This window comes from Solea solea, chromosome 5 (assembly GCF_958295425.1).
Source record: "Solea solea chromosome 5, fSolSol10.1, whole genome shotgun sequence".
Taxonomy (NCBI): Eukaryota; Metazoa; Chordata; class Actinopteri; order Pleuronectiformes; family Soleidae; genus Solea; species Solea solea.
The window spans coordinates 11,988,207-12,250,778 of NC_081138.1; the positions used below are offsets into that span (position 1 = coordinate 11,988,207).

The following is a 262,572-nucleotide window of genomic DNA, read 5'->3' on the forward strand; positions in this document are numbered from 1 at the left end:
GACAGCACAGTGCATCAAGGCGGTCTGTGCCTGTGTTCAGGGAAAAGGAGTTACCCGCCCCCAACACTGTGGACAGCAGTTGGTTGGTTGGACAGAGTCTGGGAATCTGGTGATACCAGGCACAGAGAAGGACAATAGAATCTTGGGAGGTAAAGTCAAGACGAATGTTGGTATCTTACAAGGCTGTAAGGAGGGTTAGTTCAACCTGCAGGAAACTCTGGATACGGCCTGCCACGTTCCCTTGCTAAAAGGAGAAAAACAGAGAAAAACTACATTAGGTAGATAGTGTCATTCGTATACATCCACTGAGTCTGACCTTTTCTTCTAGAGTAGTCAGTGTGTTCCTGACCCAGTGATTAAAGTTCTACATTACATTAAAGTTAATCCAAGCTATTAAGTTCAAGTTACACCTAGTCTAAATGTATATCCCATGAGTCTCAGTCATCAGGATAGTGCCACATATATCTGTTACCTGTTAATCTCTGCAGATTGAGGGCCCAACTGAGTGTTACAAAATCCAGTCTTGTCACTAAAGGAGATTCTTTAGCCTCTTTAAATCCTTTCTTGAATTGCTTTTGTATTATTATTATTTGTGTGTGTTTATTGTTCAATTTTTATTGTAAATATTTAATATTTCTATGGTTTGTTGTTCGCAATTATTAAAACGCTAACAAAAAGTTATAATCATGATAAAAGGTTTGCATTTGCTAAATTCAACTTTAGGTCAACATTTAAGGTTAGGCTAATTACTTTTTCAGACAATTGTACATAGGGGAGACTGGGGTAAGATGAGTCATTTTTCATAGTTAGGATCACTACATCAAGGCAATCATAGTTTTGTCACCAACTAATATTTCTGCATATATTTCAGGATGGTGTGCATCCCTTCAAACAAACAGAATGAGTGTAAACATAACTGTTTCGATAATATAGCATGTCCAAAAAAAGTGGTCTTGTGGCACAACTTACCCTGTGTATGGGGTAAGTTGAGCATAGGAGTGCCTCCCTAAATAACAGTCACTTCTTCACATTCATGTGTATTTTTGTTTATTATACATAATGTTTGGCAAGTTCAGACTCCATGCCATCTGAGAGAATCCTTTTAGCCTCTGCTACTCCATCATAGCCTGTCTTTTTCAATGGTACATTTTCTTTTTTGTTAATGTATCTCTTCAGTGTCATTCTGTCTATTTTGGCATCCTTTGCTGCTGCTCGAATAGACTTCCCTTCTCTCGCTTCACTGGTGGCTCTTTCAAGAACATCAGTGGTGACTCCCCTGCTTGTGTTGCGCTCACGAGGCATTGATCTCCACTCATACAAATGCAGAATCTTGATTTAATATTTAAGACATATAGGCTACCGCTAAAATACCAGTGGCTCAACTTACCCCCACTGGCTCAACTTACCCCTGGCCAAATGGCTCAACTTACCCCAGAGCTACCATTTTGACTTTATTAGTCCCCACAGCTAAAATGGTGCACTTTTATGCTAGGTGTTTGTCCTTGTGTTGTAGCACATAGATACCACAATTGATGTATAAAACACATTTTAAATGATCTTTTTTGGTCTAAACATAATTCTCATGAAATCTATGAAAGACTAAATTCACTTTCAAGAGTGAAAAATGTTTTTTTGGAAATAAATGTCTAACCACTTTACCCATGTGGTCCTTCACAGACTCCATTAAATGATGCTTTCCTCCTAAATATTTGGTCACATGATCAATGTTTTTACTGTTTCCTAGCAACAAGGGGTGGCTCAACTTACCCCAGTCTCCCCTACCTAAATAACTGAGTTCAGTACACGCTGACGGCACAAAAATGGGGTGGTGTAATACATCCTCCCTGTCACGTGAGGACGCTCCACGTCAGAGTCAGCGCTCTTCAGTAACTGCTAGCTTCTGATGCGCCATACCAAAACCAGCTAACTACTTCCGGGGGTTATATTATCAATGATTTTGTCACTTGTGTGAGATTAAAACACTTCTCTGGTGTTTGTCTTTTGTTGTTGTAAAAGATGTCGTACAACTACGTGGTAACAGCCCAGAAACCCACGGCGGTGAACGCCTGCATCACCGGTAAATAACCGCTGTTTGTTGTGTTGTGCAAAGACGACTCGTTTACCAGCAGCGTGCTAGCTGAGCTCCCGCGCTACAAGTAAACGGGCCTGCAGCAACCGTTAGCTTTTGTTTTTGCTAAGTAAAATGTTTTGTAGCAACACTAGCTAATGTCCGCTGCATGCAAATCAAGGCACATGTATATCTCCTGTCTCTTAAGGTTTTATTCACTGAACTTTTCTATTGAATGTAACGTTAAGCAAATGTTGTGTCTAATGTGGCGTCGCTAGACCAAAGTGCATTTCATCTGTATCTTAATCATTGGCATTATTCAAATAAACAATGTGCAGTGGAAACTAGATCTAATGCACACTTTCAAAAAGTTGTACAACATGTGATGGAAGCGCTTACTGAATTATATACTCGACAATTAGAATGCCCACGAATTCCTGCGCTTTCGATACGTATTTTATTATTTGGCATTTAAGTGCAAATGTAACTAGGTAAATGTATACTAATAATCCATTCAGTGTCAGATTTAAGATACATGTGTTTAAATTGATCACTTGCTTGTTATGACACAATCTAGCATATTACATTTTAGGGAAATATTATACATGTATTCTCACAGCACTGACACCCCCTGCCACTGCATTTGGTACAGGACACCCATTAAAGTAGCGGGAGTGTCCCTTTGCTGCTGTAGCCCATCTGCTTCAAGGTTTGATGTGTTGAGCATTCAGTGATGATCTTCTGCATAAGTGGTTGTTTGAATTACTGTTGCCTCTCAATCATCTTAAACCAGTTTGGCCATTCAACTCTGACCTCCAAGTAAATTGATGCTCACTTGGTCATTTCTCTTTTTCATACAGTTATGTCAACACTAGTGATGATTGTGTGTTAAATCCCTGTAGATCAGTCGTTTCTGAAATAGTAAGGCCAGCCTGTCTGGCACCTACAACTATGCCATGTTCAAAATCATTTTACTAACCTTTCTCCCCCATTCTGATGCTTGGTTGGAAATTCAGCAGACTGTCTTGACAGTGTCTACATGGCTTAATGCACTGCCATGCTGATTTGGTATTTGCTTTAACAAGCAGTTGAACCTCTGTAGCTTATAAAGTGACAAATAAGTGCAGTTGACATGTTGAGCTACTACGTGCTTCAAAAATAAAAGTTTTGTTTACAAAACAGTACAAGCATATACATGAAGATGCTTTTTATTAGTGGATTAATCTAATACATCCAGAAAGTGAAAGTGTATTGGGAACCATAGCAGCTGTTTATATAAATGTATTGGACAACTAATTCTATGAAAACGTTTAATTTTGTACTTGTATTGGACATTTCTTGCTGACTACCTCAAAGCAAACAATCAATTGAGACAGTAATTAGTAGAATAATAATTTGCTGTTGCCCTGCATGAGGAGAACTAACTCCTCATGTAAACTTATATCATACTAGCCACAGCCTATACTGATATGTAATTTAACTTGAAATTGAATGAATGCAATGCAATTTTACCATGTAGCATTACCTACACTTAAGTATCAAAGACGGTATATGACTACATTATTAAGAGATTATGTAGTCTTAACATCCACTCAAAGTGCTTTACACTATGAGTCACATATTTGCTGCCAATAACCAAGAGAAGGGTGCAGTTGGGGTCTAGTTGGGTCAATGATGAGTTTCATTATCTTTCCCATAGACACTTAGAAATGCAGACTGGTGATTAAACCACTGATCTTATTATCAGATCCAGATTTTTTGCCATCTCCTTAGTGGTCAACAACATTTTACATTTTGTCAATGATACATTTCTCCTCCTGCTCTCACCCTAAACAGCAGTTTGTTAGAATTATCTACATGTTTATTTGCCAACAGGTCACTTCACCTCTGCAGAAGACCTGAATCTGCTCATAGCCAAAAACACACGTTTGGAAATTTATGTCGTCACACCAGAGGGTCTCAGACCCGTCAAAGAAGTGGGCATGTATGGAAAGATTGCTGTCATGGAACTCTTCCGGCCTAAGGTAAGTGTTACACAAAGTTACATTGTGGGGAAAAAACAGAAATCCTCTAAAAATTAAAGATAATTTGGAATCTTGTCTTATCATGAATGGTTTTTGGCTGACTGTTGGATTCATAAACCTTTTAAGTCTTTCTTGACTAAATTGGCTGGTGGAAATAAAACAGATGACTGATACTCCTGCTTCAGCCTGTTGTACTGAATCATACTGATGAAAATAGAATCAGGTTTCTACATGTTTGGTATTTGATAATTTTGGTGTCTTTTTTTGTTTAGGGTGAGACCAAAGACCTGCTGTTCATTCTCACATCCAAGTACAACGCATGCATCCTTGAATACAAACAGAATGGGGACAGCATTGACATCATCACACGTGCCCACGGCAATGTCCAGGTGTTTTTTCTAACTCTATCAAGCGCTTTTTGAGAATGGTATGTTTTACTGTATGTATTTAACATTTCCATACCAAATGCTCTTTTTTCAGGATCGTATTGGTCGTCCATCGGAGACAGGCATTATTGGAATTGTAGACCCAGAGTGCCGCATGATTGGTCTCCGTCTTTATGACGGGTTGTTTAAGGTGATCCCATTGGACCGGGACAACCGTGAGCTAAAGGCCTTCAACATCCGCCTGGAGGAGCTTCAGGTCATCGACGTGCACTTTCTGTATGGCTGCCAGGCACCAACTGTCTGCTTCATCTACCAGGTACTGTAGCAGACATGGATCTAGTGTAGTGAGTTTGGGTTTACAGCATTCTTAGTCTTAGTTAATTGCGATATTGTGTGACAGCAGTTAAAAAGCAGACAGTGACGATGATGATTTAGTTTTTACTTCTGTCTTGGTGTCTTTTTTTCATTCAAGACGTTTATGTAAAAACTGTAATATACTGTAATATACTGTAATACTGTGTACTAAAGGACCCACAGGGACGCCATGTGAAGACCTATGAGGTTTCTCTGAGAGAGAAGGAGTTCAACAAGGGCCCCTGGAAACAGGAGAATGTGGAGGCTGAGGCATCAATGGTCATCCCAGGTAACAAGAGTTTATGCTCCACACAGTACTGAAATAATCAGTGAAGTAACCAGTAAGAAATCAACATAATATAAAACCATGTTTTTACCATCATGTTATTACAAAGAGTTTAGTCATATCTTTATCTGTTTTTTTTTTTTTACAAATGTATTACACATTTTGAATAATCTGTTCTGTTGCTGGAGGGTTAAGGTATTATAAACAAGACATTTCTGTAGTCTAGGTGAGAAGTTATAAGAGCATTAACATTTTTCTCTGCATTGCTGTAGAACAGATCTTATTCTGGAAATATTTCTCAGTTTCAAAAACATATACGTTTGTTAGACATGAATCTCAGCTCATTTTATTGAGTAATCTGTTGATCAATCAGAAATGACTGCACATGGGGTCAGTATTAAAAACTTAACAGTAAAGTACTGGGTAAAAAAAAAATCAAAATTTGCTATTTTTTCAATAAACAAACACGTCTAAAATAGAGAGATGCTTTCATATAGAAAATTATGATAAATTGAAAATATAGAGATAATAGAATATATATATATTTAAATATAGTCATATTTAAATATTTGTGGCTGCTCCACTTGAATGTATACCTTTCTATAAATAATTTCTCTTTTGCTCATGTGCTTGTATTTTAGTGCCAGAGCCATTTGGTGGCGCTATTATCATAGGACAAGAGTCCATCACCTACCACAATGGAGACAAATACTTGGCCATTGCACCACCTACTATCAAGGTAACTAGACATTAAATAATGCATATTGTCTGTTTCTGTCTTGTGTAAGTAAGGAGTAGACTATTTAGGTCTTCCTATAAATGTTTTCATCATTAAGGAGTCCAAATGAAGGATATTAAGCATTTATTTACAGTAGGGCTGCCACTTCTATATAATAATAATAATGATCATTAGCAGTAAGCAGGATTTCATTAGTCATTTTGTCACTGTTGAAAATGAAACCCCACTTGAAACTTTTTGAAGCTTTTTCTTGTCAAAATAAAATTGAAACCTTTATGGCTGAACCATGCATAGCTTTAATTTGAAATGGTGGATACAGGAATTGAGCTCAGTTTGTCAAATAGCATCTCGGGTGAGAATTCCATAGTATGGAAACATTTTTAGAGAGTGAAGGGTGAGCCAAAGAAGGTGACATGCAAGCTCTGCAGGCAGATTCAGAATAACTACTTTTAATTGATTTGTCGGTGTTAAAGAGCAGCAGGCTCTGCTTCCACACTGTTTTCATCTTTAAGAAAATCCTTAGTCAGGCTTAGCCCTAATTTACAGAATATTAAACTTTAGAATTTAGTATTGGGGGACAAATTCTTTTCTTAGCAGTAAAGCAAACAACAGATCACTAGTCCCATACCATGTAAAGCAGACAGCTACAATAATATGGGTGTGAATTAAAATGTATTATTACATTATTGTGTTGCTTATCATCATACCCACGTACAAAGAAAACTAAGTGAATAGTAAAGTAATGTAAATTCACTTGCAGGGCAGATGTAATTTACCGTACTACTATTTACTTTACTGTATGTATGTATCTATGTTTATTTATTTCGGTCATGTCAGTTAGATCACTCATCATCACCCATCATCTTAGTGTAGTCCACACAATACACATAACTGAAAGGGAAAGCAGGAGAAGCAAAAGGTTATCTAGTCCCGCCCCCAGTACCCACAGAATACATATATTCATCGTACAATACATAATTTCATAATACTAAATATTATTTTTTTCTTTTCTTTTTCGTATGACATTTTGACAAAAACATGTTTCAGCACCAGGTAGCACTACGTAATAATAGTGTAATACTACGATTGATCTGTTTTCAGTATTGAGTGGGTAAGAGAGGCTTCAGCATACGTGCGTGAAGTTAAAAAGGAGGTTGTACAACAAACCTGGAAACCATGAGTTTTATGTGTAAATTTGTTATGAATTTTGTGCTTTGCAAGATTATGTTGCAGGTAGCATTGTATTGCTTTGTACATTCAACAAATCTCAGAGGTGCTCTTCAGCAACTGCCTCCTTCTATAATTAGAAAATATGATCTCACTCTCCTACTGCTTTTTTTTTTTTTACCAAGGCAGTAAACATCTTGGAAATAACAAATCAATATATTCAGATGCAGTAGCTTAAGCTGATAAAACATAATTATTAAATGCCTGTGAGCATTATTGGATTTGTTGATGAATAACTTCATATCCTGACCTCATTGAGGGATGACCAACCAATTTTCATTTAACATTTTATTGAGTCATTTTTTTTCTTCCGGTATTCGTTTTCTCCAAGTGTGAAAGGGAGTGAGGGGAAGTGAGTTTGCTTTCTTGAAAATGTCGTCCAAACACTCTGAATAAATGGAAATGGCAGGTCAGTTCCACATTGGTGTAATTTTACAGAGTGGGAGGACAACACGAGGAAGTGGTCTCATAGAATTACAATGGGTTATTTTTGCACACACACCAATTTGTAATAGTGAATTTGACCTCTGCATTTAACCCATCCTTTTTACACTGTAATAGTGAACACGCACAAGCCGGGTGCAGGAGCAGTTGGCAACACTTATCTGGGCCTGGGGAGCGATGGGGATTGGGTGCCTCAGGGGCACCCCAGCCCTTGACCCCTTCTGTGATTGTAACCAGCGACCCTCCAATTACAGGCCCAATTCCAATTCCTCTTGGTCATTGGCTGCCTGATGTTACATATGAGAATATTTTTTAATTATATTGTGCTGTCGATCATGAGTTAATAAAAGTTGGCAATATAAACCGATTTAATTGCACAACTATACCAACTGTTAGTTGGGACACAACTAACAGTTGGCACTAACGCAGCACTAACAACACGCATCATAATTAGCAGTGGTCTGCTGTTGTTGCCTTTGCAGTTTTACCAGCATTTCTTAGTCCAGCCATTTCTGGTGCCTGATGATCTGTTGGTTAATTTTAAACAAAGGCTTTCAGACAGTGCGTTTGCTTAAAACGTTTTTTTTATGGTGCTTCGCATCCACATAGCCCTCTTATTGGCGGCTGATAATCAAACAAACCAGAGTCCTGGTTTCAAGACCCACCTGTGACAGACAACTGTATGCAATCATCTCATATTTTGTTATTTGACTCCAGATGTGGAGAGTGCCTTTCTTTCCACTGGCACTGCACATCTTAGATTTGTTTACATTTCCATTTAAAAATGATAATTGTGACAATGAAAATTACATTTTTTATAAAACAGTGCATTTGTATATCAATGAAACTGTTAAAAAAGGATCATTGGCCCCGGAAATCTTCACATTATCAAATATGGCCCTTGTTAAAAAAAAGTTTGGACACCCTTGGCGTAAACAAACTGCTGTTACAGTAACCCTTGACTGCACATGATACCTGTTCTGAAGCAATGTTATCTGTCAGAATTGTCCTGTCTGCTGTGTAAAGCTACACAACTGCTGACTGGAAATGCCAAACCAGAAGTCTTTCACACAAATACATTACAAACACTTAACCGTGTTGTGCTGATAACAGCCTGCATTCTGACGCCATTCACAATTATCGGGCAACCTGTCAGAATTTCAGTTACAGCTCTCTTTCCACATTAGCACTAGCCAACATGACTGATGAGATGTTTGAGATAAGAGGTAGTGGGGCATCTGCTCTGTGACTAATGGAACCATCCATTCTAAATGAAGCTGACGTTTTTATTTTGGACTCTCTTTCACACCTAATGCAGCATTAACATTCAGCTGAAGCACACACTCCTAACACACACAAGCTTATACTCTGATATACTGTATAACAACATTTTTGACAACCAATTAATACATTTTCACTCACAGCACAGAAGTGAAAAAAAGAACGAGACACCAGAAGTTCTGAGTGTATATAATCTCCCTTTTGTAAATTAGTCTATGGTGGGTCAGCAAACTGATTTCACTTGTAGAGTCAAACAGCCTAATTACCTTCCTTTCACTCAAGTGGATTGCTAAAGCTTTGTGAAGCTGTGAAAATAAAAGTGGATCCACAATTTTGGAAAAAAGTACTACATGACAGGTTGGAGGATTGTGAAAATTATTTTTTGTAAAGGTTTGATCAAGTGAGAAATTGACTCGGCTTGTACAGTAGACAATAATAATAACAATACCTCCCTTTTGAAGGAAAAGTAGAGCAGACTCGGTCACAGTATATGATTTTAATGCGCGTTCCAATCATGGTTACTATTCTAGCCAGATGGGTGGCTTATCTTGTAGTGATAATGGAGAGGGGAGACTTTGGCTCTGCAGCATGTTTAGTCAAAATCACCCAAGATGTTAAAAGTGTTGACACGAATGAACCAAAAGGTAGGAAAGATGAGTGGCAACAGTGTTGTTTAAGTGGAAAGTCTGATATCATAAGAAAGTCAGTGCTATATGCAAATAAAAACACATTATATATAAATATAGTAAAGTATCTTAGGTGAGCTAATAAAATACATATCCTATACAAAATCAATATGTAAAGGGCCAGTATTTAATTTTCTATCTATAATGTATATGTGTGTGTGTGTGTATATATAGGATTTTTTTTTATATATATTTTGCAAGTCACTTGCAGATCATGCAAAAACTCTCAATATTAATACCTTTAAGTGTAGCATTACATGTGTAATTGACTTTTATATTGTAATGAAACAAATGTTTCTGGGTGTGTGGGATTTTTATGTGTTAAGCTTTATTCTTCCTTCTGTAGTGTACCCCTATATCTGATGAGATGCCATGCTGCCTCATTTAATGCATGCTTCCCTTGACAGGGAAAATTTGAAGAGTCTGTAGTTTTAACTTTTGCCTGGGGGAAACTCCTCACGGTATATTTTCATAATGACAGATAATAAAGCAAGCGTACTGAAGACAGGTCCCTGTGGCTGTATTTTTACATTTTCATACAGCACTAAAATAGAGTATGAGGTGAGCATATTTTTGGTTCTGGTTTAATTTGAGGACCTTGTACAGGCTTTTTAACATTTTGTATTTGTTCCACAATTTCAGCAAAGTACCATTGTCTGTCACAACCGGGTGGATCCCAATGGCTCTCGCTACCTGCTGGGAGACATGGAGGGACGTCTGTTCATGCTGCTGTTGGAGAAGGAGGAGCTCATGGATGGCACAGTGGCTCTCAAAGACTTGCATGTAGAGCTGCTCGGAGAGGTTCATTATTTATATTTTCTCTATATCATTTCACCTGTGCCCGTCAGTACTGTATTTACCTACCTGGCATTTCTCCCATCCTTTTCTTCTACCTCTACCACTCTTGCTGTTGCTTGAAGATTTTCCATTTGCTGCCTTTTACTCTGAGTACCCACCTTGTTATGATGGACTTTTTAATAGTTTATGGCCCTGACAGAAGCTAATGGATCAGTCTGCATAAGAAAAAGAAAATTGTTGCTTACTTGCCAGGGTGTCACTTATCTCTTTAAAGGTGATGTAGATTTGCCAAGGAGCTTAAAAAGGTAAAATCCTGTTTTGATCATCTGCAGATTGATTCTGGAGTTAGAAACAATCAAACAAGTAGAGAAGTTTGAGTCTGTATATATGTATATATATATATATATATATATATATATATATATATATATATATATATATATATATATATATATATATATATATATATATATATATATATATATATATATATATATATATATATATATATATCAGAGGTCGCGCTAGACTTTTTCGTTGTCTGTCATTTTGTATATATATGTATATATGTATATATATGTGTGTATGTATATGTATACACATATGTGTGTATGTATATGTATATGTGTGTATATATATATATACACATATATATATATATATACAGATACACATATACATATATACATATACACACATATATACACATATATATATATATATAGATACACATATACATATATATACATATACACATATATATATATATATATATATATATATATGTATATGTATATATATATATATATATATATATATATCAGAGGTCGCGCTAGACTTTTTCGTGGTCTGTCATTTTGACTGACAGGGTCATAAAAATCCTGTCATAATCAATTTTTAGCCGTCACTTTAAATGATAATAATGACATATTCAATTGCATTGTTCATATTGCAGTGGAATATGAACAGTTCACCTGTGGCCTAAACGCACAGTCTCACACCTTCCTCCTGGTCCACATGGACTTAAATCGCGTGCCTGCTTGCGCGTAGTTGCGCGTGGTAGGAACCCCCGCAACATGCGCTCCTTCTGCACCAGTGGATCAGCTGCACCGGTCACAGACGCGCTCCAAAGCCTCCTGTCCATAGCTCTTTAACACGCTGTCAGCACTACAAGGATAGCGAGATGCATTGAGTACGGTGTCCAGGTCAGAAATTATGCTCAGATTCTCCGATAGGAATCTTTATTTTGTCGCACAACATTTTTCTATCCGCCCTCCTCAGCCAGGAGAACTCCCGCTCCCACTGAACTCGCCTAACCTCCTTACTGCCGTTTCCTCGCTCCGCTGAGGCCAAGGGCTGAGTTTGTCCTCTTTTCTTCACCTCTTTTATCAACATAGTTTTTAGGGGTGTGAATTGCAATCTGTCAAAATGACGGATGGCTCTCAGATTTTTACGTCACCGTTTTAAAAAAAACGGTCAATGACGGAAAATATTCGGTTAACGCGACCCCTGATATATATATATATATATATATATATATATATATATATATGTATATGTATGTTTATATGCAAAATCTCCTTTTCCCACGTTCGTGAACGCAGCACTAGCTGTTCATTCAACTGTTGCGATACAAATGGCGCGTCACGCAATGTTAGGGGCGATGGAAACCAAACGGAAGCCAAACAATACATCGTTGATGCCAGCTGAGAACGGCGAGTCGAGGAGAAAATAAAACGTTTGTGGGACCGTCATCTATTAAACCCGCTGTGTGGCTCCATTAGGGCCAACTGTGGCAGCGACAGAGCAAAGCTCGTCAATAAAACAGACCGTCTGTAGGCATTGTTTAACGTGAGTCAAGTTTGCTCACAGTAACACATCTAACATGAATGTCCATTACACTGGCATCACCCAGACATTTCTGTGGTAGGAAGGAGTTGGACTGTTCAATGGTCTGTTCACTTTCCCACAAATTCAGACAAACAAAGAAATAACAATCTGTTGGGCTTGTCATAGCCAAAGATTTAAGTAGATTAGCAGAGTTGCAATTTCATATACTGTTCATATCAACAGGATGCAGTAACTAATTATACAAATGTTGGACAGAAATACTTTGTTGTGTGTAAATGGCATCCCAGAAAACCTCATTGTCAACATTTTAAAGATGTCTATGCATGTTTGAAAATTCAAAATATATTTTCACCCCTTCTCTTCCATTCCCAACAAATAAGCGCTAATATCATTTTCCTATTTAATCCTTTAACTTTGTTTTTTGTATAGCTTTGAATTGTTCCCTGTGAGATTTGTCTTTCGCTGCATATAAGCATTATTGTCATCAAGTATTCTGCCAGTATTTTTCTTTGTTGATTAACACTGTTGAGCTCCATCTAGAACTTTAAAGTCTCATAATTGTTAATTTTGTTTGGCCATGAATTAAATGTCATGTTGGGAAAACTGCTTTAAAATGTATTTATTTTTTCTTTACAAATGTTGGGGCTGTCTTCTCCACTCTGAGCATTTGTCGCTTTTCTTTGTCTTGCATACCAGTGAAGTGAATATTGTTGTTTTCTTGGCTTCTAATTGGACAAAATGAGCCATTTGACATTTTACAGGCAGGGGGCTTTAACGGGAAAATAATATTTGTTGCAGATTTAATAGGGACATGGCCTGAGAGACTAAGCTGTATTTGTGTCTTTCTCTCTTGACAGACATCTATTGCTGAGTGTTTGACCTACTTGGATAATGGTGTGGTCTTTGTAGGTTCCAGATTGGGTGATTCCCAGTTAGTGAAGGTAAGCTACAAGTCAAAAAATATTCATGTTTTTACAGTCATAAAGTCCAATAAGGCTTTCAACAGCTTTAAAATGTTCTCAACTTACTGTTCTGTTCACCCTGTACCCGCTTACACAAAACAAGATCTGTGTGTAAACTGTGGAGACAGTGCTGTTCTTCCATCATTGTGTTGTTACAGGAAGCAGCCCCAACTGGCAAGCCTGTTTTCTTTTGTTACTTGTACTTGTTTCCCACCATCCTGATAGAAATGAACATTACAACTCCCTGCAGCACAGTATTGTCCTAATAATGCATCAAAGAGTGTAGTAACTCAGTGTGTTCCAGCACCACCTCCGTGCAGGCGGATTGTTGGTAATTAATCAAAAGTTGGGGCATCTACAGGAATTGTTTGCATCAATTTTTGAGTCTTAATTCACTTCTGCAGGGAAGCCATAAATTAACCAATTTCTTAACCCATGGGGGGGGGGACTCACAGAGGAACTGGAGCCAATCCCAGTTCACATCACATCAGACAAAAAGCAGGGTTCACCCTAAGTGGGTCACCAGTCTATTGTGGGTGTGTCCTGTCATGCTTTCTTCTTCTTCTAAGCAGGCTTGTCTTTGTTTATCTTCAGCTCAATGTGGACAGCAATGACCAGGGCTCATATGTGGCGGTAATGGAGACGTTCACTAATCTGGGGCCCATTGTGGACATGTGTGTTGTAGACCTGGAGAGGCAAGGCCAGGGCCAGGTAAAGACCCAAAACTAAACTGACACACATGCACACGCACATGCAGGTTTGTGTAGCTTTCTTCTTATTACACTGCATTGAATTCCATTCATTTAGACATCCTAATTAACATTAAAAATAACCAGTTGATATCTAATCCTTTACCTAACCACAATTCAAATTTTAGCCCTTACCTTAACCAGCTCCTCAGATATGAGGTTCTGCCTCATTAGGACCAGGTTTTAGTCTCCATGAAGACTACTGGTCCTGGCAAGGACAGTGTGCCAGAAAAGGTCCTACAGAGATAACCAACATAAGTACACACACACACACACACAGAGAAACACCACACTTGGCTACTAAAGCAAATAATTTAGATAGAAATAAAATATATTTTTTAAAGAATTAGATATGGCACTGTGATTTGCAAAGACCTTTACTGAAACATTGAGCGGGTACTCTATACCTTGCTGAGCATCTCCTCCTGTGTTTTTTTGTTTGTTAATCATGTGCTTTGTTACAGCTTGAGAGAATTTGGGCAATTGAGCCAACTTGCTGACTTGTTTTTGTCACTACAATTAAACCATAGTTCAAATCTGGTACTGACCACAGTTGCAGGATATAAAAATGTGCCTTTCTAAAGGTAGTCTGTAATACTTTTTGTATATGTTCTTGTTGCTGGTTGCCTGTATTCATCTGACATTTAGATGCACCTGGTATCCCAGTTGTGTCGATATGATTTAGCTCGACTGCAGTTATACTTTGTTAAAATGCATCTCAGGCACACAAACTTAAATTGGCTTCCTTGTTCCATTACCAAAAGGCAGATTGCTGTGCACAGCACATCATTTCTTCTAATAATATTTACAACCTTTACAATGGAGAGTGAAGACCTACTCTCAGTCATACCCATCTGTATGCATCCTAACAACTCATCATCTTTAGTATTTGTGTGCACTTAAGTTTGGTTACCTTCAGTAGTTGCCAACAGTTGATATTCTGAATAATGTAAAATGATCGCCTTTTTACTTTAAGTCCAACCATCTGCTGAGACCTGTTCGTTTAAACATGTTCTTTGACACATTGCTGCAGAAATTATGAACTTTTTTGATTTTGACTTAGCAGAGGAAACACTGAGGAACACAACCTTAGTGTTTCTTCACCTACCGCTTTAGTGTTTCAACACAAAGTACTGGGAGATTGTGTTCAGAGTTTTTTTTGGCAGGGTTTGAGACCAGGCCTCTGGGCACTTGATATGGTTCCAAAGGCAGCAGTCCATTGGAGCACTGAGCCACACTCTTGTGTGCAGACCAGCACACACTGTCCCTGACTTTATTCTTCTGGATTCTCTTAATCCAATCACAATGCTTTAAATTACTATTTGCTGAGAATCCCACAGAGCATTTCACCTGTTTAATTGGTTTAGATTCATTCCAAGACAGCCGAGGATTCATGCTTAAGCTGCAGGGCAATGTAATTTAACCTTACAGGAAGCATGGCAGCAGTGTGTGTGGTCAAAAAAGTATTTTCATGCCAACGCATACAGGGGTTAATGAGTCATGAAACCTGCTCGAATAACACATACATGAATTTAATTTTTTGCCGATTTTCATGATTCTGTCATTGTCATAATGAGAGTGTGTGAGGGCATTTAGGTACAAGTTGAGGTAAGTTAAGCAGGTTGTCAGATTTGAGATGGTTATTTCCATTAGGATGAAGGTGGTGGATGGCAGGTGGTAGGGGCAGAGACTATTATGGGTGCTAGTAATAATCCTGTTAGTGTACTGTGGCTGAAAGAATAAATGCACATTTTCCCAATCAGATGCATCAGACATCATACTTATTTGCCCTCAAGGTAGTGTAATTCAACACTGCTGCCATGCTTGTACTGGATATATCAGAGAAGTTGTATCATAAACTGGCCCTGTTAGGATATAACAGCAGTTAGTGCTACTGCAATGACATTGACTTGGACAACTACTTCGAGCATTACCTGTAGTTTTAAAGAAATCAACTAAAACTAGGATCACTAATGACTAGCAAATGTGACATAATGTATATTTACTCCCATTATTACATTTTCTTAAACTATTTTGATAGTCCTTCCAGTATGTTTGAGGAAAAATTACACATGACTAAGTTATCACTTCAGTTTTGTTTTCTTGAGTCATCTTATGTATTTTGTGTTTTTTGTTGGTATTCCCCACGTCAGTTATTTTTTATGCACTACTATTGTATATATTGTATACATTCACACATATCACTGTTTATTCCACTCATATGCAAATAAATAAAATAAGAAAATAAAATGTAAAAGTAAATGTGTAGTTTGAAAACTCATTGAGATCAAGTAACATAAACCATTTAGTTAAAATGATATCACAACAATTAATGGTCAGAAATTTGTAATGAAGAAACAGAATTTGTTTTAAATTTATATTTACATTAGAAGTAAATTTAAAATACTGAAGAAAAATAACAGAATCAACCACAATATCGTATATACTTAACATAAATAACATTCATGTTTTTATGTCTTTGCCTTTAGCTGGTGACATGCTCAGGCGCATTTAAGGAAGGCTCTCTTCGAATAATCCGTAATGGCATTGGCATTCATGAGCATGCCAGCATTGACCTGCCGGGAATCAAAGGTTTGTAATCTGTATGTTGGCTTCTGTTTTTCTTTACCACACTCCAAAGTCCTGACTTTATCTGGACCTGAGTCCATCTCTGATTTGACAGCAGAGCAGTACTTCAACTTGCACATCTGTTTCTATCACCTGACCATGCCTTGAGCGCTCACTCATCTGAGCTCAGCATTTGAAAACATTTTCATTTGGTAAAACAAAGAGCACCGCAATGTCTGCAATAGTAAACTATCTAGTTTACGAATTTATGATGCAGACAGCTCTTAATCCAAGGAAACTGGGTTTCTTCTCTCAAGACAGGTAGCTGGAACTTAAATGAGACACGGGCCACTTAAGGTCTCGCTGCACTTGTTAGGCTCCAGCATTTCATCGACTAGTTTTGCCCTTAAAGTCTCAGATTCTGCCTTCTCACTTGGCCCCTTGATAAGAGGCAATTATTCACTTAGCCAATCAATGGCTCCTAAAAAGGAATCTGCAACCTGCACATCTTCCAACATGGTAACATTTGACATGAAATAGTTTAAAATCGACTTGGGTAGTGGCTAGATATTGTATTTCTTTACCTTCCAGAGTGATAGAGAAAATAGGTTTTCTTTATAACCCTATGTTTTATTTTTTTTTTGCTTCAAGGTTTGTGGCCACTTCGCTCTGAGGCAGGCAGAGACACCGATGACATGCTGGTACTGTCTTTTGTGGGTCAAACACGGTGAGTGTTTGCTGTACTGCATGCCTGATAAGTTTAGAGTCAGTTTTGAATGCTGTTAACTAAAGAGTGTTTCCTCTAGAGTGCTGATGCTGAGTGGTGAGGAAGTGGAGGAGACTGAACTTCCCGGCTTTGTGGACAACCAGCAGACATTTTACTGCGGCAATGTGGCACACCAGCAGCTTATTCAAGTTTGTATACACAAGCATGCACGCCTACACTTCTGTCATGTGTGTAATATGTGCTTCATCAGAACATGAGTTTAGTTTAACGTCATTTTGGAGGTCTCTGTTTTTATAAGACACACTTTGCTGGAGCTGAATCATACATGATTGAAAAGCGTAGTCGTGGATTTAAGAGTTCAAAAATAAGTGTTTTTTTGCACTTACCTGAAATAAATATTGCATTTCATTCAAATTCAAGTTTTGAACAAGGATGATGTGCAGATCTGTAGTGTGTTGAAGCTTGGTTCAGGAAAGAAGTGAAGATTAGCAAGCAGCAGTATGGATTCATGCCAAGAAAGAGTGCCAGAGATGCCTGCCTGCCATTTTGAAATAAAGAAGAAATCTGCTAGGTATTCTGCTTAACGGTAGACCTTCATCCACAAATCTTAAGGTTGTTGTCATGACAGCCATCTTATAAACACAAACCTGCCCATGTTAAAGATCATTAAAAGGAAAGTAATTTCTCTTCTTTCCAACATCACAAACACATTCCAACAAGTGGGTTAAAATTATCGTTAGGTTCTTTTCAGTCTTTTTTGTTTTTTTTAACGCACAGCCACGATCCTCTCCCACATACAAGTAGCAGGATGTGCTTTGAAAAGGCTTTATATTGTAACTCCATCGTCCCCACGCAACCCTTAGTGTCACTCTGTCACCTAGAAATTCAATACTAAAATGATCTTTAAAGAGAAAAACTGTTTGTACCTTCAGATAACATCAGGCTCTGTGCGCTTGGTGCTCCAAGACAGCAAGGCATTAGTGAGTGAATGGAAGGAACCACAGGGCAGGAACATCAGTGTGGCTGCTTGCAACCACACTCAAGTGGTGCTTGCCGTTGGCCGTGCCCTCTACTACCTGCAGATCCTGGCAGGGGAGCTCAAACAGATCAGGTTTGACATATACAATACTCTCTCTCTCTCACACACAGAGACAGACACACATGATTGATTATCTTTTTGGTCTCACATTTTTTGGTACTTCAGACACCTACATTTTCATGTCAGGAAAGAAAATGTCTAAAACACAGTAATGATCCTAGAAAAGGTAACATGATAGAGCATGCATAATGCCACTGTTGACTCACAGATGCTTGTTATAACCCTGGATTATAAATTTCATGTTTATTCTGTGGTGTATATACAGTATATATATATATATATATATTCAGAATAGTATTGTTTTGATCAGGAGTTCACAGAATCCCTCCCTCAAATTGTCAAATTTAGTTGTACACATTTCACAGTCACACAGTGTGCGCTATCGGTTTTCTCACGTCCTCTTAACCCCCCTCAGTACCACAGAGATGGAGCACGAGGTGGCCTGTTTGGACATCACGCCCCTGGGGGAGGCTGGAACTGAGTCACCGCTCTGTGCCGTGGGACTGTGGACTGACATATCAGCCCGTGTTCTCAAACTGCCCTGCTTCACAGCTCTGCACAAGGAAATGCTGGGGGGAGGTGAGAAAAGAGCAAAGATAATGTCAACCCAAAGGAACAGTCTGTATTTGGCCCAACAGCAAATGCAATATAGTGAAAAATCTAGAAAGGTGAATTATTATTTTCCCAGCAAACCTCAGCCTGATCATAGACAGAGAGAAGGATTAGTTCAAAATGTGCTTTAATGACATTAATTCATTGTTTTTTTTTAAATTGAAATTTTGCATTTGTGAACAAAAATTGCTACTTATTATTTATGTTGCATGATCAGGGAACACTAGCCTGAGAATAAAATTACATATTGTTGAGCTATTTCATGCTTACAGGAGAAATAAAATATACAGATTTCAATAAATGGATGTAACATTAGAAATACAAAAAGGAAAAAGAAAAAATACTTATTGAGTTTAAGAGTTTGTGGTAGTTGGATTTGGGAACCTTTTAAACTGGACTGTGCAACTATTCTCTTCAGTTTGAGGTTACCAAAATTTTTTTTTGCATGTCCCCTGTTTTGCACTTTGTGGAGGGGAGACTCATGAATGAATCAATTAATATATAATAAATATGACATAATATTTAATAAGAGCCTCTGGCCTCCATTCCCTTAAAATGGGCACACACCCTGTTGCCTTCAGGTGTCAAATATAGAAATTGAAGAAATATGTCGAGTGTAACAGCAGTAAAATGTATGTTATTACCATGTACTTAGATTTAGATTTATTAGTAGATGTCAATGACATCTCTTGTTAAGTACCTAGTTTTGTGGAAGTACTTGAGTGTTGGAGCATCAACTGTGCTCTTAACACAAACATATTTAGTGCACCATTTACACACTTGAACAATATTTCAATGATGTGTTAAATGTGCAAGATGGGTCTCTCTTTCTGGGTAAATTTATGAAAAAGTCAGCTGTCACCTGAGACACGGTGAACTGGCAGAGACAGGAGTCTTACCTTCCAATTAGGATGCTTCATCCTTTAAGAATATCTCCACACTCTTTTCCACAGAGTCACACTTTATTTTTCAAGTGTGCTTGATTGACAGCTGCTTGTTGCTCAAACTCTGCAAAACCCTAATAAGACAATTCTGACTGCAGTCTTAAGTTTTTATGGGTTATGAACAGGAAACTTCCGAATTAAAAGCTGCCACCATGCTATTCTATTTTTCTTTTTCATTTGCATGAAAACATTTCCACTGACCTGCTGTGAAACAACAGCGCTTAACAACAAACACTAAATCAGAGCCCATTGTTATGATGTAATTGACCTCAGAGGACTTCATATTTACCCTGCAGCATTCAGATTTTTTCTTTCAGAAAGTTACCAGTCAGGCCAATGAAACCGATATACTTCTCTAATGGAAACATTGCTGTGAATGTGTATCAGTTTGGTGTTCATCAATTAATTTTTGTCTCCGGAATACAGAACAATTAATTAACTGTGTTATCGTGTGTGTGTGTGACCACAGAGATCATACCCCGGTCAATCCTAATGACCACCTTTGAAGGCAGCTACTACCTGCTCTGTGCCCTGGGTGATGGAGCGCTCTTCTACTTTGGTCTGGATCTGCAGACTGGTAGGTTCTTCACACCACCATCACTACACTGCTTAGAGATGAGCGTCATAAAAGACTGATAAGGGCCTCCAGACAGGGCAACAGACGGCTGTCTGAGGACATTTCTCAATACTGAAAACAACAGCTGCCAACATATTGTATGGATGTAATTGTGGGAGTAACTTTCCAGCCTGAAGTTTGACTTTAAAAATCTTTCTTTCAAACTGTAAATGTATCTCTGAATGTTTAAAGCCAAAATGTAGCCAAAAGTCTGACTTTAAGTTGTATTTTCTGGCTTTTGCTTAAATATTCGCCATCTCATTTATCTTACAGATTTAGGCTATTTTATTATATCACCATTTTTGGACATTGGTTACATTGTTTGCTCTTTTTGCTCAACAGGACTAACTCCATCAGTAAAGCTCAAAACCTAAAGATGCACTGTACATATACCCAGTGTTGTAATGTAATGAAGTTACTGTACTTAAGTAGGATTTACACATACCTGTACTTTACTTACTATTTATATTTCTGACAACTTTTAATTTTATTCCACTATATTTCTTAAATAAAATGTGTACTTTTACTCCAATACATTTCCCATAACCATCTTTGCTAATCGTTACTACAAAATTAAAGCTGAGTTGGTGATATAATACCTGTATGTTGTCGCTAGTTGTTAGCGGCATCAGATGTTAGCTGCAGATTTCAGCTCCAAGTGGACTTAAAACACACCAGCGGCTTATTGTTTACTGTGACCAACACCAAAAGGTGACTTCAACTTTTACCAAAGTCTTTTACTCAAGTATCGCTTTCAAGTACTTTATACAAGACTGCATATACCTATTTATCCTCATGGTACAATGTCCTCTTGCACAACAAGTGGCAAATTGTTGCACCCGAAAACCATGAACTTGTTTATTTGGCATTTGTACCTGAATTAATGTCGTTAGGAGTTCTCTGAGTGTTGTTATAGTTGTAGATTAATTTTCTTTATATTCTGTTAATTCAGCTGTAATGGCCAGGCAGCAGCTACAATAAATCTTTGCAAACCAGGGTAATGCTATACTCAAACACTTCACTATGAAGAACAACATAATAATGATGTTTCTTGCAAACATCTCTTCTTCTTATTCTAATCGGTTCCAATTATGTGTACTTGGAAAGAAAAAAGGATAAAAAATATCTCAGCACTGATTGACTTTCACAACATTGTGTGAGTCAAAATTCAGCCTGAGCAAATTAAGCGATTGATGTGTATTTCTTGTGATTGCTGTGCTTTGTCACCCAATGTGAGTGGCATAAAATTTGCAAGTACTTTTCATCGATTTTCTTTTCATTGAAGTGCGGTGTGAACACATTAAAACTACAGAGACGGAAGCTTCCGTTCAGGGTTCAAAGGGTTCACTGAATGGTTTGATTAGCATTAAACAGAAAGTGCATGTTCTGTTTCACTTCTAGACCCTCATTTTAAACTGACATTACACTCCTTCCATCCAGGTGCCCTAAGTGAGCCCAAGAAGGTCACCCTCGGCACCCAGCCCACTGTGCTGAGGACCTTCAGATCACTTTCCACTTCAAACGTCTTCGCTTGCTCTGACCGACCAACTGTCATCTATTCCTCCAACCACAAGCTGGTCTTCTCCAATGTCAACCTTAAGGAGGTCAACTACATGTGCCCACTCAACTCTGAGGGCTATCCTGACAGGTCAGCTGCTAGTGGATTTCTCCAGTTTGCACCTTCCTGGGAACCTATAAAGAACTTATCTATGAGTTGACATCTATACAACCTATCCTTTCTTTTATTTGGATTCGCAAGCAGACTTGATTAAAAATGCAGACAACCACACTTTTGGATTTTTATGTTGTCATTTTTGTTTCAACAGTCTGGCTCTGGCCAACAACAGCACTCTGACCATTGGTACCATTGATGAGATTCAGAAACTCCACATTCGCACAGTTCCTCTCTATGAGTCACCCAGGTCAGTTTTCTTATTCCATGTTTGAATGTTTGTGTGTAAATGTTCTAGAGAAAAACCTGACTCAGCATTGTAAAATTAGATATCAAAAGTTTTGCTACAATGTGGTGGATTCTTATTGATCAGGTAGCTGAGTGGTGATATTGGATTCTTACTAAAGTACTAAAATGACGAGCGGAATTACCTGAATTCTCCAAAAAAATGAATCAAAATGTTATAGGAAAAGTTTTTATCCAGTCAAGGAAACACTCTCTGCTTACTCTGTCTTCTATAACTTACTTTGCCCCCTTCATGTCCTCTGCTGGGTTTTTTTTCACTCCTTGTTTCTCTCTCCACCTGTGAACACCCACTAGGCGAATCTGTTACCAGGAGGTTTCCCAGTGTTTTGGAGTTCTATCCAGCAGGGGGGAGATTCAGGATGTAAGCGGCACCACATCTGCTGTTCGCCCCAGTGCGAGCACTCAGGTACCGTTCCTCCATGTTGTGTTCTAATAATAAAACTGAGCTTGTCAGTAAAACGAATGTCTTGTCCTGTTGGTCAACAAGCAGATTTAGCGAGTTTAAATCTGTTTCATTTTTATTTTAACCAGCAATTTTTGTGCACCTCCAAAAGAATAACATATGTTGTCTGTTTTTTATTTATTGATTTATTTTTATTTCGGTCTTGCTCCAGAGGCATGTAGGTTATTGGAGAGTGCAATTCATGAAGACAGAGATGGGCAATCAATTTTAAATACTTTACCTAGAGGAGCTAATAGCTGTTCAAATAATGTTTCGCATTAAACAAAATCATTATTGTTATTTTGTTGCGAACATGATTAATGAGGTTTCAGCTGAGACAGGTCAGAGCAGTAGGACCAACACTCATTCTCTTTCGAACCAACCAAATTTGCGGTGACAACATGTGGTTTGCCCACTTAGCTTGGCTCTATAGCTTCTCCAAAGCGGCTAGTGTTTTGCTATATAATTTATTTGTGTTGAGATTTACTGCTTTGGCAGCTCTGCTTTGTTAAAAGCAAAAGCGACATGTGATGACCAGAGAAATGTTTACCCGATTTTAAGGTTTAAACAGCTACTTTAACAGATGGGTCTGCGAGTGTACGCAGTAGAAATAGACTCTTTGTCTTCGGCTTCTGTCTCGTCTCATAAATCCACGTCCTTTCAGGCTCTCTCCAGCAGTGTTAGCTCCAGCAAGCTCTTCCCCAGCAGCACCTCTCCCCATGAGACCTCCTTCGGTGAAGAAGTAGAGGTCCACAGTCTGCTCGTCGTGGATCAGCACACCTTTGAAGGTGAGACATTCCCATCTAGGGTTGCAGAATTCCTGGAATTTGTGGAAACTTTCCATGTTAAATTATGGGAATTAACCAGAATACATTGGAATTTGGCACACTACTTACTGCAGGGCTATTGAGGCCACGCCCCCTACATGCACTGTGTATTCCTCCATCACATGCCATGGATGTATTAAAAGAACGGGATAGAGTACCCCCTTATTTCTTTAAGAAAGAATTGGTGAACACATTTAAGTATTTTCATTTCAATATTCATTTCAATATTTTTTTCTTTTATCATAATTAGTCAGTTCCTGAGGCATGAATGACCATTTTAAATCTGAGCTTCTGTTTTGAAATGCATATTTTGCTGCACCATGTCTTTATTTAAATTTTTTTTAGGTTTTGCCATGCATGCATAAATTAGGGTATGTAAATAAGGGATTGGTTATGCACATTGTGTCCACGGATGGCTGCAGTTTATCAGTGTTGACTGCATGTCCTGGTTATTAAGCCACAATCAATATTTTTCAGTCAAAATTGAACCCTAGCACAGTGGTTCATTAAAGGGAAATGCAGTCTTCACACTGTATAATCAGTGTAATCTGTTCTTCAGTTACTGCTACACTTGTGTCTGCAGTTTCTGTCGAGGATGGTCAGAAACTACCTGACATCTCAGTCACACACTATTTAAATGCGGCTGCTGTGTGATCACTATTGGCTATATCAAGTATATTCGAATGGATTCACATTTGACATATTGTCTTGAGTTGTGTGTATGCAAGCAGCCTTCTTGTGCTATGAGTTTTTTTATAGATATAATCAGATCTGTTCATGTGTCTGTAATCATTTAATTTCCAGAGAAGAACTTTTTCATGAAACTTTACAATTATTGTAATAGGGTTCATACCTGATTGGTAGTGCCTTTGGTGTTTTAGTTATATATTAAGACTTCAAGTAACTGTGTAGCCTTCTCTTGATGACACTTAATATGACTAAGCTGTTGACGTCTGTTTTCCTTGTTTAATGTTTAATGTCTGCCTTCATGGATTTTTGACTTGACATGAGACTCCATAATACAGTAGAATAGTCCTGTAAAGCTTAATGCCCAAGGGCATTTTTTAAAAAATGTGTGTTTTGTATCTTTTCTATCAGTTCTCCATGCCCATCAGTTCCTCCCTAGCGAGTATGCCCTCAGCATGGTGTCATGTCGTCTGGGAAAAGACCCATCAGTGTATTTCATTGTTGGCACCGCCATGGTGTACCCAGAGGAGGCTGAGCCCAAGCAGGGACGCATTGTAGTCTTCCACTACACTGACGGTCAGTTGCCAGGCTTTACTTAATCTCCCACTCTCTGAGTTCATTAAACATAAAACACAAAATGTTCTTTTCTTATGTTGTTCCTTATACAACTTGCTTTGCTTTGCTCTTAATCCTTCATCTGGTTTCATTGTCTCCCTCCGTCCTCTGTCCTGTTTTTCACACAGGGACACTTTGTCCTACGTTGCTCTTGTCTCCCTCCTCACTTAATCATTTTCTTATCTCTTCTCATCAGACTCTTCTCCCCTTCACCCTCACTGATTCCCCTCATTTCTTTTCCTATATCTCACTCAAGTTGCATTGCTTCTCTTCCTGTAGCTTTTGTATGAATGAAGTGTTGTCTTTATATTTATCTTTCAAACAATTGTTTAATGGTATGTTATGCTCCTTTACACTTAAGATTATTTTTTTCCACCAACAATAGTATCAAAAAAATGTATTACCTTTTTCATGTATTTAATATATATAGTTAATACATTATTCTGTTATACATAATACTGGCTGTAATTGAACTGCAGTGCAGACATCAAATGTAGATTGGAGTGGCATTGGCTTTGGTCATAGAAAAACCCATATTGGTCGACCTCTATAACCAATGAAACACTGGATGTTAACTGTTTGTTGACTGACCTTGTGCTCATTTTTGCAGGTAAACTGCAAACTGTGGCAGAGAAGGAGGTGAAAGGTGCCGTTTATTCTATGGTGGAGTTCAATGGCAAACTGCTGGCCAGCATCAATAGTACAGTAAGTGGTGCTTGAAGGTGTTTTCAGCGAGACATAAAAAAAACTTGGCATTTTCTTGTCTTAAGTATAGTTATTGTGCAGAGTGTTTTAAGACCCAAACAATACATTTAGTTTGAATATTATATTTGCTTCAAGGTGTATTTCAAATTAATCTATCTAGATAATTTTTTTTACTGCAGACCTTACTATCAAAAACTAATTTGGACTTGTTATTAATGCAATTATAATCCTTCATCTCAGGTAGCCCTTGGTAAATTGCTGACCATGTGCCTCTTTATAATGTCTATTGTAGTTTCTTATACACTTTGCACTAGACCAGAAAAAAGTCCACTGATGTGATTATTCGTGTTTTCTGTTTTGTGTTATATGAAAATTTACAAGACATTTGAAGATGTCACCTTGGGTTTTAAAGAGACTGTGACCAGGCCAGATGAGCAGAAACCCATTTAGTTACGACTGAATGCTTTTCATGTTTAGAAATATCTAATGTTAGTTTGTTTGTTTTTACCAGAATCAAGACAGTGATTCTGGTAAAATCTTCAATTATCTGCTTAGTAGCATTTTCTAGATTATTTGAATTTGATTTCCGTTCATATTCAGTTCACACTCAGGCAACCTCTGAGTGACTTTTGTGTTTTAACTTTCTTTTCTTTGATTGGTTAAGAAGTATGTGATATAATTTTGGATAAAAGCCCCTGCTTTGTTATTTTCAATTTCAATATTTAAATCGATTTACTTTACATAAATTGGTGTTTTGAATCGCTTCACATACAGTTTGACATAAACAGCTTCCCTTTCACTGTCCTGAACTTCACTCTTTCACACTGAGCTATAGATGGATTAAAAAGGTTAACGCTTTAAATGGCAGCTTTACCTTAATATATTAAAATCAAATAGTTATGGATTACGGATTTGTGGAAGTCGTCACACGGTGTGTCAAATTTTCTACTGCCTCCTTTATTTAACATTTACCTCAGTGAACCATTTAATTTTCATTTCATCACATAAAATCTTTCGGTTGAAAACCTCCTTTTTAATTTTATGTCAGTGTTGTTGAATCTCAGAGCAAAGTTTTCCACCTAAACCCACTCTTGCACTCAGGAGTTTAACAGCCATTAAGAACTAATCCATCACTGAAATTATATAAATGTTCTCCTATATTCCTTTATATAAATGTTCTCAGTGGCCTCGGTACAAACCATAATCAACTTTATGACATTAGTTGGTTGTAAAACTTCTTCATTATTCACTTTTTCATTTCATTAACTGGACACTCTGACATGTTCTTAGCTGTAAAGGGTTAACTTCATAATTTTCACTGGTTTAAACTTCATATAATATCAGGGGCTCTTTATTAAACGGGTGTGAAGCGTGTTCATAGGAAATTAGGATGTAGAGATTATAAAGATACCATTTTTGAGCAGAAGCATGTGTGCATAAGGGGACTAAATTGTGATTTTTCAAAGGTTTACTTCTACTTATGTGTACTTTAAAGGAACATTTATCCTTATATCCTTATTATATAACATTATCGAGTTGAGTGAATATCATACATACACCCCACTCACTCAAACACACAAGTTTTTTTTCTCATTGTCAGTGTAATTAGCCAAAAGCTAACTGCTAGCTGACAACTCAGATTTTTAATCAGCACGTCAGGCTCACACTTACTGAGGCCCATTACTTCCACAGTGATAGCAGGATGAGTCTGAACTGTTGGATAATTCATTAGATTCTGCTGGCACAAATTGTTAAGCCTTATGCCCTTTTGCCTGTTATGTGACAGTTGCTCACCTTAATTGTTTTAAGGTTCGTTTGTACGAATGGACGGCTGAGAAGGAACTGAGAACTGAGTGTAACCACTACAACAACATCATGGCCCTTTACTTGAAGACCAAAGGAGATTTCATTCTGGTGGGAGACCTGATGAGGTCGGTCCTGCTGCTGGCATACAAACCTATGGAGGGTAATTTTGAAGAGGTGAGATCTGAAGGAGGTAAAACAAAAACGACTCGAGGTTTTTACATAGTGGCTTTAAAACTAGAAGGTAGACATTAAACTTAGTGTGTGTTTGTCCATGGCTACATTTTTTAACTTTTCTCTTTGGTGTGTATAAATGACTTTATTTCTTGCCTCTCCTATCTGACACATACTTCACCTCCCACTCTTTTGATGAGTGAAGTGTAAAATGGATTTGTGAAGATGAAGCAATATGAGGAGTCCCACGTTTTGCTGTATGCATGCTGTTGTGCCCTGTGTAATAAGTGTGGACAGAGTGAAATGGAGCAGAATTCATACAGAGTTAAGAGATACTTTAAAGGGTCTTTAAATTTTAACCATTACCATCTTCATATATTTCAAATAATCTTTTCTTGGTAGCTCTATCATTATTGTTTTTTTTATTCAAAAATGAATCAGGCTCATTCTGACAATCTCAGCTCCGTGGGACGTCAGAGAATGTCTCCCCTCAGTGTTTTGGATTTTGAGCCTGCAGCTTAACTATTTTTGTTCACACTCACTTCTCTCATTAGCACTTTTTCTAGACGCAGCATGCAGCTGTTTTCAGCAACAGAGATCTGAAAATCTATTTCATGCCACCTGACTGGCACTAAATTGCAGAAACATTTAAGATGTAGCTGGTGAACATAGTCTAGTGTTTACCAGCTAATGAACAAGATATGTCCCACAGGATACTGAAAACATGCCAAAATGCTAATGTTGGTATATAAACAACTGCTTATGAACAAGTTCTCTTTTAGAGGTTTATAAAGTAATGATCTAGCTTTATGTTTTACAGGTTGTTTCCACCTCTCCCAGGTAATCGCAAACACAGTCATAGGACTAGTTGGGCATGTAGAAACCATTATTTAATAATTTCTTACTGATCAGTTTAATGAGGAGATTGATTCCACTCAGTGGAGTAAATTTCACTTGTATCTGGGGCAGCAGGCCAGTTAGCCTATTTTAATATAAATCCACCTTCCAGCATCATTAAATGCTCAGAATTTGTTTTGTGTTAATATCTTGTTTGTAAGTGTGTACATAAACCAGATATGGACTTTTAGGTAGGGATTTTACAGTGTGCAAAGTCTCAATAACCATACGGATATTTGCTGTTTTTGGTCAGATTGCTCGCGACTTTAATCCTAACTGGATGAGCGCAGTTGAAATCCTGGATGATGACAATTTCCTGGGGGCAGAGAACGCCTTCAATCTGTTTGTCTGCCAGAAGGACAGGTGAGGAAAACGATGAATGTCACTACAAAATTGCTGAAACTTTTTTTGCTCATCAATTTTAACCTTTCCCCTAATCAGTGGAGTTCCCTGAAATCATCATCAATATCCTCTCTCAACATTGGGTCATCATAGGGCTACACCTAGTCCCATGATACCTATTAGAGCAGCAACCTTGGGACACGTGGTGCAACACAATTGTCCTTGCATTTACTCTGGAAATTATGAGTCATCTGGCTGCTGAGCTTTAGCTGCACGGCTGCCTTTCTCATTTTACTCACTTAACTATCACACACTTTTTTTTTTTTAAGAAAGGGGTGTGGCCTAAAAGTCAGTGTATTACACTCATGCCACCACCTATTAACCAACTAATACCTCAGGTTGGATCACTTAATGGTTTTGACCTTTAGTTTTTGTATTACGTCTCTCTTTTACGCTCTCGAACTGTTTCTTCACCCCTTTATCCATTACCTCTCCATCATTGGCTGACCTTTTACAATGTCTCTAATATGTCTTCTCCCACCTGTTTTTGTTTCCTTAATCGATGACTCTTCAACAACGCCCCCCCCCCCAAACATTTTCTTTTACCTTGTCTTTGACATCTTTTTTTCTTTGTTTTTACACCTCGGCCCCCCACATTTTTATAATCCCTCCCATTTTCTCTCTCTGCCACGCTCAGTGCGGCCACCACAGATGAAGAGCGGCAGCACCTGCAGGAAGTGGGGGTCTTCCACCTCGGGGAGTTTGTCAATGTCTTCTGCCACGGCTCGCTGGTGCTGCAGAACCTGGGCGAGAGCTCCACACCCACCCAAGGCTCTGTGCTCTTCGGCACAGTTAACGGCATGATTGGTAGGCTCACGCACAATTTAACACTCACACAAGCACACACACACACACACACACAGACACAGGTTGGAACTGCCCAAATGCCTTTCTCACTGCCAGCGTTTCTAACAAAAGTTGTAGTGCACTGAGCTGAACTGTCATCAAATTTGTGTATTCTTAACTGAAGTTTCTATTTCAGAAATGAAAATACATTTCAAATACAGTATTACAGCTCATTACTCACATTTGAACCAGTAACTTTAGGCCTGGCAGGAATGACAGCAGCGATATTAAAAAAAAAAAAGATAGAGGGCATCATTTAGACAGAGCAGTAAATTAGCTTATGTTGTCCCACACCACCAACATGCTGTGCATTATATCACCTCAGCACCTTTTGCAATTCTTTAAAAAGTCTCTGAGGAAAGTTTAACAGGAAATGAGAACCACCTTTGTGCAGTCCACTAAAGTCTTCCACTGTAGCCCGTAAACCAAAATGGGCAGCAGTGTATAATGAAGAAAAATACCCCTGCCAGTCTTATCATTCCACAAGACGGTGTGATATATGAGATTTATTTTGGGAGAAGCTGCAGAGACGCATGTTTATTCTACCCAAAAAGAACGGGTAATAAAGCTGTTTCTCACTGTTCTTGAAGCCGAAACACTGGCCTCACAAAAGTTAAGTAGATCATTAGATCATATTATTTTAATGTGTCTTAAATTTTAAAGGTGGCAAGTGAGGTAATTGCTTTACCTGATTCAACATAAAGTCGATACTTTCAATTTTTATGACTGATAACAGTTAAATAAAGAGCAAGGAACTTAGTAAGTATCTTTTTTTTTATGTATTTTAACTCATTTTTATGTAATATGATGTAATTTATTAAAGCAAGTACTAATTGTTAGAGGATGATCAATATGTTTTTTTCATATGAGACATAGAAAAAAAAACATATTGATCAACCAATGGCTGATATATGACGTCTCTTTCTTGTCCAGTTTTCCCAAATCAAACAAAAGAAACAAAATGAAAGTAACAATCAAGAGAAAGACTATCATATAATTAAAATAATTTTTAGTTGGAGAAATGTCCTTCAAACTCTTCTTGGCAGTTTGTCCCAAAACTCCTTTTGCTCCTTTATACTTCACAGTGTAAGTCTCTGTGCTGTCAATTTCACTTGAAATAATTTCCTCAGAGCTTGAGAGTAATGTACTCGCTGTCACAGAAGTTGAATTTTTAGCACAGGGGGAAGCGTACTTCTCCCTCAAAGCACAGGGACTCCAGGATTTCTAAAATAAAACTTCATAAATGATTGAAATTGTGCTTCTTTTCTCCCAACATAGCCTTGCCATACAAGCATGAGATGTACATTCGGGTGATTCTAGTCACACTAATGATGGTTTTTTGCTACTGTGTGTCAGGTCTGGTGACGTCTCTGTCCGAGGGCTGGTACAGCCTCCTCCTGGACCTGCAGAACCGTCTCAACAAGGTCATCAAGAGCGTGGGCAAGATCGAGCACAGCTTATATCCTTTTTATATACACATGGGCACTCGCCATCTGTCACGGAGACAGAAACAAACTGCACTTACCAGAGTGGTGATCATGTGGGTAAAAACGCACACACACACACAGTAAAGTGACAGATGATAAGACTCACTTTACTTGGTTACAAAGGTGTGTAATAGTTTCTCTGGGTTACAACTAAGCCAGTGATTTGATAATGAGTTGTATCTAGAGCTGAAATGTCTACATTTGGCAGTAAATTGATTGATAGTTGATGAAAATTAATCAACAGTTATGATAATCCATGTTTGTTTGTTTTTGTCAAATATCAGGTTTTTCAGCTTCTCTTAAGTGAGTATTTGTGAGGTTTTTGGTCTTGTGGGTTTCAGACACCTGCTCAGACTGAACAGTACATTCAACATTATTGTAAAATATTTTAGAGAGCACATAAGCTGCTATTTAAAGACCACACCAGTCTGGTCCTCTGAAAAGTGTTTTCATAAGACCACATTTATGTCACACTGAATATTAGTTTTGCTGTTCCTGAGGTGAAATATGTCATATTGTTCCTAAGGCGATATGGCAGCCATGTATTGATTTTCTTTGACTCGCTTGCACCTGGAGGTCCTTCCACACCGAGCGTAAGACAGAGCAGGCCACAGGATTCATCGATGGGGATCTGATTGAAAGTTTCCTGGATCTCGGCCGAGCTAAGATGCAGGAGGTCGTTAGTACTCTACAGGTAGGAGCTAATTTTCATCCACTCTATGCTGAATGATGTGAAATGTGAATGAATCCTTTTTTGTGCGTTTTGTTCCATTGTATTCTGCATTTCAGTGTGTTCAAACACAAAATCTGTTTGGACCCTTGTTAAAAGGGCATTAAAGCCAGTTTAATCATGAGTTCTCATTGCCAGCTTATTGGTACAGCCTGCAGTGAAGTGTAATGGGCACGGTTATGATAGTTGGTTTAATAACAACAAGGCAAACGAACACCGGTCCCAGAGAAGCATCTGCTGCAGAATCAGTGTAACACTCATCAGTGAGTTGTCATTTGTGTTTTGACAGTTTTTATTAGCTGCCTGCTCTTGTGTGAGTAAGAACGGGCAATAACTTTCATAGTAGAACAGGTGGTGCTATATTCTGCTTGAGTCTTTTCTCGCGTTGTTCAAATTGCAATTAGGAATCACGTTTAACTTATGAAGGCAATTCTTTGTGTTCCTTTTAGACCAGATAATAAAAAAAACCTGTTATAAATATTTAAATAAATCATTTTAAAACCCAATATACTACAAAAATGTCAAATATCTTGCAAGTATTAGTTGCAGTTAAAGTAAATCTTTGGTTGTTTACTTTATTTATATATATATAAAAAAAATAACTGTGGTAGTTAAGCATTTAGGTTATTTGCAGATAAATAAAAGGGAAAAAAGTACCTACTTATTTGTCCATCTAATGTGGTGTAAGTGAACACCAGTGGGGTTTGTCACAGTAGCGAAAGCTCATCGGCGTTGTTCAATTTCAGATCGATGACGGCAGCGGCATGAAACGTGAAGCCACGGTGGATGAGGTGATTAAGATTGTGGAAGAGCTGACGAGGATTCACTAACCTCACTGCCACCTGGACTCCTGCTGATTGAGAGGAGCGTCCAGAGGAGGAATTCCACACAAAAACAACATGGCAGGGGGATGGGACTGGGTTTTGCAGATTTGTAAATAAAAATAAAGAGTCTGTGCATGTTCGTCCTTCAGACTTCAATGATATGTGAACTGTTGACTGTGCTGGACGAAGTGTAGCACTGCTTATTTAGTCAGCTGTCTTTAGGCAAAGTGCATTGTCATGTTTGGACAACAACAACAAAAAGACCAAAGTAAAGACATTGGTCCGAGTGATGAGTTTGTGTGCGACTGTGTGGAATAATGTCTGACTATAACTAGATAAACCTACAACATGTGACTGTGACGGGCAGGTTAAAGGTCATAGCAGATCATCTACACCCTTCTAAATCTGAAATTGACACTTTTCAAGGTTATTGTTGAAGTCTGGAGTAAAACACGCTGTATGAGAACAAAATTGAGGTAAATGATAGATTTATAGCTATTTTGTCTGTGTGATGTTTTCTTTGTTTATTTTAATAAATTTTGCTTTAGTACTGGTAACACCTGTGTTTCAGTTTGTCTCTTTTCTGACTTTTACTATCCTCAACATCTGTCTTTTCTGGTGTATGTTGATAATTGCTTTATTTTTTCAAACCCAGGCTGAAACCTTTTTCAGATAGTAATGAAATTCTTCAGGTAATCCATGATCCCATGAGAATAGATTCTTATGAATTCTATGATGTAGTGGTGCCAACAGGTAAAATGTAAGTGCAGTGGACTTATTTTGGTAAATGGCATAAAATGATTTGATTAATTGCAATTAAATTTTGTTAAAGACATTCAAGGTCTCCAGAGGATCCATTTTTTTATAACTTCAGACTTGTTTGGCTCAGGTGTGATGGAGCAGGGAAACATCTAAAACATGCAGAACAGTGGGTCCCGGACCAGGATTGCGAAACCCTAATCTAGTGAATTTTGAACAATGAATGAGAAAATAATTGACGGGTTATTTGATCGTAGAAACTGTTATTTGTTTGTTTGATACATTAAAATGATTAACCAAATATGTTGGAAGTTTTCTCTATTGAAGCCAACTGTTTTGATTTTTGAAAGAATTAGTCGTTTTCTATTCAATATGAGCATGACTGTTTTAATGCAGTGTTCCTCAACCCACAGCCCTGCAAAACCCTAGTTTCTTTGCTCCAACACACCTGATTCAAATAAATGGGTCGTTATCAGGCTTCTGCAGCACTGAATGAAGAAGAGCATCAGGTGTGTCGGAGCAGGGCCACATCTAAAACATGCACACAGGGAAATGGGTCCCTGAGGACCAGGATTGAGGGACTCTGGTTTTAATGCACCTAAACCATGTGCACTCAACGGTCTTGACCTTGTTTAATGTATGAAAACAGCATTCTGGTTCAGCACTCGATAAAACTTGCTGCCTGGCTGCAAGAATAATGCATCCTGGGCATCCAAACAAGAAACATTGAATGGACAAAAATGTTTAAAGGTCTTTGCATCAGTACTGTGTTTACTAAATGTGGGAGTATCCTTTTTGTTTCATTGTCAGACCTGGAAACCGAAGAAACTGTGTTGTTTCTTCAAGCTGACCTTTAATTTTTGTTGTTCGTCTGCAGCAAACTAACAGCGTGGAACATATACCAGCTCTTAGAGCCGAGGATACTAAAATACAGTGTAGATTAGCTCCAGTAAAATTTCTCTGAGGGTTTGAGTCAAACTGGTCAATACCTAGGAAGGGAAATCCTCCACCAGTTTTCCTGAGCTATTCTTGTCCTCCTGTCACAATCCTGAGGCATACACGCCTTTGTTTCTCTCTGGGGTTCCAACACTCATTGAGTGTGTGAGTCCTCACACTTCTTCATATTTAAATCTTTTTCATGAATGTATAAAGCAGCAGCATCTCCAAGCTAAACTAGCAAATATCATTTCACAACCAATAAGAGATTCGATGAATAAATAAACAATAAATGCGATCTGACTGACATGAAATGAAATGAATTTGTTTTCCTTAAATATTCTAAAGTCTTTCTGTTGATGTAAAATTCGATTTCTGAGCTTCTATGTTTAAACTTAAATGGAAATTCTTATCATTGAGAGGTTTTCTTTTCATTAAGGATTCATGTGGACTAAATGTGGCAAACGTGTCTGCACACTGCAGAGATGCTTTATGAAGGGAATGTGGGAGAAAACAGGACACAGAGAGGACGGTTAAACATTTACTGCAGCATTTATTTTTAATGTTGACACAGCAGGAAAAAAAAAACATCAATAGCTCTAATGTTAAATCTTTCTCTTTTTGAAGGTAATACTGGGTTGGGTTTACAAGTTAATTTGTCTAATTTTATTGGATTATTCACAAAAATAATAATTCAAAAAATACATTCACCAAAGAAATATATTTAAAAATACAGTCATTAAGATAGATATAATTATTGAGCGCTACTGTTTCTAAAATATTTTTTTGTGTGTGTCTGATAACATGTAACTCCTGCCTTTGATGAAATACCTCATCTGATGTCAGATATTGCAAAAGTGTATTAATGTACAGTATATAAAATCATAATTGATAAATTAATTGAAAAAGTTCTACAGTTTCCTCAAATAAGTCTCTGTGTGTATCTAAAATGTCCTAAACCTAAAGCCATGTCCAGCATTTGCGTCATGACAGAGTTAATACAGAGTCTCCATGCAGAAAATAGCTGTGTGTGATTCTGATTCATATTATAATTAGTGAAATTATACACCTGAGAGGCTTATTAGCAATTTCCACCCACAGTATACACACATGCTGTGTAAAAGCTACAGCTTGATAAAAAAACAAGTTCAGGTCTTGTCTCTTGCTGCTGCTGCTGCTGCTGCTGCTGCTGCTGTTATAGTGTAAGAAGTAAAAATAAAGTGAAGTAGAACTTGATAAAAAAAACAATACAAGCTGTAGTTGTTTCAAACTGGATCCTCCTTCCCCAACACTACCACCACATAAACCCCAAACAATACAAGAGCATAGAAAAAAGCACTTTCCAGTAAAACTGGTGCAAAGTACAGACATTCATTGTATGTGGTAACGTCAGTGTGTGCATCACATTCTTTGCGTTTATTTTACTTTAGAGGGGGAAAATGTCTAGTACATGTCTGATTATGTCCACACTGTATATGTCATAATACATATATGATCATATAATGTGATTATTTCTTTGTCTTATGTCCTTTATTTAGGTTAACAGGAAGAAATCACTCTTATGCAGACTTTTGTCTTTATCAGGTTAATATTATAATATTCTTCAGTATAAAAAGACTTTAAAATGAATCCTTGATGGGACATTTTCTTTTCTTTTCTTTTCTTTTCTTTTCTTTTCTTTTCTTTTCTTTTCTTTTCTTTTCTTTTCTTTTCTTTTCTTTTCTTTTCTTTTCTAAAGTTTTTCAAGCAAAATGAACACAGACTGCACCATGCAATGGTTGACACACTTCCAGGCCGCCCATGAGATTTAAGGATAAGACCAACAGCATGCAATTCTGTATTTTACTCACTGTCAGCACATCTCGACAACTTCATGTCTTTCCCACAGTGCGTGTGGCATTCAGCCCCATTTTTGCAGCACACACTGAAGATGCATATCACTAAAAATGTCACATTTGCTCATAAATAATTCCCCTTACAATGCAACGATGTTTCGAGTTTAACATTAATACACAGTGGGAACACAGTTGAGGCTGACTCAAAATAGACCAGAGTGATTGTGTCACTGTCACTGATAATGTAAAAGTACAGTCTGACACTCAGCACAACAGCATGGCTCAGGGAAGTAATTATAATAGTATCTTGCACAATAGTGGAGCTCCCCGGGACAGTGCAATAATATAGACTGAAATCTGTTGAAAATGAGACAATATACATGATTTATGGTATAAACTATTGTTGCAGCTTAGAGTTTAAACTCTTGACCAAAGGTTTAAGCTTATGAACCTTAAAGATGAATCAACATGTCTACTTGCAACCCATCCTTTAGTTTATGTTGTCTTTATTATTTGTTAGCAGTTCATCCCCCTTCCTTCTCACACAATTTGATTTGACTTATTTTGTTTTGCACAATAAAATACACAAAAATGGCAAAGATAAAAAATAATAATGGATACAGCGCAGGGAGCGGTAGATTGCCTTATTTGAATACAGAATCTCACTGGAGACACTATGCTGAAACTACACTTATTATTATTATAAAATAGTTACAAAAGAAATGAACTAATATATAATACAACAAATAATATAGTGCAACAATAACTGATAAAGTAAAATAAAAACTAAATAGTGTCTAAAAAGCATTATGCATTAATTTTGAAGGCATATTTTATTGGAAGATGAGACAAAATAATCCATCATTTGAAAAACATTAATGGATAAATAAGAGCAGATGATACATTAGACTCTGGTCTGGAGAACCAACATTTTGTTTAAAGTAGTAGGAAATGTACTTCCCCAAACTATATTTCAGAAAGATAAGAATAAATTAAACTAAAGATTCAGGAGATGGTTTAAAGTAATATGATGAAAAACCCTCATTTATTTATTTACTTTTTTTTTTACATAGTCTATTCATTCTTTCCAATTTAAACTTCCATCAACAACAATTCCCAAGAATCTTGTTGCAGATACTAGAGGCATCTCTACAGAATTGAATACCATTTTAGATAAATCATTTTAATATGGTTTGCTGCCACCAACGATAAAAAATTTGATTTTCTTTTTGATATTCAAATTTCAAACATATAGATAGGCAGTTGAACCATGGTTAGCTTTGTTATTGTAGTTTGATTCAGAGAGATATTCTTGGAGGTCTAAAGAAGTAAAGAAACCTTTACTGTTCATTTTCACTTCATTTGGATTACACAGAAGTCAAAAGTCATGTCGGTCCGTGTGCCCCCTGCAGTGATCCTGACCTGCCTATCACAGGAATCACTGGACTCACTGGACTCGACCAAATCCAGTTTACTTTTGAAAACTTTCTATGTTTTTCTTCTGTCTGCTCCTTCACCCCTGTTCACTTACTGAAAGTTAGCCTCCCAAAAGATTGAGAAATAAAGAGGAAAAGTCCACATCGTCCCTGGATGAACCCAGTATTTTCTGAAGTGGACTATTTCATGGAGTCTTAAACAGCATGGTTAATGCATCAGGCTCTGGCCGGGAGCCCCCCACTTTCTGGCACATCTTGTAAGTGCCATTCCCTGTCCCACAGCAGCTGAGGGGGAGTCTGCCTCAGTGGTGGGATCCTTCTGCAAGTCTCTGATGCAGCTTCAGTAAATCTGGTCCTGGGTGTTTGTTTTGTTTGTCTTCTTTTTAGTTTAGTTTAGTTTATTTGGCCTTTAAGTGTAAAATTTAATATTTCCACTTATGACTGAGATATTCTAAAATTGGATTGGGAAAATATACATTTTGCACTTTGCAGAACTTTGCTCTTGTTTCTGCTACTTTCTCATTCATTCATCACCTTAACAGAAAACAGGCTATGTATTGGCACTTTTCCACTACACGGTTCCAGCACGGTTTGGTATGGTTGTCTATTGCTATAGCATGGGTGGAATTATCATAGCATGGCTGCATGAAACTGCCGGGATGTCATTTTATACACGACACACACAGACTATAGTGACTATAAAAGACTATAAAGCAGTTGTTTTCTGTGTACTGAATCATTAGACTCAGTTAGTTAAAAAGATTTGTCCACAGAATTGTTCAGTACTTCCTGCATGACCGGAGCACAGACTCCATCTGACACAGTAACTGAACTGGAAGACAGCAGATGGGGTTGTGATGCGGCTCATCGCTCGCGATCGTGGTGTCGCGCTGTCGCTAAATTCATCAGTCCCCTCTGTTGAAAGTTGAGATTTTAGACTTTTCCTTGCTAAATGTTGCAGATTAACGCATTTCTTCAGCATTGTTCTCTTCCATTGACGACGCTCTCTGCCAATCAGGGGCCAGCAGTCTGACGACGTCACATATAGTATTGGCCAAGCTCGCTTGGAACCTCATCAGAGCAGGTACTAAAAGAAAGTACCAGGTGCTATCGCTAATGGAAAGGGAAAAAAAATCCTTGAATCTCAATCAAAAAAACACCTCTCTTTAATATTAGAGTCAAAAAGCACCATGTTTACTCTGTAAAATCCCACTCCATTGCTAAGATACCATTTGATTAAAAATTGCTGTAGAGAGCACTAATGCACATGCTTTCAGATCATTTGCAGCAGATTAAGTTATTAATCTAGTGCCTCTACATTATTCTACTGGCACCACTGACATATCATACGTTATGAAATATTAAAATCAAGGTGTCCTTTGTTGGTGGTGGATATCAATTTGTTTAAGTTGTCGAGACAACACACCCGTTCTCTGATAGCTAAATTGAGACGCTTATCTGGTAGTCCATATATTTACGTTGCAGAGGGAGAGCCATAGACAGTTCCTGATAATGCTTTTCTGCAGTATATGTATCCCAGACAAAGTGGTAAGCCGCCTGTGCTGTAGGGTTTGTAATTATGATTATGGACAGATTGTCATTTTGGTACTGAATTTATCAAAATAAAACTGAGAGCCTGCAGCCAGAGCCGCTCTGTGAGGCAGTGCCTTCGGCCACAGAGTAACATCAGCAAACTAGACTTTCCTAACATGCAGATTTATTAGGATTCTGGCCTGGTGACAGCAGCCAGTGGCCGAAGGCACTGCATGAGTCTTCTGAACATGATATCGCAAGAATGGCTTGAGGTAATTCTTGCAAATTTACGAAAGGACGAACAGTATTTTGGTGGTAAAATTTGAAGACCACAGTGGGCTCACAAAACATGTTTTTGGCCTGTTGAACATTATATTGAAATCCGAGGCCAAATCTGTCTCCTCAGCACTAAATAGTGGACAGACTGCACCCATTATCATTGTGCTACTGAGAAAGAAAAGACTCTGACTCATTTTATTTCTTTAAATCATTTACAGCCTTCTTGGGGAATGCTGCTTATTGGTGCCATGGGCGATACTTTATGCGTATCATAACATGCTGTCCGACACTACAGCTGCAATGTTTTTTCAGCTAAAGGGTTCTGCTACTCTTGCAAACACATACAAAGACAGTTGAGGAAATAATGAACAGCTCTAGTTGTTTTTATTATACTCTGCTATAGGAGGACTTGCACAGTAGATTGGCAGGTTCCTCTTCTGTGCATGCACCGTCTGAGTTATATCAAAATTATTGAATTGAATCAAATTTATTTGTCAAGTCAAGTGAAACATAAGCCACCTGAACCAAAAATAAAAATATCTGGTTATCTTAGGGGCCACATGTTTGGTGTAGTGGTTGCTCTTGCCTTTGCAACAAGAGATGTTCGTGCTGGGGTTTTCTCTGGGCTGTCTGGTTTCCTCCCACAGACCAAAGACATGCAGATTCGAGGATTAGGTCTCTAGGTCTAGGTCTCAGTAGGTGTGAGAGTGAATGGTTGTTTGTCTCTATATGTGGCCCTGTGATGGACTGGCGATCTGTCCAGGGTGTACCCCGCCTTTCGCCCTATGTCAGCTGAGATTGGCACAGCGTCCCCTACAACCCTCATGTGTGGGATAAAGCAGTAGAAAATGGATGGATGGTTGGTTAGTTATCTTAGAGGCTATATTTTCTTTAGGTTTTAGCAACGCTAACTCTTTTTTTGGCCTACGTACACAATTTAAATTCATTGTGTTGATGGAACAAAGTTGGTGAATGGAGAGCCTTTTTTCTTTGAAGCAAGGCATACTAAAGGCACCCACAAAGAACAATGCTCTTTTACCTCAAATGTACCTTTCTCAAAGGCAGTGATTCTTAATCCTGGTCCTTAAGACCTACTGTCCTGTCGATGTTTCCCTGCTCCAACACATCTGATTGAAATGGACAACTCTGGTAATGACCCATTTAAATCAGGTGTGTTGGAGAAGGAAACATCTTTAAACATACATGACAAGGACCAGGATTGAGTCACACTGCTTTAAGACACAAATTGATTTACCCATGGAGTAGCCTCAGAAGGGCTAAATATTAACATTGGACCACAGTTATATAAGTTATACAAACTATATAGTATACACACCACTTGGAGTACCCACAACAGAACATCAATGTAAAAGTAAATATTGTTGAAATTCATGTATGAATTTCCATTGAACTCCATCTCAATTCCATCTCTCTTACCCTGATTTCCTCTGCTGTGTTCCAGTAGAACAGAACATGGGCCTGTATGTAACTGGCTGAACTCATTATTTCTTATACAGCAAGGTAACCTGATGTGTGGTCCTACTGTATGTCAGTGGAGGACCAGGAAAGACAGAACATACTATCTCACTGGTCAAATATGATTATATGACAGGCCAGATTGAGTTTGACACAGGCTTCCCTTGTGCTTTCATTTGAATGTTTTAAAGGTACAGTGTGTAGGATTGTATCAGGGCCTCTGCTCATGCCCAGCTGGCAGTCTCTCTCTCTCTCTCTCTCCTCCCCCTTCCCTCTGCCATGCATCCTCATCAATCTCTGCCTACAAATACCTGGTTCCTCCTCTGCCAGACCATAGACTCTGTTTGCAAAGTCAGTTGTGTATCCAGGCACCTTTGAATCTTTCTGAACACTTACTCTGTGTATTTTGGATGTGTTTCTTATAACTGTTCTCCTGTGCCTGTAATTAGCAAACCTGGCTCCTGTCATCAATCCCACCTGCCTCACTCTGCACCCACCCGGCTCAGTTTTGGAACTCAACTCTCAGACTTATCCCTCAGCTCCCTTCTCTGTGCTCAAATCAGCTTTGGCCCATTTCCCAGAGCAACACATCCTACCTGCTAAAGCATCTCCAGTAGCCTTTCATTATCATTAAATCTCAAATGGTCTTTAGTTTGTCCATTAAAAACAGAATGTTCTAAAACAATAACACATACGTTTTGGTGAGTGCACTCAAAAAAAATATAATAAACACCATAGCAAATGTACTGTGGTCTGTGTGGCAGTTTTTAAAGGTGCAATGAGTTGACTTCATGGAACATTAATTTAAGCGAAGCTTCACTCACACTTCAAGGTTTTACCAAAGGTAAATCTCTATTTACTTCTTACCAGAGTGCAGGCACTGAGTTTGGGATCATGACAGTAGTTTTAACATTGGCATCATACTTCAGTGTCAAAAGAAACTTAATGGATTGTAAACCAAGGTCAAACAAAGCTGACATTGAGGGAAAACAATTTAAGGACAATTAAAATGATCAGTCAGCTCCCCTCCTGAAAAAAGTAAAAACTCATTTCAGTGGAAGGGTTTTTCTGCTGCTTATAAATTGCATTGTAATGTGTTGTGTCAGTTGACTGGTGGATGTTTAAACAAATGCAGTCAGAGGTTGATGGATGGTCAAAAGCAGAAGCGGCAGCCAAGTCTGACATTTCATGTTTAAATGACTGGAACAAAGTCAGATCAAGCCAGTAAACAGTCTATATTCTGCTTACAACTCTGCTGAAACACACTGCACAGTTTTACCACATACAATACAGACAGTGCCTTTGACACGGAGTGCTCCACATTTTAAATTTGGGAAATGACTTTGATGAGCATCTGTGTTAAAGCCTAAACTCTAAACACAAAAACAATATCCATTCCAATGAAATTAGTGCAATCATGGAGGATCCACTCAAAGAGGTCAGTCAGAGGTTGGCTCAGCAGCTGCAGCAGTTCAACAGCTAGCCCTGTGAGAGGTTACCATGTCAACAAGCTTTTTGGCACTGTGTGCAAGACATGCAAATGCCGCCTTTTTCCCTCATCTTTCTGACACTTTCAGACAAAGAGCAATGGAATTAGGAGTTTTAGATGTAGTTTTAGTTTATTGTTCTGTGGTGTGGCAAATGTTTGCTTGTTGATGTAAATTATTATATTCTTATCTTTTATTTATATTTTCAGATGTTTTTTAGTTTGTCTCACAACATTTTTTTTCAGTTTAGTATTCAGTTATTAATTAATGAATTTAATAATTCATTTATTCAAATTTCATTGTCACTTGTAAATGATGTGGTTGTGAAGGGGAAATACAAGAGCAATGCAACCAGCAACTATGAAGGTGAGCTGCAAAACAGTTTATGTGCGTGGCACGGGTCAAAGACTTCGATTGAAGTGACTGTTATTAAGTCTGTCAACTGACCACACTGAAAATGACAACAGAGATACATAAAGAGACCACACAACATCACTAATGGCAACAAAGAGACATAAAACAGAAGCATGGAATTTGTAAGAAGCAAAACAACCACAAAAAGACATGATCTGATTATAAATATACCCAAAATGAGATACAGTGATCACATTGTGTTGCAAACAGATAACAATTGAACACACAAAAAAGCCATAAAAAAAGGTTACTGCAATGGAAAGTCACACATCAGTCTGTGGAAAAAACATTTCTGCACACTATATTTCTGCAGTTGGGCACAGAAAGAAATGACAGGATAGGATGATTGATGAACTTTGGAGAGTTCCGGATTTTGACAGATGTAGTGTTCTTTCATGAGCTGTGACACAAATTAGACACAACTCACGCAGGAAGGAGACGGACAGAATTACAGTCATTTTCCCACAGTGTGAAAAAACCCTTCATCTTTGTTGCGTTACCAAGTCAGCCTGAGCTCACACTCGAACTGCAGGAGGCGAGGTGAGAGGCGAGGGAATGAGCACATAGATATGTTTTGCTGTTCAAGCACATGATGTGAGAAAGCCTGTGAACATGATAATGAATGATGCATTGGGGGGTGAGGGGGCCGTCAGGAATCTGCTGAAGCGACGATGTGAAGTCGAGCCGGGAGACGCTGGGATTTGGTTTGCTGTGCTGCCGTAAGCATGTGTATCCACATTCCCCAACTAATGGAATTGCTGAAGGTCCCTGTGTCTGTGCTTGAATACAGTAGGTAACACACACCTTAGATTAATAGATGTTCCCACAGGATTATAAAACAATGGGCCACTTGGCACATACAGGTGTCATAAAAAACATCCACACTGTAGAGACTCAAAAAACGACACCTGGCAGACCTTCGTGTGGGGGGCACAGGTGCACTATTTATGTGTAATACACCTGTGTTAACATCTGTAAAGTTAAGTACGATATAGATTTCCTGGAGGTCAGTGAATGCATCTTGATGGTCAGAGATGCTAAAGGCCTGTTAATAATTTGAGGGCTCTATGATTGGCCCCTGCCAAGCCATAGAGCCATTTTCATTAAGAGGGAACACCTGCATGTTTCTTGAAAGTCCTGCAGAGACATTTGTGATGTAAGCCACCAGTTTAAGACTATAGGCTTCTTGCAGTGGCTTTCATCTAAATTACTTAATTAAGCTTTTGGCGAGTCTGAAATGTGAACATATGATGGTTTTTCGTATCATTAACAACTTCTGGAAGGAGGACGATTGTGCCAACAGAAACATCTGCTACTGGCGACGGAGCCGTTGCTAGTAGCAGCACCAGCCACAATCCTGCACTAAATGATGCTCCTTCTGCCTGCATTTGCAGACCCTGGCGAATGCTCCTTCTGCCTTGTTTTCTGTTTGATTCCCAACATTTTGATCATTTTTATGGTTAAAATCCCTGAACGTTGTGTATTTCCTGAATCTGAGCCTTGATGCATGCGTGCCTGTTTCTGTGTATGTCGCCAATATAATCTTTGTTTTCTTTAATCTAATCTTTATTAGACACCCAGACTTTCCACAGTCTGGTTATTATCTTTCATGAATGTGTGGGACATATTTTGTTTTGCGGATCGGACATAAAACTACAATGAAAAGGCATGTGACGGTGAGACAGACAGTACCTTGCCACACTGGAAGGGGGCGCATGTGAGCCCAACAGGTGCTTGGAGGGTGCAGAGCAAATGTGTTCTCTCCACTCTTGCCATTATACTGTAAATGCACCTTACCTATAGATATGAAACATGTGCATACTGCCAATAAATAGTGAATAAACTACTGGTTTGGGTTCATATATTTGTAAATCTGACTGTGATTGAGTCAGTGCCTCTCCATGTCACATGTCACTGGTGACTGTGGCATCACCCAAGCAGGTGATATCAGTTCAATAACTGCTGAAACTGTATGAATTCCAAAGTCATTATTTTAGTTGCAGTTGGTGCAAAGATAGAGCTGTTGTGGATGTTATGCATGGAGAGCTGAGGGTGCATTAATTTTGGTGAGTGCAACAAGCTCAGTGAAAATGAACTTCCTCTGGATGATGGAAAATTGATATTGTGCAACATTTTGACATTCAGTGCTGTCGGAACGCAATGCCACAGTGTGTTCGCTGCAGTGAAGAATGTCATGACACGAGGCACACAACAGCTGTGTGAGGAAATATTTTTCTCAGCTTTATTAATGCGAGTACACGTTTCATTTCTCTACTCATGTTACACCCACTGTGGCATAAACGACGCACACTGATGTCCACCATGTGGATGTGGACTGTGTGGCTGATTTCATAATCAACTCTACTTTGTGAGTGCTGTTTAATTAAAGGAAGTTGATTAAAAGCAGTAAAAAAATCGAATGTGTCAATTAGGCCCCTGATCTGACTGAGTAATCCATCCACAACAAAGTTTATAACAAGTAAACATGGCTTCAAAATGGGTGACGTCACAACCAATTGCCACTTGATCTACAACTACATAACAACAACAAAATCACCCATTTTATTTCCAAAGCACGTGTGTTTTCAGAACTCTGATCTAGGCCAACGTGTACCTTTATTTTCCAACTTCACATAAATCACATAAGTCAGTGGTATTCAAGGCTCATTTTACCACCAAAACAGCTTATTTTTCTATTTCATACCTGGGATCACATTCACCAGCCAATTCCAAGCAAACGCATGTACACAAATACTGTGAAGCACAGGCCTCTGTTCTGGGAGAAGCTAAGGTACACATGTTTTTCACTGAGGTCTGGTTTCAGGAGAGAGAATGTTGTTTGGTGAGGTTTTAGTGGGAATTTGTTGTTGAGTTCACTAATGGCCCGAGGCTGAAGATTGTCATTTTCATTTATTGTTTTCATTTGTTGTTTCATATTGCTGCTGCTGTGAAGCCATTCGAGACTCCATATGTGTTCAAGAGCTGCACAACTAATCTTGACTTATTTTCTAATAAGATTATCTGAAGCACTGCATGAAAACACAGGTGTAGAGGTCGATAGTGTTTATCTGACCAAACAGTGTGTGTGAAACATACTGTATGTGTCACATGTGTGTTCAATGTCAGTGAAATGAGGAAACAACCTATCTTTATCTTTGTCTTTGCTTTTTTAAAATTGCATTGCTGCATAACAACAGAAGCTTGCTCGATATAAGACCAGTTTCTAAAATCTGAAATGCACCCACAATTGATGTTCGTTCTTTGTCTACGGACGTTTTGGCCAGATGGACTGGTCTCCCAGACCCGGTTTCATGACCCGGTCGGAACAAACACACATGTTCTCCCCATGTGTGCGTGGGTTTTCTCCGGGTTCTTCGGTTTACTCCCACAGTCCAAAGACATGCAGATTTGGGGATTAGGCAAATTGAACACAAATTGACTATAGGTGTGAGTGTGAGGATGAATGGTTTGTCTCTGTGATAGACTGGCCAACTGTCCAGGGTGTACCCTGCCTTTCGCCCTGTTGGGATTAGGGGCGTGATTGGTTATGAATTTAGAATATTAATAATTGATTAATTATGGAATAATTAATTTCTTATAAAAAGTTGAGTCAAACTCAAATCGGGGCACCACTCCTCTCAAACAGAGGAGAACTATCGGTTCTGAATGAACCATTAATTCATAACCTCCAAAAACAGTCTCATAAATTAAGCGGACTACCAATTTGGATTATGATTAATAATTAACTTAATAATTGATAAATCACAATACTACATCAATAGTTAGGTGAATTGAAGGATTGGAATTCTACAGGGAAGAGGTTGGCAATATACACACTTGTGCAATATTAATCAGACCAGACTGTATATTTTATAAAACATTTATTAAAAAGACATCAAAGATATAAACAAGAATATTTACTAAATGTAACTATATACAGTGTATGTGTGTGAAAAAGAGAGAGTCTGTGTGTATGCAGGTCAAATGGTCAAGTCAGATAGAGGTAGACTACAAATCAAGATGGCGGTTGACGAAGAAACTACAACAAGATGGCGGAATCAAAGATGGCTTCTTGACCGCATGGCTGCTGTGTTTCTTGGTTAACTACTTTTGTAAAGTGAGATGTCAGGTTAGATGAGTGGTTAGAAGCATGCACATCTAGAGCTGAGAGCTAAGAAGCATGGACATCACTAACATCATATTAACCTAAATCTAGACATTACAACAACACTTTATGTGAGCAAGTAAGCTCAGTACAACATTTCATCTATGCTTAGCCAAGCAGTGTAATGCTATGCTAGGCCCAGTTACGTTACCAAGTCCTTAAAAGATGCCAAAGTGTCCTTTTGAGGTGCTGTCTGTTGGTCCAGGAACAGTAGATGGTTGACTGTGTTTCTGGTGTCTGTGGCTCGGGTTCCTCCTCACAAAGTTAGCTAGTTGGAGCTAACTTGGCTCTGGATCCTTGGTTGATCCTTAGGCAGGCTCTGGTGTCGCTGCCTCTGATGGGAGGATAGCAGGCTGCTGTGAGCGGGCCTGCTTGAAGATCAGCAGAGAGGGTCTCTTGCTGCTGGAAGCTTGTTAAGCTCTGTGCTGAAGGGTCTTCAGTCGAAGAGCTGACGTCTGTGTCCTTCCTGCACCCAGAAGGGCAGGGGAGAGCAGAGGAGCCTGTGTCCTCCGGTGAGATGGAGACGAGAAGCGAAGAAGAGAGGCGAAAAGAGGGGAAACCTGGCTTTTGTATGGCCTGTTTCATGGGGGTCACATGTCCAAAAGTGACCACTGAGGTGGGTTTCCCACTGATGTGTGGAAGATAAGGGATCTTTATTGACTGAGTTTTATGACACTCTTTGTCTCTGAGCAAGGGGCCATGTGTTCTCCATCCAAGATGCATGTGACTCCATCTTGAATGAGCTGATCCCCAACAATCCCCCCTTGGACTCAGGATCTCACTCCATGTGTGATCCTGAGTGCACAGTGTACAGTCCAGAGGAAAATCAGTTCATTCACTTTGTAACATCTGGGCATTGATTAACTCTAATTTGGCTAAGCAGTAATATTACAAATGAAGAACATACAAAAATGGCATTGTACAAAAAACCTAACTTTATCAGGTTAGTAAAAAGAGGAAGGTTAGATGTGTTAACATGGTAAATACCAAGAGTGGCAACTGTAAATGGATATCAGTGTGATCATAACTAGCCCTGTATGGTCATAACAAGATGTCCTTGACTAGTGTACAACTTATCCTACAGCTGGAAGGGTACAAACAAAAAGTAAAAAAACAAAGTTTGCCCAAGAATACAAAGTTGAGCAGTGGTTTTCTTAAGTGACGTAATAAGTCTGGTTATTACAGTGTTAAGAATCACTGAAATTGTCATATGTGCGTACCCAAAATCCGGATACCTACTCATCTAATAAAACTAAGAAAAAATTAAAATAAACAAGGAATGGACATTCTTCAGGACAGATTGGATTGTGTCCTAAGGGTTTGTTCCAGTGTGGAGCTCTAGTATCTAAAGCTTTCTGGAACTTGTGGCTTAGGGCTATAACACCTGTAGCTGGAGAAGCGGTGAGATTCACTGTTACTGTCAAATCGGTCATGATCATGTTCTGAACTGTACTCTGAGATACTGCGGTCATCATCAGAGTAATTTAGTGGCTGATCATGTCTTTGGGCCAGAATCTCTGAGTATGGTCTCCAACAACTTCTGTTGTGGGAGTGCCTGTCTCGGGGCAGCCAGTGGACATGGCGGTTATGCTTTCTGTCCCTAGGCTTCTTTTTGTCACCCCCCTTTGTTCTGTTGTGAGGATGAGATTTTGAAATTGTTTGTCTGGGTGACACTTTTGGAGTTGACCTGTCAGGTTTAAAGATTTTATCTCTCGCCTGTGGTGGGACAACCGATTCCCAAGCCATCTGAGATATTTTCTTTATCTCAAGCATGGAAAGTTTACCTTGGCTTGTCTGAAACACAACGTGAGTGCGTATGCATGGGTGAAGGTTGCGCACGAACAGGGACTTAAAATTTGGATTTTCTTCCAAGCTAGGGGCATTTCTTCCCTGAAAATACACCTTTCTCAAACGTTGGAAATAATCACGCGGGTGTTCGCGACGAGTATGTTTAACTTGAAGGGCTGCAGCCATGGAAGTAATCTCGTCCACACTTGAGGAGAATTCTTCTATGAGAGCTTGACGAAGCTCTGTGTAGTTATTTCTAACTCTGAGGGGAAGTTCCTGTATAAACTTGCGGACTGCTTTAGAGCTGCTTTTCTCTACAAGTTTAATCTTCTCCCTCCCGGTTGCATAGGGAAGGTCCATAAGGGCTTGGTCTATCTCAGTAAAATAGTTGTCAATGTTGTGATCACAGTTGTCTGGATCAAAATGATCAATGTCTTTTGCAAGAGATTCCAGTACCTTAAAACGAAAACATTCTGAGGTCTGAGCATGTCTTTCATGTGCTCCTGCTGTTCTCTCTGGGGGGTAGGTGAAGCCTGCATGGCTGTTATCACCATGATGCTGCAGAGAGGAGCCTGAAAAGGGGGAGGGATAGTCCTGAACTGACCTAACCCCCTCTCCATCGAGGTGAGCATGGAAAGCAGTGTCATGCATGTGTGAATAAAAGGGGTTCTGGGTAGAAATTCTACCAGAGACTGAACTGCCTTTATCAGAAATGTCAGATCTATATGACTTTGTTCCCAAAGAGTTAAGCTCATTGAGAAACTTTTCACCACTCTTGTGTGGTGGAGTTAAACGCTCACTACAGGGAGGCTGTGAGTCCGAATAACCAGAGTCACATCTGCTGGACAACTCTGGTGTCGAGAGATGTTCTGATCTAAGCTTTAACAATTCTTCCTTGTGGAAGCAAAGATCTGATTCTGCAGAGTGTAGGTCTAATAAATAGCGCACAGCTTTCTTATTGGCCTTGTTTACCTCTTGGAGGAGGCAAGCATTCTGCACTCTTAGCGACTCAACGTCTTTCTCTAGAGCTGCTTTGCTCTGAAGTGAAAGGCTGGCCTGTCTGTGGAAATTCAGCAGCAAGCATTCCAACAATGATGCTTTGGATGCATTCTTAGCATCAACACTGTTATAGATGAGAGAGTTTATTTCCTCCTTGCACTCATTTAAACTTAACCTGTTGATGAACTCAACATAACCAGTCTTTAGGTTCTGTGCAAGAGATGAAACAAACAGTTCTACACAGGGATTCTCCATTTTTAGGTCTAGAGAAGAAGGAGTTTAAGCAAGTTGTAAAATACAACAAACAAATCAATTTGTTATTATTTTAACCTGAGGAACACTGTGTAGTGTTGCTACCCTTGGCTAACAACAATATAGATGTCTACCACATGGAAAGGAGCTTTCTTTGAAGCAGCTAAAGCACTGACTAGTAGCTATATTAGGCTTCAGAAATGTGGGAGCAGGGTTTAAGAAAATATTTAGGGGAAAATATCTTAAACTTAACTCAAGCTGAAACACATGAATGTTACAGCAAGGTACACAATTTTCACAGGGCTGTATAGCACACTGTGGCTCTATTTCAATTCTCACTTTGGCTGAAATGCACGGCAGTAACAGCACAAAATACAAGCTTTATGACACAGGGTTGTGGCACGCTGTGTGTTATTTAAAGAAAGAGCACTTAATTTACCAACCAGATTTTCAGTGTCGAGTTTCTACAGATCAAGTTAACTGGACAGTTAGCAACATTAGCAAGCTGAAAGACAAGTTAAAATCATAGGACTCAATATGATAACAATAACCAAAATGTTTTTTTTGTTACATGTAGTAAACCTAATTTGTACTCAAGGTACATCCTGTATAACTGAAGTCTACTCCAGTCGAGGATTAGTGAAACGCCAAAGTCAAAGTCTGGGGAATCTACCTGGTGTATTGACCAAAATGATGGTCAATTAATATTACACAATTATGAATAAATTGCCAACAGTACCCTGCCTCACACGGGGCACCAATTATGTTGGGATTAGGGGCGTGATTGGTTATGAATTTAGAATATTAATAATTGATTAATTATGGAATAATTAATTTCTTATAAAAAGTTGAGTCAAACTCAAATCGGGGCACCACTCCTCTCAAACAGAGGAGAACTATCGGTTCTGAATGAACCATTAATTCATAACCTCCAAAAACAGTCTCATAAATTAAGCGGACTACCAATTTGGATTATGATTAATAATTAACTTAATAATTGATAAATCACAATACTACATCAATAGTTAGGTGAATTGAAGGATTGGAATTCTACAGGGAAGAGGTTGGCAATATACACACTTGTGCAATATTAATCAGACCAGACTGTATATTTTATAAAACATTTATTAAAAAGACATCAAAGATATAAACAAGAATATTTACTAAATGTAACTATATACAGTGTATGTGTGTGAAAAAGAGAGAGTCTGTGTGTATGCAGGTCAAATGGTCAAGTCAGATAGAGGTAGACTACAAATCAAGATGGCGGTTGACGAAGAAACTACAACAAGATGGCGGAATCAAAGATGGCTTCTTGACCGCATGGCTGCTGTGTTTCTTGGTTAACTACTTTTGTAAAGTGAGATGTCAGGTTAGATGAGTGGTTAGAAGCATGCACATCTAGAGCTGAGAGCTAAGAAGCATGGACATCACTAACATCATATTAACCTAAATCTAGACATTACAACAACACTTTATGTGAGCAAGTAAGCTCAGTACAACATTTCATCTATGCTTAGCCAAGCAGTGTAATGCTATGCTAGGCCCAGTTACGTTACCAAGTCCTTAAAAGATGCCAAAGTGTCCTTTTGAGGTGCTGTCTGTTGGTCCAGGAACAGTAGATGGTTGACTGTGTTTCTGGTGTCTGTGGCTCGGGTTCCTCCTCACAAAGTTAGCTAGTTGGAGCTAACTTGGCTCTGGATCCTTGGTTGATCCTTAGGCAGGCTCTGGTGTCGCTGCCTCTGATGGGAGGATAGCAGGCTGCTGTGAGCGGGCCTGCTTGAAGATCAGCAGAGAGGGTCTCTTGCTGCTGGAAGCTTGTTAAGCTCTGTGCTGAAGGGTCTTCAGTCGAAGAGCTGACGTCTGTGTCCTTCCTGCACCCAGAAGGGCAGGGGAGAGCAGAGGAGCCTGTGTCCTCCGGTGAGATGGAGACGAGAAGCGAAGAAGAGAGGCGAAAAGAGGGGAAACCTGGCTTTTGTATGGCCTGTTTCATGGGGGTCACATGTCCAAAAGTGACCACTGAGGTGGGTTTCCCACTGATGTGTGGAAGATAAGGGATCTTTATTGACTGAGTTTTATGACACTCTTTGTCTCTGAGCAAGGGGCCATGTGTTCTCCATCCAAGATGCATGTGACTCCATCTTGAATGAGCTGATCCCCAACAGCCCTATGTCAGCTGAGATTGAGCCTCATGTGGAGGATAAAGCTGTAGTAGATGGATGGATGGACTGCTCTCCCAGAAAAATGTTGCTAGTTTGCTTTTCTGCAAACCATGCAGACATTGCACTTGTTTATTTTGTGCGGGGAAAAAATGATTGCATTACACTTTGGCAAAATGAGATTCATGTCACATTAACATTTGTAGACTGACAACACATTGCTGTGAAGAGGTTGGTGGTGGCGTGTAACCACGCAACACATTTGCAAGAAAGCAGAAGGCAACGATTAGGGATGAAATGTTAGAACATTTGCTGTGAATTTTTGGAGTGTGATGAGGACAATGTGGAAATTATTCATTTATAACCAGAAAATGGTTTATCATCACCCTCATTTCAGTCAAAAGACCCAAACACTATCATGCTAATATGCACATTTGTCAACATGCAAATATCTCTTTTTTTCTCTCCGTCTTTTATGCAGTCATAAAAAAAGCAACACACAATACAGATCTGCAATAATCATATCCCAAATATTAACTTCGCTGAGTTCAACCATTTTGATGATTGACATGTTTGACTGATCTTTACAGATTATGGTTTCATCTGTACAAACACTGTTTGCAAGGTGAGAGTTCTTTGTTTTTACGATCATTTATCCTATGAATTCCTCCAGTGTGGCTTTACGTCAGGGGTGTCAAAAATACGGCCCGTGGACCAGAACCAGTTCACCTAAGGGTCTGATCCAGCCCGCAGAATGAATTTGTGATTGTATATACTATATTTTCCAGTTCCAGATCCCTGTGACTAAATGTTTTGTGCCTTTGTTGATCCACTGTGATCTGTACGTTGTTATGCACATGTGTAAATGGTAAACTTGGGCATAATATTGTTGAAATTGCTCAATTGAATAAGCAATTAAATTGCTTGAGTGCTTTTCTCAAGGAGTGTGTGGTTGTTGATCATTTGTTTTGTAAAAAGATGCTTTAATAAACATAAAACAAAGGGAACTAAAATGAATTTGACTGTTTCTTTTGCTTCTCTCAGTCAGCCCAGCTGCATATGATGCTTCATGTCGGCAGCATTTACACATTACACATCATCACATTGTTTCTTTAATGTGATGCTGTCTCATAATTTCATCATTTTAAAAGCATTTTTCTCCTGTGACACAAATGTTGCCTTCTCTGCCGTCTCTTTTAGAGTCCAGTGTGTAATCACATTCAATGTTCTGAATCAGGGATCTGACACTGGAGTTAATACCTGAGCTCTTTTCACCACGCTGTCTTAACAGTCTGGGTCTTCTAACTATATTATTTTTTTATTATATATTATATTATTACCAAACTAAGGTTAAAACCAGAGGCTGATCGATTGTCTCACTGAGCGGCAAGGTCAGTTCACTCAGTTACGGCCTTTAAATCTTAAATGTACTTTTAGAGAATGGCTTTTTCTGACAGCCATAAGACTTTACTATCACGGCCTTGAGCAATTTTCTTTCTCTAAGCCATTTTTGTTTATTTTATTCTATTGAATGTTTCCCATTTCCGTGTTTTGAAAGTGCACACCTTTGTGTGTTTTTATTGTGAAATGTGCTATAATTCTGGACATCATATTTTAAACCTTTCTGTAGATGAATTCACTTCTGGCTCTTTTGTACTTTAAAGTTCCTACTATTTGAAAGCAGAAAAAAGGAACCAAGAAAGAAAAATCCTAACAAATGGATAGAGGAGTCACATACACCTGCTGTGACTGCTGTTCCAGCATTTCTCTTATCTTTCATAACATTTTTCCAAGGGGGGCATTTAATCAAAGTGTGTCACAGAGTACTTATACCCTGGATTAAATCTGATGATCTAAGAAAGAAGGGAAAAAAACTAACTTATGGAGACAAAAGGGTCAGAAGGGGCTTCAAAGCCTGCCGGTGAATTTTTGTTATTGGTGGAAAAATGTCTCTGAGCAGTCTGGAGGTTACTGTTCATTTACATTCCTCCAGCAGAATGTTCTTATTGTAGGTGGTGCAATCCTCGTGTCCCATGTAAAACTACCCAGTAAAAAAGCCACATGTTCCATGGAGCGTGAAGTCGTAAAGCGGTTGGTTTCATTAGATATATCTAATTAATACCTGATTAGTTAGGTGCTAGAAAATATTTTATTGACTCAGTCTGTCTCAGTAGAGGGACAATATTTACAGCTTTACATTCCCGGTACTGGCAAATTTTCCCCATCCGTCCAGTTTGTCATTCAGGGTGTTATGCATAATTACAGCAGGATTGCACATAAACCCCTTCAGTGTTTCCTGTTAAGAAATGACAAGATGACGTGTGAGCTGTTTAGTGGAGCCAGAACATTTAATAGACACCATGGCAGGAGACATGCACTTGCAGCACTTCACACAGTGCACCTTCCCATTTGCAGCTCTCATTTTGAAGACACATACAAACCATACAATAATTTAAAACAAAACACATTAAAAAAGGGGTTACAGTTTTTTTTATATATATTTATATATATATATATATATATACTGTATATATAATGCATGTTCATAATTCAGCTTCACGGAAATTAGCTTTCGACACAAAGCAAACCATAGCAACCAACTCAGGAATTACACTGACACTGTGCTTGTTGATAGAGGGAAAACTGTGAACCGGTGACACCCAAGAGCAAATGTCACAGAGAGGACAAGCAGTGGAAACAAGAGTCTGTTGAGGAAGATGGGGGAGGAAGAGGAGGACGAGGAGGAGGAGGAGGAGGGTGGGTCAGACCATCGATGAGCAGAAACAATCCAAGTGTGCTGAAGGGCAGAGAGGTCAATCGCTAGGCGTAGAATGTTTCTACTTTCACTGCCTGACAGAACATTGTCATGGAGAAGACGAGACCCAGGATCTGCACAAGAAAACAAATCAGGCATGAAAGCATCAGATGTCCAAGTCACAGTGGCATGAAAGTAAACTCTTCTGTCTGTTTGGCTCATTCCCTATATCATGTTATATTCAAATCTCATTACGTTTACTACTTAGAGAACAATAAAAAGAGCATCTGGATGCTCTGCTATGAGATGCACAGATTGCAGGAAGTGGATGCTCTGTTATTGCTTTTTTTTAAGTATATGTAAGCATTATATCCTATAGTTTTATTCGGTAATGCATTGTCTGGTGAACAGTCATCTTTATATTTCTATGATAAGATCAAGGAGTATCTTTCTGCATTTTATTCTGTCTCGTTTCCCTCATAAAATGCAAAAGACATCCATTGTATTTAAAGGCTTTGAAAACCCATTATCTCAATTAGCTTTTCACTAAATGCATGAATAGAATTCTTTCTTTCAAAGTTAAAATGCATCTTAGTTATTTCACAGTTTCAGTATTTGGGTTTCGGTCTCTGATTTTGAGAGCACAGGTGAATAAAAGGAGATGAGACTTTATATGCATATAGAGTGGCATAAAGATATTCATTATTCAAGCTAACAGTTGTAATAATATGGTTTCAGTGTATTTTTCTTCATTTCAGTGTGTGTTTGAACCCCGATAGCACACCAATTGGCCTTTTTTTTTCAAATCAGTTTGCTCAGTTGGTCTCTGACAACTCTTACTTATATAAATATAAACTCACTTAATAAAGCTTCAAAGGTCCAAACACATAAAACTACTTGTAAATGGTAAATGATTAAATGAGAATAAAGAAATGCTTTAATAAGAGCACTACAAGGTTCACACTCTCTACAACCATATTGTTCTGTTTTAAATAGTCTATTACACATATGATATGCACATATTATTATATATCATATTCTAATCGCGTAAACTATAGATGCTCGAACAGTTTTTGGCCCTTTCCTGTCAACCCTCCACTGATTGTAATCAAGGCTTCAACACCTTCCCCAAAATGTCCCCCTGTGACTATGATACATGAGAACATAACATGTTCAGTTGTATGTTTAGGTTTTATTAAAATGTTTTATGTTTTCTTTAGATTGTCTAAATGAATTTTTTCTTTCTTATTTTTTCTTAATTTTTTCGTGCTTGAAGGTTGCGTTCCTGTTGCATCCATCGTTACTAAGCAACCAGAACTGGGGAGCTGCTGAGATGACCAGACTCACCACAGAATAAAATCAACACATTCAACAGAGAAAAATAACCAAAACTGCATTTCAGTTTTGCTGCTTGATGTGTGAATGGACGAAAATTATTTCTTCACCAATTGATTCAGACGCTTTTCCTGGAAGATGGAGGTTCAAGTTCAAGTTTATTTCAGAGCAAACAAAGACCAGTAGATATTTTCATGACGTGCAGCTCCATAGAAAATAAAGTAATTGTGAGCACAAAAGCCTGTAAACTGTCCCTTTGAGAGCATGTGCTCAACCTTAAGAGTCAAGTACTTTATCATCTTTGTCTGAACACAAAGTGTAATTGTGTGACACTCATCTGTGTCGTAAAATAGTGTGAATCAGCTGCAAACATCACAGAAATGTGAGATGACTGGCTTCCTTATGCTGCATGAAGAATTTTCAAAGGAGAAAGAGAATCTTAACCAGTGACAAAAAAAAAGAGCCTGCAGCATCCACAGGAGCCTCGTGTGATCAATGTTTTCAAGAAGGGTATTTTTCTCCTCTCACATTTTGGAAGCCCATCACGTTCAACTTGGCTGGAGAGGAAATAAAAGACTTTTACGGACAGTTAAACCACACTATGCGGTCCTCGGCGGTGACACATGACCCCTGCTGTCCACAGTACTGCACTCACCGCAAAGGACGCTGAAAGTATTGTAACAAAGTAAGAGCCTTGGTTTTCAAATGTACTCTAGATATCAAGAAAAAAAAAAAAAATCAAAAAATAAAACTTAAAAGCTGCAATTACCTGAGTAAGTGCTGTGCATAGAGCAAAGATCCAAAGAGCCACCAGGTTCTCATTAAGCCAGTCCTTGACTCGCTCGTAGCATGGCTGTGGAGACACACACACACACACACGCATACAGTAAGTGAGAAAGCTGTGAACACACCACTTTGATGCAATGCTATATATATATATATATATATATACACAATATAATGTATAAATTACACATGGCTGTCTGCTTTTGTTTTATTTAATAATCACTACCTACTTTTATATTCTACATTTATTTGGATTTGAATTTGAATTTGAATTTATTTATTCAGGATAGCACCTGAGATGAATCATCTCATTTTCGAGGGGGTCCTTCAACAAAATGATACACATAATACAAAATACAGTGAAAGAAATGACAGGATTTATACATGCACACACACACACACACAGACAAGGCTCTCCTAACTCCAGCTAATCCGGAATAAATAAAAGAAAAATCAGAAACAAGAACAAGGAGTTTGCAAGTGGATTAAAAGTGATGCTTTGAAACTATGAAGAGAAGTAGTGGACCTAAGCTGGCATGGGAGATTGTTCCAATCAGACGGAGCTTTGAATTGAAATGACCGACGACCAGATTCTTTAAATATTATAGGAATGCAGAAAAAGAGGTGATCACTTTGTAACTATGGGGTAACTATGTTTGTCTGTTATTAGCTTTTCATTATCTATTTATCTCCTGTTTTATTACTATTTATTTTCCATACTGATGTCGGTTCAATGACTAGAACTATTGGTCTCCAGTGTTTTGTCGTCACTGATTATTGAGACATTTGATGTTGATTTTTGTCAGTTCTGTGCTCAGTTTCTTTTGGTTTACTTGCTTCACATGCAGTAGTGGTGGGCGATGAGTGACTGGCACCTGGGGGTTGGGGGCTTTTTGTTTTTAAGCACTTTGAATAAAAATATATATACAAATAAAAAAAATACAATAAAATATAAAAAAATAAAAAATACTGTATAAATAAAGTCTGGGATTTGTTGATTAAAAATAGTTTGGCGACATCCTTGTTTCCCGCTCCCCCCTCCTCTTCTGTCCTTGATATTCTTTAGGAAAACTCTCTTTCTTACTTACGTCTTTGTCAACTGTGTGAATACAGGAACAGTACATGCATGTGGTTTTTATTTAGACACGAGACAACACTGCATTCTTCACGTCTGACATTGTCTGAATACATTCAGACAGAAAACTGAGGTCATGATTATGAAGGGATGGAAAAGAAGCAATAGGTTCGAGTAAAGTTAACAAGTCAAATTGAAAGCCATTGACACCTGTTCCCTCCCCCTATATATTAAAAAAAACACAGCTGCACATAGACTGTGCAGGAAAGGGAACGTTGCTGTCATAGCAGACTACACTGCTGGTTTGATTAAATTATTCATTTCTACAGACATTCCTTCCTTCCAGATTGTAATATGTATATATTTTAAAATATCTTGTCAGTGAAACATACTCTTCACACTCTGCATTTCACTGCTGCCTAAGCAGTGAAAAAAATAAAAATATATATAAAAAATATATACAGTATATTCCTAGGCCAAGGTGAAATAATTCCAGACTGGATCAATATGGAGAGTCCTGCCAAATTTACACACTGCTTACAAGTTATTTATCAAACTGGTGCCCACATGCACCACAGACCTGCATCTGAGATATATTAATTCAGACTTTTCTTATTTGACATCCAGTGCAGACTTCCTGGTCAGTTCATGCACGGCCACAGCACTATATTAAAAACACAATAATCAAACCTGCAAGCGTCTCACTGTGTGCTGTCTATAAGATGTAAGATGTTTGTCCAAGGATGCCACTTTTCAAACTTGCATGAATTTCAGCTGACTGTTCAACTGTCTGGCAGCTACTCTACTTTTCTCATTCACTCACAATCGAGGTCAACTCACTTTATCTAGAAAACAGTATGTAGTTTAGGCATTCGAAATGCAGTGCTATGACATTTACTGTAGTGATGATTCTGCTGTTCCCAACCACAGCCCACACAGTTGTTATGGAAATAAAACAGAAGCTATTTTAAAAGACATTTTCCAGACGTAACTGCCTATACACGCTGGAGTGTACACACGCCATTTTTCTGGGCTTTCAAACTGTGAGAGCAGTTTTTGTGTGTATGTATACGCATCATCAAGCCCATCTGACTGACTCATTCTGTTTATTTCTGTTTTCTATCAATGGAAATATGAAGAGCTTTTTAATCCTAGTTTCTCAGTTCATGAACATTCAGCTGTCAACAACAAAGGTCTATAGCAGAGACAAAGAAGTCGTCTTTATTCATTATAAAACTATATGATGAAAGGTAATATGTGTGCGTGAATAGACAAAAACACTTACATCTGCCTTGAAGCACTCAATGTAAACCTGTCAGTGGCTTCAGTTACTTTTTTATCACCTTGGACTCAACAGAGAAATTCATTAATGGCACACTATACTATATGTACCAAGGGAATATGTCCAAATATATGTGGGCTAAAATATAGAATACATATTTTAAAATCCAGGCATCATTAGAAAAAAAAAATTATGCTTGACTGTGAAACACTGTATTAGAGTCCTTGATTATTAAAAATTCACATTAACGAGAACTTCTGAGGACTAAGTGTCATCTGAAGGAGGAAAATATGCATAAATCTACAAAATCTTTAATATGTTTTTGTGGAGGCTGGTGAAAAGAAAAAAAAACTGGTGGAAAAATGATTATAAAAGCCACCTTTCATTTCTTAAAAGTGAAAATATATATAGATATAGAAGCAGCTGCAAGCCACAGTTTGGCTACAATGTGGCCTTTTTCACTGAGTGGAAAATGACACTGCACTGCAAAACTGTATGGCATTACAGTAAGAGGACTGTGATGTATTTTAGGATGAATGGCTACTATCTGTTCTGCAGCTGTGAACCTGATCTGTCCTTTTCAAATATAAATCTCTAAAGACTTATTTTATTTACAAACTGAAGAATAAGGTACAGATGTCAAAAAGTCTCACTCATGATACTTCATAATCTTTAAAATAATTATAATTATATCAAATCGATGTCCCTATCAGCTTTTTTGGCCCCCAAGCAGGATGAGGATTTATTGAGTATTTTGTCCAGATACCAGATTTTTTTTCTTTTTTTTTAAAAAAAGGTCACTGCCAGTAAAATAAATAATATTCCTGACTGAAGCTCAGGGAGAAAGAATAACAGACTTGTCTTTTATCTGTCTGCACTGCTGCTGTCGTGAGGCTGCAGGCATCACTGTAGAGAACCAGGGAGAGTGAGAGGAGGAACTGGAGCTAAAACATGTCATTCAACTTTAACGAAACATGTGAAAACGTCACTTCTCTACACGTTTGTTAAAAAGGTGATTTGATAACGCAGCGGTCACATTTATGTTCTGCGCAAACAACAAGAGCCTGGTCACTGTTAAAAAAGTAGCCGACAGCAGACACAGTATAAATCCCTGCAGCTGGCGGAGTAAAATAAAACATACTCTGATCAGCTCTGATCTGATACTTGAGATTGAGATCAGAACTTCACTGTATCTACTGTAGAGCTTTTGATCACATCACATGATTTTAGTCAACAAATGCATGTTGTCCAGGTGTAAATGCATTTTTATTCTTCTATTTTGCATATATTTAAGCAGCATCTGCCAATGAAGCTCATGTGAAGCTATAAAACAGCCACTAAATGGACAGTGTGTTTTTCCCCAGCTGTTGCTTCCAGATTGTAGAAATAACTCTGATGTTACACGCATTCCAAATACTGTTTTGAACACAAAATGACAATCTTTGATTGACTTCCTGTCTGCAGATTAATAAACCATTTACCTTCTCTACAAGTGACATCTGGAAAATTTGATATGATTTCTGAAAATTACCCTTTTGTTGCAACAACTGAATAACAGCAGGGGCTCCACAAATCTGGTTGTCATTATGGTTCATCATCTTCACTCATTATGTGCAGCTAATGCTTTAGCACGGCTGGAGAACAGATGTAGACTCATTGTGTTAAGTGGCCAAAAAGTGGCCTCTTTGTCTTTAATGACGTGTCAACACCAAAACTTTTTTAATTGTATCACTCCAGCCATTTTAATTTTTATCATGCCTGCAAATCACATCACATCAATAGGCTTTTGCTTGGAGAGAAATTTAATAGTTTTACAAGCAAAAAAGTTGTTAGTATTTGCAGATTCATCATAACAGACGAGGCTAACTAGTGTGTATACTGACGGACAAAAATACACCCAACATTGAAGTTAATACAAACCAACATTTGGATGGAATATTAATGTTTAATGTGCCGTATAAGAATAATCAGTGGTGTAAGAGGGCAGTTTTCAATCCAGCATACAAAATGTGCCCACACTGTACACTGCAATTTCAATCATTGAACAAAATCATGATGGCGCTGCCTTGTACCTCAAAAAAAGGGCTGAACTGAATTAGATTTTTTTTTTCCATTTACTTTTTCTTTGTTATTTGGTTCTTTGTGATTTTCTGATTTTCTTTTGTGATTTTCTCAGCTGTTACGACCTAAAGCTCAAAAACAAGCTGCTGGACAGACATGAAATGAGCTTCAGCAGTGAGTGACAGAGACACCGCTGTGATGTCTTCTCCTGATGTAGCTTTGTGACACACACAGAGAGAGCCTCTCTGCATGAGCCACGACTATGAGGATTAGGAGGAAACTTTTAATGGTTGCTTCTTGACATTTTCAGCCAAGGAGGCGGGCAGTGACATCAGACCTTCCCACTCCTCAGGTGAGTCTGCAGAACTTTCTAAAAGGGCAATTCTAGGTCCATATTCCAACTGCTCACTGCCGTCTTGCTTTTCTAGCATAGCTGTTATGTCCCTGCCTTCCCTCTGTCAGTCGTGGTCCAACACAGACACAAAACCAAAACGCTGCTATGTTGGGAAATACAGAGATATTCGTATGGAGCTGATAATCAGCATTGTATGAGTTGATTTGACAATGGTTTGAATGCAACAGATATTAATTTATAGTTACGCATTACAGCTTTTACATCATCTATTGTTTCACTATGGGCATCACCTTGGCATAACCGAAGCTCCAATGACACTTTGTCTCTCAGTGACAGTTGTTCTAAGGTCTTTTTGGGAGTGAATAAAAGAAGAGCTTAGGGCCCAAAACCAAACCCAGAGGGGTCCCACAGGAAACTGTGCAACGAGGATGAGAATGACTTTCCACCACAGGCAGAGGACCTTTGAATAAATCTGAAGATAAATCTGTTGACACAGTGACTCACAGTGTATAGGTGTCTCTGTCAGAAAAACCGAGACAGGAACACCTATCACACATTTAAGCATCTGAAAGGTGTGGTCCCCTGTGTCCAAAGCTGATTGAAAATCTACACTATTTAATGCATCAACTGCCGAGAGGATATCATTTGTCAAGACGGCCGATTCTGTCAGATGGAGCCTCTGAAACTGCAGTGGAATGTTCAAAGACGATGCTCTGAAGTCAGAAAGACAACAGTTTTCTCTGGGACAATAGACAAAAAGGGAATTTTAAAGATGAATCTGTGGTTGGTCAAAAATGAGCTGGTTTATTCTTACTGAAAGAGAGAATCTGTAGAATTGACTGAAATAATTCTGGGATTATTTGTGTTCTGAATGTATAATCTCATCACACTCAATAAAATGAAAATAAAATAAGTAAAAACAAATGTATCAGTTTGTCATTTGGCATTGAGCAATGCTACCAGAGACACCCAGTGTTACATCATTTCCAGCTGTTTTACCAGCACCAACAGTCATGTTTACCCTCAAAGACATGACACAGATGACGTTAAACCCTTTGAACATGTTTCAAATGCGTTTGTCAGGAGGCTTATTGCTTTTTAGCTGTTCAGGACACAAAGACTATAGTGTAGGTCGCCCACTGAAATGTGAAGAACAACACCACAGATGTAGTAACATAGTGAACCTCAGCTCTTTGGTCCATTGCCTCTGCTAAGGAGGTTATGATTTTTTTTGCCTTTTGTTTGTTGTTGTTGGACTGTTCCACTGTGAGATAAAAAAAAAACCTTTACACCAGAATGTTCTTCTCGACCGAAATGTTTAATCTCTTACTGTTGTATACTGTTGTTGTTGTTGAGGTCACAGCTAAGATAATGTCAATAAATTAATGATGAATAAATAAATTAGCCAAGGCTTTTTGACTGACAGAGAAATATTTGTTAATATTAGCTATAGGTAATAACTATTCTATATCACATTTTTAAACATCCTTTAGTGACTAGAATAATGTAACAGTATGATTTGGTATCACAAGAAAAATACATTATTGACAGTGCATTCAAATAAAACATGTCCAAACTGTATTTCAATTTTTGAATCCTTTCTGCTTGTGGTACTAAATGTGTATTAAATGACATGTGAGATTGTGTTGTGTTGGGAAACCCGTCTGTGGAATTAGGTTGTGTGTGTGCAGTGTCAATATTTTCAACAACAACACTTTTCATGAAGCAAGCACAACTTTTTAAGAAGCAATCACTTCATGAATCGAGCAAACAAAAAAGATACACAAAATAATGCAAATAAAATACTGATTTAATCATTCAAAAATATTGTCGTTTATTTTCTTGAAAACAAATAAAATATATATTTTTTTAATGATTAAATCGAAGTTTTATTGAATTGAACAAACAAAAATCAACCACAAAATTAAAATACACAAAATAATGCAAATAAAATATCGATTTAATCATTCAAAAATATTATAGTTTATTTGCTTGAAATCAAATAAAAGATTTTTTTTTTTGAATGATTAAATTGATGTTTTATTGAACTGAGCAAACAGAAATTAACCACAAAATTAAAATACACGAAATAATGCAAATAAATATCGATTTAATCATTCAAACGTCAGTCAGTCAGTCATCATCTACCGCTTTATCCTCAACCAGAGGGTCGCGGGGGGTGCTGTGCCAATCTCAGCTACATCGGGCAATAGGCGGGGTACACCCTGGACAGTTCGCCAGTCCATCGCAGGGCCACACACAGATAGAGACAAACAACCATTCACACTCACACTCACTCCTATGGTCAATTTGGAGTGTCCAATTTACCTATCCCCACATTGCATGTTTTTGGACTGTGGGAGGAAGCCGGAATAACCGGAGAGAACCCACGCACACACGGGGAGAACATGCAAACTCCATGCAGAAAGGCCCTTGTTCAAACCGGGGCTCGAACCCGGGTCTTCTCGCTGCAAGGCGAGAGTGCTAACCACTACACCACCGTGTGGCCCTCATTCAAAAGTCAGTCAGTCAGTCAGTCATCATCTACCGCTTTATCCTCTGCCAGAGGGTCGCGGGGGGTGCTGTGCCAATCTCAGCTACATCGGGCGATAGGCGGGGTACACCCTGGACAGTTCGCCAGTCCATCGCAGGGCCACACACAGATAGAGACAAACAACCATCCACTCTCACACTCACTCCTATGGTCAATTTGGAGTGTCCAATTTACCTATCCCCACATTGCATGTTTTTGGACTGTGGGAGGAAGCCGGAGAACCCGGAGAGAACCCACGCACACACGGGGAGAACATGCAAACTCCATGCAGAAAGGCCCTTGTTCCAACCGGGGCTCGAACCCGGGTCTTCTCGCTGCAAGGCGAGAGTGCTAACCACTACACCACCGTGTGGTGTACTGGTTACTTTTACTCATTCAAAAGTATTGTATTTTATTTGTTTGAAAACAAACAACTCTATTTTATTTGTTTGAAAACAAATAAAATAGAGTTGACAACAACTCTAGGCCTGTGACTACTTCTAGCTATTGAGCTGTCGGTCTACAACTCAGTAGCCAATCAGCAGGCAGCTTCCTAAGGCCCGCCCATGGTCAGAAATGCAAAGAAAAAGCCACGGTGCAAAGAACAAATCAGAGAGTGCAAAGAACAAGTGAGGGAGCTCAAACAAAATTCTAGTCATTGCAAACAAAAAGTGCATTCTCAAACAAATAAAATACAATATTTTTGAATAATTAAATCTATATTTTATTTACAATTTGTTTATTTTGATTGTGTGGTTGACTTTTGCTTGCCCAAGTCATAAAGGGTTGTTTGCTTCTTAAAAATTCTTGATTGAAAATATTGACACAAATCTAATTCTATAGCCCCTCCTACTCACATTTATGTAGTGGAAGTGGAAAATGTAAAACTTGACAAACTTGATTGTCTTACCGCTGTCCACCATGTTCCAGGGTTGTCCAGGCCGCAGTTGTCGCTGTACTCGAGGCAGCAGGAGTCAGGTACTCGCGTGGTGTTGTAAACGTCAAACCAGTCTGTGAGGTTGGTCACACCACAGCAACGGAACTGCAAGAAAAGAAGAAGTGCGTGGCCTCGTTTTATCATCGCATTGGAAATGATTTTTCTGACCAAAATAATTCATATGTTCTGAACATAGAAAACACTTAATCTTGCTCATATTGAACTTTTGTACGATTCTCATACCATCTGTCTCACAGCCTGAATATCATTTTCAAACCCACCCTCTTCTTTTTATCTACATCTCCCCCCCAGTGATTGGAATAGATTTTTTTTCATGGCTCTCCCCACAGTTCAATTCATCAGCGCACTTCAGGGAAAGATAAAGTGCCTTTTATTTTTGTTCATTCAGTGGACTTTAATTCCATGCAGGGACAATGCTGCCTCTGCTGCTCACAACAAAGCTCCGTGCTTTGAATTAGGAATTGGTTAATTCAAATCTCCACTTAAACAATGGATCATAATTGTAACTTATCATAAACTACAGCAGAATTCAAATGACCAGAAAGCATTTATGGTAGATGGTCGTTTTAAATTTCAAGAACAAATCACAAGTACAAGTCCATAGAGTCATAAATATTCATATTCTATCTCCTAAAAGCTTAACAACCAGTGTGGCGTGTGACCCATACTGATTTATCGAGCAAGCATTTGGTGTCTTTTGGATGTTTTACTACTGCTTCCCATGTATATAGACCCTCTTCTCTTCCAAAAGTGGCCATTTACATTATTCAGGATGAACTTTGCTCCAGGGACATCTGCCATTTATATTATCTATTCAATGACTCAGCATGTATGAAGGAGGTTTTGCAGGGAGAACAGTGTCAGAATGGGAGCTGCTGTTTAATGGTCTTCATTTCAGCCAGACTCAGACTAGATGGAGCCCCGTACAATCATACAGCAGTGCTGATCCGACAGTGAGGACAGTGCACATACACACTGGTGCACACAGATTTTAAATGGTTGGCTCGTTCAGCCAAATTCTCCTCATGCTATCATTCAGTATGCAAAAAAGGGAACATTTCAGTACAGTAACACACACGCGCACACACACACACACACACACAATGTGCATTCATTTGCATGGCAGTACAAGTGCCTTTTGACTCATGGGCACAAGGAAATCTGCCTTTCATGAATTGTAATGTCACATGAAGTGAAACCCAGGGAGTAGCAGTTAAGCATCAACATTCTGTTTGAATGGAAGTCTGTGGGAAGATGAGTCTACTTCTCACTTGATTTAAAACATCAGTGAACATTTTCTTGAGGAGTTAATGGTCACAATCACTAGTGACTTAAGAAACTGTCATGTCTACCAGATTGGAGATCTTGAGGCTTCACAACAGATCCATTTTACATCCATCTATGTATATATATATATATATATATATATATATATATATATATATATATATATATATATATATATATATATATATATATATATACATAGATGGATATATATATATATATATATATATATATACAGGCCAAAACCAGGAATTCAGCATATGTCACGTCATGTGTCATATGTCATGTGAATTGTTGGTTTTCTCTGCACTCTATAATATTGTCAAGGTGATTTACCTTACTATATACAGTGCCTTGAAATAAAATATGTTGTGATTTGGTGCTATACAAATCAATTGAATTGAAATTGAATTGCATTGAATTGAAAATAAAGTCTAAAGACTGCTTCAATAGTGTGCCCCTGATGGGAATTAAATAAATTGTTTAATTTCTCGGCTGGTTTGGGTCACGTTCACAAAGACAAACCTCAAACACACTATGTGTGTAATTGTAAAAAATCATCATATGCACTGAAATGACATTCAGTTTTTGGTCAATAGGTGAATAAAAGCAAACATCTGACAAGAGCAGCGTGGGTCAGTGGAGGAGCAGAGCGGAGTGGCTACAGGCTCATCCCTCCTCTGCAGATAAGCACTCATATGTATATGTATATACATATGTATATACGCATATGTAGCTCAGTTAACATTGTGGAAAGCAAACTACAAAGCAGTTGACTCGCTGCTGTTTCTGTGGGCAGGAGGGTTCTGAGCATGTAGGTGCTGCCCTCACCTCCTGGGCCATGTGCCCCCATTACACACCCCTGCCAAGAAACATTGGTGAGTCAGTGCCTTCATGACGCTCCAGGAAGAAGACGCCAGCTGAGCTAAATATGCTTCTTCACCTACAGAGGAGGCTCCAGAGAACTGAAACTTCCCAGACCTGGAGGATGGACATGCTGTTGTCAGTTCCTTGTTCTCATCTCCTCGCTGGGAATATGGATGAAAACACACAGATTGTAGCTTTAAATGCTGTGCTTCAGCTGTGTGGTGTGGATGGAATTCACCTCAAAGATGAACCACTCCAGAGTTCACTTGCGAGCAGCCTGAGACCACCTCTTTCGAGTCTGGTTCCTTGGTTTGAATGAAATCAAATTAAATGCTATTTGTATAGCGCCAAATAACAACATACTTTATCTCAAACTGCATCAGTGCTGGTGTGAAGGCACCCTTGAAGGCATTCACCACCAGCAGCAGTATATGCCCGAAACTCCCCTATTCCAAAGTGCAGTTTTTCACATCATTCATTCTTTGCACTGGAATTAAAACACTGAAATGATACTAAAGGGAAACAAACACACATCATAGAAAGAGCTGCATGGAAACAAAGGTTACCTCAGAGAGTCTGTGATGCTTCCATTTATCTCTTTGACGGCATTTTACCAGAGCTTTGAGTGCTTGTTACTGTTGATGGAGGCATTTTCTTTATTAAGAATGCTGTGTTGTTTTTATCAGCATGTCTATATATGTCTAGATCCCATTAACTACAAAGAGGATTACACTGTTTTACTCAAATCTTACACCAACTGGAGAAATGTAAAATTAAAAGGCCCTTCAATAGTCGGCTTCTCTTTTTTAATTTGATGTGATTGCAGTGGTACAAGTGGTATAATTGTGCCAATAGCAGAAGTAAGTACTGTCAAGATAAATAATGCAGGCAGCACATCACGTACCTAAGCTTCTAACAAGGTATTTGGGAGGACTTGACTTGCTAAATGGCATCAGTTCAATAATGGATGCACTGTGGTGTCTTTTAAACCATCACAGCAAAGTGTGCATGAGAGAAATAAGTCCATTTAAATATTTTTAATTGTTTTAGACATTAAAAGAGATCCACATCTTACATCAGTTTGCACTATCATCCAGGCGTTGGTTAAACCCACGTTGCCTTCCGTGCCAAACAGATGGAGGCCCTTCTTCAAATCCCTCTGGGCATATTGATCAATCTGAGAAAACAGGACAAGAACAGGATAATGAATTCAATTTATGATTATGCAAGTTTAAATGAGGTGTGAGTGAGCAGAGCTATTTGTTCAGATTGAACTGAATGATACAACTTTTTTAATATTAAATTCATTTTTTTTTTCCTACGTTTTGACAGCAAGGCTGAATAAGCATGGCTGAATAAGAGACCCAGTCTTTTGTATGGTCTTGTGTACATGGGTTGTTTTAATGCACATTCATTTACAGACCTTCAAAATACAGAAAGTGATTTCAGCAGTAGATGAAACATGACACACAAGGGTTAGTACATTCTATACCTGACTCCACACAGTCAGTGACTCAAGACAGAGGGACTGTTTATGCTCAGCTCATATTTCCTCAAGTGTCCTTACAAGACAATAAAACTAATATATTGAGGTCAACAATGGGGACAATGCACTTTGCTCAACTTGAATGGGCTGAATTTGCGTTTGCCTGAACCAACACAAAGCATAATTGCAGGGTCATAATCTGCAGTTCAGTAAACAGGCTACTATGTGGGTTTAGTTTGGGAGCTCTGCTTCAGCAGTGTGAAGCTAAACAAACGAGATAAAAGCATTTAACAGAATCAGCTTTTGCAGAAAGCAGCTAATGACGGGCGTGACAACAGCCACAAAGATAAACACGCTCAAATAAACTGAACGCTTTGCAGTTAAAGAACCTCAACACTATCATTTAAAATGGCAACACGATCATGTTACTTCAAACACAGACACATGCACACAGGGCCAGCCATCCTTGTTTACACATTTAGATGGTCACTTTCATCAGACATCAATCGCATTGATCTCCATTGACCTTGCTCTCTTTTACACTATGAGTTGTTTCAGTCGCCAGGCAGTTGTTAAAGATTTGTGCTGATACACTCCAACACTGAACGCAGCCTTCTTTTACACAAACTTAAATCAAATGTTTCAGATAGGTTGCTGCAAATACTCTGGTGGTATTGTTTGTGTCTTGTATGTATTTGCAGGGCGCCATAATGAGTGAAAGCCGTGCTCTCAGTTAGTGAAGTAAAGGCTTATCTTTTTGACATATCATGGAGTATATTGGAGGAACAGGGTAGGCTGTTACGTGGCAAAGCCTTTCTGCTCAGTGTAATCTGACATTGAGACAAATGTCATCACACCCAGGCAGTAAAACGGATGATAAATCAAGTTCTCTACTTCACTCTGATCTTACCACATGCCCTTCACACACCTGAGTGGATTTACACACCACTTGCTGGGCTGTTAGGTCTTTGTTTCCCATATTTAATCTCATAACACTGTGGATATTCTGCAAACACTACATGCACTGGCAAATGTGAGGATTTGGAGGAGAATTTAAAAGACTTACATGGTTTATGAGGACAGAAATGCAATTGGTAAGAGAATATATATCTTTACCTTATTTGTATCCTTCCACTACAGCTCACAGGACGCAGAGTTGTCATTATTTTACAACCACGTGTCATTTACACATTTACACAAACCATAATGAAGACCAGATTTATTCTCTATTCACACAACAAGGACATTATTAGCATATTTTGCAACACCATCAGTAAATGGTTCACTGATTAAACGTTTTGTTTTTCTGCCAGAATCTTTGATCCTGCAGACCCAGATCTCCTCCCTGCGCCTGCAGCTTCATTACACTGTTTATGGTCACACTGATTTCAGTCACAGAATTCCTGTTTACCAAAAGTACAATCTATTTTTTTTCCTTTAAAGAGGCAGCAGACAACTTTCCGGTCCATAGCAGTTCCAGGCTTTTATTGTTGGTTACTGTATTAGCAAGACACCAGAGTGAGAATGCATTCAGGTACTTTCCCTGCAGAGCCGGAGATGTCTTCCAAAATCAAAAGCAACCCTGCATGTAAAACACATCTGCTACGATCCACACATGCCAGGTGAACTGTTCTCTTCTCTGCAGTGTTTTGTATAGAACTGCAGTTCCTTTGTGCTGTGAATCGAGAAAGTTGACATTTTCCCGCAAAATCAACATAATGAAACACAATAACAGCATAACAACTTGACTATTTCAGCTTTAACCCTATATGTGACTCTGGATGTCAGCTCGTACAATAGAAAATAATGACAGTCAGTGATTATGACAGTTTCATTACGGTGTCTTTAAGATGCTGTATATGTAGTTGAAGATTCAGTTTACATTTATCAAATGTCATAACATGCCTACAGGCTTAGATAGTTTAGTGAAGGAGTTCTGCCATCACGTTATCTGGAGGAAAAAGCCTTGGGGCAGAGCAAAATATACACTCATCTTATATTCTGTCTATAAACACTTTTGTCAAGGCCTATTTTCTTTGAGATGATACAGCACGTGTGTGCAGCGAAACATATGGATTACTTTTCATCACTAGGGTAAAACTAACCTGTCTCACGACAGTCTAAACCCAGCTCACGTTCCCAATTATAATAATCCAACGCTTATTGAATTCTGCTTCACAATGATAGGAAGACATCGAAGGATCCAATATGTTCTAATAATGTAGACAACAAAGCTAAATATGAATTGACGATCGACAACATGACACTGAAATTACACGGAAGAAAGGAAGAAAAATGCTGTAATGACATGGTGATTGTGAAGCACATACATGCAGACATGATGTCAATGTAGCCATACCTTGTTCCATCTGACACAATCAGTTTGTTTTTCTTATAAATATTTTGCAGAAAACAAAACACAGTTGATGCAGTAAACCACTGTGGCACACACTGTTTCCATTCACAGTCACAACATGCAAAAACAAAAGTGCCAGGTACAATTTTGTCTTGGGTGTGATGACTGTTTGTCAATGTGGAACATGTATCCTTGTATCCCCCCAATTTAGTTTCAGCCTGTTTACAACTGTATATGGTATCTAACACACTATTATGAACACAGTGAGGTTCTGACTTCATATCTTTGTTTGTTCATTTTCCTTTGAGCTTGTATTGATGAACTTCTGTTGGGTTTTTCTTATGACCATCACCTGGCTACTTTGGTGGCATTTAAGAATGTAGCCTGCCTCTGAACATAATCCAGTTTGTGATTATGTTGTCACCACAGCATAAACAGTTACTATACTGTAATTTCACATTTCCTGTTCAGTCCTGTTTATACTGTAAACATCAAGCCCATATAACTTAATGTCTATAATATAAATTCTATCCTTACCTTATCTACTTTTCTTATGTTATATATCTTTAAGATGTGTTTTAAACAAATTGCCACCATGAGGAAATATTTCCTCATAACTTTGTAAGCAACTGTAATATTTACAGTCAAAAAATCACAATAACATTTCTTGCAATACAGAACTGCTGCTGACTAGCGCTATAAGATGCTGAATGATATCACAACTCTTTCCAAACTGCAATTTCCAGACTGATGTAAGAATTCAGCAAAGAGAGGCCTGATGTCCCATTCGGGTGGACGGGATAAAGCTTTGAGTCTTTAAAATCTGTGCAGATAAAAAGGGAGAAAAGAAAAAAAGCAATACTTTTATTTCAAATCTAAGTAGGTCATTAGCTGACTCCTGTAACAGTGCGGCAAGCTGACTGCACATATACAACACAGCTGCACTTTTAGCTCAGTACTGATGTTGTCCTCAGGAATTCAGTCGCCCTTTAACTACAACAGGCGAGTCGAAGATGAGCCATTAATTATTTATATGGCAGGGATACATGGAGGAGAAGAGAGGAGACACAGAGAGACGGGGATGTGAGAAGGTAAAGAGAGGAAGAGAGGGTGGAGGAAAAGAAAGTAAGGTGGGGTAAAGAGGGAGAGGAAGAGCCAGAGGGTGATGAATGACAGAATATATAAAAGCAAAATCAGTGAGGGACAGATTAAGTGATATGGTTATTGTACCCCTGATAACATCAGTGCAGCACACAAAGAAAGGGAAGCAGCAGAGGAGAAAGGACATTATGCCCAAAAGACACACAAAAGTGGATTTCAGAGGAGACGAAATTATGAGAGGGATAACACCTCAATTAACGCACTTCCTCTGAAGAGTTCATATCCATTACCTGTGTCAGAAATATAGGAATATGCCAGAATCAGAGATGCAGTAATGTGGACGAAAGCACTAAAGAAGAGGGAAGATGTGTGATCATATTCCCTCTGGATTTCCAGAGAACACGTTATTTCACTGCAGGATGACACTACATCTAGATCTCCTACAATGACGTCAACAGATTCTATAAAATCATCTGAACATTACTGATTCACACAGGACGTTGAATTACTACTCTGAATTGTGGACAATAATCCAAACTCTAGGTTGAATTAAATTGCCGCAGTCATTTCAGATGTGTCATCTCTGTGATGTCTGAACGCACCTAAACGTCCCACTGCAGCCTCCAACTATATGTGGCGATCACATATTGACAAGGGCCGTTTGATGATAATACTTTCATTTCATCGTTCTTCTCAGGGAACTCAGATTATATTTCCTTCGCTGCCACCTGGTTTGGATTTAAGTGAAAGGTTGACGAGAATTTGTTTTGGTTGTCGATATATTATTCACATGTCTGACTCGCACTTTATTTCCCCTGGCTTGGCATATGAACTTAAATCTTTGGAGGTGTTCCAAAAAAAGCCAACTCCAGGCAGAATGCCATGCTGCTGAGGGATGTTTGTCTTGTGCCTCAGGACAAATTGATCAATACATTTTGAACTTGAGCAAATCTTCTCTTATATCAGAAGCTCAAGAACTAACTGTTACATTTTTGAGGAGGGGAAGGAAATCTGATCGTGCTCCTTGAATAATGAATTGACAAATTCAAGGCAAAATCTGTCTTTGACTTGTAACTTCATCCAATGGCTTAGCATTGACATACATAGTAAATTATTACCGATACGAAGTTTATGTTTTCTCTCATGTTTGTCCGTCTATCTGTTTGTAAGTGGCAGAATTTGATGGGGATGTAGGTTATGATCCAAGAAGGAAAACATCTTCTCTGAGTGGTTTTATTTAAAATATAAGTTTCGACTCTCAGTCTTTCAGTCAAATCAATTACAATCCCAGCTCTTCTCCAGTCTCTGCTTCTAATCAGCTCCTGATTTACACTTGGCAAACTATGTGAGCAGGCAATCAATGCCACTAAAGTGGGAAGGCAGAGAACTAGCAGAATTGAGGTGATAAGAGTGATACTTGAACAACCTTAATCAAGGTCAAAGTAAGTGCAAGGATTTTAGTTGAAATGTTGAACAAAAGCACACATGGCGGGGTAGTGGCTAGCAATGTTGCCTTACAGCAAGAAGGTCATCGACTCAAATCCCGGTTTGCAAGTGAGTCCCCGTGTGTGCGTGGGTTTTTGTCCCTGGGGATTCTGACATCCTCCCACAGACTAAACACATGCAGAGGTTAATCAAAATGACAACTGCAATATCCAAATCAAAAGAAACAGCACAATTCTAAAAGACGAAATGTGTCTGAACTGCATTACGATTAAATGCTGCAGTACGGCAGGAACTTTATGGCCCAAAAATCTTGCTTTTTAGACGTTTGTTGACAGTTTCCAAAAAATGTCAAATCTTTTTTATTTTTAGATATTTTGTCCTGACAAAACAACACTTAAGATGAATATTTGATGAAATGTTCCAATTGTTAATCATATAACAATTACAATATCTGTCGAAACAAGGTCTTTGGGTGTGGAGGTAGGAAGCATTTAAAATGTAACAGCAGCATCAGTGGAAGAAGCAGCAGCAGCAGAGGACAGCATAGCTTTCAGGGACAGAGTGAACCGTCCTGAGTTCTGTGTAATTTTAAGCTCGTTAGTTGTTTATATTCTGATCCATCACCCAGTGCCATGAGGGAGGCATACCACTGGTCCCCACATTTATTCTGGAGTGTGAAAATGACCCCAAAATTCAAACCAATGTCATCATCCCCTAATTCTACAGATTTGCAACTAATGATATGGTCCAAGGAGTTCTGATCTTTAACCTGCGTGGAATTATGCACGGTGACTCAAAAAACTAAAAACACCAAGAAACCAATTTTTTTCAGAAATGCTGGAGCAATCTGCAAAGCACCATGAGCACAGCTGTGCACAACTAGTGTTGTTTAAAATGTTGTTCATGCTAAATGTTGATTTGATATATGGCTTTTTCCAGTTTGCTGTGTGAAGTTAAATAATACATTCCTTTGTTACGTTTGAAAGCATCCTCACTAAAGACATACAATGTAATTGTTTGAATTTAAACTTTTTTTTTAAAACATTTCAAAAACTGAAGCAGTTGGTCTCAGTTTGATTCTTTGGTTTGACTGGGTTGTGAGTGACAGATGGGAAATCCCACCATAATGACAAAAAATGCTTTCTGAGCTGAATTATTTATGGTGAAGAGAAATAAAGAAAAAGAGGAAGCTTTAAACGCTATGGCTGCAGACATTCCATATTTTCTATGTGTCATGTGTCAAAACCATAAAAACACACTGGTAAGATACATGGCTTAACTGTTCCTTCATCATTATAAACATGGGCAAATCTGATGTGCATTAATCATTTTATATATATATATACGTATGTATATATACGTATGTATATATACAGTATATACATATACATATACATATGCATGCTACTCCCTTGTAAACAAACCCACATAGCAACTACTGCAACCTAACTACAAAGCTGCTAAATGATTGGCTGTATACTCAAGAATATTCTTATTTTCTTATTGTATTCTTATTTATTAAAATTAACTGTATATATGTTTTTAGAGGGTCTGTTTATTCACTTATTTGTATTTCTGGTAATGATCAGAAGTAGATTATAGACAGAAGTTGGATGTATCCTGACATCCACAACCTTATATCTTACCTTATTTGTAAACTGCAAAAATCTACCAATGGGAAACAGTGAATCCTTTACATAACTGTCATTTACTCATTCACAGTTTCTCATTCAATAATTAAAAGTCTTCAAAGATTCTTCTATCGTGTGTCCTTTGCACTTGAACAAGAAGGAATAAGCTGCTCAAATGTGCCCAAAGTAATTTACATAATGGTTAAATGGATTTAGAAATACTACTGCATTACAGGCATATGCCAAGACAGATTTAAAATGGTATCTTTATTGTTTTTAATGCAAACCAAATTATGATTCCAGCCTTTGTTTCAGCTGAAGTCAAACTTCCATCGTACTATAGCACGTTCAGTCAAGAGATAGATTAATGTATGTAGAAAAGCACAGTGATTTTTCTATAGTGGAGTCATTTTATACTTACATTTCTCTGTCCAAACATTCACCCTTGAACAAACATTCACTTTCCAAACACCCACTACCATCAGTGATTGGGTTCAGTTTCTCTTTGTGTGATGTGTGAATGTTTCAGTCTTTATTCAAATGTATTTGAAAGGAGTGTTGACATTTCCCAGTTTGTTTACAGCTCACCTCCTGTATTCCTTCATGATATCGGGCTCTTGCCTGATTACAATTCAAATCACTAGATAATTACCATACTTACCGTTCTCTATAATCTGCAGCTGCCCAACTGCACATTCCATTGTCATATACATACATTTCAGGATTGCACAACAAATGTCTCGTCTGTTTACTCATCATCTCAATTTGCCATTGCCCTGATGTGGATGTGTTTGAGTGATGCAATTAGCCAGGGTGTTTATCCAATTCACCAAGTTTCTCCAGTCTACACAAAATTACAGTTTTCCAAGGCTTTAAAATCATTCAGACAGTGGGCCGGACCGCATTTTTTAATATTGTGATGACTTAAAATGTTTTGGCAGCGGATGCTAGAACAGTATTGATGTGTAAAACTTATCACCCTCGATGTCAGGGGATGTCAGAGTGTCGTATGTCTGCAGTCCTAGATACGCATGAAAGGCTTGAACTCTGTTGTACAAAATGAGTCATTGCACTTTACCTGCATTTGAAGAAGCCAGTTAGTACTTTTCAGTCCTAAATTGTTAACATTGTTTCATCCATTTGGTAGGAGGAAGACGAGAGGACAGTGATTGTGAGAGACAGAATTTTAGTTTTGTGCTATTTTCTTCCTTTTGTCTGTTTCAGCAATTCATTACTGCATTCATTTGATTGTTGTATATAGTTAGATCAAGGTTGTAGCGTCACTGAAGATTTTATGTAGTTGTACATAAAGAAGCCAGTGTTTTTGACAGTGGAAACAGAATAATGGAGTGTTCATTAAATTAAATTATTATGGGATTTTTAGCCAGGTGACCTTCATCAATGGATAAAGTGAAAAATAACAAAAAATAATAATTTTTGACAATTTACACAAGTCCAGGTGCCTCTCTGACCATAAATACATTATAAAACCGAAGCTGCAGGCCATACAAAATCTCACCGTAGGCTGTGATTGGCCCGCGGGTCGGACTTTGGACATGCCTGATCTACACAAACAGATTGCTTATAAATACTAAGTAAAGACATTAAAGGTGATTCTGATTTTTCATAGCAGGCATTGTTAATGTTGTAATGGTAGCTTGAAGGAGATTCATGGCGACCACATGTGGTGTAGATGTTGTAATTGTCGTGATTCATTTTTAAGTGCTCTGTACCCTTGGGGTTAGTGGATGAGGTGTTCTGGGGATCTAAACCGGCCGTAGCTCTTCACAATTCCGTTTTTACGGCAGCATTACCTCACCTTGACACGTCACGCAAGCAGATAGGAAATCACCTCCACAGCTGCCCCATGACAGGCACCTTGTTCACCGGTCGACTGCTGAGCTGCAGAGCAAATACCTCATGCTTTGACCTCTTGTCTAACATCCTGTAGAGGCTCAAATGATCCTGGCAGGATATACTACACACTTAAACTAATGTTGGTGAGTGCGGTGTTACATGCAAGAATAATGTGGACTCCAACTTTGCATTTGAGAATGACAGAAAAGAGTCAAACTGTGATAAAGTCACAAGGCTTGAACACCAACACGCTGCTAAGAAGAATTTGTTCATGTATACGCGCACATTACCTGAATATTTCCCTAATCATTTCAAAGATTTTAGCTTGTACTTGGCTAGAGTTTACAAGGACATATACAAGAGAAGTTGTAGTATGCAATGTCTTTTATTTATTCATTTATATTTATTTCACATTTCCGGGGCTAAAACCAAGATATATTTGAATTTTTAACTCAAATGTGTAGCTGAATAAACTGTTCCTTTTTTCCAGTTTAGCAGCTTTTTAATAGCCGTTCTGGAGCTTTTCATTTAATGATAACGTTCAAGGGAGTTTTCCCATTTCTCGTGTTAAAATTTTAATTCTGCGTCTTAGCACTTTAAAGACGATATCAAAACATTTAAATGTGACTCAAAAGTGAAAGTATTTTTTCTTTCTTTCTTTCAGATTCAAATGTATCGAGGAGACACCAGTTTCACACGCTCAAAGTACCCTGAATCCTTGTATGTAAAAGTCACATCTCTACAAACTAACACTAACTCTTGGCCATTCATATAAATGTGCATCCTTTGTTTGTATATTTTCTCTGGTGGTAAGTTTTGTTTTTGAAATCACTACAGAATGTGATCGAGGACACAGAGCTGTTAAAGTAATCTCAAAGCAGAAGTTTTTTTCCTTTAATTTCAATCCATCTGTGTCAAAATGAAACTTTTTGCCAGGACCTTTATGGCAATCTGTATTTGAAGCCAGAGATTCCAGCAGATGTGAAAGTCTGCAGTGTATCACTGCTGGTGTCAAAGAGTGTTTGCCGTTCATAGATACTGTATATCTGTCTGACTGATGTCCCTTCAGCTGCTCACACTGCTCAGGATGAACTGAATCTGTGTCTGAGCTTCTACAGAGGTTATGAATAAAATAATACAAAGAGGATGAGATTTATTTTATCTGATGTAATTTAATGATCCGAATGTAAAAAAATTCTCTACATGAGTGTACACAAATACACCGCTTTTCTGCAAGTGATCTGGTTTTGGATCGTTAATATAATTTGCAGGTTGGCTGACAGCTTTATATGCACCTCAGGGGAAATTTATCAAGATGCTTTACGGCAGGTATCTCCAGTCATTTCTATCACGTGTATTGACCTTTTCTGTGTCAGCATTTTCTATTGGCTGGTTTCACTTCATTTTTACCAAGTAAATGAATCATTCCACTGGCTCCAGTATACCACAACCCCCAGACGCTTCTACTATAACCAACAGTAGCAATACTTACAACAGTAATCTTATTTCTGACCTTATTTGAAATACGTAAAATATTCTGATTAATATGATCACATGATTTGCTTATAACAATCCATTTATAGTCCTATTTACTGTTGCAGAGCGTAGCCCGATGACTTATGTCTACATCACATGACCCTAATCCTAACCTTGTAAAAACTCCAGGGGCACTATAATCCATTTCAAATGTATACATCCATCTTCTACCACTTAATTCTCCACTCACAGGGCGAGCTAGAGCCAATCCCAGCTGACATAGGGTGAAAGACAGGGTATGTTGGCTAGTCCATCACAGGGCCAATATATAGAGCCAAACAACCATTCACTTTCTCATTCATGCTAATGGTCAAGTTACCATATCCACACTTAACCTAATTAACCGGTTCATTTGGATAAGTGTGAATGCGCAACCGGATGCTGATCCGCACCAAAAAAGCGAACTCTGGTCCGCCTAAAACGTCAGTAAACACAACCAGAACATACGCACATGTAGAACGATAGATGATACATTTCTGGGCCCATTGTTGCAGTGTATATGTGTTAACATAAAGCGATGCAGCTCCATGTTTTGCTCTTATGTGGCAGAATGTTTTTTTGCATTAATCAACAGATGAGTTTTCTTCTCCTTCAGAAATTCTTGATGCAGTGCCACCTCAGGCGAGGAGTGGAATATGTTATTGAAAAGGTTCAGTTTGAACCGAGTCCCCAATCGTACTGAGTCTAGTGGACTATTAGGTGTGAATACAACCTCAGACAGACTGTTGACTTAAAATTGTGGTGTGCAACATTTTAATATAAATATATGATGCTGATTAAGTTTAATTTCTCTGTATCTCTTACTGTAGAAGAGCTTAGTTTAGATCTTGTGTCACGCAGCAACATTCCTGCGCTGCACTCAGGAAGTCATTAATTCTATGTCAACACGAAATGACTCAACAGCAACAATGTGCAAGTAAAGTTGAGACGGCTGCAAACAGGTTGGATTATGAAAACACAACGAAGCACCCTCAGAAACTTTCAGATGTGAATTGTACTTCACTTTAAAATCTCCTGGTTGACAACACAAATGCTCCCACGTCAGGTCTAATAGTATAGACAGAGCCTGTGTTCAGATGAAGAACACTCCATACAAATGTTACAATTGTTGTGGTCATGAATAATAACATCATCAACAAAAAAGTTACACAGTGCAGCTTTACTCTTTATCCTGGAATATTGCTCCTGAGCTAAATATAGTCACTGGCATTATATTACACTATTATTATGGCTAGGCTCACCTTTCTTGTGTTAAGAGCCTTCCTTCTCAGCTTGCTCTGCTGGGGTCAGCTGACCTTTTCTGCAGCAACTTGCACTTGAGGACGGTCATTAAAGGAATATATAAGTCTCACCAAGACTCTCTCTCTCACTCGCAAATTTTTGCTGCATACAACATGGCCACACACAACCTTTTTTATATTGCATTCTTTTATCGCGGGCCTTGAGTCAGCTTGTGACACTTATCAGAAATAATTGATATTATTTATTCAATAAAAGTAACAAAATCAGTGCATAAATGTTGGATAAAATATCACAATGCAAAATTGTTTAGAAGAACTGTAGGATTACACACAAAAAAGTTACACCTCACATAATTATTTTTCATTATGAATTGATTGATTAGTTTATTTCCTTGACTACAGAAAGATAGAATAACATTACATGTCATTTAGCAGACGCTTTTATCCAAAGCGACAATGGAATTGAGTACAATCAGCCAGGGGTGGAGTCGAACTTGCGACCATGATGTCTTTCGCACACTGGGTACCAGTCTTAACCACTGAGCCACTCCACCCCCAACATGGAAACTAGGAAGCTGGTTTGCCTTCAAAAATTAATCAATTATCCAAATAGGTGTATATTGATCTTCCCTGAAACATTCTTATTTGATCAACTAATAGTGTTAGAGCCACGATTGGTTGCCAAAGGAGATGAAACAATGACACTGATACTGCTACGACTATATAATCACAAACACAGTACACATCTAACCATAAAGTAGGACAATGAACAGAGTTTGACTGATATTTTAAGAAGGAGGGTTGGGTGTGGGGTTAGCACCTCCACAAAGGAAAAAGCTCGCGCCACAGAAATAGAAACTGATCCATGGAGAGTGCAGTCACACTTTTAAACATAGAATTAAATGAAAAGTTAAAGCATTAGAACACAGGGTTGGTAACAACTCCCCTGCAGTCCCCTGCATTGTTCTGCCTAAACATCCTCAGTCGACGCCTGATTAGACTAAGTGAAAACACCTGTGCCGTTCAGATGTGATGGTTAAAGTTAGGGCAGTGTTTCCCAATCCGTGGGATCCCTGCTCCAACACACCTGATTCAAATGAATGGGCCGTTATCGGGTTTTTGCAGAAATTGATGATGGGCGGACCATTTGAATCTAAAACATCTAAAACATCTAAAACATGCAGGGCCCTGAGGACCAGGATTGAGAAACACTGAGTTAGGGTAAGGAGCGAGTGAATACAACATGTCTATGAGTAGCCTCATTACAATGCTGTTCTAGAATGTGTTTGGGTGTACTTGTACTTGTTACTTCTTTGGGACCTTTTCTGGCATAAACACTGACCTTGTCAAGACCAGTAGTCCTCATGGAGACCAAACCCTGGTCCTGTGTGTGTGTGTGTGCATGTGCGTATGCCTGATAAATTTGATAAAAAAGCTATCTTGTTCACAGTTCACACTGATTGTGTCGACTAAGGATGGCTTCAGGCTGCCACATTAATAACTTCTTTAACTATTAAACTATGTATACTCAGTGTCATGCTGCTAGTCAACTTGAATTACAATCGTTGCTTCATCTTTAAGAAAAGGGGAGTTGGGAAAATGACGGAAGAATAAAACAGAGCAACTGTAGATCCAGATGAGTAGTCTTGACTGTAGCCAATTTGATTTGTGTGAGTTGAGTTGAGTTTTTCTCCTGAAATGTGACTTTAAATCATCATCGGTTGAAGTCTACTGTGTTCTGTAAGGTTTGGCTGTTTGTATTTACCTGCATACTGTGAATTGAGATCCTGGATTTGTTCAGTTGATTTTTGTGACCTTGTAGTGTTGGTTTATGCGGGTGTAAGGCTCACAGTTTTATGGATGTTGTCCCAGTCTGCTTTTAAAAGCATGCCAGGACTCCTGCAGGCTGTTTCTTTCCTGTTCTGCTATCAAACTAGCATGTGCTGTTAATGCTAATTAGACATTCTTGTGCAGTTGTCCTTGTTATTTAACGAGTTTCTTTTTTACACTGTTTTATTTATGTTGTAGGAAGATATGAACTGAATTGGCTTTTCAGAAAATCTGCCCCTAATTTAGATGCAGGTATTTTTAAAAGTTTATTTTAATGATCTCTGGTCTCCCTGGTTTTAATATATTGCCTTTTTGAATTGCAGTTAGCAAACTGAATCTCACGCTTGAAAAATAGCAGTCAAACCTAACGGTAAAATGTGTGAATACAAAGGCAAACACATATATTTTTCTAGTGAGCATATAATTTGCTACTTAACCACATGTCAGAGGTCTGTGCGTCTCATTAGACTTTATAAATAGGAACAGAAGAGCAGGAAGCCAATGCAGACACCTCTGAAATAATTATGAGATTAGATTTTCTCTGCAACTTGCTTGTGCTATACTCCCTACCAGTCGTGAAAATAGTGGTAGGTGGTAGTCTCCTAATCTCTAGAAAGATGGTATCTTTTGTCCTCCCAGTGACAATGAAATACCCATACAGCAGATTTCAATATTATTCCACTCTTCTTTGACACTATTCACTTTGACTCATGTTCAGTGGAATTAACCTTAAAAGATCTTTTCATCATCCTAAGTAACTGACAAAATGAAACAAATGGTGACTGTTTCAGGTGTGTAGAAGATCTGTAAACTGTTTGTCGCTTCCAGTGGTGGCATGGAGCTTTTATCATGTCTAAAGCAGGTGTAATAAACTGCACCACAGAGTGTGACCATGCCTAAAGCTTACGACGGAATGCTTCAGCATGCATCAATTTGATCTGTCTCAGTCATGGTGTCTGGGAGCTTTTGCATATAAGGGGAGATGCCATCAGTTTGTGCTGCAAATGCAGGCCTGCTTCTAGGATGTTACCATGGTGATGGAGGAGGCAAAAAGCAGCCAGCTCTGGTTATCAGGGATAAACTGGTGCACTGAAAACCATGGGATGCTCGAGAAGATAAATGATCATATGTAGATAATATGAGTATATTTTTGCATCTAGTATCTGAGGTAATTATAATGTATTCTGTATTTAAAGTCATTTCTTTTCTGAAGAGAAACTAGATTGTAAGCTAAGAGCTTTGAACTTTTAAACACTCAAATGCAGGTCAAGACAAAGCTGTAATCCTCTTTATCTCATATAAAAGATTTAAAAATAACTTCTGTTTAATGGTGCACTAAGCAGTACAGGCATAATCTTGGCACACTGCCACTTCAGTTGTTCCTGAAATGAGTCATAGTCCTCAGCAGCAGAATAAACAGAATAGATTTTAATAATTCTCAAAGATGTACGAAGTTAAGCATTTCTTATCTTTTTCTAAATAATTTCTTCATCACATGCATAAGAAACAACTCTGCATGATGCGTGTCTTATGTTCATCCATCATTCAAGGTTTGTTTGTGCTACACGCAGCAGTGGCAAAGAATCAATGTGCATTCATTATGAGGCATTTTCAAGTCTGGAACACCAGCAAACTGTTTACAGCAGAGACAATCATTGCATTCAGTGATGAAATTACACACAACTAGGTGATTAGGAGTTGAGGTTTTTGAATTGATCCTATTGTTGCAATGGCAACAAAAAAAAGACGTGGTATTAGTGGCTCAGCATCAAGTTGCTTGCATGAGATTCCAAGCATTTCAAGTGCTATTTTATTCAATATCACATAAAAGATCACAGGAAAACAGTTAAATCTAACCCTGAAGTTGAAGCTTATGTAACATAAGCACAGTTTAACCCTACAAAAATAAGTTTGACATATTGTGGTGCAGTTACATTTCCCTTCTAATAATAATCTATATCCTCGTGAACATTTTTTTTAACTTTTTATCTTATTTTTAGTTTTCGTTACATTTCCGTCTACTGTTTGATATTATACTGTAAAAATGGCACATTACACAGCAGAATAAAATGGAGAATTGCTGAGTCTTCTGCACTTCACACAATATCAGTGGCATTTTAGTAATGGCCACCTATTCTTAAGTGAGAGCGATTTACCTTGATGCACTGGCTCTGCAGAATATTTAGTCCTTATAACTTTTCACTCTCTCCTGTCACTAATCGCCTCCTGGGTATAGATAAAACTGAATTATTCAGAGGCTGAATAATGGTGAGCACAAAAAAACCAACACTCACACGTACAAAAAAAGGTGTGTTGTGACAAAAAGACAACACTCATTAAAGGCAGAGCAGATCCAAGAAGGAGCTAAAGTTTAGAAAAGGACTCTGCAATGGGAATACAACACATTAGGTAATCATATAATTAAGCCAGAACAAAGGAGCAAAAAGCAGAGCAAAGTAGACGCAGGTCCATGTGTTATTCACAAACAGACTTTAAGAGGAAATATCAAAGTACAATGTTGTCTTCCAAAACGTACGAAGGCATTAGTCTACAGTCAGCATTGGCCTTGGCCTAAGTCTTTGGGGATAATGTTTCCTTCCCAACACATGAATAATGTAATACAAGAGGTTGAGAAATTGCCAATGATTCATGGTGGAGCTTCACACTTTGAGTCCACTTCACCTGATGGTGTTTATATGTTGTGTCTCTGGGGTTTTCACAGTATACTGCACTCTAAATTAAATTACAGCATCTGCAGATTATTTGAACAATTTGATTATTCAATATTATCTCTGTCTCATTATAGGACACTCAATTTCTGTTAACCGGTGTTAAAAAAAAGGGCCTGACATCTATTTGAAAAAAACCCACAGTTGAAATACTTTGATCATTTAAGTCAACCAATTATTATTGCAACAACATCAAATATTAAATAAAGACTAAATATGAAAATGTCACCTTCTGAAAATTGTTATAAGCATTGTGTGGCAATAAATGGTAAAATCTAGAAATTCTAAATTGATCTGCAGTTAAGATGATTGTTTTAACGTCATCAGGAATTTTATTGCCAGTAATTTGTTTAGTGGTGTTGTTTGTTCGTTTGTCATGATACTGTAATTTAATTTAAATGATAATATGCGTTCATTCTAATATTGTTAACTATAATAATTAATTAGAATAAATTGTTAATGCTTTTTCATATGGTAAGAAGAGAAATGTAACTCTGTACTCACTCAGTCGATCCAATAGCTCTGCATTACACATAATCTTCAAGAACTTTGTGATATATTTTTAGATCATCATCTGTAGCATAAATGCTTATTTAGGGAATTTAATCCCCCCCGGTCAACTAGTTTCCCTAAATTCAGCCAATATCCATTGCCAGGATTATGTTTGTTATTCTGTAGTGATGGATGTTTAAAGACAGAAAGAAGGCACAATTCCAACGCATTCATGTGAGTCTTTCGACTTTGCTGTTTGTGATGTCATTGTAATCTGTTTTTTTTTTTTTTTCATCTTCAACAAATCCAATCTGACCTCCATTTTTTTATTTATTTATATATTATGGATAGATGATGGCCCTTACAATTCATTATTAAACCTTACCTGGGAATGTGAGGGGATTATAGCTCATAATAAAATAATGATAGCTCAACAACAGCCTCTCTCTTGGCTGACTTCCTCAGAAAATAGACAAGATGATATACGTTTAACAAGGAAAGAACGTGTGACTCTAGTGCGTTTATGTATTTCCTAGGCTGTAGCTCAGTCACATCTCTCCAAAGAGTATGTCAACATTATAAAAAATTCTTGCATCAAACCATCTTTTATGCAGAATGTCAGCTGACATGCTCCTTTCTTAACCAGTGAATTAAAGCGCTTGAAAGAACTTCAAAACAATCCCCTGCTGAGGCTTTACAAGTGCCAGCCTCAATCTTTAACGTCAGCAATCTGTATGAATAAATTGGACAGTGTTCTCCACCGTTGCATATCATGCTGCTCAGGTTGAGAAAATCACAGGATACAATACAATGGGACCAATCAATGTCTCTTACCTCGTCTTGGTAGATGAAGAAAAGCATGATGGACAGAATCTCCAGGAAGAAGATGAGCAGCAGGAGGATGAAGAACTGTAGGAGCATAAAGGAAAGAGAGAGGGTAATTTCACAAATGTAAAGTCAACATCAATCGCTATAATCGGCCTGCATCTGTCGAGACTGAATGAGGTGTAGCGAAATATGTGAGTGAACAAGACCAAAAAATTTAAATGAAAAAGAGCCGGTGAGGTAAGAGCGATCAAAGAGCTGCAGATTGTTCAACCTCGATATTTCAAGTCAACAGGTCAAGACAAGGACAAACAGGAAAAGATGATATATGCAACAGTGTTCCTCTATAACTTCAGTGTCTTAGAGACACATTTAATTCCACCCCATTTAGCCGACTCCTCTCTGGTGGCCAGGGTAAGCTGCCTATTGGATGCATCCATCTTGAATTAATTCAACTAACCTAAGTTTTCATATTAACTTAATCTAAATACTGTAAGCAGTGTGTTGCAATTCCTTCCACTTAGAATTGTTCTAAATTTTAGATTGCTTAGTTGTTACTTGGAATGATAAGACAAAAATATCTTAAAAAATTCACTCAACACAATAAATTATGCATTTTTAATGTCCAGTGAGTAAGAATTCATGCCATTGAATGGTGAGACTGCAGAGACTCTTTCACTCCCTCTCCCATTTTCAGAAGCACTTCAGGGAACTATGGTGTCCTTCGCACACCGGAAAGTATGTAAATTCTTTCTAAACTCTCTCCTACTACTACTTCCAAATCCCGCTGCCATTTCCTCCTTCTTCTACATCAATTTATGCATAGATGTTATGTGAGCAGAAAACTTTTTCTTCTTTTGTGTAAGCTCACACTTCAAAACTCAAACACAGAAACATAACTGGGCAAGTTAACAGCCTCCACAATACAAGACCCATGCCTGAACTACATATAAAGCGGTAAAAACTTTTTATTTTAAAGTGATGACAATGCTCTGTCATTAAAACGCAGCACATCGTGTAACAATCTGCCATCATCTTTTGGGGAATGCTCCAGCTTAGAAAGAATAAAAATACATTTTGAAGGAGGACTAACCAGGTCTGTGAACGCATTTATACAACATATCCAAATAAATGAATAATGCGCAAAATAAACAAACTATACAATCTATTTGTCTGTTTATGGCTGAGGTGTCGTTCTGTATGTTTGTATGTTAAACATTTTACATCAACCTGTCCAGGGACTACAAATGGAAACAATAAAGGCTCTTGTGTCACGTATGAAGTTTCGAGCGATTGGTCAATGTACGGCAAAGTTACAGGCCATGTGCTGTTACCTTTTGATAACGTTTCATGTTTGATGTGTATAGTACAGATTGACACATTTTGTATGTTACTATGATTAACGTGCTCAGACAGGTTCGGTAATTTATGAAATGTGCACATTGCCAAGATGGACGCCAAATTTGGTTGTAACATGTTTCCATCAAGTTTTGTGACATTTGGTGCAACTTGCTTTATTCTACTGGGTTTTACCTTTGGGTGTGCTTCTGATTACATTGCACCACTTTTACATATTTCACTTATTTCATACGATTTTTCACCTGTTCTGATCCATGTGCCAATTTTTGCCGATTTTCAGCAATGTCAAAAATGTGAGGTTTTTTCCCCCCAGGAATGGCAATTTTACATGTTCATTAATGTGTACTGTCACTATTTTCTAGAAAAAATAAATTCAACCATAGGCTGTTTATTCAATCTCTACCAATAGACCCTGCTAAATTTTGCTTAGTGGACCTTTAACAGACCTCCCAGCATGAATTTCTTATGACGATTAAAACAACATGATGTGTCTTTAATGCAAAGTTATGTTGTTTCATTTCATTGCTGAGTCAGATACTAAGTGTCCTCAACTGTATGTTCTTCTCAGTGACTCAAGGACAGACTCTTTATAGCATATGCATTCCAGCCTCACTATACAGGACAGCAGTCCTACAGTGAATCTGTAGCATTTTAACATTTAAAGAGGGCAAATATGGTAAATGTAATCAGTCATTGTGACTACTGTCTGTGCATGCTGACATATGGATTTGGCTCAAAGTGACTAAGTACAGAGACGCTATAGCTGCCGTCTCAGAAGGTCAACACAGATTTTCTTCTTTTTTTTGAACTAACATCAAGGCTACAGGTCTGTGTGTTGCAGGCATTTTCCTGACAGTAGATGTGAGTGCTGCGAGTTCACAAGACTGACATCGAGCAGTCAATGAGCTGTCACTTGCCTCTGGGGTCTTTTGGCAGCACCTGCATTCATGAATCACTGAGCTCAGAGAGAATGAAAAGTACGGTGGTCTGACTGAAAGGTGAGAGACTGTCTGCATTACACTCTTTATCTCTCCAGGAGGTGTTCTCAAATATGTCTGAAATCAATTTATATTGTTTTGTCAGATTCTATTGTATGAATGTCATGCTCTGCCTTGTGTTGAAATTCAGGTAAGCCCGATTTGGCAGTATTTTTAGGATACATTACAGTGAAGAAATATGCTTTACTGTGGAATGAGAAAATTCTGCCTTTTTAGCTGCTGAATATTTAAAAAGTCTGATGTCAAATGAAATGCAGCCAAGAGAAGAAATGTTGTTATTCACCACAAGTCCACGATATTGACCAACACACTGAAGCAGATTTACAAAAAAATGTCAATAAGTCAAGGTTGAATCCCTGCTATTTTTTTGTCTTTGGTTTCTTGACCTACTATTGATCCAGAGAGGAAAATCTTCCTCCCACAGTGTTAAGAGAGTATAAAAGGTTGACTGTGCAACTGCACTATTTGAAATTTACATAAAGTCTGTGGTAAAGAATAACAGAACAGAATCACATTACCACAGGCACTTAAGCCTTTCCTATTGGATTTTTTTTACTACTTAAAGTTTCGATTCTTCTTTTGTTTCTAGCCACGAGAAACAGATGGGTCATGAATCCATGTGACGGGAAAGCTACACTCACTAATTGTCACTTGCTGAGTTCTAATGGAAATGTGCTAGCAAACAAACACTGCAGACAACAACAACCCTTTTAGTTGTCAAATACACACACTTACAAATCTCTGTAACCAATTAGTTACTAAATTATTGGTTCAGCCAATTTCCTTAAATAGCACTGTGCATTTTTCCATCTGCAAGAAAAGACCACGAGTGAACGCAATTAATTTAAATCTCTGAAAAAAATAAACTGCTGTGAACAGGAAAATCAGACATCAGGATTTCAACAGACAGCTTTATTTGGAGCCAGTTGGCAAATCATTTATGCCAATATTCACTTTCCCTTTTTGCTCTGATTAGCCATTGGTCCATAGCTACAACATGTTCACAATAAATCTCATGAGCACATCATTGGGTAATCCAAACCTTCAAACTCGACAGTGAAAAGGGACATTGTTTCATCTTTTATGAATGAGAAACTGATATTTGCAAGCATTTAGGAGGCAATCTGACTAACTATCTGCATATGTCTGAATATTTCCTCTATTAATCTGCTCCTACTAAGTAATGTAATCCCTCCTTTTTGACTTACAAGCAACAGCCAGACTCAGTAGGATGACAGAGGACAACAATTCACTTGTGTAAAACACAAGAGAGCAATTGAATTAGCTTTCAGAATTTCACACTGCTACAATGAATGGATTACTATTTGTACACTACATGCAGTAGTCAATGAACTATGAAGAAAGGGTAATCATAGAAAAATGCATTTTGTTGTGAGTGAAACAGTTTAAATTCCAACAAAAGATAAGTTACTTTGAAAGACTGTTGCACAGCAAAGCAAAATGTTTTAAGTGACAGACTCAGCAGACAGTGGAAATAAATGTGTGTCTGCTCCTTTCCTATAATCATGAAATAAGTTTTGTGTAAATGGATCCTGACACTGTATATACAGCACCTCAGCTAAAACCTAAAAGTGAAGTATGCATTGTTCTTGTAGAGTGCTTGTAGTGTCACTGTGATAAATTAGTGTAAACAAAGTATCAGGTCTCATTACAAAAGGGCCAAAGAAGCCTCAATATGTTTCTCCTGAATTGTCATTATTCAAACTGAAATACCGTACATTATTGTCTGCACAGCAGTGGCTTCCAGCAGCTAACTACAGGAAAGATTTATGGAAGATTGGAATAAGAGGAAACACAACATGACTATAAACAATGTTTTACTTAGCACAAGGCAGTACAGCTTACTAAATTGTTGTCATATATCATTTCCATGTTTTTAAACATATACCTTCAGTGGTGGAAATCACGTGTTTTAAGTAAAAGTGCTGATATCATAATATATGAATACTGCTCCTCCTAAATAGGATGGGCAATATTTCTGATACATGTATTTGTATTTTATTGAGAAGATGAAAATGCCTTCATATTTTAGATTGGTGGTTGCTTTGATCTTCTGAATTCCCTCCTTATTTATCACTATAGTGGAGCAAAAGCAAGAAGCGATCATTTTTGACCCAAACAATTCTTATTATCAGTTATGGGACTGAACAATTTTGGTAATATAATTGCAATGTTGCTTAATAACAATATTTACTGTAAAGAACTTAAAACATGATGGAGCATTACAAGATGGTGATACAGTCAACATATTTAATTCTATACTTTATATGCAAAGAGTTTCAAATAAGTATTGTGTTTTAAATTGGAATAGAAAAAATGGAAAAAGAACAATTAAATTTGCTAATTTGTTGTTTTGAATTGTGAGTTTGAAAATGATTCATTGTTCACCCTGATCAAGTAAGACTATAAGCCTTCCACATTACTGCTCTCCAGTGCAACCTAATGAGATAAAGATACTACTGACATGTGTAATGGTGCATATAAGCATGTTAACCTACTGCAACAAATACTAAACTCAGTAAAATCCTCCTCAAGAACAACTCTCTTCCACTCAGAGAGGGCCATCCTCCCACAGGTTTCTGTTCCATTTGAGTTTTTGTTTCATGAGAGTTAATGAACCACAGCCAACTCGTATCTCACTGATGCCTTCAGGGACTCACAATAATCTGCAGGACAATGACTCTTGAAGACCAGAAAAGAACTTCCCAGGATAAGGCTTTCCTTGAATGATGTGGAAGTCTGCTGCTTGTTTTATTGCAGTGCAGCAGCAGAGAAACTGTGCTGCAATTAGTCACTGGAGAGTTGGAATTTATGTAGCAACATTTACTCTTACATTTAAGTAGCTTTAACGGATCTAAAGAACATAAAAGGCACATTGCAGCTTGCATGCATGATGAAAATACCTATAGTGCACTATAACACACTCAACAGGCGACCCTGTTTTTACTGTTATGACTGCTTTACCAGCAGCGTTGATATTCCTTTTTATCAGAGAATGATGCTTTAGCAGGACCACAGGATAAGAACTGTAATCAAAGTCCAGGCCCTTGATTGATTCTTTATGTTCAGCCATTCTGTGATTTCTGCGCAGTGTGAAAGCTGCAGTGGCCCTTTGTGTGTTGACAGAGCTGCAAGACTGGTAAACCATTCATGTCAGGCACACAGTCCATCAGCATCTTCAAAATCAATAACTTTAAGGATCTTGAAGCCTTGAGCGCATGTGAAGCCTTTGAGGTGATAACCTTTTCATGTGCTAGATCTACTGTGTCTGTGTCTCAGGTAAACATTTCCACCACAGAGATCTCACCATTCTGACTAATCCATGGGCAGATTAGATCACAGATTGGCCACATCTCCTCAGTGACCTTTGACTTACTACTGTAGTATTAGTACTAGTATTGATTAACCAAAATTATTGGTGTGAAACTTGACTTAAATTACCCATTATCCTGATTAATTGTCCCCAAGTGGCTTGACGGGGAATTTGAGTTAGTTCCAAATGTGGTTATATGTCAGAGTGGTGCTTCATCAAATAAATTGTCTACACTGCAAAACATGACTGTACTTCCACAGCAAATTACGTATTGTGTATATACAGGAGACTACTGTGTCCTGTAATTTCACAGTTTCATTTTATAATAAATGAATGCGGCTGGTAACTGTAACTTCACAATTGTGAAGCCATACTACATGTTACTGTGACTCTTAAAGTAATGCGCAAGTAATTGATCCTATACATAATTTACAGTGAACATGCATTAGCCCGAGCACATCAGTCACTGCTTCATGTAGTAAGCAGTAGTAAGTTTGTATGAGGTAACCACACTCTCAAATTCAATAAAAACTGATGCTACATTAAAAATGTATATGAGGAGAGAGTTGAGAACAACTCCATCCATCAACATTGTGTTTGATGTAGAGATTCAGGAAAAATTGACCACCAGTGAGTGTAGCATGGATGCAGTCAACCGCCACGAAAAGCTTCTGCTGGACTGCAGTGTTTTTTCCATGGTTCTGTAAAGGAGTTGCTGACTGGATAGGGGCTCTTTACTACACAAGTGTTTGTTTTTGGCAGAGGTGTATAAAAATAACTAAGTAAAAGTACAAATAGCATATCTGAAAATGACTTTGGTAAAAGTTAAAGTCAACTATAAGAAAATCACTTGAGTAAAAGTCTTAAAGTTGCTCACATTAAATGTACTTAAGTATCAAAAGTATCTTGTGAAAATATAAACTCAAGTTTCAACAGACCAAGTACAAGTAAAGTACAAAGTACTTTTATAGTACGTGAAAAAGAAGCAACACAAACAAAAATGGTTAAAAAAATGGTTGGATGGAGAGTTCTTAAACACCTTTATTTTGTGGCACTTTGAGGAGGCACTTCTTTCTGTATGTTTTAGGATTTTCCCCCATCCCAAGGAAGCCAAACATTGTTGTTCATGGTATGATCACGGGTGACTGTCGTCTTCTACTAAAGGAGATGCTGTCAGTGTGGTAAGATTTTCTGAATATGTTTTCTGTTGTTTCCATAACCAAATTGTATGCTTTGTAATCGGATGTTACTAATGGTACCTCATGACTGTTCTTCTCAAGTTTTCAAATCCTGTGTTTGTCTTTGATTCCATCTGTTGTACAAAGCTGCCACTTCCTGTTTTATTTTGTATCATCATCATCTCATATGCTTCCTGCCTCTGTGATTGCATGCTCCCCCTGCAATTAGATACACCGGAGTCTAGATTCAGTGCCTTTGTTCTCCTCTCACCAGCTAATCTCATCAGATTCAGCTGAGCGTACCAGCATTCTCTCTAGTGTTTACTCACTGACTTTACTACATTTTTGGGTCCCAAGTTTTGCTGTGTTTTTGGATACCTTTGCCTAATCTGAACGACTGTGTCTGTGCATCAATCCTGTTTGTGTTTTTCAGTAAAGATTGACTTTAAATCCCTGAGCCATGCATGTTATGTTCTGCATTACCCAGTCAGTCATTCCAACATTGAATGAACAGATCTGATATTTTGCAGCCCAGCAACTGGACTGACATTTTGAGCTGAAGACTCAAAATGTAACTGCCCAAGGTTCCAAGATCCAACAATCACCTGTTATTGGAATCATCCACTATATTTCAAATAGTCAAATGCGGCCCCTCGTTTCACAAATGTGATTGAAAAAAGTTATTTTCTGGTGAACTATACTGCCAAACAGAGCTTGTGCAGAAACTGGCTCTGCATTGAAACATAAATTAAGAGATGTCTTTGCAGAAAACCAGCAACTCGGATGTGTGATGCTAAAAATTAAAAGGCCCAAAGCTATAATAGTCTTATGAGCAGTAATTACAGTGATTCTTCAAATATCTCAGTGATGTCGCTATTCTCTGTATCCCTCATCACCGATCAACCTCCTCATTAGCTCTAAAATTTGAAGGGAGAAGAGTCTTTCCTCATCTGCATGAAAAATGGGCTGCTCTGTCACTCATTTAAGCAGACCTGTAATTCACCCACCGTCATTATATTGACACAGCAGTGGAAATGGTGTGGTCACCGTGGGGAAAATGTCACGGATCACACTAATGATCGACACTAAGTCTTTTTCCCACAGAGCTCATAATTGCTTACTCCTGCTGTGCCACTTTTCATATGATTAATTCCTATTTGCCCCCCCACCCCCCAAGAGATCTTCCCCAAAATAGTTATGAAGTGTCCCTATACTCGCTAAAAACAAAGCATCTGCCAAATTAGCAGATGTAAAAGTAAATTAAAAACTTCATGCACCTCAGTTTAAAACGGATGCTCATGCAGTGCATAGTCTGCATAAATGACAACATAAAATGTTTGATTTTTGATGTCAAGTTCACATCAGTGTTGGATAGTCCTGCTGCCAAGAAATCCACATGGTAAACAACTTCTAAAAATACATATAGGCTGTCTTTTGAGACATTTTTCTTCCAAATACTTTCTTTACTCCAACAGCTCCTTTGACGTCCATTTGACATTTAGTCTTGTGCTGTACCCTCATCTTATTGTTGTTGTTTTTTTTATCTGTGTTTTGAAGTTGTTGTAAGTTGTTTATATTGTACTTGAATATTCTGAAATATATTTCATATTTTTAACTACAGGCAAGTAAACGTTTCCTTTTTATCTGACATGGAAATAACTTGAAATTCATTCAAAATTAGAATGCCATCTGCGCTTGTTTTGGCAAGTATCATGTAAGTGATACATACCTTTTTTTTATTCCGTTTGTTGGTCATTGTCATTAAATGTGTCATTGAGTTCTGGGGAAGGTCCATGTGATTCAGATAACAAATGCAGATGTAAAGTAATTTTCCTTTTTCCTTTTCCCTTTTCTTTCCTTTTCCTGTTTTGTTTCTTCAAGTGTCTTCCTGAAATGGACTGCATAGAAAAAGTAAGGCCTTTGTGAGCTTGAAATGGCTTGAATATTCTATACCTTTGCTGATTTAGTATTCATGGCCTCATGAATCAATGACGTGGGGCTAATTTGCATATTCATAGACATGCTAATTAAACCAACCTCTATCCACACTCATTCCATGGTATCAGTATAGTATTGAGTTCACCACAATTTAACAACAAATTGGAACACAACAGTAATAGATAACATTAACCGTTGTCTTGATTGCCAGCTTTTGACACCACATCTATCTTTACTTGCAAAAAACTTTGAAGTGAGAACTTGCTTCTTCTCTGATGCCCATAGTTTAGAAAGAAGGGACAGTGAAAACAATATGAAAAGCCCCAAATTGAAAGATTATAAATACACAGGTATGGTGTTGGCTTATTTCACTTATACATAAAAAAGAAAAAAAAGAACATGAATATGTTAACATTGGAAAGTTGGCTTTCATTTGTGTGGCAGCCTGTAGCATTAATGTAAATGAATTAATGTAATAAAGTGGGTTTTCTGCGAATAAACAATTCCACAAAAGTACCATTGCGGCAACAACCACAGCTGTAAAAAACATGTTTTTAAATGTCCCTTAATGTAATGTAATGTAATGGAGGTTATTTAGCTGTTTGTGTTTATGGTAATCAAGAGTTGTGGTGGGCTATCTGCATTGGTTCTAATTTAAATAAACAAAACATTAACTAAATGATGATCAACCTGTTAGGGTTACGGAAAGAGTTTTCTTTAAAAGTGTAAAAGAAAATAAGCTCATTATACCTTTTAAGCTTAAAGGAGCCATGGTATGTCATCAGAGTTTAAGGAAATATGTTAAGTTGAAATACTGGCTTCACTGATACAATTTCAAACTCTGTTAATTTTACGGTGTGGTGTTCTGGTCTAATGAGCCACCCATCACTAACCACCCAATAACCCAGCTTGCACTTCAACACATGGGTTGCCAGCAGAGTGGAGAGAGTTAAACACAAATAAGCTACACTGGATCATTTTCTCCAGGACAGGGAAGCAAAATTGAAAGCTTCAGCCAAGGCAGCACTCTCTCTCTCCCTGCCTGTCCTACAGAAAGATATTTAATGTTTTTTACAGTCTGATAGTGTTGCCATGTTGTCTCCTCTCATTATGTGATAAGTGTCCGCTGCTGCTCGGAGCAGACACACTTTTACTCCCAACCTCTGTCTTTTGTTCACACATAAAATTAACCAAATAAAACGGGCGGGACAGTGAAAATAAAATAATACTGCATGTGTATGTGCATGAACACAGTGTACTGGACATAGGTGCAGGTCCATGAGTTCCAGAAACTTGTTCTACAATGTTTTGATAGTGACTGCAGTAACCGTAGTAAAATGCTAAAGGTCACTGATTAAATATTCTGAGTAGTGCCCTTCATGAATTGCCGTCTGTGGGCCAAACATGTTTCACCATTACTGTTACCAGCCTTCAGTCTCACACAAGATGTCACTTTTTTATGTATCTGACAACCTGAAATACATTGTTGAACGTGCACCATATCACTCAAACTGATTCAGCGGTAACTTTTAAATCTCCATCAGTGCTGATCTACTGCTTGCTTTTAAAGCTATAATATTCAAGACTTGTGCCTACATATCTCAAATGTTTGTTTGTGTTCTCCCTGAGGTGGCAGCTGTACGCAAGACTGAATGTAAATGCTTGTCATAAAAAGGACAGATTGAATTCCCTGCGTCTTACATCACCTGATGATTCCCAGAGCCTATTGTCTCATGTAAAGTTACAGATGCTACCTGTTATATCAACAAAAACGTAACATGGCCTTGTGTTTAAAGTCAACAAGAGCATCAAAAACCATCTTGATGAAGGACTTACCGTCAGCAGCAGAGGACGGCTCTCTTTGACAGCACCCACACAGCCCAGACAGCCGATCACCATGATGATGGTCCCGACTGCAATGAGCAGGTTGGCTGCTGACAGGGACGGAAGGGATGATGATAGGGTAGCAAAGCTTCCCTGGGTCACTGAGAGCCAGACCCCCACCCCGAGTATACCACATCCTCCCAGCTGCAGAGGAAACACAAGGAGGCGTAAAGCTGTCAGTTAAATAACACACTTAAACCACACACAGACGGACATGCTGGTGCATAAAAATATTTGCGTTATTGATATATCTTTTTTACAATCCGCTGTGGCATGCAAAGAATCAGTCTATAATTTAGCAAAACAAATAAAATCAGGTAAATGATAAAATGAACATGATGTGTCATCAAGAACACCTATTAAACTGATATCAGTTTATTTATTATTTATATATTTATTTTTAATCCAAAATGCTAAACTCTTTCTTTAAAGTCACTTTTTATTTTGGTTCACTAATAATAAAAAAAAAAAGAGGAATCAACAGTGACAACATACTCTCTGGTGTCATAAATAGGCCCAGACATTCTCACAGTGTATCACAGTACTATTATTATTTGTGTTATATATTACTAATATATAATAGAATTATTATAATAACATTGTTATTTCTGAAGCTGGTCGGTAGTTACAGAAAGGGGCCGTTGCACATTTATGATGCAGGATTGTTTTGCTTCATCTGTAGAAAATGTTCATTATCAGACTGTACAGTTACTTTCTCAAATTCTCAAAAAGACTTACAGGGCTAAATGCATGATCATAATACACATGCATTTTTCTTTCTATTTTCAGTTTTTAACAGAAAATCTTATTTAATGAGCTCTTGAGCTAAAAGTAGGGTAAGGCAAAAATGAAAAAAGCACTCATGTGGGGCACTGTTCGCTCAGGCAGAGAAGAGATTTCAGCAGAATGGGTCACTGTTCCTCACAACCGCTCCTCATTATGCCCCAGAGTAGTGCTGGGTGGTGACCGGTTTAAACCCAAAACCGATATTAACTTTTTTATGATGTGAATATTTCATATACAAGATTAGTATATGAAAAACAGACCGGAGGAAAAGGGTAATGCTGAGAATAAGAGGCAATAAATCTCAGAGCTGATCATATGACAACGTGGACACAGTTTACATCTCCAGCCAAGCAGGACATGTTTGTCCTTAAAGCTGCAGTGTGTAACTTCTCAACATAAATAAATGTCCCTTACATTCAAACCGTTGTCAATTGATTTCAAACAATGCTGATTAAGCCTTGTCAGCTGCACATGACTCACTGTGTTCCTCAATACGACACAGAGTGATGCATTTTACATCACGGCTGATGGAAGCAAGGTGGAAGCATAACAGCTACACTAGAAAACCGAGACATGAGCAAACTCAAGGTTAGGGATTAAAGCCTGGTTCTAGTGAGATACTGTTGGAATATGGATTTGGAAAACTCTGCACACTCACCTGAGGCGTGGGGTAAATCTGATATCGATAGCGACAATAACAGTGTTTTGGTGGCAGAAGTTACAGACATCAACATATCACAAATAAATTATATTTTCCTTAATAGTACAGATATACCTCCCAGTAATTGATAAAACTTTTCTGTTATTAATTTCTGGCTGCATGTCTACTTTTAAGTCATCTCTCCTACAGGGCTATGCATATGTTATTCAAGGCTTTACTCAAAAAACAATTATGTATGGATTCACATTTGGCTCTATTTCTAATGAAATTCATTGTACTGTGTACGGCATATATGCATTAAGATGTAAATATGCACATAACTTTGTTTTTTCCAGCACACTCATGAAACCACACATACATCTGTTCTGTATTGTGTAAATCTCAATCATCTTGGAACTAGGCAGACTGTGCCTCCTGAGCCATGTGTGCAGTAGCCTATAATTTTCACTTAGAGTGACTGCCACATTATTTACCAGTTTTATGGTTGTGTTCAGGCTCACACAGCTCTTCGTTGAGGCTACAGAGAAAGATCATGACCTGCTACAACACAGAAAATGTTCTTGCAGTGACTTGCAGACACATCATGTTTATTTACATTTACCATAAACTGTAGTCTTCCCTACTTAACCAAAGCTCTTTCGTCGGACAACCACTGATTACATCTCCTACACCACATATCTGCTGTTTCTGTTAAGTTGTAAATGTCATTTCTAAGAGACTTTGGTGCTATAGAGTTGAAGAGTGTTTCTGTTCTCTCAGAGGCTGCATCAGTTAAGGCGTATTTAAATGTATAAAATGTGTATAGTGAGTGCAAGTTTGTCTCCATGTGGCTGATTTTTAACCTTATAAAATCTGCATAAAACCTTATAACATCATAGCTGTTTCCTCTCCATATTAAACCATGCCTTCTGGCAAGAATTGGAAAAATCCACTTGCAGATCGACACAATTCCTTGTTGAGATGGAGTGTGCAACCTGTGGTTACCCATAACCCACTTCTCTGTGTTGTATTTGGATAAGAAAAATGGTTTTATTCCAGTAGTCATAATAATAAATAATGTATTTATTAATAATTAATAGTAAGTTAAGACAGGTTAAAAAGCTTGGTGCTTTTTCAGACATCATGTTACATACAAGTTGTGGAGTGTGTATTATAATATTGATCAATAATTTTTAAACTAATTAATCATTATTTCACTCTCTTAAGTGCAAAACCCTAAAAAAGTGAAAATACACATATTTATTCCTCAATGTGTCATCCTCAGTTTTAGATATCAGATAATACACAGTATTGTATTCATGATACAGAATAAAGCAACAATTCAGTGCGTTTCAAATGCAATGACAAATGCAAATTTCTGTCAACTAATCTTTTGATCAACTTATTGTAAGTCGCTTTGGATAAAAGCGTCTGCTAAATGACATGTAATGTAATGTAATCAACAAATTGTTAAACTGTGTTCTGTAGAATTCACACTTTCCCAAATGTGTTCTTGTACTTGTTTTTCATCTCAGTTGGAATTTGTAATCAAAACTCACTGCCAAAATTTTAACAGTCAAACAGATTTACAGTATCTGGAATGATACAGCCATCTGAAGTGTCTCCTCTCACAGTAGTAGAGTATTTGAAGCAGAGCCTGTGATGGAAGGTGCAAATTACGGTTTCTATTTTATTTGCCTCCTTTTTTAAACTTTACCCACTTTATCACACACATCACAAAATGTGTTCGCAACGGAAGAGATGTTTCTGCTCCACTCCAACAATCTCCCTGTGAATAATTTCCCCTACTACAGTATGTTCTTGACTCCTGGGCATGCGATGTATAATACAGGTGAATATTTTAATATCAATATTCACGGTATGTGAATATTGGTGCTCTGATCTCAAGCGCCCTGTGTAGACCATGGGCCAGAAATATATCATATCATTTTATTAGTGCGATTAAGGTCATAATTAGACTACTCATACATATATGAATAAAATGTGAAACTCTTGTGGACAGTAATTAGTAAAAAAATATGAAGTTTTCATGATACTACACGAAAGAAAGTGAGTTTGATTCCACATGTCTCATGAATTATTTTCTCTCGTGACACTTTGATGTTCAAGTCATGTATTCTGTTTGTCTCAGGAGAATGAATCTTGCTCCTTAAATCTGCTCTCATGGTAGCAGCCTGCTGACGAGGGCTGCTGGTTTTTAATATACCCTATACTAAATATCCCGATGACTTTTGTAATATATTTGATTAAAGGAAGCAGTGGGGAAACAACCCTGAAGATATATTCAAACAGGTTTTTTTTTTCTTTACATATCCATTTCTCTTCAAAATGTAGTTTTCTCAACAGTCGACATGATGCTTGTGAGGAATGACACATAACTGCTGCCTAGATGTTGCTTTCACCCTAACCATAAAGGCCACGCTTCTGCAAGAGAATTTTCTTTGTATTCCTGAGCTGCTGTTGGTGGACAAGTTTTGATGCAAACCTATCTTTGAGAGGACATGTTGACCATGCTGGCCCTCACAACATTTATGCTGCATTTACACACTGCATGGTGCAAGTGACCCAATTCTGATCTTTTCCATGTCAGATATGACCCATGACAGTGTGACACATGGATTCAGATATTGGAACAGATTCAGGCCTCATTCATATGTGGAAATAAGTCAGACATGTGCATTTGGGGCTGAAAAGTCAGGGATCAGATATTCCCTTGTAAATGCTTCCGGTAGAACGATGTAAATACACGTGTACAGTATCTATGATCACAAGACTCTCTTTCAACTTGTGCAATGAAGGGTGAGGACTCAAACCAGTGGACTCACTGTTTTTTTTAACCAGCGAGTAAGAAGGATTTCTAAATGTGATAGTAACACCACTTTCACTTCCCTTTCAGTCTAATAAACACTTTCTGGTCAGTTACCACAACCACCCTGCGATTTATTTCCCCAAGTGTTCACCAATGTCAATGTGGATATCAGCCATCGGTCACTTTTGGACAATGTAAGCAGGTCCCCCAAAAAATCAGATAGAGGTGACATATCAGCATTGGGCAGTGTAAATACAGCCCTAAGGCCTTGTCAGGGGTTGTGGGGTTGGTTAAGGGTTAGGGTTAGGGACTATAGTCCTCATGGAGACCAAACCTGGTGCTAATGAGACAGAACCTCATTTTATAGAATTGGTTAAGTTTTGAACATTTGTATTGTTGGTATATTAAGGTCAGAGTTAGGTATTAAGTAGTTAAGGGTTAGGGACGCAATGCATGTCCGTAAAGGGATAGATGCACAGACCTGTGTGTGTGTGTGTGGAGAAGAAAGGGAAAAGAAAGAAGGAGCAACAATATGGATGCAAACTGCGTAGAACACAGAGAACTACATTAACAGGAGCAATGTGGATGGTCTGAAGAGCATTGTTCATTTGCTTCTCTGAGCTAAAAAGAGTTTTAAACTCTGGATCTAACTGACTGCATAGCAAATGTTCTCACTGTTGTGGTGTTTAAGAGTAAACTTAAACAACAACCCCTTGGCGATATGCACTTGGCAATATCGTCAGTTACATTTTATACAGCATCTGTCATTAAGTTTGCTGCTCATTTGTTAGTTTGTATGGGAGATAGAAAATGGACACTTCATTTGTGAGCGATTGAGCTCTGGTCTGATCTTTTTGTCTTTACATTAAATGAAGATGACTATCAGTTATAAAGCTGCTTCAATACAGCAATAAAATGAATTACCTGTCTATATATTATATCTGGTCTTGAATAGTATCACCCGTGCAACAGATTTAGTACTTTTGAAGCATATTTTTACTACAATATTAAGATTGCATAAAAATCCACTGGGTCTTAATATGTAATGTAGTTGCTTATGATCCCTTATTTTAGCATCGTATTACTTCACATCCGTTTTATGCTGCTGTGTTTTTTTTTAAACAGTTATGTGTCCCTATAGTCCATTAAAAGTGACTTTGAGCACCACCTGGGCCCAAACTCTGAACCTTATGCTCAAAACTTCTATATTATTATGATTATTATTAACATTATTGCTATTATTCAAAAAAGAAAAAATACAATACAATTTAATGGATCCAAATCATAGTTTTTTTTTGCTTATGTTTGCTGTTGTTGCTGTTGTTTTGCTAAGCCATTGTGTACAACTGAAACTGTGCCACACACACCTTGGGCTGTTTGCAGCCTCCAGATTGGGAATTTAAAGATGCACAACATCCTGCCCCTTGTTGCTCAGGCGAGCACAAACATCAAACTTCCCTCCAGCACTTTCCTCTCTGGTTTTCTTGTAGAGTTACAGCGCAGAAAGCTTCTTTAAAAGAAATATGCAACCCCGTATAGCTGGAGCAGAACATTAAACCATTACACACGACCAACACCAGAACAATATGGAAATAATTAGGACATTGAATACATTTTTGACAAAGTAATCTTTAAGCCAGTGTAGCTGAACATGTGTTGGTCAAATAAAATTAGTGATTTGAAAAGCTCACAAATTTGTTTGAGAGAATAACTTGCTTCCTTAAAATTGCTTTTTTTAAACACCAATCAAATTAATTGATTGGAACTAATTCTACATCCCCATCCATTCTTTAATTTTGCATTCATTTACAGTTACACCCATTTTCCTCTTCATCTAGACAAAGGGACAAACAGAAAAGACACTTTTCATGTCTGAAAACTGTAACTGACTTTATGACTTGGAGGAACACGGTCTCAACTGACAGAGCCCTAAATCAAAGAGTCAATAAAGGAGCACTGAAATACATTTATGTCACAATGATCTGGATTTTAGCAAGACCGGTATACTCCTGTCATAGATGTGAAAGGCACAATATACTGTATATATCCTGTAATTCAGGACATAATATATTATTTAATTCTTTCTGAGCAAACCAAGGAAATGGCTGGCAAATCTTGTAAACCAAGGACTTTCAAACTAAAATCAGCATTTTAATAATGTTACAATTTGTCCATAATCTTGTCAATCTACAAATATTTTGAAATGCGAGGGCCTTGAAGCACAACTAACCGTAGATTGTTAGTGAGTGGTTTTTTTTTTTGGCACTCAGTAAGGCACATACCACCTCCGAGGCCAAATACTCAGAGGACAAATGTCAGAATTTTCACATCAATACCCATTTTATTTCCGGAGAGCACCCAAATCTTGTTATGTTAAGGAATTAACTCTTTTAAGCAATATTTAATGGGTTCATTCCACCATGTCTGCTGCAAATCATAGCATTGTGTTTTGCATTGCAAGGCACAAAAGGACAATGTGATCAATGTGATTTTAACAAACTACAAATTTCTGTGTCTTTCTCACTCTGTCAATGCATCACATGTGCTTACATGTTAATGTTCTCAGACCCTATGAGAAAGCATCCATCCATCCATTGTCTCCTGCTTCATCCTCCACATGAGGGTCATGTGAGGCTGGAGCCAATCACAGCTGACATAGGGTGATTAGGGTGATAAGGCGGGGTTACACCCTGGACAGGTCACTAGTCCATCGCAGGGCCAACACAGAGACAAGCAATCATCCACTCTCACACTCACACCTATGGTCAACTTTATCATCTTACTTTATTTATTAATAATAATAATAATAATAATAATAATAATAATAATAACAACAATAAAAATAATAATAATAACAATAATAATAATAATAATGATAATAATTAGCCTAAGCCCCAATTTAGCATGTTTTTGGAGTGTGGGTGGAGAGAACATGCAGACTCCACACACTTAGTCGAACAAGGATCCAAACTGGTGCTCTTCTTGCTGTGAGGCCATAATGCTAGCCACCTCACCACCATGTGGCCCATAAATAAAGATTTATCAAGCAAATTCACAAAAATGTCCTTCCTAAAAAAATGTCCTGTTTGATGTTTTTCATTTGTAATTGCTTCTGCAAATCAGTTTAGAAAGATCAAAACATGAACATTGGCATTACAAAAAGGATGGAAACATAGATGAAGCAGCATAAACTCAGTCAGAAGCTACCTTTGTTCTCACACTCCTCTTATCAATGCACAGTTAGTGTTTGCTATCATTATCATCATTACCCAAAGCTGTATGATGTAAAAGAATCAGCTGTCCACCAGCTGGTCTCACCTAACCAATCACCATTATAATCCTATCATTGTGTTGCTTCTCTTATGACTTCTCTTTGTCTCTTCTTCATATTCATGCTGCATTTATGCCAATGCTCCACCTCCTCATCAGTGCACAGTCTTTGCAGATTCATCAAATTCATCATTCTACACCCTGCAACAGTCTCAGCAATTCACCAACCACCATCACTACCAGTATCAGGACTCCATAGGAATCTAGCTGCTAATCAAGGCAAATGCCCTTAGTTATATTTCCACTGTGACAGCCCCGGTGCCTCTCTATTGCTCTCCATATTTGGTGTGCTCTTTGTTTCAGGTGCTGAGAAGAGTAATTAGGAGCACCTGGCCAGCTCAGTGCAGTTTGTAGGACCTGCCATCAGCTGCCTCAGCACCATGTGTTTTCCTCTTAGCTTAATTTAATAAATATGAGTTAGTTATTATTATTTCTCTTGTCTAGCTTTGCCTTTGTTGCACTTTATGAGCCGGCTGTAACACCACGTTCAAAGTCCAGAGTCCAAACAACAAAGACACCACAGACTTTGTCATCACCTTAAATTTGTTATACAGTCTATATTAAACAACAGAAATAACTCAAGAGCCATTAAGTTTCAATACACTCTCCTTTCTGGGTTCTTTATTGGGCCATAACCTACATTCCAAAAAATCTGTCTGCTTGGACTTGGAAGGTCAGTTCAGGACTATCTCTGTTTCTCTCTCTCTAAAACCAGGATAACAAAACAATCAAAGGATCTCACATTATAATTTTCTGCTGATGGGGTCTGGTTTAACCTCTCATCTTGTTGCACTGATGAAAATCTCTTTTACTTGTTGTTCTTTCAGCTCCTCTCCTGTAAACATCTTTACTAAGTCTATCATTTTACACTGATACAGTTCTGACAGTTCTGACATTGCCACCTGCTGATTTGTTCCAGTTTATAATATTGCCTTTCCTTCTCAGTAAAGTGCTTCAATGCTTTCCCACTCTGCCTGCGTCTGCATTTGGTCCTTATTTCTGTTCCCACTAATGATGAACTGTGAGATTATGTGATGAGTTTGCTGGAACCTAACATCTATTACTTTAAGCTACACATTTCCAAACAGATGCTGACTGGAAGTTTTTCAATGGTTTAAACGAGAACCTGCAGGAACGAATAATGCCAGGTTTTGAGTTGATGTGTTTACCTTATGTAGGTGTGGTCTTAATATTCCTCTGACAGTATACAGGTTTGACTAATCCATTTCCGCCCCGACTGCTTCACACGACAAACAAATCCCTTCCGTTTTATTTACAGAGCCTCTGCACAGGACACAGAGAGATAAACCCATATGAAAGCCAGGAGAATACTGTGTTAGACCATAAAACATTCTCTACAGTAACTGATACAACAAACCCAACACGGTAAAGAATTCAGTGAAGTCAACGTTAATACATTTTTGAATAACAATAGAGAAATGGAAGCATAATTGGCACCAATATTGTTTCAGATTTGAAATTTGAAATGTATTTATTTGAAAAAGAGAATCAATTAAGCATCTTTAACTCTCCGGAAAGGCACTATAGAAATTTGATATTGATATTTATTTATTATTTATTAATTTGATATTATTACTATTATTATCATAGTGATTATTGTTATTGTTATTGTAATTATTACAATGCATATTGATGAACATATCAATGTAAATGAGCCAGAATTAGCCAAAAGGCTACTTTGCATGTGTTGTCCCTGGTAGGTCAGAAAAAATAAATAACACACCATCAAACAATGCACAACAAAAGACAATTCAAAACATGAATGAGAATTCACAGTACAAACACAGGACCACAAATACATACAGCAATAAATGTGACACATATTGACATAAAATTAATGGGTTTTAAATGGATTGAAGATAGTACATTTTTATTTGAACCTAATGAAACATTTATGCAGCTGAAAGAATTAGTGACATTTATGGTTACCCTTACATCTCTACATGGTTACTCTGCAAACTTTATAATTAAAATGCTCGGATAAAAGAGACTGAAGTCTGTAAAGATAAATTGTTTTTGTGATTTTTTTAAGACATAAATGGATATGAGGAAGGCCACGTCTATAAAGTACACAGCATGAACAAAAGCCACTTCATTTTATGTTAGGGAAATAGGCATTTCATCTGTGCGCTAATAATTTATTAAACAGGTATCTGGGGTGAATGTTTGCCCACAGCTCTTTCACAGCTGTCAAGAATACGTTTGATTTTATTTTCCTTTTTTGGAGTCTTGACTTTTCAAAGAGTAAACACACCTCACCAACCCACCTCGAGTAGGTCTTAGTTTGTTTTTGTCTTTTAATTCTCTTTTTACTTCCATCTAATTATTTATTGTGTCTGCAACTTTTCATAGACACATTTGAGAATACAACAGAACAAAGTTGGGAGGAGAGGAAAAGGTACAATAACAATGTTTACAACTTCAGCACCACGGACAGTGTCATAGAGGTATGGTTAAGGCCAAACAACCTAATGAACTGTCTCTCTCTTGCTCTCTCTGTCTGCCACTGTAGAAAAGTTATATACCTTTCTTTCTTTTTTTTTTTTTATAAAACGTAAATTAAAATAGTTAAAGTCAGTTGAATTTGCTCCCATTTACAGTGGTACAACAATGAGCAAACACTGTCATCACATACACACAAAAAGCAATGGTGCAAATCAATTTCATTTCAAATTAACAAGAAGTTGGATTCATTTCTCTTCACTATTATTACTGCATAGTGGGTGCGTGGTTATTATTTAAAGTCTGGTACTTCCATGTGAGTTTAAACTAAAATGTAACTGCAGAGGTTTGCTGATGCTGCACCACAATGAATCATATCTAATAAAAACACACCCATATAGATCCAACTCCAGCTTAGCTGCATTTTTGCCATCAAACATTATTGAATAAATAACTAAGGATTGATTGAATAAAAAAATAATCAGTTAAAATAAAGTCACATTATTAGATACTATAGCTTGTGTAGCATTCAACATTTGTAATTATTAGAAAAACATTTAACATTGTTAATGATGGGTATTTGTAAAAAAAAAAAAAAAAAACTCCCTTGTGCTTTTCGGGAAATCATATGAAATGTAGGATCAACAAGTACTGAGAGGAGGTCAAAGATAACCACACTAAATAGATTTATTTACACAGAAGACAGAGAGGAGAGATTATTCATATGCAAGTTCCTCTTACAAGGAGGCAACAAGGTTAAACCTGACAACCTACCAGTTATGAATACTGATTGTCATTCTGAATTAATATAGCTATAGAAGTCGTGGTAATCAATAAAAACTCATTAGGCTCATTTGATTGTTGAAAAAAAGGAATTCCTTAGAGTCTAAAGAGCATTCCCTGCATTAATTAAGGCTTTATTAACTTGTGATCCCACTATGAGTGAGTGTTTTTTTCCCCCCGTAACTAACTGTGGTGAAACACATAAAAAACTAAGAAAAAAAACCTGGAGCATTTCTGGGGAAGCACTCATTTAAAATACTCAGGACGGAAAAGGCATTCAGATGCTTTACCTAAATAAAAGTATCAACATTACCGATCACGATCAACATTATATACAGAATTTTGGCCAGTAGCCATCATTTCATTACATCATATACTTTACCAGTAAGAGACAAGGGGGTTGGAATTTGAAATTCAGATCCAGTAATCCGATTGCAATTGCTAATCCTATTTACACTGTTAGTTTGTTTTACTGGGAGTTTGATGAACACTTTGGTGTTCAGACTGACCCAGGGCATGGTAGATTCAGCTAACATTAATGAAATGGAGAATGTTTGTCTAAAAACGCAAGTGTCAGGTTTTTTTTATGATTGCGAGTCCAAGCAGGAAGTAGGAAGTTAGAATATAATGAATATTTACCAGGGGGTTACATTACATGTCATTTAGCAGATGCTTTTATCCAAAGCGACTTACAAGGGAATTAAGTACAACCTGCCAGGAGTGGAGTTGAAGTTGTGACCATGATGTCTCTGCACCTGGGGTACCGGCCTTAACCACTGAGCTACCCCACCACTGGGGTTACTTTGCGAAATGCAGAAATAAATCCATTTTAATGGAAGTCTATTGAAATTAGCTTATTTCTCACTTGATTTACAACGTCAGAAAATATTTTCCTGAGAATTCCATGGTGTCATTCGCTAGGTTCATCTCTTCTTCAATAGAACATAATTGCGTATTTAAGTAGTGTTTCCACTAGCATAGTACCTGGTACCAGGTACTATTTTTAGTACCTGCTCAGCAGAGGTTCCAAAAGCGTGCTGAGTAGGTACTATGCGATGATTGGTCAGACTGCCCGCCACTGATTGGTCAGAGTGCCGTCACATGAAGAGACGTCCGACACTGAAATCAAGCCGAACAGTGCCAAACTGTAGATCAGTTAAAACTAATTAACGATCCTAAAAACGTGGGTTAATCAAGTGAGTGGACACCAGTGTGATTGACAGCTTTGTGAAAGACGACCCTGGTTCCAGGTGATGTCTGGGAATTTCCAGTTGCAAAACCTCAACATGGTGTGGGTCAAATTGCAAGTCTCAAACTTCCAAGTGGGAGTTCCTATTCTAATGGCTGAGTAAGCAGATTCAGTCCCCACAACATGAGCAATGGCTTGGTGGTCGTGAAGTGGGAGGTTGGTGGTTCAAACACTAGCTGCATCATAGCAAAGATGTTTAACTCCAGCCTCTCTGCTTACCACTCAGCATATAGAGAAGTAGGGGAGAATTAGGACCCACAGTTGGGAGCACAAATACTCTACTCCTTATGCAGAACCCTCCATGGAGTGTAAGACAACTGACAACCTCCCCTCTACCTCTGTGCAACATGAGCAATACCTTGAATACACAGGCACGCAGGCACCTATGTTATATTCAGGTCTTTGTTTGCACTGAAGCGTGCTTGCTGACATCCCATCAGTGGCTTCAGCATTTCATGAACACTGGTAAGCCCACTGGCAGTCAACAATGCTTCACCTGAAGCAAGGGGCACACTTTTCCCTCACACAATGACCTACTTACCACCATGCCAAGCCTGACAGCTTCTGCTCAACCTGAAAATCAGTTGTTCTGCACACAGAGGAGGAATAAGTCTTAAAAGTCAGACAGTCTGGACTGGTCAGCAGAATAAGGGAGTTAAAGGATGATAAGGGGAGCTAGGAAGAGCAGAATGGTCCAGTGAGTAGAAGTGGTAACTTGTGCAGCAAATACTGTAGTGATTTTGATTCATAGCAATGAGATCACACTTTTATTTTAAGCCTTTTATTTACCAGCTCTCACCTTTTTTTCCCCGCTCATCACATTTTACATTTAAATTCCAGGCATTTGGAATATGTTCCATCTAAACTTGTGGCAATGGCAGATGCTACATTATCCAGTGTTATTTTTGTGATGCACACATAATCACAGATCAGACTGTGTTGCTAGTAGATTATTCCCAATATTGTGAATAGGTATACATAATATGTACAGTAGACCCATTCTACATATGTAGACCCATTCCTTCTGTGCATGCATCCTTTTTTTCATACACAGACTCAACACGTACAGTAACAATAAGATGTATGTATTGTGTTAGACTTTCCTTAGTTATAGTGCAAGTCCAGTTATTCCAGTTAGTACAGCTTACAGTTTTAAGTAAGGATGAATTGAATCGTTTTAAAAATTTCCTTGAGAAATGTGGTAAATTCATTTGACTATGCAACATCCAACAGAGACACTGACATGACATTATAGACAGTATTCTAAATAAACATTTTCTTCAACAAATAATTCTCAAATTGGCCCTTACAACCATAATTAAGGAGAGAGAGTGCTGCATAGTGCATATCTTTGATTAATGAATATGACTATGCCATCCACTATACAGTACCTGTTTTTGATGAGCAAACACTGCAGAACATCTTTTAATTATGAATTATTACATTATCGACTGAAGTTGTATTATAACATATGGTGTTTACACTGAGAGAACTGCTGCTCAATGAATGTATTCTCTTTTTTGACCATGCTCTCTAAACCATAGAGATGGTAAAGCATGGAAATCCCAGTAGATTTTCTTCCCCATTCTAAAGCTCTGTTTGAACTTCATGCTACTTGCTTAAATGCACTGAGTTGCAGCCATGTGATTGCTGCTTTAACAAGCACTTATACAGGTAAACCTTATAAAGTGACCAGCGAGTGACCAGCAAGTGTTTATCTACCATTAAAACAAGTATTCATCCCCTAAAGCCAAGGTCACACAGGATCTTGGCCCCTGACTTTCTTCTTAATCGCAGCGAAAAGCCCCAGATTATAAATTGCGATTAGTTCAAACACAAGATCTGACAGAATCGCTGATGCAATGCTAACTAGCAGCAGCACATCTCAGTATCTCTGGAAGGCTGAATATCTGCGACTGTTGCAGTCTAAATCCAGTTGAGTGAAGAGTGCTGTGACTCTGTCTTGCATGCCACGATCTGTGAAAGGTACTGCACTCTGATGACTTTCAAAGTTGTGCAGTGTGTGTGCAAGGCCTGGGGTGTTTTGATGTGCTGTGATAAAACCCCGCTGTAGATTCTCACACACAAGAGAAAGTTGAGAAATATGGCTACGTAGCCACCGCTGTGCAGTGTAGCCCCCTGCAGTCATCTTCCCACTCTCACTATGTGAGTCTGGGACACATTAAATACTCATTTGGGCTAGAAGCATTGCTTAAATCTGACTGTGTGTGTCTGTTGATGTGTGTGAGGTTCTCATGTTCGTGTGATCTTCCTTCACTGCCCTGGATTAGACACTGTTTTTTCTTCCTGTATCATTTTCTGTGCGCTGTTGATATAATGGTACTCTAATCGAAGAAATGACTGATCGTCATGAAACGTATATCCTCCTCTTGCTTTATGAAATATGGTGATATAAATGTTTCCTGTCATTTGAAAAGACACATCAAAACAACACATAGATCTTTTCTGATTTGACACCACTCTCAATATAACAATATAAAGTGTCTGTGCCTCACAAACCTGCTTCAAACCACTGTAGGGAAAATAAATGTCAGGCTATGTTGAGTCCAGGCACAACACAACTTGGTAAGGTTAAGAGAAAGATCAGTGTTTGGCTGGAAATAACTACTTACTTGTACATGTAAAAGGGGCAACAGTAAACCTTTTTTTGTGCCTTTTTGTGTACCTGTTTCCTCATTGTTGTAAAGATGCCGGTTGAGAAACGGGTACTTTTTCTCAGACTTGGTGTTTTATTGTGAGAAATACCACCATTGTGTGTAGATATGAAGGTGAATGATACTCTCTGCAGTGTTTGAATACAGAATAATGCAGTTCCTTTGTATTGTAGGTCGATGAATCATTTTTATGTGAAAGCTGTGTTCCAGTGGTCAAGAGAATAATATAACATAACAAAGCTTATAGGTGGCCAATATAAATGTGTGTAATTTTACAAACGCCACTACACTGTGTAATAAGTGTTTCAAATCTAAGCTAACCAAAAACTGAAATGTTTTCTATTCCATCTTCGAGATAATAATGATTACAATATTAATAATTTGGTTTAAGGTTAGGGAATAAATGTGGTCATGGTTAAACTGTCAACAGAAAACAGGAAATGAACAGTGGTTTGCTGTGTCCCTCAAGTTATTAAGCAATCCATTCACCCACTGCAGTCCCTGTATGGCTCTATAGTCAGGTTTCTAGCCTGAAATCCAGCTAAAGAAATACATGCTTATTTAAAATACTACGCAGCAGCTCATGCTAATCCATTGCAGAAGAGCAACAAAATGATGTAAAGACAAGGGCCCTATTAAAAACTCAAATTGTGAGGCGAAAAAGAGAAACAGATCCTATAATTTTTAAATTTCTTCAGTCGAATGGAAGCTTAAATCAAATGCTTCGTGTACTGTATGACATGATTTATTTACTGTCTGTTTTCATTCTACACTTCAGTCGAGTATCCAATATTTTGTTCAAAATGTGTTGAATTATATATTTCCGCTACATTTTTGTGTGTGCATAAAAATATGGTGGATGGAAACTAACCTTATAACAAAATTACTTCCTTCCATAATTATGACTCTTGCCATAAATACCTTACTGCTTCAGGGACTTGCCACTAGAATGTGAATATTTGTCATTATGAAGTTTTGCTGAACCTCCATTAAACTGCTGTTTTGTTGTTGTTTTTTTTCAAGAGAAATGTTTTATATTTCTGGTCAAATGAGGATAAAATACAGTTAATTATATAGTGTAGGTCTGCCTCGATGGGAGACCACTAGAGCAAATGCATTCTAATGTAAAAAGCCTGCGGTGTATCTTAACATAACCTCTCAAGTGATACCTGCCCCCGCACCCTTACCCACCTGTGCTGCCCGCTGTAATCCCAGTCATTCATAATTATAAACACAGTCATAATGAAACGATGCTACCACAAGCACAATTATGCTAAGGTCTACTGTCACTGCTCTTTAACGCCCAGCAGAGGTGATGTGTATCCTGTAGCAGTGACATGTTACATTCTTGAGCATTTTTAAGACAAAAAGAAAAGTGGGTCTCCTTTGACTTGTTGAGCCTGATGTTGGTCCACTCGAAAAGCCTCTAAAATTATGTTTTAAGAGACGACAGGTCACTAGTAACACTGCTGTGCCAAAACACAGCCTCTCCACAACCATCTATAAATAAAGTAGTGGAGAATAGAAGACCTATAGTGAAGATGGAGAAAGGAAGGGAGGGAGAGGAGGAGAGACACCGCAAAGGGTAATCAATAAATCTCTAATCTCTTGAGTTTTCTCTCCTCCCCCTTCTCCTCTCTGCAAGCAGGAACACACACATACTCTACACAAACACTCGTGTACTCGCATACACCTCCAGCTGCCTGCAGGTCTGCTCTCATTATGGTGACTGGGATTGGGAGGAGACTGATTTGTTCAGTGGCGCCTGGTTTGTCAGACATGGTGACAGCAGTCATCAAGTCCCACGGCAAAGTCATATTGGAGGGACCAGCTCTCACACAGCTAATATGCTTCATCTTATTTCCCTGATGCCAGGTGCTACAACTGCCCCATAAATCATGTGATGCCCAGGTGAACATCCTCAATGAAAAATGCACTGGCAACTATTCATTTAAAACCAGCAGCTCTACAGAAACACATTATTTTTTCACATTTAATGCATTTTATGTCATGATGTAATAACCTCATCCATTGAGCCAAGGAAGAGAAGTTGAGTCATTTGACCTTCTACTACTGGTGACTCAGTTCCAAAGCCCTATAGATCATCAGGGCTTCATACTGGAAACGATCTCACTTTCTGAGCAGCTATTTTCAAATTGATTTTGGAGGACGGTTGAGGTAAATTACCACCAGCCCCCAGTTCCCTAAAGTGTTGTCTAATCTTAATGTGGCCTAATTTGAGAACAGGTTCTGTCTGCTCAAATAATTTTGACATAAGTAAAGTATTTACTTATATAAGATTCCTCCAGGACTGGGATGGAATCATATCACGATAATAGGAATGGTAAGAGCCAAGTGAAGTACTCCCAGGAGCTGGTGAAATATGAATCCAGGTCCACCTGACAGTGAGTGCAGACGCATGGGCACACACACGGAGACACTCACAAAACAATTTTAGTCACCTAACCTAACCTGTATGGTTGCTTTTAACAGGGTTGAGCACAGAGCCTTGTTGCTGTGAGGCAAAAGTGCAACAAAATCAGTATGTTTTGAAGGAAATGTAATGTCGACCAATCTATGTTCTGCGCTGTTAAAATCATCATCAATGAGACAAGGCAGTTGCTGAAGAAACTGCAGTGGGATTGATGCTTTCTACCCAAACTGAATTCAATCTGGCATGCTGCATTAAGTTGGTATGAATGAATGAGAAGTTGAAATGATGAGTACAAGATTCTACATGAATGTCTGAATCCTTAGAAAGAAGTTTAATATTAGTGCAAAATGAGGGGTGAAATGTAGAAAACATATCTAAAATCTGAATACTTCCATTAGGGCTGTCACAGTATAAAAAAAACTCTATCACAGAGGAAGACAAGATACAGCACAACCACACATGACGTCACCTCGTAATAGCACTGGTTCCAGCAGAAACAATGGCCACTGACATGGAATGAAATTTTTGATGGTGAGGTCAGTTATGCTGGATGGTTCTCCTCTCACTCAGAGCTCCAGTTCAAATTCTTTAAGTCACTGGGCTTTGGTAGTCACACTGTATGAAACTAAACAAATTTAACTACATTCTGGTAAAAAAGAAAAAAATTGTGAAATGTGTGCTGGAACTGGAGAATAAATTGACTCTCTCCACTCTAGGGTGTGATGCAATCCGCGAACCTTCCACACAATTCACACTGTAAATGTAACTTTCTGGAATAGAGTGAAATTTCATGAATGTCACGAAGGAGCTGAATTGAGGAATGGAAGTTCTACATTGAAGTACATGAAACCAGCAAGTAACACAGCTTTGCCTGAAGTTCTTTTCAATTAATTTGAAAACTATTCCAAAATTCTGGGCTGAATAATGTCTAATTGAGCTGAAGTTTGAATTAAGTTTCTACATTTAAGTAGAACTCGTAAAGTATGTGGAACTTTAATGGGGACATTTTTTTCCAAAAAACATATTTTGAAAATTATGAAATATTTCAATTTGAAATTGAAAAGAAATAATGAGCTTATTAAGCAGAACATTTGTTTGTGAAACTAGTTAATAGACACAAGGTGAGACTGTTTGCTGCAATCACATTAATTAATCTGGCAAGTCCGAAAACACAACTACACCACATATTCTCTAAAAATCTAATTTCTTTTGGACCATTTAAAAATGTGGAATTGTTTGACTTATCTATGTAGGAGGAAATTTGCATTTAACCAATACCAAGATCTTTCCAAACCTATTCATATTTTTTTTAGCCTAACCGACAACTACCAATGTACAAACATGTGCAAACACACTGTTTCTTTTTTTTTAAGAAACAGCTTTTGTCATATGATATAAAACTGTTTTGTTTTTTAAAAAGCGCATTAATTATGAAAGTATGCAGAATAAGTAAGGAATAATGTCCAGTGAAGCATTCATTATTGTGCAAAAAAAAATATTACAGGGTGATGAATGATACACACACAATTTGGAATTTTACTTGCTATTTCTTCCTTTTTCTAAAAGTATTTAGAGAGGTTATTTAAGGAAGAGGGACTCAAGAAAACACATTCGTCCACCATATGCTTCTGGTTTATATCCAAATGTTACAGATGTCCCTGCATGAAGAATAGGAAGGTATTAAATGTCCACAAAACCAAGCTTAAATTTAATTGTCCACTGCTAAATTTGGAGTTGATGCCTTTAGAATCTAAAAACATGAGGCCAGAGCAGTGGTGTCACTTAAAGGTGCACCTGGTGCTACAAAATGCCCCTGTGCAGAACAATTATCAGACCTAATGACTCCCAGCAGATGGACACTCACACAAGTGGACATATGAATCAGACGACATGAGCTGTTTCCATGGTGCTGTGGTCCATCCTAATGTTAGCCTTAGATACATTGTGAGCCAATTGATTTCTGGGTGGCGGTTGTGTCCAGGTTTCCAGGATGAGACATTTATGAGAAAGTACCTGGCCATTGCAAAAAAAATCCCTTAGATAAAAGTGGTTGTGTTGGTGCAGTGTCTCTGGATTTTAAAAAGGCCTTTTGACACCAACAAAATTCTAACAAATTCTAACAAAATGAACCCACTTTATATCACAACGTACATTATCTGAAGGCACTTTACATGGGAAGGCAGACCTTACATTATGGAAAGAAGAAAAGAGTAACACAAAAGTTCACAGAATGAGCAAACACTAACAAAATCCCATTTAACAGGAAGAAATCTCTGACAGAACCAGACACAGAGTACATTTGGGTATTATAATCAATGACTACATAATAACCTGAGAGAGATCTGAGATAGATCTTATTTCTACACCTCCCCCAGTCCTCAAACATGGTATTTTAATAACTGGCAGTATTTTACACAACCTATATTTCTAGCCACACTGCAGCTTTAAATAGCTCTGCCAAGGCCAAAATGTACTATGTACCACTTTAATAGTTACTGACAATATGATCAGACAAGAACAACACGGTTTAAATGTTAGTCTATGAAAGGAAAAGATTGTTAAGGACTAGATTTTACCACGTTTTAGTTTAATTTAGTAAGTGCCTTACCTTGTCCAGTCGTGTCCACAGAGTCACTGTTCTCACAGAAATGGCTGATTGTGCTAATCTTCCTCAGTGTTGTACCTAAATAAAATCAATTTACACTACCAGAATGAATTAGGCTAATTTAAAAGGGAGGTTTACAGTGTGTTGGTATCAGTTTGCACTTGTTAAGGAACCAAACATGTAACACAGCAAATAAGGCTAATTCAGGACATTTGTCCGTGTTAGCAGTGGGCACTGGACAAAACCTTCATGCTCCTAAGGCCTTGTAATTGAATGCTTTCCTATTTTTCCATTGTACCACTGGCTCACTTGACCCCATAATAATTTTCACCACCTCTTTTCACCAGACACACAAATGAATTGTGTTTCCACTTTTTCTTTTGTGACAAGACTGAAAGAGTTTCATAGCAACATGACTTTGCCACTGAAGTCATTGCTCTCATGTCATTTCAAGTTCTTGGACAAACAACTGGCAGTGTTATTATTTTTCACAGTGGACAGCAGTCTCTTTTAAAACATATCAGGGAAATCTGTTTTTGCTTTTTTGAAGCAGTTCTGTCTTTTCTTTGAGCACATATGATAATAACAATAACTCATTCTACAATTTATATACAGTATGTGAAAGTGATTACTCTTTTATAAATGTCTTTTAATTCACACATTAAGATGACCACTCTAACACATCATATAAAGATGACACCTCTAGCTGCCTGTGGCACAGTGACAGATTTGGTGACAATTAGGTGAGTAAGTAAAATGACTTTGTCAATGTATTTCCATAAATGTGTCTTAGCAAGCAACCCTCTCTCTCTCTCTCTCTCTCTCTCTCTCTCTCTCTCTCTCTCTCCCTCTCTCTCTCTCTCTTTATCTTTCTCTCTCACACACACACACACACACACACAGATGTCTAATGGGAAATGGTAGTGCAGTATTTCACAACACACATGCCCTCTAAGATTTCCAGTAATGGCCCCATATTCTCATTCAGCCCTCTGAATGCCCTCTGGTGCTGGAGTATTCAGGTGATACTAATGACAGATTGAAATGGCAAGACCACAAGTGTTGTTGTGCAAAGGCAAAAAAAAAGAAAAAGGCATAGAAATATTAACAAAAGTGAAGCTGCTGACCACACAAACAATTTCTCGATTCTACTGGACACCCATTCTGTTCTTTGCGGATAAAACATGCTGCAGATGGAAAACACATGCTATAACAAGAAACAAATCTCTGACAGCAAAACTATGAGATCAAACATGAGGGAGGGTTAAGAGGGAGCGGGGGAGGAATGGGGGGAGGTACTAGAAAGCTCAGTAGACAGTGACCAATGAGACGTGTCCCAGAGAATGGCATAACAATTCAGAACTGCAGGACACTGAGTCCTGCCCTGCAGAGCAAGAATTGCATACCAAATTATTAATGGAGAAAGCAAACAGAGAGTGGAGTAAAAGGTGCAGCACATAACAAGGAGTGCCATGAGACCAGCACGATTAAATGCCATGGTAGATGCCATCACCAACGAGGCAAAAGACATAACAAGAGAGACTGAGAGGTGACAGGGAGGTAGGAGGGAGCACGGGATGATGAAAAGACTCACTGGGTCAACAAAGCAGACAGAGGTGACAAATAGACTGGTAGGTTCTTTCAATCAGAGCGCTGTAAAGCAGCAGGCAGCCCCCGTGAGGCTGTGTTTCTGTGCACACAGATGCTCCAGATCCCACAATTCTTCACAACCCAGTGTTTCCCCACAGATCATGGTTTGCTGGAATAAAGTTGTATTAATATGTCCAGAGTAGGAATGGTAATGATTAACTAATTGCCATAAATAATTTATAATTATACCAATTGGGAATTTATGAATTAATTAAGCATGTATGTTTCTTTTCTTTGGACTTCACACATGGTGTAGTTACAAACTTCCTCTGTGACAAACTCTCTTTTCTGCATTTACTGGCAAAAAGCTACAGAGCATAATTTAGTCCAGTGATCTGATCACCAATGACAGCTTTATGGGTAACTAGGTAATGCAGTTGAGATCCAATTATTGAGACCACATTCAGAGGTCATCTGGGACAAAACATTCACAGCATTAATGCAAATCCTGAGCCCCATGGAAGGACTGTTGGCTTAGCCGACATCCCCTTAACTGCATCAGTTTCATTGTGAATGCAGAATATTTCCGCACCTCGCAATGTTTCCTTCTCATTGATTTATTTGTGGCCACCACCACAACATTAGCGTGACAAATTGATTTTTCTACTTTTTCAAGTGAGTAAATTGTACAGAAATCTGTTCCACACATACACGTGACATTTACGGCAGAAAAGGTCCTAAAGAGGAGACAAATACTGGCATACACACACACTAAAACACAGAAATGTGCTCAACAGACCTGCCAGTCAGGCTGGCTTAAAACAACAGAACCTGGTCTATGCAAACAGAAATTATATATGTGTGTGTATTTGCATACAGAGCAGGGAAGCAAGATGCATAGAGGCACATTCTTATGACAGATGTGAAATGTTTTCCTCGAACTGTGCACTATATTTTTTTCATGATTAAATAATTATCAGACCAATCTACGAAGACACAAAGTAGTTTCAGTCTCGCTTTCCTCTCTCATTCATGTATGTGTGCACTTATGCTTGTGGGTTGGTTTTTTTTCTCTATTTGTTTTTTGTCACTCTGCCTCACTGCTCTACCCTCATGTGTGCTTGTGTGTGTTTATGGATGTTTGCAGTTTGAGTCATCTAAAAACCTTAAAACGTTCCTTCACTCATGTGTCTCTGCTTCTCCCGGATGACTTCTCTGACATTTTAATTCCTTGTTCCTTAATTGGGTTGCACTCTCCCTTCTTTTTACAGCCGTACTTCTCCTCTCTTCTCCTGCTCTCCAGCTACGATCATTAACACCTCATTCCCTCAAGCCTCCCTCCTTGTTCTGTTACACTCCCCTTTCCTCTCTTCCCATCATTAACTGTCTCTTCTCCCCAATGACTTACACATCCCTCCCACAGTCTCTGTCACTCCATGTCTATCCAATATTCTTTGCATCCTTACCTTATCATCCTCCACCTTATCTGCTCGACCTCTATCCAGCTCCCCTTTTATCTCACCCTCCTCTCACTTCTCACCCTCATTTTTCTACAGCAGTCAACGGTTCAAATCACCACCATGTCCTCCATCCTTCAGAATGAGGCAAATCCACCTGGGGTGAGAGGGGCTTAGAATTGAGCAGGCTGAACCAACACAGTGCAGTCGAAGAGTGGACGTAGAATGCCAAGTTAAGAGGAGGATTAATCAAATAAATCAAGGGCTCTGAGGTTTTATTGCTCACGTACCCACTCGGGCTGATACTGCATAGCAGGGAGCCTCCTGGCACTGTATACCCACTTGGATATGCAGGTAATAAGATCGAAGGGTTGCCACTGAATATTTCAGGAGGCCTGCACATCTGAACTGGACTTGGCAGGCGGGGTGGGGTCGTTGTGCATTGGGGGTATTTTGTTCCATTCAGAATCACTGGCAAAATGCTGGGAAGAGAGAGTAGTGATCAAACTCTTCCCAGTTTCCGATCAGGCATGAGGGAGCATTTTGTGCTGTGATATAAAACCAATCAATCCGTAAAGTGTGTGTTTTTTTTTGTTTTTTTTTTACTTGCAGGTTAGGGTTGGTTTTAGAGACATGGAATGTGTTTGAAATGCCTCTTGGCTGAACAGTCCACTACAGTAATCACATCTGCGCTCACAGATCATATCATTGTCTAAGTAACCAACAGATGTTTTCCTACAAAAACACAAGATGGATTGAGAGCTGCATGCTTGTTGAACGGGAGTGAGATCTTGAGAGCCAAACAAACCTAATCATACAAAAACTGAGAAAATACATATTATAATTTGACATTTTCAAGAGTCCAATCAGCCCATGGTCATAATTAAATAGCCCCCTCCTGACATGCTCGATCAATCAGGACAACTACTTAACAAGAAAAGGAAGTCTCTTTAGTCTCAAGTTAGTCCCTGCTAATGCACCCTCACATTCTGCTGCTTCTGATATCTTTAGGACTTTTCCTGCTTCATAGCACAAATCTGAGAATTCATCACAGACTTGTGTGGTATTACAAAGTCATTTTCTTGTTTGCAACACCTCACTTTGGAACATCCTATAATTTCATTTCATTTTTGTAAACATGTGACAGCAGAGATACAGGGGAATAAAGGGTAAAGGACGAGCTTAGTGACAATAAAGATGTCAGAGAATAAGATCAATAAATATGATTGTAACGAGGATTTCAGATTGCAGGGGAAAATATTGTGCACCTCAGCCTCGGGCTAACAGCTGCCACAGATGTCAGGTCTTTATTCATTAAGTGTCCACAGTGTAATTCACAATCTAAGGAAGAGTGTGGACTGTACGTGGTCCTTCTCCTAAGATTATAGAATATATGTGGCCTTAGCAGCCTCATCTACGTTGGCCGACAAGGGCAAATGCACTCCAGCGACCCAAAGTACATGCAGAAGGAGAAACGAGCTGCGTATTCACAAATGCTGCAGATTCTAAAGCACAAACATATCAAAAACAAATGCAAAGTGAGAAACGTGCCGCAAAAGAAAAGTTACCTGCAGAAAGCCAAAACACATGCACGGATAGAAACACGCTGCAAAAACAAAACGATGCAAAACCCAAAACACACACAAATCCCAAAACACCACAGGAGAAAAAACACCAGCAGGAGAGAAAACACCACAGGAGAGAAAACACCAGCAGGAGAGAAAACACCTGCATATTCAATAACGGAAGTGCTCTGGGCTTGTGGGGCAGCTGTCGTGCAGCTCTATGACCAGCCGTTACGATACTCCGGGACTACGTAATTCTTACTTTATTAAAAGACCTGGTCATGTTGAACAAGAGGATAAAAATTCTCCTCCTGGGTAGTGAGATTTTATCTACAAGTGGTGAAGCCATCACATGACCGCAGTAGACCAATAAGGTGGCTGCTGGAAAAAGTGGACTGGCAGTTTTATTTACTTTTACTTTATCCGAGCCAGAGAATCCGAGTATCGTTACGGCTGGTCGTAGAGCTGCACGACAGCGCCCCCACAAGCCAAGAGCACTTCCATTTTTATATGCTGGTGTTTTCCCTCCTGCAGTTCTTTTGGGATTTGTGTGTTCATTTTGTCTTGCAGCGTGTTTCTGTCTCTCACGTTGCATTTGTTTTAGCTTGTCATCAAGTGGCTGTAGTACATACAGTAAATAAAGATGCTATAGGAGATTGTCAACATGGCAGATGGTATATCAGCTTGGTCTTAATATAGCTGATGATTTAATATATAATATAATATAGCTGGTGAGGGGAGGTTGTTTGTTCACTGATTTGCTTGTCTATCTGTTTCAGGGCTGAACAATCACAATTTTTTGACATATTTCAACAGCAATTTGATTTGTGATATAATTTAATATAAGACACCAAATATTTAGATGAGCAAAAGTACAAGAACAGATAGGCTAGAATTACATTAAAATGAATAATACTTAGTGGCAAATCCTTTGCTTGCAATAGAGTTCTCGACAGGCCTGAAAATGACAACACGACCCGACCCAGCCTTTACTGAATTGAATGATTCACAACAAACAACATATAATTTACAACCTGCAAGAAATGTGTTTTATGAGCGGAAAAAAGGAATCAGTCAGTCAAGCCTGCAGTTAACTGACCAACTGACTGACCACCAAACATTAGTATTCTTCTTTTGTGAGGGCTTTCCAGGCTTACACCTCAGCCTATTTTAAGCTGTCGCTTGTTTTGGGCGGTTTCCCCTTCAGTCTCCCGTGGTAAGATGCATGCTCAACAGGGTCTAATTGGCAGATTAAAACCTTCCACATCTTTCCCCTGATGAACTCCTTGCTTGTTGTTTTGCTACATGATGAAGGATCTTCCAATCAGTTTGGTTGCGTCTCTCTTTAAATTGCATTGACAAAATGCTTCTGTAGATTTTTGACTTAATTTTGCTGTTTCTATTATTTGGTTACATCATGTGATGGACTGGCAACCTGTCCAGGATGTATCCCGTCTATCGCCCTTTCAGCTGAGATTGACACAGCTCCCTCCACGACCCCCATGTGAAGGATAAAATGGTAGAAGATGGATGGATGGATGGTTACATCATCAAGCCATGGCATTACCTCCACCATGTTTAACAAAAGAGCTTATCATGAGCAAGTCCTCTCTCCACATAGTTTCATCATTTGGGTAAAGGTTTGTTTCATCAGTCTATAAAACTTTGTCCCAGAGCGTTTGAGCCTTTTCTCTTTACTACCTGACAAATTCCAATCTGGCCTTCCTATTCTTATTGGTAATATGTATGTATGGATGTAGAAGTCCTCTGTAAACAGTGGATTGCATGACCTGCAGTCCTGCCCTCTGGAAGCTGTTGGTGATGTCACTTACAGTTGTTTCATATTTTTAAACAGTTATAAATTGCTGATGTTTTCATTGGTCAACCAGTTTGATGTCTGTTGCTTACTAAACCACAGATTTATTTCCTCTTCAGGAGATTCCAAAGTGTTGTAGTGGCCATGGTCATTGTTTGTGCAATGGCTCTGATTGATTTTCCATCTTCAGCTTTAAAATTGCTTGCTTTTCTCACATGTTGCTTTCACCTTTGTAACTATAAGCGCAGTCTGATAGTAGACATTCAGTGTTTTTTTATATAGTCTGAGTATATAATGGACACACCTAGACAAGTTAAAACACCTTTCAGTCACATGTTCCAGTTATTTTTGCTCACTTGGAAAAAGGGTGGGTTCAAACACGAAAGGGCTGAAGTAAACCTGTAGCACTGAACACGTACTGTCAAAAAAGCCTCTGCTTATTCACGTCGAGAAGATAAAGACATACGTGATATAAAATATATACTGTGTGTATCATGAGGACATTTGGGTTTGGGCTTCATGTTTATCTTGTCAACAATTGACAAAGAGCTGTCTAAAAGGCTGCTGTGCCCCTCGCAGTGTCAAATTACACCATCTGTCCACAAGACACTTGCCCCAGAAAATTGGCCTAGTCTCAATACAAAGCAACAGAGAGTTTAATTAGAATGAATGCCCTTCATTCTTCTTTAACAATTGAGGGAATGGCCTTTGATCAGTACAAGGCACAAGAGATACATTGGGGCAGTTATGAAGGGCAGAGGTATATTCAGACGGAACCCGGCTTTGAAGCGAGATCGATTGGACAAGCATTCACCTGCTATTTCTCTGTTTCACCTAAGCACAGGGCAGAGTCATTCTGAATCTTGCCTGCAGAATGCAAGGGAACCATGAAACTGACAATAACTTAGATACATTGGGAGGACACCTGACAACAAAGTCATAATTGTGTGCCAGGTGCAGCAAGGTCGAGCGGCATCGTTTGGCATGTTTTCATCATGGTATGCAGTGACAGATGGCACAACACTGACATTTGTTACAACAATACTGGGAAGCTTTATGTGCAATCAATCCAATTGCTGTACCAATATTATTATTGGGGGAAAGAAATGTGTTACAAAGTTCACTTTGTAAAGTGATCTGTCATATGGGCTTATAGGGGATAAAAATGATGCTGTTGTTTTAGGCTGTCAGTGTCAAGTAGCTAATAAGGTCTAATATATAATTTATGCTAACAAAGTATAAAAATGTGTGATTAAATTGTGTACACTGTCATTTCCAGTGTAATAAAGTTGTATTGACCAGACCCCAAATCAAATTCTTATAGTGAAATTAGACAGTGACTATGGCCTTTTAGAGTAAAGAGGAAATTAATTGAAGTTTTACTGGCAAATTATTCAGTATCTACAGGATACAGTATACGTACCAAAAAAGATGTTGCTAAAGTCACTATAAATCTGATTCATTCACAATAACCCTAGTCTTCATAATAAAGACAAACACATAAACTAGTAAAATGGGCACACTGCTGAAGCTCATCTCAGGGAGCCCTCATTAGAAAATAAAATAAATTCTATCCCTTAAAAAATTTAATGAAGGATCTTTATTCCATGTATTTTTAAGCTTTCATTTCCATGAAGAACAGTCATTCAGGTCATTAAAGGATCACCAAGGTGCTTTATGATGCAGCCTACCTCAACTCCTACCTCAACGTGTATTTTTCCTAATCCTCTCCTCACCACATGCTGTTTCCCCACCTGTTCCTGCAACCTCTACACCTCCCCTGCTCCCTCTCTCATCGCTCATCCACCAGCTCTTCTGGCTCTACACCACCACCACCACCCTCTCTGCATCCTGCACAGGTCCCAAGGTGCACAGGCATGCTCTAGTTTGTACATCTCCACTGTTCGCCACACTGCAGTTGTTTTTTTTCCCCATATTGTTACAGCTGAACCTCAATTATACAAAAAGGGCAGTACAGACTGAAACCACCTCCCCTGCCTTCTTCCATTCTCTCCAACTCTCTCTCTCTCTCTCTCTCTCTCCTTCTCTTACGCTCTGTTGTTAGCATTTCCCCCCAACCAGCTCTCAATGCCCAGTCCATCTTCACCCAACCATCTGGTCTGCAGACTAGCCTTTTGCGAGCTTCTCTTTAATTCTAATATTTTATGATTGTTCATACCTCCTCTTCCTCTCTCTCTCTCCCCCTGTATGCGTGTCTCATTGTCCCTCTTTCCAGCAGCATACTTATTCTAAACAACGCTGCAGCAAATCTTTCCCACCTTTGTCTGTTTCCAATGTCAATAGGAAGATGGAATTTTTATCAGTGTTGATAAAAAAGAAACAATCTGTATTGTCTACTGAAGGAGCAGAGTCTCATCTCTGCACAATATTATTGTTGTTAATGTAAGCTGACATAGGAGTACTGTACAAGTGAACTTGGTCAACTATGTGAACACTACACTCAGAGAAGAAGGTGAAAAGTCGCAAAGCTTAGAAGTGACTTCTGCTGCTGTGAGGGCAGCATGTTTCACTGAATATTCAGTTTTCATTTAGAATTATGACCAGAACAACATGTTTACACAAAAGGGTAAATATATAACCAAAATGTGTCTCAACTGCTTCTTATTTCTCTAAAATGAAAGACAACAGTCGTGTCAACTCAGTGCTACGTACAGCTGATTGTGATTCTCAAAAGACTTGAAGGGTGGGGAGCAGGTGTTAATGATAGTTAATGTTGACATACATCACATTGCACTGGACAGAGTTGAAGATTATTTAAAAATGGCAATGATTCAGATGCCTTTACCAAAACATTGTGATAAAGAATTGTAACGGAGGTCTTGATATTGCACAATTCAATTATGCATTTAATAATAAAATATACGATAATATCACAGTAAAAAAATAAAAGTTTTTGGAAAACCCCTCAAATTGGAAAACCTTAACCTTTCTAAACATCAAACAGCCAAAGTGTGTTCCTGTTTATTCTGGAAATATTTTCACATCAGAAAATATAAATGCAGACACCAATATCTCTGTGAAAGGCTGATATCTGCCCATTGTTATCAGACAACCATTAAAGCTGTCAGGCTCTAGTGTAGTTAGAAGTAGCATGTTTCTTATATTTCAGATGTGGAGGCGTGTGATAAGTCACTGCCACAGAGTTGCTTCACTCAGTTTACCAACATTTACTCACTGCTAGAAATCTCACTACTTACACATGAAACTTTGTTGTTTTGCTCTATTTTCTACTATAAAGGTGAATGAAAATAACATTTGCAGCATTTGGATTCAGAGGTTTGTGTAGAACTATTGATTATTCCTGTAGTGACTACATGTGTTTTTATGGGGGACTCTACATTTACAGATCAGTCTATTTGACACTGTGAGCGCAACTTAAAAAAAATAAAGTGATTTCTCTTTTTTTGGCTTGCAGCTTTGACAGGTCTGGAAAAAAAATAACCATGGCAATGTCATCAGTGGTTATTTTGGGCTGTGAGTCTGGAGGTGTGGAGGTGTGGAGATTGAAAGATGAAGACTTTGTCAGAAACAGTTTAAGGAGTCATTGGTTGTGTAATGAAAAAAATGGCTCTGCTGCTTTAATCCATTCTGGCAGCTGTTACAAATAACAGTAAAGACAGGGTTTGCTTCCTTTGTGCAGGGAATTCCAGGTGTGCTTTTATCACTGTATTAGGGTCAGTGACTGTTAGTGAAATGTGTCATGCTCTGTGCTGTAATCAATTGACACCTTGTCCCATTTGATTGAATAGTGAGGCTTGTTAAAATTAAAAATGTAATTTGTATGGGCAGATTACTGTATGCTGCACAGCCTAATAATCTTAAAAGGGGATTTACTATAAAACTAAAAAGGGAATATTTTTCTAAACCAGTCTGTCCTCCTATGTTCTTGCAACTTACTTAAACCTGAAAAGAAAATTCACATTGTAATGCCTTTAAATTGCATATGAGAGTTTGACTTATCCGGCGTAATCGCACATGCAATACACCCTACACTCTGAAATGTTTCCTGACAGGGAAGAAAGAAGCACAGCTTCACCAGGTTACCATGGAGAGGTAGAAAAATATCAATGAAAAGGCAAGTGCATGAGCACATAATAATTTGGTTTCTCCTCAAATTGGCATTACTTAAATAGCACTTCTCGTTATAAATGACTTGGATCCACCCCCTCCCATCTCCTGTGACACCTTTTCATATTTGTCCAGGAAGTGTCACCCTGAGAATACAGACCATGAAAATAATTACATCAGCTGAAAAATCTGACAATTTTCCTTTTTGACTTTTCTTGAATTAAGACAAAAACACAAGCTATTGTCTTTTTCCTGCACCAAAGCCTTCGATTCATAATTAACTTAACTGTTATTATATGTGTCATAGGACAAGAAACTAAAGTGATTCCTCAACAGCTGCAGCAGGAGCGGCTCAGCTTTGATCAGTGTCACGTTGGCTGTTTGTGCATTCCGCGTGGAACTCCACTGCAGCTTAAACTAACAAGTCTCCCAACTTATGTCACCACATCGCTCCTGTCCTCGGATAGCATGGCATGTGGGACCTTCACTGTCACAGTTACAATAATAAACTCACAGGAAATTAACATCATTCTCCCGTGTGAGAGAGTCCAGCATTTTGTGGACCCATCCATCACCATAATGCTGACTTTCTCTATATATAACTACATCACCCGCCTCCTTCCTTTGCTCCCAGCATAATTACCACAGCTGTTTGAGGTCATCTAACAAAAACTGTGGGTTGTAATAAACTGAAAAGAAAACCTACAGTCTCAGTTGATTTTTTTTTTATTCAGAGGATCAGTCCTTTAAACTTAAATTCCTTTCATGACACAACACTGTCAATTAGGTGTATCGAACTGTTTCTTTCCTCCCTACGTCAGCAGAGTTGTTAGGGTGTTAGAGCTCACATCCTCCATCTGGTCTCCATCTGTAATGAGACAGACCATCAGGAGTCTCGTGTGCAGGCGAGGTTAACGGCCCGCTGCTGTATGCTTACACAGAAAACCTCTCCATATGCATATCTTAGATACATCCTTGTCTTACATGACAGACTCACTTTCCAGGCCTGGTTTTCAGTGAAAGTCTGTCTACTTTCCATTACTGCCTCAAGCAGCTACACATGGTCAGCAGAGTAAAACAAAGTGGAAATGGAGGGATTATACTGATGGGAAACCACTTGACTCTGGGTAAATCTCACTCAAATTGATTATTTTTCACATCACTGTTTTCCCCACCACGACGTGTTTGCTGCACCCATATAACACATCATGAGAAATCTTAATCATAGTCATTTAAAAACGAGGACACAGACACAGTTACTGCTGAGAACTGCCTTTGCGCATTTACAGTACAAGACGGTCGCCCATACATATCGTTTTTACACTGTACTGCACACTCTTTGATATATCCAGTTCTCAAGTGTCCTTTATGAATATTTTAAAAAGTTCCTGACTCATATGTCAACTGTCATTACTCGATAGCTTTTAATCTCACCTCACTGAAGACACCCTTTGAAGGGGAGAAAGTACTTCCTAAATTATCAGCTCATGCATCAGCTTTTGCCAGACTGATGGAAATAACGCACCGTCACAATGCTGACAAAACAGTGAAAGAATCCCTCCATTAAATACTTCCACTCAGTCTGTTGGCTAATTCTTCAAAAGTAAGTAGCTAATGCATGGTTGAGTTACAATAAAAAATGGATAATATAAATATTGTTTTCACATTAGGTTTAGCTGTACAATGCGAGTAATTCAACATTAGGCTTAATTTGCTTTCTGGCAGAGTTATAGATTTAAACCACATCCATTTCTTTATGGTAAATAATGTTGACACCCAGCAGCTGCTATCTTAGCTTACAGCATATAGACTGTAAGAGCTGGTTGTCTGAAGGCAACAAAACAGTTCCTCCATAAATAAGGATTAACGTGCATGTCGTCTACTTGGTCCATCGTGTTAAATACTAGTTAGCCTGTCTGCAAAGCCCGACACTGTGTTTATGTTAGCCAGTTTATTTCCAGGTAACATGCAGTATATATATCATATCGCAATATAAAGATGCGATATGAGCTTGTTGTTACTATGTTCCTACACTTTTCTCGCTCCTTGAGGTTAGTTGCTAATTTTCTGACTTGACCCTGTGAAACATATGACCCTATGATCTTCTTGAAGATAAGATAACCATCACTGTGGATGAAGTAAGGTAGGTTTTCCTGCACATCAATCCCAGGAAAGGTTTGGGTCCTGAAGCCAGTAGTGTTAGGGTCTGTTATTTTTTGTGTTTTTGTGTTTCTGTGTTTTCTCTTTGCTTGTCTGTCCCTGTGGCCGGGTGGGTGTGATCTCCTGCTCCTCGATCGACTAGTTGCCAGACCTGTGGTACCACGGCGGCTCTCTTGTTTTATTCTCAAGTTGTTTGGTCATGTTTGCTGCTTTCGTTCCCAGGAAGAGAGAAGTTGATTCTTCACTGTGTTTTCGCCAACCCCTCTCGTTCTCAAGGAGAAAGAAAGTCGTCATCACTGGTTCACAACGCTTTCAATGACAAATAATTCATGTTGACTTTCGCGCCTCTCACGGTCAGTAAACGCTCCCACTCACAAGGAAATCATCATCAGGAATTATCTCTGCCAAGAACGACTTACCTCTCACTCTCAGAGCCGTTGATCCAATCCTCACCGACCAGCCACCGTTACTGTTCTTCTGAAGTATTTATTTTGTTACCTTTTGAAAATAAATTACTTTTCTTTAAACTGCTTCAACTCCTCAGTCTCCTCGTTGGATCCTGCCAACCCATTCATTACAGCAAGTAGTGGTTTGGTTTAAAGAGTTTTTACTAAAGAGTTGGCTCCAGTCTGGCAACCAATTTTCTGTCGACACTCACACTATACCACTCATCTGAAAAACCTCTCACATTCAACGTCTCACTAAAAAACAATGCCCTAAAGAACACAATGATTTAGCACTAACTAACACTAACATCTCTTATGAAATCACTTGATAAGATTATGGTCCAACACCTCACCTCAGAAATAGGTAATTCCCAGGATTCCTTTCAATTTGCATACAGGCAAGGACACAGCACAGAAGACGCAGTCTCCAAACACATTGATACGCCCAACACATATGCCACGGCTCTTTCCCTTGATTTTTCATCTGCATTCAATACCATACAACCAGAACTGCTCCTATCCAAAATGCTTCAGTTACAGGTTCATCTCATCCTTCACCAACAGAATACAGCTGTAAAAGTTAATGAATCACGTTCCTCCCCGGTCAGAAATAATGATGGTGCATCTCAAGGCTGTATCTCAGAACCTGTATTGTTCACTTTTTATACTGCGCCACCAGTGTACCCAACCAGTATCTATTGAAATATTCTGATCATTCAAGTCCTGTTAATTCCAGTAACCCCAGTCTGTACCAGCAGAATGTGGACCGGTTGAGTGGTGTGACATAAATGCTCTAACAATTAACACAAGACTGAAGAAATGGTTTTGGGCCATCCTCCTGATAAACAGATCAAACAAATACATAGTCATGATGGACGCATGGACACCTCACATGGACTTTATTTGTTAGAAAACCCAGCAGCGTGTCTATTTCCTGCATAGACTTCTTTTAGAGCCATAAACAGGATTATTGCTCTGTTTTGAGTGTGTGCAAAGATCATCCGTCAATCAGTTTTAAGCACATTTCATGAGGCACACAGAAAAAGCATGTTCAGCTTAGTCAACTCCATCTCCTCCAACTCCTCTCACGTTCTTAACAGTGAAAACCAACTTCTCCCCTGAAGTGGACGATTGAGAATCCCGACATTTAAACAAACTAGTGCAGTGCCAGTGCAAAATCAGTTTTTGTGTGTTTTTAGTAATTGTTGGTTTGGTGTGTTTTTATTGGTGTTTTTATTTGTGTGTGGTAGAAAGCAAATACTGATACTGACATACTGGCAGTTGGTTGGTTGTCACTGGGATGATGGGGCTAGGGTTCAGTAGGGTGACAGCTGCAGGAAAGAAGCTTCCTCTGAACCTGCTGGTTCGGGTGTGGAGAGACCTGGAATGCCTCTCAGAGGGGAGTGAGGTGAACAGTCTGTGGTTGGGGGCACTGCGTTTGTTGTCTGTCTCAGCTTCACTGCGCCTTGTCTCACTCTCAGTGCTGTGTGAGTGAGAGGAGGAGTGGCTGCAGTGGAGCAGCGAAAGCCAAAGTGTGCTTCTTTTACTGATATCTTTGGCATTACTTATCCAAACCATGTCAAACCTGTGCCTGTAGCAAGACACCTGTGAAGTTTGAAATCAGTCGGATCATCGTTTTGAGAGATACACACACAGACACACACACATAGACAGACGTTCCTGGAATGGATAGATAGATAGATAGATAGATAGATAGATAGATAGATAGATAGATAGATAGATAGATAGATAGATAGATAGATACATAGATAGATAGATCTTTCCTGCTGCTGAACCACAACCAGTGAATGGTTAACGGTTACCATGACTATTCACGTTATGACTGTCCCAATTGTTGTTTGTCATTCCTCCATTTCCATAATTACTTCCCTAATCTCTGATTTCCTCAGAAGATTGGTCTGTTTGTTTCTACATTTTCCTGGAACATAAACTGGCCACAAGTGTATATGCACGCCTGCAACCCATCATCCCATCACCTGCTGCTTCATATACTCCAGTTTACCATACACTCCTTGCCAGTGTGTCTTGTCACCACGCGCGTCTCCAGACTCAGAGCTCTGCCAGCAACCGGCCGGCCTCTGCTCTTTTTCTTAGACCCTTCATGGCTTGATTTTTTTTCTTTTATAAATAAATACTTTATTATCTTTTTCAATGAAGAAAATTGGACTTCTGTTTATTTTGGGTTCAGTTAGTCTTTTACTTTTTATGAATATCACAGAAAACCAACCTTGGATGAAAAGAGCAAACCTCCAAAACGTTTAAATGACTATAATAGTGCTCATCATGTACTGTTAACTGTTCATGGTCTTACCCGATTTCTTTCTTTAACGCTCTCGTAAACAATAGACACAAAAGATCAAAGGTGAAATTTCGGTTCATGAATTGAACAAAATGTTTTTACACATCACAATGACAATAACGGGCAGATGCTGCCTGATTCTGACTGCATTGAGTTCAAATACAAATCCACTGAAAGAATTCAACCTATGTTGTGCTAATAAAAAAATTACTAAGACAAAAAGAAACAGAAACATACTGAGAATTAATCAAGCCACAGCTGTATACTGACAAATTAAAGTTTTCATAACCATGAAAACATGGTTTCAAAAAGTCACAAAGCAGTTCAAGTAGGTCAGAGTAAACAATTTGGTGTCAATGAAAGCTGGAAACTGGAATCAAAGGGGTTTTGAGTATGAAACTGGCAGCGATGATAACAGCAGAGCAGCTTCACTGAGCCACCACCTAAGTCTCTTTCTGAGCCAATAAAAACCCTGGAGACATGTATCAAAGGCTATGTCCCACAAAATCAGTCAGAAAATAAACTTTGGGTTCCGCAATTTAATTGTGAATGTATTCAGCATAGACTGTCTCTAAGACAGCACTACCTTTTATGCACTGACATAACAAGTCTGTCAGAGCTTGTTTCGACTCATCATCATGTTCATGTTCAACTTCAATGTTGAACAAATGAAATAATCCTCTGTCCCTGCTTTTTTTTAATCATTTCAGGAAGGTTCCTTCCGACCAAGTCCAAGATGTGACATTGACGCCTGTGAGGTCTGTGCGCAAATATGCCAAACTCAGCAAATGTAAACGGCAGGCCTATTAACTGGACCGCTCATGCTGTGCACGTCCCCCCGGTCCTGCTGCAAATCAATGGGCTGTGTGGCAGCTGGGGCTGAGGGGCGTGGCTGACAGTTCTCAAATCTGTAGAAGGCAATTTCTATTGATCCGACAAAATCTGTGGAGATAGACGCAACCCATCCACAACTGTGACAATCTACGGATCCTCCACTGGGCTCTGACCTACATTATAATGACAAGTAAACACAACTTCAGAGTACACATCTTCACTCTCTTCCTTTTGCCTGTTCTCTTCCCATGTTTTCTCTGCCCCCATCTCACCCATTGCTGCATGTTATCAAAGACACACACACCCATGGTGTGGAAAAGCCATGTTTGTGCTTAGAAGATTAATTAAAAAGTGTCTGTGTATGACAGTGTTATTTTAGTCTTTTATAGCTGTGGGGGCCGTTTCCTGCTCTGTGGTGGTTTCCATTTCAAAAGATTAGTGTTGTATTGCATATTTTTGAGTTGCCCACTGTTGCAATTTTACGGTAAAGTAGTTACTGCTACATTTAGAGGATAATCAGCATTTGTCCCCGAGTGCATAAATCCATCTCTCCCTTTTTTATTTTGACACCTTGTCAGGGAGGAAGTAACACTACTTACCAACACGGCTCTTACACAAACATACGTTAATGTATGAGGTTAAAGCATTGAGCCTTTTACACCCATAGTAATGGGAATAAACATAAGAGTAACTGCTTAGGGCCTCATTTGAGCGAAGACTCACTGAAATCCAATCAGTGTGAGACGTTTGGACTTAATTTGTACCAAAGTGTGTTATATGAAGCGCGCGCACATGCAGAGGCAGAGAGAGGAGCAATTCACAAAGAAATACAGACCTTGTGCTTCTGTCATGCGGCACTTTGAAAACAGACTAGTTTCCATGACAATCTTTTAGTTGATCCACTTTTTAAAGACACGAACGAATGAAATCACAGTACAGACTCAGTAATGTCTTTGCTACACATTTGGGTTCACAAAGGAGGATGAATAAAAACGATGAACTATAAGATTTTATATCCATTAGCATCTAGTGTATAGTATATACTGCAGGGCTCTTTCTGTAAATTTCATAATTCAAGAAGTTTAAGTTTAAGAAGTAACTGAAGTTTTACTCGTACTTTTTAACCCACAGGGTCGCTGATGTAAAATCTACTTTTCATTTTTCTCTACCTTACCTGTCTCTTTCCAGAAGCACTGTCTGCATTATCAATTCTGCAAGCCAGCACTCACTATGGGATGGTGATATATGTCTGCAGCAGGGAGTATACACTTAGGGATATAAAATGAAATGTAAAAGTATTTGAAAGAAAGAAATGTCATGAGTAGAATATGTATCTAATAAAAATGTATCACAAAAATGTATTTGAGAAAGTTTTCATCTCCTCCACTTTTCCTGAGTCATTTTTAAGAGCTGGACATTCAACTTTCCATCTTGCCCTGTCCTCCTCTGTTATACCAACTGTCCTCATGTCTCTGTGGTCTTCCTCTTTTTCTCCTGTCAGGCAACATCTTTTGTCCAATATCATCACTATCCCTGCTCTGCATGTGACCAAACCATCTCAACCTTGCCTCTCTTACTTTATTTCCAAACAGTTCAACCTGAGCTGTCCCTCAAATAAGCTCCAGCAGACCAGCTGCTCCTCACCTCATACATAAACCTGTTTGACTCCATGAACTCTTGCAGTTTACTTGAGTGCAAATTAGCTGTTGACAACATAAGCAGACAGCTTGCCCCAGAAAATCCTGACACTTTTTGTTTCTGTGCTATGAATCTGCATGCTGATTGGAAACAAAAGTGCATATGCTTCTGAAATGCCTGAAACCTGTATTATAATATAAAAAAGTAATTCAGATATTCCTAAAAATGTTTTGTTGTCCAGTGAAGCAAATACCTCCAATCAGAAAGAGGATTTGAAATGAATCACTTATGTGATGCTTTGTACGTCAGCGAGCAAAAAGATTAATTGGTGAAACTAAACCGCAACAAACCATGTAACATGGTTACCTATAGTGTAGGTAGCAGATACAGTTACTCCATCGAGTGGCACGTGTTAAGTATCAAATCAAGACAAACTCCATAGACATAGAAGTATTCCATTAAAATACAATAGATAATATAATCCTGTATTAGACCCATTCTGGGGAAATTATGGCAGTTATGGCAGCAGAGAGAATTAAAAAAAATAACGTTTACAGTGTAACCTGAAAACTGCACAGAAAGTTTTGCATAATTAAATAAGGTTGCACTCACATGAATTTCAACTTGAGCTGTATATTTGCAGAAGTTATTTCATGCGTCAGACTGTCCCTGCATCAGTATTAATTTGATGCTGTCTAGTTTAATCTAAAGTGACATGGAAATTAACGCCTGCTTTTCTGTGTTTGTGCAATTTGTCACTTTCTAATCCAGCCACCGATGCTCATCTGCAACATGACTGTTTAACATTTACTGAGCTTGGCACACAGACATATTTTGCTTTTAATTTGTTTTTTAATAATTGATGCTGCTCTTTCAGTGGGTTAACGCTGCGACTTAAGTGGTTTTAGAAAACAATTTTGTTGTCATACCTTTCTAAGGTAAATGTTGATTTCCTAATGTAATGATTTTAATAGCAATGATAAAGTAATAACTCTATCAGAGTTTACATTTGCCCTGTATAACCTCTGATTTTACAATACAGTTATGTCTGCCATTAAATTCTGAGTACTTTTGATTTTGATATTGGTAACCTTGGTGAAATAACTGAAAGAACCACTGAAAATAAACCTGTTAGAAGAGAGTGAAGCAGGAGTGAACCTAAGCTGGGTATTTATCCGCCTATGGAGGTAACTCCAAGACATGAGAGTGTCCAAAAATGTACATTCAGTTGGCATTATTTCTATGAAAAAATAAAGGATAGATTAACTAACTTAAATAAACTATACTGCACTGCACAGTTTCTTTCATTTTGCAAAAGCAACACAGGCTGCATGGTTGTTCCTTATAACCCAAACTACCTCACAGTTCAAAGAATTGTAGATTGTAGTTTGGTTAAGTTAACCACTGGCGTGAATGATCGTGTGTCACTATGTAATAGGCTGCCGACCGGTCCAGAGCATAATACCCTCCTCTCGTCCAATGACAGCTAACCTGGTGACCCTAAAAGGATAAGCCGTTTATATTGGAAGGATGCATAATGCATCATGACAGCAACCCAGTTCACTCTTCTTAACACATAATAAAGAATTTATACCTGCTATCTGCTGTTATGTCTCCATTATAAACTGAATGAATTGAATAAAATAAAAGGAAATAATATACATACATACAGTAATTGTTTGTGAGAAAAAAATAGTGTACAATAGAATACAATAATAATATTAATTGTTCACTGTAAAATGATTAACTTGTCTTTTGTATGTGTCCTGTGTCAAACACTATAGGCACTAATAACAGTAGTACCACATAGTAACTTCACTTGTCTATTGCATTTTCAAGTGGTAGATTTTTATTTACAATTCTTTGTAACAAGCTTTTTTTTGAATGTTTTATTTTTTTATTTTTTTATGTGTTTCATTTTGGACGTCTTTCTGACCTTTATTAATGTTGGCAGTGATACTGTTGTGATGATGGTTTACAGGTACAGTGCATGTGGTGAATTAGTAGAATGGGGGTGACAAATATCCAAGGCCCTTAATGGTTGTGTGTAATGACAGCAATTCCTGTGCTGCTGGAGAAGAAGTAGTTACTGAAACCACACTTCTTCTGTTGCTCTTTGCACTGACAGGTCTAACGAGTGGTGAGGCAAGAATGAGTATTGACATGAAAAGGGCATTTCTACATCCATTAAAGGAATACTGTGTGAGTTGAAATGAGGCTCAGGTGCACCCACTTCTTTGATTGAGATTTATGAAGGCAGGGCAAAGCAAGGCAAATGTATTTGTCTAGTGGCAACCCAAAGTGCTTTACAGCACAAGCATAAGCAATACAGACAACCCATGTACACACAATAAAGAATATTACACAAACTTATTTAATTACAGAAATAAATAACTAAAGGTGGTTGTAAAAAAAGAAAAAAAGAGGTTGGCATAAAGGTGTTCATTCTCGGATCATTGCAATATTAATGAGGTAGTAAAGGGATTTTTTTTTTCTTGGTGTAGTAAAGGAATTTCTTGATGAGTGAATGCTGAAATTCTGCAGCACTGATTTTGAGCCTTTCTTAGCATAAAATGATGTATTGTCATTTTGTCCCCCCTAACTGGAGGAAAATTGTTTTAGATAATTTTAGCAAGAAATGTAGTGGCCAATAGTTGTTTTCTAACACAACTATATACTGTATGATTGAGTGTCATCTGCAAACATACAAAAGTTGCTATCATGGAATATGACTTTAACAATGCTACAGCTTTTTTCGCACTGGATGCATGTACACTGATCTGCTGCATCGTTCACATTGAGTGTGCATCTCCTGCTCACTTGCTGTGGAGCATCTGTTCTGCTATGTTCTATAAAGAGTTTGCCTATGAAAATCATAAAACAGACTTTTATACACTCAAAATACTCCTCTGTACTCAATGAAATAGCAGGGCTCTCCAGTAAGAAACTGTGCATCTGTTTGTGCTGCTTACATTTCATAATAACGCTTAAATAAATACACTGTTGCAAATGAATGGAATCAGGAAAGTGAAACCAGAGAGCGCTTTTACTTACAAACAGGAATAGGACATGTTGTGTTTGTGACATATGCGTCAGATAAAGATGCAGAAACTGTGAACAAATATTAATAAATGTTTTGTGGCGAGATGTGCGCAGCTCGCGTGCTGCAGATACCAGTAACATATGAATGAAGCGTGAAACCAGCCTATGAAACAACAACACATTGCTCTAGTTTATCTATTAATATGTTGTGATCGACAGAGACAAAGGCAGGAGTGAGCTTTAGTATGAGGACAGTGACTTATCCAGAGTTGATGCTGAATTTAATGTGATTCAAGACCTTGATAAGAGCAGTCTCATTACTTTGGTGGCATCTAAATAAGGACTTTACATCTTTCTGTCAGAAAGATGGTGAATTGTGATGTGAATATTTAATGGCAGGTTTCATATGAGCCATCATTAAGTGCAACTTAAGATTTGGTCTTTTAAATGGTGGTTTAATGGAGTTCCCATGGCTTAAGGGAACGCTTGTGAAAGTAATTGACTATTGACTATCAGCAAAGCATCTGTTGCCAGGTAACTAAAAATCTTCCTTAAGAAATCTGAGGGAACCAGAAAAGATGATTAAGTATTTGAGATGAGGAACAATTTCACTGAGGGTTGTTGGACTGATGCCATCAGAATGAGGTATTTTTAGTACTTTGACTTGTAAAAGAACTATGCCTCTTCATTTCACAATACACAAATTCAATTACGTGCAATTACCATTTTTATTATGGATTAATTAGACAGGTCTTTACTAAAAAATACATTTTGAGATATTGTAAAACAGCTTAAATCCAGCCTACTGTTTCATATAACTTTCTAAAGTTTGTTTTTATGACTGGTCTGCTGCATGAGCACTTGAATTGCCCTCTGGAGGCAAATAAAGATTTTTGAACTGACTCAAATTATTCTCCATATCTTGTAAAAGGGTTAGGTCTTCATTTCATGCTAGTTTAAGGGGGTGTAAATAACTCATGGAACCAATAAAGAAAATTCATATTTTCTCCTTATTGACCAGTATTTTGAAATCATAAGAACTGTTATAATTTCTTGATGTTGGATCAATGAAAAAAACATAACAATTGCTTGCAGTCTCATGCTGTGTTCTTAATGGAGCTGACTGAGTTAATAGAAAAATCTGCACCAACCACTCCACTTTCTTATTTTGGTAAATCAGCAATTCTCTGACCGACCAATATGTGCAGAAATCAGGAGTCTGGTGCTGCCTGGCTGTTTTAATGCATGTGCAATATATAATCACATCAACTCTGACTGCAAAATATTCCACTTCAAGATGTGTGTACAAAATGTTCTGTCAATTTCAAACAGGACTGACTGTTTAACATGGGATCCATTAAGCTCACAGTGCTCTTTTCCTGCATGATGTAGATGATGCTATTTGCATTACTTTATTCAAGGCACCGCTAAGTTTTTGGACTGACTTCCCTCCTCAGAAAGTATGTGTGATCTCAATATCGAGAAAGTGGAATTGGGATTAGGACAGCGACTCACTGCTGCAAGCCCAGAAACCTGTGGTTGATTTATTTGTTGTTGGTTTTTTTTTTTCTGCTTCAATATGGTGTCTTAACTGGTCTCACATCTTGTATGTAGTGACATAGGAAGTCAACTTCTTAAAGGTCCACTATTTAACATTTAAGAGGGTTTGTTGGACGACATTGAATTTACTGCCCTTAAGCATGTTTGTGTAGGTAGTTAATAGCTATAAAATAAAAACTGTTTGGTTTATGTGGCCTAGGAAGAAGACTTTTATATGTAAGGAAGAACTTTGCTTTATGGAGGCTGCCATTTCTTCAAACCATGCTTATACACCAAAGATAAGCTCTGCCCACATTAAACCCAATGCAAACACCAACAGGAAGAATAAGGAGAAATGTCAAAGACAGTGATAGAGTGAAGATGTCAGGGTTCTGTCTTAATCATGTGTGGGTTGTTGTTTTTTTAGTGTCTGTTTTATTTTGGTACTTGGCCCTGGTGCTGATTTCCACTTCCTGTACCTGGCCTTTGTTTTATTTTCCCACCATTTACCTGACCATGCCCACTTCCTGTCCCTGTTGTTTTCACCTGGTCAACCTGTGTATATATAGTCCAGCATTCAGCACATGTCTTCCCCATATTGTCTTTGTTTCCCTAATGTGCATAGCTCTCTCTCTCTCGTGTTCTTAATCTTCGACCTGATTTGTACTTTTTTGTTCTTGTCCTTGTCTGCCTTGTTTGCCTGGTTTTTGACCGTCTTACTGTTTATGACCTTGTCTACCCTCGGGATTTAAGCATTTGAATTTTGAACTGGACTAAAGCCTTTGTCTTGCCTGCTTCTGAGTCATCTGTCTCCTAATGTACATTACAGAGGAGAGTCGTGAAAGAGTTGTTCTGGTATGCAAAGCCCACCATAGTTTCCCGATGCACTTGGGAAAGTGATTGGAGTAGCCCTCCCTATGTTGCAGTCTGCTGCCTCGTCATTAAATGTCACTAATTTTCCACATGACACCTTTAAAATGAAATGGAAAAAAGCTGGACCAGAATGAAGTAATTGTCATGTAACAGTTTGTACATTGCTGGTGAAATGGTGTCAACATTGGTGTCTGCCAGCAGCTACCACTTAAACTCAAATGCATTATTTTCAATGACAAGCTTTATACTTGAAGAGCTCCTCTGTTCTTACCTGGAGGTTCATAACATGATTGGCTTCTCAGAAGAAGAGAGCTACATCCTGTTGTGGTCAAGTGGCCAATATGTATCCCAGGGGCGACACGCACACAAGCACGCACGCACGCACACACCAATGTAAGTCACTAATAAAAACTGCTTTGCCCCCTCCAGTCAGCAGTTTATAGCTGACAAAATGTGGAGGTGAAGAGGTCACTCATTCCTCGAGGGAGATTGCGTCTTGGTAACAAGATCGCATTTCAGCATAGAAGGACCTGTCTCAGGCGTGTAAGAACGGATGTATGAAAAATGAAACTAATACTGGAAAGGTAGCAGCAGAGGCCAGCATCACTTCAAAATTCTGCGAAATGTTGCAAGGGATTCACAAAGGGATTCTTTGGCACTAGATCGAGATCCTTGAATGAGGAGCACTGGGGAGCCCGATAGGCTTTGCAGTGCAAAGGAAAATCTGTTGTGGGGCTATTAGAGTGGGACTGACAGAAACAGGCCGACAGACAAAACCAGAGGTCTAGCACCCAACAGCAAACCTATATGATTAGCCAGATAGAGCAGATTGACAGCAAATGCCTTGGTGGCTGCTGCAAACCAGTGCTGTGCTGGTAACATTGTGATTAACTAGTAAACTCACAATGCCAGCTCTAAATATGCCAAAGCTTAACACAGCAAACAATGCGATGTACACCCACACTTGGAGTACTGTATAGGGAATAGAGAAAGCTTGAATCACCCACACAGTGAGCTTTGTACACATGATCTAAATGCATGATTGGTGTCTTTCTCACACACCCCCTCCTTACTCCTCTCACATCATCACTCTGGTTACATGCACAAACATCCGAGTTCCCTCCAAACAAGACAAGAAAATAACAGCGATAGAAAAAAATGTGAAAGTCAAGAGAGCAAAACATCTATTCACACACACTGAGAGATGAAACTAATGTTTGATGCACTCACCCAGAATAGAAGATTGAAGAAGACCATTCCATATCGCAGGGCCATCATGCAACCCTCAGCCATCCTGCAACGCCGCAGTTCTAGGAGGAATATGAAGGAGAGGTCCAGGTAAAACACCACATACTTCTTCCCCTGGGCATAGCGCCCCTTGGATGATTGCGGCCCCTTTGTTGTGTGGAAACCAAACGCAAACGGCGGCCGCTTATATTCAAACTCTCCACTGAAGCGATGAAACCCAGACGTGAATGGTGGCGAGTCGGGTTTACTGTCCAAGGACGGACTACGCCGGTACGGAGTCTCATCTGTGCTCGAGCGTCTCATTATGGAAGTTGGAAGAGCTTTAATAGTCACTCTGAGTATTTCAGGTCGGGGCAAAGTCCACAGTGAAGGACAGAAATTACTCCACCGAGGACTGAGAGATGAGTTCAGTGATGTTCCTGCGTTTTCCAAGTTTAGCTCAAAAATAATTATGACCCTTGTCAAATCCCAGAACTGCTGATTTAATACAATCTCAAGCGTGATCACATTTGCTCTGAGTTAATCAGTCAAAGATAATGTTACCATCCCCTTCACTTTAATCCTATAGTGTCACTATATTCAGCAGGAGACCTTGCATAATCATGCTGCAACACCTGTATAATGCTGTGTATTTAGGACATAATCCCAACACACACATACACATCTGCACATAAATGTTTCCCCCTCTGTAATCCCTCAAACACAGGTGCCATGCTCTTTAAAGATAAGCTGGTTGGCAGTTTCATCTTGTTAAAGTTCAACAAGGTAACCGACTGGAGGGCTTCAACTCGACCGCTCCAGCTGCTTTGGGTCAGCAAAATGATCCAGAAACATCCTACCTGGTCTTGTGATCAAATCCTGAGTAAGAACTCTGCACTGGGGGGTAACAGCACCCTGCTCTGGCCAATCAACTTGTTTTACTCAGTAACGGATCAAACAACACACACGCTGAACATGTGTATAGCTGTGGCTGTTGATGTGCTTTTGTTGACATGCAAAAAAAATAAAAAAAAAGCAGCTCAATAACAAAAAAGAATGTGATGGAAGGATGGTGTTATGAAGTGGACAGGAAGAGTGAAAAGAAACACGAAAAGATGAATAATGTGTGTGAGTGGACCTTCCTTTAGCTTCTTGAATTAATTTCCCTAATTGCAAAATATCCTGCCTCTGCTCTAACTTGTCCTGTTTGTGTCTAAAAAGTGACAAGAGATTACTCTCTCTACATCCCGCAAATCCCCCTCTTCAACCCGCTCTTATTTTCTTCCTGCACCTGACTCTGAGCCACTCTCTGCGCTTCCCCTCTGTGCTGTCGGCGGTTAATTCATTTCCAGACTCTCATCAGTGAGGCAAAGTGTGCAGGGTCCCCTCTTCTCGTCTCTCCCTCCTCCGCTACACCATTTATCTCCTCTTCTCTAGGTAGGCAAGGAAATCAATGTGTCCACCGGGGTCATGGCCAAGAAGCACAGGAAGAAGAAGAAGAAGTGAGAAAGAGAGACAAGCAGAGAGAGGAGAAGCTAAAGAGAGACTGCAGTGTTTGAGCGCTCGTCCAGCCTTGCTGCCTGAAGCTCCCTCCCTCTTTCTCTTCACATGATCCTGTTCTCTTTTCCCTCTCTGTTTCTCCCCTCCCCTTTTCTTTCCTCTCTTCTCTCATGAGCTCTGACGCTTTCCCCTTCACACACACATTCTCAAACACCCCATCCCTCCTCGGTAACTGTCCCCTAAACCTGGTAGTGCAAAAGGCAGGAGCAGTCATTCATATTCAAGCCACACCCTACAAGTGAGCACAACCAATCAGTATCTTTCAGTCCAATCCTCCCTCATGCACACGCCAATCATACCCTTACATCTACCAGATAACACATGCACAAACACACACACACATACACACAGTATACTGTATGTGCAAACACCGACACACAGAGAACGTGGTGTGTTAACATATCAGTGCTGAGAAGGCTGCTGTACTCGCGCTACAGTGTCCTCCTCCTCCACTATTCTCCGCCTCTTGCCTGGATCTCATTGCACATGCAGAGGTTGTTCTTGCACAAAACCCAGACTGCTCTCTGCACGCTTGCCTTCAGTTATGTTCTTCTCTTCCTCTATCCCTCTGTTACTGGACTACAGTGTATGTATAGCTGCATTTGGCACATATTTCCACATTTCAAACTACTCACCTAAAGTGTTTTTTCCATATAAACAGTAGGAAGTGTGCAGTGCTGCTGATATTAACACAAAATAACTGCATTCTCTCCACAACCTGCTCGCCATCTGGGTCAGTGGCTATATGAGTAAAGGAGGTTTCAAAGCTGCAGTACGGTACGGACTCGACTATATCAAGTACTTAATGGATTTCTGTTTCGTCTCCTGCATGTATGCAGCGGCCTTGGAGCAAAAATGTGACTCAGTACCACTATTGACTGGATCACCCTGTTACCTGAAACATCATCCAACACAAGGTTATACTGTAATGAATAAAATCAGTGTCCCAATTGCATTATCTGGGTGTGCTAGTCCAACACTGGGAAATGTAAGTACTCACATGTTTACATGCATTTTTTTTAGTGCTGCTTTAAGTCAGACTGACACAATAATGTTTTTTTTTTATATATCTCATGTTAATGTACTGAGTGATTTACAATTTTTGTCTGAATCGTGAATTGTGTTGGTGATGATGGAGGAGGTTGAATTTATGACTGATATTGCAGCCAGCCACTAGGGGGCGATTGAGATGTGCTGTCATGTCATCAAAGATACAGTTGAATCAAGTTTTCTGAAGACAATGCTCATTCACACATGCTCCATACACAGCAGGGACCGTAAACTACATGTCATGTATAAAACATCCACTGCAACACAAGCACAACTCTACCGCCAAATGCAAACATTTACTCTCAAGCACAAACACACAGGTTTGTGCAGGTATTCTTCTTAGGGCACTACATTGACTTCCATTCATTTGGACACTCACTAAACACTAAACAAAGCATTTGTTAATGCCTATCCCTAACCTCAACCTCACCACAATCAAACCTTAGCCCTTAACTTAACTTAACCAGTTCCTCAAACATGAGGTTCTGCATCATTAAGACCTTGTTTAAGTACTGAGCAGCAGCTTTGATGTCCTCAGCATGTATAAATACTGTGCACAGCTGGAAAAAAGAGTTTTGGTTTTTTTTGCAGCAAAGAAACATGATACACACCATGATGACATTAATCTGAGGGTTTAAAGTACTTTATGAATTGGTGTGACGTGAAATAAGGATGCACATGGACTGATGTGCACAGTCAGACACACTGCACTCTGTTCGCCATGCAGGCAAAAGGGGGTAGGAGACAAGCTTGGGTTCCATTGTTTAAAGCTGGAATATGAGTCTCTTATGAATATCTACACTGTGACAAAACTGACTACAAGGAAAACTGTAGTGCGCACAGAGCATCGATATTAGCATATGCAGTGAGAATGGCTAAACAGACAAATTATTTAGAGCTGTTAAGCTTATGCAACATCACAAAAAATGTTCCACTTCACACTTGTAATTTGATGCTATTTAGGGAAGTTTCAAATCTGTATATGTCTCTTTCAAGGCAACTTGTTTCCTTTAAAGAGTGTGTTCAGGGTTTATAAAGCAGGGTTACAGCAGCACTGTGAGTCTGGGCATCCATTGTCGGATACAAACCTGTAATACAGAGGGTAAGATCAGCTTTTGTTCTTCATATTACAATACTGTGCAACATCCTTTAGGCCACCAAACTGCATTTGTTGTTTTAGCAAAGCTATAATGACCATGCAGCATAATTATTTCTCTATCACCTTAGCATTACTGTCACCATAAGGAACACATCAAGAAAATATGGGAAGGTTTGTTTTTGAAGAAAAGTGTCAAGTATTTAGTGTGACCCAGCTTTCTACTTGAACAATAGCATGAAAAAAAACGGTGCTTGACCTATTTCATGTCAACAAATATCTGCTGTGAAAAAGGTCTATTGCACCAGGCTTAAGCCTGTTTTAGATAAAGACATGCTTAAGCTTAAACTCAGTGATAGTTTGCTAATATATAAGACCAACTTTAAATTGAATCATTATATATTATATAAATATTGTGAAATAATAAATATAACCATAACCTTCACAGAAAATGATGCAATTTTCCAAAAGTAACAAATCATATTTCTCATGGTAATTACATTCATTTAAAATGTTTTGGTTAAAACTTGATAATATGATATCAAGATATGACAATATTTTTTTCTATATTTTTTTTTTTAGTAGCCTCCAAAATCCAAGAGTAATTTATATAGTGCAGATATTCAGTATTCAGTAATCTAACATTGTTTCCTCATCATACTCTATGTAGAGACGTTATTAGAAAAAAATGCGTTCTCTCATCCAAGGTGGAATTAAAGCTTGTTCATCATTTGGCGTGTTATAAATGCACTTCAAGCAGGTTCTAATAGCCCTTGAAGAACTGCTTCACTGTTGGACTAAACAAAATCTCCTGTCAATTCCTGACCATGAATAATGTGCAGACTAAAATATCACATGGTGACCAGGATTTGCTATGCTCAGGTGCTGTCAGGACATCAACTTCCACAACTCCAGCAGCTGTGTGGGAGGTAGATGAGATGACTAAAAGTGCATTTTCACAACAGCATGACATCAAAAATCATTTCTGAAACTGAGCCATAATGATTAATAACAACAGCTCTAGAGGGAAATAAACATGTGATACCCAACCGAGTCGACTCAAGATTTGCTTTGCTGACAAAGAGGAGATTTAGGTACAATAAAACCCAAAGCGATGCATCAAGACACCGACTACCTTTTTGGTGAAAGGGGTATATACTGGATGAACAATGAATAATGCATAAGCAATGGTAGTACTTCAATAAAACATGCTGTAACAGCACATCATCTCAATTGTTAGTCTCTTTGTAAATTCAAAACACAATGGGATGATATATCTTTTTGTCTTTATAATTTTCAGTATGTATTAAATAACAGCATTTTTTTTGATGCACAGTGACAACAGAACACTAAAGGAAACTGTCTATGGATGCACTTAAAGTATGATCTCAGCTGTGTGTCAATCTACCAAAGGATAAATCTGGTTTCTCTTGGAGACGCTTGCGTGAGTATTGTTGGCATGGCTGCATTACAACCTCGACCATGTAACCTGTATTTAAATAAAATGTGAAGATGTTCATTTTGAATCCAACTGATTTCTTACCCGCACACTCTCACCCCTGTTTAGACCAGATTGTACTGTAAATCACAAGGTAACACAGTGAGGAGGACAGCCAAACAATGGCAAATTAAAAAAATGAATTTTTTTTTAATAAAAGCACACATTAGCCATCATGCATGAATAATCCACAAAGCCAGAGAATTAAATGCAAATGATTCATAACATGGTCATCACAGCTGGATGTGTCTTAACGCCTTCACATGGTGGGTAGGAATTAATTACTGCTATTAAGTTAAATATATAAGTCATATAAGAATTTAATAAGGGGATTTTACACTAGTCAAAAAACAAAACAATTAAATATGAAAAGCATGTGATCCACCTATTGTTATATGCGCATTTAAAATGCAATTAAGTCATACAACGCTCTTTCACGCTTTCACTGAATATAGTGCCAGGGACACAAGGTAAAACAGATTTTAGCCATTTAACAAAAGGATCGCATAATATATGCCTGTTTCAGGTTTTTTTTCCAGCTGAAAACTGCCCCTGGAGAAAATCTGCATTTTTAGCTAAACCAGCTGGTTTACTGCTTCTTTGTTAGTCACAAACTTTACAGATGATGAGAAAAGTGTAGAACATATACTTAAGATGTTACATAAGCAGGGGAATATTTGATTCAGTGGCTAAAACATTGAGTTACATATCCAGTAATACAATTTTTTACGAAACAAAAGGAAAAAAAACTGCATGTCAATTTTGAAGCCTCTCAAGTCTCACAGCTCAGAGGTTCCCCTTTGTTTTTATCTCTTTATCACTCTCCTATTTCACTTGCTTTTCACCTGCATTGATGAGATTCTATTTCTCTTACAAGATTGAAATATTTTTCTTACTTCAACTATTTCACCGTCTGCCAATTCCATCACTGGGGAGAGATACCAGGCAAAAGCTATCCTTCTAATTGTTTTGGTCATGGACTGGGTAATGCAGTTCCTTTGTGCCATAAATCGAGTCTACATTTTTCCGCAAAACTGAGGCCTGGGGGCCTAGAGAATAAAATAGTGAAACTAAAGCTCATATGGACCAATACGGGTGCAGATGGTGTCATTTTTCTGTCAACATTATACTGTGCAATTGGTTTTAACATCAAAGTGACAAGTTAAAGCCAAAAAAAATACTGTATATTTAGTAGCTTGCACCGTTGCCTTGCTGCAAAAAAAACCTTTCTGCATGGAGTTTGCATGTTCTCCCTGTGTGCATGAGGGTTTTCTCTGGGTTCTCCTGTTTCCTCCCACAGTCTGAAAACCTGCACAGGTTAATTGGACACTCTAAATTGACCGCAGGTGTGAATGTGTGAGTGAATGGTGGCTCCAGCGTGTACCCCACCTTTCGCCCTGTGTCAGCTGGGATTGGCTCCAGCAACCCTCATGTAGAGGATAGAGTGGATGAATTAATTATGCCTATATTATATCTATTATATATTATATCTTATTTAAGGTCTCTTAAGTTGTGAATGCTGTATAAACACTAGCTCAAGCCCAGTTTGTGGTGAACATGTGAAGAACAAAAACATGTGAAATATTCATAACTTTTAGTTGTCTCATGTAGAGCTGTTACATATAAGGTAACTGAGACTGTGGCTTTCAAAATAACCTAATCATCTAAATGTGTGTGATTAGTGCTAATTAGAAGCATTTTGAGTGTTAAAATATGACTTGACTATCAGCACGTTGATTTACGAATGAGGCCAAGTGAGTAACTGCAAGTTTATAATACTTCAAGGGGTGCAGTGTGGAAAGCAGTGACCTTTTTAATGTATGTTTGGGATTAACAGACATATTCAGAATTTGAATTTATCACAAATAAATAATGTTATGAGGCCGTTTCCTTTTATCTTTCATATTTCTACTAAAATACCCCAACAATCATGTGTAGGATTGTTTGGCAGAAATCAATTTTAGAATCTGTATGTATACAACATAGTTTCCTGATTTTCTCTATTTAAAAATAATAATGCAGCCAAAAAATGTATGTGATTCAACCTGCAAAATACAAGGTGACTCCGTCCTTGTAACAGATGTGCTGAGTCATTGTCGTGTGTGGGACAGTCGCAGTAATGCAGTAAATAAATACATTACCTTACAAGTTGTGAAAATTCAGTTCAACACATTTTATGGCAAACAACATCTAGGTTAATGGTTAATGGTTAATAGACTCATATGTCACAGAGTGCATATAAATAATGGTAGCAGGCTAGTGATTAGCATAACGAAGCTGTGAACAAGATAGAGCTGTGGAAGAGTGGAATCCATTATTCACACCTTGTGGCTTTCTCATTAGTCCAGTTCAAGGGATATAATTACTCATGGCCAATGATCAATTATGACAAAGGCAAACAATCAGTATCTCTGACATAATGATGGTTTCATTTTTTTCCACTTCACATATTGACAAGGAAATGACATCCGGATGCAGCATTAGTCAGTCTGTGAAAAACACTTCCAACCTGTGTGAGGAAATCCTTCAAACCTGCCACAAATTTTTCAGCTATAAATACCTTCATCTATTCATCTTCATCAATATCTCCCATCCATTCATCAAACATTTCTGCCATATGGGGTGTCAGCTGCTTCATGACCAATTCTGATCTCTGTCCTAGCACAAAACCCCTGGCACCTGCAAACATGATGTATGCAGGTGTGACATAGCTATGATTTGCATTCTGCTGCTAATCCGTCCTAGCGAGAAGGTTATTACCCTGCTTGCCAGTCAAATGTGGCCCAAGAACAGACAAATAGGCTGTCTGTGTGGACATGTATTTATGGACATGAAGGGAAGAAAAATCCCTCAGGGAGGAAAGAACCAGTGGGGGGGTGGGAGTCGAGACTCGGCTGTAAATGTATCCATCCATTTTACTGACACAAGCACACATCTCACACATGCAGAACAACACTGTGGGGCATGTGCACGTCACCCCCACTGTGATAACATCAAGGCAGGTACTTGATAGGCTTATAAAATACATTACTCCCACTCAACGAGTCTCCCCCCCCCCCCCCCCATGCCAAAAAAAAAATGATTTGGATTACCGGTTTAACACAAAAACTAGAGGGAAAAGCCTAGTGATACTTGTTCACAGCTAAGTCATTGCTTAAATAGTGAAAATCATATTTTGTTACTACATGCAGCCCCCCCCCATCCCCAAACAGAAACATTTTTTTTACATCTAACTTAAATACCAGATAAATCATTAACTCTGATTGGTGAATATCAATTCCACTGTATTGTTTTGCTGTTAGGACTGAAATGCATGAAGTGTCTGAAATACAACTTTGGCTCCCAAATGGCCCCATTGTTCCGTTTACCTTATTCATTACACAGATTATATTCACCACGTGAAATTGAATCCTGCTGTCTTCTGAAATGAGTCCATAATGGATTCCCCAGTGCCACGATGCATATGGGTGAATATCCAAATATATGGTAATCACATGATATTTAACGAATCATTATCTTTGAAATAGCAATTGCTACGCATTTACTTTGTCAACTGTTTTGACAAATGAGATGCAGTGACTTCATTTGTACAAAGATTGAACATGATCTAATCTAGATGAATCTGTACATAGTGCACTAAGTGTAATAATATGTGTTTACTTCACTCAGTGCTACCTTCCTTAAATTAACTTCACAATCTATTAATAGACAAGAATTCAGATTAATCACATCAAAACATATGCACACACAAAAACACTGCTGTAATCCCACTGTGAGTAATCTAATCAGAGGAGTGTTCCGACAGGTGGCCATGTGTAGGCAGACCTGTTTGATCCAGGAGAGCAAGAGCACCAGGGAGATAACAGCACTAATGTCCCCGGAGATGTGCCACATCAGCTGAGTGTGTTACTGTGTATGAGGCAGTAGTTGCGTCTGGTGAGCTCCATCTTTCCTATGGTACCTTGTTCAATCCCAAAGCTCATGAAAACTTTAAACAACAGTATGCAATACAAGGCCTGACATGGCCTTTTTAAACTAACTGGACAGCAGATGTTTGATCTAATGTTAAAATAGTTAAAAACGTTTTTTGGACTGTGTGCAAGCTTTGTGCAATGTCTAGTATAAAACTTAAGAGGCAGAACTAGTACTTCATTGTGATATAAATGTCCAGAAATGCCTAAAAAGATAAACTGCACACTGTATTTTTTTTTAATTGCTGTCCAAAACTGGGTAACTGGGATTTGTTGGGGTTGACAATATACAACTGGGCTATTTGTGTCATATTTATTTAATGATTAGCATTACAATCATTTGCTTTTAATACTTGCACTTGATTTTATGTATCATTGTTTTTAATTTGTGGTAATATCTTAATGTAGAACTCTTTGTGATTTTATATGAGAAAATGTGTTTATAAATAAATGTTACTGCTTACTAACACATACTTAGAAAGAGTAGCAGAGTAATAAATTACATGGGTGGTTGAATTGGTCAAATACAGGATTTTCTCCAAGGACTGTGAGGTTTTGTCCTATATTGTCATTATTTGGAGTTTTAGTTTAGTCTCTCTCTGTGTCACCAAACCATCCATCTGGCAGAAAAGCTGCCAGAAAGCTGTGTATCTGCAGCCTCAGCCGAAATCCAGTTGTCAAGGTTGTAAGGCACTAAATAAATACAGGCCATTTACCAAAATCCACATAAAATCAAAATTGTGCACTGGGGTAGAGGTTGACCTGATCTGCCCTGATCCAGCAGCTAACAGTCAATGGTGCATGGTAAATAAAAATCTGCAGTCAATGAAAAAAGGAGGATCATTTTTCTTTCTAGATGTTTGATACCAGGTACCAAGCAGTTTATTAATCGCTGTGCTTTCCTGTGGAGATGTTTCCTGATGAACAATAATAAAAAGCATCACATCATCTACTTTCTACATATGTTTAAACATTTACTCATGCTGGTTTGCTTTTATTATTATTGCTAAGACACTGTTGTATGAGCAGTTGCAATTACACTTAATTTGATTTAATCTATTCTCCCCTGACCGGCAAAAGTCAACAATCAACAATCAACGAGGCATCTTCTCTGATAATTGTGCGTGATCCATTCTGATGTTCCGTTTGAACTTCAGCAGGTTGTCTATTGTCTACATGCCTAAATACATTGAGTCACTGCCATATGATTGGCTGATTAAATATTTGCATTAACAAGCAGTTGAACAGGTGTACCGTATCTGGATCACCAACAAAATCAAAGCCAGCAAAAAGACAAACAGGAAAACAAGAAATAAACATAATCTGCTTGTGGAGGGAATCAAAGGCAGATACAGGTTTGAAGACTTGTGGTTGCCCAACATTTATTTTAGATATTTTTGTTGTTTATGTCTGAAGACATGACATTTCTCTGTTGTTCAATTCTCCGTCAATGTGGATAATGTGATCATGATTCTTATCGTGACTAAAGTAAACTATAATTAAAAAAAAAAAAATCCCATTAAAAATAAACAAAACCCACATAGTGTTTTTCTCAATAAAAAGGAAAAAGGAATGAAACGCATAGTTGCTCTGTGACAGTTTTCAGCCACAGTAATTGGTGAACTGAGCTCAAAAAGCAGGACAATGTATAGTCCCATCAAAAACATTTAAGAAAGACAAGGCCAGTTTCTTTGTACATTGTACGTTGTTCAAACCTTAATTAAGTAATTAGACTTTTGGTTTTAACCCTGGATTTTTCCCATGAAGATTGCATTTGTTGTTAACGGATAAATGAATAAGACCAGAAAAATGTCTATAGGAGGAAAGCAAGCCATTCTGGAGATGAGAACGGGAGTGGGATCGACCAGAGTCATTGCGCAAACATTGCCGAAGCCGCTAAAGCAAATTGAAGTGTCCTTAACAAGACTGGGAAAACAGACAGAAGCAAATTGACTACTACTGTTGTACTGAACCGACAGTTCAACCAAGGATAACAACAGCTCTGTGAGCTGTGATGAATCAGCTCAGCAGACTGAGGACACTGAAGAAAGATGAGCAACAAACGTTTTAGAACAACTTCTTTGAACTGATGGAGCTAAGATGCATCTCTAAGAGGTATGCATAATGCAAAAGACAATGCACAAGCAAAGTTCGCACATGCACAGAGGTTCATATTCATATCTATCCATCCATCCATCCATCCATCCATCCATCCATCCATCTATCTATCTAAGTTGAAGATTAACATCTGCAGAAGACATGAAAAGCCCAGAGAGTTAAGAAGAGCCCAAACACAAACACACGGTGTCATGGCTGCTCCATGGATGCAGCAAAAGTTATACAACCAAATGCTAATCACTGTTAATTTACTGTTGCTCATGTAAAAATTGGGCAGTCTTATACAAAAGGTGCAATGGCCTTAGTTGTTTAACACCTCGAGAAGTAAGTAATGTGCCGCAAGATTTCATTTGAAACACTTCCCTCCATATTCATCTTTTGACCAACTATTTTCAGTGCACAACCTACTAAAACATGCCAGTGCACTTTCAGCTCCAATCATGTTTGAGTGGGACTCACATGAGACAGATTCAAAATAAGCTGCAATTTATCAGAGAGTGTTTGTGAGCCTGAAGGACACAATGAAGGTTTGAGGTTTTAGTTTGGGCTTTTTGGCTTTGGACATTTTACATTTACATTTACATTTAAGCATTTAGCAGATTTTGAACAGACATGTGTTCTTGTAATCCAATGTCATCTTTACCACTACTAGTAAAATAGATAAGTTAAATTATTAAAGAGTTTCATAGCCCAGATGCACAGTGGGATACATGTTTTGCTTTAAATTGCAATGGATGTTCTAAAACCTAACAAATTTCCCCCCACAAGATGATACCAAGAAAGCAATGCTTTAAAAACTGAATATAACTTAATAATTGACATTGTTTAATATATATTTCCTACTTAGATTGTCATTCTGCTCTTGTCTACACCACACATGAAAATCACGCAGCTCTGTCATTTCTCCACAGACTCACTAGACAGCTCATTTAGCCCCCTGTGGCAGAATTCAAAACTGCAACCTTGCACTCCAGTGACATTAGCATCACCATTATCATCAGGGGGCAAAAAGGCTCTGCTGTGTCAACTCTACCCACAGGAATTTAAGCAATTCATAACATTACAAAACACCAAACTGTCCTTTGTTAAAAAAGACTCCCTGCTATGACAAAAAAAGGCCCTTGGTGAACAGGGCATTAACACATTGATGCATTTTCATTTACAGCTCACAAAAAGATGTGTTACACTGTGGAATATCAGACATAATGTGCTTTTCTTCTGAAGCACTAATGAATAAAAAATGAAAAGTACCAACATAACAACCTGGTAAGACAATAATGTGCCAACAATTCAAGGTTAGGTCAGGAATAATGTGGCCTAGACTGCTATAAAGCAAACATAGTGTAGCTGCTTTTGTGAATAATTCATGAAGGAATTACCAAGTTATTAATGCAAGGACTGTGATTTTCTACTGCAGTTTGCAAAACGCACAGTTTGTTTTAAGATCTCCATTTCTTGGTCGCATTTAGGTTTAAAAAGTTTTAGAATTTATAACAAAACCATCAGAAATCACAGAGTCCCTGAGAGCTACCAGGCTTCTGTCAACAACACTCTTCAACTTGTTTTGTAACATTATCCTCCACTGAAGGAACCAAACATAAGTGTCAGGCGGCGTATGCCTTGTGACTTCCAGCAGCTTTTGTTTCCCTGGAAACTAATCCACAAACTGTGGCAGTAAATAAGTACTTTGTGAACTCCCCAGTGACAAACTGTGACTGTTAATTATATTATAGAGCTAGATGGGAAGACAAGGACAAAAGGAGAACTTTTGACCTCCATCCCTTTATTTATCTATGTCTTAAAGTACTTCAAAAATGCATTTGACTACCACTGTCTCACACCAGCATCAAACATGGGCTTATGTTTTAGTTACAGCCCTTTGGCGTTGTTTTGCCTCTCTTTGTGGTCATTTTGCTTTCCTTTCAGGTAAAAACCGTCACTGCAGTGGCCACCAAATAGCCGGAACACTGAAGTAGTAACTCATCCATGTTTATGATGAACAGTGCATGTGTATATGTGCATGCAAGTCATTTGTAATTTGTGTCATTTGTTGACTCCCAATCTCAAAAGATGTTTTCTACACATACTGCATTTGATATCTTATCTGACATAAACCTCACAAATGAAATAAACTGCAACCACACATACTGACCATAATATGGTAAAACTAAATGTGTTAGGTTTTAAATACAGTGTGAGTGAAGGCTTCAGGCTGTAAAAGGCAAATGGTTGGTATTGATATTGCACTTTTCTAGTCTTCATGACTTAACACTACATTTCTTGCCATTGACCCTTTGACAAACATCCATACAGCACATCTGTTTACAGCAAATTATCTAACACATTCCATTCACACCTGTCTGCATGCTGCCAGGAGCAGTGTGGGGTTAAAGGTTATATAACAGCAATAGAGTGGGCCACGAACTGTGTTTATGTTAGGTCTGGTGTTTTGGTCTGTTGCATCACTCACAATAACGCAGCTTGTGCACTTAAACACATGGGGTCTCAGCAGAGTGAGCAGAGAGCTGCAAAGTGTTGGAAATGCTGAACAATCCAAACCTAAAAAGCCTCAGTAACACAGTCTAAAACATCTCAATCAGAGGAGGAGGGAAACGAGGGTCTGCACTGGAGATGCGTTAAAATACAGACATGGTCATAAGTGAAGAGGAAGCTGAAAACAGACCAACAGAGACATGCTGGTGTGGATTATTTTATCCCAAATAGGAAATCAGCAACTTCAGCCAAGGTTTGCATATACTGTACGTAGATATACATGTTTATCAATATACACATATATTTAAAAGTTGTCTACTTGGCTCAGAGTATAGACTCTGTGGGTGTAAGTGTTACACTTGGAAACTGTTTTTTCATCAATAACAGCAGAATGTCTGCAGTGTGACCTGTTTCTCATGGACACAACAACTTAAATGCTGACTAATTACAAGGCTTGAACACTTCAATTACATCAAATTTAAATAATGAATCAGTAACCTCTTCCTTGATCTCCCTTCACAGAACAAGGTAGGGAGTGTGTGTGAGTGGAGTGGGAGTTATGGAGCAGAAGCTTGTAAAGGGCACAGCAATCACTGCAACAAAAGCCTTTTCATGAGTGTTAGTTACTGCCATGTGGAAATGAGTGTTACCAGGAGCTAATGGCTTGTGACATCAGCCACTGTGAGGTGTTTGGGGATATATTTAGATCAATCATCATCTAAATATACCATAGCAAGAAAACCTTAGTGTTTATTGTAAATGTAGCACAGGTTTGAAAAAAACCTGAGAATGAAAGTAAATCCAGTACTGAGTAGTGCTGGAATGAAAAAAATTGATAAAATCAAATTAAAGGCAAAAAAGATTCCAAATCCACTTTTATAAGGATTTTTTTTAAATTTATCTGTGATAACATAACAGTTCTATAATTCACTTATGGATCTTTTCATGAAGACACAAACATTAAAACATCGGCTTAGTTTCATCACGATGCCCTGATCTAAATACATTTCCTTTTGTTTGTTTTTAAACAATAGTTTGATTAAAAATGGCATGGTGACATGTTTTAAGGGAGTTATCATTTAATTTGTTGCCTGGAGTAACACATTATATCAAGTTTGCATTCAGTTTGCATTAAATTTTGTCTACATATTATGTAACCTGAATTATTTTGTTAACTTGTGCTCATTTCAGTTGATATATAGTCCACAAAACCATAGGTTTTTGTCATATAAAGAAAGTCCAACCAAGATGATAAGATATACATCATTTAATAGCCTTTTCTGCTGCTCTTCCCAGAAACAACATCACTCAAAATGTAAAAAAGTAATAAAACAAAACTACCATATTCTGACTATAATGTGTGTGTACACCTATTATTAAACTGTTGAACAATTGCTCTGGTAACTATGATTAACTTTAGTGTATATGTTTAGCTGTTCCTGTGATATTCAGTTGAATTCTACTGTAAATTCATGATGAGCATCCAAAGCATGAATTGAATCTCATTGTTACTAACCAATGTATACTCTTTCACTTCAAGTCCACAATCCACTACTGAAGACATTCACATGGGAAGATGTGTTATGCTCTGAGAAGACCAAGATTGAACCTTTCAGAACAAAAAATAACAAATCACCAAAACTTCACCACAGTTGTCATGGTGAATATTTGTGCCTACATTAATGTTTGATGCTTTCAGACCTAAACCCAATTAGGATGTGATGGGTGAACTGAGTGGAATAGGAAGAGTCAGCAAATATTGCCAAGCCAATGTACCATAATGTCGTGTTACTCCTACCTAAAACACAGAGTCCCGTAATAAAGGTGCTTTTACACATGAAGGACACAAATGATTTATCTAGGTTTAATTGTTTTTATATCACAAAACCTAATAGTCTGCGGACTTGTTATATCATCAGTATTCTGCTCCATTAGGAAAAACTAGTCTACAGTTTCATTTTCTTCTTAGTGCCAGCCCTCTAAACAAACAGCAAAAACAAAACAGTGCCTGCAGCAGTCAGGGCAAGAGTCAGAGTCGTTTTGATAAAAAAAATCTTACCCAATAAGTGTTAAAATTCTCTAGTTAATGCTATATAAAAGCCATGAAGTGACAACCAGAAGAAGTGAAACATGGCAGCAGCTTGGTGAGATGGCAGAATAACAGATGTAATGTATGTTATACAGAGACACTGCAATGAGTAGCATTATGTGTGTTTTTGTATGGGAGAAAATTCCCTTATTTTTCTTTTCTCGACCTGTGACTAGATGATGTGGAAATTCAGCAGCAAATACTGGCACTTCAAAACGTCACAATTCATTTCTATGGATCCATTATCAACACTGACTTTGCTGAACACACTGCTGAGCAAGCTGTCATTTTTGTGAATAAGTCTGGGCACTGGGAATTTGCTCTCACTGATAGCATGGCTGCCATCAAGGACAGAGAGAAAAACAAAAAATGGAACCACTTAAGTCTCACCTGAGAAAATGTACACCTGCTTAGGACTATGATATCTTACTTATATGTCTGCTGTTTATGGCTGGAGACTGTAAACTACTCGTTCACCCATACCAGAGTCCACAGAGAAAATCTGTGATTCTTACATCACGGTACACAGGACTGGTTGCTCCACTACTGCTACTTAGAGACGGGACAATCGCACTTTTTTGTGAACGATATCACCATTTAACAACACACTGAATCATTTCAAAGACATAATTAACCAACTGTGTAGCAAATATTGTTCTCCCAGCTAAGATGCTTTTACTATTTTATATTTACATTTTTAGTCCGCGCATAGTGAAGCATGCAATATATATATTTTTGGATGGTATTGAATTTTACATTTTTATCTGGTCCAATGATTTTGACTGGTATCGGACCGATAAAATCTTCATTCTGTCTCTGCTGACAGCCATGTTATCAGTAAGAGCGCCCAGGTCCCAGGCGCTCGGCAAAGTCAGTGTTGATAATGTGCCAAATGACAACCTCACTTCAACAACATCTGAACAATCAGATCAAGAAAAATAGATATTTAAGCATCGCAGGTTTTGGGGTAAGAAGGTTTTGGGGTAAGAAGCTACAGCTGACAAGAAGAGAATTATAGTCACAGCACAAAAAAGAAGCGCCTCATTATGACAATGTGTGAATGAGGTTGAGTGTTTGAGACAAAACAGACTTGAATGAATCTCTTTCAAGGTCTCTGCAGTGAGTTGAAGATAACTGTTCAAAGAGGCTCCCCATTCAGCTGGAGACAAATGTAACAGCTTAAAAAATATCCAAATTCTACAAGCATGCAAAGACACATCTGAGAAACACCAGAGCAGTAATTCCAGCCACGAATTGCATGTGTTTGAATAGGAAAACGTTTTTGAAATAAAGTGGGAGGAAAATCGAAGCTGTGTAAGTTGTCAACTACAAAACCCATTTTACTTTGTATGCAGAGTGGCACTTTCCAGGACACTATAGGGTTTGGAAAGTTTCTGAAGGCATTGTACTTCAAATCTAGGAGACAGATTCTCTTCATTTTAAAGTCATGAACATTGATTTTCTCTCTGAGGCTATGGTGTGAGCTGTGTCGAGGGAGCCAGCTTCAATAAAGTTAGACTTAATCTATTAAGATTGCCAAAGAGTGGCTGCCAGAAATGCATGTAAATGAAAGTCAAGCTCTTACTTACAGATGTTTCATTCAGTATAGGCCAATCATACAGATCGTAAAGTCATCATATCAAGAAACAGAGCTTGGGAAAAGGGTTTGTGAGAAAAGAGAAGACAAAAATACCTTCAATCAAAACAGAGGATGTAATATTTTTGACTTTGTGGGATGCCTACATATTTAAAGAATGCAATATAGAACACACAATTACATGTTATGTAAAGATTAGTCTACAATTTCACCACCAAGACGGACTAAAAACGCAAGCTATACAGAATATAGTGTAAATGCTTCCTGCTATTTTTATCACCTAAATAAACACCCTAACTACAATATGCAGTATGTCAGTTAGGCAGATTAAATTATGGTGAACAACACTGAGATAAAGGAGGAAACATTAGGAACTATAGAGTATTGTGTTAAACTGGGCGTGAGACTGGGAGTATGCAGCAGTAAAAGAGTGTGGTTGTGGCATGTGGTTTTCACTCAGCACTAACGTCTCCGCAGAGGGAGGGAGAGAGGGAACAAACAACAGCCTTCACGTTCACCATGTAGGCAGCCATGTTGGTGCCTCACTTCCCGAGAGGACCAGCTACAAAATAAAACATCTTCCATGGGTGACATTCAGTAGCTTTGTGCAGTTAAATACAAATTGTTGTTGTGTAGCTATGGCTGTCAAACCCTCTGCACTTTGATTTACCTTCCTTGTTGTTGAGGGAAACAAATCTGTTCCCCACATGACCCATATAGAGCGACAAGGCACATTTGACAGAGATATAAGTATATAGGTCCCACATGTGTCCACCGAAAGACCATTTTCGTTTAAACTCTGATTGATGAACGGATTTAGCAAACATCCAGTGTCAGTTGGTTATTTTTAGAGGGGTTTGAGGGCAGATCTTGTTACCAGACTGTCGCCACTCTGTTTCCAGTCTTTATGGTGGTATGGCATTACTAAATTGATACCAAATTTCAGAAATGTAAAAACTGACTCTAATTTATTTATTTTTATTGATACAGCCCAATATTACAAATGTTGTGTCAAGGGCTTTAACATGCATGATGAATGAAACCTGTCATTTAAGGCATTTGACTGAACACTGAGCAGGAGAAGACTAAATGAAATCCCAAAGTCATTGTGGGAACTACAGGAGCTTGGCGGCCCATAACTTTCCATCATATGCACACTCATACAATCTAAAACAGCTGAAGTGACCTGTGTTTTTGTAAAAAAAAAAAAAATAAATAAAAAACATAGTACCACTCAAACTACAGATTGAACCCATAAAAGTCTGGAGTCTTGTGACTTGGTGACTCAGTAGGGTCATGCTTCTTTAATCTGTCATTCATAAGAGCCACATGAATCAATACTTCAATCAAACACTTCCAAATAACATTCTGTCAAATCCCTAGCCAGAATATACTTGCTGACGTACAGTTTATGACATTCTGGGGAAAAAAACAACTGATGTACATTTTGGGTCTCCTATGGTTTGATATCCTAAAGTCTAATACTGTTTTTGTTTTAATTGTTATATCTCCTTTACTCTGCTGTAACTACTGAGGTTAATCCACCAGAATACTTCAATCTTCCTGCACCTTCTAATCTAATACTGGCCCAATAATTAATACATATCAGACTTGGTGTGTAATGTTATATCTTATAATATAAGATGTAAGTTGTCCTGCATAACCATAACTAAATGCATTTTCACAATCTCTCTCACTGAGCACACAAATCAGGCACAAAATCCAACTGTAGTCATTCACGCCATGCCTTTAACCTAACTTTAAGAATTTCTTTTTCATTTCTTTTTTTCACGCATCTTATTCAAGCAAGAGTAGATATCAGAATATAAAGGAATGTGTTACATACACCACAATCCAACACTTCTCAGCTATTTCTTCTTCTCATGGTTGGGATGAAGAAAAGTGGGCTTTGAGAACAGGATGGTGCCGGCAAGAAATACAGTGAGGGAACAAAGGGAAAGGGGAAATCTGGCAAAAATGTGCTGAAGCAACTGTGGGGAAATTGGGTGAGTGTATTCAGAGCAAAACAGCGTACACACACACACACACACACCTGCAGGCAGCAGTATAATGTAGCCTTGTTATATGCAGCCTCAGTAGAGCGAGTGTTATCCACAGACTTTCCACACCCAGAGAAACCCGCATGTCAGCAACAGAGCAATAGCTGGACAAATAAGACCAGCTGTAACGATTAAAGAAAACACACCATATTTTTCTAAGCTTCCATCAAAAATTCTAGATGCCATATTCAATATAAAGCTGTGGGAAAAAGGAAAAACACAGACTCAGGTTGAGAAGTCAGTGTATTGGCTCTTGGGCAGCTAAATGTAAACAGTGGGCAGCTGCAAAGTGTCCAAAAGCCATCATCAGTTCAGCCCTGCTGGAGCTGAAGAAATGTGGGAGGACACGAGGAAAAGAAGTTGCCTCCTTGTCTTTGCTGCCTCTGTGCACATCCTGGAATGTGTCAAAGCAGTCGAAGACTGTCACTGTAAGCTGAAAGGACCATGAGATTTCCTGAGCAGCAATCTATACGTTACACATACAACAGGAGATAACTTTATTTCTAATTTGCAACCATGGCCCTTAAGAGCTTTTATACTGTTTAATTGACGTGAGATGTTCAGCATAATTCAGGAGCCGTTCAGAAATGGATTCTACAGCATCCATTACATGTTTGTTTGTGTGTTTGATTTATAGGTCCAGTGTGTAACTCTTAGAGGGTTTAGTGACAGAAATGTATTATACTAACCATATGTTAATATTAGTATGTCTTAAATAACAGTTTGGTTTTTCCTAGCCTTCTACAGCAGCACAAATGGACAAAACAGATCATTATTATTTCCATTTCTGATTGATCAATTGATTGAAATATATTATCACAAATAACAAAATGCATCTGCTAAAGAAAAGAATGCCTTGTTATCATCTGGTAGATCTGAATTAAATCGGATTATTTTAACTGGGTTTGTCTTATTTGCATAATATTAAAGTTATATCCAAAAAAAATATATAATATTAGCAGTCCTGTGATATCCTCATGATGCTCATTATCATAGATATATTGTTAATTGTGATACTGTTAATGTAGTGAGTGTTTATTTTGTCTCTCACATTTTTCAGAATGAGGATGACATAATGGGAACACCTCCTGAAGACCATACAGCTGAATCAGCAACAGATCTGACAAGCATCAGATGCTGTGCGCTCCATCAAGGCGTTGTGTATAATTACATACTGTAAACAAGGCAATCAGCGATGGCAGACTTCACCCCATTCATGCAACAAGCCTCTGTCGGCCTATATGTGTATAGGACTGTGTGACAGAACGGTAGAGCGTCTGACTCCAGATCAGAAGGTTGTGTTCGAATCCATGTCAGGTTTAAAATTCTTGGACAACATGTGTGTCCATCACAAAATCTAACAAGCCTCTGTCGGCCTCTGTTGCTCATATTGCAAGCAAGTGCGGAAGCACACACAGACACCAAAGAAAATACTTCACTCCCACTCCATGGGGTGAAGTAACTAGACCCTCACTGCTGAAAAGAGGAGATGGGGCAGTATTGAAAAGTTGCATTCTGGTCTACTTGTCAGTGCACATATAAATGGCCTTTCACACTCTATGACAACAACAACCACTCAAGACGAAAAAAGGAATTTATTCTATGCCATCTATTCTGAAGAGTTTTATCTTTGATTTTGTAGAACTGATGCCAAAAGCTGTCATTTAGCGTTTATATTTTTGTATGGCTGTGATTTTGTTTGATGCTTTCAAATCCCACTGATGCAACAGTGCATATACACCACAAGACAGCAAAGAACAGCTCCTGTGTTAGGATTTTCTCTTAATCCAGCCTTATTGCCCTCATTTAAAATGAGATACATTTTTAATGTGCCACATGTTATGGAGCAGCATCATCTGGGAGATGTTAGGACTAAGGGCACATTGTATGGCAGTGAATTCCTCTGCATGGCTTTGAGTGAGGCCTTAAGTTTCTCATACCCCTCAAGAAAAAAAAAGAAAAAGTGATGGGAGGGAATCACTAAAGGAATGATTGGTATTCTGAATGTTTTTCTCCAACACAGGTTTATTTCAGTCTTTCATCAAGAGCCATAGAAGCTCTCCGCAGCCAATTGACCAGCTTTCGCTCTCTCACAATACCACATTTCCACAACCACTACATACTGATAAACAGTGTGTGAAGACTGATTTTATGGACAAATCATAGTACAGGTGGGCATTGAGCTCAAATTGGCTATGATTAGCGTTAGAATAAACTTAGTATAACATTCATTGACCTATTCAGACAAGATAAAGGAAATGGCCCACCCCTTCCATTTAGACAAACTCAGCCCACAAAAGCTGCCTGATTAAATCTCACAAACAAGGTCACATCCAAGTTTGAAACAGAAAATAATCTTAAAATGAGAAGCAGAGAAGATAAATCAGCAAAAACAATCTGTGAGAGTTGAGTCAACTCAACTCATTTGGACAGTAAGAATATGTGAAATGAACTTACCACTTCTTTCACACTCAGCACTATATGTCCAGACTGTCCCTCTTTTTCCTCAGTGTTTGACAAAACTTCTCTAACAGCTCTCTCTTTCTTTCTTTCTCTCTCTCTCTTACTCTCACTCTCTCTCTCTCTCTCTTCCCCCCAACATGTTTGCACGTGTCCGCCACTGATCCACTACGTTGCAAAAGGGCGACACCTAGTGGCAAGTAAGCCTAACCCACATCTAGAAGGAAGCAATAATAGTTCCTTGTGGAGCGGGTTGCTGTTGGCCCCTTGACAATTTCCACTGGTAATTTATAGGCTAATTTGCTTTGACTCAGTGGACGATTTAAAAGCAGTGACTGATGAATACAAACAGCTTCTTAGGATAAACCACACAAACAGTGGATTACAAGAACACACTATATATTTCATCATATGCTATTTCTATCATATGATGAGCATTTGTTTGAACATACCATTATGTTAGAGATGGATGAAGTGCATTGTTCAATGATATTCAACTTAATGCAAATAGAAAATATATCTAAAAGGTTAGGGATCTGTCCTGAGTTCTGTGATACATTTACATTTACATGTTTTGTTTAGACTGGGAGACAGCCATCTCCATCTGGCATTGTTATACTGTACTTTTTGGCATTGTTTGCACTTTTTGAATGACTCTTACAGACAGTCACAATATTTTTTAAGAGTGCAGGAGTTAGGCGGTATATGGCTGGAGGTCAAATGTCTGAAGGGGTACGGGACTGTGAAAAGTTTGGGGGGAAAATGCTCTAAAATAGTATGTTGTCTGAATATAGACAAAAACTATTGCATTAAAACTATTGCATATACTATTTTTAGAACTGCAAGGTTAGGGGAATTTTATCATTATGCTGCCAATGCCTATGGATTAAGACACTGTTTTTGAGTATGGGCACATACAGTTACCATGACAACGATACAAAATGTAATGGTTTCTTAAATGATACTGTAATTGCAAGTTGGGTTAAGTGTTCATGTAGTTGTTACTGGAGGGCAAGAAGTTAATCAGAAACAGGTGCTTTATTGTAGCTATTAAATCAAAATCATAAAAATCTAATGGCACGTAATAGAAATTCTGTGCAAACTGAACAGTTTGTGGAATTCACATATTTCATGCGATCAAAATGCAGAACATGAATGAACCAAACCCACCAGATAAAGCATTAATGAAAGTGTCCCAATTTACATTTTCATGGTATTTAATTTGAAACTCTCATTAAACATGTCCCATTAGAAATGAATGCTTTTGTTTCAGGGAATTCAAAACTCAAAGTAAAACATTTGCAGCATTATTAAAAATCTTTCCTGCTGAGATATAATTCATAATGTTGAGCCCCTGGAAATATACAGTCTCACTGAACTCTTTCCATACACCTATAACAGAATAGCATATAATTTCAAACTATATTATATTATATTATATTTAAATATATTTAAAACTTGATTTCAGGTTCTTCAATGGTTTCTCCCTCCACTGTGTATGTGATTTATTTACCTAGGGTATTTAAACCTTAACAGTGTGTTGTGTTTTTGTTGATTTTATACAAAAACCATAGTTTTGGGTAAGACTCTGGGGAAGACTCTAGAAAATATGTCAAATGTGATTTTTCAGTGTTTTATTCACATTTTAATTTGGCTACTCACTTTAGGGGTCGCCACAGAAATCCTGGATCATCTGCCTCCATCTTGCCGTATCCCTTGTCCCCTCCTTCACAACATCCATGATCCTTCTCTTTGGTCTTCATCTTTTTCTCCTGCCTAAATATAAATAATCATAATTATTTATGATTCTTCTTCTTCTTTCAGCTTCTCCCTTTAGTGGTTGCCACAGCAAGTTCATCTGCCTCCATCTCATTCATTATTCAAAAAGCAAACAAAATTATTTTATATGTTATCCGTTCACTTCAAAGTTGTGCTATATTCTGGAAAATCTGGATGGGATTCAAAGAGTTACAGAATTATGAGGGGCCTTTGAAGCTTGGGTAGTTCTGTCCAACCTTTTATAACCACATCACCAGCAACTGCACCCCTGTTTGTTTTATTTTGTTGAATGTTTGGGATAAAATGATGGTGGTCATGTTATATTTGGATGTCTTCTTGCATATTAGAGTTAATTGTACATGTGCAACAAGTTCCTTGTTAAATAAAATGGGGATGAAAATCTCGGCAGCTGTAAAACCAGCTCTGTCAAAAAATGCACCGCTTGTTTATTTTATTTTGCACAGACTTTAGAATGAAATGGTGGTGCCTATGTTATATTTGGATGTCTTCTTGCATATGAGAGTTAATTGCACATGTTTAACAGGGTTCCTGGCTAAATAAAATGGAGATGCAAAAGTAAAGTAACTGAAAACATAAACTACTGACGTCGGATAAATAATCATCACTAATAAATCCCAAAAAGTATCGCCTTCGAGCCGTAGCTTGCCATAAAACTCCGATGCCCGATAGTTTCCGATTCAGTTGTGCGCGTTCCCGTCGGATGCATGCTTTTCTCGGCAGGTGCTAAACTCTGCACAACACCGGTGCCTATTTCCTCGTGTTGAGCGGCGCCGCGCTTCCGCCTCCCTGACATTCCGCCTGCCTCACGTGTTTGCTGTGTATAAAAGGGTCTCTCGCTCTTCTCATCATGTCCAGTGTGTCACCAGACAAGCGGCTGAAGATGGAATCAGCGTTGAACCAGTTGAAGAAATGCACCGTGGTTGTGGCCGACACGGGAGATTTTAACGGTAACCACTGCATTTATTCTTCCTTAGCTGCTTAGCATGCTAACTAACGTATGTCATTGGCCGTCGTGTCATTGAAGTGTTAGAGTCCGTAGTGTCAGTTCATATACCGTTAGCTAGCAAAGTAGCACTCTAACCAACTCCCAGCTAGTTTTGCACTATCTTTGTAACTACGCAGTTTGGTAATCCGATTACTTGTTAACGTTACCAAGTTTAGTAACACTAGCAGCTTTACGTTAGCTGCACCAGCTTAAATGAGCGAGCAGTAATTTCCATACATTTCACTTCCAAAAAACTATGACTACGCATATTGATCAGGCTCCAGTAAAACTTGACGTAGTGTGGTGAGGTAATTCAGTCAAGGTTTTGACTGAATTAGCGTGTTTATTGTCAAAACTGTCCTCTTGGCTCAGTGTTTAGAAAGTGGGAGTGTCCAAGCGTCAAACTTCAGGTCGAATACCTTACGATTTGTCCTGTTTTTCACATGAACGCAAACATACAGTGTGTAAATGTTGTTTGCATACTTTGTGCCCCTGGATAAATAAGGTCATAAGACTTCACTTAATAATGTGTTATTCTGCTACACACTTTTTACTGGTCTCAAATACAGAGTTTCAGGACTAGTAGTTGGTCCTAAGGAGGGATATCCGCAATTGAATTGGAGATATCTCTAATTCCAGTTTCAGACATCTGCAAAGTCATTATGACAATATCAGACAGTAATAGATATAGATATCTTCAATTGAGGATTTTTAAGGATATCTTGAACTTGAATTATGACTCGTAATGATGTTGTAGTTATCTGAAACTGGAATTGGAGATATTTTCAGTTTTCACAATTCAGACAAACCCCATATATATAAATGGGAGAAGAGATATATGAAAACTGTAGTTTTGACTTGTAAGAATGATGTCACAGATATCTAAAATTACAATTCATACTGTCAAAACTAGCATTTTTGTCTGAACTGATTTACTTCCTTGTTTGATCTGTCTTGTTTGCTTTAGAGGAAAGGTTTCTTAATGGATCAGAATGTGAAATAGAGTGTAGAAACACTGTTGCATTGTGATGCAAACCAGAAAGTTCCTCCACACTGCAGACTCAGGATGACATGACAGATCTGGTTTGTCACTGTGTAGCCAGGCGTGGCGCCTGGAAAGCAGATTCCTATTACATAGGGGAATTGACTGGGGTTGACTTTAAGCCACAATTATTTTACAGCTTTCTTAACTAATTATTAACTAATCAGTGAAAGAAAATGTAAGTTTTTTTCCTCAGTTGTGAGGGCTTAAAAAATGTGAGTCTATTTAATCTAGAATATCTTTTAGGTTTTACATTTGTATGTTAAAATCAATCAGTGATGCTTCCTTTAATGAGAATTAGGAACATGGTCAAATATGTCGTAATCCACCATCTTGCATCATTTGTGTAAGTGAGCCAAACGATTCTCAGGATTTTGAAAGTGACAAGGAACTGAAGGGTCACTTGTAGCAATGAAATGGTTACCTATTTTGTTAAATTGATTTTATTTTGTTTGTACTGTCTTAATTTACTAGATTGGGTTAAAATGTACATAAATAACAGTTGTTCACCAATGTAAAAGTATATTTTCTTGTGTTCTGATTAATTACACTTCTACAAACTTGCTCTCAGACAAACCTTTCAGTCATTATGTGACAGAAAAGTTTGTGGAGCTGCAGCCATACTTGTTTGATACATTTGGTTGTTTGCTGAGATGTAAATATATAACTGATGAACAGTCGGGGTTCGTTTATACATTGCTAAAATTTTGAAATTGGTACTCTAAACTAGATTTTAGCCACTTGCACTGGAATGACATAACTTCAAACAATAGTTAGTCCCAGTTGAGGGCATGTTTCATTAGTGGACCTGGAAACGCACCTCCTCAGTGGTCATTTGGGATGGCTATGAAAGTATGAAAAGATAACGCATCTATCTTCATGGCCATTTGCACAGACCAGAACCTGTGTACTGTTATCCAGTCCCAACCCACTGACCTATAAAATCTGTTTTGTGTGTAAGAACAGGGGCAGGCTTTGTTCCTGGTCCAGCAGCACCAATTGAATTTAGTTGCTACAATCAATGGCTTGCACAACTTGTTTTGCCCATGAAAGGGTCTTTCTCACGCATAGCAAATAGAATTAGAATAGATTTAAAGAAACTTCATTGGCTCCCCTCATCTTCACACTAGATGGCACAATTCCTTCATTTATCAGCAGCAGTATATTGTAGATTTTACTTCTCCACATGATTCTCTTAGAATTTCTTTTCATTAACACGTAAGAACTCCCCAAGAATAAATTAAATCAATGTAAATCTTGGGTTATATAGTATTACAGCAATAGTTGTGTTTGAGTTAAATGGTTCAGTCATGTGTAATTTGTTATAGTTGGCTTCTGCAGGGGACTGGGAAGGTTCAAAGTTGTATAAAAAAATAAAAATAACAGGCAAAATGTGTGTTTTTTTTATTTTGCCTGATATGATTCTATGAGACTCTACAGTGTAATATCAGATTGTGTGTATGTGACTTGTCTTTGCTGTGTCTTCCTATCCTGCAGCCATTGAGGAGTACAAGCCTCAAGATGCCACCACTAACCCATCTCTTATCCTGGCTGCTGCTAAGATGCCAGCCTACCAACAGCTCGTGGATCAAGCTATTAAGTATGGCATCGCCAAAGGCGGGTAAGAGGTTGCAACTTTGTGGTTTTGCTTATTTTGCACACTGCACAAAACCTTTTGTGCAACTTGTTCATAGTTCTGCAATTTAGAGAAGGCTGTTGACTTGTTGGTGTTTTACAGCATTTGGAATCTTTCATGTTGCGTTACTGTCTCCTTTTCTTTTCTCATGTGTGGCTCAGTTTTAAAAGTTGCATTTGCAGTGTTTAAAGATTATGATTTTGAAAAGGTTTGATCATCTACAAAGGAAAGCCTCTGGGTTTTCTTTAGGCAACTCGTAAAGAGCTAAGGATGCAGTCAATTTGCTTTTCTTTCTTTCTTTCTTTTTTTTGGGGTGGGGGGGGCTGAATTGATAAAGAAAAATGTAGAAGTAAACCTGACTAAATTTTTGTTTTCCATAGACAACAGCCATTAACTCCTCTCTGCTCATGTCTCGGTAGTTTTAAGGCAAAATTGTATTGTACACACTGGCTGTTTTTTATCTGGATCACATTGGCAATTTCGGTGACAAATTGGCTTGATGATGTATATCCAAAGAATATATTACGTCCTTCATACTTTTTAACCATGATCAAAATTGCAACCATGCCTTTGCAGATGTTAAGTTCTAACCAGCCATTACAGTAAAATAATAAGCGTTTAAAACTTTACTGTACTTCAGTGGTTCACCTCTCATCCATACGCTATTCTTTAGTAGGTCAAGTACAGTTTTCTGGTTTGTGTCTGACTTCTCACATCTCTCTTCCTCTTTATTTGTTACTCATTTGGCTTCAGGTATTAAGTAAACGCATAGAAATTCCCAAAATAATGAAATAAAAATGTGAATTATTACAAAGAATAGTAACAAATATCTTCAACATCGTCTTGTCCTTGTAATTCGAACATTGAGCAGAACTATTATTGTTTTTGTCTTTATTCAGAACTGAAGAGGAGCAAATAGCCAACACCATGGACAAGCTGTTTGTGACTTTCGGGCTAGAGATTCTCAAGAAGGTCCCAGGCAGAGTCTCAACTGAGGTAGATGCCAGGTAGGTGCAAACGATCTGTCACAGTGGGCTAAAACTTGTGTTTTATTGACAATGACCAGACATGCTGGGTAAAAATAACATAATTTGGTCTTTGCAAACTGAAATTCCTTAAGGTTTATTTGCATGTAGCGCAAGGTTTAAATTGGTCATTCAAGACGCACATGAATGACTAATGACTTTTACCAATCACGAAGAAGGTTAGAATTATGGTACTGTTTTGTGTGTAAGTAGGATTAGTCAAAATATAATAAAAAAAAAAAATTCCATGATATAAGCATAGCATAAGTAAGTATAAGTATTACCTTCTTCTATAGAAATATGATTTTAAATATTTCTTTACAAATGAAATTGAAATGTTCCAACATCAAAAACAAAAGTAATGCATCTGCAGTCAAACTGCAGCTTCTGCAAAACCCATAAACAATGTTACATGGTTATAATTTATTATGTGCTGTGCTACATCAACTTGGCCATATTCTGTTTGCGGTGCATTTTAGAAATGATTATTGTCAGCATCCTTAAATATTGGTGGTCCCGTTTCTCCCAACAGACTCTCTTTTGATAAAGACGAAATGGTTACCAGGGCCTTAAGGCTAATCGCTCTGTATAAAGAGGCAGGCATCAGCAAGGAGCGTGTACTCATTAAGCTGTCCTCGACATGGGAAGGAATCCAGGCTGGCAAGTGAGTACAATGCTAGAGTTGGGTACCTAACTCGGTACTTTTAATGGACCTGACAGAGTGGGAGAGAGAGTGGCACAGTTTCTCTGGCTTCATATGCCAAAGAGTCATTAACTGTCCTGGCTTCAACTGTGAGAAACAGAGTTTTGGACTGACTGCCAAAACCTATATCCACCCACATTGTAACCTGCACCACTGCTAAGATGTTTAATCAGTCTGAACTCTTTCTCAAGACTGCATATTAGTTGCTCATATTACCCATCTTATGGGCTGAATTTACAAGCAGAGTATTAATGCATGTTTACACATTATGTACAGATTTGCTGTTTCAATAGAATATTGTGTCTGTCTGCACATGCAGGGAGCTTGAGGAGAAGCACGGTGTTCACTGCAACATGACGCTGCTGTTCTCTTTTGCTCAGGCTGTGGCCTGCGCAGAAGCAAATGTCACACTAATATCACCCTTTGTCGGACGCATCTTTGACTGGTACAAGGAGAATACAGACCGCAAAAGCTATGAGCCACATGAAGACCCAGGTAACAAGTGTTTAGAAATAGAGAACTCTGCAATGGACACTATCTGATAAGGTTGAAAATAAAAACAAAAAACATAATTGTCAAGGTTTATTGCAGTGTAACTTTAATTTAATTACTACACGTTGGGGCTATCTTTGTATTGTTTCATAATTAATCTAAGTTAGTACTACAGGCACCCAAATAGCAGGTTACAATGGATTTAATTGTTGTCTCTTGTATTTTGTTACGACAAAAATTGACATTGGAGGAACCAGTGACCTGGAATGACACCAGTCAGTTGTCTTCATGCTGGTTTTAACTGTATCACAATGGCCGATGCGTAGTGCTTGTATGTACTGAAAGATTTGTGTTTCCTTGTAGCTCATTAAGTTTCTTCTTGCAAATGAGCACTTCCAGATATTTTGGTTACAGATATTTGGCTTCGAGACATAATCCTGGGTTTCTCTAAGGTCCATGCATAGAGCTTATTGCATGCATTTTTTTTTTTGCATGCATTTTTTTTTGTTAAGTTTGAAGCCATTTCACCTCTCACTTCTAACTGGTGGAAACATCCAGGTATTTGGCCTTGGAAGGCCAGATAACTGTCCAGAGAGTCGTGAGGTTTAACAATGCAGGTTGTTCACCTACCTGACTCGATCTCAAGTAGGCCTGCCGATTTGGGGAAAAATATGAATCACGATTGTTAAGCTTAGAATTGATATCACGATTCTCTGGCACGATTTTTTTCCCTCATGAAGTGTACATTTTATTGCACACATGAACCATGACACGGCACAAAACATTAAATGATATATTTTCTTTTTTTGCCGTTTTCAAAAAGTTCCCTGTAACGACGACATCGTTTCAGCAAATATCTCCATCCTCACGGAACCCTCTGATACAACTCAAAACGCTGTAGTTCATATACCAGAGCTGTAACGTTACAGCAAAAAAACAGAAGACATTGTAAACATTAATTTAATAACAGAGACAGAATGAACCGAGCCAAGGGAAACAAAGGGAAATAATGTAGGTTTTGTTTGTTTACGGTTCGTGCCGTTTCAGTGTGCATTATTGCGACTTTACACACCCAGTGACTTTGTTTAATTTTTTAAAAAAGCGACTAGAGACACATCTAGCAACTTTCTGTCATAAACCTAAATACCTGAAAATAAAATAAAACACAATTCTGCTGCACACGTGAGATACATCCAACTGTATTTACATATTCACCTAAAGCCGTTTACGTGTGGACGGCCCCTTAGTTTCTCCAGACTGACATAGATGGCTTCTTTCACACTGTCACCCAACAGAAGAGTTGGCCTAATACACCAAATGACTTCCCTGGCCAGAATGTGAACATTCTAATCATCAAAATAATGTTATTTGCCCTTCAGGTGTAGGTGGTGCAGCTAAGTCCTGTCCACATGAGCCACCTCTTCTGTGCTCAGCTATGCATTTATGCAGTGGTTGTTTGGTTTCTCCAATGTAGATTTCAGGACAGTCATTTGCATTGCACTGCACAAACCACATTGCTCTGTTTGACAGAAACTAGTTAATCAAAAAGACAAATCCCAAAGGCACAGTGTTGCTGGATTTGAATTGTACCGATATGTAGTCAGTCAGTCATCATCTACCGCTTTATCCTCCGCCAGAGGGTCGCGGGGGGTGCTGTGCCAATCTCAGCTACATCGGGCGATAGGCGGGGTACACCCTGGACAGTTCGCCAGTCCATCGCAGGGCCACACACAGATAGAGACAAACAACCATTCACACTCACACTCACTCCTATGGTCAATTTAGAGTGTCCAATTCACCTATCCCCACATTGCATGTTTTTGGACTGTGGGAGGAAGCCGGAGAACCCGGAGAGAACCCACGCACACACAGGGAGAACATGCAAACTCCATGCAGAAACGCCCTTGTCGAACCCGGGTCTTCTCGCTGCAAGGCGAGAGTGCTAACCACTACACCACAGTGTGGCCCCCAATATGAGGTGTTTATTGAAAATCCCCATTAGTTTGGGTAGCCACAGGGTAGGATCTCTGATTATATACTACCCTCACCACTATAGCCAAATTCTGTTTCTCCCAACAATCTTTTACTGGACCAGCTCAAAAAGTCCACAACAATTGCCCAGAAATCTCCACACATGCATAACTGAAATAGAAAATTGGTCAAATATCTAGAGAATCAAACAGAACCTTGCAAAGATCCATCCTATTCACCAAAAAGCAACAATAATAGCCCAATATTAACCTGTCGCTATACAACCAACAAATCCATCTCAGCAAAGAAGCAACTTTCCACCGCATACTTTTTCAAAACAACATTGCCTAGACGAAATACATCAATAATCAAAAAGCAAACGATAGTCTCAATCATCTCAAAGCCCTCTGTGGAAAACATGTGTTGCCCTTGTTGGGGATCAGCTCATTCAAGATTGAGTCAAGATGCCGGCCATAAAACTCGTCTCATCTCCAAAGGTCTTTTACCCTTTGGTGTGAAAACTATCTCTGTGGTCGCTTTGTGACTTGTGACCACACAGACATCAGGTCTTCAACTGAAGCTCCTCTTTGTGCCTTGGCCCACACGCCCCTTCCTTCTACCATGGTCCTCTGCTCCTCCCGTCTCCCATCTCTCCTTGTCACCCAGCAATGGATAGAAAAGGGCACAAGCCCTGAGCTAATCTCCCAGGTGCAAGATAACTACTGAAAATAACCTGGATGACTGAGCCAATGCTATTATTTATTTATTTATTTATTTATTTATTTATTTATTTATGTATTTGCAATGATATGGTTGTTTGTTTGTGATGGGTGTGACATAAATCAGTATTGCAATAACTGTGGCAGTCTCACTAGTCACTAGTGGTAGTAGTGATAGCTTTATGAACTAGAGACTTTGCCCTCTAATGATCTTCAGCTTTTAGTTCACAGCTAAAATTTAAATCATGTCTTCACCTTCCCAAGGTGTGGTGAGTGTGACCAAGATCTACAACTACTACAAGAAGTTTGGCTACAGCACAGTGGTGATGGGCGCTTCCTTCAGGAACACAGGACAAGTTAAAGCCCTGGCAGGCTGTGACCTGCTCACAATCTCCCCTGGACTGTTGGCAGAGCTCAGCAAGGATCACAGCACTGTCACAGAGACACTTAATGCGGATACAGGTACTGTTCCATCACTCATGCTTCAAGTACTGCTTTCAGCTTCTCTAGTTTATTTTTATTGTATCCAATTATTTTTAATCTTGCAATTATTACACTGTCAAGGTTTGACGGGTAGAACATCTCTGCACTGATGCCATTTATGTTGTGTTAACATTGCTTTGAATGTCACTTTACTTCATTTGCGCACACAACAATTAGTGATGTTGACTTTGACCTCTGCACATAAGCTTTTACACACCAGTAGTGAATACACACATCGGCCACAGGAGAAGTTGGCAGCACTTATCCATGAACGGGGAGCAATGATTGTTGGATACTTTGCTCATCCCTTGCTCCTTGCACATTTTAAATTCCTTTATTAAAAATTCTAATCATTGTTGCCAATGCTGCCAAGGTTGGAGTTTTCATAACACTCAAAGTAGGGTGGAATGTACACTTCCTGTATGGAAAATCACTGACATAAATGTTGCATCGGTTCTATGTTGAAACATGGAACTGTCTCCACTAAAGTAGGGGGGTTCAATCTCCATCATGTATTACAAGCTTTCTATGGTTGCTGCAGCTGACACTGTTATATGATATGGTAGGAAACCTTACATGTGCCCTCCACTGGACTGTAAGGGGTACTACTTAAATAGGTGCTTATGAAATGGCATTTGCATTAGGAGCAGGTCATTGCAGCTTAAACATGAACTGTATAAGGGTGTTTTAAGAATATAGTCATATTCACATTGATAGTTTTCTTCTTGTAGCCAAGGCATGTGATCTGGAGAAGATTCACCTGGATGAGGCAGCTTTCCGCTGGCAGCACAACGAGGACCGCATGGCTGTGGAGAAACTGTCCGATGGCATTCGAAAGTTTGCTGCTGATGCCGTCAAACTGGAGTCCATGATCAAAGTAATTGATTTGTTTTTGTTCAATTTGTCAAAAGACATAAATTGAATAAGTCTAATATTAATGTGACTGACGCATAAATTATTGGTCAAATAGAATTGTCTGTTTGACACACAGTGTCATTGCAATGAGTACGAAGATGTTTCTGTTCATGCAACGTTGGCCATGTTCTGTATGCTGACCCTTGTGTTGTTTTCCCCAATCACAGGAGAAAATGCTCAGCGTGAAGAACGGCCAGTAATGGACATTAATCTGCATCTGCGACTGATAAGAAGTTAGGAGTCTGTTGTTGTCTGTCTCCGCTCTGCTAGAAGGTCCAAAGCACCAGAAGGCCTTCATTCTCTTTATATGACCAAACTACAGGGACCTTTCCGCTCCTAGGATAGAACTGACCAAATATAGATTACTACCAGTACTGATGTGGGTTGTTGTAAAATAGTCTTGTTTACTAGAAACTTGAATTATGTAAAATTACAGAATAAATGTCCTTGTACAACTTGGTTTAGTCTCCTTAAGTCATCATGTGACCTCTAAACATGCCCTATGGGCCACAGATTTTCTACGGACTGGCTGATAAAAACAGATGTACCATCATTCCTCAAAATGTTCCATTGTGCTCTTTGAATTCAAATAAATGTCTTGGCCCATACTGTTTGTCTTTTGTTAATCGATCTTTGAGTTCGATTAAGTGTCAAACTGCACTGCACAAGAAGGGTTCAAAGCATATATTTTTGTAACATCATTCTCTTTGCGTGCAACTTGGTCATGCCTCTTCAAAACAGTTCCTGGTCAAACCAGTCCAACCTCATTCTGCCTCTGCACCAAATTAACTTTAACCCCTGCTTAACTTTCAAAATCCCACACTGGGTGCATTTACTGAGAACTCTGAATGCATGACAAGAACAGGACGTAAAAACTGTTTGTGGCACCTAGGTCAAGGTAATGGCAGTTCTGTTCTACTAATCATTGATTTCTCCTGCATGTGTGCTGTCTGAGTCATCTAGAGCATGATATTCAGGTCTCTTAAATCACGTAATTAAATTCATGACAAAATAATAATGAAATCTAATTGCATGGTACTTACAGTTTAAACACTGTTTCAATAAGTTGTTAAGGGCAACAAATGTCAAGGGCTGTCTGCTCAGGGTTGTAGCAAAAATAGTCAAAATTCTCACAACATATCGGGACTATTTACCCATTTTGTTCACATTTATTTAATTTTGGTATTCCTACATGTTATGGCAAGAATAAAGTCAAATTTAAATTGGTTTTAAAAACTTATTTCCAAATCTTTTGAAGACAGACATGACACTCAAGTTCTTATTACACAAGCTCAAGGTGTTTTTAACCTGCTAATGGGTCCTTTCTGCCTCACTGTCAGCCTTATGAGATGTAAACAGTAGACCCTCTTGTGTAAAAAATTTGTATTGTCATATGAAAGATGGGTGGGTTGTTTCTACCTCCCGAGTTTGACATTTGTTTTTTTTTTTACATTCTTATTTTAAGTAAAATTACTAAATGGAATGTTTAAATTAAGCTCCCTGGACATTGTACACATGAACATTCTATAAATGAACTTGTTTACTCTTAAATTCATGTTTGCAATTACATTAATGCATCTTTGTACTATGCCCTTTTGGCTTTCTGTACAATAAACTTAAATCAATCTTTGGAATCATATTTGCTCTCCTGTCTCGAGACGAACTAGTAAACTGTATGGAAGTGACTTGCTTTGAACATTATTTGCATTATTTTGTAATAAACAAAATAATCATAATTCAAGATGCTGGAATTGACAAATCATGGGCTTGTGTTGTCAAAATAACCACCATAATTATTGAATTAAGCATTATTTTAAATGTTGATCCACATAATTCCACACATTAGGATAAATATGGAAGTGTCAGTGTCAACATGACCACAAAACCTTTTCATAATGGAGTCTTTGGGCGTGATCCATAAACCCTAACTATGTGCATGTAGTAGTTGTAGCATGCATCATTATGTTCTATTGTTTCTTTTTTGCCTCACATTTACCTCTGGTTAATACTCAGTTTTGTATTCTGTGAATCAGCGTCTGGTATCATGTTGATATGACTGGTTTATTATTAAATCCTAATGTAACTGCCCTGAATTGTCATATGCCTTCAATTTGTAATCAAAATTTTTGACAAAATCTTATTATATTTTTATTCAATCTGCTATTATGGTAAGTGCCATTTTTCTTTTGAATCTTTTGTATACCACAGGCATCTCAGATTATATATAAAGCAGACTGTACCATGTCATTGATGTCAGGTATTCTGGCTCTGTCAACACATGCATTTTTGCTAAACAATGACAAAACATTTCCTTGTTACACCACAGTCTCTTTCACTGACGTCAAACGTGTCACTCCTCATTGTACTTGTGAAACAGGAGCTACACAATAACCAATTACATACAATATGGCTGCTTATTGTCGCTCAACCTGCTCTCATTGATTTAATCTCATGCCTTTGTATTTCCGAAAGGTTCTGACACCCATGAGGAACTGAGATGCTTCACAGATTAAAACTGCACATCCTTGTGCAGGGTCTGACTCTCTTCCTGTTGGGTCCTGCTTGTGACGCCTCTTCTCTGGGGCTGACGGTCCACGTTGTGCCCCTGGACAGTGATGGAGGGAAAACGGTGGGGAATTCTTCTCTTCCAGATATGTTTGTCAAGGTTTATTCAAATCCAAATGCTTTAGCACGAGTAGATAGTAAGTTTTATTTATACTTTTTTAGATTTCTTTCAGACATTTGTGTCAGTTTGTTCCATCTATGGTAAAGCTGAAAAGTTTCAAAGTAATTAGTCAAAGCCTCCTAATTTCTCAACATACAAACCAAATGTTCCTTAAAATAACCGTCCACTTATTATCTATACTGGTTATACTTTGATGGTTGTGGAGCAGCACTTTATGTAGCACTTATTTTTCCTTAAAAGGTCGGATTTATTCATGAAAAAAGACACACTCATGTCACTTTGCTTTGCGTATCCTTTATCTCTTGGCACAGCTGTCTTTAAGCATGAGGAAGCCACTCCTTTAATGATGTATTTGTGCCTGTCAGTTTGAAGCTTATTCTAAAACTATGAAAGGAAACTATATCTGTTTTAAAGTGTTTATACTTATGAGTAATGTATTCAATTTCTGCAGATAAACCCTGCCTAAATGTTACATACTCAACCTGTGACAGACTAGAATATACCTGTGTGCCTCTAGCAGGTCATTGCACGAGACACATTTTCTATTTTCATCGGTTTTGTACGATGTGGTTACAGGCAAAGTGAAATGTTGACATGGCTGAGTGAAAAATAATATTATACGGTATCCACTTTTTGTCTTGTGACTACATTTGACATAGTCAACAGCTACTGAAGTAACCAAATGAAGTTTGGAGTCATTACTGAGCCACCTGCCAAGTTTGAAGCCAGTCAAGCAACCCCGTTTGACAGATATGCGATAAACAGACAAACATCTTTTGCATTTCTTATCCAAACCAAGTTAAAGGCTGACAGTGTGTCCTTTAAACAAAGAGCACTTCCCTGGTTGCTGCAGTAACCCTCATACAGATCAAAGGAATGTTAGGGCACGGCCTGTCTCCATGAATGTCTCCACGTGAGACGCTTGAAAATGGCTCGTTTAGCAGTATATCTGTCACCTTTCTGCTGACACCTCTTGCATTTCTTGTCCAAACACCACCCATTCATTATTTTGTGACTTTATTGATTATTATGAATCATGGTAAATTGATTAACAGATAAGAGTGGCACAGCACCCCTCGCGACCCTCCTGTGTTTTTCTCACAGTTTTTTCCACACATTGTTAGGTTTTCACTTTGCCGTTCACTCTCACAGATGCTCCCACATAAATAATTCTAATACCCTGCAACATTTCTGCACATTAATCAGTTGTTTTAATCCTTTTATTGCTTCTTGCAGGTGCGGGCTCATTTCACTGCCATTGTTTCTACTCCTTGTCCGGATCTGTCTCACGTGTGTGCTGAAGGAGAAGACTGTCTGGTCTACAAAACCCCCTTACCTTTCATCGGCACCGAACCATCTGACTGGTGTGTCCGTCAGTGGCAGAAAACTCTCCCCAGTATCTACAGTGGCTCCATCAGTCTGGGGTATGACATTTACATTTTTTGGAACATTTGAAGTTGAACAGTTGAAAGTAAATATTGAATGTGTACAAGGAGAGCGTAACAATTAAATTATCTTTATAAATATGACAATAAGTTGTGAAAATTGCACAATTGATATTGCATCTGCTTATGGTTTTGACATTAAAATTTAAGCTTACTTGAAAATAAGAACATTGCACTAATTTTATAGATTATATTCATGTTATACAGGAGATGTTTTTAAGCAACACTTTTTCGTGTTTGATGAAAAGAAGTTAATGTTAATCCGTTCCTGTTTAATGATATCAGTCTGATCAGTACCATATGCATTTTTGCATGGATGTAGCAACCGATAACGTAATAACGGCCAATAATATAATAACGGCCAATAACGTAATAATTTAAATGTAATAAAACCAATAACGTAATAAATTGCCAATAATGTAATAAAGTTGTTGAGCCAATAACGTAATAACTTATTACGTCATTGGCTGGTTATTACGTTATTGGCCTTGCATTAAAAAAAATCTTTTGATAATGTAATAACTGAGCCAATAATGTAATGACTGAGGTATCACTTTATTTTATTTTCAATTTCTGGAGAGAAAGTGTCACACTTAGCCTTAATATTGCATCTTGCAACAGATGCTTAAATATCCGACCTTATAGATACCCCTCCACCCTCAACCCCCCCTCCACAGGCCTAAAGGAGCAATTAAGAGTCAATTTGGATTTATATGTCACTCTTAGGGTTCCGTTATAGTACTCTGTGTATCCAACTCCGTGACAATACAGACCTTTGACCTTTTGACCTTTCAGTATGGTATTGCAATTCACCACCAGAACACTAGTGGCTGCGGGAATTAGTCATTAACTGACCAATGACAGCACCGCGGTCTCCATTGGTCTCAGTTGCCTGACGGATGGTAACATGTTTTGGAGGCACATGTCGGGCTACAGAGAGGCTCTCTGACAGGGTTTTCAACGATGGAGAGGGCTCTCCGTGGCTACAGAGAGCACTTTGCCAGTATCATAAAAAAAGCTTTACTTTTACTCTGGGATTGTTGAATCGGCCAAAACAGTGTTAGGGCTAGTCTGATCTACAAAGCAACATAAAATTGCTTGCAGATTTGGCTGAAAATGTAATAACTAAGCCAATAATGTAATAATATACTGTATAAATATGACTGCAGCCCTTAATGTTTGTCTGATGCATATGCTCTAGATATGCTGTTCCTAAATTGATTTAATGCTCTCATTCACCCACATAAACACAACCATGCAGTTCTTGAATTAAAGAAATCTGTGAATTCCATAAAGATAGTTTCAACTTCCTGTAATTCCAGAGGTTTTTGCAGTGTCTTATGCGCTGATGTGTACGTTTTTGTGTAGTTTGCTCATAAAAAATTTGGTATAGTGGATGGCATAGTAACATAAACACATTTGCAAATTGACTCTTAATTGCTCCTTTACGCCTGTGGAGGGGGGTTTGAGGGTGGAGGGGTATTAGGGCTAAAAGTCATATCTCGATATTCTTTACCTGAATGGCAATACTCCATATATATCTCGATATTTTTTCTGTGAGGTAATTGAGGTTTCCCCCAAAGCATTATAGCATATTAGATAAAAGGTTTTCCAGAGGCAAACCCTTTAAAACTAAACAAACAGTCCGTTATAAGTTTAAACCCCATGCACTGAAAATGCCCCTTGAAAAAACTAAAACAAATCTATTTCCTGCATGACAATAATATACAGTAATTCATTCAAAAATACAATACTGTTACAATTTTAACAGAAATAACAGACTTAATAAAATTGGAACAAACATGACTAATAAAATAAAAATTGTATCTGTGAAAATGAAAGCTTCATTGGGTTTGAACAATTTTCTCAATTATTTCACATAGATATTTAACACAGCTTGTTGATATGATAATTAAATAATGTCTTGTATTTTATTATCAATATTTACTTCCTCCCGGCTTCCATATGTGACAGTAATGGAAAATAAGTCAAAACTCTACAGTGTATGAACTATGAACCAGCTAGTTCCCGCCTCCTCAGCACGAGCTGAACGTTAGATCTAACACACCAAGAGGGACTTAAGGCAGAACAGCCAATCATCTGCCGGCAGTCAGGCGTTTGTGCAAAACTTGTGTGTGTGTGTGTGCAGGGACGCAGGGAGAGGGAGAGGAGAAATAGGTGCGAACTTGCGACCCATGTATTCTCATTTTAACGCAAAATAAATGATATCGATACAAGCGATATTGTCCCGTGTTATATCTAGTTTAGAAATATATCGATATAGATTAAAATATCGAGATATCGCCCAGCCCTAAGGGGTATCTATAAGGTCGGAAATTTAAGCATCTGTTGCAAGATGCAATAGGGGACATATTATACCCTATTTCCCCCATTAAAATAGTTCCCTGGTGTCCTAATGAACATGTCAGTGACATGCCTTGGTCAAAATACCATAAGGATGAAGCATCATAGCAGTTCAATAACCCTGCTAAGCCCGCCCCTTTCAGAACGCTCGGTTTTCGTGCATGGTCCCTTTACATGCAAATGAGACACAGGCAAACACACACCCACTTCTTCCAGGCGGTTTCTGATTTGTCCTCTTTACAGCGCTTTACAGCTCTATTCGTCTCCCCCTCCCTCCACTAGTTCTCTGACAATATCAACATGGCAGCGTGCGCAGAAAACAGCGAGAGTGCCGTCACAGGAAGAGACGTTCTACATAAGGATCGAGCCGAATAGTGCCGAACTGTTAATCAGTTAAAAACACTTAGGAACGGCACCACTGATCGCCAGCGGCGCGCGGCGAGCTGCATAAGCTGGCGCTGTATGTTACTGTATCAGACCGGTGACTATGCTCCGGAGACCTCGTCACCGCAGCACCGCTGATCGCCAGCGGCGAGCGGCGAGCTGCCTAAACGGAGCTGGCGATCAGTCGCATACAGCGGCCGTTTAGGCAGCTCGCCGCTGGCGATCAGCGGTGGCGATCAGCTGATTTTCACAGAGAGTGCAGCACCGCTGCACAGAGAGTGCAGCACCGCTGATCGCCAGCGGCGAGCTGCATAAACTGTAGCTCGCCGCTGTATATGTGATTGTATCAGACTGAGTCTGTGCTCCGGTCATGGAGGACGTACTGAACAAATATTTTTAATTAGGACGTGTCAGAATGGTCAGTTATGAGCTCTATGTGACCTTTTCTTAACAACGTGTGTGTGTTTGTACGTCGGTGAAATACGTCCCCTGACTAAATACGGCGACCGCTGGCCGCAGTCTAGTGCGAACACACGAACACACGTTTGCTGACTTTATCCGGCACATTAGCTTCATATATCAAATCCTCTGTGGAAGTTTGTGTAAAACACTGTGCTCCACTGTGCAGCCACGAACAGCACACTTGTCCCTCCGCGTTGACATAATACCGCTCTTCCTCCCTCGCCTGCACTCTCGCAGGGACAAGGTGGAGCTAAGGTGGAGCTCTCGAAGTAAACTTACTGGTGGGGCGGTAACATTCGCGGTGAAATGCGCATGCTGACGTCATAAGCGCAGGGAATTCAACATCGAGTGTTTTATCGCCTATACTTACACTAAGGGGAACCACGAAAACATGACGGAGTATTCTTTTTCCACACTTTGGTGACTGGTAGGGCCTCCAGAGTCCCAAATATAAGTATTAAAATGGTTAAAAAGTTGATTTTGCGTAATATGTCCCCTTTAAGGCTAAGTGTGACACTTTCTCTCCAGAGATTGAAAATAAAATAAAGTGATACCTCAGTTATTACATTATTGGCTCAATTATTACATTATCAAAGGATTTTTTTAATGCAAGGCCAATAACGTAATAAGTTATTATGTTATTAGCAAAAAGTGAATACGTTATTGGCTCAACAACTTTATTACATTATTGGTTTTATTACATTTAAATTATTACGTTATTGGCTGTTATTACATTATTGGCCGTTATTACGTTATCGGTTGCTACAATGACGATTAGTACTGTTAATTTAACAGTCGTGTTACGATCCTCATTTTGAAGCTATCCTACATACATTTAATTATAAACTGATATCCATTACATTCAAACTAATAGTTCACACAATGCTGTTTAGTTAAACTAGTAGTGTTTTGGTGACAGACACTGTACACTTGAACTTTAAAGGTTGAGTCCATAATTTGTTTCTGAAAGGCTTTTCTATGTCATTGGTTCTAATCCTCTTCATGTATAGCAATCAATAATTTAAAAGGTAGAAATCTAATGCGTAAAAGGTTGCAACCAACACACCCCCTCCTCCTGTCTGCTCTGTCATCAAAGCTCTGTCCTCAAATCACAAAACTCACACTTCTTGAAACCAAGTTGAAGCAAGAGAGCATTGTGGGCATAGCTTTGTTGATACTCACTACATCACCAAAGCAAAACACTAAACATCATAATTAACAGCACAGGTAGACAAGTCCATGTGTAACAGGTTCGCCAGCAAATCATTACACTCAGTCTGAACAAAAGAACCATTCACTCTCATGTTTTTTCCTAAATGTGTAGGGAGGACACAAAGTTTTACGTGGCAATGAAAGCAGGACCAGAGGTTCGGAAAAACAGTGGCAGACTCAATCAGCCTGCATTTGTTGGCCTTCCTCCTCCATTAAGGTAATATACACTAACATATAAATACACAGGCCTGTTAGAAAAGAGGGTCACAAAGACTTAATTTAATGTTTTACAGAAGCTTGTGTACAAATATCTCAAAGTATTGAGAGACTAAAACAATGGAAATTGTGAGCCTAGCTTGGTCCAAAGTAGACATAATCTGTCTCTGTGCTGCTAAAGGTCACTTATTATCTTTTTGTTTAATCCATATTTTAAATGAATAAATTTTGGAGTTTATGTGTTGGATTATTTCTCAACTTTCACCAATTGCCAGGAAATCTAAAGAGACTCTGGGAAGTTAACATGTACAACAATGTACAACACTTGTTTTCACACAAATTGACCATATCTACTTTTGATTTTACCCATGGTGCTTTGTGTATTTGTGATCAGAGAAAAGAGATTATCTCTGAGATTATCCTATTATTGTGCGTTGGGATCAGGGCTCGCGTGAACTGCCCTCACCACTTCAGTTTGTCAGTGAAAGACCTGGATGGGGACAGGGTGCGATGCCGCTTTGCCCAGCCTGACAAGGGAGAGTGTGTCGGCTGCACTCGGCACTCCTTCATAGAGCTGGATGAGGTTAGTCTTTTTATAAGCAGAGCACATACTAATACAACACTGTTACCTTTTCTATAGAAATTGGGGAGAAAACGTGATTGATAATGTTAATTTATGAACATTTTATATTAATATAATTATATTTTATAATTAAATTATATTTAATACATTTTTAACAGGTTTTTTTTGGTGGAATAGGTACAGTACTTGTGTATTTCTGCAATGTGTAAGTATATACAGTAAATATGTACATACATTTTAGAATAATCAACAAAATATACAATTCACTATTATAATTGGTTTATTTTGCATATCCTTTCTCTCTTGGCACAGCTGTCTTTAAGCATGAGGAAGCCGCTCCTTTAATGATGTATTTGTCCCTGTCAGTTTGAAGCTTATTCTAAAACTATGAAAGGAAACAATTTCTGTTTTAAAGTGTTTATCCACCCCTTATGAGTAGTGTATTCAGTTTCTGCCAATTTCTGCCAATTTTTTTCTCGAAAAACAAAATCTAAAGATTTTAAAAATAAAAATGAAGAGGTCAAGGGCTGGGGTATCTCTGAGCAAAGTACCCTATCCCAATTGCTCATTGTTAAATGGACACTCTAAATTGACCCCTGCCACAGGGGGGTCGCTTTCAGTTTAACGTCTGTGCTGGTCCAAAGCCCAGATTAATGGGAGGGTTGCGTCAGGAAGGAAATCCGGCATAAAAATCTCTGCTAAATCACATAACACGGCTCATTTCCTGCGGTGCCCCCTAGAGAGGGAGCAGCCTTTGTTCTCAGCTGTTAAGACTGAAACTATTATTTGTCCTGCTGTTTTCACTCGACCATCTCAAAGTATTGTCATGTCTGAAATACTTATCATCTCATTCTGAATGACTATAGCCTCTCTGCGAGCTGAAACCAACCATTATCTTTGACTTCACGTCACAGAAATGTGGCCGATTGTAATTTTGCTTAACTGTGAGTAGGTTATGCATGGGAATCTCATATTTGAACACGCAATGGTCACAATTGACTTAAGCATCTGACCTGTGTACAGACACAGATCATCTCATTTAAACCTAAATGCTTGAGGGGTCCAGTATGTGGACTAAATGTATTTTAAGCTAAAATAATAAATAATCAGGTCAGTGTAATTTTGTTTGAAAAAAATGGAATCATTAAAAATACAGCTGCATGACTCACAAGAGTATGTCTTTTATGTAGTCAACTATATTTAGTTTCTGTTGATAGAGTCTGTAAAGTAGTTGAAATGAAATAGCAAAGTAAGTGTAAATGCCACAAATTGTATGAGTATAATATGCACCTTGTTATTTTCCACCACTGGATATAAATCCATGTACTGTATAATGCAGCAGTGAATCTTACTTTGGCTCGATGATTGTTTAGTTTGGGTTTCAGGAAAGAACTGAAATTGCCTTAACCTCAAGAGAACGTAATGTACTCTCTTGTTTCAGTGATGAAGGGGACAAGATTAACCTGAAACAAAAAACAAGGTTTTTTAATATACACAGACCCCTGCTCAGTGAATACCACACATAACAAGTTCTCTCGTTTACCAGGATACATGTATGCTGACATTCACTGGAGAAGCATCAGTGGGACAGTATTTCATCAACCTGATGGCAGAGGACCTGATTCCTGGGCCCAAAGGAAGCCGTGTCTTTGACACGCCCCTCAGCTCAATCCCAGTACACCTCTCTCTTACTGGTGAATCTTTCATTCAGATAATAGGCTCTATCGGTGTCTTCAATCTAAAACATAAAACAGCATGTTTATTTAGTTTCTTAAATGATGTTTCACAGTTTTACGCTTCTCCTCTGTTATAATTTGAAGTTTTTGAAAAGTCTTATTTTCCTCACATCCAGTGGAGGAGTCAGTTTCCAGCTGCACTGATGAACCTGTGGCATACAGTGAGACGCCTGATGAGGACACCACACTGTTTGTTTTGCCATACCACGAGATTCCAGTCAATGTCAGCTTTTATTCTGCACTGGAGAGGTGTGTGTCCTATAATCTGAAATAATGTTATGTACAGTATAATAAATACAGAATACAGTATTCTCTATCAGATGAGAACACACATGGAAGCATGTGAACCAATTCAGTATTGTTGTTGAACTCTAAAATAGAGTAAAAGGAGTAGGTTGCAACTAAAAATATTATTAATTCATGAATTAATTAATCTGTACATTATTTTCTTCTTCTTCTTTTGAACAAGCTTTTATGAATACAGTTAGGAAAGTTGAAAAGTAAAGGTTTCTCGCCATTTTCTACAGCGTTCTAGAGATTGCAGTGGTTGGTCCACCTGAACTCAAGAGAAAGAACTTCAAATCAATTGGCCCCTTGTCAGCATTAAACATGGCCTGGGTCCGGTCTGACAATGAACTGCCCCGTCTTCTACCCATCTGCTTTGCTGCAAACACCAAGAGGTAATTTATTGCCACACTGTCGTCTCATAACGGGGAAAGTCGGAAGGCAATAGTTGAAAAAGGTTATTGTATGATTGCAGCAAGTTGCCTCTAACAAACTAATCTGATTAACTTTAACCTAATTGGATTATGTGTATTGTTACCTTTAGTTTTAGTAACGTGTCTGAGGTAATAAAACAAAATAGAAAAATTGATTTTTATAAATGTTTGTATGAAAAATCATAAATTGAATTTCTCAAATGTGATCAGAATCCCTATTTTACTTAACATATTTTCCTTTCTTTATTTTATGATGCAGTTTCTTCAGAAAGTATTCAGACCCTGACAGATTTCTTCAACCAAAAATATCTGTTTATACTGTATATGGCACATATGAATGTATGGCAAATATGGCAACTCCATCCCTCCACCCACCCATCCATCCATCCATCCATCCCTCCCACCAGCCAGCTATACTATATTTATATACCACTTAGCGGGAGCCATTTGCAGCTGACACTGGGTGAGAGGCAAACAAGCATACACACACATATGCACATATTGGATCCACTTGCATTTGGATTTGGGTAAAAAACATAAAGAGGGTGTGAATACTTTCTGAAACCACTCTATATACTGCAACCAATTAACCAACCACACTGAGCTACCCAAGTAAATCATTTACTTGTGAGTGTGTGCAATAAAAAAAAACAGTATCACTAGAACTGTGCCTTATTTATCAGCTGTAAAATAAGGCACACGTCACCACCTAACATCAGGTGACAGTTCTGTGGAAGGCGGAATATACACGCCGAAACTGGTTAACAAGGTAAAGGAAAACTTACTGTGAACCAAAAACCAAAAACCTCAGTTCAATCAGTAGACATAATGAACTTTCACAACATAGTTTAGAAAGTGACTGCAGAGATCAAACACCAAGCATCTACACAGAGGCATTTATGCTCGCAGTATGAAAGTGGTATTTCAAAAAGCTACAACAATTTGTGCTTCTTGTCTTTTACAGTTTGCAATCAGAGCCCAGATGTGTGTGGCTGTACCAAAGTAAGACCTTTACCCCTGACAAAAAATCACGAGAATGCAGTTCTAATTTACTGTATTGTATTACAATGCACCACTTCTAAACTCACAATGACTATAAAAATATGCCCATCTTGTTTTTGTTTCCAGGGCAAATGAGGGCACTACCTGCAGGAACAGGTTCATTATTAAATATGTTCATAAATAAGCGACGCATGACTGTGTGTAGCATATTAGTCATCTAGGAACGTGCTGTTTGCTTGCAGAGCTCACATGTGAGAAGACAGAGATGATTCTGGTGCTTCCTGTGGCCCCGCTGAGCAACATTGACCTGGATGAATTGCAGCTCAACAGCCCCATCTGTCCCATCACCTACAACAGCACATACCTGACTGCACACATCCCCCTGGATGGCTGTGGCACAAAGACTGTGGTAAAATGCTCTACCTTTGTTTCTCTCTGCATTATACTTCCTTTGTTATTCTGAAAATATGGCTATTCATCCTGATATGTGGCAAATCATTTTAAAACCTTAAACTAATTGTATTGCACTGCAATACTATAAGGAGATCAATAAGTTCCATTACTTTGTCACTGTATTCCAGATTTAGATCAGATACAGGGCTGCACCATTATATTTTATAATTAATCTGCAGGATATCTCCTTAATTAATTGATATATTGTTCTTTTCCTTAGAAGCAGAGAAGTCATGGCACATATACATTTTACCGCAATCTCACTAGTGTTACTAGTGTCAATCAATATATTTAAAACAAAACAGAAATGTGTCAACATCAGAAGCTGGAAACAGAGGGTATACTATTTTGCAATTTTCCTTAACAATAAGTGAATTTACAAATATTTTTTTTAAATAGCATAAATCAATTTTACACTTTACTTCACTATCACAATTAAAAAGCACAAAGTAAAATCAGATGATTCCATTTAGAGTGTGTTGCCTTTTGTCCTAAATTATTGTTTATTCATCAATTTAATTAATTCAGTGTACTTTTATGGGAATCTGTAAATAAGTCATACATAGTCAAAAGGCTAATTGTCATTCATAGCACAAGACAATAACAGACAGTAAAGCAAACAAACACTAGTAAGGACAGTCGTAAAACAACATTTGTTTCATGCCATCTGGTTTATTTCTGTCTCCCTGTCAGGAAAAAAAGTCACAGCAATACACAAGGAGTAACTTCTTGTCTTAACTCTCATCTTTGCTGACCCCAAGTGGTTGAACATTGTTTTGTGTAGGTGCATCAGAATTCATTTTTGACCACAACACCTGAAACAGAGATAAGATAAGATTGTAGTTATACAATGGAACAGTTTCATAGCTCACCAACAGGCTAGCAGCAATAAACATTTCATAAGTATCATAAAAACAATATGTTTAAACAGTCTGGTGTGGAGTTCTTACCCCCATTGGCAATGAGATCATTCTTTCACTTACTCATCATCCTCTTTTGTTTAACAGCATGCTGATTCAGAGCTAATTTACAGCAACACCTTGCAAAGTGTGCGTCCCTTCACGATGGTGAGCCGCCAGCCCTCCCTTGTCCTCCCTCTGGCCTGCCGGATTCCCAGCAGCCAGGTAAAGGGACCACAATACGAGATCAAAATGCCCTCAGAGAAGGAAATCTTTGGTGAGTTTAGCTTCGAGATGAAGTTTAGCATACCTGGAGAGGGACCCTTCGCAAATTTCACAAGGGCTGCCAGGTTACGTTCCCTCGACAGAGCAAGACGATTTAGACGAGAAGTGGAATCATCAAGCAACAGCACCACCAGCTCCACCGACCACAATGGGTCCAAGATCAGCCTTTTGGACCTCGTTGTGTCAGCCAACTGCTCTATCAGTGGAGCAGAGCTGGTCGTGAGCCAGTGTGTTCAGTCTGAGACGGACGACTTTGCAGAGCAGACACCTATTTTGCACCATGGGTCAGTATCAATCATGTTTTTAAAAAGTAGTTTGATTTAGAAAAGAACAAATATTAGAATCTTATTTTTGCCAAATACTGCTACAGAGGGAGTTGTATGGAGTTGATGGGCTTTGTATGTAATTGTATTGAGTTCCCATTTAAATAATTCTCACTCTTCCTCTTTAAGGTGTTTGTCTTCCAACAACTCAGCTGAAGTTATTACAACAAATCCCAATGTCAAGATTTACCGCCTTGATTTGAGCACTGTGCACAACACAAATTCAATGGTTTGTATTTTTTTAATGTCCTAACTAAGACAAGCTTAGACAGAACATATATATATATACACACAGTATGTGTATTTACATTATATATATCAGCTATATACTGTAGCTATGATATCTGATTATTAAATGTTGTGCTTATTTTAAAATGAAGTCTTCAATTACACATTGGGAAAAAAAAGGGCTCATGTCATTACATTGGTTTAACACTGCGCTAGGTGAATCATCAGTGTAATGTGTCAACTAAAGTGGAATAACAGAAATGTGCATTCACAAATGAATACGTTTGAGACTGCATTTGACTTCATTTCTCAAACTTATAGGTTTCCTGTTTCATCAACCAGTGATCTAATTGCATCTAATTGTTTTGTGTTTTGCAGATGTATGTCCAGTGCACAGTTAATCTGTGCATCACCACTTTATCTTCCCATAAGTGTCCTGAATTGTGTGGTGCATCCCGTGAGAGCGGACAAAGTATAGTTGAAAGTGTGTTCACTAAATCCTACATTATCACATCACCACCTGTTAGCCTTGTGTACACCACACCGGTACCACTTGTTGGCCAAAGTACTGTAGCGGCAACATCCTCGATGACAGCAGCTACTGGTCCTTCATCTTCTAGTACAAATACCTCGGCCTCTGAAGACAGCTCTTCACATGGTATGTTTCTTCTAAACGTTTTGGGCCCCACAGTGACTAACAAGCTTTTAAAAAGAAGAAATTAGAAAATGTAGTTTCAGTATTTAATTGCAATCCATACCATTCTTTTTATTACTCATAAATTGTTGTTTGAGCCGGTCACTTTTTTGAAATTTCAAATGTTTTTGTTTTATGTCTTCCTGCAGCTCCAGAACACACCTCATCCATGGCAGCAGGGGTGATTCTGACAACTATCAGCATTTTTCTTCACAACATCTTTCTACACTGAAGATGCTGCTGTGAAATGATCAGTCTCAATATGAAACACTGTGTTTGAAAATATAATCCCACACATGAATTGCCATGTTTCTACTGTACCGATTATTATAAGTTGTTTTCAAGGAATCTAAAAAAAGCCCACACTGCATAACTACTGCTTTATAAAGTGACGCATTTGTTTGTTTGATTGTATGCAGGACTATGTGAATAATAAATAAATAAATACATAATGAACTGATTTGTACCAAACTTGGTGGAAATAAGAATCTATTTATTTAGGAGTGGGTCCCTCACTTTCTGACAGCTCTCTACTGAATGTAGCAAATATAGTGCATGCAAGAGTTGTAACAAAAATACTTGCACAGGAAAAATCTTTTCATTAAAATAAATAGATAAGACCTCCAGACTTCATTATCCTATCATTTTTATTTTTGTTTTACTATTGATTTATGAGCAGTCATGTGTATCTTAAAGATGAGAAAAGTAATCAAATAAAAAAATTTAATACAAAATTACTTAATTAACTATTTTAATAAACACAATATTTTTACATTAACAGCTTAAGCCATGGGTTGATTCAAAATGATGGTATTTGTGGAGGCTGTGATTTGTTATACTGTGAAATTTCATTGCAGTATAACAGCTTGTCCCATTTATATCAATGGGATAGAACAACAGTAACACCACTGCATGATGAATTGTGTCAACAGCACCTCTGTTCACTTCCTTCACAGAGAAAAGCTTGACATCAGAGCACACAGGAGTTGTTTATCCACTTTACTGTTGCATTTACAAACTTCTATCTCCAGCAGGAAAAGGGCTGTCTGTTGGGATAGAGCTGCAAACATATTTTTTAAAGGTGCAGCGTGTAAGAATATGTGACTTCCAATGGTGAGACTGCAGATTGTAACAGAGGACTCCTCTGACCCCCCCCCCCCCTTTCTTCAGCATGTTAGGGAAATACAGTTGCCTTTGCATACCATAAATGAAGCTTCTGCTTCAAATTGCAAAAAAGCTGGTTTGTTTTGAGCTGCAGTAGAAACATGGTGGTGCAAGATGGTGGCTCTCGTAAAAGCAAGACCCTTGCCTAAATACACTTGCAAATATTTTTATGGGTGGCATATTTCATTTTAATGTTATACATTGGACCTTTAAGATATCATAAACTTAAGCAGGGTTAGGTTTTACTGGGTAAGCATTTTGTTCAGTGGCTATAATCTGTTTTTTCTTCTATTCCTGCTGGACGTCATGTTATCATTAACAGTGTTGTCTGGGTGACAGGCTGGTTCTCACTACACAGTCAGTATTGACTTTGTGCCAATACCACTTAGAACCACACTTCAAAACAGTGTTTCTGTAAATCTATCAACTGTGCTGTCATGATTTAATGTGTGGCCCTTTGCTTACTTCATCAATGTCAGTATGACCCCATGAAGAAGAAAAAAAAGAAGAGGAGAGAAGAATAATGTGGTAATGCAAAACTACGCGTGCCACCTGTCGTTAAACACCACCACATACTATACTAACTATCTTAACCAGCCTTGCACTAACATTGGCTCACGGCCTTTACAGTATTTGTTTTCATTCAGAAGAATTGACCAATTCCAGTCGAGACTGGGAGGAGACCAGCCCGCCTTCGCGGTAGACACGCCTCTATGTTCAAGGCACACCGCTTCATACATACACTGTTGTTAGCGACGTAGCCACCACGGTCAATTTAATTTTTGACATTTCTACTTGCGACCACTTCTCTTAAGTTCACTTTTTTTGTCACTGCCAGTTTAATGCCTGAGTAGCGACTTTGTGTTTGGACTCCGTTGGACTGGTGCTCCAAGCTGTTGCTGGTGGCAGTCCTGCTGCGAGGTAAGTTGAAGTAGTGTTAGCCCGTTAGCCGAAGACAGCCTGTACTGCTGGGAGGGAGGGGGAGGTTGGTTGTTGTGCTAACCTAGCATGTATTGAGCTGCTACCTTCCCTTGTAATAGCCTAATAGAGAGTTTACATCAACACTTTTTTTCGACCGATTGCCATTTTGTGTTTTAATACCCACATGAAAATAGCACACGGCTGCTTCAGGAGCGGCTGTATGGGCTCGCAGGTTCGATAACTTGGTCAAGCTAGCAAGCTAAGAGCGACGACCATGAATTAGCTGACAGGCTAATGCTTACTAGACTGACCTGGCTCCGTGCAGTTTGGTGCATTTCGTTTTTGCTTTATTGTGTTTTACTGCCTGGGTCGATGTGGTTTTGAGATGAACGCGACCAGCGAAGAAGGCGTTTTGTGTTGATAGTCCAGTCTTTTCTGTCAAACTACTTGTTTAACTTGACTTTAATGCGACGGTAGCGTCATATGGAAGGTGGTGTTAGCTTTTTGGCTAGCCAGTGTTGTCTTGACCCAGCCAGAAACCACCACCTCAGTTTATTACGGAACACGTAACTTTGTATAATAGTACTGTGGGATCCGTGTATAAAATACAAAGCCCATTATGTTGTCGTGGTTACAGTTGCGATCGAACTATTGGCTATTTTATTTTCGACGCCTTGTTTAAAACGTCAATTCTGCAACGCTTGGCTCAGTCCCGTTCACCGAGGACTGTCATCGACCACCTTCAGACACAAACCTGCCCACTTTTATGCTAAACCGACCTTTTAGTTTGGCTTAGCTTGCTTGCCTCTTAACTTCGAGCTAGCGAAAGCCAGAAACAGCCATCGAGCAGTCAGTTCGTGAAAAACGGACAGAGCTTGGTGTTTGGCAGAGAGGGGGAGGGGATGAGGCAGGGCTACAGCGAGCGAGAGAGAAAGACAGCGCCTACATGCCTGTAAAGTGTTAACTGGCGGCTAATTATTAGCCTTTTCGACGAATCTTAGTTAATTTTACTGAAAATGACGTTATTTTGGCATTTCGTCCAATAAAATCTACATATGGATATGCGACAAACACGACATCTGCAACGGAAAACCGTACACTCGGCCATCGTGTTCTCCCTTAAAGGTGGTTGTAGGCAATGAGGCACAATGTCTGCTCTGCGCCGACCAAATGTAATGACGTACGGTTAGGGAGCGTCACTGAATTACTTTACTCTGTACGTGTGTGCTGAAAGCCACGTTAGGTGGGCTTTCATTGGTCTCTTGTTTTTCACATTTTGATTTGTGCCAAAAGGAATGATGACACTGAAAAAAAATATTTGGTTAGGGGAGGCGGAAAAGTTGGCTTATTGATAAAAGGTACATTTGACAAAGTAAAAAGGTGATTTAAAGACTGAAAAGTCACTCCAGATTCTGCATTTCACTGCTCTGAAAAATGTAAAAAAAAAAAAAAAACGACAGATACGGTAACAAAAAAAGCACGAAATGCCTTCCTCGATATGCTGCAAGAAGCAGATATTGCTACACAAATAGATGGGAAGCAGCCACAAATAGTGACCACGAATTAACACCTATTGGCACAATTTATTTTCATCATCAAATTGCACCTTCCTATCCTTCTGTGGTGACCCAGTCTTAATATTTTGTGCCACCTGACGTAACTGATGTCCCAAAAATCTGTTAAAATTTGCTTAACATATTAATGTAACAGTAATAATTAAAAAGCTACAAGAAGCTGTCTTTATGCATATACATATCAGTTGTTTTCTGAAAAGTTGTGTCATAATGTAGTTCATTAAAAGTATGCACATTAAATACATTTTTTCTCAAAGGGAGGTTTCATGTGCCCATAAATTAGCGAAGTTTATATACACTAATGTGTTGGGGGGTGTCCACTCAAGTCAGTCATGAATTCCTTGTCTTAAGTTATATTCTGGAAAGTAAAGGGCAGTAAAGCTGTAATATAAAAGGGTGACTTCAGTCACTAGAATTTTGCTTGTGATTTGACTGATGGTCCCTAACCCTAGCCCCAGCTTTTCTGCTTAACATTTACAGTATGTGTTTTTAGGTACAGCCATAGACAGGCATTTGCCATTTTGCCAGAATATGTCTTGCTTTTGTTTAAGTAAAGCAAGTTTATTTTTGCCTTTGCTTCTCCATGAGTGTATGGATGATTTACAGTGAGCCTTTCCTTTTTGTTTGTGATTTGTATTTTAAGTAATTAACCTAACATGATTTTTCCATGTGTAGTGTTAGTGCAAATTGAAGTAAAATTTATATGTTTTTACATAAAGTACTGCAGTTTAATAATTATGTAAACATACATTGTATAATTGTGCGCACAGTGTGGACTTTTCTAACCTTTTCACATGTGTGCCAGTTATCTTAAAATGCTGTTTAATGACAATATTTTAGATCATACATGGACAACATGTGGCCCTGGAACCAGTTTTATCCAAACCATGATGTCCTCATGGGTTACGTCAAGTTAGAGCTTGCTCAATTTTGCAATTTTTTTTAACCAAAGGTGGACATCTAAATATTATTTCACAGAGCTCGATATGTCTGATATGGTGAGACATTTGAAGTGACTGCTCAGGATGTGAGTAGCGCTATAAGAATTTACTGCAGACACAGACTAAACATTTCAGTTTCGCACCTTTCATTAATAGCATTTAACTAGTGAAACTCAACCAGACTTTTATTTTGAAATAGTCACAAGGAAGTAAGGTTGCCCGTCACGGCTAAAAAATATATCATTACAGTGTTTTTACTTTAAAATGTAAATGCTATGCATGTTGATTATAACGGTGCGTCTATCGATTATCAGTTCTTTAAAACTTTCTATTTGTGGCCCTTCATTTGTGTCATTGTGGCTGTATGGAATGGAAAGGAAAGTAATTTCTTTGTATGTTAAGGAAACAATACAGAGAAGGTTGGTGTTACATTTCAGTAATTTTTCAATGGCATATTTGGTTGCAATTTTTTATTTAGAGGTGCCAGTTGTAATGTCACTCAAATTAGTTGCTAAAATGGCGTATTCTTCGATTGACACAATACCACTCAACAGTTGGAGCCACAAGTGATTGTGTCAATTTAGCATTTATGTAATAATAATCATCATCACAGTAAAACATATATGGTACATACAGTTCTATAACATTATTACCCTCTGTACAGTCCATGCTAGGAGAAACACATTAAATATTTTAGTAAACATGTTCAATAAATTCTGATCAAAAGTATCACTTGTTGTTTTACAAATGGGGACATTTGTGTAGGTGTAATTATGGTTCTGAACATCAGAAGACATGTACTTTTCCTGCCAGCTTCTTTTTGTCATTCTCTTTCCATAAATGCCCAGGCTGCCTGTTCTTGACAAATGTTTGAAACTATGTACTTGCTTAAGCTCACACTCACAAAGTAAGTAATCCCTAGCAGCCTGCTAACTGTCCATCTGTCTTTGTTCACTTTAGCCTCTTTGAATATGTGTATACAATGAAAAGGCGTGTGGAGGACCAGGAATCAATATTTGCACCCCAGCAACAACAGTTCCGTCGCCCCCCAGTTCAAGCTATTGCAGAGAGCTTCCAGCACCGGGCCCTAGCCCCGGCCCCTACTGTGATCGAGGCAGCCACAGACACCATGCAGCCGTCCACTGGTATTCAGTATTCCCTTCCCCAGGGCTACCAGGTATGATGTTATGACAGCAAAGTGACTGTTTAAATCAGTTGATAATCACTGTTAACTCTGCACCAGTCTGGCTCTGTGGCCTCTTTATTTTAGTAGATTTTCTTTTCTTCGTCTTTGCATTTGAGCAGAATTTGAAAACAGTGTTAGCATCGAATAATATTAATCTTGAATGGTCAGTGGTTCAAAATCCCTTCTTTTAAGCCGTATTTCCACTGGGCGGAACGGTTTGGTACAGTACATATTGTTTTGCGGTTTCCATCAGGAAGAGTAACAAAATAACCGCCTCCAACCGTTCTTTGGTACCCTTCCCAGAGTAACATGGTACCTCAAAATGCTTACGGCCAGCCCGTTTGGCGATAGAAAAATGTCACTCCCGTGCTATCGGTTTAAATATCTCATGGAAGTTGAGGCAAACGCCCACAGACTATTCTCATACAAAGCTTGATGTCTTGTTGAGTGGAAACGCAAGCTTGACCCAGAACTTTACCATTCCAAACCGTATTGTACTATTCCAAACCGAATCGTACCATGACAGAAACGCAGCATTAGTGTAATTACAAAACATGTACAGAACTCATAACTCATTGAAGAAATGCTTATCTTCTAATGTTTATGGATATTAAAATTTCAGTTGCCTTTCTTCCTAAAAGGTGCCCACAATGCCTCAGAGCACAAGTGGACACGGACACAATACTGCACCTCATGTTGGTCCCCATGCACATAATCTGTCAGTACCGCCCCAGGGTCCTGCAGTGATCCAAGGTCATGTCCATCCACCTGCTCCCCTAAATTCTACTCAAGGACAGCAGCAGTTTCAGCGATTGAAGGTACTTAATACGTGGACAAACAGGCAATTTAAATGTTTTGAAATGTTCATGATGTGATTATCATCAAGCTGATTCACATTTTGAGACCTTATCACCTAAGTTCATATTTATCATGTGCTCATTTGTTATAAAAATTTGGGTATAAGGGGGTGAGATCTGCTAATAATTTCTCACTCTCACTAGGTTGAAGATGCCTTGTCCTATCTGGATCAAGTGAAGCTGCAATTTGGCAATCAGCCTCAAGTGTATAATGATTTTCTTGATATTATGAAAGAGTTTAAGTCACAGAGGTGAGTTGTAATTTAATAGTTGTTTTCCTAATCTTGTGGATGAAATCCATAAGCATTTGTGAAGTTTAAGCATGTAACGTACACAACAAAATCTGTTAACCCAAATGATAATTACTATCTTTTTGTTGGGTTACCACAGCATTGACACTCCTGGAGTCATCAACCGTGTGTCACAGCTCTTCAAGGGCCACCCAGACCTGATAATGGGCTTTAACACCTTTTTGCCCCCTGGATACAAGATTGAGATTCAAACAAATGACCTAGTTAACGTGACCACACCAGGTCAGATCCACTACATCACCCCTCAAGGTATTTCTGTTCAGAACATCCTTCCAAGTGGAGCACCCAGCCAACCAACAAGCCATCACCAGCACCAGACTCTGCCGCAGGCTGGCCCTCACACCACCACCACCACCACCACCACTACTACCACTACTCCTCCCAACCCCACCCCACCAGCTCCAAATAAAACCAGCAAGGTAGAAGATTTTTAGATATTTGCCAATTAATTAAGTAGAATAAGCCGGAAACATTATTGTATATTGTTGTGTTAAGGCTCCAGTTTGTCAGACTGATAAATGCTTAATCGTGCATGTGCATGTCTTTTGTGCTCAACAGCCAATTCAGTCTCCAGCCCATACACCCACCAGCCAGCCCAATCCATCGATCCCATCCTATGTCTCCCCACGCTCACCCTCAATTCAGTCCCACACTCCTGTAAGCAGCACACCATCTAGTGGGCCACCTCTCCAGACCAACCAGCCTGTGGAGTTCAACCATGCTATAAACTATGTCAACAAGATCAAGAATCGCTTCCAGGGTCAGCCGGAAATCTACAAATCCTTTCTGGAAATCCTGCACACATACCAGGTAATAAAATATACATTCGTACACATTTACGTGTTCATATTTTCCTCAATCCAATTAAAACCAAAAAAAAATACAAAATCCCTATTTACATGGATAAAAAGAAGTTATTGTTTTATGAGATGTTTATATATCAAGCATTTATATGACGATAAACCATTTTGATGCGTGCAGAGAAAGAAGCTTCAATTCTGCCTGTATTGTAAACAAACACTTATGTCTATTTTAATTTCTCTCCTCTCTGGCATTTGTGACCTTATTTTCTGTTTATTACTCTACTACTTTTTTAATACCTTACTACTATTTTTATTCTTTCCTGTTTAGTTACTTCTTTTTCTATTGACATACTTCATTGTCTTCAAGCAAAACTTGTGTTTCTTCTGTTCTTTGTAATACAGCTACATACTCGGTGGTTCTTTATGCTCCTGCATTCATTTAACGGGAAGAGGGCAGGAGGACATTTACATGACTCCAAGCTCATTTAATTTACTGCCCTACAATCTCTACTTCTTTTTTACTTTTCTAATAAGAAAACTGTGTCAATTCAGATCACTTTGTAAACATGGCTTCTTAAAATTGATTCCAGCTCTGTACCATGGGCTGTTGGACTGCTTTGTTTTTGTCTTGATAATTGGATACCTCTTATTTGTTATAAATTATCCAGAAGGAACAAAGAAATGCTAAAGAGGCAGGAGGTAACTACACTCCAGCACTGACTGAGCAGGAGGTCTACACTCAGGTGGCAAGGCTCTTCAAGAACCAGGAGGACCTGCTCTCAGAGTTTGGACAGTTCCTGCCCGATGCAAACAGCTCAGTGGTAAGTCTTTGTGAATACACTCGTACCTCATTGTTCACTTTCACTGCACCATTAAACTAATGTGGCTTGTTGACTGGAAACTCAATGTGTATACAATCCATTAGTATACATTAGTACAGAAGCTCAGTGGTAGAGTGACTTGTCTTTCAACTGGAAGATTGTTCGATTCCTGACTCCACTAGTCTACGTGCCAATGTGTCCTTGGGCAAGACACTTACATGGTCACTTGTTTCCTGTCCATGTGTCATGACATATTCCCCTTTTTACTTGTGTGATTAGTTTTACCAAAATTGACCACATGTACACACATCGTCTTTGAGCATGCCTGTTGTTGTTGTTGTTTTTTAGTCTTTGGTGAGGTTATGATGGTGCTTCTTTCAGATGCTGAGCAAGGTTGCTCCGGACAGGGCAGAGTCAGTGCGCAACGATCATGGTGCAACTGTAAAGAGACCTTTACCAAACAACAAACAAAGGCTGAGCCAGAATGGCCTGCCAATCAGAAGACCATCTGGTGTGGGAGCCACGCCGCCTCTCAAGGTACACACCACCACACCATGTTACTGTCAGTTTATATTTACAGTATCTGTTTGTACTTTTTGTGTCTTTCTTCCATGTTACAGTAGAAATAGTCTGTATGCTGGTCCCCAGAGATTGAGATTGCTGGTTTTTCATTAGATTTGATTATGGCATGTTTCCACCGCCTCGCCACGGCAGGGTTAAGTTGCGTTTCCACTAGAGTTGTTCCGATAAAACTCTCTGTAATCAGATGTCTGTGCACATGTCTGTGTGCACCAGGGACACCTGTGATCTCTGAGTATGTGTTATCATTCACGGGTAATATTGCAAATTAAAAGAGAGACGCACTCAATCAGGTTGACAGACTAAAAATTAAGGCGGGCTCTTTGTCTTGATATAACATTATTGCATTTTAGTTTAAAAGCTTCCTCCTGTTGTCACTGATTTACCCATTACCCTTATGGGAGTGTGTCTTCCATTCTATACTGCATGCTGCATTAGGAGACAGTTATACTCATTATGTCTTTATTAATCTTGCAGAAGAAACCCAAAATAATGGGGAAGGACCACAGCTTGACTGATGTCAGCAAACACAGTACCAGCACTGAAACTATGTTCTTTGAGAAGGTCAGTGTTTTTCGCTCATCATTTTTATAAAGTTAATAATGTTATGAAATCATTATGGGGCTGTTCATTTATATTTTTGTCATCACTGAAATCATTTTAACAGGTGAAGAAGGCTCTTCGGAGTTCTGAGGCTTATGACAACTTCCTTCGATGTCTGCATATCTTCAATCAGGAAGTTATTTCTCGTGCCGAGTTGGTCCAATTAGTCATCCCATTTCTTGGGTGAGTTTAAACACTGCCTTTCAGTGCTATGAATAAACATGCCTACAATCATCAACGCTTCAAGCATGTATAGCTGCACTGTTCTCTATAATTATTCATTTTACATTTACTGCATGATTTGATTTACAGAAAATTCCCAGAACTTTTCACCTGGTTTAAAAACTTCCTGGGCTACCGAGAGTTTAGCCATGGGGAGCAGAGCCATGCTGAGAGTTTACCCAAGGAGCGTGCAACAGAGGGCATTGCCCTGGAGATTGATTACACGTCCTGCAAGAGGCTGGGATCCAGCTATAGAGCTCTGCCCAAGAGCTACCAGCAGCCAAAGTGCACAGGAAGGACGCCACTGTGCAGAGAGGTGAGTGTTTTCTTTTGCAGAAGGCTAACCAGTTACACCTTACATTACTTGGCCAAAAATCTATTTTTGTTTAATATGTCGTTAAAATCTTAGTTTTTTTTTTGTCAAAGATCCATAAGCTTTAAATGACTGGGTTAGGGTTAGGGTAGATTACAAAGTATTGCCAAAAAACAACTTAGATTTCAATTCACATTACATTGTAAATTGTAAACACTCTGTTCCATGCAAATGCACCTCATGCAGAATATTTAGGATTTAAAGCAACACACAACAGCCACATCACATGTGTAGTGGAAGCTCTGTGGTGGCTCAAATTGAATTGGCTGGCAATTGAATAGCATGTCAAATCAGGGTCATTACCATTAAGGCTATATTTGTGTGAAATGTTTTAATCGAAGTAAATTGACAATTTCAGGTTCTGAATGACACATGGGTGTCTTTTCCATCTTGGTCTGAGGATTCTACATTTGTGAGTTCTAAGAAGACACAATATGAGGAGCACATTTACAGATGTGAGGATGAACGCTTTGAGGTGAGGACTCTCCACATTCCAAAGTAAAAAGAAAATGCTGCTACTTATATGGTTAGAAGAACACAGGCAGCACTTGATTGTTGTTGTTGCTGATAAGTCAAAAGACACCAGAATCACTGTACACTCTAATATCCTCTCTGATACCAGCATCCATTATCACCTATAGTTCCTCAAAAGTTCTTTTGGCAGACATTTCACAGATTTTTCTCTCATTTAGCTGGACGTTGTGCTGGAGACCAACCTTGCCACGATACGAGCCCTGGAAGCCGTGCAGCGGAAGCTATCACGGATGTCCGCTGAGGAGCAGTTGCGCTTCAAGCTGGACAACACAATGGGTGGCTCCTCAGAGGTCATTCACCGTAAAGCCATTCAGAGGATATATGGAGACAAGGCCCATGACATCATTGATGGGCTTAAGAGGAACCCAGCTGTGTCTGTACCCATAGTCCTAAAAAGGTTTTTGGTCAAATTTTATCTCACTATCTGCCTCATTTCTGGCCTTAACTTGTTTTTATTTTATGAAATTTGTTTTATTTTCACTTATGGTTGTGAATTTCCTTTCTTTGTCACTCTGTTAGATTGAAAATGAAGGAGGAGGAGTGGAGAGAAGCCCAGAGAGGCTTCAACAAAATCTGGCGGGAGCAGAATGAAAAGTATTACCTGAAGTCTCTGGACCATCAAGGCATCAACTTTAAGCAAAATGACACTAAAGTGCTGCGCTCAAAGACCCTGCTCAACGAAATTGAGCTGCTATATGATGACGTAAGTACACCTTTGTATATGTGAGCATAAGCCAAATAACGTAACAGCAAATAAACACCAAATTTAAAAATACTAGGGATGTATACAATGATACTACAATGTTTTGTTAATTTTATGAAATCTGATCTTGAGTAGCAACAACTTTAAAATATGTCAATTCAAAGTTGTCAATAAATGCAGTATATAATCAAATTTTATGATAAATATTCCTACATTATACATGTTTATTACTGCCATAGACATTTGATGTTTTATTTTGTATCTGGACATTTCCAAAATTGTTGTCTATATTTCTTCAATTATGACAAAAAAAAATCAAAAGGGATAATTTTAGGGGCTGATAAAAACCAGGGCAAAATAATTGGTTAATTCATTCAGAGATGCTGTTGTATATCTGTTGTACTCTGTAAGGTCATTGTGATGGAAGTTGTTCGGTGTTCTCCTGTTTATGTCTCGTAGCGCCAGGAGCGAGCATCCGAGGAAACTACCACACCGCCACCGAGCGGCCCACACATGACCCTGACCTATGATGACAGCCAGATTCTGGAAGATGCGGCTGCCCTCATTATTCACCACGTTAAAAGACAGGTGGGCATCACAAAAGAAGACAAGTACAAAATCAAGCAGATCATTCACCACTTCATCCCTGACCTGCTGTTTGCGCGGCGAGGTGAGCTCTCCGATGTTGAGGAGGAGGAGGAGGAAGAAGAGGAGGAGGAAGAGGACATGGAGGTAAATCAAGATAGCCCCAAGAAGCACAATGGCTTGTTAGGTGGCAGCCCATCAAAGTCAAAGCTCCTCTTCAGCAACACAGCAGCGCAGAAGCTACGGGGAACAGACGATGCCTATAACTTGTTCTTTGTGAACAACTACTGGTACATCTTCTTACGTCTCCACCACACTCTCTGCTCTCGTCTGCTGCGAATCTACGAGCAAGCCGAAAAGCAGATTGAGGAGGACAACCATGAGCAAGAGTGGGAAAAAGAAGTGTTGGGACTCAAAAGGGAGAAAAATGAAAATCCAGCAATTCAGCTGAAAATGAAAGAGCCTAGTAAGTGATAAAACAAAGCAGTGGTTTAGATGTTTGTTGATGCCTTTCTACATATTGCATTCACATCCACAAATAATCTTTTCCCCACATATGCTTGGTCTTGTAATGTTTAACTGTATAACTCATCACATTTTTTCTCCTGCAGTGGATATTGATGTGGAAGACTTTTACTCTGTGTTTCTGGAAATGGTGCGCAACCTTTTGGATGGAAACATGGAGCCAGTTCAATACGAAGACTCTCTGAGGGAAATGTTTACCATCCATGCCTACATTGCCTTTACCATGGATAAACTCATCCAGAGCATTGTCAGACAGGTCAGCTCACTTGAGATTATATCATTTGATTTTGTCGAATGCAAATAAGTTATTCATTATTTTGTGAAATGTATGTAGTCTAATCCTGATTGAAAATTTACTTTTTGTATTAGTTTTGAAAGATTATATGGCTTTTGAGTGCGACAGTAGGCCTGACCCGTACCGTGACAGAATGAAACAATGGATGTAGCTCTATAGAGAAACATCACCAAAAACACACGTTGTTCAGTTCATAAAATTCAGAGATCAATGTTTTTAGGGTGGAGCTGGTAGATGATCTACCATGAGATGATCCTAGGCTGTAAAAGTGAATCAAACTGGGACCTTAGGAAACTGAATGTATCTGAATTGAATGCAACTTTAAGTGCTGCTCTGCCTTACAGCTTCTGCATGTTAAACCTATTGCTTTTTCAGCTGCAGCACCTTGTTACTGATGATGTTTCTGCACGCGTAACGGACATGTACCTGAGTGAAAGTGCCAATAAAGCGACGGGGGGCACACTGTCCACACAGACATCAAGGACCACAGCGGAGGGGGTCTACCAGCGCAAGGCAGAACAACTCATGACAGACGAGAACTGCTTCAAGGTACCAGAAAACCCAGATATTAATCGGAACCAGTCGAATTTTCTTGTTGGAGAAGTTCTGTCAAATGAAACAAAGTCCACTAGTGGTCCTTTTAAGTTTAATCATAGATTATCTTCTGTGAATTTTAGATGGAGCTTGTATGCACTTACACACCATATGATTTTACAGGCAGTAACAGAAAAATAAGTATGTGTATATGGAAGAAAAAAAATTTCTTGTGTGTACTCGTATAATTCTGTTGTTTTCTCATTCAGTGAGTGACTGCAGTTCCCACTCTTAAACAGCAAAGTGCGCTGTAACATTACTCAAAGGAATCCAGTCGTCCAGAAGAGTGTTGACATGTGGTTGCTGAAGTATTTTATTTAGGGACACAGTATTTTCTCTTGGGGTTAGAGTGTGAGCTGTGTCTCCAGATGCTATTTGAATGTTTTCTCTCAGTCAGTCGATGCTCATTTGGCAAACGTTCTTAGCAATCCAGTAAGCCATCTCGTTTCTTGCTTACTTATTTTATTATTTCATTATTCACCCATGACAAATGCACTCTTGTATTGAATTTTGGCTCCTGTTTTTCAACCTTTTTAAGTGAAATTTTCTTGACTTTCAAAAGTTTCAAAGTTGCTTGACTTTGGGCGCTTTGCTGACTGGCGGTTTCCTGTGATTGCTTGTGTTTTTTGTAGTTGACATTTACAAAGAGCCGGGGATCTGTCAGTTTGGCCATGGAGCTGCTGGACACAGAAGAGGAGATCTCTGATGAGCCGGCAGAGGCAGAGGTAAATCTTTTTCATTAAACTTGACTTACTAAGGCATCATTTTATTAGATACCCCTACCTGCTCCTGTGAACAGCAGCTATTATTACATTATTATACAGTAAATTGCTTTTTTTTTTTTTTTTTTTTGAAGTCTGAAGTGCATTGGAAAAATTTGATCCCAAAAAATCAGCTGGTCCTGATGGTTTGGATCCATTTTTCCTAAAGCTGGCTGCTGATTTAAAAGTTTTAAATGATGTGTTTGAGGCATTGGACTCAAAAAAGTTTTGTGTTGCCCTGTTCATTGACCTGTCCAAGGCATTTGACACTGTGGATCACAATATTTTGCTAGATATTCTCATCAAAAAAGGCATCTCCACACAAGCTACTACTTGGGTAAAAGATTATTTGGCAAATAGGACACAATGTGTTCAGATGGCTGGAGTTGGTTCCACTTTTCTTGAGGTCACAAAAGGTGTACCTCAAGGCTCAGTCCTAGGACCACTTTCATTTACAATTTATATTAACGATCTGTGTGCAAACTTGTCCAATGTCTCACACCATTTTGAAACTGATTTTAAATGCTGAAGAATCCCAAATAATGTTTTTTCAAACTCATCTGTTCCTATGGAACAAATCCCCTCAATTAGAACTTCCCATGGCAGAGCTCTTGAGCTGGTTACCAGTTATAAGTACCTGGGATTTATTATTGATGGGGAGCTATCTTTCAAAGTGCATGTTAGAAATTTGGTTTCTAAATTAAGGGTGAAGCTCGGTTTCTTTTATAGAAACAAGTCTTGTTTCTCCCTCAGAGCTAGGAAGTTCCTGATATCAGCGACATTCTTACCAATACTTGACTATGGCGATGTTGTGTACATGTGTGCCTCTAACAGTTGCCTACAGTCTTTGACTCCAGTCTATCATTGTGCTCTGAGGTTCATCACTGGCTGTAGCCGCCTCACCCACCACTGTGAACTGTATGCCAAAGCTTCCATGTCTTCTCTGTCTGAAAGCCGCTACACACACTGGATGACTCTGGTCTATAAGGCTCTTCTCGGCTTGGTTCCTACTTATTTAAGTACTTTTCTTCAGCGGACCAGAAGCCATTATGCCTTACGTTCAAATGACATTTTGCACTTGTCTGCCTCACGCGTTCGGACCGAAATGGGAAAAAAAGCTTTCAGTTTCTCTGCCCCCTCTGCTTGGAATACCCTCCAAACTGAACTTAAATTGCATGCTCTTATTTCACTGGGAGCTTTCCGCTCCATCTTAAAAGATAGACAACAAAAATCCATTGAACAGTGCCTGTGTTCTTAAATTGTTACTGTGACCACAACTCTTGCACTTTATGTTTGTCTAGTTGTACTCTTGTATTTCTATGTTTGTATTGTAGTTGCTGCCTTCCTGTTTTTATTTAACTATGATGTGTGCTGCTGCCTTTCTTGGCCAGGTCACCCTTGTGAAGGAGATCTTGATCTCAATGGGTCTTTTATCTGGTTAAATAAAGGAGAAATAAAAAAAATATATATATTTTTTTTGTAAATGAATTATGTCCCAGAATGTTAATTCAATCAATACATTATGATTGGTATTTGGTTTTAGATTAGTTGATAATCTATTCCCTAATGAATAGAATTTGTCTTCTTAAATAGCCCACAAGTGCCTGCCATGTAAAGCAATAACACCTGCTGCACATCATTGATTACCCATCTGATGCACTGCTCTCTACTTCTCCGCAGAGGTGGTCAGACTACGTGAGCAGATACCTGAACTCAGATTCTGCATCCCCAGAGCTGCGTGAACATTTGGCCCAGAAGCCGGTGTTCCTCCCCAGGTGAGGCTCCAGCCATGTCTCCCTCTTGTCTTCACTCTTAAAGCTTGTGTCCTGAGGCACTAGTCAGCTGAGCAGCCACTCCACTCCGAGCCAAAACTCCTGCCAATTACGACTCATTTTCAGACATAGAAACAGTGGTAACTTCTGCACAAGCCCAACTTAGGAAGTTTTCTCTTGTCACAAAACTTGTAGGCATAAGGTTTCTTCCTTTTTTGTAACAGACAAACATAAAAGGTGTGAAAGGGTTTATAAAGAAGAGTAATGCTGCAGTTATGCGGAAGCACTTGCAGCATCTGAATGCCCCCCTCCTGTCTGTTAGGAAACTTATTGGCCATTGACATGACTTTCTCTGTTTCTGACCTCTGCCTCTCTTGGAAGATTGCACTTTAAGTGGCCATCTTTTAAAAAGAAAATAATGGAATTTATTTATTAATGGATTCAGTTCATTTTAATGGGGTTTTTTATTTATTAAGCGTAACGTTCTTTTAAAATGGTTTTGGCTTGACGATGGGCTTTGAATCTATAAGCAAAGATTTGGTTTGTTTTTTCACATTGTATAGAACTATTATGGTGATTTTCATTGTGTATCGTGAGGACAAAAGTCATTGAATGCACAAGCTGAGAGCAAAACAAATGGGTTCCACCTTATGTCATTTTTATTTTAATTTCTACAATATTTGTGACCGGAGTTTGGGACACTGAAGCTCTTCATTAGAATCTGAGAGACTTTTAGGGATAACAGTGAAGTCTGGATTTTCTTTTTTTTTCTTTCATTATCATGCCCTTTTGTTTGTGATTGTATTCAGATCAAAGGTCCTGTATGTGACTCAATCACTGTTTGCAACTGTAAATGTTGAAATGTCCATATATTTAAGTCTGTGATACAAAGTGTTATGTTTGTGATCATTTTCAGTGGAAACGGTGCACTCCCGTTGCAACGTTTTGTTGTGGGTGAGAGTTTTCCACTGGGTTGACAGAGCTTAGTGCTCATATGTTTTTTAACTCTGGTCAAGCACATTATCTGCAACACTTGTACAGAGGAGTAGGGTTTGTAAATAAAATTATCTAAATTGTATGTTCATATGTTGGTGTATTTCTTTCCTTGACACCTCAGAGCCGCGCACAGAGGCGTGCTTGTATTCGCTCTGTCTTTAAGAAAGAAAAAGAAAAAAGAGTGTCTGTCATCGTTGTTGGTGCTTTTTGAGTTTTTAGTTTCTTTGAGATGGCTGTCCATTACCATACACATTTCAAAAGTCTTTTTTAAATTTTTAGGTTTTCTCTGATTTAACCCATTGCATATATCTGATACCTGACTGTGATTTTAACAGTGGGGTCCTTCACATCTTATTTTTTATTTTATTTTATGTATTCATTGTATTTCCATCAAATCTATGAGAGGTCAGCAGCACAATAAGTCAAATGATTTGCCCTGTTTTATCTTCAATGGCAGTGAAATTCCAGCAGTTTCTTTTCCAGTTGTGTTGGGTCTTCATCTCATCATCATAACACTGGACATTTTGGTTGAAAGTTTGTGCACATCAAAGTATTCTCAGCATAACAGTTTTTACTTGTAATTGGCCTCACTGTCATGTCTTTTAAGTGGAGCCCTGAATGCAAAAATATGCTTCGCTCACCTGTAACCTCTGTGGTAAGTACACATTTAAAACTTTCATTCAGGTGGGGTGAACAATTATATTTTCATAACCTGCACAACATCTTGATCACTTTCCAATCAACAGAAGTATGAGTTGCCAATATATGACTACAATCGATAGGACTACAGTATGTGGCTGTGCACTGTACAGAGTTATTACGACTGCTGCCTCTGCTGCTCTTATAGATCCACATTGCCCACAAATGATTTGACGCCCAATCTAATTCAGTTACTCGGTGAGTTGCAATGCATGGGTTTTAAGTAATTGTTTAAAGGGACAGTCCTCTCAAATTTGACTATGCTCTTCTCAAATTTGTTTTCAATGTCATGCGTATTGTGCCTTACCACTTCCCCTTGTCCTGAAATTTGCATATTACATACTGTCAAACATAAAGTAACAGCTTGTGGATATTAGACATTTATGCAAACTTTACCGGTAAATGTGATCTGTTAATGTGCTGGAGGTCAGTCAGAATTATTCATGGCTGTCAAATCTCTTGGCCTCTAGGAATTTAAGGCGAATAAGAAAGTGCCAGAGAGGATGGGAGCAACTGCAACAGGAGCGAATGACTAAGGCTCCCTCGGTCAAGTCGCTGGACAGTAACATGGGGCTGAAGATGGAGTGCATGTTCAAGCTCAACTCCTACAAGATGGTCTATGTGTGCAAGTCAGAAGACTACATGTACAGGCACACCGCACTCACACGGGCACACCAGGTAAGAAGAAGACAGGTTATCAATATTTTTTTCTGCTCCTAAATTAGTTTTAATCTCACAACTTAAGCCCCAATATGACTGGAGCTGTGCACTGTCCTGCCAGTTTCATTGTATTAAGACAGCATCATTTGATATGGTTTTACATAGTGATTACATGCCGTTATTGACACTTAATGTTTATTGTTATTATTTATACTTTATTATAAACACTTAGATTACTTATATGTATTATAATTATATTTAAGTTAATTTACTTTAAAATCAGACTTTATAGAGTGAACGCACAGATTTGGACAATCTCATTTATCTGTAGTCCAGCCAGTGCAGGTTTCTATTCATCTCAAAAATCTATTATTGGCTTTAAATGTAAATTGCCTTTATTGCATCAACAAATATTGTAGTTGTTGAGTAGTGAGTAGGTTTTAACGCCTGAAGCAGTTCTCGTTTTTTCCTCTTATTACTATAGACTACTACTATCAGATGTTCAGATGTTCATGACATTAACAGTCAGATGAAATCAGCCAAAATCATTAGATTACTTATAATTATACTTAATTATAAAGTGTATTTGCCAAAGTAAAGTAATTGACTTTAAATAGTGAATTATTGGTTAGGCAATAAACTTGAATCATGTGCAGTTTTTCTCATAATTACCTGGGTTAGGGTTAGATAGGGTTGGATTTTGGAGTTTTGTCTTTTTCTCACTTTTAATCCGTATTTAAAATGTACGTTCCTTTTAAATGCATTGTATGTGTATTGATACTACCGTTGTGTGCTTCATGTAACTTTTATCTTTTGAGTTTTTGTGAACATACAAAGCAAATGTAATGTGTCACTTTCAATCAGCATTGGTCAAATGTAATCCATTGAGTTTTGTCTCTGATCTACTTTACTACTACTACTACTAATCTACTATCTAGTTTTATGAACAAAGTCCACATTTCATGTTTTTAATTGTGTGAGAGAAATAACGAGGGGAAACTGTCCCAACAGGACAAGCCTTAAAGTCAAAGACATGCCCAGATGACGTCTCCTGTCATCAGGCTAATGTGTTTTTACTTTATGTGAATTACTTTTGTTGACGTATTTATTTGACTCTGTCCCAGTAGCTCAGCAGTGTTCTGCTTGATGTCTTTTTCAGTCCCAAGAATGGGTGAACACGCGTCTGCACAGACGCTTTCAGGCGTGGCTGGACACTTGGGCCAAAGAGCATGTGACCAGTGACATGGCTGCCAACAGCCGCAAGTGGCTGATGGGAGACGAACGAGACGACCTGTTGCCCTGCACCACCTCCTGCTGCCCAGAGGTCCTACATTATCTCAATGTGAACAAGTACCGGGTGAAGTACAGAACTCTGTAGTCCCTCTGCTCTAAAGATAAACTGTGGCAGTGATGCTCGTCTCACAGCAAACTGCTAGGGTTGGTTTTAAATTATTCTGTAGCGTCATATGGATTTTTCTCCTGCTGGCCGCTACTGGATTTAGTTGCCAAAATCTTTTCAGGTTGTCAGTCCACGATACAAATGGGGTTGTAAATTCTTCTACCTTGTGGAACCATGCGAGACATTATTCAGGAACTGTGTCTTAACTTTCAAGCTTACACATGTTTGCAGCTTATGTGACCTAGAGGTGATGCAGGTTTGGTTTTTGTCCCATATACACAATGACACACAATCTCCTTTTGAATACTTTCACAATTTTAACTAAAACGTTAGGGGCGCAAAAACTCCACAAGCGGACAATGAAAAATGTTTTTCATTTTTCATTTAAAAACTGCCTCGTCATTTCACAGGACGTCAAAACCAACGACCTCAGCTTGTCTCTTTAGGTAGCAACAACACGTACCTGTTACCTCAGTTGAAATGTATGTCCTTGGAGCTTTATCTGGCTTCCAGCTGTAAACTTGTATATCCTGTGAATGTTTTCTTTTTCAGTGGTGAAGATGCAGCACTGTACTAATCATATAAATAAATAAATAAATAAAATGTGTCTGGCACCTGCTGGGTAGATACTTGGAGTGGGTGCAACACCAGCAGTGTGTATTAAGTATAATTTATGACCACACAAATGTTTTGTATAAATGTGATGTTTATATCTAGATTTTCTTCTTCTTTTTTTTCCTTTTTTTTGTAAATCAAATGTCATTTTTGTGTAGTGTACATTAACAGATGCTTAGTATCAATCTTTAGCGACAGATTGCAAAGAAGTTTATAAAGAAGATGGTAAATTTTAACTTTTTTCTTTTTTTTTACCAAAGGATTTTTGTGGTCTGACCAACATGTGTGTCATCGGAATCTCTGCATTTCACTTTTTCCAAACCCTCCTCAGCATCACTCAAGATTTCACAGTGATTGAATGTAGCTGAGCAGCAAGTTCTTCTTCTGAAAGTACACTTCATGTCCTAGTTTCAAAGTACTGACGTCTCAACAGTACCACAACCTTTTTTTCTTCTATTCAAACGTTACCAAATGCTAGAATCAGACATGACGTGGCGTGTGTTTGTTTTTTATGCGCAGTGTTGATGACAAACACTGACTGATGCGTATAGTAGGTTTATGTGTGAATGTCGGCCTCGTATACAGTTGAAAGACTAACAGTACAAACAAGCAATAATTCCACTTCATTAAACTGTTGGTTTGTGTTTCCTGCTGAAATACAAATGTGAATGTTGTTTTCCCGAGGGATGTCAACTGAGTGTGTTCTTTTGTTTAGTTTTTTTCATATTCATATATATATATATATATATATATATATATATATATATATATATATATATATATATATATATATATATACATGTGTTTATATATATATATATATATATATATATACATACATATATATACATACATGTATGTATATATATATTTATGAATATAACAAGACAAGACAAGAACTGGCCCTGTAGATATTGTAGTTGAGGTGAAATGGTTAGATATCCATCACATTAATGTGTGATTTTCCTTGCGTAAACGTGAGGATCTGTGTTTTGTGACATGGCTCGCAACAAGAGCAGAAACGTGAAGGTTTTAGTAGACACTCGGACTAGCAACATGTCATCCTGCAGAATTCACCTGCATTTAAAGAATTTAGTCAGTAACGTAAGCAGCTGTAGACAATCTTGGAACACGTTATTTTTGTAACTGTGCGACGTTTGTTACTGAATCCCATAAGAAGTCCAGCGAGTGGAGCTGGTTGTACATAAAGACATTGTTTGTACCTCATTCTGTTTGTCTTTGCTCTTGCTTTTGTTGATGTTGTACCTGAGTGTTAGTATGGTGTTTTACATTAAACTATTATCTGAATAGAAACAAACTCGGTTTGATCACTTCCTTTTTCATTGCTGCTGATGTGTTTGCAGGCAGGTCTCTCTCCTGGGTCACACTGCGACGGTCACCTCCACACCTGCAGCACTGCTGCTGATACAAGCCTTTTCTTTCTAATACTTAATAGGAATGTTTGATATAATTTAATTCAAACTAGAAAAAGTTCATGTTTTTTGTGAGAGCTTGCCAAAAAACCTTCTCAAATCTGATATACTTACAGATATTTGCTCTGGTTTTCTGCTGACTATGACTCCACTTTCCCCTTCAATAATTGAAATAACTGAATTTTTTTAAATGCCATTTTACACTAAATGTGTCAGTTTTGTAACTACTACTACTAGGTGGAAAGATAATCTTAACATATCTGAAAATGTCACAAAAACACTGATTTAGTTACCTGAATGTTTGTCTGTGTTTATCGTTTATCTTAAAGGTGACCTAGTGTTAATGTTGGATACCTTAAATGAATTTATTTATGTTTTAATAATTAATATTCCTTCGTCTAATCATCATTTTCTGCTGCTCTTGACGAGAGATATTCCCAGAAAGATTTATTATACATTACTACACAGACACAGTGCATGTGTGCACCATGTTAAGATTCTATGTAGACCTTTGTCTTTATTTCTTTCTTCTTAAGAAGTATATAATTTAAGTAGTCATATTTATCTTTGCTACCTCTGTACAGGCAACTTTTTTATTATTGTTGTTGTATTAAAGTATCGTCACAAATAAAGGGAATTAACAATACAAAAGGGAGAAAAGCAGCAATATCCAGCTGACATTTAATGAAGGTGCATAATGCTGAATGTCAGAACTAATTATTTGAGATTTGTATGTGTAGTTTTTTTCACACTCCCACTAGAGACATGGAATGACGTGTTACGTGTTGGACACAGGCGTGCTATGCACGTATGTAGGTCCTTGTGCACACCACATCGTCAGCTCCAATAATCTGGAAAAAAATGAAGAGACAACAAAAAAAAATTAATCATCAGGATCATCCTGCCACCATGTTTTACACAAGCTGCAATGATTAGTTGATTAATTGATTTTGTGATCAACGAAAACTGTAGGATAATCATCATATCATTTTATAAATGAATATAAATACATCCTCAAATATGCATCACCACACCACACATCATGAATAGATTTCAGGCATCTGGCACATGGTGCAAGGGAGACATGTGACAAGTGAAGGAAACATCAGGCTTCCTTGGCATTTCTCAACAGCATGATCAATGAGAGGGGGACACCTCATTTAACTGTAGTCCAGCTTAATATTCATCTTAAAAATCGGTATTTATTGGCTTGAAATGAAAATTGCCTTCTTTCCATCAACAAATAATTGTGAGTAGTGAGTAGGTTTCAATTCCTGAAGCATTTTTCCCTTTTTCTCTCATTACTGTAGATTCCACAAATGGTCATTGCATCTCATCCACCCATCTTAGGTCACAGCGAGCAAAGTAAACCACCACATGTTGTCTTCATTAAAGCACACATCCATCCGTCTCTCCCTAATTGCCTCATCTGCTTGCCATTGTGTTTATTCAAGTTTATTCTCAACAATAGTTCACATTCCTGTGCGTTAGACAGTACAGTTCCCAGGAGAGTATAGCGTGTGTTAACCAGTGTTTAACCAGTAATATTATCTTAGACTGGTATGTTGAAATTAAATATTGAATTATATTATTGCAACAACAACCATCTTCTCATGGTAACTTCAATGTGACAAAGATTTTTGGACCAGTTTACTGAACACATTGAGACAAAAACTCAAACAAATGTTACTTTAAATATGTTTTGTGCTGTTCAAATTTCAAATTTAACACGTATGTTTTTCTTTTCTTCATTTTAAATTGTTAATATGCCATTTTAACATGCAGTAAATCGTAAATAACTGCCAGATATTGAAAGTTATTCTGGAAAAATGGGCAAAAGCACTTACTCACAGGACATTTTCTGGCCCTTCTATCGTCAAAATAAGTCCATAAGTCGACAGACATTTTGAGGGTTAGGTGTTAAAGGGTTAAATAAGTCCAATAGTCATTTATCAGCTTATAGTTCATTTTGGGACACAGACACATAATAATCAGGATATTTTGCATTTAGGGCCATGCGGAATGTTACCTATATTTGGGGTATGTTATCTCATTTTATTTATGCATTAATATCACCCTGGAAAGGAGTCAAAGAAAATGTCATGAACCGTTCAAGAATTAATCAGCTACAGTAGATGAGATGTGGAGAAATGGCAAATGTTTATTTATGGGGGCTGTCAAAAGTTAAACCTGTGACTGTTTTGCTTGAAATGTGACACAAATGACTTATTTGCACACAACCGAGACAAGCAGCCTTTTTCCTCCATCATTCACCTTGTCAAATAATTGAGTCATAGTTGGCAGCTGTGCTTCACAGCAGACTGTATGTTGTGGAAATATGGTGAATAATTACTTAACTTCATATTCTACAAAGGCAGTTTTTTGTGTATACGTGCAGGAAATTCATATTACGTGAAAAGGAACAGTGATGTTTATAAGCTTAAATGTCCATGTCATTGCATTGACATTGTTACAACATTAAATAATTTGTCTAACTAAGTTCTACAGCATGTCAGTGATTATAAAAGCTTGGAAACGACACTCATTATGTCTGTCACTTGACTGTTGTGTGCAGCCTCTGACCTCAGTCGCCAGATCTCTGGTGCATGAGTTCTTCAGCCTGTATCTCATTATAGCCCAAAAGCTTTGCCTCAACATCAGTCTAATCTAAACATCTCTGTAATTCATTAGTTTGGGCTGAATATGAAGGACTTATGTCAAAATCATAATATCTCATAAGAGCTCTTCCTTCACCAGAACAAGATGTTTGTTATATCCCAATCCCATGTGTGTCTCAGATTACAGCCTATCACTCCGCAGACGTACACTCCCTTATCTTGAATAAAAACAGATTTGGTTCCAGTCAAAGCTTTTGTTCTGTGTTTGAAAAGCAACACGTAGTCCAAATTACAGCCCGTCTCAAATGTTTCCCTGATTGCCTTTGCAGAGGTTAGTCACAGTAAAGAGGACTTTGTCATCAAAGCAAAATGGATTCAGCTTTGTTGTCCATCTGGCCAATAAATCCAAGCATGTTAAATCCCAGATGTTTACAGGAAAAACTGTGCTGTGTGAGTGGTCTTGATGTGCCAGGAACTGCAGGCAGAAGTGTCTCTGATGGATGCAAGATCACGAAATGCCGTGTGGAATGTAGAGGCGCACAACAAACGTGTGTCGGTGAGAAATAATAAATGCATTCTTTTGAAATCTCCATTGGGCTTTCCCTGTGAAGCCCATCAGAAGGTGCTGCTGCAGACTTCACCAAAAGATTCTTTACTCTATACACTGAATATGATGTTTGGCATGGAACCAGATCAACACCAAGTGACCAAGAATAACAAACCTCGCCTCCATTTCAGGACTTTAAGTATGAAGAGGCATGTGTATCCACTCCCTCAGTTGGCAAAGGAAAGACAGAAATATGGCAATGATGGGAGTTAACACAACATTCTTGGGAACTACATATTTAGTATTTTGGAAAAATATTGACAAGATCATTAAACATTTTCACATCTGCTGTCACCACCCAGTTATGGCCTCTTTGACCATCGATGTCATTTTTAGGGTCTGTTTCTGCCTGGATTCTGTCAGTCTGACTAACCGTTCCTTGTCTTTGACACCACTCTTGACTTGAACTGTTTTCTTTAAACGTCTTGTTTATTAATCCCAAAAGCAGGAACCTTTGGAATGTTGTCACATTTGCCATTTTGTTTGGATAACTGATTATTTTGTCAATTGAATTATCAATGAAGTCTTGCTGCTGTAGTAAAAGCAAATAGTTTTGTGGTGATGCAAGACAACCAGCAGAGCCAAAGCACATCAATAACCTGGCTCAAAAAGCATGTGTTGTTTTCACACCTTATAGTTTACATATCGGTATCAGCAGATATTGGCTTTAAAATGTATTATCGAATATCGGCAAACACGCCAAGATCCGCTCATATGACTAATGACTAAAACAGTAGAATGAAAAAGCTGCTTCCACCTTGACTTCTATGCCAGCGCCCCCTACAGCTATTATTTTTTATGCTAATTTATTTTGCACAAGAGAGATATTTTATATCCACATCTGCTACGAAATACATTCCTGAATAAAATCTTAAGACCAGGAGGAAAATGGCAAGTATTCGCATTTTGCGCTGGTGGATAAAAACCAGCTTGTAAGTAGAGCTTAAAAATGCAAAAAGAAGAAACAGGAGCAGGAGAGAGAAAAACAATAGAGTATGCAATTTATTAAAAACTATATTTAAACTCAAACAGGCTGTTCATCAGCTGATCAAAAAGTTTAAGACCTTAACCTTAAAAAGTCAAAAGCTGTGCAAAAATCGGACTTCCATGTCATTTTCCTGTCAGACATAAACACTGTCATGAGCCCCTGATGGCAAAGGTAAAAAGCTTTCTGTCTGCTGATGGTTACGGGACAAAAAAGTCAGATCCAATGGGCTGTCGGTGAAGACACAGGCCGATCCTCCACCCAAATTAAGGCCATTACTGATGCTGATTTTAGCACAATAACCATAAAACGGCATCTGCGACAGAAGGGCTTAAAGAAGGAAAAAAAATCGCTTAAAAGGCGACGTCTCCTCCCACGCCTCAAACCTGCCAGTCTCCACCAAAGGGAAGGGAAGCCATTGAAAGGCGGAAGACCTTTTTATTATATCGGTTATATAGGGCCAAAAAGTCCAATATTGTGCATCCCTAATACAATGTAAATAAATGAGGTATAATGCTAATCACCGGAGCAGCAACTAACTATTATTGTTATTATACATTATTCTGTCAATCATTTTCTTAAAATAAGCTATTGGTTGTCCATAAAATGCAGGAAAGGGTGTCAAATACTGATAGATGTTTTAAAAACTGTCAGGTGGATTTTACGACTGTTACACAGAGACAGACAAGCTAGATCTTTATGCTAAATTCAAACGGCTGCTGCCTGTAGTTTCATATTTGCCAGATACAGATACAGAGGTTTTTGAGGTTTTAATCTTCTCCTTTAATTCTTTCCAAGAATGCAAATCAGTACATTTCCCAAAACATCAAACTATTGCTTTTTCGGACTGGGCTGCACCACAGTGGCAGAACTTTAGTCAATCTCTTAATTGTTTTCTTGTTTGGAAAAAAGTAGAAACAGAAAGTGACACATTTGGCTAAGATGGCCACCACCAAATTTGACAAACCCGTCCCACTTTCATCCAAACATCTGTTCATCGATCTGCAGAGAAATCTGGGATGAAAACGAACGTCTTTCAGCTCGGGCCAATGGGAGGAGAGTGTTGTGAAAGAAAGAGTCACAGTGTTATGAGAGAAAATACAGAGGAAACCTTGTAAGACAAACAAAGGGAAAGACAGTTTCCAAGGTGTCAGAGTGATTATCTCTGGGTTCACTTGAGGCTTTGAGTCTTCAGTCCACCTGCATGTGTCTGTCACCACGTTTCTATAAAACCATGGACTGTAAGTTACAACACCACTCACCAGAATGAGTTCATCTCCTCGGAGTTCTCGGCTCCAGAAGGTCTTTGGTCCGCTCCCGCTCAGTAGAGTCTGTTTGCAGTAAATCTTGTTCTCCGTTTCCCACGTGGCCAAGCTCTATGGAAAAGCACCACTTTAATGAGGTTTCCTGCATTTACTGCCCCGGACTCACCTGACCGAGTGCTAGATGAGAGATCAGTGAGGAGTGTTTGTGACATCAGTCTTTGAAGGATCAGACCAGACTCTCTGGAATGGTTTGACCACGTGCTAATGTGTGCCACACAAGCACTACTGCCTTTAGATTTGTTTATGCATTATAATTCACATCCAAGTAATCCCTGAGTTTCCCAAGTTTCTGTAAATTGCAAATACTTCAATCAAATGATGAGATAATGCAGCTGAATAGTTGGACAGTGTTTCTGTCATTCATGTGTTCAGGCACATTTGATTATTTCAAAATAAAAATGCAGATTTGTGCACATCACATTAAATTACCTTACACTTTCTGCGGTCCACTGTCTCCTCCTCAAACTCCTCACCGATGAGGAAGTCAATCTCCATGGTGCGGACTGTGGTGGAGGTTTTGATGTGGAAGTGTTCGCCGTCCTGCCTGATCTCCACATTGGGCCTTGATGCTGCCGCCCCCGCTATCGTCCTCAGCACTGAGTTCACTCCTGAAGACAAGAATAGTAAATAGTAGTAAATAAATAAAAACAAAGACAAACGACTTTGTGCACCAGATGAGAAATGTGAGTTTGGCTCGACTTTTTCTTGTTCGATACTGATATCACCACCACCTTGAGTTCATTCATGTTAAAAGTCTGATTTTAGTCAGACTAAGACAATAATTTGGTTTTCTTAATGTCATTTGAAGAATTTAATTTTATTAATCCCCTTAGGGAAAGTATTCCTCTGCATTTGACCCATCCTAGAATTAGGAGCAGTGGGCTGCCACGGGGGGCATTGGGGGTTGGGTACCTTGCTCAGGGGTACCCCAGCCCTTTTTGGCCAGGTGGGGATTTGAACCGGCGACAAGCTTAGTTCCCTTTCCACTTGGCCACGGGCATGCCAAATGACATGTAATGTAATGTAGACACATAAGGCTGACTCAAAACGAGCTGGTCTTAGTCAGACTAACATACCTGGATAATGTGATTCATAGTCTGATTACTTTTGCATGTATACACTTAGTTGGACTAGAGTCAGACTGGAGTTGGACTGGAGTCGGCCACAACCAACCATTTCATAAACATAATGTATAACAAAACAGTCTGCGCTTATGTCAAAGTCTGAGCTTAGAGATGTTAATGTGAAATGTTGGGACTTTAAAATTGTCTGGTCCATTCATTCCAGTGACAGATACTGAATATCAACATCCTAACGAGGTCTTACTTCTTAGATCGGGGTCTCAAACTCAAATGACCTGGGGGCCACTGAGTGTCTGATTGGTCAGTAGGGGGCCACTCAAGTGAAAAAAAGTCTAACTTTTTGAGAAAAAGACATTGAAATAATAATATGCTATGAGGATGTTTCACATAATTTCAAAATAAAAGTGTTTGATATGGACAATACATAGCTCACAATATAAACCTATTTATGATGCAAAATGAATCCATTACTAAAAAGAAACTGGCATCTCCCTAAAATACAGAAATTTTAAGGGAGAACACCCACACACACAGGGAGGCCTTAGATAGATAATTTAGATAAATACTTTTATTTTTAGACAAAAGTTTTTGCGTCATAGCAGCTCCATTTGCAATGTCACACAAAGCACAAAGATAACAAAACATAAATAAATACAGTTTTGTCAGGAGAAGATTTCAGTACAAAGAATCCGCCTGCAGCTGCAGGTGAGACTGTAATCACCAGAAACTTGATATGACAAGGTGACGAGAGAGAGGAATGCTGCTGCTGTTTGCTTTGATTACCTCTCGGATACATTGTGACAGATTCTGTCCTAAAAATTACTTGAAAAACGGTCAACCCTCCTCATGTGAGCCACCACACTCAGCACAATCAGTCTGAGTTTGATGTCTCCGCCTCCTTTTCTTATTAAAACCAGTTGTGTGATATTGTGTAAGCGGTAAGCTTCAAGAGCTAAATGTGTCACATATACTATAAAAATACATATATGTATATATATATATATATATATATACATACTGTACATATATATACATACATATATGTATATATATATGTATATATATATATGTATATATATATATATATATACATCCACACGTACAGGAAAGGAGGAAAACATGAGAGGCAAGTTAATATCAGCCCTCTCAATTAAAACATTTTACAATGACATCATCATGATGATATATTATTATAATTAGCATCGTTATTAGTAGTAACTGTCGTAGCTGCAGGAGTATACAGGAGCAGTAGATGATTAATATAACATGATTAAGAATGACTGGTTACTTGAAACAAGCACCAGATGTTCATTATGTTTCTATATGACATCATCTACTGACTCTATAGTGATAGTGACCATATGATCATCTTTTCTTTCATGCTGTAGATGCAGATACAGTTGCTCTAAATGCATTTTAAGTTCATTGTAGTTCATGACATTCATTGTTCATCGTTGGCTTTGTGACTTTTCTCCATCACAAGACTCCATTTGATCATTAATATAAGCTTTGGATTGCAATGTCTTTTCATTGACTTTGATCTTTAAAGGTCCAGTGTGTAAAATGTATGTAAAATTACTTTTAACTTCTTCATATGAATTGTTGTTGTACATTATCCCAGAATGAGCCTTTTATATTTAGCTCTATAGAGGCCACCATTTTACAATAGCCTCATAATGGACAAACTAAACATCCTTTGAATTTTGATGCTAATTGGAGATACAGTATACTGTATCTACTAGATACAGTATCCTGTATCTACTAGATACAGAAGGTTCTCCAACACATCTGGGAGGGAGGGGTGAGGTCAGGATGGTGGAAAACTGCAGTCTCTCGCTCGCTCGCTCTCTCTTTTATATACCCTTCTTAGTGAAGACACTAAGAGACACAATTTATTCATTAATTACCCTAACCATCTAACCATCCATCTTCTACCACTTTATCCTCCACATCAGGGTCGTGGGGGCGCTGGTGCCAATCCGAACTGACATAGGGTGAAAGGTGGGATACACCCTGGTAACCATCACAACAACATGCCCAACCCTAACCTTAACCAAAATCTAATTCTAACATTAACCCCAAAATCAAGTCTTGATAAACCCTCAAAAAAAACTTTAACGTTGTGAGGATCAGAAATGTCCTCAAAAAGATAGGCCATATTGTGACTGAACTCTTCTCACTTAATGCTTTGGCACAGCTTTCACAGATTAAAAATATACATACATATATATATATAAATAAATAAACTTCATCCTCCCACAAAATGTCACTTGCATCTCAGGTTTTCATACAAACTTTTGTAGTTGTTGTTATTATTATTATTATTATTATTATTATTATTATTATTATTATTATTATTATTATTATCATTATTATTATTACATACAACATTCTCCCATTTGTGTCAGAATCGTTTTAGCAGTGTTTACTTTTGAAAATCAAAAATCTATTCACTTATGTGACACCAGTCAACACGTTACAAACTAATAATGTATGCATCTCTGCCATGGTTTGTCTACAGTGCAAATAACAGACCTGTGGCAATGTTCAGTCTCGGGATCACACGCTGAAACCATTAAAAAATAAAGAGTGGATAGTCCTCACCCAGTGCCCTGAGCAACTCGTCGAAATTCTCGCTGTTCTTCATTTTCCAGTTGCCAGCAAAATTGGACATTTTTCTGGTGGGATGTCGTCAGCCTCTGCCTGCTGTTGTCTGGTGTCTCCTCTGCTGCCTTTATTCTGGCTCTTTGTCTCCTTCTGTCTGTCCCTACACTCCCTCCTCTCTCTTCCTCTCCTCCTCTCCTCCTCTCCTCTCTTCTCCTCCCTGCATGTGTGCTATGATCCCACACAGCAGACCCCTCCTGCCTCCTGCCTCCTGCCTCCTCTCCCAGACACATGCTCCTGGTGATTTATTGCCATTACAGATTTCTTTTAATGATGGCACTAAATTGTGTTTCGGTTGGGGGGTCTTGATGTCTCATCTCTGACTGGAGTTTGTGGAACTTAATGGTGCATGTGTCGCACATTTCCCAGCAGCACTCACTGCCTCTACTTCTCCTTTTATATGGAGGGTTTGGGACCTTGTATTTAACGGTTGCCTCACCCTGAAATATATCTTCTCATTCACAATCCTGTCATGTACTTCTGTTTTGATTTGCCCCTGTTAAGAGATTTCTGCCTCCAGGCTAAGGCAATGGCGGTAAATCAAACTTTGCCTGTGGTGAACATTAAAGCATTTTATTTATTATTTATTTTCCCAGAGAGTCCGAGAGATTGGTGACACTCAGCGGAATTAATGTTTTATTTATCTTCAATAAAGTATTTCATTAATCAATGTAAGAAAACAATGAAAAGTGTTGATCTTTAGTCTCAAAATGACACGTATTATTAAATATTACTTTTTGGTCGAATAACATAACTAAATGTAGAACTAGAAACCAGGAGAATAGCAGATATTCATTTTTTAAATAACTTCCAAGTGAGCCATCTCAGCTTTGGTTCCTGTGGTTTATATCTGCATAACTCCACTGCAGTTTAGTATAGTGCAGGTCACATGTCCGTCCCTGTGGACGTTCATCTGACGGGGCTGAATTCCAAAAAACATATTATTGTGTGTTTGAATGGAGAGAAGGAACAAGCACAGCAGCCACAAACAGTTTTCGACCACATACCAGTGTATCGTCGACTCAATATTTGTGTAAATGCAGGATGGGGAATCCTTTAAACTCCTGTCTTATTATGTCATGTGCATCAAAGACAGACTGTGAAAGTTGCTAAGTAGAACTTCAAACCTCAAAGATTATGCAACTGTGTTTTTGGTCCAACTCTCATGTCACACCTCTGAATGCGTAAATCTTCCCTCCTTTTATTCTGAGAACACACACACACACACACACACACACACACACACACATCTACCACCATTACATCCCCTGAGAAATGGGAGGCCCTTCCTCAAACCTCGGCCAAGTCAGATTTGTCCCCGCTCCGACAGACCCTCATCGGTCTTTCTGACAAAATGCCTTCCAGACACTGCTTGATAATTAATGTATAGAGCAGAGCAGGGAGCACTCTGTCATCCCACCAGGAAGTGTCAGCTCAAAGAGGGCCTCTGTCGGCTTCAGCAGACCTCCTTGTTTGCTTTAGTCATCAGTACATTTGTCTGTTGGTGTTTGGGAGGTTTTATTTCCAAAATAAAGGAGAAAGTGACCATTGAGTGTAAGGATAGAAAAGTATGTGGGACAAGTTAGAGTGAAATCACAGTTGTAGGATTATTGTCTGCTGCCCTCTGCTGCTGTGTTTATGAACATGTTATCAGTGGAAAATTAGGAACAGTTGTGTTTGTATTACCTCACATCCTCTGCCATGATGGACTGCCATGTTTGCTCAGTAGTCCAGAATGTATGTTTTGACACTACCTGATTCTGACCCGTTTCTCATGTGGATGGGGAGCGTAAATCATGATTTTAAAAATCCTTTTTCTCGACTAGAATTGTAATATTTCTACTATAAAACAATTAAAAGTTCTGTTTTATTAGTTTTATCTGCAATCCATGGTATCATCTGAATCATGTTAATTTGAAGTCTCACCTTTTATTTGTGTCCAGTTTTAAGAGCCTCTATTTATTTTGTACGGAAGAAGATAAGGGACAGATGTTACATCTGAGACTTTTCTTACAGAAAAATTATGACTTTTTTATTAGAATTCCTGCCATTTTTTATTTTTTTTAATTTTGTTTGCAAAAAAAAATCACATGTGGTCCTAATCCTCTTCCATAAATGTGGCCCAGCGTCTCCTTGTATTTTATTACATCGCTATCACAGTGATCACTGAGTAGGAAAAGCTAAAAACAATTTTCTTCTAAGTCTGATTGTGTTATATAACTATGATAATGACTATTACAGTATGTCATTACTAGCAGGGGCAGCTAAATTTAGCAGTTAACTTTAAAAACTACTTTTGTTTTTGTTTTTACTTTTTGAAGTTAATTTCACTGTCCTATTCAGTTGAGATAAAGGTCAGACAGACTGACAAGAAATGTATCATTAAATATTGATTTAAAGAGGGACACACTGCAAACACACTGCACAGTGAAGTCCCTGAGGAGGACGATCACTGACAGGAAATCTTTGTTGCTCAACTGCTGAACTTCTCTCTTCTTATATATTCTTTTTTTTTTCTTCACTAAACCAACTGTAAAGTTCCGTAAATGTTTAAGAATAATAACAGATGTCAAAACTATTAATGCTGAAATATTTATTTTGGCAAGTATTAGGCTCGTTTCATTATCAACTACAGTTGTGATGTGATTTGAAAGGACATCTGCTAATGCAATGTTCCCATAACCTTTTATACGAGGACTCACTTTGTAGAGACGACAAATTGTCATTGTCATTTACAATATGAAGTGTGACAAGAGCAAATCTGTGCATAAGTGTCATTATTATTATCATTACAACATACATATATGTTGAATGCGGTAAACCAGCCACTTCCTAAAGATGTCTTGAATTGACAAATTCAAAAACATTATTTTAAGCATGTCTTATTTTAGAAATTGCTATTTAAACAAATGTGGAAATATTTATTAAAAAAAACAAACAAACACTGTGGGTTCAACAGCAGACATCATGTTTTATTGTCCAAACAGACAAAGACACTGTGTCAACATATATGAGTGTGTGTAACTTACATGTCCTCTGTACTGTCCAGAATCATTTTATTACAGATTTATTACAGCACTGATTCACTTCTCTTTTGATTGGGGAGTTTTTCATAAAATATGAAGGGAAAAAACATATATAAACAATTTAAGGAGGTCATTATTGGACCTTATGGCTTCACCTGCTTTCAAATTTAGGATTGTGCTTCCAGTCAAAGTATAACTGCCCCTTACCATGTTTTTCTATATGTAGGAAACAACATCTAACAACACCTGTGATTAGTAATAATAAAGATCAATGGAAATAGCACTTAAAATAACAAACCGAAATCAATGACATCCCCAAAAATACATAAACTGCATGAGCCACAATACTGAGTTATTCAGGTGAAACAAATGAAAAACAAACAGCAGTTTTGACACTTTTGTAGTCAGAATATTCACATGATTTACAAGATAGATATATATACACACACAATCATATTTTTCTTGGAAACATTCGCATTATTGCACTCAACAGCTACTATCACAGTAGTAAAGCAACAGGTGCTTCACCTTTGCCTCATAGGTTTTAACTGGGAGACCAACGCAATGGAAAGTTCCTGAAAATTACCTGTCCACATAATCAGTAATTTATTAACCAGCTTCATTACTGCAATGAATTCTACAGTGCCAACAAGACAGCAAATTAGTACGTTAAATAAAAGCTGATAAACTGTTGCACTGAATGTTTAATGTCTTGGAAAATGGAAATTGTCAACTCATTTAGTTTCGACTTCAGGGAAAAAATGGACAAATAAATCTACAACATAAAAAATGCCACTGATTACAGAACATCTAAGTTTCCTCTCATGCAGGTTCAGCATTTTAAAAGAATTTTTAAAATGTATTAGTTCTGAATTCAGGAATTGACACAGCAGCCACTTTGGTGAGTGTGGGGGAGAGATTTTAAACAGACGTGTTAAACAATATAGAAAACTAATCCTACAATATGCAACAATTTGTCTGCATATCCAGTGTTAAAACAATACTGAAATCTCAGTACATTCATACTAAAACGCAACAACCCTGTTTCAGCAGCGACACAAGCAAACTCCATGTGTGGGTGTGAGTTTTTCCCCTGTGTAAGAGTTATTTACATCTAAAGGTGAGACTGAGCAGATTGACTCAGAGGACAGAGGATTCATCTCATCACCCCTGTCCTTTCCCCAAGCACATCACTCACTCAAGCACAGCTACTGTGGCCTTCACATTCCAGAAAGTCCTCTCTCTCAAAATTACAAGAAAAAACAAAAATATTTTTAGATTATACACTTGTACAACAGAAATGGCGCTTTTCCATTTTACACTTCTAGCACTACTCGGCTCTACTTGACTCGATTCTACTCTTTGTGCTATCAGGCACATCGTTTTCCATTACTGCATAGTAGCTCCTCGACGTGGGCGGCAGTAGCGTCTACTGTATATGTGACACATAGACTGACACAATCACTGAACTGAAATACGGCTGAACGGGTTTTGATTCTGCCCATAATCGCCGGCTTTCAGCAGTGCTGTCGCTAAATACACCAGACTCTGCTGTTAAATATTGAGATTTTAGAAATGTCCTAAATGTTGGAGATTAACCCACGTTTTCAGGATTTTTAAATTTTTTAAACTGATCTACAGGTACTAAGAAAGTACCAGGTATTATCTCAAATGGGACACGGTTGGTGTAGTGGTTAGCGCTCTTGCCTTTGTAGCAAGAAGACGCGGGTTCAAGCCCCAGTTGAAACGAGGGCCTTTCTGGAGTTTGAATGTTCTCCCCATGTGTGCGTGGGTGTTCTCCAGCTTCTTCCCACAGTCCAAAAAAAAGCAATATGGGGATTAGGTAAATGGATCACTCTAAATTGATCGTGAGAGTGAATGCTTGTTTGTCTCTATATGTGGACTGGCGATCTGTCCAGGGTGTACCTATCGCCCCTATGTCAGCTGAGATGGGCACCACACCCCCCACAATCAGCGATAGAAAATAGATGGAAAAGTTAAAAAAAAAGTGAGTAGAATCCTGCTAGAACTGTATAGTAAAAACTGCCATAAATGTTACACAGTAGACCTTTAATGGTCAGTATTTATGTTATGTTATTGAAAGTGAAGCCATAATATCAAATGCCCCTGGTAGCTGACTGCAGTAGGTCATACACCTGACCCGTCCATATTAAGATGGGATGAACGTGCACATCTTTTTTTTTCCCCCACACATGGTCTGTCATGCTAGTTAAATCTTAAGAAACTGATGTATGTTCAAGTGTTCCTCAGGGAGGGGCAATGTAAGCTTTAAATAAAATAGATGTATAGATAAAGACAAATTATTGGATAAAATCATATCACAATAAATCTCACACAGCAGAGTAGTGGCTACCACTGTTGCCTCACAGCAAGAAGGTCAACGCATGTTCTCCCTGTGTGCATGTGGGTTTTCTCTGGTTTCCTCCCTCAGTCCAAAAATATGTAGCTGTAAATGGGAAACTCTAAATTGACAGTAGGTGTGAATGTGAGAGGTGATGGTTGCTGTATGGACTGGTGACCTGTGCAGGTTGTACCCTGCATTTTGCCCTTTTGTGAAACCTTTTGTTGCTCTAATAAAACAGGAAACTAGTTTATATCACTTTGTAAACCTTTCTCTCCACTGCAACAAAGTACACAACAAAGAAAGAAAAGCAGAGGTTTTGCTCAAAGAAACTGGAGCTGTTGGTCCTTTTCTGCCTCATTTACCTAAGTGACACAAACTTAGCTCCTGTGTCCTGTGTGTTGGTTACGCATCATGGCGTCAATACTTTAACACGCAGCTATATAGTTTATATCCTAATCTGTCATTATTTTATGACATAAAAATGCAAATCAATATTAACATGAATATATGAATCAATATATTTCAACCCCAGTGTTCATGTTTCTGCCAAGTTGTGTTTTGATTAATTATTTGACTCTAAAAACAAGGTCATACATAAAAATCAACAGCTGAGACTGATGCTGTGATGACGGTTAATGTGGCATGTTGCCATTTTGTTCCCTCAGACTTCATTTTATCTCACCACTGCTTTCACTGGAAGTCTAATTCAGCACTGAGGGCTAAGATTACATGTGGTCCATCTGTCGTATCTTTTACCAGTGTCTCGAGTCCACCAGCTCTGGTCGCAAACTCAGTTTTTTTAGCGCCTCGTAACCAACAACCATGACGATGGCAGTGGGTGTGGATGAAATGATACGTGCCGACAGTCCTTTGGTCAATCCCCAGAAGCCCTCCTCTTTGATCAGCTGCCTGAAAGTCTCCATGACTGAGGTCCTGCCTTCAACCTAAACAAAAACACACAGACAGACAGTTAACCACAAACCATTATCAAAGTATCTTTGAGCTTTTATTTGCACAGATGTATCAATATTAATCTGTGGTAACATTCCCCACTGAATGTCAAGACTGAGCAGACGAAGTGGCAGTTAAACATGACAGCTTCATATACAGCAGCACTATGGCTGGAAACAGGGAGGGTAGGGGCAGGTGAGAAAGCAAGGTCATACACCGCAAGGTGTTTGAGACGGTAGACTGTTTTAGTATTACTCAGAAATCAACTGGGGGCGATAGATACATTAACAAGTTGGCCCTAAATTGAAAGCTGAATTTGGTCACAGTTAATTACAGTGTAGGCCAATAAATGATACTGTATGTAGAAGGAGGGCTGACTTGGCACACTGACACCTAAAGACCACAAACAGTGGAAAGAAAGTTGACTAAAGATCTAGTGAGAAACATTTATTGTGTCAGTTATTGAAACGGAAGACAACGTGCACTTTTCTAACAACTTTATCCACACTGTCAAAATAACCTAATTATTGCTTAATTACGTCAAGCAACGGGAAATTAATTTCATTCAGCAATATTACCAAATATTTAAAAATAACCTAAATTAATTCTGTGTGTGCTATCAATAAATGATTAATTTGACTTGATGTGTTACCTGTATTCTGGCTCTAACCACATCCATTGGGTTTGTTACTGTGGAGGCAGTAGCAGCAGCCAAAGGTCCAGCCATGCCTTGGAGAATCAGATGAGGGCAGTCACTGGGAGCCAGTATCGAGAGTTGCTCTGTAGGACAGAACAAATGTGGAATACAGATGCTGCATTTGAGGCATGTCAGATAACACAGTAGCAATCAAAACCTCACCCTTCTCTGACTGAGGAAATAGTTAGTGGTAACATTTAAGGAGGGTTTGGGGCTAGGGTTGCACAATATATATATATATATATATATATATATATATATATATATACACACAATCAAAATCATTGAAAAGTTTGTGAATATACATATAGCAAAAAAATACACATATTGCAAAGAGTGTTTGAACTGCTTTAGATGTAGATTGTTCCATGAAATAGTTTTGTTTGGCCAAGAACTTACCATAAACTTGGATAATTGTTCTTGTTGTATTATCTTATAATTTGCAGTATGGCACACTTTACTTGAATAAAGCATCAATCAGTTTTTCTTTTTAATAAAACCATGTTATTAGAATGAAAATAATGCATGAATATTGTGTTTTCAGCATGGGCTACATTCTGTTTGGGTCTATGGTAGCAGCAAATCCAAAGCAGAGAGACATTAACGCCATATACCCAATATCTTGTTTTGTTTTGTTTTATTGTTTTTTATGCCAAGCCATATTGTCACTGCAAAATTCAACAATATTCTTGCATAATATCATGTCTCCCTAATACATGCAGCCTTGTTAGTGGCTACGGTTTGGGTACAACTATAGCTCTTTTACTATCCACATGGAAAGTTGGAATTCATGTTAACTACTGATTTACTAAAGCAGTGGAAACAGATTAACAGGTCATGACAAAACACAAGCTGAAGGTTTTGGTGAAAATATAAATCTGTGCAGTGCTTTGTTGTGTATCACATACCGGCATAAAAATGATAGAAAGGCCACCAGACGGCGCTGTTTGGGATGTAGGTGAGTAAAGAGGCAAAATATCCTCTGTAGAAACCCCGGAAACCATCAGCAGCAAAAATCTGAGCCATAATGTTTCTGGTTTGGCCAAACACCTTCTTGGGCTTTGTGGTGTCAGAACTGAGTCTAAAGCGCGAGAGGTGCTCTCCTTGGCCCTGCATCATCAGCTGCTGAGAGACAACATCTATGGGAATTGTGATGCTCTGAGCTACCAAGGAGGCTGAGCCCCCCGCCACTAGTGACTTAACTGTATTGTCCTTGGTATACTGGGACACATACTTCCTCACAAGCTCGTAGGTGGTTATGTAAGCCTGGCCTGAGATGAGCGTGAAAGAGTTGACCATGAAGCCACGGTACAGGCCCCTGATGCCTTCAGCACGTAGGATTTTGAAGAAAGCATCAAAAGTGCCGTTGTAGAGCGATTTGCCCCTCTGCACCTGCAGCCGAGTGCGGATAAGTGTTGCCGGGTAAACAGTGGCACGGATGGTCATTGTCATGAACACCCCAAAAGAGTAGAACTTCCTCTTGTCAAGGTCCTCCCACTCAATGATCTGGATGTTCCTTTTCTGCTGCATCCTGCCAGCTGTAGGTGTCCCCTCATCAGACTGAGTCCTGCCTGTCACCATGAAAAACAACAGTGCAGTCGGTGAAATGGTTTTTTACTCATCATTGAAGCTCAAGTTTCACAAATATACACATAAAACTGTAGCACATGAGACACCTTATACAGCAGGAGTCCCCAAATCTCCCCAAATTCCCCAATGCACATTATGTCAAGTACGCCAAGCCAAAGGCCAAAACATGGAGGAGAAACAGACATATATCCACAAACACTGAAAAATAAATCTCTAAAAGGTGTCAAAATAGTGTTGCCTTATTCTTATCCTCAAAGATTCTGGTTTGATTCAATATTTGTAAAATATTTGGTAAAGAACTACAGCAAGGTCAGAGTACCACACCAAATGTAATCTGTATAATGGTTATAAGCCATAAGGTTATTTTAAGACATAAGGTAAAAATTAAAGCGGGAAAAAGAACTCAAGACAAATATATCAGAAGATACTTGGAACACTACAGAATCACATTAGTAGAGAGTATGCATGGAAAATACAATCATTTTATTTTATAACACCAGTACAACAAGTTAAATGTAATAATAAAAATGGTCAAACTATTGAAAGAAATGTGATGAATTACATGCTTACTTTAGCCATGTCTTTTGGTTCTGCCCACTGATACGACCATTTTGGAACGGCATACGTACAAAGGGAAACTAACAGGTCATGTTATTAACATTAATGGTAATGGTAAAAGAATAAAGTTTTCTGAACAAGGCCCTTTTTGTTTTTTTATTAATTATTTGCTTTATTAGTCATTATAGCATTCTCGAACATGTAATGAGGTTGATGTTTTTTATTCTCTTTCCTTTGCTTGGTGAAGTTTTGCTTTTTTTGCTTTGCTTGTATGTTTTATACATTATATATATATTTATATGTCTGTTGGTGATTTTATGGATGAAATTGAAAACTTGTTGTTATAGCCCTACCACACATTTTGAGGATAATTAAGTGGGTAAGCGTTGTATTAATATTTTTTTATTACACATAATCACATAAAATGATGATTGCCATTGTGCTACAGCTGGTTTAACAAAGTATATAATGTAAGAATTGACAATAAAAAAATGTCTTGATTGAAATGATGTTGATATCAGTCATGTTAATTGAGGATACTTGGACTTGTTGGCTCTTCCTCTTCCTCAGAGAGCTGCAGGAATAGATGTCTTTGTAAGCCACACATAAATCTTTATTTGTTTCACATCATAATAATCAATAATCTTCTTGTTTGTGACATTCTTGCTACCATTTCAATTTCGGGGGTTTCATACTTAAAACTAACTTTTTCTGCATTTTTTTCTACCTAGGAAATCAATCAAAGGCAAACGTGTAAGTTGAATGGACACACACCACTACATTTCCTAGGGAAATGAATGTATTCTAGTTATTATCATTATTTTTGGTAATATCAATATCATCCTCCTCATGCAAAAATAAAAATTGCAATTGCAATGCAATTAAATAGTCAATTAATACCGTCTCTACACAATGCAGAAACACGATATAAGGAATACATTAAATTCACATTCATACCCAATCACTCACACTCACCCATTCATACTTCTGTAAATCAGCAAGTATATCATATATCTATAGTTATGTCAGCGAGAGTAGCTTTTCTGTCAACACAACAGTGACGTAGCCCCTCACCACAGTTTGTACTTGACACCAGTGACAACATTGGTCAAAGGACACAGTGTACCCGAGCCGAGGTACGAGGTCACCAGATAGCTACGGAAACACCTACGTTTAAGCCAATAATAACACATATTAAGTCCTAATATTGTACACTATCACAAACGCGGCTGTTAAATGAAACATCCTGGTTACGTCAGTGTCATGTGTTAGCAGGCAGTCATTTAGCTCTGAGTGACATGGTGTTAGCGCATACGTACCAAATCAGATAGATGTTAGTTCAGAATGTAGTCCTTGATTCCAATCCTGGCCTCAAACATCATACCAAGAGCAGATTTAAAACATTACGTTTAAACTAACTTCGTTTAGTATCTACAAGACTTTAGACTAAGTTAGCTTCCTTGTAGCTAGTGAACTGTCAGATGTCTTCCTGTTCCCTTTCAAACGCTATGCCGCTGAAACAACCAATGACACTGTGCTGCATTCATGGCCAAACAGAAATTACGTAAGGTAAATATCCCACCGACAAAACGTGTAAAAATCATCCATGGTAAAAAAAAATTTAAAAATACAGAAGATAATAGAATATCATATGAGACACAAATAAATTACACAAACACTTTATTCTCCATTGTTGGAGGTACTATTAATACAAACTCATGTTAACGATGGTTTGATTCTACTTGTTCACAAGTAAGTTGCATTACAAGTTATTGCTATATGATAGAAGAAAAGAAAATAAGCATCTGGTGGGATTTTTTGATTTGCACGGGTGCTAATCGCGTTTGTTATAATGTATAAACCATGGTTAAAATTCCAGGTAAATAACACAATCATCACTGGTATTTTATTGTTTTTCAAATTCTGCCACAGTTGCATGAACGCAGCAGAGCTTCTACTCTTCTACGTTTGTGTCACGCTTTCATCACAGCGGCTTTTCATTACCTCCACCACCAGGACTGGAGGAAAACACTTGAAATAGCGAGATTATTCCCATGTTTATAAGTACAAATGCTTAACATATACTGAATTACACACTTTACTGTTTGCATTGTATTTTAAAACGTGAGAAGACCTATCAAGTAAAAGTGCTTCATTTTCCAGTTTTCACAGAACTGGGCACATCAATGCAAGAATATAGTCGGTCCTCCTACTGAAGGGTGGCGCTGTTGAGTTATCATTTCACTGACACAGCATCCGGCTTGTAAAGAAACATCAAACTGAAAGTGCTGGACTTCTCTGACTGTGCCATATTAGGCTAACTTTGATAATTTTAGTCAAGGTAACTACTTTTATTTAACTCTCTATTACAGTGGTAACGTGTGTATTATAGTCAGTCTAGAATTGACTTTAATGTTATGTTATTGTAGCTAGAGGACTTGTTTCTATTGAGGACCTAGCTAGTTAGCACGCTAGTGACTTAGCATGCCGAGATAATGCAGATTCATTCTGTCTAGCATCTTTTAGCTAGCATCCTTAAACATTGGCACAAAAAGTAGACTAAGTGTGTGCAAAACTATTCTCTGAGGCTTGTTTTGCGGTTTTATTTTTTGCACTTTATTAGTTAGCTTATTTGCGTATTTATTTGCTTATTTGATAATGAGCAATTATAGCTCTGAAATGTTGAGGAGTAGGAAGTACAAGTAAAAGACTCAATAAAACAACTACAATTAAGTGTAGACAATGCTTGGGTACATTATCCTGCTGGATTTGTTGGTTTCTTCAGCAAAAAATAACTTTTGTTCATAGACACCGATGAGTTATAAAACTAAACCCAGTTATTTGTTTTAATGTTGAAGTGTTTTCTCTATAAATTTTCTAGAAAAAAAGCTGTTTTTTCCCCATATATTATTTTATTATATATTATATTTTCGACATAGAACACTTTATAAGTGGGTTGATAAACGGTTTCAGTTCAGTATAATTCCGAACCTATGCATTTCATAACTACTCCCATTTGTTTGGCTCATGCTACAGCTTGTACACTGTAATTACATGTTATTGTATCTGTATCTGTATTTTTATCGAAATGGATCGTTAGATTTGATGTTGTTGCTAATTGTTGTCTATATTTTGCAGGACAGTTTCAGTGACCTGAAAAAATGGTGAGTGTCTACTTAGCACACATGTCTTTGCTTAACAAACTATGAAAGAGTTCACATTTAGTTTATTCATCATTTTTTCAGACCTAATAATTTGTTATTTCTCTGTTTAGTCTCGCAGATATGATTCTCGGACAACCATATTTTCTCCTGAAGGCAAGTGCTTATTTTGTATTAAGTTAAATATAATATTTTGATAAATATTAAGTTATCAAAAAGATTAATACTTGGTGAATAGGCCTATTTATTGTCAAAATATAAAGGTTTTAGATTTTTGTTTTAAAGACGGAACTCTCATTTCAAACTTTCACAAAAAAATCACAGGACGCCTGTATCAGGTGGAGTATGCCATGGAAGCAATTGGACATGCTGGAACATGTTTGGGGATTCTAGCAAATGACGGAGTGCTGTTGGCAGCAGAGAGACGCAATATCCACAAGCTGCTTGATGAGGTGTTCTTCTCTGAGAAGATCTACAAGCTCAATGAGTGAGTCAAGTGAATTACAGAGACTCTTCTGCACCCACTACTTCATGCACATTTGAATAACATGTTTTTCTGATTCTTGCCTCTTTCAGAGACATGGCCTGCAGTGTTGCTGGGATTACATCAGATGCAAATGTACTGACAAATGAACTGCGGCTAATTGCTCAGAGGTAATATTTTTAAATTGTACCATATGTGAGTGCATTAATGCTAATTATTTATCATTATATGATATTAATGTTCACGTTTCATGATTTCAACTGTTGATCAAATTCACCAGCAACAGCTGACCATTTAAAATTTCCCTTTAGATATCTATTGCAGTACCAGGAGCCTATACCCTGTGAGCAATTGGTGACAGCCTTGTGTGACATCAAGCAAGCCTACACACAGTTTGGAGGTAAGATGTGCAGTAGTTGCTTTGTGAACTGCTCTTCCCATTAATGTTGCTGAAGGATGTCAGCTGGTGAACTATACTCAATCTCTTCGATCAATATAATTGACAAACATTTATTGTGTGCATATTTACACATGAAAAATATATCAGAACATTTTCATTCAAAATCACAAAAGCACAGAGAGATTTTTTTCATTCTGTAACACTCATGTGGTTTGTCTTTAAAAGGAAAGAGGCCATTTGGTGTTTCGCTACTGTACATGGGTTGGGACAAACACTATGGTTTCCAGTTGTACCAGAGTGACCCCAGTGGCAACTATGGAGGCTGGAAAGCCACCTGCATTGGCAACAACAGTGCTGTGAGTCTGAAATGTCCTTCAGTTTCAAAATCATTGGGATGATGAAATGGTGTCAATAATCTTGACAATGTTGTGTTAGGGAGGAAAGTGAATTATTCATGATTTTTCACAAGGTTCTAATGCAACACTTAAGTTAAGTAATATGTCCTTGCATCACGCTAAAGTTGAATTACATTCACCTGTTCCTCTGTGTCTGATGTGTTGACTTCTTGGCCCCAGGCTGCAGTGTCCATGTTGAAACAGGACTTCAAAGAAGGGGAGATGACTCTGTCCTCTGCTTTGGCTTTGGCAGTCAAAGTCCTCAACAAAACAATGGATGTCAGTAAACTGTCAGCAGAAAAGGGTGAGGATTAAAGATTGTACTCTCTCAGAGTTTAAACTACTCCTTCATATAAAATTAAAATATTTCTTACATGCTCTGTTAATGCAGGAAATATATTTCCTCTAATTACAACTAAGATGTCTGAACTATATACATAGAATTTGTCAACCTTTTGTCCTTGTATCCAGAAAGTAGCTCAGATAAAAAAAGAAAAGTAATTAAACAAAATGGGAAGTTATAACCCTTCATTGAAAAGCTACACCTCAGTAACACAACAGTGTTTCATATTTACTCTCTCAGTGGAGATTGCCACCCTGACACGAGAAGACGGGAAAACGAAAATCAAGGTTCTTAAACAGAAAGAAGTAGAGCAACTCATCAAGCAACACGAGGCTGAAGAGGCCAAGGCCGAGAAGGACAAAAAGGATAAAGAGCAGAAGGAGAAGGACAAATGAGAGCAATAACATTTCGTTCCCCTTGTGTCACCAAATCCTGTATTGTTTTTCTTTTACATTAAAAGTTTGAAAATGGATCGATGTGTTGTCTTCCTCCTTGTCACAAAATTAAATGTTTTTTTTATCCACACATCATTAAGACAGATTTGACAGTTTCCAACAAAGTAAAAATGGTAAAAATAAATAAACTACAGTCTCCAAAACCTGTTTCATCGCTGACCCTTTTCCCCACGGTGAAGCTGTTGGTCCTGTAATCTGTGGCATCATTTTACTTCATTTATTATTCAATAAATTGTAAGACATACTTGCTGATAAACACATTTACAGCAGTGATGCAACATCACAAATGAAAGCTGCTGTTAAACCCCATAGAAGAAGAACAAATACATTTACTTCCAGATTTGTATTGCCTCACAATGTATGTAAGCAGCATCTTATGAGAACAAATATTAAAAGCAAAACAGTTCTCTATCAGAGCCAACACACTGTTGACAAATAGGCCCATTTCACCACTGATGTGATTCTGTCCTGTCACTTCGTCTTCTCCCCACATGATGGCGACAGAGCTCACTGATGAAATTTCATAAGGGGGATGTGACTGTTAATATACTCTACAATAACAGAATATTGAGGCCTTTTGGTCCTCAGATTCTAAAAGGCCACTGCCATAAATTTTGAAAAATAATTAATTATTGTTCTTGAGTTTTAAAGAAAACGTCTCACTCATATTTTACCACTTGTTTGTCATGTAGGCCATTTTATTGCTACACATTCATTCTTTTCATATAGTGTCAGGGGCATATTATTAAAATGATCGACATTTACCAATGATTTATTACTGTATAGTAAATAGCCAGCAGTGTTGAAGATTGGGATTTCAATGGTTTGTTGAGTTGTGGTATGTCAAAGAGCAGGTGGTGATTGTGACGGCAACTGAGTGTTTCACCAGTAATGCGCACTCGCTTACACACTGTGTAGGTGGTCATGACTCCATATAAACCAGCTGTTAATACTGCATAGCACAGGTACTGAGATGATTAGACAACATCCAGGTTTGTGTCTACTTTTTATTTGTGGTTAGAGACAAGTACACTACTCATCCAGAAATCTGTATTACAATATCATTTGTCTCATTTCCTAAGAGAAGTTATTAATGAGCAATACAACTATTTGATGACATTCTGTAAACTGATTAATGTCGGCATCCTGAATATAAAGGCTTAATAACAGCATTGTTCCGTGTTTAGTTTCTGTTGGCCAGCTCCATAAGTGAGATTCTTCCTTTTGAGTCATGTCAAAGATTAAAACTCGCCTCCTGCAATTAAATATGAATTCCATTTTACTTCAGTCCTTTGGTAAGGATCTTCCATGCACTTAAAAAGTAAATCAACAGATTTAAAGCATTTAAAGGGCACATGCAGTGAGGTCATAGTGTTCACATGAGCTCTCAGAGTGGGAGGATCTTGGCATCCGAGTGACTTGAGCTGTTCACAGGCCTCCCTTCCTGAGGCTGAGTCTAAAACAGCAAGCAGTATGCCCACTTCACTTACACCTCCCGTCTTTAGATTTTCAAATCTGACTGAAGTACTGTGGCATAGTGTGAGTATTTAATTTAATTCCTCCATTTGTCCAAAACTTCACTGGAACTCGTATTCTTGAACACATCACTGCTCCCTCAGGATGACTGTGATGTAAAGGCCCACCACTGTCCACTGTGATGAAGCAGACAGGGAGAGCAGGGCAATCTGTTGCAGTGTAAACACGTCCCAGAAAAGCACTGGAATGTCTCTGCAGTGGGAGCTGGAGTACGAGGTCAACCAGAGGCTAAGGCAGGTGGTATACATCAGAATCAAGGCTGACATCTCAGCATTAACTTATCTAAACAAGGGGCCGTCGCTATGTTATCCCTCTAGCCCTGGAGGAGGAGATAGGGGAGGAAGGAAGAGCAAAAAGGTGGAGTGTGAGAGGCTGAAATGGACAGTAAGGAAGGGAGGCTTCTTCTAAAATGTGCACGTCTTTCCCATTTCTACCACAGCATCAGAGAGGAATAACAACAGATAGCATAAGAGGCTAAGCTAAATCAGTAATCCCAATCCCATTGCTGATCCTTGAGTCGTGGCCACACATTGTTGTCTAGATACATATATATATATAATAGAAGCTGGAAGTCAGAGAGTCTGTCTCTCAAATAAAAAATAGGTCTATAGTAGGTATAGTGTTTTTTATAGTAATAATTCTATTACATTTCAGCATAATGTAAATTAAGTGATCTTAGGGAGAATGACTCTTCTATACTCCTCCTCTGGGCTCTGTTTACGGCCTTACAAATGAATCTGTAGTGCCACGGGAAGCTTTGACCAGTCAATCACAGGACAGTTCACAGAGTTAGCGGGGACTGTGTTCGACTACACCTACTCTACATAGGTTTGAACAAAAAAAACAAAAAATAAGCACTTAAAAGAGAGCGAGTGAAGACATGTCATTATCAGCCGAGAGTTGCAGTGATGGAGAGATTCCCTTAGTTCATGTGTCATGTATGAAACAAGTGCACCTCTCTTTGCTCATCTAACAAGAAGAGCTCAGGACAGATAACTGCAATTCCTAAAATGTGAATATTTTAGTTATCCACTGATAAAAGCAAACTAGTCCCTACTGCAGCTTTAATACTAATTCATCTGATTCTCCAGAATTATTTTCTCCTTTTTAGCAAAATATATTAAACTGAACATTTTTCAAGTAACAATGAGATCCTTGATGACCTTAAATCTAAAGACATAGTCTAACCCTGCATGAGAAATTTAAAAATTCAGAAAAGAAGAAGAATTAGAAGCAGGTCTGTATTATCTGTATTAGCCTGGATTTCTTTTCTTTCTTTCTTTTCCTTTTTTTCAAAAATGATCCACTTAATGAAGTGGATTTAATATGATCATCTCTGAATCAGGTGACTCAATTGTGAGTTTCTGGCTAAAGGGTTCTTACAGTTATATCAGTGGTTTAGCATTAACATGAATAACATTAATCCTTCAAAGAGGACAATTACACTCTGTATTCTGGACTAACAACTGCTCAGTAATAACTGTTTACACCAAGCAGTGCCAAGTATAATTTTAATTTATGCACTATACACATGGAACCTTTGATCTCTAAAGCCCCCAAACAAGTGTCCTTATTCAACATTACTTCTCTGACTGACTGACTGAATCACTCACTTCAAATCTCTCATTTTAAGCCAAGGCCACTCACTGGTGTGTGAAATCCTGACCTTACTGGGAATCAGGAATTAAATAATCTTCTCATCCATGAGACTCATTTTGTGAGCAGCCTGCGAATCCTTAATATTACAGACTGGCTGCTCACCATCACATCAAGACAGTTCACCATAAATGGAGCCACAATGGCAGTAAACAGTAATTACAAGCCCTGCTGCTGATACGGCCTATTATGGTGTGGTGTATGCAGCTACTGTGTGCACAGCACATACTGTACTGACATCTTGATTTTTGTCATCAAAAACGTTGATGATCTGTTACCTTGGGCAAAGTTTTGACCCTGATTGGGATTAAAACTGCAAAACATCAGGTCAATCACATCAAAGCTGGTATACTGTTTTTTTAGTGTTTCACAGACATGATGAGTCTTGTGTCTCAGCAGTTGTGTGTTATTTATTTTATATTTTTTTACTACAGTTAAAGTGTTGATCTGTTTGTGCCCGCAACAAGCATCTAATCACCTAATAAGGTGGCTGGGATTAACTCTTGTGTGAAGAGGTGACATGGAAACTCCAGGCTCTTTATCCACTTTGCTTGTCAAACTTTGGGACACACATGTTTCTTAATAGAACAAAACCCTAAACTCTTTGTCTGTGACGTTTTCCAGACAGTCAGGTCTAAGTAGCTTCAGGAAACTGGACAGCTGAAAAAGGACAGCTGGTCTTACGTTCATTTAAATACAACTCCTCAGAACTGTAAATGGTGTCTTTGATTTCAAAGATTAGATGAATGTATTCTTGGTGATTTAAGCTGTTACACAGTGTTGCTCAGTAGAATCTCAGATATCTGTGTAATTTGACTTAGTTGCACTCTGTATTCCACAATAAGGCAAATGTCTTGCCCCGAAACTGATTAACGTACAGACAAATCAGTGTTTACACTGTGACACATGTCTTTTCTTTATACAGTGAAGTCAGAAACTCTCAGCAGGTGTTCATCGCCTCTCTTTAATATCTTTCTGCTCCATGTGACCTCGATCACCTTGACTCACCCAACTGCAGCTGGCCACACTGGCTGCATGAGTTACTTTCAATGGGCCTTTTGTTTCCCCTTTATCAACTCCAAAACAATACTCTGATTTATTAAATATATCATATACCATATACATCCCCATGCACAGGCCTATGATTTCATATTAGACCTTCAAAGACATCTTAGGAAGAACTTTTCATCTGCTAATACAACTCTGACTTTAAAATGATCTTTAATTGTAAAAAGTGATAAGAGAGAAAATATGCAATATGAGTTCCTGTTGCTCTTCCGGCATTGAGCTTTTGTCGTGATTGAATGAAATAGTTGCAGAGCAAAAAGTTTCAGAAGTTTTCACCCGTGCCTTTGTCCATTGTCTCAACTGGAACATTTTCCATTGCCCCCTTTTAAAAGTACAACTCCCCCAGAAACTCAGCCTGTTACATTTTTGATAAGAGATGAGTCCTGAAAACAGCGGGTGGCGTCTAAATTATGCAGCCGTCTACATCCTCTTAGGGGCAAAAGTAGAGCTAGGCTGAGTTGTCAAAGGGAACAAGTCATGACAGCCCTGTGTGTGGGTGGTGGTGGTAGTGAACATGCATAATGAATGGAGCTAAGTACGCCTCAGATGGAGGAGCTGAGTGTAGGCGATGGAGGACGATGGGATGATGCCAACTTATTGGCTGCCTATGAGTAATGCACTTCCCTTTAGCCCCCCCAAAAAATCATTCCCCCTCAGTTCCCCCATTATGGCCCACTCCTTTCAACCCGACATATGCCATGGCCCTAAAATGTCCGCCTCAACTACAGGACATAAAAATCCTGCGTTCACTTTGCAGCAAACACAGCACATGAATGATAGTTTTACAGACTGCATTTTCAAAATGATCCAGATTCTCTCCTTAGATAACTTTGTTCTGAGCAACAATTAAGAAATGCTTAAAACTTTCTTTATGTCCATATATTTGGCCACACAGAGGTTTTACTTTTAAAGTAGAATCATCAGCAATCACATAGAAAAAACTATGATAAATTTAAATAAATACTTCTTGGTGTTACTGTTTAATTATAGCAATTCAATATGTGTCGATGGTTATTGGCTTTTCTCCTTAGATTACTTTTCCGGCTTGCTGTCTCTAATTGAAACAATCTTTTCTTTTCTATTTTCTTACCTTGTATGGGTGTATCGGTACATGATTCACCTGCTTTACATTCATTCAAAGCTTTCATGGAATGAGTCGTGTGTCATCTTCTCTCTTAATATTTAGCTCTTCTGGATTCATGACTTTTTAACAGAGGGAAAAGTCAACTTTTGTCCCTCTTAGTGCAGCTCACGCAAACTGTGTTCAAACATGACGTTGAAAACATTCCAGGTTAATCTTCTCATTTTCCTTTATTTATGTTAAAAAAAAATCAACAAAATTGTTGGGGAAAAGAACTTTAATACTTTGTTATATTGTTGTTGTTGGAATCATGTGCCTCATTAAGTCAGTTTTCATTTCACATGCTCCTCCAAACTATTCTATGTTTGACAGTATTAATATTTATTTACTCTTGAAGGTTTAATTTAACCTCTAACTGTGGATTTGTGTCGACGTGTATTGTAAGCATAGAACACATATGACAAATGACTTTTCCAGAAACATAACTGCACAACATGAATGTCAAAGTGACACTAAGATGCATAACAGAAAAAAACACTTGAAATCCTTCTATAAAGGAAGTATGTAAATATTTCTTCTTCTTCTTTTTAAAGATAAATGATCGATAACTTACTGTATTACCATTGATCATTGTATCATCTTCAATACTTTACATCTTTACTCTGATTATTGTCTACACATGAGCAGGACAAAGATGATAAATAAGATCTACAGTGAGGAGGTCAAAAGCTCTGGATCTGCTACTATCTGACGGCCAAAAATTGGTTTATCCAACATGTGGTCGAAATAATAAATACTGTTATCATACAACAATCATATTAATATCATATCAAAATGGCGGCCACCTAGGTCTGCATTCAGTACAAAATGTCCGATGATCCTCCAGCTCTCACCGTCACAGTCAGACCTGGAAATCCCACAGGACTGCTGCGCTGCTCAGCTGCTGCGCCGCTCAGCTGAGTCTCCTAACCAAGTTTAATATTTGATGAAATTAGTTCTGCTTACTGCATCTGTGCTCTTACTTCTGCTGAATGCCTCGCAGCCTTAAACAGCAATCTGAATCCTCCTTTGGAGTTAATGGTTGGTGTGTTTCACTTGTAATGAGTGACAATTTGAAGCTACTTGCAAAGAAATCACTGCCTTAAGAAAATATTTTAGCAGGTTGCAGCAGTTACTGTGAAAAATATCCAACTTTATCGAGAAAAAAATATTTGGCAGTTTTAATTGTGGAAATAAACAACACATGGAATCAGTTCATGTAGTAATCTTAAATCACAACATCAAAATATGCTTTAACTATATGAATTTTAGAATCTTTAATGAAGGAGTCAAACCTGTTGTAATTTTCCTTACTGCCACACCATATATAGATTTAGTTTTTGATGGACTTAAAAAATACACATAGCTAAAATATTGACCTTATCACTCAGAATTTAATAACTGCACTTGTAATTCTATGTAATAATTCTTCCTCAAATAATATGACTAAATACCCCAGTGTTTGTAGTATACAAGAAATAAAATTAACTCTCTCTATATAAGGAGTGACCAGAGAAATATTTTATTTACTTTTAATTTGTACCAGCCAAACCGTAAGCGATTAAAACCAGGAATCGTTCAGTGTTCATGTGTTTGTCACTGCACTGTAATAAATTACACATGTCACACTCCAAAGTTTAAACTAAGAGTTCAAGACGAGCGAAGCGGTGTAAAACGCTAATGTTTATTTGGAACAGGTTGATTTAGTGTCTTTGAGTGGGACTGAACTACATCCTGCTGCTATTAGCTGCTTTGTTATTGTCCATTAGATGAGAGCCATGTCTGAGGTCTGTGCAGCTGAGAGGGAACAGGAGAATGTGACTTTAACATGTGTTTGGATTGGAAGTCAGTGATTGATGCTCTGTGAAGTTTACCTGACATCACTACCAAAGGTCTTTCCTGAACTTAAAGACTGCGCCATAGTTGTGAATGCAAGTCTCTGGCCAAACAAAGGTATACGTTGCTTTGCATTTGTCATTGCAGTGGACAAAGTAATGCAGAATACATTCCCTTGGCCACTTTATTAGGTACACCAGTTAAACTGCTTGTATAAACAGTGTATGTAGACATGCTGAAGTTCAAAGTGAGCATTAGAATGGGGAAGAAAGGTGGTTTAAGTGACTTTGGCTAAGTTGTTGGTGAAAGACGGGCTGAGAACTTCAGAAACTGCTGATTTACTGCAGAGAATGGACCAAAAACAGGATGGACGACAGCAGCTGAAGACCCCTCTGGGTCTCCTTCTTGCCACTTTATTAGTTGTCCTGTGTACCTAATAAAGTGGCCAAGTGTATGTTGGATACATTTTAGCTGACGAATAAAAATGAATCGTCTGCATTTAATCAGAGTTATGTTAAGAACCAAATCTATATTTTGTGTTTTTATGAGATGTATTTAAGAGAAATTGTCAAATAAGTGATTATAATCACTCTAAAGGGGACATGAATGACAATATATCCAAGAGTACAAGAGTACAATTCCTGGACCCTGATTATTTGTTTTTCCCATCTTAATAAAGTTTGTAGACTGCTCATCATTAAGTGTGATTACCCACTTGTGCAATAAAGTTAATAAATCCCTCCTCAAACACAAAAAAAACAATGACGTCATTGCTCCACTTCAAAATCACTACTACGCAGACTCTGACTCCATATCTCTAGCTCTGGATGGCAGCTCATGCTTATTTTGGCTTTGTTTATATAAAGTTTGTAGAACTGGAGATATTTTGTCCATTTTTATATACAATGAAAATATATACATCCTTAAAATGGGTAATTTTGATTAAAATTATGTAAAACACAACTAAGTGAAACTTGTGGAACAGTGATTTTTAAACCTCAAATGTCATTAGATTAAGCTGGCAAAATATGATTTACAATTGCAAGTATATTCCCCAAAGAAATAACTTTAGTTGTTCTCTTATTTTGTGCAAAACACATCACATGGACCACTTTTATATCCTTTCCACAGTTGCCTTATCTCTCACAACACAGAAATAGCACAGTGCTGCGCTCAGCCAGCACTGGCGGCAGACAGAAGCATGTTAGTCTGTCAACACAATGTTCTGAAAGCCTCTAACAGGGTCTATAAAATGTCTATAAAAATCTCAAGAATAATGTATTTGTGTTGAATAGTGGTGCTGCAGGTCTAAGACCATGTTTATTTTTGTTCTATTCTTCTGCTCTTCATTATACAGGAAACCTCACACAAGGTTCTTTATTTGGCCTTTACTAATACATGCAAAATGTGTGTATTCTCTAAATGAGACAAGAGAGACAGACACAGCAGAGCAGCACAGAAAAGCAGATTGGAAACAGACAAACTACAGGAACCACATTGACACACACATCGTCTTCACATAATCTCACAGCTGCCTCAAACAAACAAACACACATGTGTCCATGTTTTATTCAAAGAAATAAGAGAAATGGGAGAAATATGATGATATCCAGCCGCAATAATGACTGTTATAGTTGCACTGAATTCAAATGAAATTAAATCAGTATTATTGGTGAAATTATTATTTGTCTTATGTGTTTATAGCACAGAGTGGGCCGTAGATAGTTTACATTCCAGCCCTCACCTAGGACATGAGCGTGTCTCTCAGCTCAGCAAAAAGTGTCATAACACTGGTTTTATTCACACTGGCTGTAGAAGATCGTCTACTCTGTTTGGGTGAAGAAGGCGGTGCCTGTAGATGCGAGATGTTATTATGACACATTTTTATCTGGAGATATTGTTGTTGTCAAAATATCTGCACTGGTTAAACTACTCGATAATGGATTTAGATAGTACACCTCCTACAAACAAGCGCGACAGCACAGAGGAGTGTCTTCTCTGTCTTTCCCTTGAGCGATATCAGTTTTATCAGGCACATCTAAATTTACAGATCGGGAAACTTGGGTTGACGTCTTTCCTCTGTCTCTGGTCCAGCACTGTCCACTAATCTCTACCTTCTGTTTACCAGTTTGTTATGTCCCAAAAACTTGTTTACATATTTCAGTAAGAGTTAGGCAGCAGGCCAAGAAGCAAGTTGTTTTTGGTGCAATTTCAAGATTAAAAAAAAAAAAAAACGAAGAAAAAAAAAATAGGATTACATAAGAGAAGAACTTTGTGAAGTCCTACAGAGGTATAGAGGTTTGCTGAATAATACATTATTATTATTTTTATAGTTAAGATTTAAAGCTGCAGTGCATAAACTTTGGTGATGATGTTATTATTCTGTTTGGTCTCCATGAATAGAAATGCTGTAACACTATTTCTATGCTCCAATGGGCTCTGTCAAGCAGTACTATCAGACCTGACTCAGTTTGTGTGTGTACACAAGTAGTGCAGGGGTGAGGGTGTGGACAAGAAGCCTTTATCCTGTCACTCTGGTTGTTTTTTGACCAGTAGAATTCACTTCACAGACATCTCATTTTACTTAAAACAAAAAACAAATCACTTCCTGTGTGCAGTGAGGGAATGTTGTCAAGTGACACAAGATCTAAGCAGTGGTAGAGTGAGAAACACAGAGAGTCGTGTGGAGCTGATAGGCTTAATTATAAATGTGTGAACTCAAGGATAGATGCCGTTATCCTGCACTGCTGACATCACTTAAGCCAGAATCTGTATCTGAATATTGTTTACGTTATTGTTTCTAGCTTTAAGTCTCACTGTTTATTGCCTTTGCACATTTCTGCATTCCTCTATGTGTTACTGCCACCTGTTGAACATGAAAACAAATTGTGTCCTGCATGAGTGAGGTGAACAGTGGGATCCACTCATAAACAATGTGATACAACTGTATGTATAACTGTGATTCATTCCACACCCACAAGATTGATATTGATCTTCTCCTCCAACCCCTCTCAACCCTAGCTCTTCATGACCAGAAATACTCTAAATTGACAGTGGCAGAAGTATTCAGGTCTAAAGAAAAAGGGCCTATTTAATGACAATAATACATGTCATAAATAATGTGTAAGTATCATTTACAAGTGAGCTACATGTTGTGTATTTTGTCCTTTTGTCTTTTCCATACTGTTTCTGTGTTTTCCCTCCCCCTTGAGACGCTGATCCCACCAGCTTCCACTAGCTGGGAATCTGCTGCCCTTTGGTTTAAATGGCATAACCCTCCATGTCCCATATTCCATATACAAACAGGAAGTGAAGACCTCATTGCTGAGGGAGGATGTTGTCAAAGTGTTTATTTTACAATACTCCACTGAAACATGAAGGGGAAAAAAACATTGGTTTTCAATTGTTTCTGTACCACTTGTGTCTTAATATTAAACCATTTTATTTTAATCTGTTTTAATGTAATTAAGACGTCATGCCATGTTTGTCCCATGTTAACCAAATCTCAGTGGACCTTTTTTTGGCTTTTTTATCTGCTAGTTTCACTTCATGAGAAAATGAGTGCTGGAATGGTCCCAGTGGGTCTTTTCTCCAGCATTTCCTCTTGTTAGGAATGCTCAGAGTGGGAGTTTTTCTGTGTAATAGGAAATACTTTGATATTTAGTCTGTTACAGCAAAGTCTAAGATCAAAAATAAGATCATCTCGTCCCTGTATTTTCTTCCAAGTTCCCAACAATATCAAGACAAGAGACTTCAGCAGACTGTTGGAAAGAAAAAAGAAGAAAGAGTTGTTGTTTATCAACTGCAAACAATATGTGACACAAATAAACTCACAGTAGTCCTCCAAATCTGCCATATGTTTCAGAACATGTTTTAGCTCATAGTTTTATTTTCTAAATAGGAAACAATAAACACAGCCACTGCTGGCACCGACTTTGTTGTTATGATGTGTGTGCAGAAGCAGTGGAGGCAATGAACTGAGTTTACAGTGTTCCACAAATGACGCATGGAATTTCTCCTGTGACACTTGGAGTTTGAATGTCACTGAGATTATTTATAAATAGTGATGTGCAAAAGTCTTGAACTGTATGAGTTTGCTTGCATTCTATGATTTTTATCATCACTGTCACAGAGAAACTTCATCCACAGGTCTCTGCAGTGAAGCTGGGAACTGTTTCTCAAAGTGAGCGACTGATAGTCGTAAGAATTTGTCATTACCACAGTTAGCCATGAACATCTGGACCAGGAAGGACAGTGGTTACTGTGCTGAGCTTACGACTCTAGTACAGCTGGAGTGGATCACTTTGACAACTTTTAAGAAATCAGAAAAAGAAGAACTAGTATTACACCAGCTGTGCTTTGAATACATGAAGAGTTTTTGTAGATGTTGTGTAGTTCCTCCACTACTGTGTTTGACTGATAGACGGGCAAGAAATGTGTAGGTATAATAAATAAAATGAACAAAATGTTCCAAAAAGCTGTACTAATAAACACAACATAATCATCACATTATTCAGAAGTAGGTCAATAATTGTCTTTTCTCAATATTGTGTTGTTTAGGAACAACACAGTCTGGTTTTGTAGATGGTTTTCTGACTAATGATAGAAGATCACAATGCATTTCCCTTCAATACTTCATGAAAGTAAACTATTGTTTAATGATTTTGATGACACATATGAAGGTGTGGTGGAATTATATGTTTGGTGTGCAGCAGCAACTTAATACAAGATTTTTTTTTCTCCCCCAGGAACGTCTCCACAGACACGGATTGTAGTACAAATATTTACATACCTCAGTCATCGTTGTGTTACATCACATACTGTATAAGTCATATATCTATTGTTGAGTGGTTGAACATTTTGGTTTTATCAGAGCTTTTTATAGACATATTTTGAGATTATGAACAGAATCTTCACAGTTTTTCATTATAAGGGGTTTTATTGATGATTCAGCCAGGAGAATGTGAGGCCAGCCAAACACTTATCGTTTTCCATATACTGTATGTAAACATAGAAGTGCGATTTGCAATTTGTCCATTCTGCAACAAGAAATTTACAGATATCACATGCAACCAGGCACCTGTTGGACAATGTCACTTGTCATTTACACTGGTGTCCACTTGTATTGTGCTCTATTTTCCTCTAAATGGTTTAAATTACAAAAGTAACATTATGCTCTATTGAAGAAGAGTTTAAACTAGAAATTGAGACAATTTTCTTTTACTTTACTTCTACTTTTATTACTTCTATTCCAACTGACTTCTTTCTGCAACCAGCAGAGTCACCCCCTGGTGGTTACTCAGTATATTCTTACTTCTGGGTTGTTCTCAGTCAGAAAACTGGAAGATAATTTCTACTTTTTATATACAGTCTGTGGTCCTTACTGGGTCTCTCAGTGGGTGTAGCACTGTCTAACAAGTGTCCAAAAAGGGCAACATTATCCAAAAAGGATAAATAATGAAATCATACAATCCTAATCCTTTTGAATGTATTCAATAAAATTCCTAAATTGAAGAAATCAAACGCACACAGCTCATGCTGGCCAGGCTAAAGATGCCGCTTGCATTGGATTGGTTTGAATGTATTCATGAAGAGGGCTATTTATTGGACAAAGTATTTATGAAACATCACCAACACATCCCAGGCGTCCACTGCTCAGTGTGTGGCTGAGAAAGCGTCAAAGTTTCCGAGGACCTCCAAATGGATGTTTGGCTGCAACACAGAGGACACGCGGAACACAAGCTAAGTGCTCGAGCAGCAGGTGATGCTAATGCAGTAGGACAGGCTTATTGTAGCGTGAAGTCGAAGAGTGCTGTGTGAGGTGACTTATGGGACAATGGGGCCTCTTTTCACAAATAAAACATGAGGCTTATCCTAAGCCTCTGAACTGCTCTGCCTCTGTTTCTGTCAGGTATTGGTGGGCAGAACAGAGGGCTGCTCTTAAACTGTGTGGAAAATCTGGTGGTAACAATGGATTATTAAGTTTATATGTTTTTGGCAATATGCACTCCCATCCCGTCCCATATAGCTTTAATGTTGTCCAATGCCATGTCCGGTATATTAAGCTTCTGATTTAAACAAAATATTTAACATTGAGCTATATATTTTAAAAAAAATACAATTTTGGAAATACAAAATAAAGTGTCTGGTATGATGTTGCATTTGTAAATACAAGAAAAAAAAGGCAATAAAAGAAAGAGCGCTTCATTGGAGAGGACATTACTTTTGCACGACATTCATTTATTACTTTCTACATACTTTGTAACAAATCATTACAATATATAAATGGTAGTAGGGAGGAAAGCTTTTCTTCTATCCGCTTTATTTTATTATATTTTGAAAAAATGGATGTTTTGATCTTTTAACTCCTCGCTCCTTTTTTTATATTGTGGTCATGAGCCAAAAACATCACTAACATATACAACTGTCCCCTTCGATCAGTCTCATTCAAGAGCCTGCAAAAGAATATTCCTTATGCAGTTTAATGGTCATGACAGTTTCCCAATATGACAGTCTTCCCAAATTGGCAACAGTAATGTTTGACATACACATGAGACTACTTGTGATGTCAGTGAAGATGGCAGGTGCATAACAAACACTCTTGTTATGTCCAGATTTTTAAAGGTAAATTAAAATATGATACAAATTAAATAAATACATGAAATGTAACTCTTGATCATTTTCAGCTATAAATCTCACTTTTTTGTTCAAACAAAATAATTTGTGCAGTACATCCACACAATACTCTTTGATAGAGAAGATGGCAGTTCCATCTTTACACATAACTGAGCTCCAGTGACTCCTTTTGTAACCATCAGTGGTTTATGCTTTTTACAAGTGAGGTTTTATTTCTTCTTTATTTCAGATATGTGCATGTTTAGCCCGTTGCATTTACTGGAGCCAGGGGACCTGACAAAAAGGCATCAATAACTATTTTTCTTGCTGCCAGGTTCACATGCTTTGAAGAACTGAGAGAGACAGTTTAATTTGTCAAAAATTAACAGTCAATTTTTCGTTGTTTTATCTTTTTTTCAAAAAATAAAAATAAAAATATACCTTTATTTAGAAAGAGGAGAAAGAGTCTCTGGACAAAATGGAAGAACATTAATAACAATATTTCCTTCATAATTATATTTAAGTAAGTATATGAATGCTATTCATATATTCAACTATAATAATCTAAGTGATGCAAGACGCAGTTTTTTGTAATGTATAAATCCATGGATGAGGTGCATAAAGACAGAGGCCTCCTGCACTTTAAATCCTCATGACACAAAGCGTTAGAGCTACTGACTGAATTAATGATCACTTAGTCAATTTTTCATAGGCAGCGAGTGTTTCTGAAATGAGAAATAGAGCGTATGTATATTGTTTCTATAACATTTAAATCTCAGTACAATACAGATGCTGATTTAGGACTGTAGGGGCAGATCTCGGCACATTTGTCGTGTTCTATTTCTTCTTATAAAATGTGCTGTACCTTACTCTTTTGCCTTACACCACAACTGAATCAAAAATAATATTAACATGTATAAAGCGTAAAAATCAGGAAAAGTGGTGAATCTCACAGCCTATAATAATGATAATAATAATTATAAAACACCATCATCATTATAGCTTTATAGCTCATCTCTGCTTAAACTACAAGGAGATTTGCAGGAAGGTCATCAACGTCTCTCCCACCCTCCATCAGACAAATATATTACATACATTTATATTTTTATTCAAATTCAATGATAACTTGTCTGAATATGAACAATTTAGCCTTTTCAATTAAGTTAGATTCTTTAAATTATCCAGAACATCACGTGAGAATGCATTTAACAACGATCCTTGTTTGGTCTGTAAAATCACAGAACAGAACATAATATAAGAAACAATGCAAACTACTTAATTACATTACACCTGATAATCTTTCCCTAAAAAATAAATAAACTTCATTAAAACTAAAAATAAGTGACATTTTGAAATTGCTTATCAGTTAAACTCTCAACAGTTAAAAATCAAAAGATACTCAGTTTTATAAAATAGACTAACATATGTAAGTCTTAAAAAAGAAGATCATCAATCAATTAGTTATATAATAATTTCAGCTCCCTCACATTTCAAGTGGACAATTTAAAATCTGCTCATATATGATCAGTGCATTAATGTAATTTGAACTGAAATACAACAAAACAAATTCTTTTTTTCATTGTTTACTGCTTCATTGGACACAGAAGCTTTATAATATACAAATACATGACGCATCTGTTTGTGCATGTTTGCTGATGAGACACATCATTTCTAATGTCTCATTAACTGGACTCCTCTTTGTCTCTTGCCTCTGCACCCCTTCGACTGAATATGCACAGAAACCAGTAGAGAACATGGTAACGCGTCACTATTTTTAGACTGAATCTCTGAGAAGTACAGTGAGAATACGTCCGTACACTCACAGCCCCCCCTCCTCGCCCAGCCGGCCTGATTGTGTTCCTATACAAAGTCAGGAAACTGTCTGGCCTTTGAGAGCTGCCATGTTGGGAGGAAACACACTGTGTGCTGGGCTCATGTCCAGGTCCGAACCTCAATACACAAAACAGACCATAACTGCAGCCACGCCACGCTTACGTCAAATCATTACAACACCCTATAGCCTATTATTATAGGAGCAGTCATAGTAATAGTAGTACTAATACTAGCATTTTGTGTCATATAATAGATTTCTCTGTCACATTAAATCACTGTCACATCGTGAAATACATGATTAAATGTTTTGCTCTGAGGACGACGTGTGTGTGTGTGTGTGTGAGTGGGTTATTATTATCATGTGAGAAGTCATTTATATTGTCTGTAGATGATTAAACTCAAAAACATTTTGTAAATGTACAACACTGCAACTACAGCTTTCATAGAAATGTTTGTGGAGCACTGAGTGCAATATTATTATTATAATGATAATAATAATAATATTTTGCTCTGAATGTTGTGTAACGTAGCAGAGAAAAATCCTTATCTCCATTATCTTTAAACCTCATTCTTCATTCTTTATCAGTGAACAAATGGATTTCATCATTTCATTACATTCTAATATAAGAACATTCTTTTGCATCTGAAAATGATGTCAAAAGAGAAACTCTAGCTGCTGATCTTACAAGGTTGTCTCTTTTGTAAAATAACCTGTGATCTTGAATGCAGAAAAAACATTTTTGAATCTTATGAATGATTTGAAATTGTACACTATTATCTGTGACTACTGATATGATTACTTAATATGTATGGACAAGAAGAGTGGGGTTGGGACAAGTAGAAATTGAGAATGACTGGAATATGGGAGGGAGAATTGCAGCATAAGTAAGTCTATGAATTACTAGAACCATGAGCTGAATCTTTCTCTTCCTTTTCCTTCTTTTATTTTCAGTATAAATGACTAATTACTAATGTGTGTAATTATATTTGTTCCATGTTATGAATGGTATGGAAAATAAATAACAATAATAATGTTTGAGCAAAAAAGAAAAGAATCTAAGAAACATGTAGGGGCCTCACCACATTTGGTGCGTAAAATAAAATAAAGCAAAGCCCAAAAGCCAATTAATGTCACATTCCCTCAGTGTCAATGCACTCAAAAGGGTCACTAACCCAAATTTTAAGTTTAAAAAAAAAGAAGCAATACTGACATGTTTGGCCAGAGAAGCAGCAGCAGAGACATGAACATTAACGTAACTCATCATTTACACCATTTATTGTATTCATGTTATAGTTTTATTGTATTCATTGTTTTATTCAGGCAAAGTGCTGACCAGGGACAAATACTGCATATTAGATGAAGATGGATGTCTCACTGTACATTACATTTTCCATTTTTGTGACAAGGTTAGATGTTTTTGTTGTTTTGGTTGGTTGTTTAATCCTACATACAAGTCACCACCCCCAAACCCCCAAACCCCCACATACTTTACTTTGTGAGTTCACAAACAGAAACTATATGGCAGAAACATAACAGAATGTCTGTATACAAGTGAACATAACGAAATAAAATGAATGATGTGTTTAGTGGTGAAGGGTCGTGGGCTCCTCTGGTGGCGCAGAGACTGAGGCCGCGCCTCCAACAACAGCTGAGGCGGATCTGCAGCTTGATTACTGCTCACAGCAGACTCCAGCATAATTGATGACCTAATTGAAAACTGGGAGGAGGAGGATTGGAGAGGAGAGGGGAGGGAGGGGGGAGAGAGAGACGGGCTCCAATGAGAAAAGTTTACTTATTCTCGTGCGCTCGCAATCACAGCTGAGGGCATTGATGTGAGCGCAGAGACTTCCAGTGTTTGACGCGCACTTATTTCCCCCCATCTTCTCACCTTCACACACGGAGCACTAATCCACCTTCTCACCTTTAGTTTAGCGCCTACCTGTGTTTCTTATCTTTACTTTTCCCCCCCCTCCTCTCATTTATGAATGATTCTCTCTCGCAATACAACTTGTACTAGTAGAAGAACACCTTCTTTCTTGGACACGTCTCCGTCCTCGTCCGCACCTCCTCACCTCGGCACATCTTCTCTCCTCAAGCTCAAACGGCACCAGGACCTTCACTGCAGCTTCAGACGCACTTGGGGGAAATATCACTCGACGAGGAAAAACTTGATACTTTGTGCAGCAGCGGCGGCAGCAGCTGAAGCAGCTGAAGACACCGACAACACCGACAACATGAGTCTGAAAAGTGACGCAGAGCCCAATAACAACGTGTCCATGGAGGAGGAGGTGAGTTTAACCAAAACTTTAAATGTCTTTGTTCATGTTCATGTTCATGCGGCTCTTTAAACTTGCTTTGAGTGGCAGGAATTCTAGAAAGAAAGCTGAGGCGAAAATTAAAGGAGAAACGTGGTTATGCATGCGTCTGTAGACAGTTGCCATCAATTTACCTTTAAATGTTTGTTATTTTTGTTTTAATAGCCTATGTATTTGTTCCTGTGGCCAGTTCTGTTTCATAAACGTTACATTGACGTCTCGTTTGACAAATTAAAAATGGTTTAAAACAGCTGCGTCTCGTCAGCTGTTAACAAATCAATGAACGTGTGAACGCCGTCTTTTTCCTTTAGATTTTAATACTTTTGTGACTGACGTATTTAGATTAAAATATATATATATTTATGTTTGTATCCGCTATAAATCTGCTAACAATGTTTAGGAATTAGGTTTTAAATCCTTTTAAAATGATATAAAAATGTTTTTAAATCAATAGAAAACGGCAAAACATCCATAATAAAAATATCAAGCTTTATATTTTAAGTGTTTTGTGTCTAATTTTTAATAATTAAAAAATAATTGGCATAATTTTGCCCCTTCATTTTCAGTTTGTTAATCTAAATAGGTGGAATTTGTATAATCTAAACATCAACTTAATTTAATTGCCTTAAAGGATACATTTGACATTATCTTAATTTCAGCCAGCTAAATGTCCTATTTAAGTGACTCCTAATGGAGACAGAGAAAAGGGGGAGTGCTGGGCCTTTTGTTGATCTTCTTTTGTTCCCATCTCACAACAAAGACTTGTTTGAACACTGGACTTTTCCTGTCTTAATTTCAGCTTTCGTTTTTCTGTCTCTCTTATTAAAATATAAAATCTAGCAAACAGGCCAGAAATGTCTTCAGATACCAATAAACAAAAAATTGGCTGTTAAAATGTAAAGATGCTACATTTTGTAAATTTGAAATTGTCTACATGTGATTATTTTTTTGTATTTTACAGCAGTGCGCACACTCGGCTAGCTGGAGTTTAGTTTACATTCAGTCAATCAATGAGCAGGAGGACAGAATAAAACATCTCCCGAGTTGGTGTCCAGCTGTGTTGGCCATCTCTCGCTGTATTTGCCGACTTGTAAGGGGCTGAGACTTGCTGCTGTGCTGCACCTGAAAAATGCTGCAGGGTTGTGGCTGCAGGTCAGAGGAAGGAAATGCTGTCATGCTGTGCACTGTTGTCCAGCGCTGTTCCTCTTGCAGCCCCATTGTATGTACGGACGGAGGGCCTCCCCACTGGGTGGGAACTAAAAGGCCGCGCACTGCTCTGTAGATTTCCTTGGGCCACACTATACCATACACAGCTTAGTGTCTGTTTTCGATGTCTGGTTGGGGCCAGACCGCGGTCCTTGAAAGGGATTCGGAGTTTGTCAGCATGATGTAGAATTATGTTCACCATTTAACTCTATACATTGAAAGGTATATCACATTTATGGCATACAATCACAGGTTTTACCTTATTCTATTCAAACTTCATTAGACACACAAAGGGTTCCTTAGAGGGTTCACCAATAAATGAATACAATGGGCAATTAGTGCAATATTAATTCAATTAATGCAATTCATAAATATCTCATCAGTTTTTTCTAAACCTGGATGAGTTACGAAAGCTGATTAAAGCCTTGGTGATGCTGTTTTCGGACAAAAACGTGCATGACATTTCTTAGAAGTGCCTGATATGAGACGCCAGTGGATACAAAATAAAATGGAAAAAAAATAAATATGAAATATTGCAGCCTAAGGTGAATCATCACATTTGTCAAGGTGCAATCTGTTGAGTATTGGCTAAGTCTTTGGCAATAGTTCCCACAAAGAACATTCCGACAGGATCAGGACACCCCCCCCCCCCCCCCCCCCACACCACCACCACCATGGACCATGAGATGGCCAAAAGAAAAGTGAACAAAAAATGATAAAAAAAAAATGTGTTTTTCTATCAATCATTACTGGGTAAGGTGACCTCTGTGTGGCCTTCCAAGTATTTGGAAAAGACTTTATGGAATAATCTCAAACAAGAGCAAACTGAAGGCAATACTGTTTAACATCTCGCATATCTGGAAACCAGCAACATTGTCGTGTACAGAATAGTATCAGTGTGGGAGCACCTTTCCAATGGGTCAGGTGACTTGTGACCTTTTGACACTTGCAGTTACCTTTTCATTTTCTAGGAGCTGAAAACGTGTGTAGGATGTACTTTTACTCTGCAGTTTGTGATCCAGAAGGAAGGAGACATGTTGGGACCATGGCCAAGCATGGTGTGCACACAAGCACATCATGTCTCACATGTTTTTGGTTCTAAAGATTGGGCAAATAAACTGAATATTACGACAGTCACAAGTGCACTTTTGCTTTGTTTGCAGGTACGGACACTGTTTGTAAGTGGCCTACCAGTGGATATCAAACCACGGGAACTTTACCTTCTCTTCAGACCTTTTAAGGTAAGTTTTTGAAGGAGAGTCTAGAGAAAAGAGGCTGCATGTTGTGAAGACTCTAAGGCCATGTCAGGCAGGTTTTATGGTTTTGTTAAAGCAAAGGTAGCTGCCGTGTTGGGCAATGGAAAAAGTACTGGAAAATGTTTTTTAAAAGATTATCTGTACACAGGGGAAGATTTTCTTAAATTATTGAGCAAGCTGTGATCCAGTAAGCAGCAGAAACATTTCATTCCTCTTCCTGTAGATGCTTCAGCTTGTGTTTGTTTGGAGATAAAAACTGAACCCCCTCACTAATGAAAGAACAGATATTTGCATACATGGAAATTAGGACACATAATTGTAAATCTATCGGTGTTTTGTTTTCCTTTTTGACTGGGCTCCAGTTCCATAAACACCCCTCCCACTCCTGGTCCTAACGAACCAAATTAGAAGTGGTATCCCACACACATGGATGATCATGTGGAATGTGTAAATGAGTAGCTCTCGCGATTGGCCAAGCAACCCTCTTCATGACCCAGCTCACACACCGTGTGGGGAAATTTGTATTTCCCCTCTTAACAGAGACATTGAAAGTACTTAAAAGGGACACTCATTACTTTTTGTCCTTTGCTTCTATAGTCGGCAAACGTAGTATGTGTGTAAACAGGATTAAATCTAATTTCAATCAAGGTTAAGGTTTCAATTTGATCAAAAATAAACCCCTTTTTTTTAATATTTACTATGCTACTTCTGAATTACTGAAGCCCTTGTTTGAATCGTTGCCTAGGATTTATCGCAGTCATAGAAGTTGGATTTTTCCATGACTGTAAATCAGGATCATGCAAGATCCCATCTATTAATACTCCCTCATTTCTCAGGAATTTCTTCTTTCTTTCTTTAAAACCAGTGGCTTTGTTTGGAAGTTGTGCTTAATCTATGTTTAAAGTGTTGTGCAAAAGTAAGAACCCTCACGTTCAGTATATGATAATATATTGTGAAACTTAACATTATGGGTTTTTGAGCTTTTTATTAATGGATAAAGCTATCAGATCAACGAAAGCTGCCTTTGTTGGAATGTTGCTCGTTTCACTTTATTTAAACATAACTATTCTTTACTAAATGTGAGTGAAATACTCTTGTAGGGCCAGCTGTTGTCTCTCTTCATATAGTAGGTGTTTGTGTGATTTCCTGCATGTGACTGGGTGGTAAATTGGCTTTCTTTCTTCCCCACAGGGTTATGAAGGGTCACTGATTAAGTTGACTTCAAAACAGGTGAGATTCCTTCCATCAGTAGAGGGAGCTGCTTGAATGCTATACTAAACAAGTGGTCATGCAGTTTTTTTTGTTTGTTTTTTTACTTGAACACTTTTGAAATGGATTAACTTTTTACATTCCTGCTGAATTGTCACAATTTTAAAAGATTAATGTGACTTTCTCCAAAAAAGCATGTTCTTCTGTGTTAAAACAGTCATTCTGTCTTTTTTTCTTCCCCTATGTCTTCCAGCCTGTTGGGTTTGTAACCTTTGACAGTAGGTCTGGAGCTGAAGCTGCAAAAAATGCATTAAATGTAAGCATTTCCTTGTCTTAAAAAAAGAATCCCATGAGTCCGTCACCCGTTTTTCAATCCTTTCAAAAACGTTGCTGTTCTAACCTTTGCCTAAACCTGTGAATGATTAGGATTCAAAAAGGCAATTTTTTTTCCCCATAAATTCTCAAAGCCAATCCATTTTGTCTTTTTATAATTCAATGGCAGGGCCATTTTTGGAAAGAGGCCAGATTCCCCTAGACTTACGGTAGTTTACTTTGACCTTGATACACACCCTTGTTAGTCTGATGTAGCTTTCACTGCTTTACTGTTGATACTCATTCTATAGCCACATTTGTAGTGTTATTTGGACACATCCCATTAGTGTAACCTTATTTTTGTCACCCAGTAGCCCACATTGGCAGTATCTAACACTCCTCTCTCGTAGCGTCCTTTTCAGCATCACTTCTTAGACACACTAGCAGTCACACACAGAAACACACATACACACACACACACACCAAAGTACTACTCACCTGCATGTGGGCACAATGCTTAGGGCACAAGAACACACGCAGGCCTAAAACCACCTCAAAGAAACTACACAGTCTCACAATTGTCTCTTTTCCTCGTCGCCTTCTCTTCCTGGCTCTCATGCGGCGAGCTACTCGAGTTGCTTAGGCCCTTGATTTCATCATGAGGAGAAAGAGATAAAGACATGTTAAAATATTTCAGTGTATCCTTCGGTCCTCATTCTTTTTGTAAAGACAGAAGAACAGTTCAGTCTTTAGGTTAAGAGGGGCTTGAAGGATACGTTCTGAATATTCTGAACATGACTTCAGGAAAGGAGGCCATGAGAGACGACTCAAATTCAGCCCACCTCCCTTACTCTACCATGTGCCCCTCCTCCATCTCTCCCCCAGGGAATCCGCTTTGACCCCGAAAGTCCCCAGACCCTGCGCTTAGAGTTTGCTAAAGCCAACACGAAGATGGCAAAGAGTAAGCTGATGGCCACACCGAACCCCACAAATATCCACCCTGCTCTAGGAGCTCACTTCATTGCACGGGACCCATGTAAGTTGTACGGCTGCACCACTCTAGGCTCTCTCATCCACTCTCACCTTGGCAATGCCAGAACTTCTCCTTTTTAGATCTTAGGATGTGGCGGTATCATAGACAAATGGGCAGGGGGAAAACGGTGTCTAACTATTTTAAAGACTAACTCACCTCCCACATGCATGTGTCATCTCGACTCTTCAAACAGCCGCTTTGCTTCTGTCCAGCCGGATAATGGCACTCTCTCAGGGTTTAGTCAGCAGTTATGTCTCACTGCTTAAACACCTGCTTCAGGTGTTCAGGTTTGGACAGGTGGATGTTGACAATGGTGAGCTTTATTTAGACCATATTTCCTCTGAAATATACATGCATGGTATGAGAATGAAAGAAACGACGCACAAGTATGATTGTAAAATTGGGAGGAGCACAAAAATTGGAGCAGCAAATTAAACAACATTTGTTTAAACCTTGCATCGCATCCAGTCATGACATCACCCATAAGAATCTTAACCCTCGTTCTGAGGTCTCAGAATCTCAATTTGACTGGCGCAATGTTGAAGTTGTACATCGGAAGTTTAGGTGTCATCTGCAACCAGGTTCCTATTGGATGATACAGCAGTCAATCACAGTGGTGTCCACCCATGTCCTATACTTTGTAAATTATGCTCCCCATTAAGGGGAAAATAGACAAAATTTACATTATTTCAATAAAACCTTGAAACTAATTGAATTCATAAGAAGTAGGGTCATTAACCCATAGATTTCCATCCAAAATTACTTATTTTTGCAACCAACTCAGTCCCCCCTATTGGCTGTTTAGTGAATTGCTACTTCCAGCTTGGCTTCAGCGATTAAACTGTAAGACTGCGTTCCATTTTTAATATTTTTTTTTTATTGGTTTATGATTCCAGACTTGTTACGTCTTTGCTGTAAAGTTAAATCTTGGTTACTTATATTCTTGGTGACTGTATGAGCTACAAGATTAATCACTGGCCAGTTGTAAACCTCAATCCACATGACAAAGCAATAAGAATTTGTAGCAGGCATTTTATATTTCCTTTTTTATGTCTGTACTGCTTTTACAATGCATGTCTGCATGCAAGGGCAGGTTTGTCATCGTCTTGTGTCCTCCTGCCCTGCACCTCCCCAGATGATCTGACAGGGGCAGCACTGATCCCAGCATCACCAGATGCCTGGACTCCTTACCCTCTGTACACCACGGAGCTGACTCCAGGCCTCCCTCACACAGCCTTCACTTACCCGGCAGCCGCTGCCGCTGCAGCTGCCCTTCATGCCCAGGTGAGGGAGCAACCGTTGTGTTTCTCTAATCGTCCTTTTTTCCCTTTTTTTTTTAAGCGGCCCACATGTAGTTGGTTTTTGAGACACAAAATGAATGCCTGCAGAAAAGTGTGATACTTGAATGCATGAGTTGTGGGCATGATGGGTGTTTTTCTTCTGTTTGTCCATTAATGTTAAAAAGGAGTTGATTGTGCGTCAAGTACTTGGATTTGAAATTTAGTAACTTTCTGCACAGTTAAAAGCAGAGGATTAGATCGTTGAAACAATCCCAGTCACAATCTGACGTATTTCAATAAACCCACAAAAACTGTGTTGCTAAAGCCAGCTCAGACATCTCTAAATTGCTTTTGGCTGCATGACTTGTGCAAGTTAAAACCATGAGTAGTGTAGTAATAAATATTTGTCATTTGAAATGGAAATTATCTCAACCATTGCTCTGCCATCAGTGGAAATGATGTGCACATTCCTTGGTGTAGTTTTTGGCTGGTGCTTTTTTGCAGATGCATCTTAGGCATGGAGGTGCAGCTTTTTTCCCTTTAATGGAAATGTATGCATCACACATCAGTGTTTAAGAGTAAAATATGCACTCACTGAAATTCACATGTTTTGGTATACAGCCAGAATTCAAGATGGAAATAATTTCAGGAATCTGTAGCTGCACTTAAATGGGTAATTTTAATATTAATGGTTTCAGTCTAAGCTTTTCATTCTCAGGTTTGGTTTGCCTGTTCCAGTTGATAACATGATTAGGGAGTGATGGATGCACAAAAGTGTTTACATTGTTGGCTAATAGCAGGCTAAATGCTACTGCAGTAGTGCAGCGTACTACAAGGGAATGGGCAGGGCTTTAGCTAACGATAGCATTGGAAAATATTTCTCCTGTTGGGTCATTTGAAGTTCATTGTGAGCCAACTTCCTCCTGCAGTGCAAGAACACACTACACTGAGGTAGGCAGCTATGACAGTCCATTTTCTTCAAGCACAAGAAGTGGTGGAATGCAAGGCATTTGCTTGGAGAAACTGTCAAACCTGATGGCCTTCTCCAGAGGTGCCAACTTGCTGTCCATATTGCTGTTGGAACAGAAGCTGAATATGTAGCCACACAAAGGGGAGGGGGGGTGGGCCTTTTTAATTTCAATCTGATGAGAGATCCCTAAAATGCCCTGGATTCTATTCCCACTGACTTCAAGGCCTCCTTAGTTTAGCTGTATGTCCCAGCAGTGTTAACATGAAGAGTTTTCAAATGTCTCTAAACCTCCTGAAGCTGTTGCAGCCATTATGGCCTCGGCCCCGTCTCTTTATGAGGGACTCATTCTGCCAAAGGGTTTAGATGCAGGAATGGGAAGGTATAGCCACACCAGCTCTTACCCAATGGAAATGTTCAACACAAGAAGTTTAAACTCTCCACATTTCCACGCCTGTTAATTACTGTAGGACTATTGTCCTCAGTGAGCGGTTACGTGACCCACATTCCCATGGCTCCAGTGACCAGGGCTTAAAGGGACAGTTATCCTAAACCTGCTCATCAAAGTTGCTTTCACAACATGTTAATGGATGAAATCTGCACAAATGAGGCTTGAAGCTCTGGAGCCTGGTTTTGTTCTGAGCATGACTATTTGTGTTTCTATAGATGCGCTGGTACCCTACTCCCTCTGAGACTTCCCAGCCTGGATGGAAATCCCGGCAGTTTTGTTAGATATGTAGTGAGTATTCTTTGGTTTCTTGATTTGTTTTTGTTATTTAGTCAGCCACCATCCCAACTGCTAACCTAATGCCATGCAAACTGAAACTTGCATAAGGACACCAACATGTTTATAACTGCAAAATGTGTCAACATGAATACATGTTATTTCTGTGTTAATGATGCTTGTTCTATTAAGCTTTTACAACAAAAGCAAATGTTTCATATTCTTACTCCCAACCCCTCTCATTCACCCCCCAAATC

At 38.4% G+C, this 262,572-nt stretch overlaps 9 protein-coding genes across 13 annotated transcripts in view; 6 read left to right on the forward strand and 3 right to left on the reverse strand.

The window, feature by feature from the left end:
- The first annotated feature begins 1,914 nt into the window (after positions 1-1,914).
- Positions 1,915-33,395, forward strand: ddb1 (damage-specific DNA binding protein 1). Its single transcript, XM_058629721.1, has 27 exons — positions 1,915-2,077; positions 3,944-4,092; positions 4,365-4,481; positions 4,573-4,794; positions 5,007-5,121; positions 5,760-5,857; positions 10,138-10,296; positions 13,002-13,085; positions 13,701-13,817; positions 16,345-16,447; positions 17,075-17,150; positions 17,230-17,338; positions 18,083-18,261; positions 18,665-18,828; positions 20,275-20,382; positions 21,862-22,069; positions 22,248-22,343; positions 22,694-22,805; positions 23,506-23,629; positions 24,767-24,931; positions 25,581-25,675; positions 27,485-27,655; positions 28,803-28,912; positions 29,589-29,758; positions 31,154-31,256; positions 31,855-31,978; positions 32,761-33,395. Exons 1-27 carry the CDS (start codon positions 2,017-2,019, stop codon positions 32,842-32,844), a joined length of 3,423 nt encoding a protein of 1,140 aa, XP_058485704.1. The 5' UTR covers positions 1,915-2,016; the 3' UTR covers positions 32,845-33,395.
- Positions 33,396-54,683: 21,288 nt separating this feature from the next.
- tspan4a (tetraspanin 4a) lies at positions 54,684-163,366 on the reverse strand. Of its 4 annotated transcripts, none has more exons than XM_058630288.1 (8): positions 163,252-163,366; positions 141,266-141,345; positions 96,824-97,015; positions 86,190-86,264; positions 68,726-68,827; positions 65,449-65,580; positions 57,216-57,299; positions 54,684-55,245 (listed from the first exon to the last, which is right to left on the reverse strand). In XM_058630288.1, exons 2-8 carry the CDS (start codon positions 141,326-141,328, stop codon positions 55,177-55,179), a joined length of 717 nt encoding a protein of 238 aa, XP_058486271.1. In that variant the 5' UTR covers positions 141,329-141,345; positions 163,252-163,366; the 3' UTR covers positions 54,684-55,176. The 4 variants fall into 4 exon arrangements, with proteins under 4 accessions (XP_058486271.1, XP_058486272.1, XP_058486269.1 ...); XM_058630289.1 differs by lacking the exon at positions 163,252-163,366 and adding an exon at positions 142,554-142,902; XM_058630286.1 differs by lacking the exon at positions 163,252-163,366 and having other exon boundaries at positions 141,266-142,909.
- A 2,455-nt stretch (positions 163,367-165,821) lies between these two features.
- On the forward strand, positions 165,822-175,633 carry taldo1 (transaldolase 1). Its single transcript, XM_058629288.1, has 8 exons — positions 165,822-166,001; positions 168,579-168,702; positions 169,617-169,724; positions 170,275-170,406; positions 170,765-170,940; positions 173,892-174,089; positions 174,842-174,987; positions 175,193-175,633. The coding sequence occupies exons 1-8, from the start codon at positions 165,902-165,904 to the stop codon at positions 175,223-175,225; spliced, it is 1,017 nt and encodes a 338-aa protein (XP_058485271.1). The 5' UTR covers positions 165,822-165,901; the 3' UTR covers positions 175,226-175,633.
- Positions 175,634-175,754: 121 nt separating this feature from the next.
- Positions 175,755-191,187, forward strand: LOC131459438 (uncharacterized). Of its 2 annotated transcripts, XM_058629286.1 has the most exons (15): positions 175,755-175,923; positions 177,498-177,654; positions 178,948-179,135; positions 183,691-183,795; positions 184,239-184,377; positions 185,924-186,071; positions 186,230-186,362; positions 186,641-186,793; positions 187,797-187,834; positions 187,961-187,990; positions 188,077-188,243; positions 189,295-189,755; positions 189,924-190,023; positions 190,401-190,680; positions 190,866-191,187. In XM_058629286.1, the coding sequence occupies exons 2-15, from the start codon at positions 177,523-177,525 to the stop codon at positions 190,946-190,948; spliced, it is 2,157 nt and encodes a 718-aa protein (XP_058485269.1). In that variant the 5' UTR covers positions 175,755-175,923; positions 177,498-177,522; the 3' UTR covers positions 190,949-191,187. The 2 variants fall into 2 exon arrangements, with proteins under 2 accessions (XP_058485269.1, XP_058485270.1); XM_058629287.1 differs by lacking the exons at positions 175,755-175,923; positions 177,498-177,654 and adding an exon at positions 178,624-178,750.
- Positions 191,188-192,604: 1,417 nt separating this feature from the next.
- Positions 192,605-211,949, forward strand: LOC131459347 (paired amphipathic helix protein Sin3a-like). Its single transcript, XM_058629071.1, has 21 exons — positions 192,605-192,801; positions 196,277-196,493; positions 197,144-197,320; positions 197,504-197,610; positions 197,750-198,089; positions 198,229-198,480; positions 199,142-199,294; positions 199,676-199,831; positions 200,351-200,437; positions 200,541-200,659; positions 200,789-201,014; positions 201,430-201,546; positions 201,764-202,002; positions 202,125-202,308; positions 202,768-203,359; positions 203,505-203,674; positions 204,089-204,262; positions 204,940-205,032; positions 206,749-206,843; positions 209,006-209,213; positions 210,355-211,949. The coding sequence occupies exons 2-21, from the start codon at positions 196,299-196,301 to the stop codon at positions 210,571-210,573; spliced, it is 3,903 nt and encodes a 1,300-aa protein (XP_058485054.1). The 5' UTR covers positions 192,605-192,801; positions 196,277-196,298; the 3' UTR covers positions 210,574-211,949.
- A 1,362-nt stretch (positions 211,950-213,311) lies between these two features.
- On the reverse strand, positions 213,312-222,067 carry LOC131459744 (cellular retinoic acid-binding protein 1-like). The gene is made up of 4 exons (XM_058629819.1): positions 221,864-222,067; positions 218,607-218,785; positions 218,115-218,228; positions 213,312-213,493 (listed from the first exon to the last, which is right to left on the reverse strand). The coding sequence occupies exons 1-4, from the start codon at positions 221,931-221,933 to the stop codon at positions 213,443-213,445; spliced, it is 414 nt and encodes a 137-aa protein (XP_058485802.1). The 5' UTR covers positions 221,934-222,067; the 3' UTR covers positions 213,312-213,442.
- Positions 222,068-225,060: 2,993 nt separating this feature from the next.
- LOC131460062 (solute carrier family 25 member 44-like) lies at positions 225,061-232,613 on the reverse strand. The gene is made up of 4 exons (XM_058630333.1): positions 232,430-232,613; positions 229,871-230,533; positions 228,918-229,045; positions 225,061-228,258 (listed from the first exon to the last, which is right to left on the reverse strand). The coding sequence occupies exons 2-4, from the start codon at positions 230,490-230,492 to the stop codon at positions 228,067-228,069; spliced, it is 942 nt and encodes a 313-aa protein (XP_058486316.1). The 5' UTR covers positions 230,493-230,533; positions 232,430-232,613; the 3' UTR covers positions 225,061-228,066.
- A 692-nt stretch (positions 232,614-233,305) lies between these two features.
- LOC131459617 (proteasome subunit alpha type-4) lies at positions 233,306-236,365 on the forward strand. Its single transcript, XM_058629619.1, has 9 exons — positions 233,306-233,451; positions 234,249-234,274; positions 234,385-234,427; positions 234,596-234,758; positions 234,848-234,925; positions 235,067-235,155; positions 235,381-235,511; positions 235,731-235,854; positions 236,134-236,365. Exons 2-9 carry the CDS (start codon positions 234,272-234,274, stop codon positions 236,286-236,288), a joined length of 786 nt encoding a protein of 261 aa, XP_058485602.1. The 5' UTR covers positions 233,306-233,451; positions 234,249-234,271; the 3' UTR covers positions 236,289-236,365.
- Positions 236,366-253,798: 17,433 nt separating this feature from the next.
- Positions 253,799-262,572, forward strand: part of LOC131459889 (RNA-binding protein, mRNA-processing factor 2a) — a 10,743-nt gene continuing 1,969 nt past the window's right edge. The window contains exons 1-7 of the mRNA XM_058630026.1: positions 253,799-254,301; positions 256,698-256,775; positions 257,982-258,020; positions 258,253-258,315; positions 259,197-259,347; positions 260,480-260,628; positions 262,258-262,330. Coding sequence (XP_058486009.1) covers positions 253,999-254,301; positions 256,698-256,775; positions 257,982-258,020; positions 258,253-258,315; positions 259,197-259,347; positions 260,480-260,628; positions 262,258-262,323 — 849 coding nt within the window. The 5' untranslated portion in view covers positions 253,799-253,998 and the 3' untranslated portion in view covers positions 262,324-262,330. The remainder of the gene's footprint in view (positions 254,302-256,697; positions 256,776-257,981; positions 258,021-258,252; positions 258,316-259,196; positions 259,348-260,479; positions 260,629-262,257; positions 262,331-262,572) is intronic.

Bases quoted from the DNA above. Each gene is read 5' to 3' on its own strand.
- ddb1 (XM_058629721.1), top strand. From the start codon at position 2,017: ATGTCGTACAACTACGTGGTAACAGCCCAGAAACCCACGGCGGTGAAC. The intron at 4,482-4,572 runs GTGTTTTTTCTA...CTCTTTTTTCAG, and splicing joins GTGCCCACGGCAATGTCCAG to GATCGTATTGGTCGTCCATC. The intron at 24,932-25,580 runs GTCAGTTGCCAG...TCATTTTTGCAG, and splicing joins AGTCTTCCACTACACTGACG to GTAAACTGCAAACTGTGGCA.
- tspan4a (XM_058630286.1), bottom strand. From the start codon at position 141,586: ATGAGACGCTCGAGCACAGATGAGACTCCGTACCGGCGTAGTCCGTCC. The intron at 57,300-65,448 runs GTAAGACAATCA...GTGTCTCCACAG, and splicing joins CTGGAACATGGTGGACAGCG to CCATGCTACGAGCGAGTCAA. The intron at 55,246-57,215 runs GTAATTGCAGCT...TTTCTTGTGCAG, and splicing joins TATGCACAGCACTTACTCAG to ATCCTGGGTCTCGTCTTCTC.
- taldo1 (XM_058629288.1), top strand. From the start codon at position 165,902: ATGTCCAGTGTGTCACCAGACAAGCGGCTGAAGATGGAATCAGCGTTG. The intron at 166,002-168,578 runs GTAACCACTGCA...CCTATCCTGCAG, and splicing joins CGACACGGGAGATTTTAACG to CCATTGAGGAGTACAAGCCT. The intron at 174,090-174,841 runs GTACTGTTCCAT...TTCTTCTTGTAG, and splicing joins GACACTTAATGCGGATACAG to CCAAGGCATGTGATCTGGAG.
- LOC131459438 (XM_058629286.1), top strand. From the start codon at position 177,523: ATGCTTCACAGATTAAAACTGCACATCCTTGTGCAGGGTCTGACTCTC. The intron at 177,655-178,947 runs GTGGGGAATTCT...TGCTTCTTGCAG, and splicing joins ACAGTGATGGAGGGAAAACG to GTGCGGGCTCATTTCACTGC. The intron at 186,794-187,796 runs GTAATTTATTGC...TGTCTTTTACAG, and splicing joins TTTGCTGCAAACACCAAGAG to TTTGCAATCAGAGCCCAGAT.
- LOC131459347 (XM_058629071.1), top strand. From the start codon at position 196,299: ATGAAAAGGCGTGTGGAGGACCAGGAATCAATATTTGCACCCCAGCAA. The intron at 198,481-199,141 runs GTAATAAAATAT...TAAATTATCCAG, and splicing joins AAATCCTGCACACATACCAG to AAGGAACAAAGAAATGCTAA. The intron at 203,675-204,088 runs GTCAGCTCACTT...TTGCTTTTTCAG, and splicing joins TCCAGAGCATTGTCAGACAG to CTGCAGCACCTTGTTACTGA.
- LOC131459744 (XM_058629819.1), bottom strand. From the start codon at position 221,933: ATGTCCAATTTTGCTGGCAACTGGAAAATGAAGAACAGCGAGAATTTC. The intron at 218,786-221,863 runs GTGAGGACTATC...TCTTGTCTTCAG, and splicing joins CGAGTTGCTCAGGGCACTGG to GAGTGAACTCAGTGCTGAGG. The intron at 213,494-218,114 runs GTGAGTGGTGTT...ATTTTTTTCCAG, and splicing joins GAGGAGATGAACTCATTCTG to ATTATTGGAGCTGACGATGT.
- LOC131460062 (XM_058630333.1), bottom strand. From the start codon at position 230,492: ATGCAGCAGAAAAGGAACATCCAGATCATTGAGTGGGAGGACCTTGAC. The intron at 229,046-229,870 runs GTATGTGATACA...TCTGTCCTACAG, and splicing joins TTTCTATCATTTTTATGCCG to AGCAACTCTCGATACTGGCT. The intron at 228,259-228,917 runs GTAACACATCAA...GTTTTTGTTTAG, and splicing joins TGGTTAGAGCCAGAATACAG to GTTGAAGGCAGGACCTCAGT.
- LOC131459617 (XM_058629619.1), top strand. The intron at 234,428-234,595 runs GCAAGTGCTTAT...AAAAAATCACAG, and splicing joins AACCATATTTTCTCCTGAAG to GACGCCTGTATCAGGTGGAG. The intron at 234,926-235,066 runs GTAATATTTTTA...ATTTCCCTTTAG, and splicing joins CTGCGGCTAATTGCTCAGAG to ATATCTATTGCAGTACCAGG.